General features: G+C 38.1%; 1 protein-coding gene and 1 non-coding gene across 2 annotated transcripts; one reads left to right on the top strand and one right to left on the bottom strand.

The window, feature by feature from the left end:
- Positions 1-75,870: 75,870 nt before the first annotated feature.
- LOC149244935 (TMV resistance protein N-like) lies at positions 75,871-179,886 on the top strand. The gene is made up of 5 exons (XM_089457625.1): positions 75,871-76,905; positions 175,388-176,561; positions 177,058-177,336; positions 177,487-178,836; positions 179,176-179,886. The coding sequence occupies exons 1-5, from the start codon at positions 76,418-76,420 to the stop codon at positions 179,671-179,673; spliced, it is 3,789 nt and encodes a 1,262-aa protein (XP_089313751.1). The 5' UTR covers positions 75,871-76,417; the 3' UTR covers positions 179,674-179,886.
- LOC149244936 (U2 spliceosomal RNA) lies at positions 88,153-88,348 on the bottom strand. Its single transcript, XR_016267613.1, has one exon. It is a non-coding gene; the product is annotated as a U2 spliceosomal RNA (small nuclear RNA).
- Positions 179,887-288,358: the final 108,472 nt, after the last annotated feature.

The following is a 288,358-nucleotide window of genomic DNA, read 5'->3' on the forward strand; positions in this document are numbered from 1 at the left end:
AACACCCTTGCTAAAACAATTGCCCTCATCTCCGAGACCATTGGAGCGAATGGAATAGTCCAACCAAACGAAAATTCTGGGGATCCTAGAGAAATTGAATGGATGGGTAAATTCAGCCATGAAGCAAGGAGTCACAAAACAGCAAGCCCAGGCAAGAAAAAAGTCGATTGGAAGCTGAGAGGTTCTAATGAGGAAGTTAGAGAATGGATTCAAATCCAAAAGAGGCCCTCCCTCCAGTTCGACAGGGCATCAAAAAATAACCCGGGTCAGGCAGGCGCAGGAGGAGTCATCAAAGATCATCAAGGGAAAACTATCGTGACTTACGAGTGGGGATTGGGTACAATGTCCAACAACAGGGCTGAGGCATATAGCCTTCTCTTGGGAACCTCCATAGTGAAAAATCTCGGCCTCCAAAATCTGCTTATAATGGGTGACTCAGCTATCATTATAGCGGCTATGGTCTCGGGCAGGGATTTCAAACAAACTGCTCTGAACAACATCAAAGCCAGGATAATGGACAACATCATAGAAATAAACGGGGTCACCTTCAAACACGTCCTAAGGAACAGCAACAAAGAGGCTGACGAACAGGCCAACAAGGCAACCAGCAGACAGGTAGGCCAAGTCAGAGAAAATGACTCTCTCTATGACAAATCAATCCCCTAAAGAATCCCATCCCACCTCCTCTTCTCAGAATCCGAGTCACCCCAGTCATCATTCTCCTCGAAATCCATTCGCCCCCGAATCCCATCGCTCTCTGCCAAATCTCCTCGAATGCGCAACTTTGTCCCGCTCATATCAGATCCTCATATCAGTTCCTCCCCTTGTGAATGAATATATCACCTCTCCCAGCCTCAACATGGTGTTTCACTCATCCTCAGCCATCATTTCTAGGCTCTGCGCAGATGGTCATCATTCCCTTATCCTCATAGCAGGCAGCAAGATCTCTCCCTGGGCTCAAATTCATCTCAGGAATCGATCCATCCAGCTCTGGTTCACGCACCCGAGATGCCCCCCTCCCTCTATTTATAGTAGCATGGACCTCTTTGTTTTCTCATCCTAAAGTGCTGCAAAGGTTCTGGACTGCGCCCTCTCTCAACGCAGGCATTCTCATGAAGCTGGGCACAGTCATCGGGAGCCCGGATCTCACCCATCGACAGTGGTAAACACAGGCTCTTTAAGTTCATATTTTCTTTTCTTTCTAACTGGTGGTTTTATTGGCCGTGGCAACGCTTCCCCTCTCTTCCATTTGCTCCCTCATCATACAGTTCCTTCCCCACCCTTCTGGTCATCTCCCTGTGCAGCTCTGCACCCCTCCTCACTGTCAGTTTTATTCCCTAATATCGCCCTCATCCCTCGTCGCATCTTCAGCTCGTCGACCTTCCCCCCCAGCTTGGAGAAATGGCGGACCAGCAAGGAGCTCAGGTGCCTGTCAACAATCCTCTTGAAAATGTCATTACCAACAGTGAATGCACACTCTGCAAAGCGCATACTTTCATGATTGGCAAATTCATCAAACATTTCAACGACCTCAAAGATGACTACCAGGCAGACAGCAGATCAAAATGGAAGAAGCTTGAGAAACAAAAAGCAGAGATCGAGGCCTTGCAGGAAAGGTGCACTCATCTTGACGAAGCCATAGCGCATATCAGGACCCTCACCCAAAGTATGCAAGCGGAGGCTTCAACTAGAGCCAGCGAAAGGAAGGAAGCCCCCCCTGATGACTCTGTTAACCAGAAACTCCCCTAGGAATTATGAACTGTAAATTTTGTTGGCTTGCAGGCTCTTTCATCCGGCAATATAGCTGTTACCTCTTTAATTTTAGTTACCGTTTATGTAGCAATTAGGATCAAGGGTCTGCGAACCTGTTTTGGATCCTCAATGCCTTGGTCTATCATATCTATGTACTAGGACTCAGTCCCTGAAGTTTTATAATATACAAGTAACCGATTTTGTAAAAAAAAAAAACATACCCACTTCATTTAATTTTGTTCAATTAAGGCCAATTCCACCTTGACTCTTTCTTTTTCCTATTGAAAAGATATATTTCACTATATGGATTTTAAATTAATTTTCTTAAATGATTGGAGAACAATAATAAATTAGATTTAACAATACACCCCATCACCATCTATTATATGCCACGTAGACTACATATTTATATGTACGAATGAATTTAATCATTTTAAACTTATTAAATTTCTTTGTTTTGTTGAAAACATGGAGAGTATTATTCAAAAGTATATTTCATGACTTACATGAGGAATATGTTAAATAAAAATCAAGAAACAATATTGAATGTGTTCAAATCAACATCAATGTGTTGATTTCAATGTACATGTCAATTTTTGGATGCATTGATAATGTACATGTCAATTTCTAATGGTTAGATTTCAAGGTAGATGCCAATTTCTATTTCTATTTCAATGTGGATTTCTTTTTTTATTCAATTTCTAACTCATTGATTTCGATGTACATGTCAATTTGTAGATCCATTGGTTAAGAAATGATGAAAAAAATACATTGAATGTACATTGAAATAAATGCATTGATTTCAATGTATGTGTCATTTTCATTTTCATTTTCTATTTATATTTTTCAATATCAATTTCTATTAAATTTCTAATATATTGATTTTATTGTAAATGCTAATTTCAATTTCAATGTCAAATATTTTTATTTCTATATCGATTTCTATTTCAAATTTTATCTATTTATATGTCAAATATTTCAATTTCAATTTTATATTATTAATGATGTTATTTTTTATAAAAACAAGTTGTGTATACGTTTTTCAAACGTTAGATGTTTTGAGTAGACACTCCATCCATCTTCAAGAATAGTAGTAAAATGATGAAAAATGAAAGATAGAGATTGATTTTAAAGAAGCTGTTATATACCTAGGAGGGATAATATGGGGTACCAAGGGAGGTACCCAAGGTAATAATGTAATAATGGGATGGGCCATAGTAATAAATAAGGTGGTTAACCCATGTCATGTAAGGGACCACAAGTAGTTAATAATAATGTAATGGGCCCATGGTATTAGTTGATGGTATGAGGGAACCATGGTAATGATGCATGGTATTGTATGTATGAGGCCTATATAGAGGCTAGAGACTTCACATGGAGAGATATGAAGAGAAGTATTATTGTATGAACAGGCATATGGCTTGTGGAGTGTTCTCCTTCCTTAAGGAGTGAATGTATGGTGTTGCCCTACCATAAGGGTTTCGATCAATAAAGTATCATTTCATATTATTTCCGGGTTTATTTGCATTATCTTGTATTTTCATATCAAATCTACAACAATTTTTTTTTTTTGAATTTGGGTATTTTTTCACAAAGAATACAGATATGCAATTAGATTCTGCAGATGTGGCACCAAAACGTACAGATCTGATCTGCAATTTCGCCACCCAAAAAATCCATGCAAAAATAAATAAAAAAATTCCACGGTTTGCCCAAGAAAGAGCTCTGATACCAATTGTTGTAGATCTGATCCAAAAGATATATGATAACAGAAATAAACCCAAGAATAATAAGATTGAAATAGATAGAAATGATTCTCTTTATTGATCAAACCCTTAAGGTAGGGCAACACCATACATTCACTCCTTAAGGAAGGAGAGCACTCCACAAGCCATATGCATGTTCATACAATAATACTTCTCTTCATACTCTCCATGTGGAGTCTCTAGCCTCTATATAGTCCTCATACATACAATACCATGGGTCATTACCATGGTTCCCTCATACCATCAACTAATACCATGGGCCCATTACATTATTATTAGCTACTTGTGGTCCCTTACATGACATGGGTTAACCACCTTATTTATTACTATGGCCCATCCCATTATTACATTATTACCTTGGGTACCTCCCTTGGTACCCCATATTATCCCCCCTAGGTATATAACAGAAGCAAGGGATACTTGTTAGGTAATTAATTTATTTTATTAGATGATTTAAACAAAGGGATCAAGATCAATGTTAGGAAATAATAAAATATTCATTTGAGAAGAATTAAGATCAATAATTAAAATTAAATTAACGGATATTAGGTTAAATAGAATAAAAAATCTTAAAGAAAGGAATTATACTTCTTAAGTTTAGAAGAATCAAGATCGAAAACTAAGATTAAATTATAGGAAATGAGGCTAAACAAAATAAAAATTTAAAGAGAGGAATTAAACTGTTTAACTTTACAATGAAACTAAGATTAAATGATAGAAAATTAAGTTAAATATAATACAAATACTTAAAGAAAGGAATTAAAATACATATACCTTTTTTTTTCAAGTTGTCTGTGTCCTCCATAGATGACTACAGGCTTAAAATTTGGCTTGCGAAACCGTGACCCAAGGGCATCTAAACTGTCAAAATCACCTAGGGATCACACCCGACCTAGGCCACACATACCCTTAACATGACTCATTTTTTTCCCATGGAGTTTCGAACTAATGACCTTCACATCAAAGAGTGACTTAACAATACACCCCATCACCATCTATTATACGTAGACTACATATTTATATGTATGAATGAATTTAATCATTTTAAACTTATTAAATTTCTCTGTTTTGTTGAAAACATGGAGAGTATTATTCAAAAGTATATTTCAAGACTTACATGAGGAATATGTAAAATAAAAATCAAGAAAGAATATTGAATGTGTTCAAATCAACATCAATATGTTGATTTCAATGTACATGTCAATTTTTGGATGCATTGGTAATGTATGTGTCAATTTCTAATGGTTAGATTTCAAGGTAGATGCCAATTTCTATTTCTATTTCAATGTTGATTTCTTTTTTTATTCAATTTCTAACTCATTGATTTCAATGTACATGTCAATTTGTAGATCCATTGGTTAAGAAATGATGAAAAAAATACATTGAAATCAATGCATTGATTTCAATGTATGTGTCATTTTCGTTTTCATTTTCTATTTATACTTTTCAATGTCAATTTCTATTAAATTTCTAATATATTGATTTTATTGTAAATGCCAATTTCAATTTCAATGTCAAATATTTTATTTCTATTTCAATTTTATATTATTAATGATGTTATTTTTTATAAAAACAAGTTGTGTATACGTTTTTGAAACTGTAGATGTTTTGAGTGGACACTTCATCCATCTTCAAGAATAGTAGTAAAATGATGAAAAATGAAAGATAGAGATTGATTTTAAAGAAGCAAGGGATACTTGTTAGGTAATTAGTTTATTTTATTAGATGATTTGAACAAAGGGATAAAGATTAATTTTAAGAAATAATAAAATATTCCTTTGAGAAGAATTAAGATTGATAATTAAAATTAAATTATAGGATATTAGGTTAAATAGAATAAAAAATCTTAAAGAAAGGAATTATACTTCTTAAATTTAGAAGAATCAAGATCGAAAACTAAGATTAAATTATAGGAAGTGAGGTTAAACAAAATAAAAATTTAAAGAGAGGAATTAAACTTTTTTAACTTTACAATGAAACTAAGATTAAATGATAGAAAATTAAGTTAAATATAATAAAAATACTTAAAGAAAGGAATTAAAATTAGTAACATTAGAAGGATCAAGATTGAAACTAAGACTAAATTATAGGAAATTTGGTTAAATAGAATAAAGGATTAAAGAAACAAATTAGAATACTTAATTGAATGTGTTGAAGGCTGGAAAATCTTTGCCTCAACATTGGAGAATACCACCCAGTCGGAAACTTAAGGCAACTCTTTTTCCGTTGAAAATGGTGGGTCTGACTAGGGATAAAGGGACCAGTTCTTGTTTAAAGAGATATAATAGAATAATAGAAACACAATGAGACTAATGGAATGATTTAAAAGCTATAGATGATATTACTAAGTAAAAACTATCCTACTTACTTCCCGAGAATAATATCTCTTTATATGTGATTCATAGGAAGACTTCACAAAGCATGCAACAATATAAATCATTGAACACTTTATGAAAGGAAAACAAGTAAGATAAACTAAATTAATTAAATAGTTGATTAAAACTTAATCACATATAAGAATTTGTTATTTCATATACAATGACAAATGATACAATCCTACACATCAATACTGACAATGTATGACTGGTTTCAAAGCATTTATATAATGAAACAATTTATAAGAAATTCACTATCTATTTCAATGAAACATAATAGTAATATAAAGATAGTAGTACCTGATACATCATAACTCCGTTCATAAAAAAATAGCTTCAGGTTCCACTTTTTAATAAGATAACTTTGGATTTAAACAATAGTGCAAGTTCAAAGTTGTCTTTCAAAAATTCAGAACCCCTTTCTAAATGCATGAAAGGGGTTTAAATAGCCTATTAATATTACAAAAATAGTAAACTAAATAAAAATCTTCAAAAAAACTTTAACAAATTAAGCTAAAAATAAAGCAAAGTGAAAGATATCCATCTGTTGTAACGAGAAATTCATGACTGTGCTCCAGGTTGATTCTTCATTCGTTCTCTGAGTCCACATATGTCCGTCATTGGCTTCAGTTGGGGGGGATGAATTGGCTACATGCGCATCTATCCCATGAATACTACATCACTAAGTGCTGGAAGGAATTGAGTCATTGCATTAGAGAGACACCTCAACACTAGCCACTAACTATGTGGTTTCACTAAGAAATGCCAATAACCTTCAAGGTTCACTTTTGATAAACTTTGGATATCGTTGACCTTTTTGTTGGATGCTTCTTGCCATGACTGCTTCAGAGTTTTGACATCTGGAAAAGTGTCCTTTGGGCATTCCTGTATTAGATTGGCTTGCCATAAGGTATCGATGATATATTCGGTGAAGTTTGAAGCAAGATTTCTGGCTCTAATAATAGCCATTTCTGCTTGTTTCATTTTGATGTCCCAGTCACTGAAAACGATATCCTTTTGAGATTCTTTGATTCGAGGAAGATCAGTTGATATTCCTTCAACACTTTCTTACTGATCCAGGTGGAATTTGGTGGCCACCTGCCTATCCCACTTGGACCCCAACAACTGTCTCTTTCAGTTTTTTAGTTTCCCTAATTGTAGCACAATTTACTATTTTTTGGCAGTTTTTCGGGTCCTGAACTTCTGGAGCCGTTTTGAGGCCCTAAACGACGTTTTTGGGGAAAACCAGAGAAACATGGGTCATTATCCAATGTTGCTCACTCAAAAGTTGTAGTCCTTAGACAGATTTTTCTAACGAGGTATTGTGCGCATCAAACAGAGATTTTATGCCAAAGTTACGACCCCAGGAAGTTGATGTACCAATTTACCCAAACGGGGCCCACAGTTTGGGGTTTCATCTCCTAAGGTTAGGTTTTTGGATGTTTAGGGCTTTCCATTGTTTCTCAACAATAAATAGGCCATCGAGCCTCATTGTAACACAGTTCAGAGGCATGTAGCTGCCACATCTCTCCTCAGAGATAAGCTACCATCGCCCAAGCTAGTTTATTTCCATTTCCGTTTGTAAGCATATTTCAATATTTTACATTAATGATATGTAGTGTTATTTCCACTACATCTCTGTATTTATGGTTATCTCTGTAACTTGTTGCATTCCTGTCTAAATCTAGATCAGTGCTATCAGAGGGGTCTTCTCTTTCTCCATTTTTCTTTGCATGTCCCCAATGAGGTCGGGATATAAGGAGTTAGGGCTTGAACTGGTCGAAGCTTTGCAAGACTAGCCTCGCAAATCCCAACGGCCTCCCATGGAAAATGAAAAGAAATACGAGGGGGCAAGAGATCCTATCAAAATCTTTCTCGAAGAAGCCCTCGAGTGACAAAGGAACACGATGATTGACAACTTTGCCCAGATCCTTCAATAGCTACCCAGGGGCGACGCATCTACTTCCAGAAGCTACTCTGGAAGCGCCACACCCTTTAAGGTACAAGTTAACTTTGAAATCCCCATATTCGAGGGTTAGATAGATGCAGATACTATAGATGAATGGTTAAATCTGCTAGAAGGATATTTTTTTGTTCATGATTTTTCCAGCCGGGAAAATATTACTTTTGCTCTTCTCAAAGTTGCACCCCACGTCAAGGACTGGTGGGAAACCTACTGTGAGCAGAAGGATGAAAGTATGGGCTCACTATTTTCAGCCGCACCCACTTGGAATTCATTCCGGGATGCCATCAAGGAACAGTACTACCCTATCAAAAGCTATGAGGGTAAATACATAAAGTGGACCACGCTGCGGCAGTGAAGGGACCAAGACGTGACAGATTTTACCAATATGTTTCATACCCTTCGCACAAAGTTGGGTATCAAGGATTTTGGGTGACATTTGGTACTCAAATATCGTGGCTGCCTACACAGGTACATCCAGGACAATATGGAGATCCAGGACATCTCCTCTCTCGGCACGACATACCGATATGCTGTCAAGATAGAGCATAATTTTAAACAGAAGAAGCGAGACTTTGGATCTGCGAATTCGAAGCAAGGGAAAGGCTTCCCCAAACCGCAGAACCAAGGACAAAGCCAAGACGGTGTGACCCAAGACAACTCGTCGAAGTTGCAAGAAAATAACAACACCACGAAGTGAAAGAAGGACACAGGAAAGTGTTGTGAGTTCCATAAGAGCCCCACTCATAGCACAAGTGAGTGTCGGGCCAAGCAGTCGTTGGTGGCCGAGATGAAGGCTTCAGAATCAGATGCATTTTTCAACCCTGAGTTAGAACCCGACAAAAGGAAAGACAAGGGGAAGCAGATCATTGATGCGGAGCCGAGCGCCACTGTTACCATCACCAAGATCTAGAAGAATGAGCCCGAATATCCAGAGGAGGGGGAGTGTATTTTCCACTCACATATGTGGGTGAAGGGTTCGTCACTGCAATTCATTGTTGACAATGGGAGCCAAAAGAACCTCATTTCAGCAAAGGTCATGAAACGGCTGGGACTATCGACCATACCACACCCACAACCGTACAACATCGTGTGGCTTCACCAAGGATGAGATCTCCGAGTCCACCAGTAGTGTCGCCTTCCCTACAACATCAAGCCCTTCACAGATGAGGTATTGTGTGATGTTGCATCTCTTGGTGTTTGTGATGTATTATTAGGCCAACCATACTTGTGGAAGTGACATGATGTGTATGAGTCAAGGCCTCACACTATTATTATTTCTTTGGGTAATACATTATACAGGATACTGGAGGTAGCCCCACCTACCGCCACTTCTTTGATCTCTGCTAATAAATGCAGTAATATCATCTCCTAAACTAGGAAATTCATTTTCCTTCTGGTTCGCTCTCAAAGTAAGGGGAAGATCATAGCCACATCCATGGCCCCCTGGAAGGGATCCTCCACGCAGCAGAAGTAGGGGGATACGGTCATGAAAGAAGACAGGGACAACTTATCCTCACCCACTAGGGTACCATTACACTGTCAGGTCAAACATTCATACGATCCGACTCCCGGAGCACCTCTACCCAACGGGCCAATATATCACCACTCTAGTATGGAAAATGTCAAGTACATGCAGCAAAATGATCAGCATCGGGTACCACACAAGTTTCAGGTGGACGACAAATTTTGATTGCATTTGCAGAAAGAATGCCTTACCAGAGACCATCGGAAACTCAGACCACTCCGATATGGTCCATGCACCATTACCAAGGTTGTGGTAGATAATGCTTCGGCACACAACATTCCCCCATTCCTTGTCTTGCACCGAGTGTTCAATGTGGACCACCCTTGACCATGCTTCCCACCATTACTGGACACATCAAAGATTGCAGAACAGCTCACCAACGACCAAGTTCAGCAGAAGTTTCCCCATCTCATGGAGGCACTCAACACAATGGGGACCATTGCTTCCTAAGGGGGGAGGAATAATCCAGGTGGATGTTGGTGGCTGTTATGCTCTTAACCTGCAAATCAATACCCAAGCGAAGAAAAGATACCGAGAACACAAAATATGCGAAGAAAATATACCCAGAACACAGAATAGCAATGATTTTATTATTCAGAGAGAAATGTTCACAGGCCTCTTCGAGGGGGCAACCTCCAATAGAGCAGAGCTCGATTACAAAACAAGACACAATGCCCCTCGCAGGGAGTCTCTATCCTTTATATATGACTCATACATGCAATACCACGAGCCAATATCGTGGGTTTTATTAATACCATCTATCTAATACTACCGCCTATTTACCATCTATCTAATACCTCCGCCCATTTGCAACTAACTGTGGTCCCGTTATTAATTGCGGGTTAACCACTTACAAATATTAATATGGGCTTTATTGACTCTTGACTCTGACGTGATCCCAAGACATAAATAAGGGGTAAATAGGGTGGGACCCTAACATGCCCTCCCCCTTAAGACTAGCCTTGTCCTCAAGGCTGAAGCTGCGGAAACTGCTGAAGAATAGTGGCTGGTTCCCAAGTTGCATCTTCCGGAGAGGTGTCTTTCCATTTGACGAGGACCTCCTTAATCATGCGGCCGCGCAGGTGCTTGTCTCTTGTGTCTAGAACCTGTTCAGGTTGAAGCCAGATTGACCCTTCTTCGTCCAATTCAGGTAGACTGGTTTGAACTCGGCAATTGTTCCCAATCACTTTCTTGAGGCACGATACATGGAAAACTGGGTGGATTTTTGCTATAGGTGGCAAAGCCAACTTGTAAGCCACTTCTCCAATGCGCTGAAGTACTTGGTATGGTCCATAGAATTTTGGGGAGAGCTTTTGACAACCCTTGTCTTTGAGTGATGTTTTCTTATATGGTTGCAGCCTCAAAAAGACCTGATCCCCTTCTTGAAATTGGCGCTCTGAGCGATGTTGGTCATCCTGTTGCTTCATACGGTTCTGAGCTTGATGAAGATTCTCGCGCAGATGGGCAAGCATGGTTGCGCGGTGTTGTAAGAGTTGATCCACGGCTTGTACTTTGGAGCACCCCGTGAGATAAGAAGTAGGGGAAGGCGGAAGTTGTCCATAGACTGCTTCATAGGGAGTCATTTTGGTGGTGGCATGATAGTTGGTGTTATACCACCACTCCGCTAGAGGTAACCATTGTACCCATAGGTGTTGCTTTTCTGAAGTGAAACACCTAAGGTAGGTTTCTAGACATTTGTTGACGGCTTCGGTTTGACCATCTGTTTGCGGATGATATGAAGTACTGAGTTTGAGTTGAGTGCCTTGTATTCTGAAGAGCTCCTGCCAAAAATTACTGGTGAAGATTGGGTCACGGTCGGATACAATAGAAGTGGGCATGCCATGCAATTTGAAGATCTGATCCATGAAAGTTTGAGCAACCAAGGTTGGTGTAAATGGGTGGGGTAGGGCACAGAAATGAGCATACTTCGTTAGTCGGTCCACAACCACCATGATGACTGACTTGTTCCCAGACTTTGGAAGACCTGTAATGAAATCCATGGAAACCTCTGTCCAAATTGACGCCGGAATGGGCAATGGTTGTAATGTGCCTGGTGTGTTGACGGTTTCCCCTTTGTGGCGTTGACAGACGTCACATTCTGCTACGAAAGTAAGGATGTCCTGTTTCATGCCGGTCCAAAAAAATGATCTTTTGGTGCGAGCATACGTCTTCTGAAAACCCGAATGTCCTGCAATGGGAGATGAGTGCAATTCGGCCAAAATGCGAATTTTGAGGGTGGATGTTGGTGATATTACGACTCTGTCCTTGTAGCGAAGAATATCATTCTGCCACGAGTAGCCCTTGCTGGAATTAGGATTTGCCTGCAATTGAGAAATGAGTTGGGAGAGCCCTGGATGTGAAAACCATTCCCTGCGAGCCTCTTCAATCCAGTCTGGAATGGGGAGGGAAATTGCGAGCAGAGTACTTTCCTCCTCAAATTGGCGCGACAATGCATCTGCTACCCTGTTGTCTTTCCCTTTCTTGTAAATGATCTCATAATCATATCCCAGCATTTTGGCTAACCATTTATTTTGTTGAGGGGAAGAGAGGCGTTGCTCCAAAAAATATTTAAGACTGTGATGATCTGTGCGGATTTGGAAACGTCGCCTCAACAAGTAAGGTCTCCAGGTCTCAACTGCATGTAATATGGCCATCATTTCCTTCTCGTAGGTAGATTGGCCCAGATTCTTCCCACTTAGTTGTTGGCTGGTGAAGGCCACTAGTCGCCCTTCCTACATTAAGACCGCTCCAATACCTTTTCCCGAAGCATCACATTCAATGACAAATGATTTGGTGAAGTTTGGTAGTGCTAAGACAGGAGTGGAACACATGGCGGTTTTTAGAGCGGTAAATGCCTGTTGTGCTTCCTCATTCCATAAGAAGGAATTTTTCTTTAGGAGTTGCGTTAGGGGCTTCGCTATGCGGCCATAGTTGTGGAAAAATTTACGATAATAGCCTGTGAGACCCAAAAATCCTCTCAAGCTTTTCAAGGACTTAGGTTGAGGCCATTCTTGCATGGCCTGGATCTTTTTGGGGTCCACCTTGACACCTTCGCGCCCCACAATGTGGCCCAAATACTCAACTTTTCCATGCCAAACGAACACTTAGACATCTTGACAAATAATTTATGTGTTCGGAGTAGTTGCAAGAGTAGATCTACATGCTGAAGATGTGCCGCCCAAGTGCCACTATAGATGAGGATGTCATCGAAGAATACTAGGACAAATTTTCTAAGAAATGGTTTGAGGAGGTGATTCATAAGGCTCTGAAAAGTAGAGGGGGCATTACAGAGACCAAATGGCATGACGAGGAACTCGTAATGGCCTTCATGAGTTCGGAAAGCTGTCTTGGGAATGTCGACTTCCTTCATGCGAATTTGGTGATAGCCTGAGCGAAGATCCAACTTAGTGAAGAATTGAGCCCCGTTGAGTTCGTCCAGCAAATCGTCAACCACTGGGATGGGAAATTTATCTTTGATTGTTAACTTATTGAGGGCCCTAAAGTCGGGACACATCCGCCACTCCCCATCTTTCTTGAGGACCATGACCACTGGGGATGAATAAGGACTAATGCTGGGACGAATGTCACCTGCTTCCAACAATTCCTTGACGATTTTTTCTATTTCATTCTTTTAGGTGAACAGATATCTGTATGGCCGCACATTTGGGGGTTGGGCCCCTGGAACCAATGTGATGCTATGATCATGTTCCCCTCACGAGGGTGGAAGCTCATGAGGCTTGTCAAAGACCGTCCGATGTTTATTTAAAATCTGTTGCATCTCAGGATGAACTGGCGGAGATATGGTGTCTACTACCTGGATGGCATTAAATTGAGCTACCACTCCATGATGGCCCTTTTTTAACAATTTTTCCATTCTATGCGAGCTGATGATAGAGGGGGCTCCTGCCTGAAGTCCACGGAGGGTATGTGTGGAGTTGTCCTACTTAAAACTCATATATAACTCCTGGAAATCCATTGTGATTGGCCCAAATGTGCGGAGCCATTCAGCACCTAGGACAATGTCGCATCCCCCCATGTGTATGGCAAACATGTGGGTTTTCAACTGATAATCCCCCATTTGAAGTTTGACATTTTCACAGCGGCCTTCACATTTCATTGTGCCCCCATCTGCAATTTGGACCTGGAAGTTAGAGACTGCCCGTACATAACAATGCGCTGCTTCGGCGATTTTTTGATGGATGAAATTATGGGTACTTCCACTATCAATCAAGACTATTACTGGGCGATGTTTAAGAAAACCCCTGATTTTGAGGGTTTGAGGGGAAGAGATTCCTGCCAACGCATTGAGCGAAATAACTCGGTCATCAGATACAATCTCCTTTTGGTTGTCTTCTTCGATCGCCTCTGGTTCCTCAAGAGGTGGATCTTCCTCGGTGGAGCTGTAGTAAGTGGCATCTATTTGAAAAAACTTGGGGTCCTTGCATTTATGCCCAGGGGAATACTTTTCATCACAGTAGAAACATAGTCCTTGCTTTCTTCTCTCGGCCATTTCCTGAGGGGACACCTTTTGGACCTTAAGTGTCTGAGTCGTGGTATGAGCTTGTGGGGGACAACCTTTAGTGGGGAAATTGGGGCGGCTGTATTGGGCTGTTATGGCACGCTCCACCTTACGGGCTACCTGGCAAGCCTCCGTCAATGTGGGAGGGTGGTGGAGTAGAACTTGAGCTTTGATGGCTTCTTTAAGACCACTGATAAAACATTCCGTGTAGAACTCATCTGAGAGATGGTCAGTGCGGAAGGCCAAGGCTTCAAAAGCGGTGATATATTCATCCACTGTACCTGTCTGTCGGAGCTTAGTGAGACGGCCCAAAAAGGAGTCTCCCTGTTCAAAGCGATCTCGAAGAGCTTTGGAAAATTGGGCCCAACTCGAAAAAGGTGCATTGCGACGTTGATGCCATTCTGCCCATTGCCATCGTTCATTGTCCAAGTACATGGTCCCCACTCCAATCTTTGTCCAATCATCTTGGAGATGATTCAATTTGAAATACTGTTCCATGTGTGCTAGCCATGCGGACGGGTTAGAACCATCAAATTTCTGTATATCCAACTTGGGAGGTCGCTGACTATCCAACTTAGGAGGTGGTGGATGGGTGTGCCAGACGTGAGGAGAGTGGCTAGACTCACCCTCAAGGTGTATATGGTCATTATATGGTACCTCAAGAGCTGGCTCCTTGCCCTTAGCGAGTGCTTGCCTTACCATGCTCGATAGGTCTTTAAGCGAATCTTTGAGCTCGTTCATATCTGTTTCAAGTTTCTCTAGTCTTTCATTGGCCATTGCTTGAGCTCTAGTTTCTACCATACACCAACTTGATGAAAATTTGGGACCGCCAAAATTTTTTTTCTAAGAAATTGAATGGTACCACCATGCTCAGCTCGTTGTCCTGATGCTGATGGGCTAGGTCACAAATAAGCACTTCGGAAGATCTCCCGATAAATGATGTGTGATCCCCCGATAGAAAGGGAACTATGGTCTTGGGGAGTGTCAGGTGCTACAGATCGCAATATACATAAGGGTCTGACAGTAGTACTCAGCCCAATGTTTCAGGGCTCTAACTAAGGAGGATCGACCGTACCCTTAGCCGTACAACCCGACTACCCTATCGTACAGGCGAGTAATCTCTCCGAGTGTTGTTCTCGGTGTACTGTAGCAACAAGACGGCCGAAGGTTTATCTAAGGCGAGGTTTCAAGGGAGCTAGGGGGCTTCCTATATACCCAGAGGGTACGTGGAAGACAGTCCGTGCGCGGTTCTGTCTAATGCGCTACTACTCGAAGGGGTACCCACAGGGGTTACAAGGGAGTCCAACAGACGTGACCACCTCTTGTATTTCCTGTGTGCATGCCTCCCCAAATCCGCAGGTTTATGCGCTTAACGACAGATCCCGTGGTTTAAAGACGCCGGAACACGTCTTTAGCCTAAAAAATTTTGCTAAAATTTGGAGATCCCACCGAGCCCTAGAAAGTGCTCTGATACCACTTGTTATGCTCTTAACCTGCAAATCAATACCCAAGCGAAGAAAAGATACCGAGAACACAAAATATGCGAAGAAAATATACCCAGAACACAGAATAGCAATGATTTTATTATTCAGAGAGAAATGTTCACAGGCCTCTTCGAGGGGGCAACCTCCAATAGAGCAGAGCTCGATTACAAAACAAGACACAATGCCCCTCGCAGGGAGTCTCTATCCTTTATATATGACCCATACATGCAATACCACGAGCCAATATCGTGGGTTTTATTAATACCATCTATCTAATACTACCGCCTATTTACCATCTATCTAATACTTCCGCCCATTTGCAACTAACTGTGGTCCCGTTATTAATTGCGGGTTAACCACTTACAAATATTAATATGGGCTTTATTGACTCTTGACTCTGACGTGATCCCAAGACATAAATAAGGGGGTTAGGGTGGGACCCTAACAGTGGCCACCCGCCTATCCCACTTGGACACCCACAATTGTCTCTTTCAATATTTCAGTTTCCTTAATTGTAGAGCAATTTACTATTTTTGGCAGTTTTTCAAGTCGTGAACTTCCAGACCCGTTTTGAGGCCCTAAACGAAGTTTTTTGGGAAAACCGAGAGCAACGTGGGTCTGGACTAATTTTTCTCACACAAAAGTTCTATTCCTTGGATAGATCTTTCTAACGAGGTATTGTGTGCATCAAACAGAAATTGTATGCCAAAGTTATGACCCCGGGAAGTCAATGCACCAATTTACCCAAACGGGGCCCACAGTTTGGCGTTTCATCTCCTAGGGTTAGGTTTTTGGATGTTTAGGGTTTTCCATTGTTTCTCAACAATAAATAGGCCATTGAGCCTCATTGCAACACAGTTTAGAGGCATGTAGTTGCCACATCTCTCCTCAAAGATAAGCTACCATCGCCCAAGCTAGTTTATTTCCATTTCTAATTGTAAGCATATTTTAGTATTTTACATTAATGAAATGAAGTGTTATTTCCACTGCATCTCTGTATTTATGGCTATCTCTGTAGTTTGTTGTGTTCCTATTTAAATCCGGATCACTTTCCAATCTATATGCTAAGAGATTTTCTCTTCAATTTCTTCATAAAATGTTCGCAGATTGGACAACTGGTTAACTAGAGAATCACTAGTTTTACACAAATCATGAATTAAAGCTAATTTGTGACAAAAGACAACATGTTTCTTAGTGAGGAGTGTATCCAGTTCTCCTTCTTCCTTTCAGACTTCATTTATTTCTGGACTATCCTTCAACTAGTTAATCTTTTGTTGTAGTTGTTGTACCTGTGCATCTTTGTCTTTGATTTCAAATTCAAATTGTATCTTTAAGTTATCAAAACTTTTCTGTAACTCGGAAAGTTTTGCTTGCCCTTGTTGCTCAATCACTTGTCTTTCATTTTGGAAATCTTGCTCTAATTGAATAATCCTTTGGTCTTTTTCCTTCATAAGCAGTTGTATTTCCGTTGCTTTGTCAATAGTAGCACTAGCATAAGCTCTTGCAAACTGTGAAAGCCTATTTAATTCTTCATTAGGAGATGTTTGGGATTCTTTCAACAGAACTTGAAAAGCATTCTTGTCTAAAAGTAATTCTTGTTCTTGTTTTGGATTTCTCTTCTTTCTTGACTTTCTCATTATTGCTTTATGCTTTGGACTGTAGAATACATCCAGTGGAGGCATTTTTTCAATCTTTAGGACTATTTCTGATGTGGGAAATGCTAGGATAATTTCCATATCGCTAGCAACAATAGTTTTATTGGTAGCCTCATCAACATTAGTTTTTTTAGGAGTCTCAGGAACAGTAGTATTTTCGGGAATCTCAATAGTGAACGAGGTTGTCCCTTCAGTTTCTGTGACTCTCTGTTTCTTTGTTGACTGTTGTATTTACATCATGAGTTTCTTCAGTAGATAAAACACGATTAAATTCCTTCCATACTTCATCCAACTTATTTTTTTCTTTGATTTTAATCGTTTTTTCAACAGCTACAATGGCTATCTCTGAAACCTCGGAAGTAATTGGATTATTTGAAGGGGAGGTTGATGTATTTGAAACTTCAGGTTTCTGTCAAGACTATCTTAACAAAATTTCTGGCAGATGGGTTATTCTCCGCTCTCCATATTGATTAAAATTAATCAATTCTTTAGGATTTAGGTGTTCTGCTACTAACTTTTGAACCATAGAATATTCTGGAACCATCTCAAATAAATCATCGAATTGATCAGGCTCACTTGAAAATTGTGTGATCTGGGCTTGTGTTGTGACATCTTTTACAACACCATTGGGATCATATCGCCTATTTGGAATGGTTGGAAAACTAAAATCTTTAATTTGGTCAATTTCAATCTAAGCATGTTTGAAATTTTCCAATGCATAGGTACCACAAGGGATAGGAAAGGAAGGCCAAAGAGTTTTCTTGGCATCCTTGAGCACTTTAGTCAAGCCATTACCAACAGTTTGGTATGCAATTTCTTTGGCCAATAATTTGTCCAGAACAAAAAGAAGCAAAACATGAGGATGGGCAAGGTTGTCGAAAACTCGAATATAAGTAATTGTTTCTTTGCCAAACCACTTTTCTAATGGCTTTAAGTCCTTATTAGCTTCAGTGGAGATTCTAGGTGATTTGCTGTGAAATACCTCTTGGTGGATAGGCAAGATAATTTCATGAAAAATTTTATAAAAATGAGGATGATACTTTGTTTCCCACAAGATATCAAGGTTAACAAAAATAGGGTAGGGTATTGAATTGTCCACTTCCAACCTATAGATGGAAAATCATAAGAAAAACAAATAGCGTCCATGATATAGGTGCTCATAAAGAAAGGGGGAGAAGTTATTTCAATAACATTGCGCTTATGGTTGTAATTACAGATTTGAGTAGTTAAATTATTGGAAAAAATATTTGCCCAATCCATGATATAGCCATCAGAAGCAACATCTATAAGTGGTACCCATTCCTCTGAGAATTTCTATGTATTTGGGTAACCATAGAGACGACACATCATAGAAGCAATATGAGAGAAAGGACCGACAATAGAGGTTAATGAATACTTACCCCTATCTTATCGTTTTTGTTTGCTTGGGTCCCTCCTCCATTCTTTGATAATATCTGTTGGGTTCATATTCTCCTACATGAACTTTTGGACTTGAGTATCATACCTCTTCTGAGGTGGAGGTATATGATACATTTTCCTTAAATCCTCCACCTTGAACGATCCAATGATCGTCTTCTTGGGATTTAGAAACATTCTATCTATAATATCCAGGTAATCAATGACCCATCTTACCATGTCTGTGTAGGGTAGAATTTTAGGATGGGCAACAATTTTGTGTAAAAACGAATTAGCTACATCATTCCATGCATCACTAGCATTCAAAGTGGGAGCATCAGCAGCATCACTCTGTTTCTCAATTACCCTTGGGCTTTCATCCTCGAACAATTTGTATATGACCTCCCAGGGGGAGGACCCTGCATCTGGAGGGCATGTAGTATCTGTAAACAATGGTGCCATCTCGTGAACTTCTTCACGGGGCAATATTGTATGCAACTGAATTACATACTTTCTCCTCGCTTTGATTATCCTTGACATTTCCTTTAACTGTTGTTTATCAGAATTCACCTATTTAAGAAGAAAACCAGGATGAGCAGCAAGAACTTGTAAAACGCAAAGAGTCTTATCAATTGAATGCAAGTTTTAATGTACACATGCTGCTACATTATATCAAAATCATTGCAAATCATTTAAAACCTCAAAACTATAAATGCACATAGTGTCCATTTAATTTTCAAACGTTTGTTCATGTGATGCTGATACTTGTCATTATATCGGAGATTTGTTTTATCGATGTTTCGATATTAGATGGTATGAACATGACTTTGTGATGTGCTATTTCCCGATATTACGCTGATATGGTTGCAAATAAGGATGGAGAATGTGCGATATTTGAACATTGGGTGTTAACAAAATGCGATATCGGTGTTCGTCAGTTGACAACATGCGATACGGTAAGTGACGGACTCCGATATCGCAATCGTTATTTTGCAATCGACATCTTGCAATCAGCACTTCGCAAACGATACTTTGTGATAAGTGATATCTTTGTCAACATTTCGCTATCGACGATGTCATTATTAAATGTACTATGAAATCGCCGACTTCGATAAGCTGATAAGTACTTAATTTTCAAGTGTTTGTTCACTGTTATCGAGAAATCTAATGTCCACTCGGAGCTACTAGTCCCACTAAGACTGGTAGCTATCTTAGAAACAAACAAACTAAAACTACTTTCGCTTTCCTTTATGGGAAGTAGATAAGAGGGGAACAAAGGACATCAACCTCAGTCTTGTGCTTGGTTCCTCTCCCTTCTGACAGATCCTTGCCACTTTTCTTTCGTCTACCCAGATTCAAAGAGCACCTGAGGAATCAAAGCAGCATAATACTATCGAAGAACAGAGATCTACAATCATAAACAATGTAGGACCAGATATATATTGACCACACAAATGCATATATCATCAAACATACAAGAATGTGGAGGAAAACTTGAATAGCTTTATTAATATCAAGAATAGCAAAGAGGATTACAACCAATTGTTCTGACCCAACGTCATCCTCCCAGCATGAAAGCCCTTCTTCACCTCATGAAAAGCTTAGATCACCAAACACTATGATATTCCACCAAGAAACCAACAACACTTCCTTACAAGATACAAAATTCCAGCCTCTGGATCTCTAGGATGAGGGATCCATATATAGATGATTGCAGGGGGGTGAGTCAGCTTTTGGGATTTTGATTAGTGTCCTCTCTCTGATAGTTCTTGATTCCACTTGGAGATTGATGATCTCTTACTCATCCATGGGTAAATTTAGAGAGGCAAGTGTCACAGGAGAAGTTTTTGGAAGATTCCATGACGATCCACCTTGCAAAATGTCTCTGCCATTTGTCTACTCTCACCCATCGCACCCTACAAAAGGGATTTCTAGTATGCATCACACCTTTTGCACTGAGAAGGTGAGATGCATCGCACCTTCTGCACTGGGCAGTCTATATGGTCCAGCTTTGACCAATTCTGAGCAGTTCTCTGTGGAGAACTTCTGGGAGATGATGTAATCAGCTGACCTTGTTCCTTTAGGGTGTGAAGCAACACTTTTAGGGACTTAGGAGCCCTTGGTTTATGGACATGTATGATTTGGGTTGCAGTGCCCAAAAATGTTTATAACAGTTGCCCCCTAAAGCATGAGGTCGTTAATCTTTTGATGTCAGGTGAACTGCTTTATCATGAGGATCCAAAGTTTTTTCGAGCTGGAAGGCGACCTGTAATAAGATACAATACAATACATTATCTTCATAATATTTTTCATGATCTAGCTGAGGCGGGCATTCCCATGCTCAGCTTTATAAATTCATTTTCATGTACAAAAGACAGACAATTGTCTGTGTGGCAGACTGATGATTCTGATAGAGTCATCATCCTTTGATTCGGATGATCATATGTGTAGTAACAATGTACATTTGATGTCTTTATTTTCCTGAATATATCGCATCCCGGATGGATGAAACTAGATCCAGGGTCTTCAAACTCGTCCAATCTTCACTCGGAGTACAAGTCGATCCATGTGAAAGATGTTTCGGAGTTGAACATGGAAAGACATCGCCTGATTACCAGCCAATGATGTAAGCTGTTAACAGGCGCGAGAGGAATCACCGATAGTGATGATGACCCTCAAGGTACTACAGTAAAATTTGCGTGGTGTGAAAAATGGACTTGGCGTCAAACACCACGCAAAACCTTTCGGTCGAAGGCCATTGGCGTAAACCTGTCACCGGAAGTGAGAAACTTTCCATTGAGGCATGCAAGCTTCAATGTACTGAAAGGGTTGTTCCTAAGTCGACTTCTTGGATAATGAGCTGATGTCGACAAGAAGTGACCCGTCATAGGAGGGCCTTAATTAATCCCACATCTATGACACGGAACAGAGTAAATGACTTTGGAGGCGAAAACAATCTGATGATACAGGGTTCAGGGTGGTGGTCATGAACTAATGGAGAGTGAATGTATTGCAGCGGATGAGACACAAGTGAATTCTCTGAGCAACTTCTCTTGAACATACCGGCGACACTAACATGGATTGGTAGTGTTAACCCCAAATATGGATGGTGTGATGGACCAATGGTGATATGACCGGTGAACGGAATAACCCAACCCGACTCGAACGTGGAGTGAAAGTGTCATGTTCAAGAGCGACTTGCTACCAATAAAGTTTCTTCAAGTTTTCTTCCTAATTTTTCCCCAGTCATTGCTGACCAGTACCTCTTTATTTTTTGAATCAGTGATCGGAGAATCCATAGTTTTAACATCTTTATACCAACGTTTCAAATCCCAAGTGGGATCCATCATCAGGGTTGAAGAATGATGATACAAGAAGAGCAAAAGACTTTAATAAATACTAATGAGGAGGAAGAATAAGAGAGAACAAAGAGTCGGCTTGAATTTTTATTTTTATTTTATATATTTTTATTTTTATTTTTATATTTTAATTTTAATTTTATTTTTATTTTATTCATATTATAAATAATTAATTTTTATAATAAATAATTAATTAGTATTAATAATATTATTTGTTATACATATTAATTATTATAAATAATTAATATTTTCCAAAAAAAAAAAAATTATTAATTATAATACATAATTAATAATAATCATATTTCTTGTTATTCATATTAATTACTAATTATTAAACATAAATGATATTTATAATTAAGAAATTAATTAATCAAATTAAATTAATATGAAACTACAACACAGAAAACAATTATTATATAAATAATTAATTAATATTGTATAATAAATAATTAATTATTATTATTGAATATTAATAATTAAATATAATAATAATTAATTAATTAATTAATATACTAATTAATATATTAATATAATTATTATATAAAGTAAATAATTCAAATCATATTGGTAAATTTAGGTGATTAGGATTAAGGTTGACTAATATAATAATTAACTAATTAATATGATTAAGTCAAATTAACTAATTAATATAATAAATAGATTAATAATTATTATTAATAATTAATTTTATAGCTAACTAATATAATAATTCAAATATTAAAAGATGTAATAGATAATAAATAAATTAGATAATATATTGGATTTCAGAGATCTGTGGTTTGTGTTATTTGAATTTCTGATCGGAGAACCCACAGTAATGGAGTTTTTACACCAACGTTTCAAATCCCAAATGGGATCCATCATCAGGGAAAAGAGAAAGATGAAGAGAAAGATGATAAAAAGAAGAGCCAGAGGGAGGAAATAAATACTCATGAGGGCAGAATAATAGAGGCAAAGCACAGGACGGCTGGAAATAAATCGCACCCTTCCTGTGCTTTGCCTCTATTATTCTGCCCTCATGAGTATTTATTTCCTCCCTCTGGCTCTTCTTTTTATCATCTTTCTCTTCATCTTTCTCTTTTCCCTGATGATGGATCCCATTTGGGATTCGAAACGTTGGTGTAAAAACTCCATTATTGTGGGTTCTCCGATCAGAAATTCAAATTAGATAATATAAACATAATAATGATCAATTGTTATTAATTAAATATTCCAATATAATGATGATTAAAATATTATAATAATTAATTAATTATTATCAAGCTTGAGGAGGATAACATATACTTGTTCTATAATTTTCCCTTCGGGCAAACCCGTCGCTATGTTTTAACGAGCCTAGCGACAGTGAAACTCGTTCTTGTCTATATGGACAAGTTTGTCGTTATTGGTTTTAACGAGTTTAACGACAAAGATAACTCGGTACTTTTCAATTTTAGAGAGTCTGAAAGGGACGTAAAGGAAACTCCAATAATCCTTTTTTGTCATATAATCCCTTAAGTCCGAAAAAGTATAAAATAATACGAAAGGGGTGAATTTTCGATAGTTTTAACCAGCCGAACAAGACAAGCGCTCGATCTTTTTGTGTAATAATCCCTCAAGTCCAAAAAGATTAAAATCTAGAGGAGGGATAGCACTTCCGGTAGCTTTAATGAGCTGGAGAGGCCAATTGCTCGGTAATATTTTCATATTTTATGAGTAAGATGAAAAGAGCTTAAAGGAGACTCGTCTTTTGAGGAACGAGTCATAATTTCAGGTAGCAGCTGATTCCAGGTAAGGTTTGGAATTTTCCAATCATGACAATGTCACAACGATGGCTAACAGGATCACTCTTCGCAGTTGTTCCTCAAAAGGGGTAAACAATCAAATGGAGGTGAATGATCGGCTAAAACAGAGTGGAGGTGATGGTAAGAACACGACCAGGGCTCAAAAGCTGATGATAATGCATTCACAATGGTTATTTACCGGGGATTGGTTCATTTTTTAATGAGCTTAAACTCTGGGGGAAAGTTTTCTCATTGTTTAGGTTTAATTTTTAACGAGCTTGAACTTCACATGAAAATTGCTCGTGATAATCGTCATTGATTATTTGATTTCACCGCTAACCACTTTGTTCCTTCAATGGTTGTACTGCCTGTTCAATTGCTTCATCAAACCGATTAGAAATGAACAATACATGCTTGAAAAATGAGTTAAAACACTAATATTTTACTCGAATTACGTGAAAAGTAATTTAAAAGTGGTTTTTACCCCTCATTTTACCATTTCATTTGAACTTTGGTTTGTTGGAGCTCTGGAGGTGCCTTTCCCCCTTGATTTTCACTAGCTAATTCCGGGAGATTCTGTGGACGATTCTTGGCGCCGTCTAGACCAGGTAAGAGCTAAACCTGAGCTCTTCAGTTGCATTCCTTCCTTTTTGAATTCTGAGCATGTTTCCATGTTTTTCTGAGCCCCTGGGGTTTGAAAATTTTGCCCTGGCTCCATCGCACCCTTCCTATATCGAAAGGTGCGATGCATACTGGCCTAGCCATTGGCCAGTCAGTATGCATCTCACCCAGTACACTACTGGGGTGTGATGGGTGCGAGAAGGGAAACTTTTGCACTGTTTTCTCATGGAATTTTTGCCTGTTTTTTGCCAAATCAGGACCCTGACTCTTCTCTTTCTTGTTTTGCAGAGATTCATCGGAGCAAAATGGTTGTTACATGGTGAGAACATGAGCATGAAGAAGAGGACATGATTGCTTTACATGATCCGGGTACGGTAACTACACTGCGGAACTATGGCCTGCTCAAGTTTTTCCGCATCTCTAGCATGAGGAAACAAATCAACTTGTTGCAATATTTTCTCGATGCATGGGATCCTACCAACCATGTGTTTCAGATCAGAGGAAAATATATCCCCTTGACTGTCGTGGACATCTATTTTTTGACCGGTTTATCGAGGCGTGGTGCCCCTCTTTCATTATCAGGTTCCACCCATGGGGGCGAATCCGTGAGAGATTATATTCCCCGGTATTGCAGAGAGGGATCTCAGCTGAGTAGGGATGGAAAGATAAACATCCAGGATGTCACTGCCCAGTCCTTGAGGACCATTCTGTTCACTTTTGCTAGACTGCTTGGTAGTGCAGCTCTTCACGTAGCTAACAGGTCCTATATGCAGTACGCCCTGGAATGCCTTGAACCAAAGGTGTTCAACTGGTGTGACGTAGTACTCCTTGTGATGAAAGAACAACTGACCAAGGTAAAAAGCGGAAAATCCAAGAACTTCGGCTATGGTTCTATTTTGACCGCTTTCGCCTTGGAAAAGATCCCACTGATGCAGCCGCAATACATTTCACTTAGTTTACCTCCACCAACTAAGCCACGGATGCAGAGATGGGTCGACCTCATGGCCCGACATGCTGGTCAGTCCCAGGTTTCCTTCTCTGATAACTTCTTCAAGTGGTTCAACTGTTAGGAGATGGTTTTTTCCGAGTGTCCATATGCTGGTATGGATCTCCGGGGTGACCCGGATTTGGTGTTGCTGGCTGGTGGGCACTGGGGTGCTATCGGTAAATTCTCTAACCATATCTCTGTTTATCATTTCTTTTTATAATGTTCTTGTGCTTTATTCTATCAAGACTAATCAAAACTCATGTGCTCATGCAGATATTAGACCAGTTCGGCCAGTAATACGTCTAAGAGCACCAGCTGTCGTTCCAGTAGGAGAGGCTGTGGGGAGGGCTATCCTTAGCGACCTTGATGTGGCCAAGACTCTTTCAGCATTGCAGGATCAGGTCGAGGGTCTCACTCTCGGTATTCCGGACGTGAGGACCGACGAGCTGCCTCTGAGGTTGCAGCGACATACTACTAGCGTGCCGAGTCGATGGACTAGGCTTTTACGCATGATTGCACAGGCGGTGACTTGTTATCACCAGCATCATTAGACTAGGGTGCCCCCCTAGCATTTTTAGTTTTGGGTCATTTGACCGATTTTTTCTTGGTTACAGAACATTATGTATAAACCATAAACAGTGATATATATATTTTTGATTTTCGGAGCTTTATTTTGGTTGTGTTACGTGATCTTGATGCAAATATTGATGAAATGCTTCTTTTATGAATGTTGCAAATGTTCATCTAACACATAATTTGCCAACGAGTCCGTTAATGTGTTTAAGTTTCTGGAAATATGCTGATATTGAATAGAATCAAACTGTCTTTCTAAAATCTTGACCCTTAGGAACATGCGATAGATAGCTAGATTCCGTACGGAGTAGATACCAGTGAGCTATAGGATGACGAGTTGTGAGTCTAGCCTGACGACGAGTTGGCGTATGCCACGTGTGATGGCATTAGAAAGGAGCTCTATCAACGCGATGTATTCAGAAATATTGTTCGTTGACCAACCAATACATACCCCTCTGAAACTCACTAACTCATCGCTTGGATCGAAGATGGCCCAGGCCGCAGAAGATAGGTTCCGCGAACTACAACTCGCTCCGTCGGCATATCCAACAAATGATTCCAATAGGTCCGACATCTGCAACAAATGTGAAAGTGGATCACTTAACCAAAACTATTACCCTTAGCGAAAACAAAAATGTAACAAAGGCATAGGGGTTACTATCTTGAGTCAAGCATAGTAACGTTTAAGGTACAACCCATTGCGGGGTTGCGCCAGTGGAATCCCATCATAATCCACTAACTCGTAGGCTCCTTTTGCTAATACATGTTTAACAATATAGGGGCCCATCCACAAAGACTTGAACTTACTGCTCCCAATTTATTGGACTCCTGTTCATAAAGTAAGACCAGGTCACCTTCTGAGAAGACACGGGGTTTGACATTCTTGTCGAACTACACCTTGACTCGTTTCTTATGGGCTTCATTAGCCAAAGCGGCATCACGATGGGTTTCATCCAATTGGATTAGTTCCAAGAAACGAGCCTCCTCTTCTGAAGTTCCGGGGAGAAGGTCGACCGCGAGTTTGAGGGACGAGATTTCACACTGAACTGGTAAGATTGCTTCCAGGCCATACACCAATTGAAAAGGCGTAAACCCGGTTGCATTCCTCACTAATGTCTGGTATGCCCACAAGCCTGAGTACAGGATCAGGTGCCAACTCCTTTTATGGACTCCAATCATCCTTTGCAGCATCCACTTCAGGACCTTGTTGATTACCTCAACTTGTCCGTTAGCCTGCGGATAATACGGAGTAGAGCTGTCGTTGGACAACCCTAATTTGGCAACCAACTCAACCATCATGTGATTGCGAAAATGCGATCCATGATCTGTGACTATGGCCTGTGGAATGTCGAATTTGGAGACTACATGATTGAAAAAAAAAGAGGGCAGTCGTTTCGTCGTTGTTGTTTAATGTAGGCATCGCCTCGGCCCATTTGGTAAAATAGTCTACTGCGACTATGATATACCCATGCCCCCGGCTGAGGTGGGGTTACATGTCATGAAATCTATGCCCCATTTGGTGAATGGCCCAACAGCAACTACTGGTTGCAGAGGTGCGGGTGGTATTCTGGTTTTGCGATCGAAGATTTGACACGCATGGCAACTTCTGACTACGGTTATGCAATCTTTGAACATTGTTGGCCAAAAGTATCCTGCTCGTAAAATTTTCTGCGTTGTAGCATAACCATATTGATGCCCCCCACACGCGCCTGAATGACAATCATTCAGGACTTTTTCGGCCTCCTCGTGGGTGAGGCGCCTCCTCATAACTGTCTCGATACCACGACGGTAAAGTGTATCACCGACGATCATGTAGTCTTTTGCTTGGTATCGAATGCGTCGTTGTTCCGAGCGGGAGGTATTAGACCTGTATGTTTGGGTTTGGAGATAGATGATTATGCCTCCATACCATGGATTGCTTGAAGATATTAGAAACAAAGATTCGTCCACAATCGCTTCTTTTGATGTGGCATCGTTGGACGACGATGGGAGATCGCATAGTAACTCTGCGAAAACTAGGGATTTCTTTGATTTTGATTTTATAAATTCCAGATCAAACTCTTGTAGAATTGCTATCCATTTTGAATATTTTCCCCCCAACAACTGTCGTGACAATATATAAGTCATGGGGTTGCAATCTGACAAAATGGTAGTTTTTCGAAAGAGGACATAGTGTCGAAATCTCTGTATCGCTTGAACAACTACGAGAGCTAGCTTTTCAACGTATGAGTACTTTCTTTCTGTATCATTTAAGTTTCTACACAAATAATATATAGGATGTTCAATTCCATTGTCTTCTTGAACTAAAACCATTGTGATGGTCGTATTCACTGTAGCCAGATACAGGTTAAATTATTTTTGATAATCAAGAGCGTACATTAATGATGCTTTTATTAAGGATTCCTTTAAAGCATCAAAGGAACTTTGCGCGACCTGATCCCAAACGAAGGGTACTTCTTTTTTCAATAGACGAGTATAACCTTTAGCAAGTTCGGCGTAATTTGGAATGAACCTCATCAGAAAGTTTGCTTTCCCTTGGAGTTTCTGAATCTGAAGCAAATTTGAAGGTGGAGGCAAATTAATGATTGCCTGAACCTTACATGGGTCGAGACGAATCCCGTCCTTGGAGACCACAGAGCCGAGTAAACAACTAGAACTGACATAGAACACACATTTGGGTGGATTGAGTCATATCTTGTAGTGTCAGCAGCGTAGAAATATCACTCTCAAGTGTTGCGGATGATCGATCCGCTTTCGCGAATGAGCCGAAAGATCGTCGAGATATGGTTGAACGATTTTTTTGATGTCATGGAAGGCATAATTCATTGCCCTTTGAAATGTTTCCCCTGCGTTCTTTAAACCAAAGGGTAGCTTGTGATATGCAAACTGTTCCTGTGGGCGGATATTTATTTGATTATACCCGAAAAATCCATCCATAAATGAAAAGATTTCACATCCGGCGCATTCATCAATTATCTGGTCAATGAAGGGTGTAGGGTAGTTGTCTTTCGAACAAGATTGATTTACATCCCTATAATCGACGCACACTCTAATCATTCCTTGTTTTTTCATTACAGGAACAATATTCGATACCCAATTAGTTAGAGGAACAGGGTAAAGAAAACCAACATGGAGAAGTTTTTCAACTTCTGCCTTGATGGCAACGGCTTTCTTGGGGTGCACCTGCCGTAGCCGTTGTCGTACCAGTTTGAAATTTGGATACATCTTAATTTCGTGTTCAACTATGCTTGAGTCAATGCCTCGCATTTCATCATACGACCAAGCAAAGACATCTCTGAACTCGTGAAAAAAAGCGTGATATATTTCCAGTTCTAAAGGATAACAAGATTTGCGGACATGAATATTCTCTACAACATTTGTTTTGGTCAAGATATTTATGGCGATAGTCTCTTCAATATTAGACAAGTTTTGTTCGGAATCCACCGTGTTTACAGTATTTGATAGAAAATAAAAAACTGAGGGATGGTGAAGGTCACTTGGAGTATCTTCCTTGTAATCCGGAAGATGGGAACGATGGTGGTAATTTTCCCATGGTGCCCCGTCAATCATCATTGATTGAACAATTCCTTCATCTGTAGAATGTACTTGCGACCAAGGATCTGAAGGGGTACCATATTCCTTAGACCTGTCTATCCAAACGCTTGATGAGCGTTGATTTGGGTTTGCCTCCCATGCCGAAAACATTGATTGCTACAATATTTCTATTGGGCTTGGAGGCAATACCTGCATATGATCCATGTTAATATCATTTTCAGAGATCTTTTGAATAGAAGATATCATATTGCAGGTTCCCACCATTGCCACTTCCACCATATTGATTGGAGGCAGTAGGGAAAAAGTCCCCATTAATATAGGGTTTTTTACTAGACCTACTCCAATATTTTGAAGCGAATGAGGGCTTACGTGGATCATCGGAATGCTTCCTGTAACTTGTGAATTATTGGGGAGAAATGTTTGTTGGTCGACGATTGTAATTCCTCCTTGAAAGGGAAATGCAATCTTCCTGAAGTAGGTCGACACACCGGCAACCATAGCATATATCCAGGGCCTTCCCAGTAGGATGTTGTAATCGAGGTTTCCATCGATTACTTCAACATCTATTTCTACTATTTTTCCCCCCAGTTCGACTTGCAAGTTACTTAAAATCCCATATGGGGTGCATGTTCGTCCATCAAATGCTTTTATTGTCATCGAAGATCGCGACAAGGGTGGAGATCTTAAAGTTTTCCAGCAACTCATCGACATAATACATGTAGATGCCCCCTCATCAATAATTGTTCGATGAACAGTTTTGTTGAGGGCTTTCACTTGAATCAAGAAAGCTAGTTGAGCTGGTAACTGTGGGTCATATCCTTTGTGATTAAAGGACACAAGATTGGAATCCGTTGGGTCAATCCCACCTATCGCCGACAATAAAGCCTGCTTTTGGGAGGGGCAATTTTGCAGTACCTCAAGTGTCGACATAGCGGATGGCGATTGGGCCAGATCCTCCACTATATTATAATGTTGTGCTACTCTGGCACAAGGATTAAATGTCGATTTGTGTACTACTCCCTTTGGCGGCTTTATCGTTAGTTCAAGAATGATGGGTGGCACAACTTCGGTCTAAGTTGTTGTCGAACTACTAGGTTGATCATTAGCCTTGTTGTCCAACAACTGTGGATTCCCGTAATCTTTATTCCTTGTTGATATCAAAGCATCATTTTCTGCTTCGAAACAGAAAACATTAGCACTTGGGACGAGGAAGCATTGTCACTAGCAACAAGATTTGTTCCTAGATTTGGAAATGGATCAGTCAATACTGCTGAGGTTTTTGAATTCTTGAAGAATTTTATAAGCTCAACTTTATATGGAAACTCTCTTGTCCAATGATCCTCATCACATATAAGGCATGGACGATTTGGTTTCCTATCTCCAGAAGGGTTTGCAGAAGATTTTTCAGGCGACGACTCCTCCTATTTCTTCTACTTCCCTTTCTTTTTCTTCTTGCCTCCTGGTTGCTTGGTTTCTTTGCCTTTGTCATTCGATACGGCATTTACTTCCGAGGCGAGAAGTTCTTCATTTTCATTTTGACCTGAAACCGTACGGGCCTTCTTCGACTTAGCCTTTACAGTTTTCGTGCTGGTCATTCCTATCACACCGTCCCTGGCATGAGAGTCTTTGTTTGATTTAGGAGAGGGAGGAACGGAAAATTCCGGTCTAGGAGCATCAGGGATTTTATCATAGAGCGTGCCAGACTGAGTATAGATCAAATCTAAATATTACGCACGAGCAATGACTTGCTCTTCAGTGACGACTCCTCCCTTTGCCACATATGTCGTAACAGAAGGCAACAATGACTTAATAAACCATTCAGCCAACAGTTTATCAGGAACATATGTTTTTACGATTCTACAACGACGTCGCCACTCATGAATATGATCGGATATGTGAGTGGCCGTCGTTTGCTTGAAATTGGTAAGAAGCTCTGTTCCCGTTTCGTACCTTATGGGTAACTGAAAATGGGTTAAAAAGGTTGTGGCTAGGGTGCTGAAGTTATCAAACGAAGCTCTAGGAAATTCGATATACCATTTTTCTGCCAGACTAGTTAACATTCGCTGAAAAAGACGAAGCCTAATCAAATCATCATTTAGAGTGTTAGATGAACACCACAGATGAAAGGTCATCACATGATTCGACGGGTCTTCACCTGGATTTCCATTAAATTTAGGAATATCTGACGGAAGTTTATGAGGAATCGTTGGCCACCAAGGGGCGTAAGCAATTGGATCATTTGTCATCCGATTTAGATCTGGTAACTCTAAAGTTGCCACGAAGGGCAACTGTTGATTCAGGTTCGGTGAAGCATACCCAGGATAAGATGGGATTGCCTAAGCAGTGGGTCTTTGCATACCAGCATAGTGAATTTGATGCTGATAACTTTGGTAAGGTTGATGGGCATAACCATTATGAAATGGTTGATGTTGACCGTTTTGAATATACGGCTGCCCATTACTTGCAAAGATTTGGTGCTCAAATCCTTGGTAAACTTGTTGGAATTGCGGTTGTTGATATTGCACCAGCCATGGTTGTGAGACCATTTGCTGTTGTCCAATACTGGCTATTTGACCAAGATGAGGGGTAATGGTACCTGTTTGAGCCTGGGTCACTCCAGTTAAGGAGCCACTAATCGATGATTGTGGTGGCGTCGTAGAGACAAGAGGCTATTGATTTGCGACTTGAGGTTGGCATACAACAGGCAACGCTTGTACTTGCGACACCGTCACAATAGCCGGTGTAGTGGGGATATTTGACATAGGCAGACTTTGTTGCATTGAGTATACAACTCTTGGTTGTTGAGGCAGTATTGGCACCCAACCGCTAGATGTAATTCCAGCATAACCTGAATTATGTTGTGAACTCTCGTATGTTTTTTCTCCCGTAGGAGACAATGAAAGGGTATATTTCCCCCCATACGGCGGTAATCCAGTACTTAAAGGAATGATCTGCCTTTGAGGACCGGACTGCCCAAATTAACATTGTGAAGGATCAATTTGCTAAGACTCAACATAAGAGATTCCAAATATTATTCCGGACGAACAAACGAGAACAGACCATACTATCGAAATAGCCCCTAAATAGATTCCACCCAGTGATCGAGAGCTAGTTGCAACAAACGGTACGCTGGCGAACATTGTTGGAGTGACAGCAGGAAGTTCTGTCGCCGCTGTGTTAGATGACACAGTCCTAGATGTCGACGGTTGTTCAGACATATCTAGTCTATCCAAAATATTTCTTAGTGATTCTACAGGAACTTCCGATAACGATAGACTAATTTCCGACGAGGAAGGATATAGGGTGATCCCAACTCCAAAATGCGATGGAGTACTAGATGGAGGATCCTCCACAATCTCTTCTATAGCAATCAATCCAGGTGGAAGAGGTAGACTGTCAGGTCTGTAAAATATTTCCGGTGCCAAAGAAGGTATATATTCTGCAGCGACAGATGTTTGGGGAATAACACCTTCCAAATTAGCTGCAGATGGAGCCGGTTCAGGAATATAAGTGTTTACCTTCACACTAGGATCAGTTCTACTGTCCTCTAGTGGCTGCAGAACTTCTTCTATAGAGGCAGGGATACCATAAATGTTTGGAGTAACCGGAGTCTCCGAGGGTGTTAGAACACTTGTTCCAACCAGACCAAGGGACTTTTAACCGATTAAACGAGTTCACTTTGTCCGGAATAGTTTTGATTCTGGAGATAAAGACAGTTGACTCGTAAGTCTCCACGAACGATGGGGTTTCAATTGAATTTCCTCCATGATTGCGGATTACTCGATCAACTAAGAATAAAGGGGAAAAGGATTCCGAATTAAATGAATTTTAAATTCTTTGACACAACTTGTTTTTTCAATTTTTAAGAGTCGAGGAAAAACAAAAGATGACTGTAGTCGCCTTCAATTTTTAATGAGCCTAAAGTGACAAGTGCTCAGATGGACCTTTTCCTTTAAGGAGTCTGAAAAGGAACGAAAGAGACTACTCTGGAAATCTAGACAGAGGGATTACCAAACCAATCGCAAAACTGCAGAGTAATTTTTACGGTACGGCAGTCAATCTTCCCGAATGATGTGTTCAGTGCATTGCGATCGATAGGGCGGTAGACACGGCTTCCTATGGATAAATGATATAGCCTATTGTGGTCTCCAAATATATACTCGACGGTACATGGGAGCACAAGTCCATACTGGCACTTGTTGTCTCAAAGAGGAGGAATCACCCAACCAACAATGAAAGTGACAGTTACGAGGCTTTACGACGCCAGAAGACGTCTCTAGCCTAGACTTCTAGATGTTGTGCGTTAGGTTCCAAACCATTTTTAGGTTCATTGAATTTATTTTACAGTTGATCTTTCTTAAGAAATTTTCCTTTCAGGTTCACTGCGTGATGTAGATATACAATTCCTAAAATGCAATCTAAGATGATAAACAATCGTTTAATCTTCTTTTTGCAATGAAAATCCTAGCTACTAAAGAAAGAAAGATGATATTCTTTCAACATAGAGCAGAGAGCACACACTAGATGCACTGTCCTAAATCAAACCAACAAGTAGTCTAAATGCAAATGCACATGCATGTATTTGTTTTGAGCTTTCTTAATGTGTGAATGACAAGAAGAATGCTAAGTACAAATCTGAATTATCCTTTTAAAGCGACAGTACTAACAAATTTATCTTCAAAAACGAAAGGAAGATAATGACGACACTTTGTGATTTTGAATTGAAAACTGCTTTCGACACTTAAAAAACTACTAATTCAAATCAAATATAAGAGTAACTGTATAATCGACCATCAAGAAAAATAAAATTCTTTTCTTTGACTGAAAACGACACTTGCGACACTTCCAAATCAAAAGACGACAGTTTGATTATGTTACTTTTTGTAAAAGAGAACTGTAAATGGCGCACAATACATAAAAACATTCACAATTATTTGTACTATGGAGGCAGAATCATGCAAAAGAAGGGAGTTTCTACAGTGGTATACTGATCACAGATAGCAAAACTCCTGAATAAAGCTGAAGAGAGTGAACACAGAAACCAAAATCTAAGAGTAGAAGAGGTCTTGTATGATCAGCGCACCTGCAACACAGGGAAAGTGTGATGCAGCGCACCTACTGCACACGGGAGGTGCGATGCATCCAGATTCCCAAGAGGAGAAAGTGTGATGGTCCAGGGACGAGACTTCAACTTGGTTTCGGGTCACAGTTTGCAGCTTAGTTCAGGGATTTAGTCCGAGCTAATGATAGTCAGTAAATAGAAATCACGGGGGCTGATCTAATGAGGTTACTAGAGCCACCACTAGGGCAATTAGAATGTTTGCAAATCGGTTGTTCAGTTTATAAACAAAAACCTGGAGATAGACTGAAGCAGCGTTGATCTACTTTGCACTTGCATAGCAAATGCAGTTCGAAGGCTAGCTGGCTTAACTTCAGGCTCCGTCTGTAAGTTTATAAAGCAAACAAATATTGACAAGCAAAAAACCTATTCACTCCCCAGCGGAGTCGCCATTTTGTTATCGAGAAATCTAGTGTCCACTCGGAGCTGCTAGTCCCACTAAGACTGGTAGCTATCTTAGAAACAAACAAACTAAAACTACTTTCGCTTTCCTTTATGAGAAGTAGATAAGAGGGGAACAAAGGACACCAACCTCAGTCTTGCGCTTAGTTCCTTGCTTGGTTCCTCTCCCTTCTGATAGATCCTTGCCACTTTTCTTTCGTCTACCCAGCTTCAAAGAGCCTGAGGAATCAAAGCAGCATAATACTATCGAAGAACAGAGATCTAAAATCATAAACAATGTAGGACCAGATATATATTGACCACACAAATGCATATATCATCAAACATACAAGAATATGGAGGAAAAATTGAATAGCTTTATTAATATCAAGAATAGCAAAGAGGATTACAACCAATTGTTCTGACCCAACTTCATCCTCCCAGCATGAAACCAACAGCACTTCCTTACAAGATACAAAATTCCAGCCTCTGGATCTCTGGGATGAGGGAACCATATATAGATGATTACAGGGGGGTGAGTCAGCTTCTGGGATTTTGATTAGTGTCCTCTCTCTGATAGTTCTTGATTCCACTTGGAGATTGATGATCTCTTATTCATCCTTGGGCGAATTCAGAGAGGCAAGTGTCACAGGAGAAGTTTCTGGAAGATTCCATGATGATCCACCTTGCAAACTGTCTCTGCCATTTGTCTACTCTTGCCCATCGCACCCTACAGAAGGGCTTTCCAGTATAAATCGCACCTTTTACACTGAGCAGGTGAGATGCATCGCACCATCTGCACTGGGCAGTCTGTATGGTCCAGCTTTGACCAGTTCTGAGCAATTTTCTCTGGAGAACTTCTGGGAGATGATGTAATTAGCTGACCTTGTTCCTTTAGGGTGTGAAGCAACACTTTTAGGGACTTAGGAGCCCTTGGTTTATGGACATGTATGATTGGGGTTGTAGTGCCCAAAAATGTCTATAACATTCACGTGATGCTGACACTTGTCATTATATCAGAGATTTTCTTTATCGACATTTTGGTATCAGATGGTATGAACATGACTTTGGGATATGCTATTTCCTAATATTACGTTGATATGGTCACAAATAGGGTTACAGAACGTGCAATAGTGGAACGTAGGGAGTTAATATAATGTGATATCGACATTGTCAGTTTACAAAATGCGATACTGGTAAGTGACGGACTACGATATCACAATTGGTATTTCACAATTGACACTTCGCAAGTGGTAATTTGTAATCAGCGATATCACTGTTGGTGTTTCACTCTCGATGATGTCGTTATTGGTACTTACTATGAAATTGTCGATGCCGATAAGTTGATAAGTACTTACGTGTAGTTCTTAGTGGGACCAACATTTATGATATTTCCGCTTATTTATTCAAACAACCTTTTGAAACTTTCGGTGATGTTTTTAAAGGTTTTTTAATGGAAATATAGTTTAATGAGATTACTTATATTTTCACATTATTTGCTTAAAAACTAAGGAAAGGTTCCTAAGCCTCAAAAGGGTTTTATTTTAGAAATATACCTATTTAAAATATTTTCTTTAAAAGCTAAAAATCTAAAACTAGTCTTATTTTATTAAAACAAGAAAGGACTCTTTCCTAAAAATTTAAAGGGTCCCCATTATTTCTTATTCTAAGTCTAAGGATAATGGGGGTTGTTGAGTACTACAAAAATTGGTGACACGCTGGATGAAACAATTAATCTCTGTAATAAAAATTAGATTTTAATCTTTATCAAGAATTATTTTTTTCTTCAGAAAGTTAAGAATGATTGAAATTTACGTCGATATATATAATTTGAAGTAAAACAACTTATTTTATAGTAAATCTTCTTAGAGCTTTTTATAGATAAAAATATTAATTATGTAAATCAGTCACTAATAGATTGAAAAGGTAAAGTAAAAAGCATTATAAGCTTAGCGTATAGAATAAACTTATTTGACATTAGTAGAGCCACTATTGCCAACAGGCATTCATAGCCTCGACAGGGTTACCATTAAACCAAAATGAACCAGTATCCCATCCATGTCATAATAGCCTTTTTAGAGGTAATGAAACTCTTTTCTTTTTTATTATTCTTATTTTTTATTTTTATTTTTATTTTTTACTTAAAAGTCACTATCCTAGTTTGGTGGCCAGATGAAGATAATGTCATTCACAAGTTATAATAAGATTGAACAAGTCGGCTCGTAATGAGACCTCTTGTCTTATAGTTTTGTGACTCAAAGTCATCATCTTGGTGTGGTTTCCAATAGTGATAATGTCAATGTCATTAGTTTCCTACGATCATGACAAGTCGGCTCGTGATAAGACCTCTTAACTTTTAAGTTTTTAATATTTTTGAATTGCACTCTAAAAAATTTAAAATTAATGGATGGGGAGGTAGCATTTACTCCTTAAGGATTTTGGATGACCATTTAAGTTCAAGATACTAAAGCTTCATAATAATCTTTGCTTTTATAAAAATAACTTTTCAAAGTCGATTTACAAACAAATAGATTTTCTAAGAGTTTCAAGCTAAAAGATTTCACAATTAAATGGTTATCATCGTTCAAAGTTTTAAAATAAATACAATAATAGATTTCAATTTATAGTTTTTCTTTCTAAATCGTTTATTGATTAAGTTAATACCTGAAAAATGAAGAGAAACTCTCAATGTATACTTCAAAAGTGTACTACTTTACAGTGTAAAACTAAAAAAATGTTATTTTGCATATAAGTTTATTTACATATTTTATAAGAGAACAAATGTTCTTTTTTAAGAAGAATATTTTTTGAGAATAAGTCCATTAATTGGAAGAGTTTCTTTCTTCCCTTGCAAATCTTGTAATATTTAAGTTGATGGACCTATCTTCTCAAAAATCTGAAAGGGACCAACCAAGAGTTTTTGAAATTAAGTATGTTTTTCTTTATCCTCATGCACTTTATCCCATTTCAAAACCAAGTCTCCAATTTCAAATTTTTTTATCTTTGACTGAATTTATATCAGATGAAGCTTTGACCAGCTATTGATGGTGGGCATGGACCTATTTGGCTTTATTTCTTTCTTCTTCCAATTTAAGGATTTGAGACATTCTTAATTGTAGAGCGGAAGAAGGCTTTTCTTCAATGAATTGTACTATGACCAATGAGGGAAGAGCTAGGTTAGTCGGTAAAATAACTTCTTTCCGATATACTAGATGAACAGGAGAAGTACCTATAGAGGTCTTCTGAGTTATTCTATCAGCCCATAAAGCAAATATCAAAGCCTTATGCCAGTTTCTTTGGTTTTGGTCAATGGTTCATTTGATAATTCTGATAAGATTTTTATTAGTGGATTCTGCTAGACCATTTCCCTAAGGGTAGTAATTTGCAGAATACTTAAGCTTAAATCCTCTTTTTAGAGCAAATTCAATCATTACATTTCCAAAAAAATAAGAAGCATTGTAAAAAATAAGAGCATGAGGGATACCAAACCTGGTAATGATAAATTGATCAATGAATTCAGTAATGCTCTCAAAATTGGCTAGCTTCAGAGGTATTGCCTCTACCCATTTCGTAAAGTAATATGTTGCAGTCAAAATGTATTTATGTTGTTTGGAAGAATGAGGAACAATCTCACCTATTATATCCAACCCCCATTGTTCGAAAGGTTGTTTGATGTTGATAGGCTGCAAAGGCATAGATGGTTTCTTCTATCTTCCTGAAGCAGTTTGACAATTTTTTCATCTTCTTACATACATATGAGTATCTTTGAATAAAGTTTGCCAGTAATATCTAGCATGTAGGATCTTATGAGCAGTTGTATCTCCACTATAATTTCCACCGGCTGGCCCATCATGAAGTTCCTGTAAGACGTTTTATGCTTCAACTTTTTCCAAACATCTTAAAAAAACATAATCATAATTCTTTCTAAACAAAACATCATTAATGAGTTTGTTAGCCTCACTCTCATAATAAAGCAATTATAAATCCAAAATTAGAATTAAATAAATCAAATCTTGAGAATTAGGAGTTAGTTCCTCAAACTAGGGAGTTTAGTTAGGATGAGAGATTCTCTCCAACTAGTTCTCCTAGATTAGTGTTTTGTTGAGAAAATATCTCAACCAAGTTTGTTCAAAATAGACGCACTATCTTGAGACAAACTTCCTCATGTATTTATTTGTACTATTATCATTCTTTGTACATGGGATTGCATCATGAGAGGAATACAGTGAAGCTGAGGCCTTTTCCGCCATGACTAGTTTGGGTATATTTCTGCTATTTATTTTATGAATGGTTTATTAGTTTATTAGATTTCTTCAATTGGTATAAGAGTTATGCATCCTACCAACCTCAGGGTTCACTCTAGGTTGTTTGAGACGAGATTGAGGAGAAACTAGTTTTGAAGATTTTCTAGTGTCAAAATGAAGGCTATTTGCCGAATGCACTATTGCGTGTTGATCAATTTCTTGTTCCAACAGTGATTCGAAGTGCTATTGTTTGGGGGAATATCTTTGATTGGCACTTGCAAGAGATCCATTTGTTATTGAAGGCTAATTTCCTTGGCCTTTGTGGGCAAGTCACAGGCTAAACGGTTGAACGTGTGTGTTGGACTTATTTCTGAGTATGGTGCGATGGTTGTTTGAGTATTCGCAGCACAAAAAACCCTCAGTGTAGTCTGAGATCTGTGGGAGCCTGCATTGGGGCAAACTCTATCTTTGGATCAAATTATTGGTGATGATGTGGGGTTAAACATATGCCTGTAGCGTATAGATTCTAAGCAAAAAAATCGAGTCAGAGCCAATTTTTTCATAGTTGGATCCTTTTGTTCCATTAGAGACATAGATTGTCTCCAGCCAATCGACTTTGCAAACATGTGGATCCTTGTGCGCTGCAAAAACTCGCGAGCATAACGTCGTGGTAGCCTTCTCTTTTGCATGGCAACTTGAAGGTCCTCAAGTGTTACTTGACCATCATCATCTCTGTCTAACTCATCAAAGAATCGCCTACCTTCAGTTTGAGTGTATTTGAAGAAGTCAAAAAAAAAAAAAAAAAAAATCTTATCTAGGTAATCATGAGAAGATCTTCCAATTTGAGGCAAGAGCTCCATAAGTTCTGTCAATGAGACTGCAAACAATATGGATCTCACTCGTTACTGATAGATTAAATATCTCAGTCGTAAGTTTCTGTGCACGATTGCTTTTAGCTTCATTAGCTTTAATCACCTGGCCTCTGGTGTCTTCTTTGGCAAAGGAATCCAGTAATAAATCCGGGGTTCCTCCCATCCTTGCAAACTTTAAATTAGCTAAAAAGGAATTGTCATCTCATGTATATCCTTTCAAAATGGTTTGTAAATAACCCATGTCCTTAAAAACCGGTAGCAAAAAAAAAAAAAAAACAAAAAACAAAAAAACAAAAACAAAAAAAAAAAAACAAAAAACAAGAAAAAACAAAAAACAAAAAACAAAAAAAAAACAAAAAAACAAAAAAAAACAACAAAAACAAAAAACAAAAAACAAAAAACAAAAACAAAAACAAAAAACAAAAAACAAAAAACAAAAAAATGAAAACAAAAAAACAAAAAAATGAAAACAAAAAAACAAAACAAAACAAAAACAAACAAACAAAAAACAAAAAACAAAACAAAAACAAAACAAAAAACAAAAAACAAAAACTTGTGACTTTTATTCACGGCAGAAGACTGTTCTGGTTCTGTTCTAACATCAGTACCATTGTTATCTCTCTGGTCGTTTATCTTCACATGCTTTTGCTCCATCTTTAGTTGACTCTGAAGACAATATTCCAACAAGAGGTTTGTGAGATCTACATGAAATTGAATTAAAAACCTGCGTATAGTGGTTAGATAGCTCAAGCAGCATTGATACCGATGGATATAGCAGCGTGGAACCAACATAAGGAAATTGAAAGAAGGTCAAGGCCTATTGTGTTTGCTTCATTTTCTCAAGCGCCAAAGTCATGTATGTATAAAATTTTCCGAACACTTCAAGATTGTGAAGAACTAAACCTTGATTCAAGGAGGTACGTTTTTTGAAATTTGTAATTTTTGGAAAGCTAAAAGTGTTGGTAAGTTGATATTTGAAATGGAAAGATAAGAAATGTTGTTATTTTTTTAAGTAATAAGGTATGAAATTTTGTAAATGTGGGGTGGTAAGGTGAACTTCATTTAGTCATATTTGAAGTCATAGGTGAATTTTTTGTAATTGGAGTGATAAGTGAAAGTGATTGTTGTAATTCAAAGTAATGTTTTACTTTGAGAGTGATTGAGGCAGTGCAGGTAGTTTTTGAAGACAATTTTTCTTCCAAAGTTTGCAAGTGTGACATTCTCATTGAGAAGTTTCCACGACAAAGTTGTGACATTGAAGAATGATGTACTCCAGTAATTAATAAAATCATAATTTTTGTGGTGCTTGTGTCCTAGATCTGCCCGAAATTGAATAAGGGGATCTTAGGTACACCATGTGTAATGAATGCATGTGCATGACTTGTGTTTTGATTATCAAAACGTTGTTTTTGTATTATGCTCGAACAACTACATGCACATAAGCAAGCTTAAGTATAAGAACACTTAATCAAGCTCCTATAATCAAGCTTAAGTACACAAGCACAAAGCGTCACATCATCAACTTGATAATATGATCTTCCAAGCATGCACATTTCACATCATGTAATCAAATCAATCAAGTTAAGGATACTACAAAATCAAGCATTTCAAGCCAAGACAACATCAACATCATCAACACTTTTTGTATCACTTGCAGATAAACATTTTTCAACTGAATTGTACAGGTGCATTCTTGGTTGTAACCGACACCCTAATTTTAATTGTTAAGGTGAATACATTAAGTCAAGTAAGTCTTCAACTGATTCATCAAGATTGAAATTGTCATTTGTCTCTTGGGTGCATTTTAGATAGTGTTCGACACCCTTCTTTTTTTAAAATGAGAACATTCAAGAAAGCACAAAGTGTCAGTAATCAAACAAACAAGTTCAAGAAGCCATCTAGCAAGCAATCATCATCAAACAAGTGTGAATTCTAGTATTCTATTCTTCACGTGAGCATAAAATCAAGTGAGTGTTTAACGCAAGTGCAATAAGCAATAAATCAAGGGAGCATGTCATTCAAACAACAGAGCAAGCGAGCGTGTCAAAATCAAGTGCGAAAGTTCAAAGCATGACATCTACAACAAACGAGCCAGTGTGAAGTTGATTGAAGCATTCACAAAGTGTCAGTGAAGCATTCAAGCAAAGCGATCATCATCAAGCGAGCATGAAATCAAGAGTTCAAGCAACCAAGTTATAAAACTCTAGCAAGTGTTTAAAGCATCAGCAATAAGCAAAAGTACAAGTGAGCATGAATTCAAAGTGAGCAAGCTAACATGGCGTCACACATTCAACTATCCCAAATTCTTAACAATTTGATTTTATCATCAACTGGCGACATGGTGAACATCAACAAAACAACTCTTGCTGATATTCAAGTGCATCTTCAACTTGCACATGAAATGATTGAGTTCCTTCAAATTGATTCGCAACTACAAAGAACTGAGTTGCTAGAGAAGAGTGATGCTTCCAAGTCTTTGAACAATACCAATACAACTGATGATTCCAAGTCACTGATCCAACCAACTTCAAGTGTTGAAGTGGTCCCTGATCCAGTTCAACTTTCTTCCAAACCAATCATCAAGCCATGGGAATAAATCCAAAGTAACAAAAATCGATGAGGCTTAGGATATGTCAAAGATGATGCCAACTTGCATATCCCAGATTATTCAAGGCCCATTAAGTTTGTCAATGCAGGGTTTCTTGCACAAATCACATCGGCTAGTTCTGAGAAAGTTGAAGACAAATAGAAATACACACAAACTAAAGTTGCAGACAAACAGACATGCACGCAAACTGAAGTTGCAGTCAAACCAAAATGCCTTCATTGTCAAAAAACCAGTCATCTGGAAGATCAGTGTTTTGATCTCCATCCTTGTCACCATTGTGGCAAGTCAAATCATTCATTAGCACAATGCAACAAACAACAACAATCAACCAGATTGAAGATAAATTATTCATGGATTGATCCTTGGGAATGGTCATCCACGGTCAGAAGATTGTATAAGTTTTACAATCGAATTCACTCACACATATTGCAGCCAACAGTAAAAATGAAGATGGTACTCTCGTGCAGTTGAACGAGGGAGTACACTAGTGAAACACTCCTACACCTGAAGGGGGGGGGGGGGGGGGGGGGGTTCAAAAATAATTTGAAGAAGATTGTCTCTCCTTTCAGCTGACAAAGGGGGGAAAATGTCAATGAAATTGACAGTGGTTGTTAGACTGAAAGTCTCGACAACATCAGCAAAGCAGCCAGTGGGCATTTTCATCAGCGAGTGAGCATCAACAAATTCGACAGTGGGAGATCGATGGCAAAGTCAGTAGTGAGAAGTTTTCAAACACATGAAAAGCAACAGTGAGTTGTTTTTCAATGTTATCAGCCAATGGACGATCATCATTAGTAGATTCACCCATGGGCGTTCATCAACTTTTGTCAGTGGACAAACAAATATGCCAGTGGGCAAACAAATATGCCAGTGGGCATCCATCAAATTTTTTCGGTGGACACGGGATGCTTATTTTAAGCAAAGGACAGTTGGATCCTTTTGCAACTTGAAACATGATGGAGTTGTCAAGTGACATTCAGAGATGAATCAGACATGCAACTGACTCATGGTCTTAGGGAAATGTTTTTTGAGGATCAACTTGAGAGATTCTCTCCAACTCGTTCTCCTAGATTAGTGTTTTGTTGAGAAAATATCTCAACCAAGTTTGTTCAAGATAGACGCACTATCTTGAGACAAACTTCCTCATGTATTTATTTGTACTATTATCATTCTTTGTGCATGGGATTGCATCATGAGAGGAATATAGTGAGGCTTAGGCCTTTTCCGCCATAACTGGTTTGGGTATATTTCTGCTATTTATTTTATGAATGGTTTATTAGTTTATTAGATTTCTTCAGAGTTGATATTGATTAGATTTTAATCTCAAGGCTCTCTTTCTTTTAAAATCAATCTTCGATGGTGCATAACCATTTTTTAAATAAAAGATTAAGTTAGCATATTGAGATTCGGTATCAACAAGGAGTACCTATGTGATTTGATCAATATTACATGTGGCTTCATCAATTGACGTATCATTTATTCCTGTAATCAATATGCAAAACCTTTGACCTCTTATAATTTTAGCAGGTTTTATTTCTAGGTAATATTCTTGTAAGGCAGTGACCTAGTTAGCTCTTTTCTCTCCTAATTCTTTTTGAATGAGTAATTTCCTAACTGCTGAGAAGGGCACAATGAATTTAGTATGAGTTTTCAAGAGAAAAGGCCTGAAATACTTAATGGCTTTGTAAACTGCAAAGGCTCGCTTTTCTACTTCATAATAGTTTAATTCAACTCCTTGGAAATTTTAACTGAAGAAAGGAATAGGAGCTTCAATTTTATGTTCATTAGGTAGTGTTAATATTGCTGCATATGATAGTTTTTAGGAAAATGTATATAAAATGAATTGATAAAAAAAAATAGGAGTTCATAGAGAGGGAGTGTCCATTACAACTTGTTTGATTAATTTAAATGACTCTCTTTCATTATCTCCCCATTTGAAAAGCAAATTTTCTTGATCATGGTTTGTAATGGTAGAACGATTTGAGAATATTCTAGGACAAATCTCTTGACAAAATTGATTTGGCCAAGAAAATATTGCATTGATTTTTTGGTGTGTGGTAATGGAATTTCTGAGATTGTTTTGATTCTTTTTGGATCGATACAAATTCGATTTTTAGATACGATAAAGCCAAGGATTTTTCCTTCACTAAGATAAAAAAAGTTATTTCTTGGGGTTTAAAGAGATTCCATACCTTTTACATCTTTCAAAGGTCTTTTTTAAATCATGCAAATGATTATGTCTCTTTTTGGAATATATTGTAATATAATCTAGATATACCACAACAGTTTTATTAATTAAACCCTTGAAAGTGATGTCTATTGCTCTCTGGAACATAGCTCCTGCCTTCATCAATCCAAAGGTCATTTTTTTATATGCATATGTTCCCCATTTTTTTTTAAACGTAGTCTTTAATATGTCCTCTGGATGAACAAGTATTTGATTGTAACCTGAGAATCCATCGAGAAAAGACATTAGTTTGGAACCAACAACTGATTGTAAAACTTGTTCCATTGGTGGGAGGGGAAATTATCTTTTTGACATGCCTTATTTAAATTCCTAAAATCAATATAGATGCGGATATCACCATTCTTTTTCCTGGCTAGTACAAGATTAGAAACCCATCTGGAATGTCTAACTAGAAAGATAATTTTGGCTTTTAAAAGCTTATTCAATTCATTTTTAATTTGACTTTCCAAATTTGGATGAATCTTCCTAAGTTTTTGTTGAATGGGTTTGACATCAGGTATCATTGGGATAACATGTTGAATGATAGAAGTATCATACATTTTGAGATCTTGATAATTCCAATCAAAGATGGTTTTATATTTTTTTAACAGATGAATAAATGAATTTATTTCTTCTGGTGCCAACCCAAGACCTAAGTTAATATTTTGAGGTTTGATATCAAATCGAAGGTTAACTAGTTCAAATCTCAAAGTTGAACTCTTAAGTTTGCACTTGCTCACCTTTTTAAATCTGTCTTTTAAATCATAAAGATCCTCCAATCTAACTATAGGTTTTGGCAAAGCATTTTGTTCATTCAATTTATTCAATTGTCTATCATGTTCATCTTCATCAATCACTTGATCAAGATAAGATTCTTCAGATGTCAAAAAATCAAGGATATCTTCATCATCATTGAATACTCACCAATTGGTGACATTATCAGGAATGGAAGGGCGAAAAATCAATTCTATAGAAAATCTATCTGGACTAAAATCTTCAGGTGGGATTGGTTTAGATGCAACATTGGCCAAAAGATCTAGGTATTAGAGAAATATTAAATGCGATGAAATGTGAAGTAAGATTTTGAATCAAGGACTGATAATGTCTAAGATGATTAGAAACACAATGAATATTGTTTCTAACTTGTTTTATAACAATTTCATAATCACCGAAGACTTGCAGATATTCAACATCAAGACTTATAGCTTTATGCAATCCTTGTACTAATGCTTCATATTCAGCTATGTTATTAGTACATTCAAACTCTAATCTACATGCCAACATAATTTTTTCACCATTAGGGCTTATCAATATGCATCCAGCCCCTACACCATCATTAGATTTAGAACCATCAAAATAAAGTGTCCAAAATAAATAATCATGCTTAATTACAGGCGTATCTACAACATTAATACATTTAGTAAAATTTGTTTGTGAATAATTTTCAACTTGAGACAAAACAAAATTTGCTAAGAAAGGGGATGTCTGAGCTGTGAAACTTCCAAAGAAAGATTTTGAAGAATAATTCCCAAGAATGTTGTTGGTAAAAACTACAGGTTCATTTTCTTCATCCAAATCTGTAACTGAGTATTTCATATGCTTTTCTCTATCCACCTGAATCTGATTTGGTTTCCCATTGTAAGGTAGCCATATGTGTGACCAATCTGTGGTGAAATAACCATGTATTTTCTCAGAACAATCTCTCCTTAAAATCATACCATAAAATTCACGAATATCAACAATCAAGGTATCAATAATTTGACATACCTTTGAATTTGAGGATAATCTTATTAAAACATAATTTAATTCTCCCAATACCTTAACCTTTGTTCTATCCAATTGCACAATTTGAACAACATATTTATCATGGGTTATTTTTAGCTTAAGACAAATTGAATATGGCGTAATATTTGATGAAGCACCTTAGTCTATCAAACAATTGTGAAAATTTTTATTAAAAATCTCAAAGGTTAAAAGAAAAGGTGGGGTATGGGAGTTGGACCTATCTCCAATTAAAATTGCATCGGAAGCATCAATTTTATCTAGGGAGTCACTTGGAGGCTTTCCTTTTCCAAGTGAGGCTTTAGTAGTTGGCAAAGGAGATGTAGGAACATCATTTAATTCCTTTAGCAATAATTCGTGTTGCTGGTTAAGCTTGCTCACCTCAAACATGGAAATATTAGCTTTAACTTTCTTCATATCTTCCACAATGTCATATTCTCTATATTTATCATAAATAACAAAAGTTTTAGATGCGGAAGGGGAATTTGAAGAAGATGGAATGGATTCAGAAGATTTAGGAGCATATTTCTTGGTTACTCTTTTATCTTTACTAATAGAAGTGGTTGACCTTTGTTTCTGAATTGATGATGATGAATCAACATGTTTTTTACTCCTAGTTTCAATTGGTAAAGCTTCTCCTTCTTCCTCATTTTCTGTTGTAGTAAGAATAAAATCCCATAATCCATGTGCTTCCACTAGTCCTCTTCTAATTCTTCCACAGATAGGGCCGACTCCTCATCTTCCTCTTGATCTGATTCAACATTAGATATAATATTAGGTGGTTAAGATGATGAAGACTGAGCTTTCTTAAACGGTCTAAAAGGTCTTTTTGAAGTATCTGAGACTTGTTTCTTAATCTTGACCATTTCGTTTGACATCGTTTTGAGGAATTTTTGTAATCCCTCTAAATCGAAAGGGTCTTTAGATGGTTTCTTTTTGGTTTCTTCCTTGAAAGCTACTTTCTTTGATTTTCTCTCTTCTAGAATGGTTTTCTTCTCTAAAGCTAAAATTATTTTTCAACAGATAAAGCTTCTTTCATGTTGTCACTTAAAGTGATTTTACCAGCTCTATCTACGAATATCGCAATATTAGAGGGAAGTGTAGAGATATACCATTCTATTTGTACATCTTCACCAGGCTATGAAGTTTTTGGAATCTTGTTAAGCAATTTATTGAACCTAGAATTAAAATCCTTGATTCTTTCACCTTGATTTATTTTAAGATTGGAAAGATTGTTAAATAAAGTAGCTATTGTACGATCATCACCAAAATTAGTCAAAAATTGCTCTTGAAATGTATTCCAATTATTAATTACCAGGATCCTGCTGATCCTACAAAAGTATAAGGAAAAAGTCTACATACACAATCTTCTTCTGAAACTCCATTAATATTAATGACCAAAATGTAATTATGTAAATGCTCTTCAGTTGTCATCCCTTCATCTGGATTGAACTTAGGCAGCCATATTTCATGGTGTTTAGGTAAAGGATGGATAGGTGCTACCATTTGAACAGCTCCAGGATTGGTCCAAGGTTTGTTTGGTTGTTGTTGGCCTGCCATTATGGGAACTTGGGTAGAAGGAGTTGTGATAGTAGAAGAGGTTGACTGTGTGGAAGAAGAAGTATCCCTTGTGCTAATGTTGATTGAACTAGCACCAGTTGATTGAGAATGAGGGGTATGAATGGGAGGATTGATCAGATGAGAGGAAGCTGATGATGAGGGATGAAATGAAGGTGTTTGTGGTGGAGTGGATGATAAAATCTCACTAGTAGATGATTGTGATTCATATTTTTTTGTCTTTATTCGGTGGGAAGGTAAGGGAAACTCAAATGGAGTAACCCCAAGCTTCTCACTTTGGGATCAAGTCAAAATACGAGAAGTCTGGAAAGATGATGATACACTACCTTCAGATAATTCAGATTGTTGTGACCTTTCTTCTGAAATAGAAATTCCTTCTAATTTCTGAATTAGGGTCTGAACTTCAGGTAACTCCTGAGAAGGAGGTTGATCAAATGTCTTAGGGTGTGTGCTAGGAGATCTTGTAGTTGTTTTCACAACTTCCAGTCTTGAAGTAGGAGATTTAGAATGAGATCTGGAAGTTGGGGGAGACTTTGAGGGAGAATGACTCTTTGGATGACCTTTTGATTTAGGATTAAACCTTGTTTCCATTCATAGTTGGGGCCCTCCTTCTAGCACCAAAAATGTTGAAGGCTGGAAAATATTTGCCTCAACATCGGGGAATACCACCCAGTCGGGAACTTAAGGAAACTCCTTTTTGTTGAAAATGGTGGGTCCGACTGGGGATAAAGGGACCAGTTTCCTGTTTAAAGAGATATAATAGAATAATAGAAACACAATGAGACTAATGGAATGATTTAAAATCTAGAGATGATATTACTAAGTAAAACTTATCCTACTTACTTCCCAGGAATAATATCTCTTTATATGTGATTCATAGAAAGATTTCACAAAGCATGCAATAATATAGATCATTAAACACTTTATGAAAGGAAAACAAATAAGATAAACTAAATTAATTAAATAGTTAATTAATTTAGTTGACTAAAACTTAATCACATATAAGAATTCGTTATCTCATATACAATCACAAATGATACAATCCTACACATCAATAGTGACAATGTATGATTGGTTTCAAAGCATTTATATAATGAAACAACTTATAAGAAATTCACTATCTATTTCAATGAAACATAGCAGTAATATAAAGATAGTAGTACTCGATACATCATTACTCTGCTCATAAAAAGATAGCTTCAAGTTCCGCTTCTCAATAAGATAACTTTGGATTTAAACAATAGTGCAAGTTCAAAGTTGTCTTTCAAAAATTCAGAACCCCTTTCTAAATGCATGAAAGGGGTTTAAATGACCTATTAACATTACCAAAGTAGTAAACTAAATAAAAGTATTAAGAAAAACTTTAACAAATTAAGCTAAAAATAAAGCAAAGCTAAAGATAGCCATCTGTTGCAACAAGAAATTCATGATTGTGCTCCAGGTTGATTCTTTATTCATTCTCTGAGTCCACATATGTTCATCATTGGCTTCAGTTGGGGGGGTGAATTGGTTGCATGCACATCTGTCCCGGGAATACTAAATCACTGAGTGTTGGAAGGAATTGAGTCATTGCATTAGAGAGACACCTCGGCACTAGCCACTGACTTTGTGGTTTCACTAAGAAATGCCAATAATCTTCAAGGTTCACTTTTGATGAACTTTTGATATCGTTGACTTTTCTGTTGGACACTTCATGCCATGACTGCTTCGGAGTTTTGACATCTGGAAGAGTGTCTTTCGGGCATTCCTGTATTAGATTGGCCTACCATAAGGTATCAGTGATATATTCAGTGAATTTTGAAGCAAGATTTATGGCTCTGATAATAGCCATTTATGCTTGTTTCATTTTGATGTCCCAGTCACTGAAAACGATATCCTTTTGAGATTCTTCGATTCGAGGAAGATCAACTGATCTTCCTTCAACATTGTCTTGCCAATCTATATGCTTAGAGATTTTCTCTTCAATTTCTTCATAAAATGTTCACAGGTTAGATGACTGGTTAAATAGAGAATCACTAGTTTTACACAAATTATGAATTAAATCTAACTTGTGACAAAAGAAAACCTATTTCTTAGTGAGGAGTGTATCCAGTTCTCCTTCTTTCTTTCAGACTTCATTTATTTCTAGACTATCCTTCAACTGGTTAATATTTTGTTGTAATTTTTGAACATGTGCATGTTTGTATTTAATTTCAAATTCAGACTTTATCTTTAAGTTATAAAAACTTTTCTGTAAATCAATAAGTTTTGCTTGCCCTTGTTACTCAATCACTTGTCTTTCATTTTGGAAATCTTGCTCCAATTGAATAATCCTCTGGTCTTTTCCCTTCATAAGCAGTTGTATTTCTGCTGCTTTGTCAATAGTATAACTAGCATAAGCTCTTGAAAACTGTGAAACCCTGTTTAATTCTTCATTGGGAGCTATTTGGGCCCCTTTCCAGAGAACTTGAAAAGGAGTCTCGTCTAAAACTGATGCTTGTGTTTGTTCTAGCTTTCTCTTGTTTCTTGACCTACTCATTGCTGCTTTATGCTTTGGACTGTAGAATACATCTAGAGGAGGAATTTCTTCAATCTTTAGGACTAGTTCCGATGTGGGAAATGCTGGGATAATTTCCATATCCTCAGCAATAGTAGTTTTATTGGTAGCCTCATCAACATTAGTTTTTTTAGGAGTCCGTTGTGTTGTACAACAACCCCCCCATTTCAAAAAATTTAAATAGAAATGGGTCCTTTTTTAAGACTTAGTTAAATTAAATAATTCAACAATAATCGCATGCTTGGATTTAGTCGCATAACACATGGAAATCCTTATCAAAAGGTCTGATCCAATAGAAATAATATCCAAAACCTTTTTTTAAACAAATGAAATATAATATGTCATATCCTTTTTTAGAAGCTCACATAAGCAAATCTCTGATGCGATAATGCTATCGGAGATCACAAATCGCAAAGTTGAACAAAGACGCATCCCAAAGGTCTATACCAAACCCTCGATGCGATAACACAATCGCAATCGGCCATCGCACATACCATGTGACACATAACAAAAGCCCTTTCAAATTTGCCGATGCGATATCATAAAGGAAAGTGCGCTTTTTGAGAAAAGGCCATTAAAGTGTATATTAGCAGGTGTAACCCTTAAGTCAATAATAAACGAAAAAAGCAAGTGATTCGTTGATTATCCCGCCGCCTTATTATACTTCTTACCTTTATCGCAATCGGGGCTACCAATGGAAAATGTTAAGCTTGACTGGTGAACCTCCCAATCTACGATATGCAATTTATCGCTGATCGCTGATCAGGAAAACCAAAAGATCCATTTTAAAGGACCATTACGCATATGTGCGATGCGACGTATAATTATTACATTTAATTATCACGATCGACAGTTATGGAGGTCATTAATTTAGCAGTTAAGGTTGAGTCCTTTGAGGATTTCATCTGTGGTAATACTTGATTACATTTCGATTATCATGCTTGAATTACCATAACTCTTTTCATTTCACATTGGCTTTGAGTGGGTTTATTTCTCTGTTACGTTCTTTCATTGTTTGTGCAGAGCAACTCTGAGTTGATGAATCCAGAGAAAATGACGAAGAAGGTGAAGAAACCAAAGGCTCTTGTCGTAGCCAAAGAAGAACCAGCAAAGAAGGTTTTGATATCTGATACTACCTGCCTCGGTCTAGGCCAAGCTTCATGGGAGAGTATCTACAATTTGCTGGAAGCAGAGGATCCTGAAGAACTCGAAGAAGAGGCAATAGTAGATTCCACGAGTAAATCAGAGAATACTCTTAAGGAATTGGCCTGCTCATATCTTCATAGAATAGCAGCTCGCGCCAAAGTTTTACCCTATAACGACGTGGTCAGATGGGTAATAGAAAGCATCAATATTACAGACAGAACGTTATTTACTACCGATGGAAGAATGTTTGGGTCGTTCAGAGCAGAAGATATTAGACAAATGTACCATTTGCCTGAACTGGAGAAGTATATAACAAAGCGTTTTTGGAGGCTTTCGCCAAGGAGAACGCCATCGAATCCGACCCTATCAGACAATGGAGGCATTTTCTGACCAAGCACAAGCATGAAACATCGGGTATGTACTCCGTAGATTCATTGGCATCTCCTTATTGTTATGCTGGTGCAATGATGTGTAGACTCTTCGAAGTCCATGATTCTACTAAATTTTCTATTGAAATGGTACCATTAATGGAGGCTGCAATTAATGCCTATATCATGGATTGGCAACCATTTTGTCTGACAAAATGGCCAAACAAATACTGGACTATAGAAAGAACAAATTCTTGACCACTCAGGTGATACCCCCATTTTTTATGAGTGCTTATATCATGGACACCATTTTTTTTTAATTCTGAATACCCCATTCTTAGATGGAAATGGACTCTGCAGGATCCCAATCCCATTCACATATATCATAAGGAACTATGGAAAGCCCATTACAAAAACCACCTGTATAGAATTTGTCATGGTTTTATCCTTCCCATGTATTATGCCATATTCAATAAGCCTACTCCTAGGTTATCTGAGGAAGCATCAGTCGACCTAACTGCAAGTGGTAGTTGGTTTGGTGAAGAGAGATTCACCTACATAAGACTTTTCGGTAGCCTTGCCAACCCACATGTCCTTCCCCTATATATCCCCGATAAACTGTTGACCAGAGAATTAGCACATCAAATAACAGTTGAAGGGATGTCAAAGAATCTTAGGGATTCTAAAAAGCACATGTGGTCGACATTTCCTCTTCGATGCGGTACTTTTACCCTGCATGATTTCAAACATGCAGAGAAGGAAGCAAGAAAATAAAGTTGTTAAAGCTCGCAATTATCCCAAAAAGGAAATACGATCCTAGATCGGTTGCCTACAATGTTACTTCTCAGGCCAAAATTGCCAAATTTGAACATAAGAAGGATAGCGATGATGATTTGTTTGTTTTAGCAGAAGTATTTTCTCAAGTCAAACATTTGGCCAAAATAAAATTGGGAGCAGAAGTGCTAGAGGAATTATATAAGCTCAGGGCACAAAGATTGGAAACACTACCTCTAGACTTATTAAATACAACCTCTATGGTACAACCACAAGGCCACAATGAGGATAAAATTACTGAAAAGACTCCCGAAATTGAAAAAATTCCTAAGAAGGAGAAGACACCAAAAAGGGAGCAAAAGCAGGGAGGAACTAGTGAACCCCTTGATACGAATATTAATATTGATCCCAAGTTAATCAAGGAATGGGAACAATTTGATTCGATCATTAGCAACCCCAATAAATCCCAAAATTTCACTACACCAGAAGTGGCTACAGTGCAAAAGCCAGAAATCAACACAGTTCCGATTGTAGGAACAAGCGGTCCACCCAGGTTTCAGCAAGACATGGAGATTATTCTCGAGAATCCTACTGAGGAGATTGTACTACAAATTGAAGAAATACCACCACTTGATTTCTTCTACAGTACAAAGCATAGGGCTGTAGTCAAAAGACAGAGGAAGAAGAGGAAAATTGATCAAAGTCCTCTTTTGACTCCTCAGACAGAGATGATGAACGTGGTATGGAAAGTAGAGGTCAATCCCTCCGAAGATTTAACAAAACTGTCACGGTATGCTAGAGCTTATACAACAGTGACAATGGATAAGGCCTCAGAGGTTAGCCACCCAATGAGGGAAAAAGACCCAGGCAATCATCCAACTAGAGGCACAATCGGCAGGACAACAACAAAATATAGATCAGTGTGAGTGGCAGTTGATAGAACAGAGGAAGCTAAACGAACAATTAGAAGAGCAGTTAAAACTGGAATTTATGAATAGAATCTCCATAAACAACAAGAGTTGTCTCAGGAGTTGAGCAGACTACAACTATTGAGTGAGCAGGAGAAGAAATCAAAAGAAGAACAAATCTCACAAATGAAAGACCAGATAGAACGGTTCAAAGGATATCCACAGGTAAATGAATTCAGAACAGAAGGCCTGCTAATAACCAAGCTTTGTCCCGACAATTGGATATTCTATGTCATAATATATCATTGGCCGCCCCCTTATGTGATATCTCTGCATCTATGATTGAAAAAGCAGTGGATTCTAGGCTTGAATTAGATGAAAAATTAAACAAGTTTCTATCATGGCAAGATTCAAAAGAAGGAAAAGTTGCCAATCTTCCAAGGATAAAAGAATCACATAAGGAAATCTTATTTTCCGAATGGGAGTCTCAATTAATGAAAGTTGAAAGAGCCACGTCCAGATGCAGAGCCGCAACAAATAATCTGGTCGAATTGATAAACAACAATTTGCATATGTCTAATCTAATTACAGATTGCTCTCTAGGTAAACTCGCAAGGTAAAATGGTTGGAATAGCATTGGAAACAAGAGCTGACACAAAGGGAAAAATTAATCGGAGGAATCCAAAGCCTAACATGGGAAACATTCTGGTTTTTCCTTGTCAAACCGCACAGTTAGCAGATGGCAATGAAGTGTCTCTTGGATGCAATCAACTACATGGTCTCCGAACTCTCTGATGCCACCTATACAGCTCAGCTACACTCCAACATGAGTCAGCCATCGGAATTCCAACCTATGCTCACAATCTGTCAACTGCAATCATAGGAAAAGAAGCTGATACAGTGAATCCATTCGACCGCCGCAACACTGCTATTTTCAGGATAAATCCCAGATTTATGTGTCTTTAGTTATACTAGCACATAACAATTTTCATTCACAGTTTGTTGTCATTATTAGTATAAAGACCCTTTCATGTTTTTAGAATGGGTCCGCAATTTGTATTAAAACTTAGCTTGGGAGTTGCACTACTGTACTCCTAATATTTTCTTATCAAAGACTAGACCGAAGTTCTGCATTTTGACAAAGAGGCTCTTATGAGATTTGCACTATTGCGTCTTTTGAAGGCATTACCAAATTCGAAATCAGAATTTGAATGTTGTTTACATCGGGAGAATCCAAATGCATATGGTACTATTATCTCTACTTTTGTCTTATTTCTCTATGTGAATGAGAATTTATCAACTTTGCTATTATTGATATGTATATATGTTTTTAAAAGCAATTCTTTAACTTGTCACTTTTGAATGTTTCAGAATTGTTATCTTTTGAATATATATGTCAGTGATATATTATGATCAATGCGATAATTTTTTTATTATTACTTTGTTTAATTAATTAAACAAAGTAATCATCATATGAATGCATATTTCTATTTTATGAATAAGTCATATTTATGGTTATTTGTTAATAGAAACAATCAAGAATCGCGTTGTCAGAAGAACACCCGGGATAGATTAGTTATCTTTGTATATTTTTGCATTGTAGAGTAATACACTTATCACCCTCGTTATACATTACAAACCAATCACCCATCAACTCATATATCACTGGGAAACTGGTCCCATTACATCCAGTCGAAGCCACCACACCAAACGGAAAAGGAGCTGCACTAAGGTCCGGACCGGGTGGTTTTCCCCGATGTTGATGCAACGATTTTAGAGGCATCAACAGAGTCTCAGGAACAATAGTATTTTCGGGAACCTCAATAGTGAACGAGGTTGTCCCTTCAGTTTCTCTGAATTGCTCTGTTTCTTTGTTGATTTTTGTATTTACATCACGAGTTTCTTCAGTAGATAAAACACGATTAAATTCCTCCCATACTTCATCCAACTTATTTTCTTCTTTGATTTTCATCGTTTGCTCAACCACTGCAGTGGTTATCTCTGAAACTTGGGAAGTAAGTGGATTCTTTGAAGGGGAGGCTGAGTAACTTTAGGCTTCTGTCGAGACTGTCTTAACAAAATTTATGGCAGATGGGCTATTCTCCACTCTCGATATTGATTAAACTTAATCAATTCTTCAAGATTTAGGCGTTCTGCTACTAACTTTTGAACCATAGAATATTCTAGAACCATCTCAAATAAATCATCGAATTCATCAGGCTCGCTTGAAAATTGCCTGATTCGGGCCTGTGTCGTGACATCTTTTGCAACACCATTGGGATCATATTGTCTATTTGGAATGGTTGGAAAACTAAAATCTTTAATTTGGTCAATTTCAATCTGAGCATGCCTGAAATTTTCCAACACATAGGTACCACAAGGGATAGGAAAGGAAGGCCAAAGAGTTTTCTTGGCATCCTTGAGCACTTTAGTCAAGCCATTACCAACTGTTTGGTATGCAATTTCTCTAACAAGTAATTTGTCCGAAACAAAAAGAGTCAAAACATGAGGATGGGCAAGGCTGCCGAAAAATCGAATATAAGTAATTGTTTCTTCGCCAAACCACTTTCCTAATGGCTTTAAGTCCTTATTAGCCTCAGTGGAGATTCTAGGTGCTTTGCTGCCAAAGACCTCTTGGTGGATAGGCAGGATAATTTCATGACAAATTTTATAAAAATGAGGATGATACTTGGTTTCCCATAGGATATCAAGGTAAACAAAAATAGGAGGAGGGTAATGAATTATACACTTCCAACCTATAGATGGAAAATCATAAGAAAAACAAATAGCGTTGATGATATAGGTGCTCATAAAGAAAGGGGGAGAAGTTCTTTCAATAACATTGTGCTTCTATCTGTAATTGCGGATTTGAGTAGTTAAATTATTGGACAAAATATTTGCCCAATCCATGATATAGCCATCAAAAGCGACCTCTATAAGTGGTACCCATTCCTCTGAGAATTTCTGTGTATTTGGGTAACCATAGAGATGACACATCATAGCAGCAATATGAGAGAAAGGACCAACAATAGAGGCTAATGAATACATACCCCTGTCTTCTTGTTTGTGTTTGCTTGGGTCCCTCCATTCTTTGATAATATTTGTTGGGTTCAGATTCTCCTGCATGAACTTCTGGACAAATTGAGTATCATACCTCTTCTGTGGTGGAGGTATATGATACATTTTCCTTAAATCCTCCACCTTGAACGATCCAATGATTGTCTTCTTGGGAGTTAGAAACATTCTGTCTATAATATCCAGGTTATCAATGACCCATCTTACCATGTCTGTATAGGGTAGAATTTTAGGATGGGCAACAATTTTGTGTAAAAACGAATTAGCTACATCATTCCATGCATCACTAGCATTCAGAGTGGGAGCATCAGCAGTATCACTCTGTTTCTCAATTACCCTTGGGCTTTCATCCTCGAACAATTTGTATATGACCTCCCAGGAGGAGGACCCTGCATCTGGAGTGCATGTAGTATCTGTAAACAATGGTGCCATCTCGTGAACTTCTTCAGGGGGAAATATTGTATGCAACTGAATTACATACTTTCTCCTCGCTTTGATTATCCTTGACATTTTCTTTAACTGTTGTTTATCAGGATTCACCTATTTAAGAAGAAAACCAGGATGAGTAGAAAGAACTCGTAAAACGCAAAGAGTCTTATCAATTGAATGCAAGTTTTAATGTACACATGCTGCTACATTATATCAAAATCATTGCAAATCATTTAAAACCTCGAAACTATAAATGCACATAGTGTCCATTTAATTTTTCAAACGTTTTTTCATGTGATGCTGACACTTGTCATTATATCGGAGATTTGCTTTATCGATGTTTCGATATTAGATGGTATGAACATGACTTTGCGATATGCTATTTCCTGATATTACGCTGATATGGTTGCAAATAAGGATGGAGAATGTGCGATATTTGAACATTGGGTGTTAACAAAATGCGATATCGGTGTTCATCAATTGACAGCATGCGATACGGTAAGTGACGGACTGCGATATCGCAATTGTTATTTTGCAATCGACATCTCGCAATCGACACTTCACAAAAGATACTTTGTGATAAGTGATATCTTTGTTGACATTTCGCTATCGACGATGTCGTTATTAGACGTACTAAGAAATTGCCAACTTCGATAAGCTGATAAGTACTTACGTGTAGTTCTTAGTGGGACTAACATTTATTATTTCCTCTTATTTATTCAAACAACCTTTTGAAACTTTCGGTGATGTTTTTAAAGGTTTTTTAATGGGACTATAGTTTAATGGGATTACTTAGATTTGCATATTATTTGCTTAAAAACTAAAGAAAGGTTCCTAAGCCTCAAAAGGGTTTTATTTTAGCAATATAGCTATTTAAAAGATTTTCTTTAAAACATAAAAATCAAAACTAGTCTTATTTTATTAAAACAAGAAAGAACTCTTTCCTAAAAATTTAAAGGATCCCCATTATTTCTTATTCTAAGTCTAAGGATAATGGGGGTTGTTGAGTACTACAATAGAATGTTAAAGGAATGTCATAATCAAGGAAGGGTCACTTTAAGATAGAAAAAGGAAGAAAGAGAAGAGAAGAAAGTTGCTAGTAAAGAGGGTGCGCGTAAGACTTGATAAGAAAAATAGGAAAGTATATAGGAAAGGAAATGACTTAAAAAAGAAAAGGGGTTAATGTATTGTCAAGATAGAGAAAAAAGAAAAGGGGAAGCTTACTTTTCCTTTTTTGTGCCAAGAAGAGCTCTCTAGCCCGGTATGAAATAAATGTTATAATGTCCTGTTGTGTTATATTATCTATTCTAAAAAATTTGACTCAGTCAAATTGCATAAAAAATAAAATAAAATAAAATTATTTAAAATATATATATATATATATATATATATGAATTGGTCAAATTACTAAAAAAAATTAAAATATTTCTTTTCTTTTTTGTGCTGAGGCTCTCTAGCTCAATAATAGAAGAAATATTCTTTTTCCCAAGGAAAAATCATAATTTTCATTATCCAAAAGATAGAAAATTACATGTTGTATACGCTGATGTATCATGTTGTAAAAGAGATTGTTGGAAGGTACAGGCAGTCATAAAAAATGACTGATATGCATATTGTGTATATAAAAAATAATAAAACATGATGTCCATATGTCCATCTATATATGACCATACATACAAAAACTATATAGACATCACTGTCCAAAAAGTCAAAAAGAGTTGCTGATATATAAAGTCGGATGTGAAGTGTCACTGCAATGCATCAGTATCCGGAACAAGTTTTGTAAATGGTCTGTGGTAATACTGATAATGGTCCCATCCATTCTGCTCTGTCACATGCCAAGTACCAAAATCCTGTTGCGCGGCTTCTTTGGATAACCTATTGGAAAGCGAATTCATCTCCATGCAAATGTGATGACAAGAAATGTAATCAAAATGGGATTTTATAATGAGAACTTCTTCCAATAAACTGTTGAGAGTGTGTGTGTGTGTGACATGTTGTGTGCTGATTCAACCAGTCCATAACCACCTTTGAATCACCATAGAACTGTAATTGTCGACAACCCTTTTCAATAGAGAATAGTAGTAGTAGTTTTAAGCTGAACAGTTTTGCATAGTTGTTTGTACTCGACCCCAATCCTGCCTTTAGTTCAAATTGATGTGTATTATTTTTATGAAGTACAACATCCCCGCCACACCGGTTTTGCTATGAAGCACCATTGAAATATATCCAAGGCATGGATTGGTCGATAACCTCCTCAGTAATGGGACAATTTTTTTGGGGTTGTTCCTCATTTGACAAAAGATTATAAATTGTAGTAATTTGTGCACTGATTGCAATAGGAATAGAGGATGCCTCCCGAAATATTTTGCGATTCTGAGCGAGCCAGATCCCCCAGCAAGAGAGGAGTAGAATGTTTTTAAGCTTTGTAAGTGAAGCCTCATTCCACCACTACCCCCATGCCTATAAAACATTGTTACCCCACCATCTGATGTTGATAAATAAGTCTTGACAAATCGTGTTCCAGACTTGTATCACAAATGGACAAGAAATGAATAAGTATTCCGTTATTTCTTCAGAATTTTTGCAAAGTGTGCACCAGGGTGGGCCATAGAAGGATCTATTTTTTAAATTTTCACCAGAGGGAAATTAGTTCTCCAGTATACTCTAGAAAAATAATCTAGCTTTTGTTGGACTCTTCAACTTCTAGAGATGTTTCCACCACCAAGGAATGTGTTCAGGCTCCTTTGAGGAAAGAATCTATAAATAACCATATTTAGGCATGTAAATTTCATGTTTAGAGTGGATCCAAAGTAGTTTTTCCTCTCGATCATGTATGCAAATGTGGGAGGTAGAAAATGCATGAGTATAGTTAGCCCAAACTCGATGCCATTGTTCAGGTAAATTCAAAGCTTCTACAGATTTCTAGTTTTGTCCCTAAATGGATGGATGATCGTGGTCAACAATTTGATTGAGATGGTAGATCCTTTGCGATGCTAAATAAGCAACCAAATCCGGGGGACTATGTGTTGATTTCTACTCCCAGACCAAGGGTCAAGTCCGATACAGACTCTATAGCCAGTCCCAATACGCTAATATGGAATAAATGTTGTAATGTCATGTTATGTAAACATTTTGACTTGACCAAATTACATAAAATTAAATTAAATAATATATATATATATATATATATATATATAACTTGGTCAAAATACATTTTTTTTTTTGTTTTTGTTTTTTTAGTTTTTAGTTTTTTTGTTTTTGTTTTTGTTTTTTTGTTTTTAATGTAAAATAAAAATAAAATATTTAAAATTAGTGGGTCTAATGGTTAAGAGCATGTGTTTCCTCCTAAGAGGTCACAGGTTCAAAACCAGAAGGGGGTAGAGTATGTATGCCTTCGTAGACTTAACAGTCAAATCGTTGCGTGGAGGTGGGTCCCTTGTCCCGCAAAAAGGGGGTCTCATACACCAATTTGGTGTTTGGCTTGGCCGTGACCTTAAAATTTGATAATAATAATAATATATAACACTTTGAATTTATCAAGCGTTGAGAAGGTTCAAATATCTGGAGGTGCAAACTTTTCCTCAAGTTTTACTCTCAAAAAAGAAGTTTGCAGCTTGAGGGATTTGATCCCTCCCTTGATAGATCTACACTAGTCTTTATCTTAGCAATGCAGTAATCCCTATTTTCTTCAAATCATTTGTTTATTTTAAAATTTTCCTTTTATTTTATTTTGGTTCTCTTTAGGTCTTTATTCTATTTAGACTTAAATTGTCTTTTTAAGCTTTTAATCTACTTAACCTAATTTCTTATAATTTAATTTTAATTTCGGATCCTTATAAAGTTAAGAAGTTTAATTCATTTCTTTAAGGCATTTATTCTATTTTACCTACATTTCTATAGTTTAATCTTAGTTATCGATCTTGATCCTTCTCCAACACCTATTTTATTATTTTATTGTTTCTTAACATTAATCTTTATCCCCTCACAATATGCATCTTAAAAATAACCCTGGTTTAATTAATAACATTCTATTAATATTCAATTAAGTAGTTTATTTCATCTCTTTTAAGTCTTTATTCTATTTAACCTAATTTTCTATAATTTAATCCTAATTATCCAATTTTATCCTTCTCCAATTACTATTTTATTATTCCTAACATTATTTTTTATGTTTTTTAAATAATTTTTGACATTCAAATCATCTAATTATTATTATTTTTTTTAAATTTAAACTTGCTCTTTTAAAACTAATTTTCAACTCTATTTTTTATCATTTTATTTTTTCTTCTATTATTAAAGATGGGTCAGGTGTCCACTTAAGACCTTTAAAGTTTCAAAATTAGATATAGAGTTTGTTTCCATAAAGAATAGTATCATAATAATAATAATATCCATTTTTAAGGTCACAGCCAAGCCAGACACCAAATTGGTGTATGATACCCCCTTGTTTGTGGGACAAGGGACCCACCTCCGCGCAACGATTTGACTGCTAAGTCTACGAAGGCATACATACTCTACCTCCCTCTGGTTTTGAACCTGTGACCTCTTAGGAGGAAACACATGCTCTTAACCATTAGGCCCACTCATGTTGATCAACTATAAAAACATACACTCACAAATTAGTATTAATATGTTATTTTTTATCATTTTCAATATTAAATAGCAATTTTTTTTTATTATTATTTCAAGTTTTCTTATAATTAAGATTTACTGACTCAATTATAAAAAAATATTAACTTAATATTTGTACCTATCATTTTTAATTGTAAAAAAACATAATTTAAAGTTGATTTAAATTTAAGTAAATTTTAATCTAACAAAAAGAATCACACCATGCAGATTTATTAGCAGAGCCTACCCATAATTTTTCATAAAGAATCACACCATGCAGATTTATTAGCAGAGCCTACCCATAATTTTTCATTAACAAAATATTTTATCGTATAGACCAATTAAACTAACCTTTAAAACTAAATTTTTATTATCTATTATTTTAATTTGTAATAAATTTATTTTTAATAATTAAAATTAAAAATTATATATATATATATATAAATATAAATATTTTGAAATATATAAATACTATAAAAATATAAATATGAAAAAAAAAATATTATTCTTTTATTAATATATTAATAATAGTAATTCATAATTTTTATTTTGTCCATCTTCCCTCAATATATTAAGAATAAAAACATTATTTAGATAATTTTGAATGATTTTAAATGAATGGTTGAAATGGCTGCTTGCGTGTGGAATACCCTATCCATTAATCATCCGGGTTGCGTGTGGAATACCCTATTGTTATTTTTTCACTTTACGTTCATATAATGGCCATGATAATGATGAGGAATGTCAGTGATAAATTTATGTGAATATAATATAATGGCCATGATAATGATGAGGAGCTATAAATTTTGTGTTATTTATGTGAATATAATGTTTGGAATAATAATAATAATAATTTTTTTATTTTTTATTTTTTATTTTTCATTTTATATTATTGTAAAATTAGATTTTGGAAAAAAAAATTAAATTTATTTTAATATAAATTGAATTTATTTTAAATGATTACTATTATTTTTAATAGGTTTATAAATTTGATAATATTTCGAGTAAATTAAGAGTTTTTTTTTAATATAATGATAGAAAAATAAATTTTTTAATTTGATAATTAAAATTATTATTATTTCAAGTTAGACAATTTTTATATTATTTTTCATTAAAATTTTTTGTAGAATTGTTGATATGACTATTGATCTACTAATGAGAAATACAAGTAGCTTAGTAGCATAATTTTTGTTCACATAAACGATCTAAAGTTAATAATAAAATTAAAGAGATAATAAGGTCTAAAATAGTATGAAAATCTACTACAAAACTTAGGATATGTATCTCCTATGGTTGCAATATTGCTATCACTATTATGCATAACAAAAATGAAAAGAAGTTTCATCTATTTAGAAGGTGAGCCTACTTGGATTGTATCACGAACTTCATCATCCTCTTTTAAAGTAGAAAACTCTAATTTTGTGAGAGTTTTGGCCATTACCGATACAATGTCGATGAGCTTTCTTGTATGCTTATGCATTTCATCTATGCACAATAAAATTCCTTGTTGGGTCTTTGAATGCTTAACCTACACTTTACCCATTATAGTTTTTAGCTTCTACTATATATCAACAGTCTGCATGTATTTGGTTTGCTAGGTTCTAGTGTTCCTATATCTGAAACCTAACCTCCAACCTCCTCCCCAACCTCTACATTTGTTATAAAATGTCTTTCCATTTTGGCTTCTTGTTTTGCATTATGTATTTCTCTTTGAATTTTTTGAAGGGTGTATTGCACATATATTACTGGCAAACATTTTGGTAAGAATTGGGCTCTAGAATGAGTTGGTTGATGAAGACCCTTTCTCCCCCTTTCACCCCCTGAGTGCGTTGGGGGCACCATATAAGAGAAAAAACAAACTCAAAAGACTGTTGAGATTTTATGTTTTAATAAAATCGGCAAAAATCTCAGTAGGTGACAATAATAGGAATTAGTTCCTAGATTAGCTCCAGTTTGTTGGGAGGGAGTTAATGCATCCTAAATTTGATGTGAGAGGATTTATGAGGCAGTTAGATTCTCTTTGCTATAAATCAGATGTCCATACGGAGTGTTTTAGTAGTGTGAGAGTTTGTGAGGATTTGATTTATGTAATCTCCTGTTTGATTAATAAAGAATTGCCGATGCCTATGTTTGGTGGACGTAACCCAGATTGGTTGGGTGAACCACGTTAAATTCCCGTGTTGCCTGTGCATGATTTTATGGTTTTGTATATGTTTTATTATTTGTTGTGCATCTGATCTCCAACAAGTGGTATCAGAGCAGTTGGAGGTGGAGCGCGTACTGGAGGTGGAGCGCGTGCTGGTGCGTGGAGACCTGCGTGGAGGCGTTGCTATTGAGCTGGAGCGGGGAGGTGTTCCTTGGTGCTGCGTGGTTTGGTTGCTGGCTGCGTGGAGTTGGTTTGGTTGCTGGTGTTGCGTGGAGTTCTGAAAGTGCAGCAATCAACAAACTGATTTGGAAGAACAACGCTCAGAGTTCCCAGCTTTCTTCCATGCGCAAAAGATTTCTACATTCCGATTATTCGTTTCAATGATTGGTGTTGCCTAGTCTGCTGGTGGAGGTATTACCTGCGTGTTAATGCGTGACGGTTTTTTTTATTATATGCAACTGCTGCGTGCGCATTGTTATATTAACAAGCTCCAATTAACAAGTGTTAATGCGTGAAGGCTTTTTAATTATATGCAACAACTTACAAAAGCGTTAAGTATAGCACAACAAACCTTTTTTTTTGAATGCGCATTGTTAAATTAAGTAACAAAAGGAGCAGAAGCGTTAAGTATAGACCAGAGATGGTTGCTGCGTATATGATTGCTAGAGCTTTTAATTGGTTTTGCTGGTGCGTATTGGATTGGTTTTTTGTGGTGTGCGCATTGCTCCATTGCACTTTGCTCTACTCGGTTGTGTGCTGTAATATGCACAACACAAATAAAACAAGAGTTTTGTTTTGAGATTTTTATTTTGTTTTTGCCCAATTTGCACAGTAAACAAACAAAAAAAAAAAGTTTTTTTTTTAAAGCAAAGGCATATAAGGCATAGGCAGTTTTTTTTTTAATTGTTGGTATTAAAAGTTGGGTTTTGGAGATTATTGTGGTTTTTGCTGATACAAGATGGCGAAAACTCAAAGTGCCCGGTTTGAAATTGAGAAGTTTAATGGCAAAAATAATTTTGAGATATGGAAGGTGAAGATGTATGATTTGCTTGTCCAACATGGTGTGGCAAAGGCGTTGTTGGGCAAATCCAAATAGCCTTACAACATCACAGATAATGAGTGGGCCGAGATGGATGAAAGAGCGATAAGTGTTATTCGACTGTGTCTAGTGGATGATGTCCTGTTTAGTATCGTGTCGGAGACAAGAGCTGCTGGTTTGTGGACGAAACTAGAGAAACTGTACATGACCAAATCCTTAACCAATAGAATTCTCCTGAAGCGACAGTTGTACAGTTTGCGAATGAGGGAAGGTACATCGATTGCTGATCATTTAAATGCTTTTAATACTCTTCTTATGCAATTAAAAAGTATAGAAATAAATATTCAATCCGAGGATAAAGCTATTACTTTATTGTGCTCGTTGCTCGAATCATGGGATCATTTTGTTACTTCTATAAGTCTTAGTTCATCAGAAACTATTGAGTTTGATGATGTAGTTGCATCCTTATTATAGGAAGAAACAAGGAGAAGGTCGCATTCTGAAACCTCTACATCAGAAGCTATGATGGTTAGAGGTCGTTCGAAAGAAATACACTCTAGGAGGCCGAGCGACTCACATTCAAAGTCGAAAGGGAAAAAGAGTAAGCTAAAGTGTTAGTTTTGTGGCAAATCAGGGCATTTAAAGAAGGACTGTTGGAAGCGTCATCAACAAACTTCTAAAGCAGATTCTTCGACAGAGAAGAAGGAGGCAAATACGACAGATACAGGTTCGACATCTGGTTCAGGTATGAGTGATGAAGTATTATCAGTTAATGTGTCCAATCATGGTAAACATTGGTTGTTAGATTCCGGTGCATCAAACCACATGTTTATTCATAAAGAATGGTTTAAGACATATAAATCAATTGATGATGGTGTTGTGTACATGGGTAATGATGTAACATGTAATATTATGGGAATTGGGAGTATACAACTGCAAATGTTTGATGGGACAACAAAAATATTAACTGATGTGAGGCATGTACCAGATTTAAGAAAAAATTTGATTTCATTAGGAGCACTTGATTCAAATGGATATAAAACTGTAATTCAAGGTGGAGTAATGAAAATTTACAAAGGTATTTTACTAGTTATGAAAGCTAAGAAGGTAGGAAATCTATTTCAATTAGAAGGAAGTACAGGGTCAGATTATGTGTCTATGATGTCTGAACATGACAATAGTTCCATTCACTTATGGCATCAAATATTGGGGCATATGAGTGAAAGAGGGTTAAAAAATTTGGTTGATCGCAAGTTACTTCCAAATCTAAAATATGAAAAGTTAGATTTCTGTAAGCATTGTCTGTTTGGAAAACAAATAAACAAAAGTTTAAAACAGGTAAACGTACTAGTAAAGGCATACTTGATTATATCCATTCCGATGTTTGGGGACCAGCCCCTACAACTTCATATGGTGGTTCGTCTTATTTTGTATCATTCATTGATGACTTTTCTAGGAAAGTGTGGGTCTACATGTTGAAAAGGAAGTCTAATGTTTTTTTAGTTTTCAAGCAGTTTAGAGCATTGGTAGAAAACAGCACTGGTAGAACAATAAAATATTTAAGAACTGACAATGGTGGTGAGTTTACTTCCAAGGAGTTTGACAGCTATTGCAAGGATGCAGGGATCGAGAGACATAAGACCACGGTTTATACTCCTCAGCAAAATGGAGTTGTTGAACGCATGAACAGGACTCTTCTAGAGAGAGCAAGGAGTATGCTGAGTAACGCCGGGTTGCAAAAGGAGTTGTGGACGGAAGCGGTGGCAACAACTTCTTATGTGATAAACCGATCTCCATCAACGGCGATAGGCTGCAAGATTCCGCAAGAGGTATGGAAAGGACACCCTTGTGACTATTCTAAACTCGAAGTGTTTGGTTGTGATGCATATGCTTTAGTGCCTAAACATCAACGAACTAAATTAGATCCAAAGTCTAAAAGGTATATCTTTGTTGGGTATGGTGTTGGAACAAAGGGATATAGATTGTGGGATCCTACTACCCGCAAAATCATCATCAACAGAGATGTAAAGTTTAATGAATCCTCTCTTGTACAGTTAGATGTAGATAGTAGATTGAAACAGGATGATGTATCTGACTTTCAGCACATTCAGTTTGATAGCATTTCTAATGATAGTCGTGATGACCATAGTTCAGATACTAGTCATGAACAGGTTTCAGAATCAGAACATGAACAGGGTTCAGGTTTAGATCATGAATAGGTCTCAGATACTGGTCATCAAGAAGTTCCTACAGATGGTAGTCAGCCAATCGAGGGAGCGCCAGAAACATCCTTAAGGAGGTCGACAAGAATCAAACGGCCACCGAGAAGGTATGATGATTATGTCACTTTTGTTGCATTTACTGCTAATGACGATGAACCTCTGTGCTATCATTAAGAAATAGAAGGTTCAAAAATTGACAAGTGGAAAGCAGCCATGAAGGACGAAATGATGGCCTTAAGTAAGAACGACACATGGGATCTGGTTGAGCTTCCGAAAGACAGGAAAACTGTGGGGTGTAAATGGGCTTTCAAGCTGAAACGGGGTGTGAATGATACGGAAGACAGGTACAAAGCGAGACTGGTTGCAAAAGGGTTTTCTCAGAAAGCCGGTATTGACTTTCATGAGATTTTTTCACCAGTGGTTAAAATTGTTTCAATTAGAATTGTGTTAGCGTTAGTGGCTTTGCTTCATTTAGAGTTGCAGCAATTAGATGTTAAGACTGCATATCTACATGGAGACTTAGATGAGGAAATTTATATGGAACAACCGGAAGGGTTTGTTCAGCATCGCAATGAGAAATTTGTCTGCAGGCTCAAGAAGTCATTATATGGCCTGAAGCAGTCGCCTCGGCAGTGGTATAAGAAGTTTGATTCTTTCATGTTGAGTCAGAAATATGTTAGAAGTGAATATGATCATTGTGTTTATTTTAAACAGTTAAATAATGGCATATTCATTATCTTGGTATTGTATGTTGACGATATGCTTTTAGCAAGCAAAATCATAGAAGAAATCAACAGGTTGAAGGCTCAGATGGCAAGGACGTTTGATATGAAAGATCTAGGAGCAGCAAGACAGATTTTGGGCATGGAGATTTTCAGAGACAGGAGCAATGGTAAGCTATGGCTATCACAACAAAAGTATATTGAGAAAATACTTTTGAGGTTTGGTATGAATAATGTGAAGCCTGTGTCAGTCCCTCTCGCTTCCCATTTCAAGCTTTCTTCGAGTTTATGTCCTAATTCAAATGAAGAAAAGGAATTTATGTCTCGAATTCCATATGCTAATGTAGTAGGGTGTTTAATGTATGCGATGGTGTGTACGCGACCAGATATTTCACATGCAGTTGCGGTTGTCAGCAGGTACATGGCAAATCCAGGTAAAGAACATTGGTCAGCAGTGAAATGGGTGCTTCGGTATCTGAGAGGCACAAGTAGTTATTATATTACTTACAATAAGAGTAGTGAATTTGTTTGCGGATATGTTGATTCTGATTTTGCAGGTGATTTGGATAAGAGAAGGTCAACTTCAGGGTACGTCTTTACTCTTGCAGGTGGAGCTATCAGCTGGATGTCAAAGCTACAGAACATTGTTGCTTTATCCACTACTGAAGCAGAATACATTGCTGCTTCTCATGCTTGCAAAGAAGCGATTTGGTTGAAAGGGTTGTTTGGTGAATTTGGTAGGTTGCAGGACAACATCAAGTTATTTTGTGACAGTCAAAGTGCAATACATTTGGCTAAGAATCCGGCCTATCATAGTAAATCAAAGCATATACCAATCAAGTACCATTTTGTAAGACAGGTTATCACTGAAAGGGGAGTCTCTCTTGAAAAGGTGCATACAAAGGAGAATTGTGCAGACATGTTCACGAAACCAGTTTTGTTAGAGAAGCTACGCTGGTGTTTGGCTTCTCTTGGCTTGCAGAAAAGATAAAATAATAAAGAACCGGGCATCAGGCTAATTGTTGTCAAGGTGGAGATTGTTGAGATTTTCTGTTTTAATAAAATCGGCAAAAATCTCAGTAGGTGACAACAATAGGAATTAGTTCCTAGATTAGCTCCAGTTTGTTGGGAGGGAGTTAATGCATCCTAAATTTGATGTGAGAGGATTTATGAGGCAGTTAGATTATCTTTGCTATAAATCAGATGTCCATACAGAGTGTTTTAGTAGTGTGAGAGTTTGTGAGGATTTGATTTATGTAATCTTTTGTTTGATTAATAAAGAATTGCCGATGCCTATGTTTGGTGGACGTAGCCCAGATTGGTTGGGTGAACCACGTTAAATTCCTGTGTTGCCTGTGCATGATTTTATGGTTGTGTATATGTTTTATTGTTTGTTGTGCATCTGATCTCCAACAAAGACTAGGGAAGGAAAGAGTATAGGAAGAGAGAGTAACAAAATTACAACTTGGCCAGACTCGGGGATTAAAAAATGGATCAAATAGGAGACCTGAAGGGGATACGAAAAGTTTGATCAACTGAGAGGATGTGACCAGAGGTTAGAGGGGAACTTGTCAACATGAGACCCAAGTAGAACCCACTTTGTTCTAGATCATTACATTGACAAGACTCTCTAGTGAATCCTTTTCTTTGGAACATAATAAAGAAGAGTACTTAGTAACAAGCATGAGCCACTAACAATGAACTCAACTTTAATAAAACTGATAAAATACACCAACTTAAATTACAGATAACAAAACTAAGATGACACACTAGAGAAAGGTAGGTTATCCAAAAAGCGAAAGGCCACCAAATACAAACCTATAGACAATAATTAAACAAAACGACTAAAAAACCTTTTGACAATATTCAACTAAGAAATTGCTTCCCCCCTCTTAAACTCGTAACCAAAGCTCTCATTGATAGGGGAACTTGTATCTTCCAACCAAAGTTTAAAAACACCTGCATTATGCTAAGTTAAACCTTGTATCCATGCCTACTGAAGACTAAAAATTTACAACCAACTAGAAATAAGATGTTATTCTAGATAGTCGAAAAGCTTCTTAAACAAAAACACTAGCCAAAATGTATACATTGAATGTAATCAAGCCCAAAAACATATGATTTCCTTACCAGGTGCACAAGAGAGTATCAATTCCCTAGACTCATTCGCTTTCCTTTGCCATGAAAATGTTATGTTTTGAATTACCTCCTGCGCAATGATGATTTAGTAATAGGGAGACCGTCGACCAATTCCTTTAGACAAAATCAATTTGGCATTGTAATTTCCCTCATGTGCGAGACTTATTTAAATGTAATCATCCTAAGGAAGGAGATCCAAACCTCCAACTCCCACAACCATTACTTTCCTTATCTACTTTTTGTCTTGTCATGAATTATCACCGGTTGTGAAAATATTTTTATTATTCCTATTCTTATAATTGATGTTATTATTCCTGCTGCGGTAGGATATAATGCATTCAGAAATGCGTTGTCCGTTAATTTTTTTTAATTTGACCAAAAAGTTAAAATGACATGTGTAATGTTAACTTTATAAATAAAAAATAATTTATTTTTTGAATCATTTGAAATCTATTTTATTAAACTGTGATTGGTGGTCTCAACGCTCTTCTTATTAAACCATGATTACATGCTTGTACTCCACCGATGCACTGTTAAGCATTCATGATGATGATGATGATGATGGTGGTGGTGATTAACGTCCACTAAGACCAAATTGGTCTATCGAACCTATAATTTTCTTAGTTTTTAATTATCTGGCTCCTCGTCTTTCTTGGCGAGATTGGTGTTGTAGCTTTCTTTTTTTTTCTCTACGGTCTTCCAACTTCCTTTATCTTGCATCTCCTTCATCTCTTCTAGTTCTTGGGACATTGGTGTCTTAGCTTCGCGATCTATTGTGTTCGTCCTTTTGAAGATAGTCAAAGAAGAAGTTTGGTCTAGGAGATCTACTTTGCTGTTAAATGAAGATTTATTTTGTGCGGTATTCGAATCCTCGTAACTGTTGATTTGTTGGGCGGGGCTTTCTCCCTGCTTGTCTTGAGGGTTGTTTCTTTCTTGCCCGATTTCTTGTGATTCAAAGTTTTCTCTAGAGTATTCCTCTTTTATGACAATGTAGTGTTCTTTTTGTGCTCCTTCCCACCATGTAGATCTGTGGTGGTTTTTTCTAGCAGAATTTTTCTGGGAGGTTTTTGGGCAATTTTTGGCTAGATGGCCTGTCTCAAAGTAGGATTGACATATGAAGAGGACACTTTCATAATTGAGTTTCTGGTTCCACACATAGTATTTACTTGTTAGTTTTATTTTAGCTGGGAATATGGTGCTGAAGTCCATTTCCACACAGATGTGTACATAGGTGGTTCTGGCATATTCCTCTGTTTCTGGCCACCTGCAGTAAAATTTCCCAATTGCATTTCCAATAGCTTTTAGCGAGGAGAGATTCCAGAGATGCAAGGGTAGGCTTGACAATCTCACCCAAACTGGTGCTGAGGTTATGATTGCTGTAGAGGGATTGAATGATGGGTTCCATGGCTTCATGAATAGGCTTGACTTTTCCCAAAACCAAGGGTCGGGATCTAGAATACATTGTCTGCTTTCAAGATTTTCAAAAGCTACTATAAAGAAACCCCTAGCACAGGGGTAGATATTAATTTCATCAGAAATGACAGGCTTCCGTACCTCCGAGATCCAATTGTGGAGAGCTGTCAGCCGCGGCCAAACACCATTGAATCGAAAAATTAGGGCATTTTCGGAAAACTTCAAAGCCTCATCGAGTAAGGCCTGGACCACCTGGACAGTGGGAGCTGGGGCTTCACTGACGATATGGGCAGGAGCTTGCCCTCCAGAAGCAGATGAGCCAGCAGCTATTTTCACAAAGCTAGGAGCCATATTTTACTTGCCTGTAGAACCCAGCCGCAGAGAAATAAGACATAAGATAAGATTAGATCTAGAACCTAGCCTCCTAGATCTAGATCTAGAACTATTTAGGTTTAAAAAGAAGAAATGGATGCCGGTCACCAGTTCTCCACTGTAACCCTAACAATACTATTTTGTTCTTTATAACATTATTATAAAAATATCCTCCTACCAAGGCCTTTACACGCACGACTGAACAACATATGCTACATGTTTCAATTTAGAATACAATTCCCCCTGATCAGATGTCGGTTATAAAAGAAATCCTCAAAAGAGAGCTGGACTCTAAGCGTTGGTGAATTTTGTAACCGGACTCAGACACGGAGTGCTTGGCGAGCTCCCCTGGAAGAACGAGTCTTACTGCTGTCTGGATCTCCCGGTAAATAATAGTTGGCTTCTTGTTGTGGCGAGAGAGTCTCGATGCCTAAAACTGTAGATTCGAACCTAAGTTAAGTCAAGATCGGATCAGAAGATTTTTCTCAAACAACAGCTCTCAAATAGGCTCTACCTCTGTGGCTCTCTTGTAATTTTTCAATGGCGGCTATTTTCTTCACAAAAAAAAGTGGGCTGAATTTTGGCTAGGTGGTTGTAACGATTGGTTCAGTGGGCTTTACCGAAGCCACTGTGTGTTCAAACTAGTGCACTGTTTGTTTCTTTTTCCAGCGGCAGAAACGACGGGCTTCCTTGTTCACTGGCAGGGTCTCTGGCAGAAGATCCAATGATTGACCACAGAAGATCATAAGATCTGATCCAAATCAAAAGATACAAGACCACAAAAGATTAGAAGATCCGAAGATCTGAAGACCACAAAATATACTATACTGTATTTAAAAAAAAATATAGATTGCATGCTTGTACTCCCTCGTCTTCTGTCATATTAGTCCCTGATCCATTCAAATGATGCATAATTGCATTGTTGGGACTCGGGAGGTGTAGTCCTTCTCTTTATCATATTACTTTTATCATTATCATAATTGTTTGGGTGAAATGACTGACAACAACTATTTTCTATTCAAAAGAATATTAAATGACCCTTCACCTCAATTGAATTAATGTCAGAAAGCACGATAAAAAGTTTTAGTAGGAAGAAAATTAAAAGCATTTTCAGAAACTTTGGTTATATTTAATATTATGACGAAATTGATCAAATGCAACATACAAACAAGAAGTTGCAGTTCCAATAAATTGCAGTGATGGATTGCATTGGGCTTCATCTCACAACAATAAGATGTTTTAATGTGAAAGCTAAATACTATACAACGACCATTCACTTAATATATTCATAAATATTACTAATTATGATGATGATAATTTTTACAGATATAGGCATTCGGAAATGCGTTGACTGCACAATATTTTTAATTTGACTAAAAAAGTTAAAGCGCCATATGTAATGTTAATTTTATAATTAAAAAAAATGTATTTATTAGATTATTTTAAATTTATTTTTTTAACTTGTGATTGGTTGTCTCTGCTCTCCTCTTATTAAATTATGATTGTAGGCATTATACTACGATTATTTAATACCATGTTTATCTAAGAGGTTTTTTAATTGAAAATAGGGAAGTAAAATTTACTTGCAGTGCTTACTATGCCACTATGATCCAACGTTTTAATAAATGCCACTAATCTGAGTAGTGCTTACTATGCCACTATGATCCAACGTTTTAATAAATACCACTAACCTGAGTAGACCGAGAAATAAGTTAAAATGTTTTGTAACACATACTAGTAGTAGTTATATCTTAGCTAATTAGTTGTACTTTCTGGACAATGCTTCATATTTCGGCCAATTAAATCTAAACCCAAAACACATTAAAATCAATTAAATCTAAACCCAAAACACATTAAAATCAGTAAAAGTGTGCACTCGCGATGCCACAAATAGTTTCAAAAGTTTTTCAAGCAAGCAATACATGTCTCTTTAAATGGTGAATTATTTCCATGGTTAACCACATGTTTTCAACTACAAGTAAAAATAAGAAGGTACAAGTGCAAAGTGCTTAAGTGTAGGCAAGCAATACAGGTCTCTTTAAGTGGTGAATTATTTCCATGGTTAACCACATGTTTTCAACTACAAGTAAAAATAAGAAGGTAGAGGTGCAAAGTGGTTAAGTGTGGGCCAAATTTATGATGAATGTTTTGGAAATTTTATATTTTGAGACCCCCTTGTTTGTGAGATAAGGGACCCACCTTCACCAAATTGGTGTATGAGATCCCCTTGTTTGTGGGACAAGGGACCCACCTTTGCCCAACTATTTGATTGCTATGTCTACGAATGCATACATTCTCTACCCCCCTTTGGTTTTGAACTTGGTACCTCTTATGAGGAAAAACATGCTCTTAACCATTAAGCCCACTCAAGTTGTATAAAAAATAATATCATATAAAATAATAAATAACATCATCTAAAAAATAATATCAATTAATATATATTAACTACATTTACTAACCACATTTCCTAATATATTTATACTAATTTATTATTAATCACATTTTAATTTTGATTGCAAAATGTCACTTTCAATTATACTCATTTATCTTTTTCATGAGAGAATTTTTATTATTAAATGCTTGAGATCATAGACCAACCTCAACGCTATCTCTAATTAAAACAATGACAATTTTAGTCAACATACTTGTGGAAAACAAAAGTTATATATGGAAAACAAATCTTTTAAATATACCTAATTGTCATGCAATACTGTGATGTAATGGTGCACAAAATTACTATTATACATTATTTAAATTACATTTTTTAAAAAATTCCCAAATTTTCCTATTAAATGCAATGTTCCATTTTGAAATATATGGAAGTATGATTTAAATTATATTTTAAATAATTTCACTAAATTGTCTTAGTGAATGAAATGTTCCACTTTGAAAAATATGGAAATAATTAAATAATGTAATAGTTAGCGAAATTATTATTTTACATTGCTTAGATTACATAATTTTTAATCTAGATTTTAACAATATTTTTTTCAAAGTTAGTGAGATAATGGTTAGTTAAATTATTATTTTATATTGTTTAAATGATATTTTTAATATCATTGTTATCAAATACTCTATTCATTTTGAAAGGTCATAAGGTAATTAATGGAAATGTAATTTTTTATATCTCTTTTTACAATACATTGGAATCTAGTTATTGTGCTTGATAAAAATATATTCTTCAACGTTCATTTCAGTTGCCTACAACATATATTTTTTTGTCCAAAGAAGATACTATATAAGTACGAGGTCATTAGCACAATTATATGGCTACTGAAAAACACTTTGTTCATCCATTCATGTATGTCTTCATTGGTTTTTACTCTAATTTAACTATACTTACACTAAGCAATAGTATTTACAATGTAGCCCTTGTTCAAATGTGGTCAAAGTTCTACTATAAGTATGAGGTCATTAATCGTACTATATGACCATTGAAAAACACTTTTCATCCCTTCATGTATATCTTCATTTTTTACTCTAATTTAACTATACTTATATTAAGCAATAATATCTACAATATAACCCTTGTTCGAATGTGGTCAAAATTCAATAATTAAATTAAAACGTAAGGAATGGTAATAATTTTGTTTTTTAACCCAACATCGCTTTAATAGGATTTTTGTTTTTTAACCTCAACATCGCTGTGATGGGATAGGCAGAGCAGAGTGACCATAGAATTTGCAAGGTTCTCAATAACGGGGTCCGACGGTTACCGCATCTTCTCACAGCTGGTATCCTTGCTTGACCCGTTCCTTATTCCAGAGATTGAAGCTCCAATCAAACAAGGCTGCTTTTTCGTTGGAATCGTGCGTTCGAAATTTGTTCGAGTCAAACGGAATTATCCACGTCTTAAGGTTGCGTTTCATGAAGAACAACCAGGGTGAGAACATTCCATTCCATGAACAACGGCGCGGTATGATCCTTTTAATGGTTTCATTCAGGCAGCGGGAAACTTCCTTTCACAAACCCAGCAATTTTCGAACAAGGAATTTAATACATAGAGTGAGGACTTCTCCTTTCCCGAACAACAATAAGCCCAGGGAAGGTGGTATGATCCTTTCAGGCATCCCGAGAATTCCTTGCACAAACCGAGCAATTTCGAGCAAGGAATTTATATATAGAGCTCTATCACTGTACAGCGGAAATTTTCTGTATATTCAAACATTTATTGAGCTCCAGTTATTTGCACCTCCATCCTACGGAACGATACAGAGAAATATAACAACCCACAGTCACATTACCGGGAATCGAGCTCATGTTTGTTTCAATTTTAATCTGAATCTGATTGCCTGACCAGCAAACAGGGGACCCCTGTCTGTGAAAATATCTGACACCATTGTCGATTATAAAGCTTCAAGCCGACCAGAATTCAGACAATTGAAACGCTACGATCAGATTGTCATCATGTCTTTCACGAGATACAATCCTTTGGAAAGGACCGTGTCCTCCGAGATGAGGAAGTATGATTTGTTTCTCAGTTTTCGAGGGGAGGTCAGGAAAACATTCGTAGATCACCTCTACACTTCGCTCGAGAACGCCGGTGTTAACGCGTTTCTGGACAGCAAGAAACTGGAGAAAGGGGACGAGATCAGTCAGACCTTAAAGAATGCAATTGAGAACAGTGCAATACGCATACCCATATTCTCCAAAAACTTTGCAGAATCCCACTGGTGTCTGGAGGAGGTGTCCCACATGTGCAAGTCTGGTGGGCTCATAATTCCTCTGTTTTATGACGTTTCCCCCGCAGAAGTTCGGAATCCAGACAGAGGCGCCTTCGCTGAGGCATTCCAGAAGAAGAAAGGGAGGTACTCCAAGGCAAAAATTAATGAGTGGAAGAAGGCTCTTGCTAAAGTAGCTTCCTTCTCTGGCTGGTCCAGGGATGACACCTTAGGGTATGTATATTCTTTCTTCTCTCCTCTGCTCACTGTTCAGGGAATTGCTTTTTTAGGATTTTTACGTACTCTAATTAAACTTTTGCTTTTTTATTCTCAGCTTTTTAAATTGAATGAGAGTTGTTTATTTCTTCGAAGGAGTATACTAGCATAAACCCACCTAAGCTTTGTCCTGCATCTGAAAATTGCAAGCATCAATGTTGCCTATGCCTTTTTATATATCGAGTTTAAATAGATTTATGTTAATGTCCATATGCAAAACACCCAATACTTACATGGTCACACACGTACTGCTAGAGCACTTGTAAACTCTCGAGATCGACAAGTGATGTAGGATGGGATGTGAACACTACCACGAATCAACACCACAACACTTGTAAACTCTCGAGATCGACAAGTGATGTAGGATGGGATGTGAACACTACCACGAATCAACACCACAACACACCATCAGCTTTCTCAACAACAAACAAACACACAACTCTGATTCAAGGAATGAAAACACATGCATGTGCACACACCTAGAAGGCAAATAAACACCGTTTCTTTCTATTAATCTGGAAATGAAATTGACATGCATGCAACCCCAAGGGGCTTTTAATGTAATAGTAAATACAATTGGGCCAAACCCCACCCTTAGTATGCCCACTGGGCTTGTCTCGGTTGGGCTTATGACACGCAGAAATGAATTCCACTGACCAATCTAAATACTTCCTTTTTTGGCTTTGTTGTTCTCGGCGTCATTTTTTTCCATGGTCTTCTACAACTTCATTCACAAGAGCTTCATCTCTTCTCTCTGCCTTGAGTTATAGGTTTCTTCGATTTCCTTTTTGGTGAGCACCTTGCAACTAACATGTGCATTCATGGTATATTAAAGAACATTCTTATTTTACTAGATACTTATAAATACTCAAAATCTTTTTGTTGAACTCCCCTCCACATACATATTTTTAATAAAAAGAAACCCTTATTTTTAGTAGATACCCCTTTTTATAGCCCCAATATCTATAAACTCCCTGGTACCCTGCAGCTTCCGCCAATGCCTACAATTTATTTGTTATAATTTTAAAACCCCTTAATGAATGAATGCTAAGATATTAGTCAACAAAATGAAGCTCCCTAGCACCTTGTTGGCCTTCTCCTCTTGACACCATGATTCTATCCCACAAGTAAAGAATTGGAATCATGCATCTTGTTTTTCAAGACCTATGAGCTATTCTTCTTCACCTAACTCTCTTGCAGTTCTACCCAACATTGGGTTCTATCCAGTAACTAAAACTAGGACCACCTTCCTTTCTGCCTTCTCTTTCCCCCATGAGTTGCAAGTCCATTATCTCTGTTATTGCTCGGACACTTCCTAAAGGAAAAGCTCAACTTTACTCAAGTGGAAGTCTATTGTGTAACAACCCATCTCAGATCACGAACAGCATAGTAATATTAACATGCATGTGAGGCATGCATATGATAGCTACATATGCATGTGAGGCATGCATATGATAGCTACATATGCATGCATCATATACATTGCACTAGTATATATATATCGACTATTCATGGAGAATATCTAAATATAAGATAAATGAATTAATTATCAAAAGTGTTAATTAAATACCTAATTCTCGTAAATAGAAGGAATATACATTTAGTAAGAAATATCGTTGAGTTTATTCATAGGTTTACCAGCTCATATATAACCCAAATTGGATATTAAACCCATAAACCTTATTATTAAATCTGATATGTTATAAACATAAAATAACATTTAAAATTATTATGGCCATATACTATTTAATAAAATAAATATAAAACCAACCGTCATAATTAAAAGTGATACCACTCGATGTTGTAAGGGGATCTGATTCAATTAAAGGCAAGAAGCATGACAAAGCAACCACCGCTTAACAAAAATAATATCCTTTCATAAAGGTGGTGAACAGATACGTAGAGATGAAGGGACCTCTACTATTTAAAGAGAGGAAGGAGGATTTCAAGGGGAGGGAAAATAGAGAGAAGGGTGATAGAAAATCAAACTATTTGAGGGATGAGCCAGGGGCTCGATTTTGAACTGAGAACTGGGAAATTTTGAGTTATTCTTGGAGTTTTGGGCACGGGGGCCAATGGATTTCCATTTCGAAGTTCTCTGGATCTGGGAACCGCAAAGGTTGATCCCAGATAGGCAGGGAGGAATCGGTTGGTTTGGTAAGGGAATCAGAAACTAGGAGCAATGTGGTCCGACACTAGATGGGAGAATCAGGTATGCAAATGCATTTATTTTGATAGAATTAACTTGATTAGAATTTTACAAAAGGAATCTGTCAATCTTGTTGAAATTTAATATCAGTCTGTCAATCTTGTTGAAATTTAATATCACATTTGGTATCACAGCCAGTTCAAACTCTCGGATCTGTTAAGTCTGTTAAGAAGGTTACTTACCTTATTGCTGAAAACTTCACGATAATACATACAGGGTTTCAGGGTCTCATTAGAGGTTCTTATGTTGTTTAATTCAAATATCAGCTAGTGTGAGAATCTGTCATTGTATTGATTTATTATCTGAGATAGTGTGAGAATCTGTCACTATATTGATTTATTATCTGAGATATTAGTCACTGTAATGATATAACTCATAGGTTATGTAATATATGTACACCAAAGAGTAAAAAAGAAAAATATAACAAATCACTGTTATATATATGGTAAGTCAGAACTAGTAATACAAGTTTATTTAAGCTTCAGAAACAATTATGTAAGCCTCCTCAGTATTATTAATGGCACATTGATGGAGATTTTAGAAGATGATTTCCTCAGAGAAGAAGCCAAGGTCGGTGATTTGCATCTGATTTAAGTCCTTGCTGATTTGAAGTCCTGAAAAATCAGAAGTCCTAAATGAATGGAATGCCTCATTGACAGTCAGGACTAGACCCACAACGGATTTGAGTTCATCTTTTGTACCAAACTGATATTGACACTTCTAGCAACCTTTGGACCAACAACGTTGCATCTTATTTACAAATACCATTTTAGCTGTGTAAGGATAAGCTTCATGGATGGAAGGCCACCAAGATTTTGTCGTTTCTCCATAAGTAACTTAATTCTTGTAAAACTAATTAACATGAAGTTGAGCATCTATCTGAATTTCCAGCAAGATCCACACTTGAATTGACCATTGAAGAGACTCGTATGCTTTCTTCTCTCCATTCTCCAAGTAGAAACAAGAACACCTATTGTTTAGGTACAACACAGATAAAGGCATTCAAACAGCGTTGTTCCTCTGCTTCATTTGTGATAGCTTTGTTTGGGGCCTTCCGTGCCATCTCAAAGAGCTCCATGAGCTCCTTTTCCATGATCGTAGATGAGCCCATTGCTCTGTTGCTGCTATTGTCTAAACCTAACCGACAGCCTCAGTATCAAAACCCTACCAATACTGTTGTTGGCAGCCTTAAAGAAGACTCACCATTGTTATAACGGTAATAAGGAGTAGTAATGCACCAAACCTCAGGAATTGCTCAACCCATATATGACAATCAAAGAATCGGTCACGTTGAATTCACGAAATATAAGGTATGTGGTCAAATTCCTTTGAGGAAACATTAAGGCGGTGTTCAAAGATATTAGTTCCTTTACACCGTGAAATCAACAACCAACAAAGTGTTAAAATAAACTGCAGCCCAACAATACGCATTGGGTGAACCTGTTGACACCTAATCCTCAACGGATGGGTGAACTGGACAGTCATCAAGAAGATGAACTGATCCGTCATATTTATGTATATAACTAATAGTTAGCTAATGAATAAAGCAATCAATTTTTTCTTGCGCTCATTCATTCTGGAGTTACCCTGGCCTGACATGGTATCAGAGCACAGGTCCCAGTTCCTAAAATAGCTGTAACTCCTGCCTCTGCCAGCGCTCTGTCCTCTGCGTGATTCCCTGCACCTCATTGAATCTCTGCGCATCCGTTTTCTGCTGCCTCATGAAATCTCTGTCATTTACTGTCGGCCTCATTATATCCTGCGCATCTGCATTCTCCTTGTAACTCCTCTGCTCTCCCTTCGACCATCAATTGAGAGCTACGTGTTGCAATCTGAGATTTGGAATCGATTCTCAAGTGGTTCGACGGTTTGTGTTCCACGAGATCTCTACAGTTCAAGCCGAGCTTGGGACGAATCTCATATAAATGATAGTTAGCTGTTGTATGCGGACTCTTTTCTGGACACAAGGAGAGAGCTCGCAGTTTTTTAAAGTTCGTTGAGTATGCAAAAACCTGTGCAGAGTGGAGGAGCGGCCGTGTGTGTCAACACCAATTCTGTCACCATTTCTGTCGAAGTCCGCACGGAGGAATTATCTCGAGCCACCCTTTGCAGAATTCTGTGCAGAGGGGTTGTTTGCTGAGCGTTCGAAGGTTTGTAAGTTAAGATACCTGTTCGGGCGCTTCGAAGTCCTGGTTCGTGGGTAGTATTTAAGTTTTTGGCGCAGTCAGTTTTCTGTCTATTTTGAACAGCCACATTGATATGTATATACAACATTGATTGCTGTCCTTGGAAAGGCGAGGAGGCCGGTAGAAGCATTGAACGTCTTTCATGCAATGCGTGAACACATCTCCTCTTACATAATTGTTGGGCTTAGGCAATAAGTGCCCTCACTTTTTTCCATTACAAAACGACTTTATATCATTTTCTGGTTGTCTGTCATCTTCACTCCATTGCAAAAAGATATTTCCTTCGTCGACTCCCACTCGTATAAGAAGCCCCCAATTCTGAAGTCTTCCTACGCCGTCCTCCCACGTTCATTTCCATTTCTCTTTCAATTCTATTAAATTCCACTGTATTACTCTTGGGCAAGCTGGTTATCTCAAAGAGCTTTTGAATATTATTGATTGTTTGCGGACGGGTACCCGTAACTGCCACCATACATACTCCTTTCGGTTTCTCTTCCTATCGAAGCAATCGTAGGCGCATTTAAATAGGCAGCAGCACCTCCAGATATGGAATACGAGATGTTAAACCTCCCTGGCACGAGATGTTAAACCTCCGTAGCTTCAATGTGGGAGCTTCTGTTCAAATGGTATCCTGTGCAGCCGTATGCAGTTTATGTGATTACGCAGTTTATGTGATGGTATGATAGCAGTTTTGGTATAGTGTTGAGATCGAATAGTGTTGTGCAGTTTTTACATCATTCAAAACATTTTATATATCAAAGCATTTGTGGAGGTGATATAGTGATATTGCACAGTTTTTTATAATGCTGTATTGAAGCATAAAGTGATATAATATTTCAATGAAATTCTGATGCCTTCTGTCACACATTAGAGGGATTTGTAGAAAATATAGTGCATAAGGCTGTAAGGAAGTTTTCTTTTTTCAAGCAGAAGTATTTTTTTACAGAATGCATTCAATCATTTCTATGGTAGGAATAGTTCTCACTGGCAAGGAGAACTATTCTGAATGGTCCCGGATGGTAAAACACACCCTCATCTACAATGAGTTGTGGAAGGGAGTGTGTGTCGGAGAAGAAGACAAAGACCTTGTGCAGCCTACATCAGATAAAGAACTTGTCATTTGCGAAAACAAGAACAGCAAAGCCTATGCATTGATCGCAGCATCTGTAAATGAAGAAGTAAGTCGTCATATTTCATCCTATTCCACTGCCTTTGAAGCTTTACAAAAGCTGAAAGAACTCTATGATTCACATTCTGCACTTGAAGTTGTTCAGCTCATGATTAAACTCTTCACTCTTGAACTAAAAAATAATGATCCCCTTGCTCTTGCATCTGAAATAAAGTCTATAATGCATGATATTAAATCCACTAAGGTTGAGCTGGATATCTCTCTTATTGCCTTTCTCAAAGCACTCTATCCTACCTACTCTAATTATCTTGAGTCTTTACAAGCAAATGGAAATCTTAAAGACATAACCTTTGAGTCTCTTGTGAAAACGTTTGCTGAAAGAGAGAAAGCCTTTGGAAAGAAAACAGTCCCTGAATCTTCTGAAGAGACTGTTTGCCTTGCTCATAAAGAAAAGCATCCTGCTCAAGATTCTACAAGAGGAAGAGGTGGACGAAGAGGAAGAGGAAGATACTTCAGAGGCAGGGGGGGCAGACATTCTCAAGCAGAAAAGGCAGATCTGCATTGCATTCGCTGCAAACGAAATGGATCACATGATGCTTCTACATGCAAGCTACCATGGGACAAAATTGAGCAGAGAAGAAATCAGCAGAAAGGTAAAACTGATGACACAGACAAAGGTAAAGCACTTGAATCCGCTCACTATATTGAGGCACAATGTAACATTGGAGTAAATGAAGATTTGTTTAATGCTTCACTTGCTTCTTCGAAAAATGACTGGTTGCTTGATTCAGGAGCAACCTGTCATATGACTCATAGGAAATATTTTTTTGAAGATTTCACTGACAATGTTGATGGAGCAGTATACTTTGCAGATCAGTCAAAAATCAAGCCATCAGGGCTTGGCACAATCAGGCTTAAACTGCCTGGTCTTCCAGACTTTCTTCTGGACCATGTTCTATATCTCCCACAGCTCAAGAGAAACTTGCTGTCTCTGGTCCACATCCGCCAGCAAGGTCACTCCATTCATATGTTTGATGGCAAGCTTGAGGTAAGAAAGGCATCTGACCACTCACTTGTCATGAGGGGTATAGAAGAAGAAAGACTTCTTAAACTGCAAGGAACTTTTGCTCATGCACAACATTTCTCATATATTTCTCATCATGAAGAAGGTACACTTCCGTCAAGTTTATTATGGCATGCTAGATTTGGACATTTAAACTATGATAGTCTCCGCTTGTTGAAGAAAAATGGTGTTGCTGGTTTGCCTACAATTCCTAGAAAACATAAGCAATGTGATGCTTGCATTCTAGGAAAGCATAGCAAACAGTCTTTTCATGATTCACATTCAAGAGCACATAGGAAGCTTGAACTCACTCATTCAGATTTATGTGGTCCAATGCCTGTTTCTTCTGCAAATGGAAATAAATATATCATGACATTTATTGATGATTACACCAGAATGTGTTGGGTTTATTTATTGAAGAACAAATCTGATGCTTTTCAAGCATTCAAGAATTTTCATAAATGGATTGAAAATGATGCACAATCTCATATTGGGTCTATTCGCACTGATAATGGAAAAGAATATACATCAAATGAATTTGAACACTATCTTCGCCAACATGGGATTAAACATCAAACAACTGTGCCTTATAATCCTCAACAGAATGGTGTAGCTAAAAGAATGAACAGAACAATTTTGAATATGGTACGATCCATGCTTTTCTTCAAAAATGTAAAGACAATGTTTTGGGCTGATGTTGTTCTATGTGCTGCATATATAAAGAATAGATGTCCATCTAATGCTATAAGAAACAAGACTCCTTATGAATTGTGGTATGGACATGTTCCTTCGGTAAAACATCTCAGGATCTTTGGTTCCACCTGTTATGCTTTAATACCAAAGGTACATAGAAACAAACTTGGTGCTAGAAGTCGTAAGTGTATCTTCCTGGGGTATTCAAACACATCTAAAGCATACCGCCTCTATGATGAAGTAAATAAAAAGTTTGTTTTATCTAGAGATGTCATTTTTCTTGGATCATCCAAATCTGACAGTGTTGTTGAGCGGCAACTTGATCGCTTGGATAGATTCACAAAACCGAAATCATTCCAAGAGTTTGATAATCAAATTCCACATCTTGAAGGGGGGATTCCTATACTAGATCAACATGTGGAATCTTCTTCTGAAGAACAATCTCCCCTGCATGACACTCCAACACCGGATGATGCTTTAAGTGATGTAATTGATAGAATTGGGAGACTCAATCTTGATTCAGACCCAACTCAATCAACAGAGCAGCTTGGACCATCTCAGAAAGGTCCCCCAAAGTGGCTGACAAAGACACTTGAAAGTGTTCATCCTGATGAAATTGGAAAACCATGAACCAGAAATACAAACCGACAAGATGGAGGTGATGTAGATAACTTTAATTCACCTGTTGATATGGATGTTACTTATGATTGTGAATTGAACTTGTCTACAGATTTTGAACCAACTTCCTTCAAAGAAGCTGCTTCTCATGATGAATGGAAAGAAGCGATGCCAGATAAAGAATGGCACTTGGAAGCTGGTTGATCCTCCATTTGGAACCAAACCAATTGGCTGCAAGTGGGTCTACAAGAACAAATACAAAGCTGATGGCTCACTTGACAAGCACAAAGCTAGGCTTGTGGCAAAAGGTTTTGCACAGAAGGAAGGGGTCGATTATGAGGAAACTTTTGCCCCCACAGCAAAATGGGCCACCATCCGGACACTCTTTGCACTAGCTGCTCAGAACGGTTGGAAAGTCCATCAAATGGATGTAAAAACTGCATTCTTGAATGGAGATCTAAAAGAGAATGTTTTTATGTCCCAGCCTGAAGGATTTGCTGTGAAAGGACATGAACATAAAGTATGCAAACTTGTGAAGTCCTTGTATGGCCTCAAACAAGCACCACGAGCCTGGTATGAAAAACTAACTGAGCATCTTCTGAAACTCAACTTCAATCATTTTGATCTTGATGATGCAACTTTATTTGTCAAGAAAGTTGGCAAAACAGTTGTATATCTTGTGGTATATGTAGATGATCTTTTAATGACAGGGAACAATGAAAGCTATATTGCATCCATAAAGAAAGAATTAGGAAATTTTTTTGAAATGACTGATTTGGGCTATGTTCATTACTATCTTGGCATTGAAGTAACCCAACATCCAAAGTCCATATTTCTTTCTCAAAAGAAATACATTGGAGATTTGTTAAACAGATTTGGCATGACAGAGTGTAATCCTCTTTCTACTCCAATGGAACAAAACTTGAAGCTCACATCTATTGAAGGAAAGGAATTTGAGGATGCAACAAAGTATAGACAGCTTGTAGGAAGTCTCATCTACCTCACTACTATCAGACCAGACATTTCATTCGCTGTTGGAATCCTCTCCAGGTTTATGCAAAAGCCTTGTGAGGGACATTGGTCTGCTGCAAAAAGAGTTCTAAGGTACTTGAAGGGAACTCAAGACCTTGGAATCAAGTATACACAGGTGGACGACTTCAACTTGATTGGATACTCTAATTCAGACTTCGATGGAGACAAAGAAACTGGGGTATCTACTTCAGGATATGCTATGAGTCTTGGATCAGGCGCTGTCTCTTGGAGATCACGCAAACAATCAGTACCAACAGATTCCACAACAGGATCAGAATATGTGGCAGCAGCTGAAGCAACGAAAGAAATTGTGTGGCTCAGGAAAATTCTTGAAGATTTGTAGGTAAAACAAATACAATCAACTCCACTCATGATTGATAACACCTCTGCAATAAAGTTGGCCAAGAACCCAAAGTTCCATGATCGTACTAAGAACATCAATACTAAATATCATCTGATCCGACATCATGTTGAGGCCAAAACAATCCATCTCCGTCATTGTTCCACAAACGAGCAAATTGCAGACATCTTCACCAAAGCGCTTGGAAGAGAAAAGCTTGAAAGATTCAGAACGATGCTTGGACTCACCAACATCCCTTCAAATTAAGGGGGGGAATGTTGACACCTAATCCTCAACGGATGGGTGAACTGGACAGTCATCAAGAAGATGAACTGATCCGTCATATTTATGTATATAACTAATAGTTAGCTAATGAATAAAGCAATCAGTTTTTTCTTGCGCTCATTCATTCTGGAGTTACCCTAGCCTGACAGAACCAACCAAACACTCTTGTCGCTGAACGTTACTATTACGTTCCAACGATCCTTATCATTTCATTTCCCATGGTAATTATCAATCGCTGTCTCATGTTAATATGGCGGTCCCCTAACGAATAAAATATGAAGGTTCCAGACTTCGATGCCTTGCGACCTTTAAAAAGGAAGCACACATCCTTTGTGTTGTCAAGATATAAAGACTATTAAAAAAATAATATGGGCCCTTCTGAAATCACCCTAATGACTTTATAAACACGCAAAAACTTTACTTAATATTGAACAGAATTAGTTTTGAATTTTAAATCCCATTACGCCATCCTTGCTTTGTTCCATCCATAATCTTTTCACAGGCCTGTGCAAATCTCCAGCTTATATATATGTGTGTAAAGACAGTGAATTGAATTATCCCCTGTGAAGCTTTTTGGCTGTCCTACTAGAGCCCAAGTAGCCGAATTGAGAGCGCAGAGATCGGACCTGGTTTTAGCGAATGTGTCAGCTGTACGTTGAATTGGATCACGCTCTGCTAAAGGTTGGAGATAGATATTTAAATGGTGATGTTTATAGTTGCGGTACTATGTCGGTGTTGATATTGCGGATGGCTCAGTGGCGTTTGGTGTCGAACGATGATAATAATAGTCTAAACTTATGACGTATGTCAACCACCACCTGTTAAAGATGCCACGCAACGATGTATCCTTTTAAGTCAGTGACACATCAATACACCTGCGAGTCGACACAGGGATTAAATCCATCGATGAGTGTTATCCAGTACTCGGCTCCTTTTCAATTCAAGATGACGGGCGAAATTGTGAATCACCGCTAAAGGGTCTCAAAAACTATTTATCGCCGTAGTAGCTGTTTCTTTGAGAAAATATGTTTCTCGAGTATCCAATAAATCTCCAAACGCGTCGTGAAAAGGAGTAAATATAGGAGAAAGTTAAATGAGCCTGAAGGCTAACTCACCAATGTCTAAGTTCATAAGTCAATATAGCACTGGGTCCACGAGTCAGATCAAACACCAAGACCAGCGATAGGTCACCAAGGAAGGAGCCCATGAGAGCACAATGCACTATGCGTCATTGTCTAACGAAAGTGGGAATAACTTGAAACTCGCAGTCGGGGTCAAGGGGAGGCCAATTTGCAGATAAAGGTCGACTCGGAGACTGGAAAGATTGTGAATTCATACTTTAAGACCTTCAGGTGTGGCTCTGCCATTGCTTCGTTTTCTGTCATAACTGAATGGTATTCAATAAATTAATCCACAGGTCGTGGAACGATCATACTCTAGGTACCAGTCCTTCTCCCTATTTACTGGAAGGAAATTTCACATGAAAATAGAACTGATTGTTTGACTTCAAGCTTTTCTCATAGTTGCAATACTTCTTTCACAACCTGTGGCATTGTGGATTTTTCCTCCCCAATAGCATGGATTTGACAACAGTAACATGGATTCACAGGCCTCTTTGTTGGTGTACATGCACTTAGACTAGCTGAAAAGTTGGGGTGCGCCAGGCTGGTGCTGTAGTGCAACGCACAAGCGACGCCCGAGAGCCCCAATAGCAAGCTATTGTGAGTGGGCCCTCCCCCTAGAAAAATACATTTAATATCATGTGGTTCTATGAACCACGTATCATATATTAAACTGATAAGAACAGATACTACACTTGATCTTAGCCAAAAGGCCGAGAAGATTTTTGAGATACACAGATCTAGATCTGCAAAACAATAAACAAGCTTGCAAGAGAAGGAAGGAAGCGAGCAAGAATTGAGAAAAGAATGAAATTGATTCTACAATATTAGTTTTAGAATAAATACATAAAAGCAACTAAGTTAAGCTTAGTTGTACATGCAATAACTAAAGCTAACTAAAGCTAAGTGTGCTTTATCTTATGTTAATGTGTACATGTGCCACATGCAAGCAATTAGTTAACTGGAGCTAATCTAGGTGCATGTACACCAACACTCTTGCTATGAATCTCTGGAGAGATTCCAGTTGTGGATTCAGCATGCAGTAACCATAGATTGAACTTGCGGTATTGCCAACACGTGATTTTTCACTAATGGAACCTAAACTGCAAGCTTTGCTAGCAATACTGAAAAATTTTGTTTTAGTTTTGCAATGTCTCTGTTTTAATTTTTGCATATTGGCTCGTTGTGGCCTATGAGACTTAGTGTTCCTAGGACGTTAGTATCATTCAATTGCTGGGAGAGCAGATACAGGAACAATGCCAATAGAGCTAGGTTATAATGGAAAAACTTCTTGTCAAAAGACAACAACAAAATGCATTCCAAGCTAAATTGATGTAAGACATGATATCCATGTTCCAGTCACCAATTACCACACAACAAGAAGCTCTATAACAACACTTACCTCCATCTTGTCGTCAATGCAATACACGATGTAGTTTTCCTGTTGCTAATGAATGCTTCAAGGTGTACACAAAGATCTTAGTCCTAAAATTTGACAGATCCCATATTGGGAAACGCTAGAGTGATGGCCCCATAGTCCTGAAGCCTCTTTCCAAAACCCGATCCAATTTGGCTAAAGCTCAAAGGATATTGGTGGTTGAAGTACATATGAAGTACTGCCTCACTTGGTGGCAGACACACACTCAATGACCAATAACGAATGACCAAAACCCCTCACAGATTTCAGTCTCGGCTTCCTGATTTATAGAGAGGGAGAACATATTTAATCAATATTGTATTAAATTTAAAAGCTGTTTAAATTATTTTCAGTCTTTGATACCTTGTGCTAGTGTAATTGTAGTGCATAGAACCTGTAAATCACCCTTTAGAAAAAGGCCTTCCACAAGGTTTCTATCATTTAAACAAAGACTACCATTGTGATACCCCACACTGCGTTGAATACAAGCTTGCATTTGTTTATCACTGCTTGAAAGAGTAGTTGATTGTAGTCTTTCAAGTTGGTCCATTGAATTTATAAAAGGATTTGAAAATCCAAAATTCTTTACTGTTTGAGAGAGAGATGGAATGTTGCTTCCTGAGCTCCTTTTCTTGTAGAGCAAAATACAAGAGCTGCTTTTCCTCCAGAGTATTGTATGAGCATATCATAGAGAAAATTTTGAAGGCGCTAAGTAGATATAGAATCATCATCAACCATACAAGACACTATAGAAAAAGAACAAAAGTATGAGAGCAAATTCAAAAGTTCAACCAGAATAGAATAAATTAAAATATATATATATATATATATATATATACTATATGAGGTATCAGAATGTGTTGTGAACACAGTAAAAGGTAAGATGCAGAACACGGTCAATTGTAATATTCAAATGCTGGATATGTTTTGATAAGAATTCATTTCAGAGCATGAAAATGAAAGCGTGTTTTAAGGTTGTTGGAGCTGACTGGTTGGATGAATATGATGCACGAAGTTTACAAAAGCTATCAATTTTCATTCTAAGTTATTGTCTAAGCAGTCAACTGTGTTAGGATTGAACAAACTTATCTGCTATAGATTTGAGCAAAATTATTATATATAGGTTTGTTCAAATCTTTTAATCCATGAACAAAATAGTGGCAGTTTTGAAATATCTGCTAGGGGAAATATTACTGCAAAATCTGGCAGTCTAGTGAAAAGTAAGGTCATTAAATTTTGTGGATAAGTGACTTCTGGTGTAAACTACGCTGATCTCTCAATCTTTTCAGATTCATCTATCAATGGATAAATCTTATCAATACCTCCATCCTCTGTTTCCATACTCATTTTGACTATCTGCATAATATGTCTACAAGTGTCAGTTGCACTTATCCACACATTCCATACTAACTCATTAAACTACTGTTTAAGATGAGGCTTTTAATCCATGTCAATCTTTGAAAAGCCCAATAAAAGGAGAATGAGAAATGCTTTCCCTCAGTTTATATTTAGACTTGTAATAACTCACCTTTTGGAAAGGGAAAGGTTCTACCGAATTAGAATTTTTTTTAATTTTTGAGTTTTCACTACAGCACTTTCACTCAAATTAGCAATGACAGAATTGTTAAATTTCTTTGATTCTGTCAATTACGAAACCTTTAGATCCTCAACGTTTTGGAGCATAATAATATTAGTACCAAGTATTTTATTCCAAACAAACTCATTATATTTCATCCAGTGACAAATATAAACTATTGTCTCTCCCCTATATTATGCTTCACTGCATTATCGATGTTAATTTCACTGACTACTGACGTTAATGTCCACTGGGTTTTGCACATTCAAAAAAAACATAAAATTGAACTCTGGACAAACTACCTCAGTTACTGCATTCTTACTATGATCAAAGTACTAAAGGAATGGCACACTCCTTCACAGATTCTTCACTATCATCTGAGAACACACCACCTAGTGAGAGCCCACATTCTCCAGTTGTAATGAAATAAATTCAACAACAATCTTTAAAGTCTTGACCTTGAATTTTTCTTTCTCAATCTCTTCTTCATCTTTGTCAGCAACTTTTTCCGTCACGCATGGGACATCTGACCCTACTACTGTTGCCTCCTTGATGTCCTTTCCAAGGTTTTCAATGATGAAGTTTTCCTCCACATTGTGTACTCGGAGTCATTTCAATGTTATTATTCGTTCACTACTTCAACATCATTGGACTTTCACAACTAACAACTATACCTATGTTTAGTGTTAAACATGTAGGAATGAAAGCCATAAGTTTCATGCACGATCAATACACGAAAGAATGATTTCCAATTATTATGCTTAACGTTTTTTTTTTTTGCTAAGTAAGTCTAAACTATTATTCACAGTAAAAGAGTAAAATTACAACAAGTTGAGCATGGTGAACCAACTAGCCTGAGAGTAAGGCCGTTTGAGCCAGACAATGTCCAAAACTGAGAAATTGGACGAGATTTCCCATGCAGGGGATCCAGAAGAACACAAACAACAGATGAACACAACAGAAACTGGAAATTGATCTCGACACAGTAACGGAGATAGAATTTGACACATTGAGCCAAAAAAACATTTCGACTGGGCCGCAAAAACCTGTTAAGCAACTGCAAAGCTTGATTACACATCTGGTAACTCCTCCACGATCCTGCACCAACCCCCTTCATTCAGGTCTTGAGCTTGGGCCGCTGCATTATCTCTCATATCTGGAGGTGCAGGAGCCATTGGATTAACATTGACAGCGCTGGCCGGCGGAACCATCCCGTGCTGCAAATCTGCAATTGGCCTCGGAGTATTGGGATCACCCACATCCTGTTCATCCTCTGTGAATGGCATTGGAGCACTGGGATCGCCCTCATCTTGGGCTTCCTCTAGAAAGAGGACAGAGACATGAGCCGTGATCCGAGGGCGATTAAGGGAGCAATTGAAAGTAAAGATAGCAGAGCCAAAGGAGGGCGAAGTCGAAGAGCCTGGAGAGCTGGGGTCGAGGAATTGACTGGGCCTCAGAATGCCCTCATTTCCACTACGAGGTCGAGGATCCTGACTCATGGCGACAGACCCAGAGGACGGGCGTGAAGGGGTGCCCCGTCCTGAGCCTCTACGGCTGAGCATTCTCTGGCGGGGCCTCGGCATTGCAGCAACGTAAAAGTAATCACCACGAACAGCAGGGGGAATACCACGCGAAGAGAGCGCGCTGGTTTGCGTTTGTGAGCCCACCACCTCAGGAGAGGGCCGCTGATAAAAACCAGAGCTCGACCCCCACGAAGCCCTTGCACCTGCAGAACCCGCAACCATCCAAAACAACATGAAACACAACAGCGTATAGCCATGGCTGAAGCTGGCTAATAAACAGTTCCCACCACCTCGATACTCTCCTGCCATAACTATGGCGTTCATGGGAGCCGAAGACTGATAACCATCGCCGCATGCGAATAGGGACGGCATATTAATGCTGGTCTCTGACATTCCTTTACCCTTAATGACACCCACCTGCAGGCGATCCTCCTCCCACATGGCCTTTTGTCCTATGATCATGGCTGGCAGGTGGCGTCGCGGCTTCGCCCACCCCAGTCCCATCACAGTGATTGCAATTCTAATCACCCGCATCCGGGGAATTATTATGCTTAACATTGCTGGTGCATGGATACTCATATAAATCATGACTTATGTTAGGGATGTGATATTTATAATTTTAATTTTATTTTCATTTTTACATATCATCATGAATGATGAGATGGAAATAAAATAATGAATACACTTGACTACTAGATATGAAAATGAACTTACAAATATATTGGCTAGACATAGCCAAGTATGTTATATGAACTCAAAGATCAATATCATAGATGACAGTTTATTAAAATGCATAGAAAATCTTTATCTGAATACAATTGATTTTGAATATATCGATGCATATGTTATAATTTGTGGGCAAGTGTTTACATTGCAGATAGTATCATTACAAAACCGACTACGTGATGACAAAACTCCAAGAACAATTGAAGCTCAATGAGATTCCATGATAGGATATTGACCCTAATTCTTCTAGGAGGGGTGGAGGTGTTGCCCACCGTTTATCCTCCAAAACCTGGAGTCATGGGAGGGTTGTGCGAGTCACGCTCCCCTAGATGTGTGATGATGACTGCCGGATGCCTACTGAGAAATCAGGTCGATATAGTCGACGCTGCCATCCTTAGAGTTTATGAATGGTTAGGTCAGTATAACTGACGTCATGGCATACTCCAGTAGAGGACGGATAGGATGGGAGTGGAAGAGATTAGGAAGGATAGGATGATTTTAGAATAGCTTGGGAACCTGGTTTGGGCAAGGCATGACCATTAAAATTATAAATCTATCAACGTTCAAATCACAAATTTTAAAGTGTCCTCACGATTATAAATGAAAATTCAATCACATAACACAATCCTTACATACCCTAAAGGAATTATTGATATACTTTATAAACCCTTAACTTCGGGACGAAGTTCTTTTTAAAGGAGGGGTGTATGTAACAACCCATCTCAAATCACGAACAACATAGTAATATTAGCATGCATGTGAGGCATGCATATGATAGCTACATATGCATATACATTGCACTAGTATATATATATATCGACTATTCATGGAGAATTTTAAATATAAAATAAATGAATTAATTATCAAAAGTGTTAATTAAATACCTAATTCTTGTAAATAGAAGGAATATACATTTAGTAAGAAATATCGTTGAGTTTATTCATAGGTTTATCAGCTCATTTATAACCCAAAATGTATATTAAACCCATAAATCTTATTATTAAACCTGATATGTTATAAACATAAAATAATATTTAAAATCATTATGGCCATACACTATTTAATAAAATAAAAATAAAATCAACCGTCATAATTAAAAGTGATACCACTTGATGTTGTAAGGGGATTTGATTCAATTAAAGGCAAGAAGCATGACAAAGCAACCACCGCTTAACCAAAATAATATCCTTTCATAAAGGCGGTGAACAGATACGTAGAGATGAAGGGACCTCTACTATTTAAAGAGAGGAAGGAGGATTTCAAGGGGGGGGAAATAGAGAGAAGGGTGATAGAAAATCAAACTATTTGAGGGATGAGCTAGGGGTTCGATTTTGAACTGAGAACTAGGAAATTTTGAGCTGTTCTTGGAGTTTTGGGCACCGGGGCCAGTGGACTTCCATTTCGAAGTTCTTTGGATCTGGGAACCGCAGAGGTTGATCCCAGATAGGCAGGGAGGAATCGGTTAGTTTGGTAAGCGAATAAGAAACTAGGAGCAACGTAGACCGACACCAGATGGGAGAATCAGGTACGCAAATGCATTTATTTTGATAGAATTAACTTGATAAGCATTTTACAAAAGGAATCTATCAATCTTGTTGAAATTTAATATCAGTTTTTCAATCTTGTTGAAATTTGATATCAGTCTATCAATCTTGTTGAAATTTAATATCACAGTCCTTACATATTGATACTATCAAGTGAATCAGTAGTTGTCACTTATGTGATTCACTCCACTCGTTAGGCCAGGAAAACCAAGCCAAGGGGAGAATCCCTAAACTAATCATAGTTTGATTGTTGATGTTGGGGAGAAATTTATCCTAGGATTACTGCACTCAACTAACTAACTCGTCCCAAGGACGCAATTCCTAAAGTCTTGAGAACAAGGAAACTTTGCAAAAAGGGGCGAGGTCCTAAACCCAATTAGTGATTATGAATGAAGGAATACTGAATGTCCAAAGGTTTGTTGTGCAACATAAGTGCTCATGCGATCAATAATTTAATTACGCGAGCATACATTCCGAGTCAATAAGGATTAAACCATTTTCAGAACTCACGTAACATTCCTTAATGTGATTGCCCATTAATGAGGGCTGTTGTATTGTAGATTAGTTATGACACATCATTAAAACATGGCATGAAACATTGAGAGCCTTTTGATGTCAATAAATGTGGCTTATAGTAGAAAGGATTGTGAGAATATAACCGAGCAGTGAATGATAACATAGTCCACATATGTCAATTTGCCCATAGCTTATTGTATTTACCTTAAAGATATTGACTTAGAGAAATCAGACCATGAACCATTTAAATAAAATGCCTTCCATATATGGCCCACATGTGGATAATCATATTGAGTTTGATTAGACCTGAGAATTTCAACCACTCATCATCCATTCACGTTTTACCAGCAATGTAAGATTCCATTTATTAATTCATATGACAAATGTATGCTCCAGATGTAACAGACGACAAACTTCCGAAAAATTATTCTACTAAGATACTATGTGTTAGAGATTAAACACTTAACTGATTAAGTTAAACCCATAAAACTAAGTTGCACGAAGCGCCGAAACATTTCAGAGTTTCCGAAAAGGTACGTTTAGAAACGTCACCTCCCAAAAATGAAAATATAAGATATATATATTCCTAAGTTGCCAGGAAACATAGGTTTGGGTACGGGGACGGGGATGACTACGCCACTTTTTGAAATAGGGTGTGTGGGTTCGTCGAGGGTATATACTATATTATAGTTTATATATATGTATATATATATATATTATATTATATAGTTATAATATATATGAAATTCAAATTATGAATTTTCAATTTTGAAATCTTTCAATTTACAACAAAAAAATAAAACATTGAACATTCACATTGAAATTTCAAATTTAATATCAAGTAGAGAGATATGAATCATGATAATAGATATATATTATATGTCTAGGACTCCATTGTCATACTACATTCAAAATTTGCCTTAAGGCATTTCCACACATGAAATAGAAAATTCCAAAAAAAAGTGAAACTGAACAATGAACAAGTCTCAAGATAATTGATTTGGCTTCCTCAAGCCATGTCATCACTCATCAACATCCATGTCATCATGATCAACATCACTAAGCTCATCAGTCAACAAGCTCTCTAGGGAGGGATCACTCTCATCTGGAGGCTCTTGCTCATCCATAGCAACTGGAGGTAGCTCAATAAGACTATCTGGTTGTATCTCCTCGTCCACACATGCAACATCATCTGTGTATTGGTCCCATCTCTTGAAAGGACCCTCCTTGTACCCTGGGTCTTTCCAAGATATGAGACGAAGTGTGCTATGAATGTAGGCTAAGTAACTCTGTGATTGACTAAGTAGACTAACTAACTAAATAACTCTGTGATTGATTAAGTAGGTGTATTTGTTTTCGGGGAACCACACACCCTTTTATGGGGTACCAAGTACCCGTCACAAAGAAAGAACCCATTTTTAATTTTCAAAGTATTGGGTTCTCCATATCCGAGCCGGGTTCGAAAGGGTGCATTTGAGAAGAACCCGAACAGGTTTTTGGTGCTTAGGTGCACAAATCGATTACGTGTACGAGAACCCCACCCCTGGGTTCGGGTACCCTTGCTTCATAGAAAATTTATAAATAAGTGAATAACACATTATCTTCCAAGAAAAGAGGGAATAAGATCCATAGATGACAATTTAGAAGGAAAACATAGTCTATATCAACTCATAGATGATTACATGATGGTTGAGTTTCGACCGAGTTTTGGAGTTTCAGGTATGGGTATGGCCCGAAACGTAGGGTTCCTAGAACTTAGAAGTTTCGTGCAACATAGCCATAAACATTTGTAGAAGTGTAAAAAATGATCGTAATATTGTTTACTACAGCATGGGCACAAGATATCCTCATGAGCCACAAATGACTGCTGAGTGATGCAGTTCAATATTAAAAATAAATCCATAGTGCAAATTTATGAACTTGGAAACATAGAAAATTCGACATTTGAAATAGATTTATGCCTTAATAATTCTGTGTGCCATGTCACCATCAATTTTCAGATTTAAATAAAGCAATTCTTTAAACACATGTGGATTAGCACCATCGACATTATAATCACAAAACATTAGATTTAGTGTTGTCAAAAGTTTAGTTAAATGAACAGTCAAGATTGCCACACTTCAATGTGAGAATCAATGTTGCAAGAACCGTCCCCCCTTGGTTTAGGGGGTGGATTCGCGTCTCGAATAGATTCACCCCCGATCCTTAGGTGGAACCACTGTTTTGAAAAAATTTCACGGTTCCTGGAAAAATGGAACCACGACGGTTCTGTCGGCCTTGTTGCCGCAAAATCTAGCAGTCCTTGGAGAGGGGAACCCTACAAGGCATAAATTAGACCAAGAGACAACAATGGGGTAGTGGCCCACTGTCACCACGACAAATACCCCCTTCTCTTTATAGACTTTCCCGGATGGGAGGAGTTCTCGTAGGAAGGAGATCACTTATGATCAACATTACTAAGTTCATCAGTCATCAAGCTCTCTAGGGATGGATCACTCTCATCTGGAGGCTTCTGCTCATCCATAGCAATTGAAGATAGCTCAATAAGACTATCTGGTTGTATATCTTCGTCCACACATGCAACATCATCTGTGAATTGGTCCCATCTCTTGAAAGGACCCTTTTTGTAACCTGGGTCTTTCCAAGATATGAGACAACGTGTGCTATGAATGTAGGCTAAGTAACTCCGTGATTGACTAAATAGACTAACTAACTAACTAACTCCGCGATTGACTAAGTAGGTGTACTTGTTTTCGGGGAACCACACACCCTTTTATGGGGTACCAAGTACCCGTCACAAAGAAAGAACCCATTTTTAATTTTCGAAGTATTGGGTTTTCCATATCCGAGCCGGGTTTGGAAAGGTGCATTTAGAGAAGAACTCGAACCGGTTTTTGGTGCTTAGGTGCACAAATCAATTACGTGTACGAGAACCCCACCCCTGGGTTCGGGTAACCTTGCTTCATAGAAAATTTATAAATAAGTGAATAACACATTATCTTCCAAGAAAAGAGGGAATAAGATCCATAGATGACAATTTAGAAGGAAAACATAGTCTATATCAACTCATAGATGGTTACATGATGGTCGAGTTTCGACCGAGTTTCGGAGTTTCAGGTATGGTGTAACAACCCATCTAATTGACCCATTAATAAAAATGTTAAACTTTATAATATATGAATATATCTATATATATACATTAAATTTTATGATATATAGTTAGACTTTACAAATATCATTTAATAAAAATATATATATCATTAAATGATTATAACATATTTTGAAATGTTATAAGTATATATACATCATTAAATATTTATAGCATATACTTGATAAAATGTTATAAGTAAAAACATTTAATGTTTGTAAAATATATTAAATAAAATGTTATAAGAAATATCATTAAAGTTATACTATGTATTAAAGAAAAGTCATGCATATATATATAAACTAAAGTTATGAACTTATGCCATAACGTGCCAACAGGGATATCAATCAAAATATATATATATCACATATAATGGGTCGTATAACAAAATATCTGAACTAATAAAGACTACCCTACCTACTGAAAATTGATTGCAAGAAATATCGCAGAGAGACTTCAATGCTGAGGGGCGGTGGCTGCAAGTGGGAGGGCGGTCACCGCCAGGCGAAGGGTTATATAGCAGAAGCCTGACCCGGGAGCAGGGCGCGGAAAAACGAGAGAAGAAAAGACTCATTAGCCGGAAACCCAGAGAAGAGATTTCACAGTGGAAGAGCTTGAGTGATCTGAGTTCTGGGCACGGAGGGACAGAGAGCCTCTGTGGAGAGCTTCTCTGGATCGGGCAACCAGGTTGCTCTGTCAGGTCGGGTGGTATTGGCCATCTCGAAATTGAATCAAAGGATTTCCAGTTCAGCAGCGGAATCGGAAGTCGGCAAGCAGCTCAGGTAGGTACAGATTTCAGTTCCATACATTACTGTTTTCAAAATTTTATGAGTATTTCTTTTTATGGTTGCTGTAATGCGAGATAGGGTGCTACACATGGTATCGGAGCCCTGTTCAAACCTTCGGACCTCCCAACCCTACGCTCCTACGCTGTCATTAATTGAAACGATTAAAGAATTCTAAGCGTGATTGGATTTGAGCGTTGTTCCCTTATCAAGATTATTGAGAATCCAGTAGACGGAATTTCATGTTTCTACAGTCTTTCCTCCGTCAGAGCATTTCAGCGTTGTTCCCTTATCAAAGTATTTAGAATCCTTTAGACGTATGCCTTTTCTTATATCTATACTCTGCTGTAGCAGATTTCATTACTCCTGTAGAGCGTTTAGCAGCGTTCTATTATAAAGATATTTAACATCCAGTGGATCCCGACAATGTTTAAAATCCACGAAAAGAAAACTCCGGGACTTGAACCCGGGTCTCTCGGGTGAGAGCCGAGAATCTTCTGGGAGGCATGGCTCACGCTGTTGTATTTCCTTCTGGTAAATTTTAAATTTAAAAGTATAAGTTAATTAAATAAACAGTTTGAAACTCGTCAAACCAGCTTTTCGATTTTCTTTTCGGGAGGCATGGCTCACGTCAATTTTCGATTTGAGCCTTTACAGGTGTTCAGGGCATAACCGTAGAAAAATCCCTAATAATGGCTTACGTTTAAACCATAATAATGCATTATTCTAGAAAAATTCTTTTGTGGGCTAGACCGGAAGGAGTTGCCCTATCCAGGGCAGTGTTCCAGTGCTCCATATCAAATCGAATCCTCGCCAGTAGCCGTGGCTCAGCACCTTGTCTGTCCGAACCTCTCTTCGGACTTCGGGTTTGGCATGACTCACATAGAGAGCTGTGCTATGAAGTTACGGCTTTGCTGCGAAACTTGAGGCTGTGGGTTCCATTGACGGCGACGAGATTCGAACCCTGTTCACCGTGATCGGTACGTCAAAATCTGTAAAGTTCGACGCCCAATTATAATGAAATCAGTCGGACCATAATATTTCCATGCGGCTAAGTCGACATTTATGTCGAGAAAATAGTAAAAGAAGAAGCGGAAATTTAATATTGAATCCCTTTTACGCAATGAGGGAAAACCTCTGTTTTAATTCGGCAATTGTTCATAATTCCGAACCATATGGTTTTCTATGTTCTTTTTTATTCTGAATTATACATGGTCTATGGCGCCACTTTCTTTTTCGAAATTGTTATGAGCTCATGACGTGAACGTATGGATTATCGATGTGTCACCTTTTGGCTTTCAACGTGCCCGTAGAAGTTCATTGTCACTCAAATGATAGTCTTGGTTATTGGTCAAGACTCCAGTGCAGTGAGTTCCGTTCTATTTGTATTTTGTTTCTTTGCATGTTTGTTCAGTTGTTATTACAAATTTATAATACTGTACATTAAGAAATTACAAAGCACACATCAGAAACTGTGAAGGAAACATTTCAAAAGATGAGCTGCATTGACCAACCAAATTAGTGTAAAAGGGAACCACCATATAAGCTCAAGCTCCTGACAGTGAGAATGTGTCCATATTATTCTTTTACCGGGCTGATACTGTATCATATAGTCTTGTTAGGGCCCACGTTGTGTGTCTGCATAGTCTGACTACAGGAACTGAAATACTCAATGCTAGTGTACAGGTGCCCTCCTTGACCACCAAATCAATTTGATGAAGTCCAAAACATAGCAAAAGTATATATAGGAAGAGAAATAAACCAAAGTAAAGTGATTAGTGTTTGTCTTGTCCAAACTAATGATTAGGTCAGAGAATAATAAATATAAATTATATTTAAGAAATATGTATTACATCTGTATCTATGAATGAAGAAATAAGGTAGAAAGAGCCATCAATCATCCCTCTACCTTTTGAGTTTCGGGGACCATCAGCTAAGAAACTTGTGTCATCTGGATTCTGAATTATAGAAACCTGAAGAGAAATAAATATTTGCATGCAAAATTAATCCATTGTAGGTTTTGAAATGGCTCGAGTAAAAATCCAAGAGACTCAGGAATCTAATAACCATAACAAAATTTTAACATATTGATGCATAGACAAACTTAGAGAAAATGAGTGCAAGATTGCAACTAATGATATGTTACAGTCAAATCTGATTCTCAAGTAATTAATCCTTTTAAACAGTTCAGTTATGGATCACATGCTAAGTCACCATGTTTGCTGAATTTAATCCTTGTGAATTCGGCAAATTTCATGGACAGCTGAATAAGTGCATTAAAGTTGAGCATTTCTTTTGAAAATTTGATTAAATTCATTTATGTTTAAAATACAGCAATTAAATTAATTTAAATTCAAACTTAGGATTATTTATTTCCTCGAACTTAAGGCTGAATTTGATCACATCGCTTTTGCACTGACTATTTTTCGAGATGGACATGAACCAGGTGACTTAGATCACATTCGGGTAGTAGATAGTTTACATAATCTAGATGTTATTGCTTTTAATCACAGGAGATCTTTCACTACTGGATAAAGATGAAATTCCATTTTATAGTGTAGGAAATACCTACAAATCATGTGACAATAGAAGCTGCAGAAGACCAACGGTAAGGAACAACCACAGCAATATTCTGGCAGAGTTAAGTTTTATTGAATCTGCAAATGTGAGAACATTTACAAAATGGTAGTTTGTAATTACAACTATAAACCAATAACAAAGCACTACAATTTACTTGAAAGTGCTAGGAAAACAAAACAACAGTTTGATTACAAAAGAGATATGCTATCGAAGCCCAGAGTTTGCTGGCCATGTGTGCCTCCCTGTCATGGTCCATGTCAGAAGCTTTAAACTCACACGATTGAAAAATGTGATGCTGATGAAACCCTTACGACACAGCTAAATGAAAATCCTTAGTATTCCAGCAGATCCGCGACATCTTCTATCAAGAACTGAATTTTCTTATTAAAGGTATAATAACCATTCTGCCCTTAGGTTTTTTTTTGTCATGGCAGGAATCGATAATTGGCACACTTCCATCACCCGAAGGAAGAACTACTTCTGGGTTGATTACTTCTGACTTTTGGAAATTCAATTAGCTAATTCATGCGCCAATCAGTGGAGGCACCAGCATGTTAGAACCTATAGCAAACTGCTTGCAATTTATTGCCAAGTTGTCAATGCCGGTAATCATACAAACTAAAGATTTAATACTTACCCTTGTATTTTATTCAGGGTATAGATACAGATGACCCCCTTAAATGTTATAGTCAGGTTGAGGTATGACAGTTATGTTACCGATGTACATTATAAACGAAAAGCTAACATTTTCGTTTTGGGGATGTCATTAGGTAAATAAACTTTGGATGTCTTACCTTAGGGGCTAATAACCATACACTTCTGCATTATTCATTTTCTTTTTTTTTTTTAGAAAACCCTACATTAGGACAAGGAGGTCGCGTGGCCACCCTCCTTGACCTCGGTACCAGTAAGATCCGCCTAGCGGGTAAAAATAGCAAAACTATACCCGTTTTAAATGTGAAGTTGCAAGGAAACTAGTGTGTTAAAATTCGGTTATCCGCCTCATTTATTTATTTATATATACATTTTATTTGTGTTCAGGGACCATTACTATGGTAAAGACGTATGAGCGACGACGACGTGACCAGGCAGCATCATCACCATTAATGCCGCCACCGTCGCCATCGCCATCCCCCTCACCCGCGTCACCGCCAAGGCAACCGTCAACTTCAAACGCTCCAACGCCAGAGTTGACTGTGATAATGAACTCTTTGGAGGCCTTGTTGGAGACTTTAAAGGAATCAACTAAGGCTAAAAACAAAGAGGAGTTTCAGCATGTAGCCACCAGTTCAGCGGAACCACTTAATTTGGAGCCCAGAGGATCGAGAGAAGACATCTCTAGAGAGCTTCAGAAAATTAAACTCCCAGAATTTTCGGGAGGTCGAGCTGGTGAACGCGCTGAGGCTTGGTTGGAGGGGATGAACCGGTGCTTTAGGTTAAGAGAATATTCGCCTTCAGCAAAAACAAAAATTGCCGTGTTTCAACTAAAGGAAAGTGCCCTGATTTGGTGGGGAAACCTGGAAAAGCAGCTACACCTTACTCCAGACAACGTTCCTTGGGATCTGTTTGAGGAAAGGTTCCGCGCGAAGTATTTACCTCCATATTTTCAACAGCAGCAAGCCAGAGCCTTTCATACACTAATTCAGGGAAGTAAAACGGTGGAAGAGTATGAAATAAGGTTTATGGAGCTGGTAAAATACATTCCCTACTTAGACTCTGATGAACGGCAAGCTGAACGCTTCATATTTGGGTTAAACCCTCGCATCAGAGCCTTGGTAAGTATGTGGAAACCATCATCGGTAGCCGAGGCAGTCGAATGTAGCCGTTATGCAGAAGAACACCTTGGAATCAAAAAGGATATAGGGCCAACAGGGCCTTTACAATTAGGACTTCCAGGGAAGGCTCCCCGGAACTTTTTCAGAGGAGGTAGCTCGAGGCCACCTTACGGTAACAGGTATACCCCAGGTATGGGGACAAGAGTTCCCATGGCGGTAAACACTATAGCTGCAGAATCGTCCAGCACCAGACCATGGGCATCGCGAGGGACTACCGGTAGAGGAAGGGGTGTGAGAGGAACCAGCATGGGAGGACGCGGCTCGTTCTCTAGAAACTCACACCTTAATTCAAGAGGATCAGCGCAGCTAAATTGTTGGGGATGTGGGGGGCCGCATTTCCAGCGTAACTGCCCAGAAGCGTCATCGGACATATTGCAAAGCACTGGGAGGGAGCCGATATCAGCCAAGCGAAGTAATCATAGAATTCATGCAGTAGTCAACCACGACCAAGCAGCCCATCAATCCACTGTAGTGGAATCTTCAGGTATTATCAATGGTGTAAAACTCAAAATCTTATTTGATACTGGTGCCACAGATAGTTTCATTTCGTCATATGCATTAAACAAATGTGGGCTGGCAGCTCGTAGACAAAATGATTTCCACCAAGTGGAAATGGCCTCAGGAGAACTCCAAACCGTGGGCTTGAGTGTGGATCAATGCACAATTGACCTAGGGGTCTGTTCGACTAAACTAAAAGTCTACGTCACCGCCCTAGGGACGTATGATCTTATCATAGGTATGGATTGGCTGGAAGCTCACCAAGCGTGGGTAGATTGTTATGGAAAAAGGATTTTGGGCTTAAATGATGAGGGAGAAGTAATCCAAATTCAAGGAATTAAGAGAGAAATTTCTTTGCGCTACATTTCGGCAATGCAGGTAAAGCGTTGTTTGAGGAAGGGTTGTCAGGCTTATGCAATTCACGAAGTAAGCCAGGAAAAGGGACCATCCTTAGAACAATATCCGGTGTTAGCCGAGTTCCCGGATGTATTTCCAAAAGAACTACCTGGACTACCCCCGGTCAGAGAATTGGATCTCACTATTGAATTAAAGCCAGGTACCCAACCGATCTCTAAAACACCTTATAGAATGACAGCTCCAGAACTTCAGGAATTGCAAATCCAGTTGAAGGAACTACTCGATATAGGGCTTATTCGGCCCAGTACCTCACCTTGGGGCGCTCCTGTAATTTTTGTGAAGAAGAAAGATGGATCCTTAAGATTATGCATAGACTATCGGGACTTGAATCGAGCTACAATAAAGAATCAATACCCTATGCCGCGAATCGATGACCTTTTCGACCAAATGAAAGGAGCTTCTGTCTTTTCAAAAATTGATCTTCGATCAGGGTATCATCAGCTAAGGATTTCTGAAAATGATATCTCTAAGACGGCATTCCGGACTCGTTTTGGGCACTATGAATTTACTGTGGTACCATTTGGGTTAACAAATGCGCCAACCGTATTCATGAATCTTATGAACAGTGTTTTCCGTCAGTATCTTGATAAATTTGTACAAGTCTTTTTAGATGATATTCTCATCTATTCCAAGAATGAAGAAGAGCATAAGGAGCATTTGCGGTTAGTATTGTCCTGCCTTAGAGAACGTCAGTTATATGGAAAACTGTCCAAGTGTTCCTTCTTTCAAGAAAAGATTCATTATTTGGGTCACATCATATCAGGTGAAGGAATTTCGGTAGATCCTGAGAAGGTAAAAGCGATCATGGATTGGCCAATACCGAAAAATGCACACGAGATACGAAGCTTTATGGGCTTAGCAGGTTATTACCGGAGGTTTGTGGAGGGATTCTCCAAAATCGCGAAGCCAATCACAACCCTCCAGCGTAAAGGTGTTAAGTATGAGTGGACCGAGGAATGTAATAATGCATTCTCCGAACTCAAAAGACTACTCACCAGTGCACCAATCCTAAGAGTCCCTGATATGGGCAAAGACTTTACAGTATGTACTGATGCATCCAAGCAAGGGCTGGGTGCAGTTTTGATGCAGGATAGGGGAGTGATAGCTTATGCTTCCAGAAAGCTAAAGCCTCATGAAGAACTCTATGCCACTCACGACTTAGAGTTGGCCGCTGTAATGCTAGCCTTAAAGATCTGGAGACACTATTTGGTGGGACGAAAGTTCACACTTAAAAGCGACCATCAAAGTCTACAATATTTGTTCACCCAAAGAGACTTAAATGCTAGGCAAAGGCGATGGAGTGAATTCCTAAGTGAGTATGACTTCGGAATATCATATATTAAGGGAAAGGAAAATGTGGTAGCCGATGCCTTAAGCAGGAGACCCCGGGTATTTTCTCTCATACCCATTAAGGTGGACTTAAGACAACGAGTGCTGGATCGTCTTACAAAAGACAGCTGGTATTTAAAAGTGAGGGCAAGTCTTGGGGGGATTAAGGCAAAGGAATCTAAGTTCGAGGGTTATGAATTAGAAAGCGATGGGATCTTGCGATTCCATGGAAGGATGTACATTCCTGATGATAAAGATCTCCGAGATACCATCCTCAGGGAAGCTCACAAAGCCGTATATTGTGCTCATCCTGGAGTAGGGAAAATGTATGCGGATACCAAGAAACTCTTCTTTTGGGCAGGCATGAAGCGGGATATCACTCAATTTGTTGCAAAATGTATGGAATGTCAGCAGGTAAAGGCAGATCATTGTCACCCAGCGGGTCTCTTACAGCCCCACGACATTCCTATGTCTAAATGGGAGACCATTTCTATGGATTTTATCACTGGACTACCTCTTACTTCTCAAAGACACAATGCCATTCTGGTAGTGGTGGATAAATTAACAAAAAGCGCCCATTTTATTCCGGTAAGAGATACTTATGATGTTGCTGACGTGGCTCGAGTATTCATAAACGAAATTATCAGATATCATGGAGTACCTAAGAAGATTATATCCGATAGAGATTCGCGATTCACTTCCAGATTCTGGACGTGCATGCAGACAGCCTTAGGTACTCAGCTAAATTTAAGCACGGCTTACCATCCTGAGACTGATGGGCAAACTGAAAGAGTAAATCAAGTACTTGAAGACATGTTGCGGATGTATGTAATGGATCAGCAATCCCACTGGGAAAAGTATTTACCCTTGGTTGAATTCGCATACAACAACAGTTACCACAGTTCGATTGGGATGCCTCCATTTGAAGCTCTATATGGCAGACCGTGCAGAACACCGTTAAGTTGGGACAGATTAGAAGATCGAGTGATAATAGGACCAGAATTAATCCATGAAATGGAAGCTCAGGTCAGACAGATTAGACAGCGATTAAAGGAAGCACAGGATAGACAAAAGAGTTATGCTGATGCTCACCGATCTGATAGGAGGTATGAAGTAGGGGACCAGGTCTTCGTCCGCATCAAACCAAACAAAAGTACTATTCGATTCGGGAAAGGGACGAAGTTATCACCCCGATTTATAGGACCGTTTAAAATCGTGGAAAGAGTTGGACCTGTTGCCTATCGTCTTGCCCTGCCACCCCACCTGCATAGAATTCATAATGTATTTCATGTTTCTGTATTAAGACATTATGTAGCTGATCTATCTCATAACATCCAGTGGAAAGAATTGCAGGTATCGGACGAGGGAGTCATAACGGTCGAACCGTTACGTATACTGGAACGTAGAGTTCGACAGCTGAGGAACCGCCTGGTGGACCAAGTTAAGGTCCAGTGGGACAAGTATAGTCCTGGATCAGCGACTTGGGAGGATACAGAGGACATATGTCAGAGATACCCTAGTTTATGTCCATTTTGAAGAACTTTACACTATGTTTAGTATATATATTTACTTCACCTCTGTCAGAAAACCAAAAACATTTGAATGATTAGTGATAAACATGAAACCTTGCGGCATAATATATGTTTAAATTCTTGCTGGTACATGGATACCAAAATAATACATGTTTAAAATTCCTGCTGGTACGTGGATACCAAAATAATATGTGTTTAATTCCTGCTGGTACATGGATACCAAAACAATATATGTGATTATATTACTAAATTGCAAATGTTGAAGTAAAGATTAAGACCGTCAAATGAATTTACTTTTGGTAGAAATTGAACAATATAAATCTGTTTTATTTTATGCATGTCAAAACGAGCAACTGAAATAAAAGACGGGAAGTGAATACACCATATAGAAAAGTCAGAATACATGCATAGAAAATAAACAAAATTCTGTTGTATATAGATAATACATAAGTTGTTTTGAATATGCTGATGCACATTTTACAAATGCTGGGTAAGTGTAAGATTGCAGGTAAACTTGCAGATAAACTATGATTGCAGATAATTGATTCAATGGTATTCAGTGGTATCAGATAATTGATCCAATTTTCGAGATGACCACGTGATGACAGAACTCAGATCAGTTAAAGCTCAAGGTGATTCTATGATAGGGTAGTAGCCCTGATACTACTGGAGGGGTGGAGGTGTTACCCACCGTTTATCCTCCGGAACCTGGAGTCATGGGAGGACTGTGCGAGTCACGCTCCCCTAGACGTGTGATGATGACTGCCGGATGCCTACTGGGAATCAGGTCGGTATAGCCGACGCTGTTACCTTTGTGTTATGAATGGTTAGGTCAATAAATTGACGCCATGGCATACTCTAGTAGAGGACGGATAGGATGGGAGCAGAAGAGATTAGGGAGGATAGGATGAGTTTTGAATAGCTTGGGGTCCGGGATAGAAAAGGGTATGACCGTTAAAACCTTGAACCTAAAGCTCTAACTTCGGGACGAAGTTTTCAGAAGGGGGAATGTATGTAACAACCCATCTAATTGACCCATTAATAAAAATGTTAAACTTTATAATATATGAATATATCTATATATATACATTAAATTTTATGATATATAGTTAGACTTTACAAATATCATTTAATAAAAATATATATATCATTAAATGATTATAACATATTTTTAAATGTTATAAGTATATATACATCATTAAATATTTATAGCAGATACTTGATAAAATGTTATAAGTAAAAAAAACATTTAATGTTTATAAAATATATTAAATAAAATGTTATGAGAAATATCATTAAAGTTATACCATGTATTAAAGAAAAGTCATGCATATATATATAAACTAAAGTTATGAACTTATGCCATAACGTGCCAACAGGGATATCAATCAAAATATATATATATCACATATAATGGGTCGTATAACAAAATATCTGAACTAATAAAGACTACCCTACCTACTGAAAATTGATTGCAAGAAATATCGCAGAGAGACTTCAATGCTGAGGGGCGGTGGCTGCAAGTGGGAGGGCGGTCACCGCCAGGCGAAGGGTTATATAGCAGAAGCCTGACCCGGGAGCAGGGCGCGGAAAAACGAGAGAAGAAAAGACTCATTAGCCGGAAACCCAGAGAAGAGATTTCACAGTGGAAGAGCTTGAGTGATCTGAGTTCTGGGCACGGAGGGACAGAGAGCCTCTGTGGAGAGCTTCTCTGGATCGGGCAACCAGGTTGCTCTGTCAGGTCGGGTGGTATTGGCCATCTCGAAATTGAATCAAAGGATTTCCAGTTCAGCAGCGGAATCGGAAGTCGGCAAGCAGCTCAGGTAGGTACAGATTTCAGTTCCATACATTACTATTTTCAAAATTTTATGAGTATTTCTTTTTATGGTTGCTGTAATGCGAGATAGGGTGCTACATATGGGTATGGCCTGAAACGTAGGGTTCCTAGAAGTTTTGTGCAACATAGCCATAAACATTTGTAGGAGTGTAAAAAATGATCGTAATATTGTTTAGTACAACATGGGCACAAGATATCCTCATGAGCCACAAATGACTGCTGAGTGATGCAGTTCAATATTAAAAATAAATCCATAGTGCAAATTTATGAACTTGGAAACATAGAAAATTTGACATTTGAAACAGATTTATGCCTTAATAATTCTGTGTGCCATGTCACCATCAATTTTCAGATTTAAATAAAGCAATTCTTTAAACACATGTGGATTAGCACCATCGACATTATAATCACAAAACATTAGATTTAGTGTTGTCAAAAGTTTAGTTAAATGAACAATCAAGATTGCCACACTTCAATGTGAGAATCAATGTTGCAAGAACCGCCCCCCTTGGTTCAGGGGGTGGATTCGTGTCTCGAATAGATTCACCCCCGATCCTTCGGTGGAACCACTGTTTTGACAAAATTTCACGGTTCCTGGAAAAATGGAACCACGACGGTTCCGTCAGCCCTGTTGCCGCAAAATCTAGCAGTCCTTGGAGAGGGGAACCCTACAAGGCATAAACTAGACCAAGAGACAACAATGGGGTAGTGGCCCACTGTCACCACAACAAATACCCCCTTCTCTTTATAGACTTTCCCCGATGGGAGGAGTTCTAGTAGGAAGGAGATCACTTATGATCAACATTACTAAGTTCATCAGTCATCAAGCTCTCTAGGGAGGGATCACTCTCATCTGGAAGCTCCTACTCATCCATAGCAATTGAAGGTAGCTCAATAAGACTATCTGGTTGTATCTCTTCGTCCACACATGCAACATCATCTGTGAATTGGTCCCATCTCTTGAAAGGACCCTCCTTGTAACCTGGGTATTTCCAAGATATGAGACGAAGTGTGCTATGAATGTAGGTTAAGTAACTCCGTGATTGACTAAGTAGACTAACTAACTAACTAACTCCGCGATTGATTAAGTAGGTGTACTTGTTTTCTGGGAACCACACACCCTTTTATGGGGTACCAAGTACCCGTCACAAAGAAAGAACCCATTTTTACTTTTCAAAGTATCGGTTTCTCCATATCCGAGCCGGGTTCGGAAGGGTGCATTTGAGAAGAACCCAAACCTGTTTTTGGTGCTTAGGTGCACAAATCGATTACGTGTACGAGAACCCCACCCCTGGGTTCGGGTGCCCTTGCTTCATAGAAAATTTATAAATAAGTGAATAACACCTTATCTTCCAGGAAAAGAGGGAATAAGATCCATAGATGACAATTTAGAAGGAAAACATAGTCTATATCAACTCATAGATGATTACATGATGGTCGAGTTTCGACCGAGTTTCGGAGTTTCAGGTATGGGTATGGCCCGAAACGTAGGGTTCCTAGAACTTAGAAGTTTCGTGCAACATAGCCATAAACATTTGTAGAAGTGTAAAAAATGATCATAATATTGTTTACTACAGCATGGGCACAAGATATCCTCATGAGCCACAAATGACTGTTGAGTGATGCAGTTCAATATTAAAAATAAATCCACAGTGCAAATTTATGAACTTGGAAACATAGAAAATTCAACATTTGAAACAGATTTATGCCTTAATAATTCTGTGTGCCATGTCACCATCAATTTTCAGATTTAAATAAAGCAATTCTTTAAACACATGTGGATTAGCACCATCGACATTATAATCACAAAACATTAGATTTAGTGTTGTCAAAAGTTTAGTTAAATGAACAGTCAAGATTGCCACACTTCAATGTGAGAATCAATGTTGCAAGAACCGTCCCCTCTTGGTTCAGGGGGTGGATTCGCGTCTCGAATAGATTCACCCCCGATCCTTAGGTGGAACCACTGTTTTGAAAAAATTTCACGGTTCCTGGAAAAATGGAACCACGACGGTTCCGTTAGCCCTGTTGCCGCAAAATCTAGCAGTCCTTGGAGAGGGGAACCCTACAAGGCATAAACTAGACCAAGAGACAACAATGGGGTAGTGGCCCACTGTCACCACAACAAATACCCCCTTCTCTTTATAGACTTTCCCTGATGGGAGGAGTTCTAGTAGGAAGGAGATCACTTATGATAGATGTTGTAAGGTTAACATGTAAAATGATCTCACTAGGATCTTTTCAAGAAAGATACAATTTAGGCTCAAGGTTCCACAAGGAAGCAATTCACTTTCTATGATGAAACCTAGAAATGTAGGCACAAGATCTAGGGTTTGATAAATTTGATGAGTGTTGGAGTATCCATTGGTCAAGGCAAAGAGAAAAGATTTCTTACAATGTATGCCAACCATAGTTTTAAAAACCGGAACCGGTGATTGGACCGGTCCACCTAATAAACTGGGTTTCAAACCGGAACTGGTCAAACTGGGACTGGTCAAATCTTAATGAACCGGCTTTTAAAAAAATACATGAAATAATTAACTTTTAATGAAAAAACTATTATTAAGATTTAAAACCATGATTCCAAATTAATAGAGACAAAATATGCAAAGTTTGCTCATCTATATACCATGTAAAGGTGAATATCTCAAAATGGCACCGAGCGCAATACATATCATCAACAAAATACATAAGCAATGAGGCTCTAAATGGCTTATAAAGTCAAAAGCAATGCTACAAGCTATGGGGCCATTGGCCTACTACAAGACTACAAGTCTACTAGTACATATCAGTGATCAACATGATCATTCCTCATCATGATCAAATTCATCACCACTACTAGACATAGGATCATCAACAAGAGCTACATAAACATCATCTGGATCAGAGTCTGAGGATGCCTCAGCCTCATCTGCAACCTCAGTTGTAGCACTGCCACCAATAACAATAGAAGTGGACCTAATGGAAGCACAAGTTGGTCGAGCTGCATGACTAGTGCCTTCCATTGGTTGTTTTCCTTTGCTTGATGCGGCTACTAATTCTGGTTTTGATGGCGCTACCAAATCTGCTTCATCCCCCCCTAATGCCATGTCAATATCAAAATCAACATCAAACTCAGGATCTTTAGTCTCCTCCACCCATTCTGATGTTGGATCAATATCGTCCAACACAATGGGATCTAGATCAGGTCTTTTGTTCATCATTTGGTTGCGCCTTAGTCGAAGGTTGTATTGCACGAAGACAAGATCATTTAACCGTTTTTGTTCCAAATGGTTTCTCTTCTTCATGTGTATGCGCTAAAAAACAGACCAATTATGCTCACATCTTGAAGCACTGCAAGTTTGGATGAGGACTCTAACTGCAAACTTTTGCAATTGAGGACATTTTGCCGCCAAATGACTCCCACCAATGTGCTGCAAAGAAAAAGACATTAATTAGTAACTTAGTTCGTTTCATTACTTATTTATAAGTATTCGCAGATAATATGAATTGTAAATTTGTAAACAATTGAACTTTAAAAGAAAAACAAATTGGAGTTGCTTATCTGGTTGATCCACATCTCTTGCCATCTTTTCCAATTTTTGGCCAAAGGTACCAACTGCCATACTAAAAAGAGTAAGTTGTCTAATGTATTTCCAACTGGTCTACATGGTTAGGGACCATGCACTCCAAGCACTCATACACTCCATCTCTGACCTCCCTAACTTGTAGATCTCCTAGCCGAACTTTATAATGATACTTTGGGTTCAAAAAATACCTAGCTACATGTATAGGACGATGGAGTTGATTGTTCCATCTGTTATCAATGATCTCCCATATACGCCCATATTTAGCTAACTATCCTTGTAAGTTGCACATATCTGCTCCTTTGCCTGATCCATAGGCTGATAGTGTAGTTCTTTCCATCGGTTCATCCATCAGACATGATGGAACAACCTGTTTTGAGCCATGACTCCTTATACTCAGCCAAATACTCAATGGAAGAAATCTCTTTTTGCAAAAGAGCTCCCCTCAAGTCATGCATAGTAGGGCCTTTGAAGCCCTTTCCTGTAGCTATAATAGAGTCCCACATAGCTTGGTAATAAGGTGAGTGAGCAACATTAAATGGAATATTGGCATCATACCACCATCTAGCAATGCATTGAAAAGAAGATTCTTTGCATTGTTTTTTCCAATATTCATCTAAAGTGGGTTGGCGACTTGGCTAGGACGAAGTGGGATTAGCAGAGGCAGTGGTGGCAGAGGATGTGAAATAACTCTGAATGTTCGACCTCTTTCTTCCTTTAGATTGTTGGCCTTGATGATAAGACTCAAGAGCAGGAGGAACATAGTGAAAGGGGTCATTGGTGGAAGGGACAGAAGAGGAGTCTTGAATCTCAAAATCATCATACCCACTCTCTTTCATGGCTTGTAATATTTCCCTCTTCCTTGCGATTTCTTCTTGGATAGCCTTTTACCTAGCCTTATTTGTTGAAAAGTGTAACTAGGTTCGGTCTTCATAATGACATGTAATTGTGACTTTTGTAAATGATGAAAATAAGAGAATAAAATTATTGTTGTAATGCCTTGCTCCATGGGTTTCATGAGCAAGAGTTTTTATATAGATGGCTCCCATTGAGAGCATTATGATTTGTCATTAAAGTCAAAGAATTAATGTCATGTATGAAGAGCTCCGCTTAAGCATGTGTCAAATGTATATGAGTCTATGAAAGTGTCTAGAAGCTCTCCAAAGACAAGCGCAATCCTCTTCAAGTCGACCTCCAAATGAAGTAAATAGCACACGTTGGCTTACCCATTTAGAGACATAACCCTTCATATACTTAGGTTGGCTTATTTATGGAGGGCAACCACCATAAATAGGTGTGAAGGGTCCTCACATTAGGACAAGTCAGAAGTTTGATATACCTCTGAGATTTTCGGTGGATAAGGTAGAAAGACAGTTTAGATCTTCATAGAGAAGACAGTTTGGATGTCTATCTATATTTTGGATGGGCACTAACATACAAGAAGACAGTTTGGGATGACAAAGTATTGAAGGGAAATCAGATCCCTCTAAAGCTCGGATCATAGTGGCAAAAAGACAAGTTCGGATATAATCACAGTTAAGAAGTTCAGATGAATTTATGAAGGAAGATTAGGGACAACGAGGTGCTATCTTACAGTGAAGAGTCTTTTTGTCTCGGTGTCACATCAAGTGCAGTAAGGCAGTATTGGTGACATAACAGTTCGTTGTAACCACAGTTTGTTGGTGATAAGGGCTCGGTGAAGGAAACAATGTTGTCAAGGCAATGATAATGATCTCGGTATCAAAGCAATGATGAAGATCTCGGTGGAAGAGGAGTCAAGAAGAGGATTGACTAGAGAACGTGTGTCTTGGACTTGGAGTGGCTAATAGGTCAAGGGTCGTGGCCTTGGTATTCGCCACTTAGAATCTCTATAAGAAGAATTTGTGTGGGTTTTCCTCTCAAAAAGTGAGAGGTTTTGGCCTTGGCTGATTGCCTACATTCTATGTCTCTTGTCTATTTATGTTCATGCATTGGTTACTGTTTGATGAAGAAGAACACTAATAATCTAAGAAGAAGAAGATCCTAATCTAAAGAAGTAAAAAGCATTCACAAACAGTCACTAATTGAAGAGAAATCACCTAATGCCAATGCCCTAGATTTCTCAACATTATTCTCCTCAAACTTTTCACACTTGTCAAGGTATTTTGCGTTAATAGGACCTAACACTTCCTTTGGTGCTTCACATGGCTTTTCATGGCCTCTTATCCCATCCAAGTGTTGTTTCAACCTGAGAATATCCCCACCTCCAATAGATTTATTGCAAAATTTGCATATCATTTTTCCATCAATCATATCACAATGAGCCCATGCATTGTCCTTGGCTTTTGGAGCCATGGTGACTAGAAACAATTGAAATTTGCAAAGAAATCTGCCTATAAAAGAAAATTGCAGCTAAGAAAACTGGGAAACCTAAGATAACTTTAGGAAAAAAAATGCATATTTAGCATACAGAATTTGATAGCATAGAACACAAAAAAAATTAAATACATGGACAACAGTGAAATATGGAAATTTTCAAGTGAAAATCCTTACCTGGAAATGCAAACTAGCTTCCTTAGCCTCCTCTTGAAGATGGCAACTCTACTAACAGCTCCAAACTATTTCCTAAATAGCTCCAAGTCCAACTCCAAGCCTCCAAGATGACCACTCTATCAAAAACTCAACACTCTCCAAGCTCCCAATGAAGCTCACAAAAACTCCAAATGAGGTGTGTGAGGCAAATATCGGGTGTGACCTCCTTTTATTGGCTTGGAGAGGGTGTTTTTGGAGGGAAACAACCCTTAGTTTCCTTCCAAACCACCTAAGAAGCCTTTAAAAACCGCCTTGGTGGGTCCGCGACGACCATGGCAGTGAACCGATCGGTTAGGTCCGGTTTATGTGGAAAAAAGGCGAAATCAGGCCATGAACCTGTTTTTTTGTCTGGTTTGGCTCGATTTGCTAGTGAATTGACTGGTTTGACCGGTTCCCTGTTCAAACCAGCTGGTTTTAAAAATGATGATACCGACTATGTCAAGGCTCATGAAACCTTCAAGGAAGCCCTCAAGTTGAAGCAAAGAAAATTAGGGTTTCCCTCTTAGGCAAACAACTAGGGCAAGAAAGTTTATGCCTACCAAAAGAATAGATTTTGTGGCAAATACTATCCCCTTGATGTTTAGGCTCTCCAATCACCAAAACTCCACTTGCCTAGGGATTCACACCAAGCCCTAGTTTCCTAGCTTGGCCTTGAAAGGGCTAAATTAGGAGAGAGAAAATATGGATAAGAATAGAGTATGATCACCAACCAACTAGACCAATCCCTTGTCCCTTGGGAATATGGAGTCTAGGATGAGATAGATTAGCCAAAAATGTTCCTAAGGAGGCCAAAATTTGATGCCCTAGCAACAAAATTTCAAGCATTTACCTATGCAATGGAAAAATGGTTTTTCATGGGAGAGATTCAAGGAGTTCACCATTAGGACAATTCATTATATGTTATGTATGAATAATTCATGCAACATGAATCTAGATAGAAATTCAATTGATCTTCAACAGATTAGGGCACAATTTAGCATAACCTAGAATCAATCATTCCATACATTAGACACTATGTTGCACGGTTTCCCGCACCCGGGGGTGGGTTTCTCGAACCCGTCCCGGGTTCCCGCACCTAAGTACCGGATTCGGGTACGGGTTCTTCCTAGAAGAACCCAAAAGAACCGGGTTCTTACATGAAGAACCGAGTTCTTCAAAAAAAAATTTGGGTTCTTTTCCTTTAATGGGTTCTTGGGTTCTTCGGGTTGGGTTCTTTGGGTTCTTCAGGTTGGGTTCTTTCGGTTCTTCATAAAAAAAACTATATTTTGAAAATACATACTAGGATACGACATGCATGAATGACATGTTTATGCTACTCATAACTTTATAAGTTATTTAAAAAATTCAAACATAAAATAAGAATTTACATGTAACATTGTAAGATACTAAGATGTCTAAAGCCAAAGCAGCGAGTCCAACATTTACTTAACTTAAGTAAATGCTAGACTCAGCTATTTTGGTGAAACTTGGGACAGATTTTGTCACACACAGCTGACTGAGATACACTAGCCAAGTTTCCTACAAACTCAGGAGTACGCTCAAAAGTCCTAAAGTATTTTGAGTTCTCAAAGACTCAACATTTTAAACTTTATTTTATTGGGCTTCCTTGTGTGTTTGGTGGGACATCAGTGAAATATACGCTGCAGCAGCCATAATTTATACTTTAATGTAGCCACAAGCCTAAAAAAGAACCACATAATTTATATGTAATGATTCAAAATATATATAGTATAAAAAACGCTCTCGATCTGGAAGCTTCTAAAAATTGTGTCCCCCACTCTGGCTCCCACTTCCGAGCAGCCTTGGTTCTTATACCTATTAGTTCTTTTTTAATAAAAAGGGATGCAATAATATTGGAGGTCAAATAACTTGTATTTTCTAGTTTTTTGGTCTTTGAGGAAGCCATTGTTCCTTAGGCTTTAGCTATTTAGTATTTTAAAATTTCCTAGTTCATGTTTGAAGATGCCTTAAGGCAAATTTTGAATGTAGTATGACAATGGACATATATCATGATTCATGATTCTTATTAATATGTAAACAATGAACAGTTTTTTGGTGATAAATTTTGAAATTTCAATGTCAATGTTGAATGTTCAATGATGTGCATGTTCAAATGATTAAAGTTTTCTTGTTTAAAGTTGAAAAAATATACAAATTCAAATTTCATATATATTATTAATTATAATTCATAAATTTATAATTTATAAAATATAATTATTAAAATTTAATAGTATTATATTACCCGACGAACCCACACATCCTGTTTCGAAAAATGCAGTCCCCGTCCCCATCCCCATCCCCGTCCCCAAACCCACGTTTCCTGGCAACATAGATTAAACATTAAGAAATAAATTTTCAACAATTAAGTGCACTTACAAGATAACATGCAAGATTTCCATCCATTAGACCAAAGAATAGCTCCAAAGAATATCCAAAATCAACTCCAAATATCAAAATGCATCCAAGATCTCCAATACATCCACAAGAGAACAAGCCCGAATTCCTCTAATGAGGTAAAAAATCCAAGTATGTGATGATGAGAAGTTATATTGACATGTTTCTCTACTTATATGCCTAATTAGCGTATTAGCCCCTCAAACCATAAAATAATGGGCAAAAACTAGTCTAGGTCACAAGTCGACCTAATAACCTTTGTGAAATAAGATAAATCTCCACATGTGCAAGCTGAAATGTTGACATCATGCTAGCAGATGCCTCCTTAGGGCTTGTGTTGAGGACCTTGAGTGCCTTGACTTGTGTAGAGGCCCTCTAAATTCATCTTCTAGGGGTTTGCCCCTAGTTCTTTGTCAAATCATCCTGTGGACCCCAGTTTTGGGTTTGGGGCACAAATGGGTGTAAATGCTTGATTATGCTCCAACATTGAGGGAACTAATGATGGTGCTAGCCCTCCCATGTCTCAAGGTATGAGACAAACTTCATTTGGGCCCTAGATCAACTGCCTGGCTCTGTAGTACTGCTAAGTCGGCTAGGGGCATGCTGGTCCAAGTGTATCGTCCTATAAATGATATAGGGAAAAGTGCAAGAACTCTATGGGTACTGAAGGTGCCCATGGATACAAAAGATGCTCTACAACTTTCCGGAGTCCCATGGCTCTCAACACATCACCTATGGGTGTCAATATATCCCTCTGGAGGACCTGGACCCTAGTCAAGTTGCCCAGACAGATAGGTGGAACCACTTGCCAATTACACACAATATCTAGTGTTGCAACTTTCACCATTAGGTACATTAATCATTATTGCATCTAAGTGAACCAAACTTGAAAGAAATGGGAAAATTAACACTTCATATAAGGATTCTCTTCCAAAATTGGGGCCTTAGTCACGTAATGGTGTTACCTCCCTAGGTAGGAGTGGTTAATAGACAATCCTATTAGGTGTTCTCAACCCCCAAGGGGAAGTGGCATGTCCTTGGTCCACACTTCAATCGATATGTGTCATGCGAATAATGGTGGAATAGAGGGGAAAAGACTTCATGGCCAAGTGCCATGGTCAAAAGGACCGACTATGATGGAGCTCCTCATCCTGGGTATGTAGATGTGAGGAGGGAGCAATCATGGATGCATGAGTTACCTCGGCCTTTGTTTTTCCACCCCTCTAAATGCCTTTTACTTTTTCTTGATTCTTCTTTGTATTATTGCTTGTAGCTCAAGGAATGAGAGCTTGCTTTGTATGAAGTATAACAATTACTACCCCCTTGAGGATGGGGTAGTTCATCACTCATCAGGGGTTGATACATGTAAGGGTTCCTTGGCTTCTATGATATAGAGCAACATTGGCCCAGGAATTAGGTGATGGCCATATGGGTGAAGTAGAGCTCATGCTTTGCTTTTCCCCTCGTGCAAATTTGTACATCCAGATCATCTTTTGCATTTTGATTTTCTCTTTGTTTTTCTTGTGGCCATCATATGTTCTTTCTGTTTCTGTTAGGTGCATCAACCTCCCAAGGTACATTTCCAATCTCTACCTAGGTATGAGGATGTGTGGGTGCTAGATCCCAATGAACCAGTGGTCAGTTGAACTTGAAGAATGGAGGTGGAATAGGGGCTTGTATTGTAGGATGGAAAGTGGTAAGTATGGAATAGGGAGAGATAGGGCTATGCTATCTCAATCATGGTTTCCCAAGTAGTGCCCCTCCTATACCCGTTGGGCCATTATGGGATGTCCCACTAGACTAGGATTGAAAATTAACCCCCCAATTTAAGGTGAGGGAACACGATCACAGCTAAGACCTTTCTTTCTTCCAAGTCACCCCATAATCCATGTCAAAATACCCAATTACAAACAAGCATAAGCACCTGATTGCAAAATGAGTAAAGTACCTTTTGATTAGAAGCCCACATTCCAACATGTGCTCTTGGCGAATGGGCGTGGAAACATGACTGATGCAGGTGGCAGGGATATGAATGTCACGTTGTCATCAACTACTAGTCGCTCTCAAGGGCTGCTGGTTGTTGGTTGGAAGAGATGACTAGGAGAAAAGTTTTCCCTAGGGGTCACCCACTTTTGGTGGGTAACTGACTCGAACTGTGATTCCGCAACAAATCGCAACCAGATTTGGGAGTGATGCGGACGGTTCCGTAGGCATATTTTTTTTTTAAACTTAACTAAGGTTTCGTTGGGGTTCAAGTGAGTTAAGGGTGAGCTATGGAAAAGAGAGGACGAGGTTAAAGGGCAGTTCCCCCCTCTCTTTTCCTTATTCTTGCATCTTTGGAGAGCTTGGAGAAGAGAGGAGATACACAACTTTTGAGATCAGATTTGTGAGATGTTTGAGGAGAGCTTGGAGGAGTGAAGGAGAAGGAGCTTGGAGGAGTAAAGAAGGGCCGCCATCTACAAGAGCTAAACAAGTAAGTGGAAACCCCAAACTCCCTCATTTTGCTGTTATTCTTCTTTGTATTTTTATCCTCCCTCTCCTACTATTTCCCATTTTTTCTTCTTGTTCATTTGATTGTAGGTTGTCCATCTATATTCCAAAATGGTGTTCTTTTGGATTCTCTATATCATTCCACTTTTGGTTTTCGTGGTGTTGTTGGGGAGTAGGCATACAAGGGAAGAAGAAGAAGAGGACAGTGGTCAAACTATCAATGACCTAATGTATGAGGAGGAAAGGTTTGAAGAGGAAGGGGATGAAGAGGGCATTGGAATGCAAGGGAGAAAAGCTTCAATGACAACCTTGTGGAATTATGTGACAAAAATCGAGGGGTAAGAGGTGGTGGAAGCTACAAGTTTTTGTGCCCTCATGATTGTCATGGAGGAAAACCTTATAGTGGTTTATATATCCATGTGAGGAGGCATCTTTGTGGGGTGCTGGACAATGATGACAAAAGGGGTCCCATGGGGATATCAAGTTGCTTTAATGTTTTAGTGAAACAAAGAAGAAAATACATCCAAATAGAGGAGGCCGCACAAAAGAAAAGCAAGAAACAACAAATTCATTCTGAATCAAGTACAACTGCAACCTCTAGATTTGGTGGCTCATCTCCTCAAGGTACTTCTACAACCTCTGAATCTAGAAGAACAATAGTAGACTTTTTGAATGTTGGTGGAAGGGATGATGTGAATGGAAAAGTGGTCCAATTTCTTTGTGCTTGCAGTATATCATTCAATGTGCTTCACTCTCCCAATTGGCATGATTTGGTTTAGGTCATCAAAGAAGCCCCAAAAGGATACAAGAGCCCCAACTATGAGAAAGCTAGAACCATGTAATTAGAAAGAGAAAAACCAATGGCTCAAAGAGCTTTGACACGTTTTAGAAATGAGTGGGTGGATTGTGGGGTATCCATTATATCAGATGGTTGGACAAATGTTAGAAACCAACATTTGATAAATGTTCTTGGTGTTTTTGCTAGTGGTGCAGTGTTTCTTGCAAGTCATGACTCCTCCTCCATCACTGCATCTTCTCAAAACATTGCAGATCTCCTATTGAAAACAATCAAAGATGTTGGTCCTAATAATGTGGTTCAAGTGATCACTGATAATGCAACAAATTGTAAGGGAGCAAGAAAAATCATTGAGCGTACTCATCCACACATCTTTTGGTCTAGGTGCTTGGTGCACACATTGAACCTTTTGATGCATGATATTGTGAAGCATAAAGAATGTGGATGGATTAATCAACTTTACAAGAAAGGGAAGCAACTCATTAAATATGTCACAGGGCATACAAGGGTAAACTACTTTTATGGCACTTACTCCAAGTTGCAGTTGCTTAAACTTTCAAAACTAGATTTGCAAGCTATTACCTCACCTTTAGGCGACTATTGAAGGTGAGACAAGCTTTAACTGCTATGGTGACATGTGATTCATGGGATGAGATGAGCATTGATAGAGATGGTGCTAATATAGTCAAGGACACTGTTCTTGACAATTACTTTTGGTCATAGATTAAATATGTTTTGCAATTCACCAAACCAATTTATTACATGATCAAGTTTGCAGATTCAGATCGACCAATAATTGGGGAGGTGTATCAGATGGATAGCATGTTGGGGTAGATTAAAGGCATTGTTGAGCCTAGAGATATCACCTTGTACAATTATATTTATGCAGAGGTAGAAAAACGATGGGAAATTCTAAACATTCCATTGCATGCCTTAGCATATGTTCTAACACCTAAATATTTTCATCCATCATGGCTTATAGCACCTGGGGGGGACCAAGAAAAAACCACACCAAGATCCAGAAGTTCAATCTGGTTATACGAAAGCATTGGATAAATTAATCTTTGATGAGGAGGAGTGTGACATGCTACGAAAACAATTGAGCAACTATATCCTTGGCACTGGTGCATTTGGGATCAATAATGCAATTAGAGATTGATGGATTTTGTCTTCTCTTGAGTGGTGGAACATACATGGAGGTGCTACTCCACTTCTACAATCTTTGGTAGTACGAGTGCTATCACAAGTGGTAAACACTTATACAGAGAGGTGTTGGAGCAGATATAGTCTCATCCACAATGTTAAAAGGAACAGGTTAAATGTAGATTGGGAAGAGAGCTTGGTTTATGACCATTGCAACCTATGATTGTTGTCCCGTTACTATGAGGAGGCAAAGAATAATAAAGTCCTTAAGCTTTGGGACAAAAATCTAGAGGAGGCCAATTTAGAGGATGGAGTGTTGCAATTAGAGCAATTGGAGGATGCTCTTATCCAGGATGATGATGATTGAGGTGAGACGACACCCCCATCCGGTCCCATGGTACCTAGGTTCCATTCTTCAACACTAGTAGCAGGGGCTTCATCTTCAGGCTCAGTGGTTCCACAACTTCCACGACCACCATCTTCTTCATTGCCACCACATGGAGGCTCACTTAGTAGATATATTCGCAGTTCAATACTTTTATCATAGCTTAGACTCTAGAGTGTTAGTGTTGTGAATTTGAACTTTTCTATCTTACTCTTCCTAGTTCAGTGTGTAGTTGGTGGTGGCCAGGTGACCTATTTTGTAAACATTATTATTTGAATTTTGGTCATGACATATGTTGAAAATTGCTCACTTTCTAGATAAGTTATTTGAATGTTTTATGATTTTGTCTTCTAAATGTCTACTTTCTATTATATGCTTAAAATTTTGGTACTTTCTACCTTCTATTATCTATGATATGCTTAAAAATTTGACGTATGTTTGTAATTGCTAGAATCTAGATGGTTGATGCTCGAATAATTGATCATTGATGTACATTGGATGCCATATCTATCCTGATTTATGTACAAATATGCATGTTTTCATATCTTCTTCTACTTATTTGGTATTTTGGATTTTTTTTTGAATATAAATGCAAATATATATATTGTTGGGTATATTGTTAGCATTGATGTCAACTGGGTAAGGATGGTAGATGTATGGAGTGTCAAGTTCAGGCGGAGTCTCCTAGTAGTTGCAATCTTTTGTAGAGGACCATCATAGTAGCAGGTTAAATGAAGAAAGCTATACATTCTCATAACTATGGTGGTTGGGAGGCCCAGGATTTTAAGATATTTCTGCCTTAAGAGATATTTTTAGATGTTCCTGAAAGTGGCACAATTTGATAGTGCTCGGAAAGAGCTTTCCAACGGTATGCTGAAGTTTGAATTTGGCCCTCTGGAACGAAAGAGATGGCTAGTCCAAGATGGCTGACCTTAAGGGTCAAATTTGGTGTTTTGGCCACGTGGGCTCAATAGTCGAGTTAACATATAGGTGGCGCTTGATGGATAGATGGTAGCACGAGATAAGCTCAGAAGGGATCGCGTGGTTCCCACCTAGGACACATAATCTTGATAGATATCCTCCTCAACAGTTTCTAAGTGCGCCCAAGGTAGAAGCCTCGGGGACAGGCTCGCCGAGATGATGTAGCACATGGCGTGGAAGTGTTGGACCAATCAAGCTTTGGAGGGACGATAGCGCGAGAGGTCCCACCAGGTGAAATGTCATCTTGGAAGTATTTCTTCGGGAGTTTCGAAATAGCGCAAGACGTAACTCCCGTGGATAGGACCGCTGTCATGAGCTGGCACATGGGCCTAGATGTTGGCTAGGTGGCGTGAAGTCTGTCCAATAAAAAGCTTAGGAGGGATCGCGCGGGCGACCCCATGGGACACATCACCTCAGAGGTCTTTCCCTGGAAGTTCAAAAAGAGGCTACATTGTAAAAGTCTGGGGAGACGACTCTGGGGAAACGAGAAATATCCTCGTCTACTGCCGCAGAGAATTCGCGTCTTGACCCCAATTTTTTATATTATATATAACATGATCTTGCCAAAAATCCAAAGGCCCAGACCCTCTCTCGCCTCGCACTCTTGATAGCGTGGACCAATGGCACAATTTGATTGGTTGATGGAGCACAGGTGGCAACGACTTTGGCATATGACATCGACATGACATAATACATGGTGACATGGAACACCAGGATAGTGACACATGGCATGTAGATTTGGCATTTTCAGGTAGCCAAGTGGGCCGAAAATGAGTGACATGTGGTCCAGTGAGGAAGTGACATGTGGTAGTAGTAGACAAGTGGGTGCACAGTTGGCACATATATGATCATCCCGGTGTTTTTGAATGAAGGCACCCCGAAGGTTTTTAAATGAGCTTCATAAGAAATTGTTGGGGAGACAAAGTGCCGGGATGAGTTGGAGCTTGGCATGCAGTGTAAGCAGGACGTATGGGGCACAACAGCAATGTGGAAAGGCCATGCATTCCCGAGAGCTATTCCATTGGTGTAGCACAGCTGATAAGAGGTCCAACCAGGACATGTTGCCCCAAAGGATTTTCCTTGACGATTCTCAAAGGAGGCGCATTGTGAAAAGGTTGGGGCAATGGGCGCAGGGGACGAAAAGATTCACAACACTTAACGTTCCTGTCAAGTGACCAAGAGCGCGTGCAGGGATCGATTCTGCGGTGGTTTTTGCGTGTTATATGACCAAGGGCCTTCGGGCTAATTACAATAAAAAATGATGTGAAAAGTCTATAAGGCGCTGAGGGGCTTAATTGTTGTGGGCATTAACAAACTGCGCGAATGTTTAAAATTGGTAAATGGGGCTTGAATGGGTTGGAAACTTGTTTGGCTTAGAATGCCATATTTGGTGGAGTTCACTATATTCAGCAACCAACCAAAGATAGTGCAACAGTTAAACCTCTGCTAAGCCTCTAAACACTGGAATTGAACACAAATCCTCAAGGAGCTCACTCATGCAAAGGAGTAAAGGCCAATGACACTACATTGTACTAATTCATAGAGCTTGGTCAAAGGAGTTGGTGGAGCGCATTTGTTCCCATGATGGGATTCTTTTGTGATCTATTCAAGGGATAATCAAATTTCTCTTGGTGCCATTCTGTATTGAATAAACAATCATATCAAACAACTTGAGTAGACCAGAGACCCTATCAAATGTTATGATCTGTACAAAATTATTGTAGCCTTCGAGTCTCAAGAAACCAAAATACCTAGTCCCTATGCCTTACAAAAATTGAATAGACCAAGCCCTTCAGGGGTACTAAGTAAATGAAAGGCACAATCAATGTTCAAGTTAGTTCTGGAGAACAAATTGAACAAGCAAGGGAAGCCACACTGGGTAATTGATGTTTGCGGATGATCTCGCTGTGTTTAGTTGAAATACTCATATTCAAATTAATGCACTCTCTTGATGTTAGTGAGAGAAAATGAGGCTACTCTGTATTGTGTAGGGGTGTAAGTTGCTTAGTGGGATTTTTTGTGTGTGCGCTGAATGTGAGGGCTGAGTGCTGAGAGTGTTGTGTGTAGGAGGAGTGTGCACTGAGAAGAAGTGCTTGAGCAACTGTGTGCATGTGCTGAGACTGAAAAGAGAAGAGAAAAGGGTGCAACAAATTTGCAGAAGCAGTGACGAGGGAAACAAAGTGTATGTATGTAGAGCAGGGTGGAAGGAGTTGTAGAGGACGATAGACCAAGTCTTTTTTTTGTTTTGTTTTCATGTAATAGAAGTAGGCCATTGTTCTTAGTTTGAAAATAGTATGAAAAACTTTTACCTGAAGCATGTAGGGGCCTGCAATTATAGGAGGTTGGAGTCTCTAGGCAAGTTGTGGCTTGCTGATTTGAAGGGGGTAGTGGCCTCCTATGAGTGGGTGCTCACAAACAAATGATGCTCATGCAATCAATGTTGGTGTCTTGATTATCATCATAATACGAAACAAGCTTTGGTGGTTTTTCTCTCGGAAGGGTTTCCACATAAATCATTGTGTTCCAATATGTATGAATGATGGTATCTCATCTAAGTCACATGACATGAGGACACGGGACACGGAGGACATGAAAATACGAGTATTTGACACGAGACACAACAACCTCGGAAACAGGGCACGGGGTACATGTTATATATATATATTAAAAAAATACTAAAATATAGTGCTTGATCCATATTTTTTAGAAATTAAAACATTTGTAGATATGAATCGTGATGATATTTATTTAGTAACTTACTAATTTGGTGTTTACAATTTTAGAACTAGTTATTTTATTAATTTACTACATCAATGATGTTCATTGTTCATGCTATTAACAATTGTTCAAGCATATAAGAAACTAGAATTTAGAAATATCATGATTGATAAAATAAAACTAGAACTTTAGAAGTAGAACTTAGATATTAAAACCATAAATTTTAGATTCTTCATTAAGTCATCAAAATCAAAATGTATTACATAGATACCGAGGGAATGCCATTGGAAAATACAAAATAGAGTAGATACAAAATAGGTAGGAATATCATAGCTCATTAGTGGTATTGGTCATGACTCACTAGTCACGACTCTATCAATAGTCCAAGTCCTCCTCCATGTCATAATCACCATCACTACCACTGCCATCTGACTTTGCTCCATCCTCCTCCTTTATGCCCAATCCAAGATCTCCTGCTGCATTTGTTGGTGTGGAGGATGACCCCTCAAGAGACTCATCATCAAAAGTGACTAGCTCTAGCACTGGGTCATTAAGATCCATGTTGGTTAATGCCTCACGAACAGACACAAAATTGTCAAAAAAAATGAAAAAAAAATCAAGACGTGACACTTTTTACTTTAGTGGGACATGTGTCTTAAAATCAGGACACATTAGGTCACATGTCCAACGCGGCCCAAACACGTGTCTTGATTTTAGGACACATTGAAAAACATCAGACACGTTTTATGAATTGTGTCTGTTCAACACGTGAAATACGGGACACAAGACCCCTAAGGACGTGTCTTGTGACTTAGTATCTCATGTGTCGTTTGAGTGTATGCAAATTAAATTTTAAATGCTCATCATAAACAATTGCTAAAAGTGTTAATTATTGATTCACCCCCCCTCTCAATAATTCCTTATTTCAGTAATTGGTATTAGAGCCTGGTTCCTTTAGGAATAGCTTAACCACTGGAAGGTAGATCTATAAGGAATCATGTCTAGACAAGAGAATTAGGATGCTTACTCAAGTAAGATACTAGTTTTAGGATCTCATGTCCCGAGGTGCAGATGTTTGGAGCTCTATATTAGTTTATTATACTGTCCCAACAACCCTTCCTACAGATGCAGATGGTAAAAAGATTTATGGGAACAATGCAAAGGCCAAGAATGCCATTCTCTTTGGTCTTAGTCAATCTGAACTAGTAAAGGTAATGCACTGTAAGTCAGCCAAGGAAGTATGGGACAAACTTAATAAGAGTCATGAAGGAGATGAGAAAGTTAAGCAAGCCAAGCTTCAAACCTTCAGAATGAGGTTTGAGAGCTTAAGGATGAATGAAGAAGAAAGTATAGCAGAATATTTCCTTAGAGTTGATGAAGTAACAAACATGATTAGAGGACTTGGTGAAGATCTCAAAGAGGAAGTAGTCATTCAGAAGGTTTTGAGATCTCTTCCTATGAGATTCAATGCCAAAATCTCAGCCATTGAGGAGATGACAGACTTGAAGTCTCTCACAATGGACCAGCTACATGGAACTCTCACAGCCTATGAGATGAGATTAGGAAAGGAGAAGACTGAGCCAAAGGAGGCAACATTTAAAGTGTCCAAGAAGACTAAGGAGCACAAAGATCACCAAGAATGTTTCCTCTGTAAATATGATCAAGAGCTGGCTCGTTTTGCTAGAAAATTTGGCTACACTTTCCTTCACAAAATAGGCTTGTGACCCTCCTTCCACAGATTAGCGAATACCATAGGGAAACCCGGCTGATTAGGACAGAAGGAGACCTCCACAAACTCTAGCAAACTCGGACCAAAACCTTCCCTTCTTGAGATGTTGTTGCACTTGGATGGATGATCAAATGAGCTCACATTCACTTCTACTTATAATGATCTATGGGGTGCATTGTGCACATTAATCCCCAAGGGTCATGTCTTGTAGGTTAACTTGACATGAGCCTACACATAAAAACCCCTCTTTCTTAAGAATTAAAATTCCTTTCATTTGTCTTTCGCCACATCATGGAAGCCCCAGGTGCCCCTTAGCCCTTCAAGGGTGCCCCACATGATTTCAATGATTAAAAATGATTTTTCACCTTGGTCTCGTGCCCACAACTTTGGGTACAAAACCCACCACTTGGGTACATTGCCCACGAAGCTTCATTTTCGTGGGTCAACTCCACACAAACTCAATACCCCAGGGATTGTGGGAGTACCTCCCAAGTACACATTTGAACAAGCACTCCCTAGGAACAAGAGGAATTGGAAACAAAAGACTTAGAAAAACAAGGAATGTGGACTTTCTCTGTTTGCACATGATCAAGAAAACAAATGGTATGTGGATAATGGCTACTCTAAACACATGACTTGGGACAAGAGTAAATTCTTGTTTCTGAAATAAAAGGAGAAAGGGAATGTTATCTTTGGAAATAACGCTCCAACACAAATTAAAGGGAAGGTCATAGTCAATCTCGATGAGAACACTGAGGCCCAAAATGTGTTGTATGTGGAAGGTCTCAAACACAACCTACTTAGTGTAAGTCAAATGTGTGACAATGACTATGATGTGACTTTTTACTCTAAAGAATGTGAGATACTAAAAGCAGAGAATAACAAGTTGGTAGGGAAAGGCAGTCAGGACTCACAACAATGTCTATGTGTTTGATGACTCTAGAGTAAATTGCTACTTGAGCAAGGTAAATCAAACATGGTTGTGGCATAGAAGACTTGGTCATATAAATTTTGATAACTTAATAAAGATCAACAAGATAGAGGCAATCAAAGGATTGCCAAGTACTCATTTTAAGACAAAGGAATTCTCATCCTCTAAACCCTTGGAGCTAGTTCACAGCGACATTTATGGTCCTACAAGAACAAAAAGCACAAGAGGAGAAAGGTACTTTATCTTACTTATTGATGATTTTACGAGCGCTGCTTGGATAATGATGTTGAAAGAAAAATCAGAAGCACTAAAAAAATTTAAAATTTTCAAAGCTCAAGTTGAAAATGAGAAAGATCTAAAGATTTAATGCTTAAAGATCATACAAGGGAGGATAATTCACCTCAAGAGAGTTTGAAGAATTTTGTGAAGAACATGGCATAAGGAGGCAATACTCAATAGCCAAAAAACCACAACAAAATGGAGTAGTAGAGAGAAATAACCAGACAATTTAGGAGATGACCAGAGCAATGATGGATGAAGGGGAGGTTCCACACACCTTCTAGGGAGAAGCAACACAAGCAACTGTCTATCTAGCAAATAGAACACAACTTAGGCCTAACAATGATAAGACTCCTTATGAATTATGGAAAGGGAGACCAACATCAGTGAAACACTTCAAAGTATTTGGGAGCAAATGTTATATCAAGAGAAATGATAAAGATCTTGGAAAATTTGACTCTCGAGCTGATGAGGGTATATTTCTTGGATACTCAACCAAGAGTAAAGGCTACAAGTGCTTCAACAAGAGGAAAAAAAGGGTTGAATATTGCATTGATATTGTAGTGGATGAAATACTGCCACATTTAGAGCCATCTAGAGAAAACAAGAACTCAGGTGAAGAAGAAGATTCAACCTCTAGATTCTCAGATCAAGAAGAAGCAAAAGCAGAAGAAAAAGATGAAAAAGAAGATGCAATGCAAAGGCACAAAACTCCTTCCAGGTATGTGCAAAAACAACACTCAGAAAGTCAAATTCTTGGTGATCATAGTGTTATGCAACCAACTCACAAAATAGAAGAAAAGATAGAGCAACGACTTCAAAATCAGCTTCTTCGAGGGGGCAACGTCCTTTACATGACACAAATGAACAATTCTTGGATGATACAAATGACAAAACCTCCTTTCTATATATAATAGGAGTCTAAGGGGTCACAATATAATCAAAGCCGACATAACAATAATAATATAAGGGCACAACAATAACAATAGTGGGCTTCTATGGGGCACAATAATAACAATATGGCGACAATAGGGGCACAACAATAACAATAAGGTCTACAATGACAATAGTAATGGGGGAATCACTAGTATTATAGGGACCTAACATGCCCCTCTCCTTCAAAAAAGTGTTGTCCTCAACGTTTGAGTAGTTCTGGATGCTTATGTATAAAATTATCATCCTCCCATGTGGAACCATCAGCGGGTAAGTTCTTCCACTTGATGAGATACTCCGAAATTGATCGATTTCGTAGTTGTTGAGTTCTTGTTTCTGTGACTGCTTCAGGTTCCAATATGATTTTTCCTTCCTCGTCAAGCTCTGGCAATATTGTTTAAACTGGGAGCTTGTCACCTATAACCTTCTTTAAGCATGAAACATGGAAAACTGGGTGCACTCGGGAAGCTGCAGGAAGCTCCAATTTATATGCCATAGTACCAATCTTTTGCAACACCTTGTACAGACCATAATACTTTGGTGATAATTTATTATCCTTCTTAGCTTGCTCGTCATTCATCCTATCTTCCATGCCTTTCTTTAAACCATCCATCTTAGATTCCACGCCATCTATCTTAGCTTCCATGCCATCCATCTTAGCTTCCACGCCTTTCTTTAAACCATCCATCTTAGCTTCCACGACATCTATCTTAGATTCCACGCCATCCATCTTAGCTTCCATGCCTTTCTTGAAACCATCCATCTTAGCTTCTGTTACTTTTTGTGAGAGTGAATTTTGTTGCACTTGGTCTCGTAATTTTGATATCTCATGTTGCATTTCTTCCTCTTCTTCGCTGTTTCGATACCAATTGTTATGCAACCAACTCACAAAATAGAAGAAAAGATAGAGCAACAACTTCAAAATCAGCCTCTTCGAAGGGGAAACCTCCTTTACATTACACAAATGAAATTTTTTTGGATGATACAAATGACAAAACCTCCTTTCTATATATAGGAGTCTAAGGGGTCACAATATAGTCAAAGCCGACATAACAATAATAATATAAGGGCACAACAATAACAATGGTGGGCTTCTATGGGGCACAATAATAACAATATGGGGACAATAGGGGCACAACAATAACAATAAAGGATACAATGACAATAGTAATGGGGGAATCAATAATATTATAGAGACCTAACACGTAGACTCGATGTTCATACTAGAAGGAAATTTGTAGGCAGTCCAAGCTGCGCAAATCTTGCTCTGCTGTCATAAATCGAGCCCAAAAATCTCATTCAAGCAAGTGAAGACAAGTTTTGGGTGAAGTCAATGAATGAAGAATTGGACCAAATCGAGAAAAATGACACTTGGGAGCTTGTCCTTAGGCCCAAAGACAAAAGCGTTATAGGCACCAAATGGGTCTTTAAGAATAAGTTAAACGAGGAAGGATAAGTAATAAGGAACAAAGCAAGACTCATCTGCAAAGGATATGCACAGATAGAAGGAATAGACTTTGAAGAGATCTTTGCACCTATAGCAAGATTGGAGGCCATCAAAATATTTCTTGCTTTTGTTAGCCATAAGAATATCAAGGTATATCAAATGGATGTGAAATCAACCTTTCTGAATGGAGATATGAAAGCAGTATATATAGAACATCCAGATGGGTTCATGCTCTCATAAAATGAAGATTGTGTTTGCAGATTGAAAAAGGCCTTGTATGGACTAAAACAAGCCCCTAGAGCTTGGTATGCCAAATTAGACAAATATCTTTAGCAGCAAGGTTTTAAAAGAGGAACTGCTGATAGTAATCTGTATATAAAATTTTAAGATGACCATTTGCTGGTTTTTGTAGTTTATATAGATATTATCTTTGGCAGTGATTTGGAATAGATGGGACACCAATTTGTTGAGTCAATGCAGAAATAATTTGAGATGTCTATGATAGGTGAACTGTCCTTCCTCGGATTGCAAATTACCTGATCTAAAAGGGGTATCTTCATCTCTCAATCCAAGTACTTAAGAGAAACACTGAAGAAATTTGGGATGGAAAAGTGCAAGACAGCTAGTACCCCCATGGTTATTGGCTGTAAGATATGTAAAGAGGATGAAACCCCTCTTGTAAATCGGACAAACTACAAACCAATGATTAGAAGCTTGATGTACCTAACTGCTTCAAGGCCAGATATAATGCAAGCAGTGGGTTTGGTGGCCAGATTTCAAGCCAGTCCTAGAGAAAGCCATGTCAATGTTGTAAAAAGAATTTTCAAATACTTGCAAGGCACAACAAACTTTGGTTTATGGTATGCTAGAGGTAAAGACTTTAAATTGAAAACCTACACTGATGTTAATTGGGCCAGTAGCCTTTGATGACAGGAAAAACACCTTTGGAGCAACACCCTTTTTGGGAAATTGTCTCGTGTCTTGGGTCAACAAAAAACAAGACTCAATCTCGTTATCTACAACGGAAGCTGAGTACATTGCTGCAACCACCTGCCTCACTCAGATCCTTTGGATGAAGTAGACCTTAAAGTACTTCAAGGTAGAGTTGATTGATTCAATTCCAATTATGTGTAATGATACTAGTGCTAGCAATGTGTCTAAAAATCCCTTTATGCATCCAAAGACCAAACACATTCCAATTAAGTTTCATTTTTTAAGAGAACAGGTTGATGCTAATGTTGTTCGACTTGAATATGTGGCCACCAATGAGCAGCTTGCAGACATATTCACAAAGGCACTGGCACAAGAACCATTTGAGTATCTCAGGAAGGAAATAGGGCTTCTTTCTCCTACACCCAAATGACTCAATTTGAATGAATATTGACAACTACTTAGCTTGTTGCTTCAATTGAAGGGTAGACTCCAAAGTGATCCTAATATTTATGCTTCTCTTAATAGTATCGGGGGGAGTTTCTTTCACTTTTTGCATCCCTTGACATTGATGTCAAAGGGGGATAAGAAATTGTTGAGTGGAATGATGTTTATAAATGCCAGGGGAATTGCAATGATGGAGAGAACCCTGCTTTGTTTCAGGGGGAGCTGCTACAACAAGGTCTGGAAATTTTGACATCAATGCCAAAGGGGATATTGTTGGGTATAATGTTGGCATTGATGTCAACTAGGTAAGGATGGTAGATGTATGGAGTGTCAAGTTCAGGGGGGGTCTTCTGGTAGCTGCACTCTTTTATAGAGAGCCATCAAGTAGTAGGTTAAATGAAGAAAGCTATAAAATCTCATAACTATGGTGGTTGGGAGGCCCGGTCGTTGAAGGTATTTCTACCTCAGGAGATCTGTTTAGATGTTCCTAGAAGTGGCATAGTTAAATAGTGCTGGGAAAGAGCTTTCCAACAATATGTTAAAGTTTGAATTCGGTCCTCGGAAGCGAAAGATATGGCTTGTCAAAGATGGCTGACCTTAAGGGTCAAATTTGGTGTTTTGGCCACGTGGGCCCAACAATCCAGTCAACATACAAGTTGCGCTTGATGGATAGATGGTAGCATGGGATAAGCTCATGAGGGATTGTGTGGGTCCTGCCCGGGACACGTAATCTCAACAGATATTCTCCTCGACAGTTTTCTAAGTGCGCCCAAGGTAGAAGTCCAGGGGATAGGCTCGTCGGGACGACGTAGCATAATGGCGTGGAAGTGTTGGACCAATCAAGCTTAGGAGGGATGACAATGTGGGAGGTCTCTCTAGGGGACACATCATCTTGGAAGTATTTCCCCAGGAGTTTCCAAACAAGTGCAAGACGTAAGGGGACAGGACTTTCGGGATGAGCGAGCGCATGGGCCCAGATGCTGTCTAGGTGGTGTGAAGACTGCCCAAGAAAAAGCTTAGGAGGGATCACGCGGGGTACCCCATGGGACACATCACCCCAGAGGTCTTTCCCTTGAAGTTCAAAAGGAGGCTACATTGTAAAAGGCCAGGGAGACGACTTTGAGGAAACAAGAAATATCCTCATCTGCTACTGTAGAGAATTCACGTCTCGGCCCCAATTTTTTATATACATAACATGATCTCATTGGAAATCTAAAGGTCGAGACCCTCTCTCTCGTCACACTCCTGACAACGTGGACTAATGACAGAAGAACAAATGGCACGATTTGATTGCTTGATGGAGCACAGGTGGCAACCATGGTGGTGCATGACGTATGACATGGTGACATGGCAAAACAAGACAGTGACACGTAGCATGTAGATTTGGCACTTTTAGGTAGCCAAGTGGGCCGAAAATGAGTGACATGTGGTCCATTCAAGAAGCGACACGTGACAATAGCAAATAGGCAGGCACAAATATGATGTGGGTATGATGCCACCCCGTCCCGACATTTTTGAATGAAGGCAACTCAGAGGTTTTCGAATGAGCTTCATAAGGAATTGTTGGAAGACAAAGTGTCAGGATGAGTTGGCATGCGGTGTAAGCAGGAGGCATGGGGCCTAGTGATGATGTGGAAAGGCCATGCATTCCCGAGAGCTATTCCATTCGTGCAATGTGGTTGACAGGAGGTCCCACCAAGACACGTTGCCCGAGAAGTTTGTCCCGACGATTCTCAAAGGAGGCACATTGTGAAAAGGCCAGGGTAATGAACCCAGGGGACAGAGAGATTCACAAGTGACCAAGAGCGTGCCCAAGGATTGGTTTTGCGATGTTTTTTGCGTGTTATATGACCAAGGGCCTTCAGGCTAATTACAATAAAAATCAATTTGACAAGTATATAAGGCTCTGAGGTGCTTGACCATTATGGACATTAACAAATAGTGCAAATGTTTAAAATTGGTAAATAGGGCTTGAACAACAACCAACCAAAGATAGTGTAATTGTTAAACCTTTGCCAAGTCCTGTAAACTCTGGAATTGACCACAAATCCTCAAGGAGCTCACTCACACAAAGGAGTAAAAGCCGATGACACTACATTGTACTAATTCATAGAGCTTGGTCAATGGAGTTGGTGGAGCACATTTGTTCCAGTGATGGGCTTCCTTTACAGTCTATTAGAGTACTCAAAGTACTCCTGGTAACATTCTATATTGAATAAATAATCCTTTTAGATAACTTGAGTAGGCCAGAGACCCTGTCAAATGTTATGATCTGTAAAGAATTGTTGTAGTCTCTGAGTCTCAAGAAAGGGTGGAAAGACACAGTACGCCTTGCACCATACAAAAATTGAATAATCCAAGTCCTTCAGGGGTACTGAGTAAATGGAAGTCACACTCAATGTTCATGTTAGTTGTGGAGGACAAACTGAACAAGCAAGGGGAGCCATACTAGGTAATTGATGTATGCTGATGATCGTGCTATGTGTTATCACAATCTTAGTTAATAGTTTTAAGGCATTGATAGTTTTAGTGTCAGCGCCAATTTGTAAAAAATAGTATAAAAGTGCTAACATATAAAATATCAGCGCTATTGTGGATTTTTAAAATAAAAATGCGCTGAAAACCAAAGTAGAAACGTAAATCTATAAAATTGGCAAATTAAAAGGAAAATTTAAGTTTGGATGTGTGAAAGTTCCTACACTCAAGGAACCCCTACTGCAACAAAACTGAATTTACTTCTCCTACTTGATTTTAATATATGTTATCAAGTTATTTTCTGAATACTGAAGTAAATTACTTCTGCAGCCTACACTACTTTTAATTTGATTACATGAAACAGAAAACTGAGCATAGAACAAGATACATAGGACATAGTTATTTTTGGACAAAATAGTCCTCGGAAAAACCCAATGCGGAAAAACCGGTGCAACAACTTTGAGGGTTTTATATTATTAAGCAGTAGTTTTGAATACAATGCTGGTTGCCCCCCGAAAAACCAGTGACAGATAAAAAATATAATGGCAGAAAACTGACTGAGTTTACCTCACTTCACCCGGCAGATTCCGGCTGATCCAACAGTAGAACTGGCTAACACCGACTATTTCTGCGCTGGCCCTGGTAGGCCTTGTGTCAGCCTTATAGGCTATGTGTCAGCTTCTATGTTGTCTCTTCTGCCTTTGGAACTTCTACGTAAACCTCTCTCGGCAGTTCTGGCAGCTCCCCGACAGTTTCAGATTTCTGTGTGAGGGCAGCTTCTGCTCTGCGCTAGCCCTTTTGGCTCTGCGTTAGACCTGCGTGGGCCCAGACTGGCCCATCGTCAGTCTCTCTAGATGCTGCACTGCCTCCACTAGTGTCTCTCTGCCTCTTTGCCTAGTATTCTCGAACTATCCCTGCCCCTTTGCTACAAAATGATCACTCAGTTCGAATTCTCAGCTTCCTAGCCCTAGAAATCGAACTCCAGATCAATTCGTTCTCTCCGTATGTCTTCTAAATGAACCCCAAGCCTCCTTATATTTTTCTCGTTGAGACTTCAATGACCGAGATTAAGTCTCTAATCAACGACTAAGATTAGAACTTGACTTGATTCACTTTCTAGAACATTTTCACCCGTATTTTGATTAATACCCATTAATATTTTAATTTTCCTAAGTTTAAACTTAGGAACCCCATTAAAAATATTAATTATTTTAATAAAATACAATCCGAGTGGAATTTCACCAAACGATTTCTAGGTTCTTCAGAACTCATGTGCCTTAGCCTCTCCACCAATTTTCATGGCTAGAGCACATTTGATGCTACCAAAAACTAACACTTCCTCTTAGTGAGGAATGTGCTCTAACAACAATGTCCAACTGCATGTTGCTCTGTCTCTGAAGTATCTCCTTTCCGCACTGTTGCTGCCACCAACACTGTGTTGCTGCTGCTACTGTACTACTGCCCATGACATTGCCACTGCCACTGCTGCATCTGTACTACAACTCCCTCTACATTTGCTACTAACACTGCCACTGCTAGCTCTGCACTGCGTTATTTTCCAATTACTGCTGCTCAACAAACGAAAAGCATCCAAAATTTCTGAACTAACTGTGTTCAACGTAATACCATGTGAATGTTAGAATCTGACTACTACTAGTCTCTGACCCTCTGAATCTTCTGCGCTGCTGCTGACTTCTAGACTATGCCATCTGCACTGCTGCCGACTTCTAGACTATGCCATCTGCACTGCTGCCAACCGTGTTCTGCGCTGATCAGTCTCTGGTCTCAGGGCACTGCATCTGTCTCTCCAAACAACTCACTACATCATCTGACACTAAGTCCATCTCGCTACTGCTGAATCTTGGGCCCTCGTAACAAGGAATTGATCCTAGAGGTGGACTCCTCAAGGATCCTGCCCACATGTAGTCCTCTCAACTACAGCTCAATATTGCCCCATTTCCCTCCTAGAGATGCGTGGGCACTCATGGCAAACTCATTTTTTTCAATTTTTGTTGGAGCAGCCTTAGGATCATGTTTTTCATCCTTATCCTTTTGCTTCAAAGGACACTAGGATGCAAAGTGGCCCATCTCACCACATCTGAAACATTTCACTTCAAAATGTCCTTCTTCGACTTTTGCTTTTGCTTTCTCTTTGATGCTAGAGCTGTGTTCCCCTCCTCCTCCTTGTCCTTCATCCCACTCCCACTGCTGCCATTGAGGTTGACCTTAACCAGATCCATCCTTAATTCTACATGTTGAAGGGTTGCCCACATCTCCTCCCATGAAGGTAGTCTTTCCCTACCCAATATACCTTGGATGAAGACTTGCCAGTCATTCAAGACTCCATTCAGGGCTGTCCTTACCATCGCGGTAGACTGAGGAGTAGACCCCATGGCAACAAGCTTGTCTCTAGTGTCCTGAAGACATTGAAGATAGGAGTTAACCCCTTCTCCCTTCTGCATCAATGTCTGCTGCAAATTTTGTTCTAAGTACATATTTCGCTGTTCGGAAGAACCTTCATATAGTGAAGACAAAGCTTCTCACATTTCTTGGGCTGTATCTTTGCCCTGCAAGTGTGGGACCACATGATCTTGAACTCCATCGAGTATCAACCTCTTCGCCTTTCCCTGTTCAGCCTTGTACTTCTTCTTCTGATCATTGTCAGCAGGAACAACCACAACACTATTGTCGTAGGCTTCGAGATTGTACTCCTCCAGAACAACTAAGATTCTGGTCTTCCATATGACAGTTGGAAGCTCCTTCCAACTTGTCCTGATCTCTGAGCCCATGTGATGCCATCTCACCCAAACTGTCGAATTGACTCCTCTAGTCACTGTGCAGCACTGGTCTGCTGCCCGGCAAGTGAAAAATTCGAAATTTTGGCGAGAAAAGTCCTCTGAGGAGAAAATTCCCCTTCTATGTGTCTTCGCTCTTTTCTGACAGATTTCTAGCCCGGTGGAAATTACGTCCTTCAAGCACGGCACTGAGGCTCTGCGTCACTCCCTCTGCTTCTGCAAACTCACGAATTAGAAATTGTACCTCTCTGTCGACTCTCTCAGAGAGAGATTTCCTCGGAATCTCTGCTTCCTGGCAAGGACTGCGCAATCCTTTCGAGGGGATTCAAATTGCTGCCAAATGCAGTTGCTAGCCTCTCTGCTCAGCACTGGATTTGCTCTTCCTGTTTCAAAATCATTGCTCTGATACCATGTGAAATTTCCTACACTCAAGGAACCCCTACTACAACAAAACTGAATTTACTTCTCCTACTTGATTTTAATATACATTATCAAGTTATTTTCTGAATATTGACGTAAATTACTTCTGCAGCCTACACTACTTTAAATTTGATTACATGAAATAGAAAATTGAGCAAAGAACAAGATAAATAGGACATAGTTATTTTTGGACAAAATAGTCCCCAGAAAACCCAATGTGGGAAAACCGGTGCAACAACTTTGAGGGTTTTATATTATTAAGCAGTAGTTCTGAATACAATGTTGGTTTCCCTCTTGGCAAACCAGTGACAGAGAAAAAATATAATGGCGGAAAACTGAGTGAGTTTACCTCACTACGCTGGGCAAATTCTGGCTTATCCGGTAGCAAAACTGGCTAACCCCAGCTATTTCTGCGCCGGCCCTGCGTTAGCCTTATAGGCTCTGTGTCAGCTTCCGCCCTGTCTCTTCTGCCTCTGGAACTTTTGCGTCAACCTCTCCCTGCTGTTCCGGCAGCTCCTCGACAGTTTCGGATTTCTGCGTGAAGGGAAGCTTCTGCTCTGCACTGGCCCTTCTAGCTTTGTGTCAGGCCTGCATGGGCCTAGACTGGCCCAACGTCAGTCCCTCTAGATGCTGCGCTGCCTCCACTCGTGTCTCCCCGCCTCTCTGTCCTGTATTCCTGAACTATCCTTGCCCCTTTGCTGCAAAATGATCACTTAGTTCGAATTCTTAGCTTCCTAGCCCTAGAAATCGAACTCAGATCAATTCGTTCTCTCCGTGTGTCTTCTAAATGAACCTCAAGCCTCCTTATACTTTTCTCGTTGAGAGTTCAACGACCAAGATTAAGTCTCTAATCAACGACTACGATTAGAACTTGACTTGATTCGTTTTCTGGAACATTCTCACCCATATTTTGACTAATACCCATTAATATTTTAATTTTCCTAAGTTTAGACTTAGGAACCCCATTAAAAATATTAACTATTTTAATAAAATACGATCCGGGTGGAATTTCACCAAATGATTTCTTGGTTCTTTGGAACTCATGTGCCTTAGCCTCTCCACCACTTTTCATGGCTAGAGCACATCCGATGCTACCAAAATCTAACAGGATGGTCAAGATTAAAAGGTGTTGATGGGGCACACATCAGCGAAGGAGCGGGCACTTGATCAAGCGAGTGATGAGAATTAATCTGTCAGCTACAAAACTCTGTTTTACTCTATTTTTACCTGTAAAACACAAGAACTTTAGGTGCAGATTCCGAACAGTTGGAAGCGAAATTTTAAAAACCAAAAGAGGTTTTTGCTGGTAACACTCATTTAAAAAAGCCTCTTTCAGTTTTTACACAGGTGTAATGGTTTGAGAGATTCAAAGGAATTTTTGAGGCCTATTTTTCCAAATTTTGCAATTTAGTTTTTTACCTGTTTTAAAAGTCCGTTTCCGAATAAATGGGGATGGATTTTTGAAAACCCAAAGAGGCGTTTGGAGGTAAGAGACCAATTAACATAAACCTCTTTCAGTTTTTACACATCTATCATGGTTTGAGAGTTTCAAATGGATCTTTGAAGCCTATTTTTCAAGAATTCGCAAGAATTATTTTTTTCTATCTTTAGAAAAAACGCCCAATCATTTAGAGAGCCACCTCATCAATTCGACTTGGGGTCAAATCATATCTTCTTGATTATTTGATTTAGTAAGCTATAGATAGATGAAGAGGTTTGAGATCCATTCTTTTTGGTTCTTGAATAATTTGTAAGTGGTTTATAAAGACTATCATTTATGGAATGTATAGGGTTGGTTTTTGAAGAAGAAGATTGTGTGTTCAACTTTGATATCAATATATTGCTATATACAGCGTTATGTATACAGTTTTGCATAGATTCATGTGTATATAACTTCCTGTCTGTCTTTCCTCATGTTTTTTAATTTCTCTTCATTTTACATCTTTGAATCATTAAGTCTTCAGTGTATGGATAACGTGTTATGAACTAGAATTCTTCATGTATGCTCTAATTCAAGTTATTCAAATACTTAAAATGTTTTCTTCTTAAATATTTATAACAAAATTCTAATTGCTCTGTTGGGATAGTTATTTTCTGTATTCTGTCTCCACATCTTGATGGTTATCTGTCTAAGAAGTTGTGTCCTACCTTGCCTCTGTTAAGAATTGTTTATGCATCCTGTGGTTAGCAGTTTGTTCCACCAGAATCCATGCCCAACGGTCCTTGTTCACTTCTTTCCCAACCAATTTCATCCTACAAACTAAATCTAGCCAATAAGCTTACAAGCCTACTGCTAAGGTATAGTCAGTGGTAGAGTTTTAAAGAGAGTTCCCTCTCTGACTTGAAAGGGTTAGCTTCCAAGTCCCAAGTGGTTAGAGGTTACCTTAGTCTTTTCCCTTCACAGCTGGGTTTTTTTTCTAAGTGATAACATTTTGGCACCATTGCTGGGGAGTGAAGGTGAAGTTTTCCCTGGGAGAACGACAAGATCCATATTTGATTGCTGATGGTGAACAATATTAAGACGTAAGTAAGCTGTGTTTTATTCACCTGACGACTCCATTGTCAAATAATCCAGAAGTTAGAACATTCATGGTGACTCCACTGTCCAAAGAATTCAGAGCTTGAACTGTGGATCCAATTGCCTAGTCAATCGAAATGACAGAGTATGTTGAAGATCCTTTATCTATTGAAGGTTTTAGGGAGTATTTTGATATGTTTGATGATGATCAAGTGGAATATGCTTTCTCAACTTTTTTACCTAGGTATTTAAGATTATGCAAATGTTCTGAGGAGAAGAGCTATTTTTTAGAATCATTTGTTGAAAAATTTGAGAAGGATATTGAGGTCTTAGATGCTCAAATTCAATCCCACCATTTCCATTGTCAAAATCACTCTTTTGAAAACATTTTTCCGCCAAAACAAGAAAAGGAAGTGTTGCCCTCAGTTGTCATGATTGAAGAATGTTTTGTTTTTGAACATGAGTTTGACAATTCATAGCTGAAATCATATGTTGAAGAAGAGAGCACATATGAACTATCCAACCATAATAATCAAGTCACAAAATATCTTGAGGATCAGCAAACAAAATATGTTTTCTATGATCCTATAATTGTCTATATGGAAGGATTTTCAGCTTAAATTTTTAGCTATGTCTTCACTGTGAGAACCAGAAGTATCATCAGTTTCCATTGCCCTTACATGTTCCAGTTTTGATTTTGCTAAAGCACAGTAAAAAGGCCACGGTATTTGAGCAACTACTGGATTGGTTGCATTGGCATTTTTGTATTATTTGATTGAGCAGTTATTTTAGCAGTTTAGTGTAGGATGAGTGTGCAATAAGCTTGTTGGCCAAGCATGAATTTTCAGTTTCAGTTTTCAGCTTGCAGTAAGAAGTGTGTAGTTTTCAGTTATAGAGTTAATTAGTTGCAAGTACGGTTGCTAGTTTCAGGTAAGAAGCTGGAAATAGCCCAATGGATCATGCCTTTGGTCTATAGGGGTTTTTGCTGCCATCTACGATCGACAACATCCCTGTGGAGCCAACTGTTATCACAATCCTAGTTAATAGTTTTAAGGCGTTGATGTTGATTTTTGGTAGCATTGGATGTGCTCTAGCCTTGAAATTTGGAGGAGAGACTAAGGCGCATGAGATCTCCAAGACCTGGAAATTGTTTTGAGAAATTCCACCCAGATGAGGAGTTATTAAAAGAATTAATATTTTTAATGGGTTCCTAAGTCTAAACTTAGGAAAATAAGAATATTAATGGGTATTAATAAAGATAAGAGTGAGAAGCTTCTAAGAGACGAGGATCAAGTCTGTTTTAATCTTAGCCGTTGATTAGGGACTTAATCTCGGCCATTGATTGGTCAACAGGAAACGTATAAGAGAAGACTTGAGGATCATTTGGAGACACACTTGCAGATGTTCAGTATCTCAAGGAAAATCGATTCTCAAGGAGAGGAGATCAATTTCAGAGGGAGATTTGTAGGGTGGAGGAAGAGGAGGGCATCAGTAGCCGGTTGTGACAGAGGAGGAGGTGATGCAGGGACAGTGGGAGACATCGCAGAGAGAGACGCAATCCAAAGGAGAGATGCAGAGCCTACGCAGAGGGACGTAGAGCCACGCTGGGCCACACAGAGTGACACATGGGTGACGCAGAAGTGGGAGCAGGGTCTCCAAAGTGTCAGAAGGTCTTAAAGGGAAAGTCTCAAGTATTTTCTTTTGGTTTCTCTATAAAATCATTCCTTGTAAAAGCAATTGCTGCTGAAGATTAATAAAGCCCTCATCTGGTGCACCAGTTTTCCCACATTGGGTTTTTCTGGGGACAACTGTCAAAAAATAAATGTGTTGATGTGATTGGTTCTTGTGCATGTATTTTTTCTCTAGGTAATTGTGTGATAACTGCAGTAGAATTTATTTTAATATTTACTGAAGGGATTTCGTAAATAACTTATTGTGAATAATGAGTAGGTGAAATAAATTAGTTGCTGCAGTAGTAGAATTTTAGTTTAGAAATTTTCACATGGTATTAGAGGAGAGAAATAGCAACAGGAGAGGAAAATTGGTTATGGGTCAACAACATGATTTAGAGGCATCCACTCAAGGGGACTTGTGCAAATTTCTAGAAGAATACACAAGGGACATAAATTCGATTATTCTATGTTAGCTTCTAGACTGGAAGAAGGAGTCGCTTGCTTAGCAAGCTCTGCTTGCTCAGAGGTTTGGTATATAAGCAGTGGAGCTTCCTGGCATATAACAAGAATCCGAGAATTGTTTTTAGATTATCAGGAAGAAAGAATGAATTTTCAGATCACCATGGGAAATAAAGCAAAGTGTACTCTAGTGGGAAGTGGTACTATAGTATTTCAAACCGAAGCAGGACAGCGGCTTCGAGCAACCAATGTGTTGCATGTGCTAGGATTGGGGATGAACTTACTTTCCATATCTCAACTTCAAAACAAGGGTTATGATATTTTCTTCATTAAGGAGAAAGTATATGTCAAACACTCGAGTTGGAAAAAGAAGGCCCAGATTGGAATCAAAAGTAACAGGTTGTACATGTTGCAGCTAGAATCACCAATGACACTGATAGGCAATAATGGAGACAAAGATTTGAATGAACTATGGCATAGGAGGATGGGACACTTACAACGTGGGGTTCTGAGAATTCTCAGGAAAACAGTATCAGGAGTTCTAGAACTAAGTACTGAACGAGATGATGTATGCAGAGCGTGTGCTTTGGGCAAGAATGCCAAAGCAACGTTTTCCAGAAGTAACAATAGGGCTAAGAGTGTGCTAGGATTGATACACTCAGACCTTTGCGGACCGATGTCCACAAAAGCTCTTAATGGTGCCGAATATTTCGTCACCTTCATCGATGACTATTCCAGGAAGACTTGGATCTACTTTCTGAAAACCAAGGATGAGGTTTTCAGTCGATTCAAAGAGTTCAAGGCTGTAGTGGAGAATCTTACGGGAAAGAAGATAAAAGTGTTGCGCTTATACAATGGTGCTGAGAATGTTGACAAGGACTTCACCTATTTTTGCGCTAAGGAAGGCATCAGAAGAGAGTGGACAACTCCCTATAATCCGGAGTAGAATGGAGTAGCAGAAAGGAAAAACAGGACTATTGTGGAAGCAACTACGACAATGTTCTATGATCAGGATATGCCTAAATTCCTGGGCAGAAGCATGTAGCACGACAGTTTATGTCTAGAACAGGACTCCTCACAGGGCATTGGGCAAAATCACTCCGGAGAAGGTCTTCACCGGGAAGACACCTGAAGTTAGTAATTTCAGGATATTTGGGAGTTTAGCATATTGCCGTATACCTGAAGAGAAGAGAAAGAAATTAGATCAAGTTGCTGAGAAAAGATATCTTGTGGGATATAGCGAGAATGCTAAGGCATATAGAGTCTATCTTCTAGGGAGTAGGAAGGTAGTAGTTCGGCAGGATGTAAAGTTCATGTAGGATAGAGCTTTCAGGAAATCTCGAGCCTTACGAGGAGCAGTCGAAAGACGAGCCGTTGGTCAAACCACTTCAACCAGTGGAAACTAGTAGCAAAAATTCTCCTGAAGACAAATCTTCAGAACAGGAAGAGTCTCAGGAAGAGGAAGAGCTGATAGATGTGCCTACTACTAGTGGGAGAACGAGCCAGGAACTCCGACAGATTCTACGGGATGCAGAAGACTTCATTGGTGCACCCAGGAATAGTAAAAGGGAGCGAAGACATCTAGACATATACCAGGCCTTAGTAGCTCAAGTTGGGGAACCTTCTAGTTTTCAGGAGGTCGTCGTTCAGCATCAAGTATAGGTGGATTCTATGGTGGAGGAATACAACTCTATAATGGTCAATGATGTCTGGAAAGTGGTACCTAGGCCTCAGGACAGATCTATGGTAGGTTCGAGATGGATCTACAATGTCAAATATGTTGCAGACGATAGTGTGGAGAAATACAAAGCCAAGTTTGTGGCTAAGGGGTATGCTCAGAAGAAAGGGATAGACTATGAAGAAACCTTCGACCCAGTAGCTAGGTATACTTCTATTAGAACTGTGATACCTCTTGCAGCACAGATGGGGTGGGAGATTCATCAGATGGATGTCAAGACGACATTCTTGAACGGGGTAATAGAAGAGAAAGTATACATTGAACAACCAGAAGGTTTTGAGACATATGAGAAGAAATATCATGTATGTAGATTAAAGAAAGCCTTGTATGGGCTTAAACAAGCACCTAGGGCATGGTACGGTTGAATTGATGGCTACTTGTAGAAGACAAGGTTCGTCAAGAGTGGCGCAAACCCTAATCTCTACTATCTGGTTGTAGAGAATGAGCCTCTAATCCTAGTGTTATATGTGGATGATCTCTGCCTGACAGGATCATCCAGGCTCATCAAAGACTGCAATAAGAACCTAGCCACAAAATTCGACATGAAGGATTTGGGACAGATGCATTATTTCCTAGGGTTTGAGGTTTGGCAGAAGAAGGGTGAGATCTTCCTTGGACAAGGGAGATATGCTACAAAAATCTTGAAGAGATTCAGGATGCAGGATTGTAGACCTATGGCTACTCCAATGATCACCAACTGGAAGAAGATTGATGCATCAGAAGATAAAGACGTTGATCCCACCTTGTACAGACAACTTATAGGGTCTCTGACGTATCTACTAAATATCAGGCCAAACATTTGTTACGCTGTCAACACCCTCAGTCAATTCATAGTGGAACCTAAGAGGGCGCATTGGGTAGTAGCCAAACATGTTTTTAGGTATATAAAAGGAACAATCGAGCATGGACTATTGTACACCAGAGGCAATGACATTAGATTGAGTGGGTTCACTAACGCAGATTGGGCTGGAAGTTCAGTAGATCGGAAAAGTACAACTGGGTACTGTTTCAACATTGGATTTGGAGTGACCTCCTAGTGCAGTAGGAAACAAAAATCCGTGTCTCTGAGCTCAGCTGAAGCAGAATATATGGCAGCTAGCACAACTTTGTGCGAAGCCATACGGCTTAGGAAATTGCTTGTGAATCTCTTCAGGAGAAGGATGGAAGCGACCAGGATCATGTGTGATAATTAGAGTTGCATCAAGCTATCTGAGAATCATGTGTGATAATTAGAGTTGCATCAAGCTATCTGAGAATCATGTGTGATAATTAGAGTTGCATCAAGCTATCTGAGAATCTAGTATTTCATGATCGATCGCAGCATATTGATATCAGGTGTCACTTTGTCAAAGAATGTGTCCAACGAGGGGCAATACAATTGAGATACGCTCCTACATGAGAACAGGTGGCAGACATCCTCACCAAGGCTCTAGGAAGAACAAAGTTTGTTTATTTCAGGGAGAAGATGGGGATGGTAAAGAATCCATTTCAGTAGAAGAAATGGATAAGTGTCAGGAGTTGCAGTGCAGCAGTTAGCAGTGGCAGTGCTATGGGCAGCATGATGCAGCATGTTGAGAGGGAGCTGCAATACAGGTGTGGCAGTGGCAGTGGCAGTGTCATGGGCAGCAGTACAGGAAGCAACAGTGCAGGGGATGTGAGGCAGTAGGCCAAGCATCAACACAAATACCAATGCGGAAGATCAGTGTGATGTTTCTATAGTGAAATATTGCTAGAGCACATTCCTCGCTAAGAGGGAGTGTTGATTTTTGGTAGCATCGGATGTGCTCTAGCCTTGAAATTTGGAGGAGAGGCTAAGGCGCATGAGATCTCCAAGACCCAGAAATCGTTTTGAGAAATTCCACCCGGATGAGGAGTTATTAAAATAATTAATATTTTTAATGGGTTCCTAAGTCTAAACCTAAGAAAATAAAAATATTAATGGGTATTAATAAAGATAAGGATGAGAAGCTTCTAAGAGATGAGGATCAAGTCTGTTTTAATCTTAGTTGTTGATTAGGGACTTAATCTCGGCTGTTGATTCATATCCATGAAAAGTATAAGAGAAGACTTGAGGATCATTTGGATACACACCTGCAGATACTCAGTATCTCAAGGAAAATCGTTTCTCAAGGAGAGGAGATCGATTTCAGAGGGAGAGTTGCAGGGTGGAGGAAGAGGAGGGCATCAGTAGCAGGCAGTGACAGAGGAGGAGGTGACGTAGGGACAATGGGAGACAACGCAGAGAGAGATGCAGAGCCTACGCAGGCTGATGCAGAGGGACACAAAGTCACTCAGAGCCACGTTGGGCCACGTAGAGTGACGCAGAAGTGGGAGAAGGGTCTCCAAAGTGTCAGAAGGTCTCAGGTGTTTTCTTTCAGTTTCTCTATAAAATCATTCCTTGTAAAAGCAATTGCTGCTGAAGATTAATAAAGCCCTCATCTGCTGCATCGATTTTCCCGCATTGGGTTTTTTCGGGGACAATTGTCCAAAAATAACTGTGTTGATGTGATTGGTTCTTGTGCATGTATTTTTTTTGGGTAATTGTGTGATAACTGCAGTATAATTTATTTTAATATTTACTGAAGGGATTTCGTAAATAGCTTATTGTGAATAATAAGTAGGTGAAATAAATCAGTTGCTGCAGTAGTAGAATTTCAGTTTAGAAATTTTCACAGTTGACAGTTTCAGTGTTAACACCAATTTGTAAAAAATAGCAGTGTTGAAAATATCGGTATCGACAAAATACCGATGAGGGTCCAGAAAATATCTTATCAACGATATTGGCGAAAATATCGACAAAAATAAAAAATGCATAATATATTCATTTTTTTTCCAGATTTTTAAACATATAAAGCAATAACAACATGAAATAAACACATTGACACATAAATATGAAGAAAACACTGATATATATGATGTAGTGGATGTAAAATAAAAATGATACATCAAAGGCGATACCAAATCTTGTTGATCCCTGATAATTGTCCAATCAAGGACTCAAATGTGGACAACCAATACAAAATAACATCACATATATAAAAGTATCTCACCATCATGAGTTATATGTAGCAAAACAAATAAAACTAGCAACTATCTATCTGAGATCAAGGTCCTCTCCCTAACAGCAATCTTTCTGTCTTTTTCATCAATTGCTTCAAGAGATTTTTGTATAAGCTCCACACTAGAAGCCATACAAAGCCCAACACCATGTCTAGGGAGTCTAGCCAGATGGTACTTCAATCGCGTAACCCCTCCTGCCATCTTGGTCCCACACAGTTTGCGTGATAGATATGCCCGATTTGTCCCACCATTAGGCTCCCCATACTCCCAAAATGGGTCCAAGGCTTTTGGCATATCTGTAGTGAACTAATTCAAACCTAGGGCACCAAATAAACAAAAAAGTGGTATTAAACACCCATACACAAAAAAAATAAGTAATAGCCACCTCATTTTTTTTTTATACTACATTATTTACAATGTGAATGAAAAATGGCAATAAGAGGGTGCATAAGAAAGTTAAAAAAAATGAAGCTTGCTGTCCAAATATGGAGAAAACCCTTACATTGGCTCATGGGCATGAAAATCAAAGCAAAAAGAAAAAGAACAAAGAAGCAAAATGTTGGTAGGCAAAGAGGCAAGCAAGCATAACCCTAAATCTATGAAAAAAATCATTAACGTAGGGGTTTTTAAGAACATACTTGTTAATGGAAGAAATGAAGTTTCTCTCACTGATCTTCAATCTTTGATCCACAAATTTTTTTAGTTGGTGGTGATAATGGTTGTTTGATTCTCAATCCCTCCTTAAAAACCACCACAAAGCTCTTCCCCTTCCTTCTTCAAGACTAAGAAATCAAAATGAGCATATAAAACTACCAAAATCACTTTTCTAGCTGTGGCCTAGCCTACCCGACGATATTTGAGGTCGTAGCGTGATATTTTGCCGAAATATTGACAATATTTGGAAATATTGGCGATATTTCAGAAATATCACTGATATTTTAGAAATATCGCGATAGATTCAGGCAAGAAAAAATCGCGATATTTTCTCAGCGATATTATCAACACTGAACATAGTATAAAAGTGCTGACAGATAAAATATCAGTGCTATCGTGGATTTGAAAAATAAAAATGCACTAACAACCAAAGTAGCAACTTAAATCTGTAAAATTGGCAAATTAAAAGGAAATGTTAAGTTTGGATGGTCAATATTAAAAGGTGCTGAGGGGGCACACATCAGCGAAAGAGTGGGCACTTGATCAAGCGAGCGTTGATATAAAGACTATCTCAAAGTAAATTGTTAATAGAATTGACAGTTACAGCAGCCAACAATGTAAAGACCAACACAAAGTAAATTATTAAATTCTACAGAATTGACAATTACAACAACCATTAATTTTTTACATAATTTACACAATTACAGTCAAGAATTTACACAATTACAGTCTATGCATAATTCATCAATTTAATTCACATTTACATACCTGGTTCCCTGGTTTGATGTCAATTCCTTGCTGATGTAGCTCCAATTACTTCCGATACCAAATGACTAAATCCTCCCAGCCAAGCTGAGCACAGCCTTGGTACTCAGCTCCAAAATACTTCTTAATTAGAGTATTTTAGTCCCCCGTGCCCAAAAGCCTCAAGAATAATTGCTCAGTGACTTCTTGCTCAGTCCTGAAATTTCGACTCGGATACTCCGTTCAGAATTCAATCTCCCACTCTAAATATCCTTTTCCTTTCCTCAACCGATCCCCCTTCTACCTCAGGGTGTTTGGAATAAATACTCTTCGCAGGCGGTCACCGCCTTCTTCCAACGCCTTCATTTAGATTTTATTCGACCTTATTTGACAGGTAAGGCTTTCATATGTAATGTGAGATGGGATGTGTTTTTAGTTTGATATGATTGACGTAGTTACATTTAAATGATTTTTTTGACTTTTATAAAGTTTAATTTATAATAATAAAATCAATAATTATATATATATATATATATATATATATCAAATTTTGTTATATTATTTTAAAACTTTAACTTATATATATATATATATTAACAATAATATGACTTATAACTCAACTCTATAATGATTAACATTTACATTAGAAGGATTGAAATTGTAAATTTTATTTAAAACCCTGGTAAGTACAAAGTATTTAATATGTATATTTGAGTGTAGAATCTCTTTTCTCAATAATTTAGCATTTAGTCCATTTTCATTTAATTAAAATATTTTTCCTACTAAGTATACTAGTGCGAGGCATGCGATGTGTGCATATGTAGCTCAAATGCATACATCGTATGAATGCTAATACTCTCTTGCTTATAGATCGAAATGGGTCATTACAGTTGACAATTAATTTGTCAGTGACAAAACTCTGTTTTTTCCTGTAAAACACAATAACTTTGGGTGCAGATTCCGAACAGTTGGAAACAAAATTTTAAAAACCAAAAGAGGTTTTTGTTGGTAACAAGCTCATTTAAAAAGCCTCTTTCAATTTTTACACAAGTGTAATGGTTTGAGAGATTCGAAGGAATCTTTGAGGCCTATTTTTCCAGATTTTGCAATTCAATTTTTTCCTGTTTTAGTCACTGTTTTAAAAATCAGTTTCCGAACAACTAGGGATGAATTTTTGAAAACCCAAAGAGGCTTTTGGAGGGAACATACTAATTAACAAAAACCTCTTTCAATTTTTACACAACTATCATGGTTTGAGAGTTTCAAATGGATCTTTGAAGCCTATTTTTCAAGAATTTGCAAGAATTATTTTTTTCTATTTTTAGAAAAAACGCCCAATCAGTTGGAGAGCCACCTCATCAATTTGACTTGGGGTCAGATCTTATCTCCTTGATTATTTGATTTAGTAAGCTATAGATAGATGAAGAGGTTTGAGATCCATTATTTTTGGATCTTGAACAGTTTGTAAGTAGTCTATAAAGACTATCATTTCTGTAATGTACAGGCTTGGAAATTTTTGAAGAAGAAGATTGTGTGTTCAACTTTGATATCAATATATTGCTATATACAGTGTTATGTATATAGTTTTGCAGAGATTCATGTGTATATAACTTCTTGTCTGTCTTTCCTCATGTTTTTTAATTTCTCCTCATACTACATCTCTGAATCATTGTTTTCCGTGTTTGTTTAAAGTGTTATGAACTAGAATTCTTCATGTATGCTCTAATTCAAGTTATCCAAATACTTTCTATGTTTTCTGCTTAAATATTTATAGCATAATTCTTATTGCTTTGTTGTGATATTTATGTTATGTATTCTGTCTCCACATCTTGACGGTTATCTGTCTAAGAAGTTGTGTCCTACCTTCCTTCTATTAAGAATTGTTTATGTATCCCGCAGTTAGCAGTTTTTTCCACCAGACTCCATGCCCAACGGTCCTTGTTCTCTTCTTTCCCAACCAATTTCATCCAAAAAACTAAATCTAGCCAATAAGCTTACAAGCCTACTGCTAAGGTGACAATGAGTGGTGAGTTTTAAAGAGAGATCCCTCTCTGGCTTGGAAGGGATAGCTTCCTAGTCCAAAGTGGTTAGAGGTTACCTTAGTCTTTTCCCTTCATAGACGGGTTTTTTTCTAAGTGATAACACTGTGTTTAGTTGAAGTAATCAAATTCAAATTAATGTACTCTCTCGATGTTAGTGAGAGAAAATGAGGCTAGTATGTGTTGTGTAGGGTGTGATTTACTTAGTGTGATCTTTTGTGTGTGTGCTGAATATGAGGGCTGAGTGCTAAAAGTGTTGTGGTAGGAGTGTGCATTGAGAAAAAGTGATTGAGTGACTGTGTGCCTGTGTTGAGACTGAAAAGAGAAGAAAATATGGTTCAACAAATTTTGCAGAGGCAGTGACGAGGGCAGCAAAGTGTGTGTATGTAGAGCAGGGTGGAAGGTGCTGTAGAGGATGACAAACCAGGGTTTTTTGTTTTTGTTTTCATGTAATAGAAGTGTTTCCCACCACTAATGGGTGACCCCTATAGGAAATTTTTTTTCCTAGATTTGTCTTCAACCGGCAGCCAACAACCCCTTGCAACCACCAGATAGCTCGATGTGCCACCATTCTCCACCACCTGAGCCAACCATTGTGTGCCCTCCCCGATCTGTTATGATCGTATGTTTGGAGGTGGGCCTTCCAACCCCGAAGGTATGACATTTCATTATGTAATTGGTGTTTATGATTGCTTTTCTTGGGGACATTTGGACATGGGTTAGTGGGGGGATTCAGCAGAAGCAATGAGCTTGGACTGTACTCTTGTTCCCTTATCCCAACCTGGGGGTTATCCTGTATCCTACTTCCGTGGGATATCCTCTATTGGCTACTACCTTTAGGAGTGGCATTACATGGGAAACCCTAATTTTGGTTGCGTGGTCCCACTTCTCGACACCATATATCTCACTCCCCTTCGTTCATTATAACTCGTTTTCACATTTTTCCCATCCGGGTCCACATTTGTCCATTGGGTCCACAAGGTAATGCCTACCCCTTCGCTTGTCCGCACATTGGGTCGGGCCTGGAACGATGCCCCGGAGGTTGTTGCAGCTAAAAAGAAAATAAAAGCATAATTTGGCCACTTACAACTAGAAATGTACCACAAAATGCAAAAGATGGCCGAGACATAAAAATTTAGCGTGTGGGCAAAAGCCAAGCATGAGCTCTACCCTCTACCAGTATGGCCATCACCCTGTTTCCTAGAGCCCCTATGAGTTTCCCCTGCATCATTGAGGAATGCATGATTGTTCAAACCCTTGGTGGGCGATGAGTTGCCCAATTAAGGGGGTAATCACTGCTTATCATACACATCATGCTCTCATCCCTTGGAGCCCTGAGCAGTAAAATGAAGAAAAATCAACAAAAGGCAAAAGGCATACGAAGAAGGGTGAAAAACAAAGGCCAGTGTAACTCATGTACCACAATTTCTCCCTCCTACATTCATATACCCATTGTGTGAGATTCTCTCATTATAACTTCCCTTGTATTATGGCATGTGGCTTGGATCCCTCCCTATTGCCCCACTCTGTTCCATCATCATTTTACATGACACCTGCCATTTGATGGATGTACCATGGACTTGTCACTCCCTTAGAGGTTGAAACCACCTAATAGGGTCCTTTATTAACCTCTCTTGTCGAGCAAGGTAACACTTGTACATTTTAAAGCCCATTTGGAAGGGCATGCCACTATGAAGTGTCCACTTTTGCCCTTGATTAACAAGCTTATTTACTCAATTGCACTGATGATTGGTTTTACTAGAAGGTGAGGAGACACATTAAATCTTATACAGGATCATAGGTGGGTCTCCATCTTGGACTCGGCCTCCCTATATAAGATCTAAGCCCTTTAGAGGGTCATAATGGCACTTGTAGGGTGAGCGTTGAGAGCCATGGGCCTCCACCACAACAGAGCATTGATTGCCACATCATGGGCTTCTTCAGTACCCCACATTGCTTGTTTGTGCCCTAGCCATACAAAGATGATGATGCACTTGGACCATGTTGCCTAGCCGACCACGTATTTGCACCTAGCACTTGGCAGCTGATCTATGGCCCAGATGGGGTTTTGTCTCATCCGGAGAGACACAAGAGGGCATTTATCATCTTCTAGCCCTCACTTATGGAGCATCGACTTGTTATTGAGCCATTGGAGACCCATGAGACCATTGATTGTGCCCCACAACCACTTGGGAGCACCACAGGTTGTTTTGCTTGGAAATTAAGGGGCCATCCCTTTGATCATCATTTTTGGAGCCCTCCTCTTCACCATGGCACTTTGAGGACTCATTCAGACATTCCAACAACCCTCTTGACCATTATTCTATCATTTTGGCTAGCTTTATTGGAAATACTGAGAGGGGGGTGAATCAGTATTCCTTAACAATTAGCACTTTTATATCTTTTCAGAGCATTAGTTAATATTCAATTATCATTAATGTTTATGCATTAATAACAATAAATAAAAGAACACAGTAGGCACAAGAATTTTAAGTGGAAAACCCCCTTTGGTTCAAAAACCACCAAACGCTTTTCTAATAGATTCTTTAATATTTAGCCCCAATTGAAATGAAAGCAACAACTTCCTAGAATTCTAAAAAAGCATTCTTCTCCAGCTCCCACTGGAAGGACAACCCAACGCCCTGGTTTCTTCAGTAATCAACTGAATGGATGCCCCAACACCCTATCAAGCCAAAACTCGCCCTAGCACCACCCTACCACCCTGAAGTGTTCACAGGCCCCAACCTGTAGGCGACTTCATATACCTTCCTAACACCTCCCTGCCACCCTATAATGACTGAAATAAGACAAAACTGTGGATTCCCAAACCAGGCACAACAATCCATGATATAATAAGATGTACAATGATTTTCATGTACTTGACCAAATACCCAATCACTCTATAACCTGCAACCCAACCATGACATCATCCCAACAGTGACTCTTATACCTCCCAACACTGCCTCTTCGACTCTAGGCAGAATGACTCTTTTACAATCTTTACAGTGATGACTCTTTTACAAATGACCCTTTTACAACTTTACAATGGTGACTCTTTTATAAATGACTCTTTTACAACTTTACAATGATGTCTCTTGGCATTACAATACTTCACGATATCTGGATGGCTGTCATGTCTTAAAGGATGTCCCGCTGCAATGCTTCCTTTGATTTGATACTTCTGCTCTTGAATTCTTGCTTGATGTTGTACTTGAATCTTCTTCTACTTGCACACAAAATTTGCCCAGCAAAACCAATCCCAAACAAAGAAAAATACCCTTCAACTTACCTCTACCTGCAAAACACATGTAAGTGCATAATAATGAATAACTACAAATTAAAATTACAATGCGTACCTGAAGTGTGCAGTGTGCTTGTCACTTTTGTTGTTGACTTGTTGTAGCAATAGACAAAGACTCCCACTTTATACAGACCCTAGACTTGTGATGGACGAAGTTCTAAGTACAACAACAGAGACCATTCTATCAACTATGACAAGACAAGTAACATGAACATACAACATCATATAGATTTAGCAGACTTGGTGTAGCATCAAATGTGTAGTATCAAGAATAGGACATTTGAAATGTGGTATCAAAACTAACTGTGACATATAGAGACATAGAGATATAATCGAGACCTTGTATATACTTACGTTGTCCTGCAAAAACATATGTCAGAGATGATACTCAAAATTCAAATGTAAACACTAATCATACATACCTTGCTGTAGGAGACTTACCCTTGATAGTTGATGTGTGGTCCTCACTGTAATGATTCTTGAATACATGCTTTTTCTTGCCTTCTAGGAGCTCGATATTGAATCTGTTGTATCTATGTAATTTCGGATCTCCAGGGTATGAAATTTCGTCTTGTGGTAGCTCTCTGAGTCCTCTTGCCAACCCCACAGGTCTGATCAAGATTGGATTCTTCAAGAAAGAGTTATGCCCAATATCTCACGATGACTTGATTATATTTTGGTTTAGTAGAGCGAACTTGTACGAAGTGCCACGTCACTGTTGCGATCTTCGACCCATGTTTGACATGAAATTCGGGAGCCTGCAAAAACCCTAACTTCCTTAGATCATATCTCCAAAAATATAGCGAACCAAGATCTGAAATTCGGTCATGAGGTTCATCAAAATTTCGGTTCACAAGGTTTTTAATTTCAGTTTCTAGTTCACTATATTTTCGGAGATATGATCTGAGGAAGTTAGGGTTTTTGTAGGCTTCCGAATTGCATGTCAAATAGGTGATGTTGGGAAAATCGTCATAACTTTTTCTCTGAGCATTGGATTCAAATTTCGTAAATAGTGACAGAAAGAGGAGGATTGTAGTTTGTTGGGTATCGTTTTCAGGGCCACAAGTCGCATGATCAGAACCAAGCTCTGATACCTTGACTCAGAATAGAGTAAGTTGTCAAGTCAAAATGCCCATGCAAGATCGGGGTAGCCCTTGGTGCTGCTTGGGTTGACATCAATTTGGATGCCTTATTTTTCACTTATTGAGCCATTTGTAGGGCTTGTCACCAAAGGAGATGTTATTTGCACATTAAAATATTTTTAGGTGCTTAATTAAACTAATTAGGCTAATTCAAACTTGTAAAGGATCATATAAATAAAGGAGAGCCTCATTTGTATCAGATCATCACTTGGATTTCAATCTCTCTTGTGAAAAGAATTCAGACTTGCAATTGTTGGACGAAATTAGATGTTTGGATGCATTTTAATGTATGGAAAATTTGATTATCTTGTCTTGGAGCTTCTCTTTGCTATGTTGATGGATGGATATACTCTCATTGTCTTGTAAGTACCTTTTGATGCTTTATTTTACAATTTTACATGTCTAATGCATGGAATATCTTGTCATGGTTTTGAATGTGACCTAATTTAATGCGAATTTGTGAGAACACTGGGATTATTGAATGTATTGCATGCATTACTCATAGACAATGGTGAATGAATGTTCCTAGAGGCTTGTCTTGCATATTGCAACCTTGAAACTCCATCAATCTTGGCCAACAAAGTTTAAATATCTATTGTAGCTGTGTAGCTGCCTCCTTAGGGCTAGTGAAGCTACAATGGTCTCCTTGATAGAGCGAATTTCTTAATTCAAAGTAACTCTTGATTCCATTTCTCCCAATTGATAGGCACTAGGTCTGGGATCCCTAGTGATCATATCTTCATTGAAAAATCACTTCTCACCTCATCTCTCTTCCTATTTCTTCGCCCTTTCAAGGAAAGGAAGCCTCTCTAGGGCTTGGTATGAAAATCTTTGGAAGTAAGCTCTTGCAAATCAATTGGACAGACTTCTGCGTTGGTGTTTCCTCTAACTCTCCTCTAGATTTCACACAATTCTCACGGTTGAATCTTGAGATAATTGATGCCCTAGCCATTGTACCAAGTGGGAACCCTTGAAGCTGCTTTGACTTGGGGATTTCTTGAAAGTTTGCAACCTAGAGGCATATCGTTCGAAACCTTTTCTCTTGACTATATTGACCTTGGATGGACTCATATCCCGTCACACACTCCAACCCTAGGTCTAAAATAGTCTTTCTTCCAAGGGGTTTTTCTCGTGGAAAGCCATTCTAGCTTCTCCCAAAGCTCACAATACAATTGAGCCTTCCACTAATGAGCTATCCTTGCCTCACCACAAAACCTAGTATAGACACATCAATCAAAGGTGAGGGTTACTGGGACTCCTCCAGTCGGTGAAAATCCGAGAAGAGAAGGGGACATAGGCTATGATGACAGTGGACCTTTGTCCCAAATTGTTGTTGTGCATGTTACTGTTCAAACTAGCAGGGGTCCTAGGAGGGGATCCTAAAGCGGAAACTGCTAGGTCAAGGGCAACAATGGAGCAATAACCCAATGTCACCTCAGCTAAAACGCCCTGCTTTTTACAGACTTTCATCAATGGGAGGATACTTGATATAAAGGGAATCACTAGAAGAATGAATCAATGAAGAGATAAGGAGTGATTCTTAAGGCCTATTCACGAGAGAGACTCAATTGTATGGTTTGCTTGCTTGGGAAGCAAGGTGTAAGCTCTCTAAGATGGGCCAAGGGAGTTTCAAGGGCTAGGTTTTGCAATTTGTAAAGGAGGGACTTAGTCCAAGAAATATTTGCGCAAACTTGGATTCCAAGTGGTCTTTGTGAAATTATCTTCAAGAGGTTGCAGGACCACACTGGACCAAGTGGACCCAAAGTTAAGTCAAGGGGGTGGAGTTGATCAATCAAAGGTATGCTTGACCTAATTGAGGGGAAGAAGGAGATCAAAGGAAGAATTTTCAACAATCTTAATGCAATGATCCCAATGAGGTCACTAGCCAAGGGAATCAAAGGGCAAGAATCAATCTTGGAGCTAGGGCTTGAGATATCTAGAGATTCCATTGTCGGAATGGCTTCAAAATTGGAGGGCTCCTGAAGACTCAACAATGCAGTAGAGGCTAGGAGATCGAAATTTTTTGATGGGTAACTTGTGAGAAATGTGATGCCCTAGGTCCCCTATGGAGGCTAGGCCTAGAAGAAAGAGGGAGAGGTGATAAAGAGTATGCTTTTTGGTGATCACCTATGGAGGACCAGTGCCTAATCCTTTGGGAGAAATGGATTCAAGGAGATTCCAATGCTTGGGATGATTTCACTTGGTCAAGGAGGCCTCTAGAACAATTTCGCATGGCAATTAGGGCATGGGACAATTGCTTCAAGGTCTTTATACTTTGATATGCAATATATGATGACTTATCAAGATAAAATTTCAACAAAATATCTCTAGGAACATTCACTTATTCAAACATGGCCCATGACATGATGCAATGCTATAAAAAGACAAATTTCCACTATTTCACACAAGAAAAGAAACAAATTTCAGCCTAGTATAGCGAAATTATCCAACAACAAGCATGTGACATAAGAAAATGATTAAATAACATTAAAAAACACTTACATGTGAGAACAAGTATATCCCATCATCATCATATGCCAACATAGAAGCTCCAGGACAAAAATGAAGAGATCCAAATATCAAAATTCATCCATCCATCCAATTTCATCTTCCAAAAAGAATAGCGAAAATCTCACAAGAGAGAATGGTCCAATCCAAGTGATGATAAGAGAAATGAATCACCTCTCATCTATTTATACACTTCCTAATGAATTCGATTTAGCTAATTAGGCCTAATTTTGCCGCTAAAATAAAATAATGTGCATAATAACAAAACTGTTGATGACAAGCCCACCAAATAGCTCAATAATGTAAAGATAAGCCTCTCAAGAGGGTTGAATGATCAACAAAGTGAATCGTTGGGCCTTTGAGGAGGCCTGATGAAGTCTAGGGGTTGCCATGATGAAGAAAAGGACACCAAACATAGTGGACAAGAGGTTGGCCCCTTGTTATCCAATCAAGAACCTGTGGTGCTCCCAAGTGGGTGTGGGGGCACAAAGACAACCTCATGGGTCAGAGTGATGACATAAACCCTCCATTTGCAGCGGGAGGCATCCTGGAACATCTGCCAAGTGTATGGTGCAATTGTGGAGTCGACTGGGCATAGTGAACCAGGTGCATCATCCTCATCCAAAAGGTGGAACACGAGCAATCAATGAACACTGTTGGGGATCCATGAAGTAATATATGCTATGGTGGAGACCCATGGCTCTCAACACTCACCCTACAAGTGCCAATGTGGCCCTCTAGAGAGCTAGGACCCTGTATAAGGAGACCAAGCCCTAAATGAAGATCCACCTGCAATCCTGCATAAGATCCAATGCATCCCCTTGCCCTCCAATATAACAAATCATTAGAATAATCAAGTAATAATGCTTACAAGTCATGGGATCAATGGGGCACTTCATGGTGGCATGCCCTTCCATAGTGGGCTTTGGCAAGTACAAGTGTCTCCAAGCCCACAAAGGGGGTTGACCAAGGACCCTATTAGGTGGTTTCAACTTCTAAATGGTGTGGCATGTCCATAATACATCCTTTAAGAGGTAGGTGACAAATGATATAATGATGGAATGGAGTGGGGATCAGGGGAATCATCTAGATCACATGTCAAGGTACATTGGGTAGCTATAACAAGCGAAGCCCACACCTAGGTATATGAGTGTAGGGGGAAGAAAATCGTGGTGCATGAGTTACCCTGGACTTTGTTTTTCCATCCTTCTTCATGTGCGTTTTGCCTTTGATTGATTTTTCTTCATAACTGCTCGGGACTCCAGGGGATGGAGAGCATGATGTGCAATATGTAGCAATGGATACCCCCTTTGAGGTGGGGCATGTTGTCGCTTAGATTGTATAGGCACTGCAACAACAACTCAGGCTGGGGGGTGTTACTTTGATCCCCGACCTCTCCGTTATACCTGTCTCCCAACGACAGGCTATGGGGGGTAGTCCCTATGGAAATGTGAAGACGAAGGACAAGTTGGTATCCAACAAGTCTGGGAGACACAATTGAGTGGCCTAGCTACTTGGTTAAAGTTAGCAAGATCTTTAAGGGTTAGATTGAATTCAAATATGATACTAGTGCCTTATGGAGTCAAAACTCTTGCTTATTATTAAATTAATACGAAGTAACTGGATGGACAATTGTTGCTTGAATGCTTCACTAAACTATATGCGATGCAAATCCTAAGACCTAGGTGTGATTCAAGGATCTTGGTTACATTTAGTTATAAAACTAATTTAAGTATGACCTTCCCTTAACTATTTTGAAGCTAGGCTCTAAGGTAGGTTGTGGGAAGGAGGCCAACAGGAAGCAAGCAATGGCTTGATTAACGATACCTTCTGTTAGGCTCCTATCACTCGATGCCTCCGGTGCTACATAGACTGTGGCTTTGACGACTGCAAGGTCACCGTGTTAACTACTGAAGAGTTGCTAAGCCCCTTAAGCTATAAGAGGACGACGGCCCTAAAAATTTATCAACCAAGCTTATGCTTGGAAGTAAATTATTAATGCAACTAGGCCTAGAATGCTTATGCAAAGAATGTGAGTGACTTCCCAGGTTCACATTGTTTTAGGTTTAGCTTCTTATGACAATAGTACTTAATGATGAGTTATGAAACAATCTTATAACCAAGAACGTGCCAAATTATTAAGTGCCAATATGAAAGATAAAGTTATATTTCACAAGATGCTTAACCAATGAACAATTAGCCAATGATTAGCAATCACAATTGCTCAAGATATGTCAGAAATTATGCTCTTTAGACAATGCCACTTATTTAAGAGATACTTGTTTAGCTTTCAGTGGCAAGACAACCAAGTAGATTCTTCAATGCTTTAGATGACAATTAGAACAAGATGCCAATTTATCGCTTGCCAACAATTAGATATTAAGAAACAATATGCCTTGGATCACAAGATATCAATATGCCCAAAGAGACTTAAGATGTTCAACAAGATTAGAGCTTAGATGAGTGATTTTAATGCTAAGCTAACAATTCTTAGATCTAACACAAGACAAGACAAGTAAACGTTAGATTTCAATAGCACAAATCACAATGAGTTAATTAGAGCAAGAAAACCACTTATGCGACTTATAGGACAGCACCAAGTAAATCACTCTAGATCAAGAAATTATCAAGCATATGAAAACTAAATATGACCAATGAGATGCCCAATGACTTGCCAAGCAATTATTTGAGCTACTTAACCCTCTTATGTTGAAGAATTCAAAGATATATCAGATCTGGAAACACTTATAACAACAGTGAGAAAAATATGCAAATAGTGAGCAACCAATGTCAAAGTGTGTGCCAAATTGTGCTCAACAAATGCCAAATGCCTTATGTGATGAAATATTCAGATTTGATCTACTGATTATGCAGAGATATTTCAGTCACAAAACAAGTAGATCTATGCTCAAGAAACAATGCCCAAGTCACCAAACAATTAACAAAATTTTACCATGAAACTTTTAACGTGCTTGGACTACTTAGATATGATTTTTATGGCACTTAATCATGAATTTTGTCACTATTATGAAAGATTTATTACAGCTGTCGCAAAACCGTGAGAGGACAAGGATTTAGAGATCAAACCCTAGGCCTAGGGCCTTATAGATCACTTGCCCAAGTTGCCAAAAAATTCTTTTAAGTATTTGGCACCTGAAAACACCAACTTTGAGCCAATTTCACCTGCAAAACTCACCAATATTCAGTCCAGAAAATTTAGAGGCCAACCTAGGATGAATGAGGGCAAGCTAGGCTAGGAAGAGGCCAAGAGGGAGAAGGAGAAAATAGGAGGAGGCAGTGACTAGGGTCAAGAAGCCTTAAGAGGGTCAGGGTAGGCCCAAAAGGGCTGCCGCTAGGCTAGGAGGAGGGCAGAAAGGCCCTTTTGGGTTGCGGCTTGGGGTTTCTTGCTGCAATGTATCAGATGTATTGAGATCTTGCTACAACTTTTGAATGCGTTTCCATACCTCTTCGTCATTCTTCCATTCCTCCCTTGCTTCAGTTATCTAGTCAGGTTGGATAAAATAAATGGCATAGAGCAATGCTTCCACATCCCCGTCCCTTCTTGAGAGTGCATCAACAACAACATTTTGCTTCCCTTTTTTGTAGATGATTTCAAAGTCATAAACCAACATCTTAGTGACCCATTTTGGCTGCTCTTCTGAAGATAATCTTTGTTCCAAAATGTATTTAAGACTATCATGATTTGTTTTTACCTTGAAGTGTCTTCCCATTAGGTAAAGGCGCCACTGCTTCAGGGCATGTAGTATTGCTAACATTTCCTCTCATAAATAGGTTTGTGTAAATACTTTCCCTTGATTGGATGAATTTCAAAAGCAATGGGTCTTCCTTCTAGCATTAAAACAACACCAATTCCATATCCTGATGCATCACATTCCACCATAAAGGTTTTTGTGAAGTCTAGAGTAGTTGAAACCGAAGCTTGACACATTGCCTCTTTAAGATGTTTAAAGAACTTAGTTGCTTTTGGAGTCCAAAAAAATGCATCTTTCTTCAGTAATGTTGTTTAGAGGCACTGCTATTTTCCCATAATTCTTAGCAAACTTGCGATAATACCCTATCAACCCGAGAAATCCTTGAAGATGCTTTAGGGTTGTGGGGATTTTCCATTCTTTGATGGATTTAATTTTGTTAGGATCTACCTTAATGCTTTCATGAGATACATTATGACCCAAATATTCCACCTCCTGTACCCCAAATAAACATTTGGAGGTTTTTGCATACAATTGTTTCTCCTCCAATAGTTTGAGCGCCCTGTCAACATGTTGAACATGATCCTTCCAAGTCTTGTTGTATATCAATATATCATAAAAAAATACTAACACAAATCTTCTAAGGAAGGGTTTGAAAATGGAGTTCATAAAACCTTGAAATGTGGAAGGTGCATTAGTAAGGCCAAAAGGCATGACCAAAAATTCATAATGACCTTTATGAGTTCTTAATGCTATTTTCGGAATGTCTTCATTCTTCATTCTAATGATGATATCCCGAACGAAGATACAACTTGGTGAAGTAAATTACTCCATATAATTCATCCAACAAATCATCAATGACAGGATTGGGAAATTTATCTTTAATAGTGAGCTTGTTGAGCTCCCTATAATTTGGACACATACGCCTGATCCATCCTTTTTGTGTACCAATACTACTAGAGCAGAGAAAGAACTTTGGCTAGGTTGAATTATACTCACCTCTAGAATTTTTGCAACCATATGTTCAATTTCACTCTTTTGGGCATAGGGATATCTTTAAGGTCTGATGTTTGGAGGAACGCTTCCTGGAATTAAGTGAATAACATGATCATCATCACGAATAGGTGGGAGGCCTTTGGGAGTCTCAAATACTTTGGAATGATTATCCAAGATTCTTTAGAGATATGGAGAAACAAATGATTTCATGTTTGAACATCTATTGAGCATAATTGTGCAATTATGCCTCGTTGTTCTTTCTTCAAAAGCTTTGTCATGCCATTAAAGTTGATTATCTTCCCCGGTTTCCTTGCGATGCCTGTTAATTCAATTTCCTTTCCTTCCAAGGAAAATTTTAAGAAAAATTCTTGAAAATTAAAAGCTATCGCCCCCAAGGATTATAACCATTGGATTCCTAATACAACATCAACACCACCATTGGAATGGAAAGAATTGGACTATTCAATACATATTTCTCCATGGTTAGATTGATATTATGGCACTTCCCTGAGCAATTTATAGCTCTTCCATTTGCAACCATCACTTGACACTCTGGTGCTGGATATAAAAGCAATTCAATTCCTTAGCTATTTTACAATGAATAAAATTATGGGTACTACCAAAATCAATCAACACTATTACCCTTTTTTCTTGATATATCCTTCTATCTTGAGAGTTTGAGGAGTGGTAATTCCTACCAATGCATTACAAGATATGGTCGGATTCATTTATTTTTTCTCTGGGGTTGGTTCTTGGCGTATATCCTCTTCTTTTGATGTTTATTGTTCCTTTTCTTCCTCCTCTTCACAATCTATGTAAAATAATTTCTTCTCCGCACACTTATGACTCTTAGTGTATTTGCTATCACAACTGTAACAAAACCATTTTGTTTTCTTTTCCTTTAGTTTTTGTGGTGTCAACCTTGTAGGCTGTGGGACGCTAGGAGCAACAACACTTACATATTTGTATTTGTGAGTGGTAGACTTCCTTGTTGCCATAATTTTTCTTTCATCTTTTCTTGCCACCTTGAATGCCTTGTCCAATGAATTAGGTTCCTAAAGGTGAACCTCATGTTTTATCTTTTAAAGTCCCTATGAAGACATCAATCTTATGCTCATCTAGAATATCATTTACCTTGATATTCAATCTTTGGAAGTCCTCAATGTGCTCCACCACTGAACCTTTTTGTTTGAGATTTATCAATTGGCTAAAGAAGGTATTGCTCTTTGTATTCTCATAATGTGCTACCAATTCTTCCGTAAAAATGATCCCATCACTTGACACTCTGGTGCTGGATATAAAAGCAATTCAATTCCTTAGCTATTTTACAATGAATAAAATTATGGGTACTACCAAAATCAATCAACACTATTACCTTTTTTTTCTTGATATATCCTTCTATCTTGAGAGTTTGAGGAGTGGTAATTCCTACCAATGCATTACAAGATTGGTCGGATTCATTTCTTTTTTCTCTGGGGTTGGTTCCTGGCGTATATCCTCTTCTTTTGATGTTTATTGTTCCTTTTCTTCCTCCTCTTCACAATCTATGTAAAATAATTTCTTCTCCGCACACTTATGACTCTTAGTGTATTTTCTATCACAACTGTAACAAAACCCTTTTGTTTTCTTTTCCTTTAGTTTTTGTGGTGTCAACCTTGTAGGCTGTGGGACGCTAGGAGCAACAACACTTACATATTTGTATTTGTGAGTGGTAGACTTCCTTGTTGCCATAATTTTTCTTTCATCTTTTCTTGCCACCTTGAATGCCTTGTCCAATGAATTATGTTCCTAAAGGTGAACCTCATGTTTTATCCTTTAAAGTCCCTATGAAGACATCAATCTTATGCTCATCTGGAATATCATTTACCTTGATATTCAATCTTTGGAAGTCCTCAATGTGCTCCACCATTGAACCTTTTTGTTTGAGATTTATCAATTCGCTAAAGAAGGTATTGCTCTTTGTATTCTCATAATGTGCTACCAATTCTTCCGTAAAAATGATCCAAGTGACAATTGATTTACAAGAACAAAGCCATCGATACCACACAAACTGATTTTGTTCTAAATATAAAGATGCAATTCACACCTTTTGTGTGTGCAGCACATCATGTAGATCAATTAATTGCTCTATCTGTAGTATCCATGTTACCGGATCCTTGCCATCAAACTTCCTCATATTAATCTTTGGAATATGGTTAATATCTCTGTGTTAGAGTCTCTGAAATCATGATTCACATTCCTTTTGTTCTCATCAAGAGTTTCATGGACTACCTTCTCACCATTAGGAAGCCTTTCATGCAATAACTTTGTCAAACCTTCCATGTCCCTTTTTTTTCTTCTTCTAAAGCATCCATCTTAACATTCATCACTCCCAATTCATTTTTGGTTGCTCTTTGTAAGAGTGAAATTTGTTGCACTTGGTCCTGTATCTTTGATATATCATGTTGCATTTCTTTTTTTCTTCATACATCATATTAGAGCTTTTTGGTTGCTTACTGAGTGTATCCATTTTTTTCTTGCGAGGCATATTGGAACTAAATAATGATATCTATGCTTCACTATGCCCTTTGAATCTCTTAAAATTGATTTTTCAAACAAACAATTATGCAATTTTTAAAAAATACACACTTTTTTCTTGTTTTTTGGAGTTTGATTTTGAAACTGTTGTATCTCTGTAATTTCGGCTCTCCAATGTTTGAAATTTTGTCTTGTGGTAGCCCTCTGAGTCTTCTTTCCAAGGCCACAAGTCAGATCGAGATTGGATTCTTCAAGATAAAGTTATGCCCGATCTCCCATGATGACTTGATTATGGACTGGTTCAGAAGAGCGAACTTGTACAAAATGCCTTGTGTCACTGTTTCAACCTTTGGCCCTAAAAATGATACACGACAAACTACAGTTTGTGATCTTTCAGTCACTTTTATGAAATTCAAATCCGATGCTTGTAGAGAAAGTTATGACAATTTTCCTTGGTCGTTTGTTTGAAACTCAATTCCGGAGCATGCAAAAACCCTAACTTCTTCGAACCATATCTCAGAAACTATAGTGAACCAAGATCCGAAAGTTTGACACAAAGTTCACCAAGATTTTTTCTCAATGTGGTCGAAATTTCGGCTTCTGAAGCCTTGTATAAAAAATTTTATAGCGAAAATGCCAAGATGGCCTGTTTGAAGCAGAAACACCTTAGAATCTAAGCTCTGATACCAAATGTTATGCAACTAGATGAAAAAACAAAAGAAAAGATAGATCAACGACTTGAAAATTTGCCTCTTCGAGGGGAAACCTCCTTTACATCACATAAACGCACAATTCTTGCATGATACAAATGACAAAGCCTCCTTAGTATATATAGAAGTCTAAGGGGTCACAATATAATCAGAGCCTACATAACAATAATGATGTAAGGGCACAACAATAACAATAGTGGGCTTCTATAGGGCACAACAATAACAATATGGGGGCTACATGGGCACAACAATAACAATATGGGGGCTACACAAACAATAACAGTAAGGGGAATACACTAGTATTATATGGACCTAACACCCTTCCAGGGTTTCATATCTCCATAGCAAATTTCCCTTAGAATACACCACCCAAGTAGTTAGCAGTTAGTGACATCCACAAAGGTGGTCAAAATTATAAAAAATTTATTCTTTTCTCTCCTTACCTAATTTGTTCTTTCAAGGCAAGCTGCTAGGGCTTGGGCATCAGGTTGAATTCAACTACGGTTGAAGCGTTTGGCTATTTTGTGGTTACTTTTGCTTGTTGAACCTTATTCCACCTAAATCTTGCATTTTGCATAGTTGTAATAACCTCCTTAGGGCTGACTTCACAAACCCTAGGTAATTCTAGGCCAAGTAACCCTAATCTTGCATTAATGCTTCAACTTAGGGTTAATTGAAGGTTTGTTGATCCCTTTTGTTTATCATATCTTTTTATTAAACCTTTTCCTTGTCTTATATGCCTATTTGTGCCATTTTACATCATATAATTCAAACCATAGGCTATAAGTTTTTCATCATAGGTTGTTTTGAAGGTATGCATTACTTTATTGTATAGAATTGAGCCTTGTTCTTAGTTCGAGTACCCTATTTGAGCCTATAGCAAACTTGCAACTATCACCTTTGAGCTATTGACTTAGAATATCCTTTAGGTGACTTATACTGGGAAGCCTCCCTTGTGGTGAAATTGCATTAAAGAGCAAGAGGTGGAGTGCTGAGGTGATAGTGGCCTCCAACCCATTGTTGTATCTTGGACTAGATCATCTTTTGAGGTCTCTCACAAGACCTGCTAGATTTTGAGGCAACACTGCTCTTTAGTGGAATTTCACCACATGGGAGGCTTCGCAATAGAGATCACCTAAAGATATTATAGGTTGATAGGATCAAAGTGATACTTTAGGAGGCTTAATCAAGGTACTTCTCACTTGGAACAAAGCACAATTCTTTGTATAAGGAACAATGTACCTATGAAGAAGCCTAGGAAATGGGGCTTGTAGCTTAGGGTTCTGTCAGAGTCGGTCTGGTCAGTCCTCCGTCAGAGATCAAAACTCTTTATGCATTTCATGTTTAGGTGTCCCGCTACATTCACTCAACTGCATTCCGCTAGGGGCATGCCATAATCTGACAGAGAAGGTCATACTAGTCATTTCCCCTCATGTCTGGCTCCTGCTGGCTTATGTCTTTGTGTCAAATAATCAAAAAAGTCCATAACAGTCAAGGTCTGGTCCTTCAACGGACAAAAGTCATTTTTGGTCATTAGGTCTGGGAATTGATCAGTTTGGTCTTGAAATATGCCCAGTAAAGCCATGCAGGCCAGAGTGATGCTCTTGCAAAGTAATGATCCGCAACTCTCCATCATCTTATTGACAAAAATCGACGGTTCTTCAAAACTCTGTTTTGAAGAAAAGTCCAACAGTGCTATTGGTGACAAAATTTTCAAAAAAGGGTTAACAATTGATTTCTTCAGGTGCAGTCATGGTTTCTGTGGCCAAAGTGCTCTGTCATGCAATCCCTGCGAAAAGTGTCGAAAATTTCATCATTTGAGCCCAAAATTCAGAGAAAAGGTGAAAATCAGGGTTATATTAAAGTCAGTGAAAGGTGTTGAACAAGACATTAGAAAAGTGGGTTTTTTTTTTTTTTTTAAAGTTAATTTAAAAATATGACCTCCAAGCCTATATACACAAATATCATCATAAAACAAACTCATTGTGCAAGCAAGGCGTTGGAGGAAGGTTGCAAGGTCGTGAGTTGAAGGTTGGAGCGATTTGGAGCAGCTTGGGGCGATTTCTGGGCACGCGGCGCACACAGACAGGAGCGCGGCGCACTCACCGGGCGCGGCGCACACAGAGCCTGCCCACCGTTTAAAATCACCACTGGCGCGGCGCACTCAGAGCGCGCGACGCACTAGGTTTTGTGCACGACGCACAGGGCAAAACGCCCAAAAATTTGCCAAATCGCCTCAAATTTTTTGTGGAGCTCTTCTATTTGCAAGGTAGGCTACCTAAATTCAATTGTGCACCAATTTTTTGGGTAATATGATGATGTTATGCCTGTAATAAAATGCAAAAAAATTTCATAAAGCAAGCACAAAGAAGACACCAAAGAAAACCATTATGCTAGGGTTTGTGCTACAGTGATATTGCTGCCAAGGTTATTCTTCCTACCCTACCCCTGTTCCTTATTCCCCTATGCCATTTTCCCCATAATCACTACCCTAACCCTACCAAAATCATAATCCCTTCCCCTCTTCCTATTGCTAAACAAATCCCAAACCCTACCTTACAAACCCTAAAACCTTACCTTGCCCAAAACACAAAACCTACCCTATCAAAATACCCCAAAACCCCCTGTATATCCCTAAACAAAATTCTCCTATACACCCCTATTCCCATTATATTATCCCCCTCCTAATACTCCCTTTTTAATTGTCCCCTTGGTGGCAGATTCTCAAAGCAAACTCCAGCTTCACTATAATCAAAGGGCAGCCTAAATTCAGTTTACAAACATCAGCCATGGCATCCGAGGTTTCATCAGAATATGAGGAGGAGACCCACAGTGATACAGCTTCAGGAGAACAGGCCCCCAGGAGACATCACCGGAGTGGAAAACATGTTAGAGATGAGCCAAACACCCTCACTGAGTTGCAGGCATGCACTCTTGCTATGTCATGTTTCCAGCACTTAGCATGTTTTGAATTTTGTCAGAGGGTGGCAAATGTCAGAGTTCATCATGAGTTGGCCCGCCTTTTTGCACTTCACCTACATGGAGGTCAATCTATCTTGGCTGGGGTCACTTTCACATTGACACCTGAAACCATATCAGTGGCAACAGGCATACCAAACATTGGAGAACAGTGGCATAAGAAGAAGAAGGTGGAGAGGCATCATTATGAGCCTTACATTAAGGCCAGTTGTTTGATTCAGCTCACGAGAGTTTTCTCGTTCAGATTTTTGAGAGATGAGTATGCTCCGCTCATGAAATTGATCATGAAATATTTCAGTTGTGAGGGGAGGTTTTCTCGCCTTTATGCCTATCACATCAGGTTGCTCATGCACTTTACCAGGGTGCGAATGATGAACCTCCCGGTTTTCATTTGCGGTAACATAGAGAGGATGAAAAATTTCATGCAGCGCAAGACCCCTCGACAGCAGCTCAACAATGTTTATCACTTCGCTCTTATCCGGATTTTGGTGGACCATCAGTTGGGATTGCAGGGTATCGCTTGGGAGGACTTCATCTCTCGTGACTTCTTCAGCACTCCACATGTAGTATCAGAGGCAGAGCAAGAGGTAGGTGGTCCGTCACATCAGTATGAGCGCCATGAGACTGCTACCATGCCAGTATACATCACCTACCAGAAAGGCAGTAGACCTTTGTTTGCAGCAGTAAAGCGAGTGGTATCTCCACCCGGGGTGGAAGGGGCCTCGCTTCTGACATCAGCATCACAGGAGCAGGGCAGAGGTAAGGAGCCAGTGCAGGAGGAAGGGCCATCAGGTGAATGAGAGACCGAATTCGTTCTCCTCCATGATGATGAGACAGATGCAAAACCAACAAATGCAGAGCTTACAAAGATCATCCAGGAGCAACAATTAGTGATTGAGTCCTTATCCCTTGACTTGGATAGGGCCAAGTGGAACATGAAGTACCTGGAGCAGAGAAACAAGCAGCTTGAGGACCAACAGGCGATCATGGAGCTACGAAACATTCGTGAGCATCGCCAAGCTGCTCAAAGAAGAAGGGTTGAGCTCACATCTTTGGAGCAAGAAATCAATGAGGATCGGGAGGCCAACCTTGAGAGGGTCAACATGCATTTGGAGAGGCTGCTGGACAAGGCCGACCAGGACCTTGCTCTATTGAGACACATGGCTTTCCGTTACAGGGTGCGAAACATGAGTGCACAGGCCCGAATAAGGAGTTTGAAGGCGAAAACGTTGCCCTAACATTTTTCCTCCGGTTGAATACGTACCCCACGAAATGTATATTTTAAAGCCCATCTGGAACAACTTCCTCGAGTATAAGCCCAACATCTGAATTAGCTGCTACTCCTTCAGTTTTTGTTCAATTACCGGCTGCAACATCTTCAGTTTCTGTTCAACCACAGGCTAAAATGCCTTTAGTCTCTGTTCAACAAATGCCTACAATATCTGAATCAACAACTATGCAATCAATTCCTGTTCAACAACCATCACCAATGCAATCAGTTTCTGTTCGCAATCAGTGTCTGTCCAATCACTGGATGCAATGCATTCAGTTTCTGTCCACCCACCTGCTGCAAATGTGATACCCTCCTCGGACCAAACAAGTAGACATTTCTCTTTTATTTATTATACAGGTAGAAGGTTAATAATTGATAGGCATAATATAGTCGACAATGAATTTCATCCATATCGTGATATACTTGTGTAAATACCATAGTTTATTTGAATTTGGTAGCCTCAAGGGCTATATTCTAGAAATTGAGCATGGAGAGAGGATCATAGTTTGCATATGGCATAGAATGATCCATGAAGGTTAAGAAAAAGTTTTGATATATAGCTAGGTCAATCACTATTATATTTATAAACAAGTGCATGGAGCCACTAATATGACTATTAATCTTTAATTCTTTCTTATATTTGTGATTTATTTTAATTTTACATTTGGCATAGGTATTTCTATAACCAACCAACTAGTATTTATGTGAATGCACGTGATCATATTTCTTACTCTCTCAAACTATTGTTCTCATCACTAATTAGACACTACATTTAATTTGCCACATCACTCTTGCATTTCTTTGATCCTTTACACAGTTCCTCCACATCACAAAGTGTAATAATATGGAAATATGTTGTGGTTGTGCCCTCTTTCAAACTGAAATTCCATGATACTATTAAATGTCATGCTAGTTAAACTCCAAATCCCTTCCTATACTAGTATTAATTCATTGACTAACCAATCCATTTAACTTGCAAGAGGAATCATTTCCAATGTATAATTATTTACTACCCCAAAGTGTGAGAGATACTTAGGATTTAAGGCAGATTTATACCAATTTCTTATCATTATTCTCCACATACTCATGCAAAGACACTTCTAAAAAGAGGATAGCTCTTGTATAAGCCCAACATCATCTGGAGCAGCTTCCTCGACTTAAGCCCACGAAATGTGAACTTTGAAGTAAGTATATTTTAATTTGATTAGATAAGTTGCAGCCTGCAATTTAATATGGATAAAAAACTATATTTCGGTATATATATATATATATATATATATATATATATATTTTATTTATTAAATATATATAAAACGTGTCCCTCGTGTCTTGTTTCCAGGTTGCTGCGTTTCATATTGAATACTCGTATTTACGTGTCCTTCGTGTCTCGTGTCCTCGTGTCATGTGACTTAGCTAAGAAGCAAGAAGAAATGTTGACTAGTCCAGGAAGCAAGCAATGCTCTCACAAGAAGCATAAGATGGTTGACCCGTCTATGTAAGAAGAAGCAAATGAAGAAAGAGATCAAGCATGTGAAGAACACCATGATCACCGAGAATCACTATCTGACAAAATACTTCGAAGATATCTCCCGAAAGAAGGCAAGACAACTCTGACAAAGAAAGGAAGGACACCTATGAAGGCCTTGGAGATATAAAAGATGCAGATAACTGATTCTACTCTACAAAGATGTCGTGATGAAGAAGCCATCTAGCAAAAGAAAAAGCGATGTTGAAAGCAATACCAGGGTAAAGTCATGATGGGCTACTAGGTCAAAGCATGTAAACAAGCAAGTACAATGAAGCATCCATGAGAAGAGTATTCCGAAGCATGGACATATGATAAAGGAGTAGCCAGATGACAATAAAACCTGATGTATGGCAAGAAAGACATTTTCCACGAAGGAAGCAATGACATGACAATCCAGGAAGGAAAGTGATTGATGGATGGTGCCCTACCTAGAAGAAGTTTGAACAAAGAGTTCATGACATCAAAGAAAGGAAAGATATCAAGCAGCTGAAGGACCCACAAAGAAGAAGTTTCTGATGAAAGAAAGAGTCCCTAGTTAAGAGGGAGCTCTGACAAGTCCCTAATCAAGAGGGAGTTTTGGATCACCCTTGATTACAAAGGAGTGACAATTGTGTTTTCCATTTCATGGGTCATGCACTAGACCAGGACTAACAACCATAAGTCTAGATGAAGGCCATGAATGGAAATGTAGACACAAGATAGACACTACAATTTTGTCTTCACTTGGGAAGAAATAATGGGAAGATTAGGTAATCATCTGGCATCTGATACTCTTTGAGGATGTGTAGGGCATCCAAGACAAGAGTAGGCAAGAGGACCGATATTCTTTGAGGGTTGGGAACCCAAGATAAGAATAGTCCTAGAAGGTCATACTCAGAGAACACCCAGGTGGGTATGTACCTTGAGAGACAATGATGAAGGTGTCTATAAATCATTGGTCTCACCAACATTGTAGCTCATGATCTCATGAAGAGATGGAGTTGTTAGTCAAGGCCTTGCACTATGACAATGCTGATGGATATGATGCTATAATAGATGGATTGCTAATCCGGTTTCTCTTATGTGAATTCTTCAAGATTGATAATATCCAAATACCTTGTAATGTTGTATGAATACCTCCCTAGTTAAGAGGGAGTGTTGAAGGAAATGTAACTAGGTTCAGTCTTCATAAATGTACTTTTGATATTTGTATTTATTCAAGAAAAGAAATATTATTTTTATAATATATGTCAATGAGTTTCTTGCTCATTGAAATAGGTCTACCACTATTTAAAGTGCTATAGGTGAGTCAAATAGTCAAATGAATAAGTTGAAGACCTTAAGGGCATGGTATCCCTTGTATGTATATGTATTATGGTCAAGAGAATACCTCCAAGCAAAGTCACAAGCATCCTCCAAGCTATGACATCCTAAAAAGACCTTAAAGGCATGGTATCCCTTGTATGTATATGTATTATGGTCAAGAGAATACCTCCAAGCAAAGTCACAAGCATCCTCCAAGCTACGACATCCTAAAAAGAAAAATTCTGAAGCATAAGAGCAGTCCTCAAAGTCGACCTACAAACAAGATGACTAGTCGGCCTAAATGGAGGGACAATCCTCTATTTATAGAGGCTGTCCACTCCAATACAACGCATTCATTCAGCTCTGAAATCTGCAAAGGAAAGGAGGAAAAAGAGGAACAAAGGAAGCCGAAGAAAAGGGTCTACTAGGGCAGCGAAGTAAGGAGGAAGAACAACGAAGTTTGAAGGACTGTTTCTAGGGAAAACTGCAGTCACACGTGCGAGAAAAGGAGGGCTTTCTGTGGACATATCAGCAGCAATATAACAGCACCATACTTCTCATTGTTTGGGCTTGAAACTTAGGTCTATAAGGCCTCTCATTAAAGCGAAGAAGAGACTCTCACATACGAAGGAGAAAGGAACAAAGAACACCACGAAACCTCCCACATGTGCGAGAATTTAGGGCTGCAGTACTGCCACATCAAGTCTGCCATCTTACATGAAGAAGAAGCTCGATTGTTGAAGAGAAGAAAGGCATTATCCTATGTGAGAGGGTTCACTTAGGATCAAAGAGAAACATCTCTTCTAGAGCTAGCATAAGAGAACTTATCATCAAGGAGTAGGAGAATGAAGTGCTGAAAGAAGGAGGACGAAGTGCCGGGAAACAAAGTGCCGGAAGAAGGAAGTGTCGGGGAACAAAGTGCAGAAAGGAGAAAGGGCTTGACTTGTGCTTGGAGGATCTCTTTGTCAGGGGTCTACGGTTTGGCATTGATCAACAAAAGCTTCAATAAGAGAAATTCACTAAAGGGTTTTTCTCTCAAGAGAAGAGAGGTTTTGGCTCTGGCAGAGAGCCAACATCTTGTGTTCTTGTTTTTATGTTTTGGTAGTTGTTTGATGAAGTACACACATATGCACTCGTAATAAGAAGAAGAAGAATAAGCTAATATTGAAAAGTAAAAATACTCCACAAATTGTTATCAAGTAACGAAGAATCACACCACACTACTTTGCCCTAGATTCTTCAACAGAATTGACACGTTATTTCAATCCAAGTTTTCCATATAGTGCCGGTCCTATAACCGTAAGGCCTTAAGGGAGGTCCCATTGGACTAGGGCTAAAGATTAACCCCCCTAGTAAGGTGAGAGAACAAGTTTACAATCATGATCGATCAATCATCCAGATCACCCCTTTATCCATACCAAATGCCCAAAACATTAAGTAAAAGCACTCAATTGCAAAATGATCAATGTATCCATTGGGTGGTAGCCCACCTTCATCCAAGAGGAATGCTGTATGGTGCGAGGTGTATGGCTGGTGCAAATGGCGGAGGAACTGGCATATCATCATCAATGAGCAAATGTGTAGCGCTGCTGGCTGGCTGGCTGGCTATCCAAGATAAGAGAAAACTTTTTCTCCTATTGGGTTACCAATTTTGGTGGGTAGCACCCATGAGATTTTCCTTGGAAAAATACTATACTCTTCTAAGCTCTATCTCAGAGGGTTCTAAGCCTGCAGTGTAGTATATTGTTGTAGACTATGTGCATCATTACATTAGGAATCCACTAAGGACCCTGTACTGGGTGGGAATCTCACAGTTGGCAGAGTTCCCACCTTGTGGGTGTGAGTGCCCATTTTTTAAGATGAGGAAAGATGTTGCAGGTCGTAATTAAGTTTGCTGTTCTCATTTTGTTGATTATGTTGTTATAGATCAAGCTGGGTTGCAGAATTCCCCGAATTCTGATTTTGCAATCGTTAGAAATTGTTGAATAAATCTGTTGTCAATTATCTTATACTTTTGCTCATATTATTATAGACCAGATATGGTAGAAATTGGATCTAACAAGTTTCAGTTACTAAAGAGTAGTTTTTGGTAATCAGACACTGTAGAATTTCCAAAGACATTGAACTTTTCAGTTGTTAATAGTCATTGCTACCATGTTATTGTCTTTTATCGTAAGCTATTTCTCTACATATATAGCTCCGAATAAACTCTCATTTTGCAAGCTAGAAATCTTGCAGATTTGAAGCAGGACTCATTAAGCTGGTGGTGCAGCATGTGTTCAAGACATTACAAAATGTGATCCCAGAGGAGAATGATCCAGATGAGCCCCCAGCTGAGGCAGAAGAAATTCCTCCAGAAGGAATTCCCTTAGAAATTCGAAATGAACCTCTGGGAATCTCAAAATCTGTCTTTGGGATGGAAGAGTCCATGAACAAGGTGATCAACTTGCTAGATATAGATTCAGAGGAGAGCCTAATAACCGTTGCCATTTGTGGAATGGCAGGTGTGGGAAAGACCTCCCTAGCCAAGGCTGTTCATAACCATATCTATCACAAATTTGATGCCACCTGTTTCGTGTATGATGTTCGCCACCAAGCCCAACACACAAATGGAATAGCTAAGATGCAGCGCTATATATTGAAAGACCTTGTCAAGTTCAAGGACAAAGTGAATGACGAAGCTCATGGACAAAGCCTAATGAGGGACCGCTTGAGGTCCATCAGAGCACTGGTGATTCTGGAATATGTGGATGATAGCAAGCAGTTGGAGTCTCTCCGAGGTGACTGGTATGGACCGGGAAGCAGAATTCTTGTGATAACACTAGATCACCAACTATTAAATGATGGTCAGGTTAAAGTTCATAAAATGCAGGGACTGGATAGGGAGCAGGCACTTGAGCCCTTTAGCTGGCATGCTTTCATGAGGGAGAGGCCTGGTGAAGGCTATGAGGAACTCTCACAAAGAGCTGTCGATATCTGTAACGGGCGTCCACTTTTATTGGAAGTGCTTGGTGCACTTTTGTACAATAAAGACACAAGTTATTGGGTTAAAACTTGTGAAATACTAAAAACTTCAGTCAATCAAGATAAGTATTCAGTTCTCAGGCTTTGTTATGATGGCTTGAACTCTGAGCAGAAGGAGATGTTTCTGGACATGGCTTGTTTATTCATTGGAAGGAAGCGGGAGAGTGTCATTAGCTTCTGGGAAGCTAGTCATTGTGATCCCATAAAGGGTCTTACAGATATGACTCTGAGATCACTTATTAGTCTTGATGAAGATAATAGATTTGCAATGCATAGTGAGCTAAGGGACATGGGAAGAGCCATAGTGGCAGAGGAGTCTACAATGCCAGGGGATCATAGCAGATTGTGGAAGCCCGAGGAGGCTGAACTAGTTGTGATGGAAGGAAAGGTGAGGATTTGGACTTCATTCAGTCTGCAATTTCATCACAAACATATATTAGTATGCATTCATGGCTAATACAAACACAGTTTTGGAGACAGTTTGTCTCACTCTCTCCTTTCTTCTGCTGTATGCTTGTATCATATACTATACTGTGATTTGTTATCGTTTTTCTGTCTTGTCTTTGAAGTTAGTTTTGCATCTGTAATCAGTGGTTCTCAAGCAGGTCTTAAGCTTAGGATCTTGGTTACTGGTTTTCCTGATTCTTTAATGTCATTAGTTGTTGAAGATAACTGTTTTCTGTTATCTGGTACATGGAGTTTATGTTGTTCTAGATGGGGTGTCTAAAAAAAATTCTTCATCATCCACCTAGTTGCTATTGCATAGTTTACATATTCAGTCCTAGGGTGATTTTTGGCATGCCATATGGGCTTGCTTTTAAATTGCTGTAGCATGTAGGTTGGGATTCATGCTAATGAAATTGTATGAATTCTGCTCTGTTCAGGGAACAGAAAAGGTACGATGTCTAACATACCTTCAGCAAGAAGTTACATTGCAAACCAACAATTTGAAAACAATGTGTAATTTGCAACTGCGTTGGTTGGATGGAGCTCTCATTGAGGGAGACTTTGCACAAATGCCTCAAGCAATAAAATGGCTGAGATGGGAAAACTGCCCACTGAAATGCTTACCATGTGAATGGAATATGCAACAACTAGCTGTACTAGATTTGAGTTTCAGCAAAGACATCGAGGCAGTCTGGACAACTTTGTCTGATGAAAAGGTAATTAGGAAAGCAAAATATAAACAAAAAATAAAGCTTGTATTGCTTGCATGTAATTTCCACTTCCACTATGAATAAAAGCTCTCATATTACCAAAAAGAAATACTGGGAAATACCTGCTAAATTGGTTAATGGACAATGCTTTTGCAGGGTCCCCACAATCTAAAAGTACTGAAGCTGAATTACTGTACAAATCTTCAGGTTCTTCCGGATTTAAGCAATCATACATCCCTCATAAGGCTGGAGCTTTGTGGTTGTACTGAGCTGAAGGAATTACCAGAATCTGTTGGACTTTTAATACAGCTTAAGCACTTAGATTTGTCAAATTGCTACAACTTAGCCCATCTCCCAGAAACCATAACTAACCTCAGTTCTCTGGAGGTACTCTTTCTATCTAACTGTCATAACATCAGGAAGTTGCCGGATTCATTTGGAGACCTTACAGTTCTGAAAAAGATCAGATTGGATGGAACGTCATTGAAGGAGCTGCCTCAATCCTTTAGATGGCTATTCCACTTGGAGAAGCTGACTCTTCATGGCTGCTGTAAATTAAGAAGTTTACCTCAGTCAATTGGTGAACTGATTTGCTTGCGTTCTTTGGACATACATGGTTGTTCAAGATTAAGGGCATTGCCAGATTCAATTTATGATCTTAAAAGCTTGCGTTATTTGGATATGACTGACTGCCAAGGGATCAACATAGGAGAAAAACTAGGTAACCATGTTTGGATGGAAAGATTGATTCTAAGTAATTGCCCTGCATTGAGGAGCTTGCCTACATCAATTGGTCAACTCAATTGTTTGCGACATCTGAATATGAGCAACTGCATTTCCTTATTTCGATTGCCAGAAGAAATTGGAAATCTGGTTTGTTTGCAAGAGTTATTTCTGAATAGATGCTACAATCTGTGTGAACTTCCTCAGAGCATTGGAAATCTTTCAAAGCTAAGAATTCTAGAAATGGAAGAAAACTATAGTTTATCAGTGCTTCCACCTAGTTTTTCTAGACTTACTTCATTGGAGCATCTAAAATCAGGTGGGTGTCACCTTCCACAGGATATTGGAGATTTTTCATCATTAGAAGTTCTATGCCTGAAATCATACAAATTTTCCTCCCTGCCTGCAAGTTTTAGCAGTCTTCCTCGATTAAATAAACTTTACCTGCAGCACTGCACAGAACTCATAGAATTATCAACTTTTCCAAAAGAACTGCTTGAACTATTTATTGAAGATAACTTGGGATTAAGGAAAATATCGAGTTGGTCACATATGAAGAGATTGAAGCTACTAAGAATACACAACTGCAGAGAACTTGTTGAATTGCCTGATTTTGCATCCCAGCAATCCTTGCAAAACCTTTCAATTTCAAAATGTGAAAATGTTAAACGTATTGCAGGTTTGGAAGGGCTGAGATCATTGAGAAAATTGCACGTGGCTGGTTGCGGATTGCATGTGGCACGTAACAGCAACTCTATATTGAGACCTTTCCAGTTAATCAAGGTATCATTCATCATCATCTTCTGAGGACTACTATTAAGTCTATTATTTGGCATATCATTCAGTGATGTAATGACAAAAAATAGATAAAAATGAAAGGCTTCGTGACAGCAGATTTTAATTACAGCGAGCCTAGTTTTGGATACCATTCTCAAAATATTACAATGAGTTAAATCAAACCTGTTGTATTTACTTTGTTTTTCAAAATTTTCACTGAAATCTAAATTTTAAGCAAGATCTCTGTACATTTACATAGCAGTAAGTACAATTACGTCATGGACATTTTTCAAATTTCTAAGAAATGATAACACTGACCATTATTCACACTGATTTAAACTACAGGAAACACATTGTCTAGAGTTATTCAGCTTTTCTGCAAATGAGGTTCCAGAGAGCTTACAACACAAAATGCAGACCAGTGGAGATGATTTGCTGAATGTTATATTGGAGATCAATGAGCCATGTACAGGAGTTATATTATGCTTTATGGTGAATTTTGACGGTAGCATAACTTCGTTGAGTATAAAGATAAGTATTGGGAGAGATGCCAAGGAGATTTTCAACACCAAGCTTCTCAACCACTCAAAAAATATTGTGGGAGATCAGATTTTTGTGCATATTTTAAGAAAAAATCATCCTTTAGTAATGATGATGCAGAGTGGAGATGTGATCAATGTCAAGGTAGAAGAAGATGTGGAAAGAAATCTTATCAGAAGTGGTGGGATGCAACTCTTCTCTGAAGGAGAAGATGGCACAAAAGAAGATTTAATACTAGGGAGACTGGGGAAGGATTTGACTTTTATAATGGAAAAGTATAATGAAGATGAAGATCATATTTGAGGAATATATTGATTCTTTGTAACCGTTTGGTTCAGTAAAATAATTCTGTACTATTCACATTGATTTATTCTTTCCATAGGAATTCATATCTGTATAAAGTTTAGCTAAGACTTTATACTTCATATTTGTTTATTTGAGAAAGTTATACTCCATATTTGTTTACTTGAGGATTTTATGTAACTGTTGTGTATAGTCAAATAATTCTGCACTTTCTTGATATTTGTCATTAATGGCTTATGTATACTGTCTGAAGTTATCAATGACCTACATGTTGAGAGTATTTGTTTTGAAAAAAATGAGTAGTAGTTTTTATGCCAAAGATTTAAGTTGAACATTTTACTCATATTAAAGATCAACAACTCCACTGAAAATTATATGGTGAACCTCGTTGAAAAATGAGAAAATGACTATATTTTTTACACGGTTTATATAGACATTATGACCTATTTTTCCTTTATCTTTTTTTTTTCACATGTGGTTCACGGATACCCATGGTCAATGGGCAGCCGCTACGTCCACGGAAATAACTGGGCGCTCGACCCCGAAGGGGAGCACACCCTCGGCCTATACTGACCTGACCCCAAGAGCTTTCGGGATTTGACCCTGTGACCTCCCGATTGGCGAGGCACTGTTTTGACCGATTGAGCTAACTCTTGGGGCTTTTTTTTTTCCTTTATCTTATTATAAAAGTCCAAAAAAAAAACATCCAAATGGATACAATTTATATACTTTTTTACTAAAACATCAAGAGCAAGCATGCCACTCTAGGTCCCGACTATTATTCCGAGTGAGATACCTAGTTTTGAACCTGGGTATTGTAATAAATACTGCAATCCTTATCGCCCATTGCCCATCTGGTCAACATGGGACAAATATTAACCAAACGTGCTGCAGAGGTCCCAAATTGGATCTTGTACAGGACCACCCATCTGTAAACTTAGCAAATATGACAAGAAGAGGAGACACTAAAGTACTTCCTCCATGATAGTCTGAATTTTAAGAGCTAGCCAATTAACAGTTGATGATAATCGCCCCCTAGTCTGGAGTAATGTTCCATGTCATTCCGTATTGGAGTATCTTATGTACCAGGAGATGTCAGAGTCCAACCTACTCAACCATGCCTTTTCTAACAAAGATTCATATATTCTAATATAAAGGCTGGCCATGTTAGAAAATTGTTCAACTAAACATGAGATGCAGAAATTGCTAGTCTCAAATAATATTTGTCTACTTTTACTTTAGAGCGAACAATTCACACTTGAGAAGCATATGCATAAAGTACAACTTTTAAAAATTAAATTCTTAATTTCATTCAAATCTTACTTTATGTAAACAATTTAAAAAGTAATTTATTCGTTACATCTCTTTTTACTTTTCTATCATGTCGAATTTATGTGGAGAATATGCATTAAATAATGTATTACACTAGTAGATAATTATTTCCCTTAGTTATTATCCTATCAAACATTTAACTTGGTTTATGTCCGAGCACAGAGTAGGATTCATGTTACTGTCATTCCTCACCACTAGCAAAACTATTGTTTTAAGAAATAAAGGATTCAACTTGATACCCATTACTCATTGGGCCTCGAGAGTAAAAGAGGGGTCGCAAATATATAATATAATTTCCCTGTGAGGTTAATGGGAGCTTGAGCATAAAAACAGGTTACTGGAATTTAATATACTTTAAATATAAAGACGCAGTCTTGAAGTCTAGAATTTGAATATACATATTTGAATATACTTTAAATGAAGTGATTTATGACAAAATAAAAAAAATAAAAAAAAATTGAATGTTAAATAGATATGATGTTAGTATTTACAATTGATTAACCATTTTTTTTGGGTAAAATTTTCTTATTGGCAAAAGTATTATTTTGAAACATACATATGAGTAGGCATAACATGTATTGATGTTAAGAAATATAAATTAAAAATATTGAGAAGAAGAGGTGAATGATGAATTAGGCTTTCTGTATTGTGTTAGAGCTATGATTATTGTAGTTTTAGGCCCATGACATCCCAATAAAAAGGGAGCCCCCTTACAGTTTTTGTAGTTATCACTAGAACCAAGGATTTAACTTAGTAAAAGGTCTAATAAAAAGGGAACAAGGCTCGGCCTTAAAATGACTGAAGGGATGTTTGAATAAGGTGAAGGGAATTAGAGATAACCTATCCTAACATGGGAGGGGAAATAGGATATATGAAAGAGCATGTAAGCATTTGTTGTTTTGGGGGATGGTGGCCCATTGAACACATCTTGAGGGAATGAATAGATACAACTTGCAAAGTGTATGTCTGAATGGACTGGTATTTTAATTTTAATTTTTTTGTTTTAAAGAAATATATGATATATTAAATTACAAGTAATTTTCCTTAAAAAGTTGGATTACTAACATTTCAGCATGTGACTCAATAAGAATGGTTTCAAAATATTTACGGAAAAAATTGTATTTTTTTAAACCAAAAACCATTTCTAGATTATAAACCCTCATTTCCCCTAGCTAAAACGGAATGCTTCCTCATGAAAAGTGATCTTATATATGGATTTCCACAACAATCCAATAGCAAATAACCTAATTATTTCCTATAAAAATTTGTAGTTGTTCCTCATAATTTAAATGTCTCCATGGAAAGGGCCATTATAAGAAAGTGGGATAGTGATGAAATAGTACGATTCAACCCAAAACCAAACCCAAAAAGTCTCGGTAGAGAGGCATCTCTAAAAGACATGCTCAATTGGTTCATCTCTAAGACAATATACATGCAACATTTATAACACCATTTCTTTGAGTCTTGGTTTTGATAGCCAAATTATAGTGAAGCATAAGTCATCCTAATAATTTGTGTTTGAAGGGAAATTGAGATTTCTAGATACAATAACACCAACTTAACTAGTCGGCTTTATGATTCCTCACCTCTGACCTTTTGTTCAAGTGTAGAACAAGTTCAAAGGTGTGCCTTACTAGGTTATAATGGTCTTTTGCTACTTATTTGTATAAGGGATTTATTGTATATTATATTCAATATCTCCAAACATGGCATAATGCACGGTGTTGCATTTGAAGACCATAGTTGTCAAGAACCAGTCAACAAATTCCCTCTAATGCAATTTTATATGCTCTCTTTATCTTTTCATCTCGATTGGGATCATGCCAAACGTGCCATTGTTAGTGTTCATGGTTCCATAAATCTCTCCAATTAAAATACCATTTATGTCCAATCATAATAATGCCAAGATGACCTCTTGGAGATTGAATTATCCAAATAGGTATTGGCACTAGATCTTAGTCATACCTTGGCTCCTCTATTTTCCATTTGAGAAAGCCAAACATTATACTCCATGAAATCCACAATTTTTTAAGTGTGGTTGGAGTTGAAAGTGTGAAGGCTTTAGTATTTGTGTTGCAAATATCTTTGATTTCTCGTGAGCTTTTCAAGTTGTCAATTTCTCTGATATTTTTAGAATTTCTTAGTTCTAATTTTGTTCTTACCAATGTTTCCTAATAAATTGTGATATTTTTCCCAATGTTTCTAATAAGTTTCATTCTAGACCCTCGATTATGTATTCTACAAAACAATATTTGCAACATTGCATATTGATTATGTCACAAAGATGGAAGGGACCTTTGACACCCTAAACGTGTTGAGCATTGACAACCTATGTGGGAAAAATACTTGGATCGTAATTTTTTTAAATTTGTCTTGAAAATCAAATTCTGATAAATTAGTCATTAATTAGGGGAAATTTAAGAAAAAAAGTGATATCATAAGAAAAGTGTATTTTATTGGCTAAAAGATGAATTAGCATGTTCCAGAGGGGAAAAAATAGAAACACATTTTCATGTATTTTGTCTTCTTTCATCATAGGTTCACTAACTGTAGAAGTGTAGGTACTAGTTGGATGCAGAGTTAAAATCCACACCCAAAGAGTATCCATAGTTAATACATTTATTAAACCTATAGAGAGATAAATTGAAAATATTTGAAAAATGTTCTTTTTTATTTACAAAATACTTAACATGCACCTTATTTGAAATTTAGAGCATTTCATTTGGTTCTTCTAGAGTAACATGGAAAATGGCTAAAGGCTTTCATGTTAACATTTGTCTCTAATTTCTTCTAGATTGGATGCTTGGATTTGTTTGGTGACATTAACTTGTTTTTGTCAACCAACTTACCTCTTTTTAAAGTGTCATAGTAGCTAACCTACTCTGACCACTCACTGTGTACTTGAAAATTAAGAATCAACGATCATAAAGAGTAGCTTGAAGATTACATTCCTTTTTGGGTGTTATGAGTTGATAACATAGCTTTCTGGTAATTTTGTTTTGTCTCAATCATGCACAATTTGGGATTGTCATAGTTAATCTTAGCACTCCAAATGCGATGGTGATATGCATATTCATTTGCATTACCATTTCATACTTGTTGTCCTAGTGATAGATACACTACTCATATCATGGTTTCCTAATTCCCATAATTCTATGACCATGATATTATTGCAATAACACGAATATAAATAATGGAAAGGTCTTATGTGAGTTGGCAGTTATCTTTCAAACAATACCTTCTTCTAGCATGAATTTCATTTTGACATGTGTTTATTTTGGAGCAAACATTATTGTTTATAATTGCAGAGTCAGTATGCTATTAAGGCTATCATGTTTCCATGGTGTTGTGGTTTTACCATAATTTTACTTCTTGCAATGTTGGAAACACAGGGGGGGGGTGAATCAATATTTCTTTTAAATTGTTATTTTTACTAGTTAGGTCACTTATATTTAGAACACAAAATGAATAATAAGAATACATGCTTTTATTAATTTCTTCTCTATAATAAATCAAGTACAATATATGTAGGGCTCCAACCCTAGATGAAGACACTGATCTTCAATCTCCCAGGCTCCAACATGTAATATGCCAAGTACCCAATTGGACTTCCAAGGCTCCAACCTTGTCAATTTTGAGGCACCAAGCTCAAGGGCTCCAACCCTTTATTCGATTTAGGCTCCGACCTGGTTTCTTGAGGACTTTGATCCTCTAGGGCTCCAACTCTATCTCCAAGGCACCAACCTTGTCTTTTCGAGGCTCCAACCTCTTGGGCTCCAACCCTTAGCTTTACTTCATCAAGATATATTTGGTTATACTTCACGACTCCCATTGTCTTCTTCAACGAGCCCTGTCAATCTTCAACTATCCCTTTACTTTAGTCTCCATGTCTCGTCATTAATGAAAACCTTGTTCTTCACATGAACGTGTCACCACTGCTCTTCACGTTACCCAAACAAAACTTCTTCAAGGTCACCTCATGATGGCTTCAATGTATCACGGTCTTCAACGATCTCCACAAATATTCAATATGCTATTTCACAAAGTTCTCCAACTCTGTGCTATTCTGTTCTCAAGAGAAGACTTCAACAAGCTCTATTTTTCTAATGCCAATAAATCAACACTTCGACCGCAACAACTATGACAACTTCGACCACGACAGCTTCAACCATGACAAGTACGACAACTCCGACCACGACAACTACAACAACTTTGACCACGGAAACTACGGAAATTTTGACCACGGTAGGTTCAACCACATCAACTAAGACAACTTCAACTATGACAACTTCAACCATGGCAACTATGGTAACTTCGACCACGGTAGCTTCAACCATGACAACTACGACAGCTGCGGCCACGACAACTATGGTAGCTTCGACCACGAGAACTACGGCAACTTCGACCACGGTAACTAAGACAACTTCGACTGCGACTTCCTTAAAATTTTTCCCAAATAGTAAACTTCAATGTCCTCCTCGGCCTCTTATTTTATCTTGTAATTCTTGTCCAAATTATGTGCTCAATCTCAGAAAAGATCACCAAAATCTGATGGCTAGAATGAGGAGACAAACTTATATTTATACTGGTTTTGCGTTAAGGTGAGGAGACACGTCACTTGAATGAGAGGCCAAGTTGCATGAGTCAGCTCATGTCGACTTGCATTAAAATATATATTTCTCAACTAAAAATTCATTTTCTCAGCAAACAATGGGAATTTCCAGGCAAGTAAGGGCTCATTAGAAAGAGAAAAAAATATTCTTTAAGACGGTCTAGATCCCCTTGAGAAAAGATGCCTCTTAAGGTAAAAAACATATTTTTTCTTTGTGATTGTCCTTAAATTTTATGCATAAAAAGTTTGGGACAACATGAGGAATGTTTGGGACAATATGGCTTCTCCATTGTTTGGAATTTTCATCATCATAAGCTCAATCTCAGAAAAGATCACCAAAATCTGATGGCTAGAATGAGGAGACAAACTTATATTTATACTGGTTTTGCGTTAAGGTGAGGAGACACGTCACTTGAATGAGAGGCCAAGTTGCATGAGTCAGCTCATGTCGACTTGCATTAAAATATATATTTCTCAACTAAAAATTCATTTTCTCAGCAAACAATGGGAATTTCCAGGCAAGTAAGGGCTCATTAGAAAGAGAAAAAAATATTCTTTAAGACGGTCTAGATCCCCTTGAGAAAAGATGCCTCTTAAGGTAAAAAACATATTTTTTCTTTGTGATTGTCCTTAAATTTTATGCATAAAAAGTTTGGGACAACATGAGGAATGTTTGGGACAATATGGCTTCTCCATTGTTTGGAATTTTCATCATCATAAGATCATGTAGGACATCCATGTCATCATGATAGTATCCAGCGATTGTGAAAATTCTATCACTACAACATTTGATTTACTTTTCCTACTTATTCTCCAATAAGTTATTTATGAAATTCCTTCAATAAACATTAAAATAAATTCTGTTGCAGATATCACACTGTAATACAGAAACAAACACATGTACAAGAATCAACACATTGACATAGATATTTTGGACAATAGTCCCTGGAAAAACCCAATGTGGGAAAACTGGTGCAGCAAGGGAGGATTTTATTATTCAACAATTCTTCAGTACAATAGGGTGCCAAATTGGCTTACCCACATAGAGAAAAATTCTACAGGACTTCTCCTAGTCCCAGCGTCAGCTTGGATGACCTCTGTGTGACTCCTAGACACTCTGCGTCAGCCCTTGCTTGACTGCATCAGGCCTGGGCCTCTCTGCGTCACCCACGCAGGCCCTCTAGTGACTGCGTAGTCTCTTGTTGCCACTGCGTCTGCCTCTCCTACCTCAACGCTAGTCTCTAGTGGTTGATCCCTTCTCTCTGTTTTGTACTTACTGTCTCCTGACTGCTCACCAGACCACTAGTTCGAATTTCTCAGCTAAACCTTCTCCAGAAATTGAACTGACTAGTCTCACTCAGTGTATCCTCCAATAGAAACACATTTTTCATGTATTTTGTCTTCTTTCATCATAGATTCACTAACTGTAGAAGTGTAGGTACTAGTTGGATGCAGAGTTAAAATCCACACCCAAAGAGTATCCATAGTTAATACATTTATTAAACCTATAGAGAGATAAATTGAAAATATTTGAAAAATGTTCCTTTTTATTTACAAAATACGTAACATGCACCTTATTTGAAATTTAGAGCATTTCATTTGGTTCTTCTAGAGTAACATGGAAAATGGCTAAAGGATTTCATGTTAACGTTTGTCTCTAATTTCTTCTAGATTGGATGCTTGGATTTGTTTGGTGACATTAACTTGTTTTTGTCAACCAACCTACCTCTTTTTAAAGTGTCATAGTAGCTAACCTACTTTGACCACTTATTGTGTACTTGAAAATTAAGAATCAATGATCATAAAGAGTAGCTTGAAGATGACATTCCTTTTTGGGTGTTATGAGTTGATAACATAGCTTTCTGGTAATTTTGTTTTGTCTCAATCATGCACAATTTGGGATTGTCATAGTTAATCTTAGCACTCCAAATGCGATGGTGATATGCATATTCATTTGCATTACCATTCATACTTTTTGTCCTAGTGATAGATACAATACTCATATCATGGTTTCCTAACTCATCATAATTCCATGACCATGATATTATTGCAATAACACGAATATAAATAATGGAAAGGTCTTATGTGAGTTGGCAGTTATCTTTCAAACAATACCTTCTTCTAGCATGAATTTCATTTTGACATGTGTTTATTTTGGAGCAAACATTATTGTTTATAATTGCAGAGTCAGTATGCTATTAAGGCTATCATGTTTCCATGGTGTTGTGGTTTTACCATAACTTTACTTCTTGCAATGTTGGAAACACTGAGAGGAAGGGTGAATCAATATTTCTTTTCAATTGTTATCTTCAATCTCCCAGGCTCCAACCTGTAATATGCCAAGTACCAACTTGGACTTCCAAGGCTCCGACCTTGTCAATTTTGAGGCACCAAGCTCAAGGGCTCCGAACCTTTATTCGATTTAGGCTCTGACCTAGTTTCTTTGGGAATTTGATCCTCTAGGGCTCCAACCCTATCTTCCAAGGCACCAACCTTGTCTTTTCGAGGCTTCAACCTCTTGGGCTCCAACCCTTAGCTTTACTTTGTCAAGATATATTTGGTTATACTTCACGACTCCCATTGTCTTCTTCAACAAGCCCTGTCAATCTTCAACTATCCCTTTACTTTAGTCTCCATGTCTCGTCATTAATGACAACCTTGTTATTCACATGAAGGTGTCACCACTGCTCTTCATGTTACCCAAACAAAACTTCTTCAAGGTCACCTCATGATGGCTTCAATGTATGCTGCTTCACAAAGTTCTCCAACTGTGCCCTATTGTGTTCTCAAGAGAAGACTTCAACAAGCTCTATTTGTCTAATGCTAATAAATCAACACTTCGACCACGACAACTATGACAACTTCGACCACGACAACTTTGACCATGACAACTTCAACCACAAAAACTATGACAACTACGACATCTTTGACCACGGAAACTACCGAAATTTTGACCATGGTAGGTTCAATCACAACAACTATGACAACTTCAACTACGATAGCTTCAACCATGGCAACTACAGTAACTTCAACCACTCTATCTTCAACCATGACAACTACAACAACTGCAACCACGAGAACTATGGTAGCTTCGACCATGAGAAATACAGCAACTTCGACCACAATAACTAAGACAACTTCGACCACGACTTCCTTAAAAATTTGCCCAAACAGTAAACTTCAATGTCCTCCTCGGCCTCTTATTTTCTCTTATAATTCTTGTCCAAATTCTGTGCTCAATCTTAGAAAAGATCACCAAAATCTGATGGCTAGAATGAGGAGACAAACTTATATTTATACTAGTTTTGCATTAAGGTGAGGAGACACGTCACTTGAATGAGAGGCCAAGTTGCATGAGTTGGCTCATGTGAACTTGCATTAAAATATATATTTCTCAACTTAAAAATTCATTTTCTCAGCAAACATTGGGAGTTTCCGGGCAAGTAATGGCTCATTAGAAAGAGGAAAAAATATTCTTTAAGATGGTCTAGATCCCATTAAGAAAAGATGTCTCTAAGGTAAAAAAACATATTTTTTCTTTGTGATTTTCCTTAAATTTTATGCATAAAAAGTTTGGGACAACATGAGGAATGTTTGGGACAGTATGGCTTCTCCATTGTTTGGAATTCTCATCATCATAAGATCATGTATGACATCCATGTAATCATGATAGTTATCCAGCAATTGTGAAAAATCTATCACTCCAACATCTGATTTACTTTTCCTACTTATTCTCCAATAAGTTATTTATGAAATTCCTTCAATAAACATTAAAATAAATTCTACTGCAGATGTCACACTGTAATACAGAAACAAACACATGTACAAGAATCAACACATTGACATAGATATTTTGGACAATAGTCCCTGGAAAAACCCAATGTGGGAAAACTGGTGCAGCAAGGGAGGATTTTATTATTCAGCAATTCTTCAATACAACAGGGTGCGAAACTGGCTTACCCACAGAGAGAAAAATTCTATAGGACTTCTCCTAGTCCTAGCGTCAGCTTGGCTGACCTCTACGTGACTCCCAGATGCTCTGCGTCAGCCCCTGCTTGACTACATCATCCCTGGGCCTCTCTGCGTCATCCACGCAGGCCCTCTAGTGACTGCGTAGTCTCTTGCTACCTCTCCATCTGCCTCTTCTACCTCAACGCTAGTCTCCATTGGCTGATCTCTTCTCTCTGTTCTATACTTACTGCCTCCTAACTGCTCACTAGACCACTAGTTTGAATTTCTCAGCTAACCCCGCTCCAGAAATTGAACTGACTGGTCTCCTTCAGTGTGTCCTCCAGTAGAAACATATTTTTCATGTATTTTGTCTTCTTTCATCATAGATTCACTAACTATAGAAGTGTAGGTACTAGTTGGATGCAGAGTTAAAATCCACACCCAAAGAGTATCCATAGTTAATACATTTATTAAACCTATAGAGAGATAAATTGAAAATATTTGAAAAATGTTCTTTTTTATTTACAAAATACTTAACATGCACCTTATTTGAAATTTAGAGCATTTTGTTTGGTTCTTCTAGAGTAACATGGAAAATGGCTAAATGCTTTCATGTTAACATTTGTCTCTAATTTCTTCTAGATTGGATGCTTGGATTTGTTTGGTGACATTAACTTGTTTTTGTCAACCAACTTACCTCTTTTTAAAGTGTCATATTAGGTAACCTACTCTGACCACTTATTGTGTACTTGAAAATTAAGAATCAACGATCATAAAGAGTAGCTTGAAGATGACATTCCTTTTTGGGTGTTATGAGTTGATAACATAGCTTTCTCGTACATTTTTTTGTCTCAATCATGCACAATTTGGGATTGTCATAGTTAATCTTAGCACTCCAAATGCGATGGTGATATGCATATTCATTTGCATACCATTTCATACCTTTTGTCCCAGTGATAGATACACTACTCATATCATGGTTTCCTAATTCATCATAATTCTATGACCATGATATTATTGCAATAACACGAATATAAATAATGGAAAGGTCTTATGTGAGTTGGCAGTTATCTTTCAAACAATACCTTCTTCTAGCATGAATTTCATTTTGACATGTGTTTATTTTGGAGCAAACATTATTGTTTATAATTGCAGAGTCAGTATGCTATTAAGGCTATCATGTTTCCATGGTGTTGTGGTTTTACCATTATTTTACTTCTTGCAATGTTGGAAACATTGAGAGGGGGGGAGAGGGGGGGGGGGGGGGTGGGGTGAATCAATATTTCTTTTAAATTGTTATTTTTACTATTTAGATCACTTATATTTAGAACACAAAATGAACAATAAGAATACATGATTTTATTAATTTCTTCTTTACAATAAATCAACTACAATATATGTAGGGCTCCAACCCTAGATGAAGACACCGATCTTCAATTTCCCAGGCTCCAACCTGTAATATGCCAAGTAACAACTTGGACTTCCAAGGCTCCAACCTTGTCAATTTTGAGGCACCAAGCTCAAGGGCTCCAACCCTTTATTCGATTTAGGCTTCGACCTGGTTTCTTTAGGACTCTGATCCTCTAGCGCTCCAACCCTATCTTCCAAGGCACCAACCTTGTCTTTTCGAGGCTCCAACCTCTTGGGCTCCAACCCTTAGCTTTACTTCATCAAGATATATTTGGTTTTACTTCACGACTCCCATTGTCTTCTTCAACGAGCCTTGTCAATCTTCAACTATCCCTTTACTTTAGTCTCCATGTCTCATCATTAATGACAACCTTGTTCTTCACATGAAGGTGTCACCACTGCTCTTCATGTTACCCAAACAAAACTTCTTCAAGGTCACCTCATGATGGCTTCAATGTATCATGGTATTCAACGATCTCCACAAATATTCAATATGCTGCTTCACAAAGTTCTCCAACTCTACCCTATTCTATTCTCAAGAGAAGACTTCAACAAGCTCTATTTGTCTAATGCCAATAAATCAACGCTTCGACCATGACAACTATGAAAACTTTGACCATGATAGCTTCAACCACAACAACTGCGACAAATTTGACCATGACAAATACGACAACTTTGACCACGGAAAATACGGCAATTTTGACCATGGTAGGTTCAACCACGACAACTATGACAACTTCAACTACGGTAACTTCGACCACGGTAGCTTCAACCATGACAACTATGATAGTTGCGACCACGACAACTACAGTAGCTTCGACCACGAGAACTACGACAACTTCAACCACGGTAACTTAGACAACTTCGACCACGAATTCCTTAAAAATTTGCCCAAACAGTGAACTTAAATGTCCTCCTCGGCCTCTTATTTTCTCTTGTAATTCTTGTCCAAATTCCGTGCTCAATATCATAAAAGATCACCAAAATCTGATGCTAGAATGAGGAGACAAACTTATATTTATACTGGTTTTGCGTTAAGGTGAGGAGACACGTCACTTGAATGAGAGGCCAAGTTGCATGAGTCGGCTCATGTCGACTTGCATTAAAATATATATTTCTCAACTTAAAAATTCATTTTCTGACACACTACGAGTTTCCGGGCAAGTAAGGGCTCATTAGAAAGAGGAAAAAATCTTCTTTAAGATGGTCTAGATCCCATTGAGAAAAGATGCCTCTAAGGTAAAAAACATATTTTTTCTTTGTGATTGTCCTTAAATTTTATGCATAAAAAGTTTGGGACAACATGAGGAATGTTTGGGACAATATGGCTTCTCCATTGTTTGGAATTTTCATCATCATAAGATCATGTAGGACATCCATGTCATCATGATAGTATCCAACAATTGTGAAAATTCTATCACTGCAACATCTGATTTAATTTTCCTACTTATTCTCCAATAAGTTATTTATGAAATTCCTTCAATAAACATTAAAATAAATTATGCTGCAGATATCACATTGTAATATAGAAACAAACACATGTACAAGAATCAACACATTGACATAGATATTTTGGACAATAGTCCCTGGAAAAACCCAATGTGGGAAAACCAGTGCAGCAAGGGAGGATTTTATTATTCAAAAATTCTTCAGTACAACAGGGTGCCAAACTGGGTTACCCAGAGAGAGAAAAATTCTCCAGGACTTCTCCTAGTCCCAAGGTCATCTTGGCTGACCTCTGCGTGACTCCCAGACACTCTGCATCAGCCCCTGCTTGATTGCGTCAACCCTGGGTCTCTTTGCGTCACCCACACAGGCCCTCTAGTGACTGTGTAGTCTCTTGCTGCCTCTGCGTCTGCCTCTCCTACCTCAACGCTAGTCTCTAGTGGTTGATCCCTTCTCTATGTTCCGTACTTGCTACCTCTTGACTACTCACCATACCACTAGTTCGAATTTCTTAGCTAACCCCACTCCAGAAATTGAACTGACTGGTCTCCGTCAGTGTGTCCTCCATGTGACCCTCAAGCCTCCTCTTATACTTTTTTCGTTGAAAAATCAATGGGCGAAATTAAGTCCCTAATCAACGGCTAAGATTAACTTTTGGACCCTTCTAACAAAATTTTATATTAATTCACATTAATATTTTATTTTCCTTAAGTTTTGACTTGGAGACTTCATTAAAAATATTAATTATTTTAATATCTCCCAAACTGTTTAGAGTCTTCCCAAACCATTTCTGGGTATTGGAGATCTCATGTGCTTTAGCCTCTCCGCCAATTTTCGTGGCTAGAGAACATCCGATGCTACCCCAAATCAACACTCCCTCTTAGCGAGGACTGTGCTCTAGTAATACTCCTCATTGAATATCACCCTGATCATCCGACATCGGTCCTTGTGCTGATGCTAAGCCTCCCTGCCCAACATCCTCTGCATTGCTGTATCTGTACGACAACTCCCTTTGCATCCATGCTGCTGCTGGTCCTTTCTCCCAACACTACATCCGCACTGCAACTCCCTCTACATTCGTGCTGTTATCACTCCCATTTTTGCTACTGAAATGGGTTCTTTACCATCCCCATATTTTTCCTGAAATAGTCAAAACTTTTACTTCCAAGGGCCTTGGTGAGGATGTCTGCCACTTGTTCTCCTGTAGGAGTGTAGCTCAACTGTACAACTCCTCATTGGACACAGTCCTTGATAAAGTGACACTGGATATCAATATGCTTCGATCTATCATGAAACACTGGATTCTAAGAGAGCTTGATGCAACTCTGATTATCGCACGTGATCCTTGTCGCCTCACACGAAATTGTGCTTGCCGCCATATATTTTGCCTTAGATGAGCTCAGAGCCACATACTTCTGTTTCCTACTGCACTAGGAGGCCATTCTTGATTGAATGTTGAAACAATACCCAGAGGTACTTTTCTGATCCATTGAACTTCCTACCCAATTTGCATAAGTAAATCCACTCAATCTGATATCCTTACTCCTAGTGTACAAGATTCCATAATCGACTATTCCCTGTAAATACCTAAGAACATGTTTGGTTGCTACCCAGTGCGCCCTCTTCGGTTCCACCATGAACTGACGGAGGGTGTTGTCAGTGTAGCAAATGTCTGGCCTGGTATTGACTAGATACATCAGGGACCCTATGAGTTGCCTGTATAAGGTGGGATCAACATCCTTGTCTTCTGATGCATCAATCTTCTTCCAATTGGTGATCATTGGAGTAGCCATGGGTCTACAGTCCTCCATCCTGAATCTCTTGAGGATTTCTGTAGCATATCTCCCTTGTCCAAGGAATATCTCTCCCTTTTGCTGCCAAACTTCCAACCCTAGGAAATAATGCATTCATCACAAATCCTTCACATTGAATTCTGTGGCTAGATTCTTCTTGTAGTCCCTGATGAGCTTGGATGATCCTGTCAAAAAGAGATCATCTACATACAATATTAAGATTAGCGGCTCATTCTATACAACCAGATAGTATAGATTTGGATCTGCGTCACTCTTGAAAAATCCCATATTTTGCAAGTAGCCATCGATTCGACCATATCATGCTCTAGGTTCCTGTTTTAGCCCATACAAGGCTTTCTTCAACCTGCATACATGAGACTTCTTCTCATGTGTCTCAAGGCCCTCTGGTTGTTCAATGTATACTTCTTCTTCGATTACCCCGTTCAGAAAAGCCATTTTGACATCCATCTGATGAATTTCCCATCCCATTTGAGCTGCAAGAGATATCATGGTCCTAATAGACGTATACCTGGCTACCAGGGCAAAGGTCTACTCGTAGTCAATTCCGTCCTTTTGAGCATATCCCTTTGCCACAAACCTGGCCTTGTATTTCTCAATAATGCCGTCTGCAGTGTATTTGATCTTGTAGATCCATCTCGAACCTACCACTAATCTGTCTTGAGGCCTTGGCACTACCTCCCAGACATCATTCACCATTATGGAGTTGTACTCCTCTACCATCCTGAGCTACTAATGCCTGATATCTATCAAGTTGTTTTCGCTCCCTCTTATTGTTTCTTGGTGCACCAATGAAGTCCTATGCATCTTGCAAAATCTTATGAAAATCCCTGCTAGTTCTTCCTCTGCTAGCAGGTGCTACTATTAGCTCCTCCTCCTCATCCTGAGAATCTTCTTGACCCGAGGAAGAATTTTTTATTTCCGTTGGTTGAAGAGGCTTAATCAACGGCTCCTCTTTTGACTGCTCCTTGGAAGGAATCTCACGAGATTTTCTGAAAGCCCTATCCTCCATGAACTTTACATCTCGTCGAAATACTACCTTCCTACTCCCTCGAAGGTAGATTTCGTATGCATTGGTGTTCTCTCTATATCCCACCATATATCCATTTTCCACACTTTGATCCAACTTCTTACTCTTTTCCTTTGGTATGCGACAATATGTTAAACTCCCAAATATCCTGAAATGCCTGACTTCAGGTGTCTTCCCTGTGAAAACTTTCTCTGGAGTAATCTTGCCCAACACTTGATGATGAGTCTTGTTCTGAACATAGACTATTGTGTTGCATGCTTCCTCCCACAGGAATTTCGGCATATCCTTATCATACATCATGGCCCTAGCTGCTTCTATAATAGTCCTGTTCTTTCTTTCTGCTACTCCATTCTGTTACGGATTGTAGGGAGCTGTCCACTGTCTTATGATTCCCTCCTTAGCGAAAAAATTTGTGACGTCCTTATTGACATACTCTCCACCATTATCTGAGCGCAAAACTTTTATTTTCTTCCCAGTCAGATTCTCCACTAGAGCCTTGAACTCTTTGAATTGACAGAAAACCTCATCCTTGGTTTTCAGAAAATAAATCCAAATTTTCCTTGAGTGGTCATCAATGAAGGAAAGGAAATAATCGACACCACTGAGAGCTTTGACAATTATAGGTCCGTAGATATCTTAGTATATCAATCCTAGTACACTCTTGGCCCTGTGTTTTCTCCTAGGAAACGCTGCCTTGGCATACTTTCCTAGAGCGCATCCTCTGCATACATCATCTTGTTCCGTACTCAGATCTGGAACTCCTCTTACAATTCTCCTGAGAATTCTCAGAGCTCCATGGTGCAAATGACCCATTCTCATGTGCCATAGTTCATTCAAGTCCTTGTCTCCATGACTGCCTATTAGTCCCATTGGTGATTATAGTTGTAATCTATACAACCTGTTACTTTTAATCCTGATTTGCACTTTCTTTTTCCAGCTTGAGTGTTTGACGTATACCTTCTCCTTGATGAAGTAGACGTTACAGCCCTTGGCTTGAAGTTGTGACACGGAAAGTAAGTTCATCCCCAATCTTGGTCCATGCAACACGTTTGTAGCACAGAACCGTTCTCTTGATTCTGTTTGAAAAACTATGGTACCCTTCCCTACTGGAGTACACTTTGCCTTGTTCCCCATGGTGATATGAAAGTTCATATTATCTTCTCAATATTTTGAGAAACATTCCTTGATTCCCGTCATATGCCATGAGGCTCCACTGTCTATATACCACACTTCTGATGATGCAAAACTAGTCATACAAGCCACTTCTTTTTCTGGTCTGGAAGCCAACATAGAGAAATCGAAGTCTCTTTCTCTTGTGAAATATTCTGAAAATATGTGCAAGTCCCCTGACGTGGATGCCTCTGCATCGTGGTATTGACCCATAAATAATTTTCCCTTCCCGTCTTTGATTACTCCCTCTTGTTAGGGCCTAAATCTACCTCAGGATGAGAAAGATAGGTCTAGGGTAACATCAAACCACACTTAACCTGGTAGCTAGCCCTACCAGGTCAGGAGAGGGATATCTCCTTATCAATCTCAAAGAAAACATGGCAAATAAGGCTTGCGATGATTGATATGAATTCTAATTTTAGGCTAGGTATGTTTTCTCAAAGGATTTTGTTTCATTTTAATGGTTGGTTGCTGGATCAGATGGGGAAGGCAGCTTTGGGTCCAGGAAATCAACTCAGATTTGCAGAGGTTTCTGTGGGGCGAGGTAGGCAAGTGTTTTAGCACTTTGAAATGAATCTGATGGTGAGTCTAAAGACTTCTGAGGAGTTGGAGAGGGCTCATGAGTCCTCTTCAAACAACATAAAACATGTAGAACTAAATAAACCCCAAGTTAGAGCACTGAAACACCAATGAATTCCACCTTTAAAATTGATTCATTTAGTTATGCAGAAAGAGACAGATGATGGAACACATAAACGTAAGATCAACTGAATTACAAATAAGAACACAATGATAAATCACATTACCACAAGAATCCCACAAAATGCTGCAAAACCCTGGTCTATTCCTTTGCCAAACTGCAGAGATGAATGTACAATAATGCTCAAAGCATTCAAAAGAGTCCAACCTTCTACCAAAGTCCAACCCATACACTATGAAATTCATAAAATATATACATTTTCTCATCCTTGTACTAAGGGAATTGATCTCAACCATTTTCTTCAAAATAGAATTAGTTACATTAAACTTGGACCGAATTTCTGAAAATAGGTGTTGAAGATGAACTCGTATATCCTAAACCATAGCACATGTACAAAAATGAAAGAGGTTTTTGTAGATAAGGTCATGTTGGAGAAAAACCTCTCTCAAATTTTGGAAACTCGTTTCCAGTTTCTCGTAATTTGTGCAACAAAATCATCTCTAAAACAAAAAATCATTAAAAATTTAAATCTGTGAAAATGAGCTATAAAGATCTAGTCACATATCCCAAGTCATGAAAGCTGTGAATAAAATGAAATAGGTTTTTTTTTTATATGGCTCGTGATTAACTAAAACCTCCTTAGGTTTTGAAAAATTACTTTCCATCTGTTGTAAAATGGCACCGCACTAAAATGACTAAAACAGTAAAAAATATGAAAAATTTGCTTTGTTTTAATGTAGGCTCCAAATATCACTGTATATCTACCACATAGTAGAACCTGTGCATAAACGGAAGGAGGTTTTGGTTATTTGGTGTGTGATGAACAAAAACCTCTTTCACTTTTGAAAAATTCCTTACCATTATTTCAGAAACTGATTTTGTACTAAACTTGTCATTGTGTGCAACAACTGACCTCAAAACATGCATAACCAAGAATCACTCATTCATTTCGATCATATCTTCTAATCCGGGAGCCAGTTACGGGAGTGTGATATACCGTTGGAAATATTTTTCTAAGCTTCTTTTGATGGGCACACTTGTGACATGTTTTGTGCTGAACATCATGTGCAAAACATCTAACAAAACCAGACATAGTAAGAGCTCATGTTGATCCATGGTGACAGGTTGCGAAGACTGGAACTAACACCTCTGATACCATGTGAAAATTCTATCACTACAACATCTGATTTACTTTTCCTACTTATTCTCCAATAATTTATTTATGAAATTCCTTCAATAAACATTAAAATAAGTTCTGCTGTAGATATCACATCGTAATACAGAAACAGACACATGTACAAGAATCAACACATTGACACAGATATTTTGGACAATAGTCCCCAGAAAAACCCAATGTGGGAAAACCGGTGCAGCAAGGGAGGATTTTATTATTCAGCAATTCTTCAATACAACAGAGTGCCAAACTGGCTTACCCACAGAGAGAAAAATTCTCTAGCACTTCTCCTAGTCCCAGCGTCAGCTTGGTTGACCTTTGTGTGACTCCAAGACACTCTGCGTCAGGCCCTGCTTGATTGCATCAGCCCTGGGCCTCTTTACGTCACCCACACTATTATAACACCATTTTCCACTCTTGGTAGGTGTGATGATCTGATTATGGCCTAGGGAAACCCTTCCTTCCAAACTTGGTCCAAAATCTAAAAAACAATGTTTTGTTCCCTATATGCTACTTTGCCCTGTGATAAAAGCGTGTACACGCGGGTCAACATATACCCAACCCACGTACATATGTTAAAACACTTAAAAAAGTTAAATTTCCTTAATTTCGGGCGAAGTTCACGAGTTTTACCTGTTACCCACTTCCTATTGCCCGTGGCCCAACTGTTTCCCAGCTGAAAAAACTAACTTGGAGAAGTATAAATAAACCTCCATGGGAAGGCCTTAAGGGAGAATATATGAGATATTGATACTATAGTGAGATTATCCTTGATCAAGTCTGACAAAATCCCTGTGCCTCCTGCACTCCCCAAAGCTTCAGGAAACCCTAATTTCCTTGTTAGAGATATCCTTCATCTTTCTCGAGGATATCCTTGTATTGGTGATGGAGGAAGATTGATGAGGACAGGAAAGGACGAATCCAGAGGACGGTTCTGCTTGGATTCGGAGAAGGAATCAAGTGATATTTCTCCACTTTACTTATAGCTAACTTCAATAAAGGAATGCTGTTCTATTTCCGATATTAAATGTGTTTATGCATCTATTTATATTGTAATTTGCTTATGAATCTTACATTGATACATAATTGTTCATTCATTAATATGATTTAAAGTTAATATCATGAACATTATTTATGTTTCTACTGTTGTATATGTTTCATTTGAATAATTTTTCAGGTTTCGAAGATATCAAGAGAAGTTGAGGGTTTGCACCCTCTGGGATCTACTCAAACGTAGGACTCCCGGGTAAGGACACTCTTACATAGTTAAATAGAATAAGCATTTAGGTTGATTGCTTGAGCATTTCTTGTTGTGGTTTTCCCTTCCTCTGTTGGGGTTCTCAACCTAAGACCCTAGGGTGGTCTCACCCGCAACACACGTAGGCCCTCTAGTGACTGCGCGGTTTCCTGTTGTCTCTGCGTCTGCCTCTCTTGCCTCAGCACTGGTCTCCAGTGGCTGATCCCTTATCTCTATTCCATACTTGCTGCTTCCTGACTGCTCACTAGACCACTAGTTCGAATTTCTCAGCTAACGCCACTCCAGAAACTGAACTGACTGGTCTCCCTTAGTGTGTCCTGCAAGTGGCCCTCAAGCCTCCTCTTATACTTTTCTCGTTGACAAATCAACGACCGAGATTAAGTCCCTAATCAATGGCTAAGATTAACTATGGCTTGATCCATGACTTTTGGACCCTTCTAAAAAAGTTTTATATTAATTCACATTATTATTTTATTTTCCCAAAGTTTAGACTTAGGGACTTCATTAAAAATATTAATTATTTTAATATCTCCCAAACTGTTTAGATCTACCCAAGCCATTTCTAGGTATTGGAGATCTCATGTGCTTTAGCCTCTCCACCAATTTTCGTGGCTAGAGCACATCCGATGCTACCCCAAATCAACAAAAATGGGTGTATCATTCCATGTCATCATATAATGGTGCAGTGATATGTCATAGGCAACATCATTAAGAAAGTTCCAAGGTAGTCTTCCAACCATGTTATCAATACCTTATCAAGTGCCATCATCAAGTGTGGTCATTTATCAAGTGTGGTCCTCCATATGTCATCAAGGGTTAAGGTCTAGATCATCGAATAAGGCACATGATTGGCATTTTTCACTTGGCACTTGGTACTTCTTAAGACTCCTTCATTAGTGGCTTGACATATTAATTGATGGCATCCTTGTCAAATAAGAGTCATGACATCATCATCTAGAACCAGGCATCTCAAGAATATTTTCCATCTAGGCCAATGCCATATTGACATCAATACAACCTTGATTAACAATCTCCTTCTTTGTCATTTATGGAAATATTCTTGCCCTTCCAAGATTCTCTCCCCCTTTGACATCAATGGAAAATGGGGTGCCCAAGTACTCCCCCTGTCAAGCTGCTTATTTTTGTCATATTTTGTTCATCAATAGTAGTTATTCATAGGTATGTTACTCCCCCTGTCATGGTGCATGTTACTCCCCCTGTCATGGTGCTCTTTCATCTGGAAATATGGTCCAATTTGCATTTCATTATGGATGAATCAACTCCCCCTATCTGGATAAACTCCTCTACCTCAAGAAATATTACTTGCTTAGTGATAAACAAGAAGAGATGCTCAACAATAGTCCACCAGATGAGAAAGGCATCATATTCTTCAATGGATTTTCTCTCGAGAGAAGATCTATCAAAGGATGACTGTCCATGTATGACTCATCAAGGATTTCATAGGGCCCATTTACTGTATGCATGGTCTCCTTTTTGGCAGAGTCTCACCATCAAATATTTGGAATTTCAAGGATGACTTCATCAAATCAACAACATGTGTTGTTGGCTGGAGTGATCAAGAGACTTCTAGATCCAATTTGATTCCTTCTCCATACTTGTGTAACTTTCTTCTCTGGCTTGGTTGACATAGTTACTTATTGAGGGACCCAAGTCAAGTTACAGTCACGTGCCATATGTCCAATGTTATGGCAATTGAAGCACTCCATCTTGTTCATGAATAAGAAATCATTACTTCTTCTTGCAAAATTTCTTCTTGGAGATTGACAAGGACCATTATATTTGACTTTGTGATATGCCCTACAATATTTTTCCATGTGCCCAAAGTTTGTACAAGAATAGCAATAACAAAGAAATATACTTTGATACCTGGGAGATGAAGATTTCCTTGATGTACTTCTGAAGTATTTTTTCCTTGGGATTCTTTGATGATATTCATTACCTTTTGTATTCTTGACACCATCTGCAAGCATCCTTGGGATAGGATCTCTTCCATTGTTGTCTTGACCCTTCTCCTTGCCTTTGCTGGAATTGAGAGCATCAACATTTCTTCCTGGCTTCCTCACATCCTTGTTGTTTGAAGAATTATCATTCTTGCTTGAGGATTCACCTGCATATCCAAGACCTAATTTATTGAGGGGAGACCTTTGATGACTTAAAATGTCATCTAGGGTTTGAGAAATTTTCAAGTTCTTATTCAGCAAGTCATCTTCCTTTTTAAGAAAGAAAAATTCTTCCTTCATTTTCTTTCATTCTTCATCCTTATTTGATAGAATGATCTCCATTTCTTCCTTCATCTTTGTTGCTTCACATGATTGGGCCTTAAGAGAAGTGATTTTTGATCTTAACTTGGTGATGTCATCATCCTTTTCTTTTAGTTGGAATATCATGATGTTTCTCTCCTTTTCTGCTTCATCAACTTGTCCTTCTATGAATGCCAAATCTTCCATCACCCTCTGAGTTCCTTGTGTTCATTTCCTTGCTTCTTCTAGTTGATATCTAAGGGAGGAGACCTCTTCCTTGTATTGACCAATCTCTGCTTCAAGTTTTTTCAAGTTCTCGAGTCTTTGTTCAAGGTGGCTTGATAAGGTTTCTCCCTTTTCTTTGCCTTATCCAATTGATTTGTCATGGATATGACTTCTTCATGATGCTTTCTTTTGTTTTGATCAAATTAGTCCTTAATTTTGGTGAGATCCTCATCTCTTTCTTTTATTTGAAGCTTGAAAAGATCAAATTCCTTCCTCATCTTGTCCTGGTCACCATCTTGCACTTTCTTCTTAAGTTCCTCATTTTCCTTTTTCAAATTGTTAATCTCTTCCATGGCAGCTATAAGTTTAGTCAGGAGATCTTCTTCAAAGTCTTCTTTACTTTCTTCTTCTAGGTCTTCTATGGCCTTGATGTCATCACTCTTATTTTCAACTTCCTTGATGGGTTATGGATTTCCTTCTTTCTTTCCATCATCTTCTTGACTAGAGGTCATGGTCAATGCTCCTTTTGAGTGAAGGTCATGAAGTTTGTCCCATATATCTTTTGTTGACGAACATTATTCCAAATTGGCCTTTATATAATTTGGTAGCCTATTCAAAATTGTCTTCATTGCTCTTGCATTGTACTCCTTGAATTCATCACCCATCGTGCTATCAGTGATCACTGGTTCCCATACTCCAACACCCTGAGCCATTAAGAAATTTTTCATTCTTACCTTCCATACATCAAAGTTTCCATTAAAAAATGGAACCTTCACAATTTGATTGTCTTTAGTTTTCACGATTGAGGAACAAACATCTTTAGGTGGATTGGAGGCTTTCTTCCTTGGCTTTTCCATTTGTGTTCTAAGGATCAACCTTCAAGCTATTAGGCTTGTGAGAAGGTACTAGATTTGAAACCAATTGTTGGAAGTAATGAGAGGGGGCGTGAATCAACATTTATTTTCAATTGTTATTTTTACCAGTTAGATCACTTATATTAAGAACACAAAATGAACAATAAAAATATATTATTTTATTGATTTCTTCTTTACAATAAATCAAGTACAATGTATGTAGGGCTCCAGCCCTAGATGAAGACACCGATCTTCAATCTCCTAGGCTCCAACCTATAATATGCCAAGCACCGACTTGGAATTCCAAGGCTCCAACCTTGCTAATTTTGAGGCACCAACCTCAAGGGCTCCAACCCTATATCCGGTTCAGGCTCCGACCTGGTTTCTTGAGGACTCCGATCCTCTAGAGCTCCAACCCTATCTTCCAAGGCACCAACCTTGTATTTCGAGGTTACAACCTCTTGGGTTCCAACCCTTAGTTTTACTTCGTCAAGATATATTTGGTTATACTTCATGGCTCCCATTGTCTTCTTCAACTAGCCCTGTCAATCTTCAGTTATCCCTTCACTTTAGTCTCCACGTCTTGTCATCAATGAAAATATTGTTCTTCACATGAAGGTGTCACCACTGCTCTTCATGTTACCCAAACAAAAATTCTTCAAGGTCACCTCATGATGGCTTCAATGTATCATGGTCTTCAACGATCTCCACAAATATTCAATATGTTTCTTCACAAAGTTTTGCAACTCTGCCCTATTCGTTTCTTAAGAGAAGGCTTCAACAAGCTCTATTTTTCCAATCCCAATAAATCAACACTTCAACCACAAAAAGTATGACAACTTCGACCACGAAAACTTCAACCTCGAAAATTATGACAACTTCGACCACAAAAACTATGACAACTTCGACCATGAAAAATACAATTTCGACCATGGTAGGTTCAACCACGATGACTACGAAAACTTCAACTATGACAATTGCGACAACTTCGACCATGGAAACTACAATAACTTAGATATGGTAGCCTCAACCACGACAACTACGACAACTATAACCACAACAACTATGACAACTTCGACCATGAAAACTATGACAACTTCGACCACGACAACTATGGAAACTTCGACCACAACTTCCTTAGAAAGTTTGCCAAACAGTGAACTTCAATGTCTTCCTCGGCCTCTTATTTTCTCCTATAATTCTTGTCCAAATTTTGTGCTCAATCTCAGAAAATATTACCGAAATATGATGGATAGAATGAGGATACAGACCTATATTTATACTGGTTTTGTGTTAAGGTGAGGAGACACATCACTTGAATGAGAGGTCAAGTTGCATGAGTCGGCTCATGTCAGCTTGCTTTAAAATATATATTTCTCAACTTAAAAATTCATTTTCTCAGCAACCACTGGGAGTTTCAGGGCAAGTAAGGGCTCATTAGAAAGAGGAAAAAAACCTCTTTAATATGTTCTAGGTCCCATTGAGAAAATATGCCTATAAGGTGGAAAAAATATCTTTTCTTTGTGACTGTCCTTAAATTTTATGCATAAAAGGTTTGGAACAACATGAGGAATGTTTGGGCTAGTATGGCTTCTCCATTGTTTGGCTTTTTCATCATCATAAGATCATGTAGGACATCCATGTCATCATGTTAGTATCCAAAAATGAGTGTACCATCCTGTGTCATCATATAATTGTGCAGTGATATGCCATAGGCAAGATCATTAGCAAAGTGCCAAGGTAGTCTTCCAACCATGTTATCAAGACCTCATCAAGTGCCATCATCAAGTGTGGTCATTCATCAAGTGTAGTCCTCCATATGTCATCAAGGGTTAAGGTCTAGATCATCAAATAAGGCACGTGACTGGAATTTGGCACTTCTTAAGACTTCTTCATTAGTGGCTTGACATATTAATTTATGGCATCCTTGTCAAACAAGAGTCATGAAATCATCATTTGGAACCAGGCATCTCAAGAATATTTTCCATCTCAGCCAATGCCATATTGACATCAACGATAACCTTGATTAACATGCAACACATTTTTATATATAACAAAAACCATCTCTTGATCTTCTTAAATGATATAATATACATTGATATGTTTGGTGGCTTGGTCCTACTGATGGAAATAGAGTTGGAAAAACACTTCATGCTATGTATTTGACTTATATGTTGTTCATTCCTTATGTTTGTGTTCAATTGAATTTGAGTATGTGGTTTTGGTTCTATTGTTTTATACCAATAACACTTGAAATTAAAAAATTTCCATTCCTTTGTTAATCAAAACCTTGGACATGATAATGGTTACAATTCATTCTTTTGTGTATGATCATCAATATTATGGTTATTGGTTCTCTAGCATTAGAGTCTAAAGCACTGTGTTTAATAAATTATCTTAACAGTAAGGATTTTGTTTGGGTTATGAACTGTTGGACACCTAATCCTCAATGGGTTAGTGTGGAAGCTAAATAGACAAAGTAGTCCAAGAGACCTTAGGATGTGAAATCCAACGGTCACATATTGTACTATAAATGTAAATCATTTGTTAATAAAAATTGCACTCTCATGATTTATCTTTCATATTGTTCTTGCTACCCATGTGTGTTTAACATGGTATTAGAGCGGGTGATTGCTGGTCCTGCTCCAATTTGAGCCACTTTTTTTGTGGTCTCTATATATATGTCAGTTCTGCGTTACCTGACCTCTGACTCTGCCTTATTTCCCTCAGACCAGAAATAACCTACCTCTGCTAGCGCTGCACATCTGTCCATACTGTCAAATTTTTATAGCACTGTCATTTCCTATTTTAGCACTGAGGCCTGACGATGCCACTGCAGAGATACGCCACCATCGATGAAGGTCCAGCTCCTGGTATGCGTTATCGAATCATATTAATGCTGAATGGTATATGCTTGAAACTGACTTTGGTATATGCGTTGTTCAAATGTGGTGTTAAATACGTTTGAATGCGTATGGTTCGAAGTTGAATGGTATGCGTATGGTTTTTTGAATATTAACAGAGTTGAGTGGTAACGCTGTCCATAACAGTTGAATGCCTGTTGAATATTAACGTTGTGCCGACAAAAGGAGTTCATTCCAAATCTGTATATGCGTTCATTCCAAATGCTGTGCGTTTGAATGGTATGCGCTGAACTATACAGCGCATGCGTTGAACTATACAACGCTCTGTTGGTGTTGAATAATATTAACGCTGTGCGTTATGTCAGAGTTTGTCTTTGCGTTGAACTACAGTGGTATATGCGTTTGGTAACGCTATCTAGTGGTATCGACGTTTGGTTTATTGAATGGTATCATGAATGCGTATTATTGAATGGTATCAATAGTTTTATTGAATGGTATCATGAGTGCGTATTATTGAATGGTATGCGTGGGAGACAGATGCGAAAAAGGGGCTCTGTTGAATGCGTTGAAGGGGGTACTGCACTTCGATATACCTGTATTGCTTTAACGCTGAATGTTATATGCCCGTCCAAATTTGAATGCGTTGAATGATGGTATTTAACGCTGTTGAATGTTGGTATTAACGTTGTCCCATAACATTTTATTGATTGGTATATATGGAATATGAACTGCTGTGAGCTATATATGAACTTGTTGAAATGTTGTGCGCTGTGGAATATTAACGCTATTTTATTGAATGCGGTGTATGGTTCTGCTTGCGGTATATCAGTTGAAAGCGGAAGGGTCTCTGCATTTCCATTTTAACGCTGTCCCTTATTTTAAACACTGTCCAACATTTTAACGCTCCCCATTTGGTATCAGAGGCGTGAATGAATGATTCAGAGCTCATGTGATTGAGCCGGTCTAAGTCTGTGATCGTTTCACGAGGTGGTGGTGGCTCTATCTTGCAAAGAACATTCAGTTTTGCAGCATCCGACAGGGAGTCATTTCCAGGCCTTTTGGTATCAACGAGAATGCCAAAACTGAGAGAATTTGTGGAAGTGACACAGTATTAATCAGTAAGTGGAGTTCTGGCTTTATCAGTGGCCAAGATGGCTGTTCTCATGAAAATCCTTGTGCGTTTACGGTCTTTGTTTTGATTGTTACACCCAAATTGACTGCACCTATTCTTATCATTCAAAGTAAAAGTTGTAAAATCATTTGGTCCATCGCCAGATCCCTCAGAAAAGCTTTAATACATTTCAACTGTCTTCATGCTGTAATGGACACCAAGACTATTATATGTCATGTAGGTTGGCAAATGGGCATGCTTACCTGTAGCTGATGGAGCATGCCATCTTTCTACTTCGAGTCTTGCTTTCTGTTTATGAGCCTGGAGTATGTATTTCATTTTTTTAGCGTAACCATGGCTTAGCCCATCAATAGTCGACGCCTTCGCATTAACCAGTGCCAATTATTATTGCTTAGATTACTAGATCCTTTAATGCTTCATGCTATTCTGCCCCCAATCAATAAGCACCGCATGGTTTTCTCAGCACACGAGCAGTTGTGGAAGTAGGCATATTCTTTTAGGACAACTTGATAATAATAGCTAATATTCTTTTAGAACTGCCCAACAATATTGTACTTAAAGTTGTGGCATTGAGTCAGTTCATCCTATCATCTGGGATCTCCTTCAGCCACATGGTAAAGATAAAAAAATTGGGTGTCTTCAGCGGGCAGGCATGCTTGAACGATGGAAAAGTGTATGCTCTGCGGTTGTTAGAATAATTCTTGGTATTATATGAAAAATAATATACGTTGCAGGCCGATATATTATTAAAATCAAATGTTTTAAAAGCATCTTCAAATCAAGTTCTATCAGTTTGTGTTCGAGTTGTCCTTTGTGGGCAGATTTTATCACTATCAAAGAGTAAAATCTCCTTAATAATTGGCTGCATATACATCTAAAGCAGGGGTGAGTATTCTCTAATCTCCTAGAGGTTTTCGTGAAACTGTGCATAGTTGGAAGGATCTTGAAAGGTCATGGTAAAATGCTATGGTATATATGACCAGCACTATACAGTTTGCTAAGTATTTTGACATGTAAGGAGGTCTATCACTGCTGTTTATGCATGCTATAGATTCATTCCAATGCCCATGACATGGTGTTATAATTATTGAAGTTTTGATAGCCATCATTTCTGAAGGAGTACTTGAAGGATCCAAGCAAGTTTACAGTTGCTGCTGCCCCAATTGTGGCATTGTATTTAAAACCCATTATAGTTTCTGTCTACATATATATGCATTGATTCCCTGATTCATTTGCTGCACATTTATACAAGATATTGCTGTGTACTGTAAGTGGATATTACTTTTCTGCATTAAGTAATAATTGTGATCAATTTTTAAGGTGTAAATCTGACATTGAAGAAAAATGGCCAGAATCAGTGAAGTATTAGAGTTCATGAAAACTCTTATACAGTTTACTGTTGATGACACATTACAAATCAACAAAGGACCTCTCTCAGAAATTCAGACATGCCTATATAATGCACAGGAAAAGATTGATTTTTTGCAGCTTGAATCTCAGCTACAACAAGAAGAATTACAACAGTGGAGTCATCATTCTGAATCTGTTTCTGTTCAGAAGATTGAAACAGACTCCCATAAACAGTGAGACAATATTGTTGAAGTTCATTCAAATCCAGTGCCCAATAAAGTAGCAGTTGTACATGCAGATGCAGAAACTCAGTCTGCACTTCCCAAGCCCATCACCAGACCTTGGGAACAGCTTGTCCACGACAAGCACAGAACTGGTCTTGGATATGACAAGGACTTGTCCTTTCATATTCTAGACTACTCAAAGCCCATTCAGTTTCAGAGTGCTGGATTCATTCATGACAGTTCACCTGCTCCTCATGACAGTTCAGCTTCAGCTGTTCCAGACTCTGCCTCTCTTCCACAGCAACAACAACAACAACAACAACAACAACAACAATAGATTGTGAAATGCAAACACTCTGACCGAGTTGGCCATTTGAAAGATCACTGTTTTGATCTTCATCCATGTAAGCACTGTCATAAAACCAGTCATTCTTCACACAGATGCTTCAAAAACAAATGTCCTGCAAGAACAAAGATTCATATTGGATGGATCGCTTCTTGGCAATGGGCATCAACAACCAAGAAGATATTCCAAACACATGTCAGAACTTGTTCCAAAGTATTGAACAATCTTGTAGTTGAGTTTTCTCCATCATCTCACCTTGTATCTGACAGGGGGGGAAATGATAGTCATCTACAAGCTTCAAAGCCACATCAAGCAAGCCTGAGCCACAACCTGCCACACCAGTTTCAGAGTTGTAGCCAGAGACAAAGATGCCCATAAACATGCCTTCCATGCAAGTTATACTTGTGATTGTGTTTATCAACTGTGTAGAAAGTTGAAAGAGAAATATGTTTGCAGTGGCATGGACTTGTTACTAGTTATGATTTTTCTCATTAACCTTGCTAATAGTACAATCTATTATGCATACCAAATTTGGTTTGATTAGTGAGTGTAATATCTATAATGGTATTGAATTCCTCATGATTTGTGGTGTTGGAGCCTTGGTAGAGGGTTGGTCCATGTTTATTTTCAATGTTGTGGTTTCTTGGTGAGTAGTTTTTGGACTAGATGGTCATAGGCTCGTATTGTCTTTTTCCTGTAAGTCTAGTTTGCGTGGTTTTTTTTTAATTAATTAATTATTTTTTTTTCCCTTTCATTTTCAATATTTTCCCCTTGGATTGCAAACCTTTGTTATTCCTTGGCCTTATTTTACCCTAGATATTTTCAACCTTTGTGTCAAAATCCCTATGTCATATTTCAATTACTGTTACTCTATCTACCATTGCATACCTAGAAGAGGGTTAACACCATGTGCATGTCCTTTGTTATGAGATAAATATACAAATACGAGTTTTATTGACTTCATGCCTTGATTGTTTAATGGCCAAAATCTTTCCTTTAAAGTTACAATTTGCATCCAAAATTTACGATTGACATTGTTGAAGTTGTTGAATATAGTTCATGCAAGAGATAAAGGTTGAATCGCCTATCAAATCTCTATTGACGCATCTAAATTCCTAAATAATTCATAGTTTGGGATTGGTGTTTCCTCTTATGAGAAGTTTGCAAACTCCAACTAGCTAGTCTTGGGTTTTCAAGGCTCTTTATTGGACAGTGTCTATGTATATGCCCAAAGAAATATTTCAATTCTAATTAAGTGAGCACATTCATATGCTTTAACGTTGGGAAATGGTTTTGGGAATATTTACAGAAATTCGAAACCATTATCCTGAATTATTATTTCTACTCAATTTATATGATCCAGATTTAAATGGGAACGCAATAGATTACAAAGATAACCATAAATACAGAGATGTAATAACCATAAACACAGAGATGCAGCGGAGATAATGCTTCATTTCATTAATGGAAAATACTGAAATATGCTTACAACCAGAAATGGAAATAAACCAGCTAGGGCGATGGTAGCTTATCTCTGAGAAGAGATGTACGGCTACATGCCTCTGAACTGTTCCGAACTGTATTAAAATGAGGCTCGAAGGCCTATTTATTGTTGAGAAACAATGGAAAACCCTTCACATCCCGAAACCTAACCCTAGAAGATGAAACGCCAAATTGTGGGCCCCGTTTGGGTAAATTGGTACATCAATTTCCCGGGGTCGTAACTTTGGCATACGATCTCCGTTTGACGCATTCGATAGCTCGTTAGAAAGATCTATCCGAGTACTACCACTTTGGGAGGCAACATCGGTCCATGGACCCATGTTGCCCTAGATTCCCAAAAAAACGTCATTTAGGGCCTCAAAACGGCTCCGGAAGTTCAGGACCCAAAACGCTGCTAAAAATAGTAAACTGTGCTACAATTTAGGAAACTAAAAAAGCTGAAAGAGACAGTTGTGGGGGTCCAAATGGGATAGGTGGGTGGCCACCAGCATCCACCTGGATCATTCCTCCCCCCTTAGGAAGAAATGGTCCCCATTGCGTTGAGTTCCTCTCTGAGATGAGGAAGCTTTTGCTGAGCTGGGTCTTTGGTGAGCTGTTCTGCAATCTCTGATGTGTTTAGAAATGGTGGGAAGCATGGTCGACGACGGTCCACATTGATAACTTGGTGCAAGAGAAGGAATGGAGGAATGCTGTGCTTCCAAGCATTGTTTCCCGTAACCTTGGTACTAGTGTAAGAACCATGTCGAAGTGGTCTGAGTTTCTGTTGGGTTCTGGTACGACGTTCTCTCTGCATATGCAACCAGACTTTGTCGCCCACCTGAAACTTGTGTGGTATCTCTGTGGGTGAGGAGAAGTTGTTCCTGTGTTCTATCATGACCGTATCCCTTTGCTGTTGCTGCTGCATGGAGGAACCCTTCGCGAGGGTCATGGATGTGATGGCGATCTTCCCCTTACTTTGGGAGTGAACCAGACAGATGAATTTCCTGGTCTGGGAGATGAGATTGCTACCTTTCTTAGCAGTGATCAAAGATGTGGCCGTAGGTGGGGCTACCTCAGGTATCCTGTATAATGAATTATTTAAAGAAATAATGACAGCACGAGGCCTTGACTCATACACAGCATGTCGCCTCCACAAGTATGGCTGGCCTAATAGTACATCACAAACATCCAAAGGTGTAACATCACACAATACCTCGTCTGTGAAGGGTTTGATGCTGTAGGGAAGGCGGCACTGCTCGCGAACTTTCAGATCTCGTCCTTCGTGAAGCCACCCGATACTGTACGGCTGTGGGTGTGGTGTAGTCGGTAGGCCCAACCGCTTCACGACCTCTGCTGAAACGAGGTTCTTTTGGCTGCCACTGTCGACAATGAATTGCAGCGGCGAACCCTTCACCCACATCTGTGAGTGGAAAAGACGCTCCCCTTCCTCTGGATTTTCGGGCTCATCTTTCTGGATCTTGGCGGTGGCAACAGTGGCATTGGGATCCGCATCAATGATTTGCTTCCCTTTGCCATTCCCCTTGTCGGGTTCTGGCTCAGGGCCAGAACATGCATCTGATTCGGAAGCCTTCAACTCAGCCACAAGCGACTGCTTGGTCCGACACTCACTTGTGTTATGAGTGGGACTCTTTTGGAACTCACACCACTTTCCTGTGTCCTTCTTCAGCTTCGTGGTGTTGTTCTTTTCTTGCGGCTTCGACGGGTTGTCTTGGGTCACCCCGCCTTGGCTTTCTCCTTTGGGCTTCGGATTTGCAGATCCAAAGTCTCGCTTCTTCTGTTTGAACTTTTGCTCGATTTTGACAGCATATCGGTACGCCGTGTCGAGCGAGGAGATGTTCAAGAACACCATCTCTTCCTGGATGTATCTATGCAGGCAGCCACGATATTTGAGTACCAGATGCAGCTCAGAATCTTTGATACCCAACTGTGTGCAAAGGGTATGAAAAATGTTTGTGAACTCCGGCACACCTTGGTCTCGTCCCTGCCGCAGTGTGGTCCATTTGATGTATTTGTTCTCATAGCTTCCGACAGGGTAGTATTTCTCCTTGATGGCATCCCGAAAGTCATTCCAAGTGGGTGCGGCTGAAAATAGTGAGCCTGTACTTTCATCCTTCTGCTCGCAGTAGGTTTCCCACTAGTCCTTGACGTGGGGTGCTGCTTTGAGAAGAGCGAAAACAATCTTTTCCCGACTTGAAAATTCATGAACAGAAAATACCCATCTAGCAGATTTAACCATTTATCAACGACATCTGCGTCTATTTGACCCTCGAAGATGGGGATTTCAAAATTAACTTGTACCTTGAAGGGTGTGGCATTTCCAGAGTCACTGTTGGAAGCCAATGCGTCGCCTCTGGGTAGCCGCTGAAGGATCTGCGCAAAGCTATCCATCATCGCGTTCCTTTGCCGCTCGAGCGCTTCTTCGAGCAAGATTTTGATAGGATCTCCTGCCCCCTCATCTTTCTTCTCATCCGCCATGGGAGGCTGTCGGTCTTTGCGAGGCTGGTCTTGCAAAGGTTCGACCAGTTCAAGCCCTAACTCCTTATATCCCGACCTCGTTGGGGACATGCAAAGAAAAACAGAGAAAAAGCAGACCGCTCTGATACCACTGATCCGGATTTAAATGGGAACGCAATAGATTACAAAGATAACCATAAATACAGAGATGTAATAACCATAAACACAGAGATGCAGCGGAGATAATGCTTCATTTCATTAATGGAAAATACTGAAATATGCTTACAACCAGAAATGGAAATAAACCAGCTAGGGCAATGGTAGCTTATCTCTGAGAAGAGATGTACGGCTACATGCCTCTGAACTGTTCCGAACTGTATTACAATGAGGCTCGAAGGACTATTTATTGTTGAGAAACAATGGAAAACCCTTCACATCCCGAAACCTAACCCTAGAAGATGAAACGCCAAATTGTGGGCCCCGTTTGGGTAAATTGGTACATCAATTTCCCGGGGTCGTAACTTTAGCATACGATCTCTGTTTGACGCGTTCGGTAGCTCGTTAGAAAGATCTATCCGAGTACTACCACTTTGGGAGGCAACATCGTTCCATGGACCCATGTTGCCCCAGATTCCCAAAAAACCGTTGTTCAGGGCCTCAAAACGGCTCCGGAAGTTCAGGACCCCGAAAAGCTGCTAAAAATAGTAAACTGTGCTACAATTTAGGAAACTAAAAAAGCTGAAAGAGACAGTTGTGGGGGTCCAAATGGGATAGGTGGGTGGCCACCAACATCCACCTGGATCATTATATGCATACATGGTATTTCTTTCATATTAAGTGTTTTTCTATAAATATTGCAAGTTCACCAAGTTTATCCTATTGTTACATGATAAAGGCTTGGATTTAATGTATTTTTTTCCCACACACCCAACCATCCAACCTGTAGGGAAGTGTTGTTGGGAAAAGTATCCAATACGGAATGACCCTATCCCACTCTAAGGGTGATAGTACCTCAGCAACAATCAAAGCAAAGCTATTTGAGATTACTTCTTTATGAGATGTAAGAGAGAGGAGGAAGAGATCCACTAACCGATGTCTTCCGCTAATGATTGATCCAATCTTATCTCTTTGCTACTTGCTCCCAGCTCCTTGCTCTTTCACTGGCCCAGCTACGCCAAGATCCTGCAAAATGGCAAGAGAGGGAAACTACAAGAAGCATACATTCATAATTGATTCAAGGATTAGAATAAATCAAATACACAAGTATAACAATACACCATTGAGACACATGTATATAGAAGAACCTCAAATGCTTTATTAATGGAAGAAGTAAAGTTCAGGAAGTGATACAACCATAAAAGGCCCAATCCAGCATCACCTCCCAACAGTAAGAAATCTCCTCTTCACCTCCTTCAAAGCAAATCACCCAATAGTTCTAAACTCAAACCAACAACACTTCCTTACATTCACAAGATTCCAGCCTCCTCAGACCTCATGAGAGAGCTCTATATATAGGAGTTTTGGAGAAAGGATGAGTCAGCTTGAGGCTGGCATGAAGCTGACTAGTGTCCTCTCCCACTTCATTTATTCTTCAGTTCTTGAGTCCACTTGGAGGTTCTTGCTTCCACTTGGAGATCTAGACCCTCTTACTCATCACCAGTCGAATTCCCTGATCCAAATGTCATTTTGGAAGCTTCCTGGGCATTGACACCTTGAGGAATGACTGTGCCACTTGGCCAAACTCGCCCAGCGCAGGTAGCCTTCTTTGCAGTTGACATTCAGCGCAGGTACACAGTGGAATAGTTGACATTCAGCGCAGATGCTCAGTGGAGCAGTTGACATGATCCAGAATTGCCTTGTTTTTGAGTGTTTTCAGGTGGAGAACTGATATTCAGTGCTATGGTTTGCTGACCTTGTTCCTCTAGGGGTAGGAACAACATGTTTAGGGACTTTGGATCCCTTAGATTATGGACATTTCATGCTTCATGCTGTAAGGCACAAAAATGTCTATAATAGGAAGGGTAAGATATTCCATAGGGCTCAAGGTTGTACAACAAACAAGGTTGAAAGTCATGAGATCAACATGTCACTTGTGGAAATTGAACGTATGCGGGGTGAATGAATATCATTAGGTTCAAAATCATGAGCTCAACATGTCACTTTTGTGGGAATCGAACCTGGTAGGGAGGATAACAATCATTCCTCCCAACCACTTGAGATAAACCCAATTGATTGCTTGCATCCAATATCTACTTATCAAGTCTTCAATTTTACCTGAGTTTATTATAATCTCAAGTGAATGCTATTTATTGTATTAGAAGTGTAGAATATATGTTACAATGTTCTTAAATTGTGGGCATATTGAAAATATAACAATTTTGAAGCTTTGATTATCAAACACATTTGTAGTATGGGTTATTTTTGCAAAGCATGTTTAAATATGTTGAAGTTTGATCCAAGTATGTTTTGTAACGTTTACACTATCTACTCCCATGCCATGGTTTCAAAATTTTATTATAATATCCTATCATCAATCTACTTGGAACATTTTGTTATTTAAAACTGTAAATGGTGTAAATTGAGTCTCAAATCTTGTTTGTCTCACCTTGTATTTTGTCACTAGCTACAATCCCTTTAAACCCTAATTGGAATCTATCAAGTCTATTTCAAACTTTCATTTCACTTATTTTTTATTGGAAGATGATATTGTTTCCTTATGGCATTCTCAATAAGTTTTTGGTATATGTCATTATTCGATCAAAATGCAAATGAAGAAATTGTTATGGAATATTGATGTTTAGATTTTAGTTGATTGAGTAGAAATATATGATGTTCATAAGTTTGATTTTCATCACGATGATGTGTTTTGTCATGAATATGGATTGTTTGACAAAAGGGATGTTGTAAGCTTTTTATTTTCTTATATTATTTCTTTCATTAGCAAGATTTTGGTGAGGGAATGAGTGTGCTCCACCTTGTGGCTCATAGAGTTTTTGGTTAGGAAATAGGTAATGTTTGGATATGTTGGGGAAAGTAAAGAATTGGATTTTCAATCCATTTTGATGTTGATATTGAGGAATTTGGAAAGTTGACATAAACATGTCATTGATGTTAAAAATAACGATTTTGATCTTCATTATCCTCACCTAGGTTTTGATCCAATTTTCCCTCTTCATCCTAAAATTTTTGAGTTGTATAAATTTGTCCAAATTTGTCCATTTTAAAAGGAAATAGTTAAAATTTAAACCTCCTCACATGTAAAATGATGGATTTGATTTTGTATTACCTCCTTGATCTCCTGGATGACATGGTTGGAGTGACAACACTAGTGTTTCACATTCTAATTCTAATGTTTCTCTTTCTTTCACCATGGATGCAATCATTCTTCCTCTTATTCATGGTGTTAATCCTTCTTCTCAAGGTGTGAATGATGTTGTTAGTGAATTTTATTTTAATGCCAATTTCCATTTTCTTTCTATTGATTTAGAAGTTGTTCTCGATGATGATGTTGTTGTTGACACTATTTCTCCTAATGTTGACTCTACTCTTATAGATGAACTTGGTATAGTGTCACAAGGGCTACACTTATAAATGAACTTGGTATAGTTTCACAAGGGTTATCTTGATTGGTAGATGTTATTTTACGAAAGTCAAGTGGTGTAGGTTTGTGATACAATTTTGTTCTTGGCAGACAACCTTAACAGTTCTGTGCTTTTACCTCTTTGTACGTTCTCTGCGTAATTTTAATTTATAGGGTCAACTCCTTCTCATGGTCATAGTAACCTTAACGACCATGTACTAGTGCTATGTATGAGAACTTTCTCTGTAAGCAATGAAAAACAAGCTATTCCTGTAACTAAGCATATCACATAAGATTAAACATACCTCAACTTCCCTTATGTGTATTAATCCTCCACATTCATTCTGCTATGATCTAGGAATTATTCTTGATCCTTCAAATAACACACCACTCCCAATCTACCGTACTATTAATCGATGCCAGAACTCAAGGATCCAATTTTTTTTATTGTTAACCGATGACAGAACTCAAGGGATCGACAGTTCCAATTTCCTGAAGGGTTTACAATAGATGACCCGGATCTCTCAGCTACTAGAATAACCAAGATCTTTTAATTCTATGATGTTAGCAGAATTGCATGTGAAAGAGTATGAAGAAACCACATGTGCATACTGTAAAGAAGAGGACAAAAGAAAGACAACCATCAAATCAAAGGACACACACAAGTTGATAACAAAGTTCACCTAGTGTGGGTTACATCTCCGGGCATGGTGTTAAGAGTGCATAGGTCGCTTCATTAATTGCTGCAAGATGATGATGAATACATGATGTGTTCTTTGTAAATACGAGGAAGAACTCCCTTAACTAGAGTGGCATGTCTCTCCATGAGACACTCTTCTATAGGAACTCTCACTCATAAAATATCTCTTTGAACATGACAATATATAAAAATCCCACATGAAGTGGCATACAAGGATCCTCCAAACAAAATGAAAGCAAGGATCTCAACATCAAATAATCATCTTAGCAAAAATCAAAAGAAGACATGGCATTAGTGCATATTATACCTCCACTTCCGGGGATGTCATGAAAATGCACACCTCTGCTAAAGAAATAGATTGCACGGTTGAATTCTTGGTGAAAAACCGTGAAACGTGAGTATAAACACGAACCCTTTCTGTCATAGTCAAATCTGGGCTCCCCATGAATCTTTTAGATTCTTCACAAGATTCTCTTTTGGACACGGGTGAAAAATATGTTTCTCAAATGAAGAAATGGACTGCACCATCAAACTCCTAGCGAAAAACTAATTCAAATGAGTATAAACTCGACATAATTATGACACTTTCAAAATTTTGCCCCTAGGGAATCTCTGAGATTCCTCATAGGGAATATTCTTTAAAATATTCCCTAACATATGCTCTAACAATATTTCTAGAATCTTCTTGAGATTTGTGTCTTCATTGGCCTACCCGTGTCTTCATCTCTCATGTATTCTCCATGGTTCCCTTTGAACCATTTGAATGACATTTTATAACAAAGTGTGTGGTTGGCATAGTCATATTAAGTTACTTGTTGTTGGAGAGGTTTTGGGTTCAAAACCCATGGACTCCCAATTTTGCTTTAATATGGTTTTAAAGCCCAATTTTGGTTTTAATATAGTTTTCAAACCATATAATATATGGTAAACGTATGTCCATATTGTAACGACTCCCCAAACCATGAGAATAAGACAAAAATGGAGGTTGCACCATGCCAAGGCCACTTGGGCCTAATTTGAGGTGCCATGTGGCACCATGTGATTGGGCCATGTGGCAAGATCTCATTGGTCCACATCATATGCCACTTTTGTCACTTACTTGCCATGTGTCAACTTGTGGTGCTGCCACATCATCTGCTTGTGGGTCCACCTGGTTTGCTGATTGGGCTACCACATTAGCTCTATGGGTCCCACTAGGCTTGCTGACTTTGATGCCATGTGTCATCTGTATGGCCTACCATGTGGTAGAATTTTGATTTTGACTTTGACTTTTTCCCAGTTTCACTGAAACTTTGATTGAGCATAACTTTCGCATACTAACTCGGATTGAGGGGATGTTTTCACCGTTGGAATTAGGAAGATGATCTCTATGATCTGGTTCTAGTTTCGAAAAAATCTAAAGACTTTGATTTTTGAGCCTTTATGGAGCCACCTGGATCAATAGAGTTCTGGTTATGTATAAGGAAACAAAACACTAGAGGGTTCAAATCTCCTCCATTCAATCACGTGGAGGTTTCAAATAACTTCTAACTCGTTTACAATAAAGATACATGGAATATAAACATAGACCGACACAACTAATTTCCACACGTTGTTGACATAGATTAATGGAATAAATTAGGTCGGGATTTATGAGTTTTACTCACAGACATTGATCGATTTTTGCAGCTAGAAACACACAAATACAACTTTCAATTAACTCCACTTCTGACATAAATACATTTTGGGCTTCATTCAGATCCACCAAGATAGGATCAAATAAGCCAATTTTGGCTTAAGATAAGATTCCAATCCTTATTACGCTAAATGTAATCATTCACTAAAAATAGTATGATTCCACGGAAATAAGAGGATAACCTCTTATTCAAATTTTATTCAACTTGATCTACTTACATAATTTGAAATTTAAGGAACCAATGCCTTATTAAAAGATTTCTTTTACCTTCTAGAAGTCAACTCAGATTTGAATCAATGACCCTGTATCGCAAGGAGGTCTCAAGATCACTTCTCTCTGAATTTATTAGGTTTACCCATAAAAGGCCAAAGGTTGTAGAAAATTACACAAAATCACTAATTGTTTACTTAGTAGTTTTGTCAAACACTTAACATACATTAATTTATAACTCCAATAATACTTTAAAGTAAATGAAAACAACTTTACATTTACAACTTTGATTTTATGAGCAAAAATACCATGCTAAGTAATTTGTAGTAGAAAATAATAATAATTGACAAACATTAATGAACACAGTGATGTTAAGGAAAAGCTTAGGGAAAAACCTCCTACGGGAAAACCGAGAGAAAAATATTTATTTTATTTCTTAAGCAAATAGGAATAAATTGTAGAAGTACAACTCAACCATAATACAACAACTTATCTCATTAATTTTGTTGCCCTTTCCTTGGTAAATGTGCGAAATACGCCCCTTAATTTTTGCACCCAACTTGATCATAAATCCATATTATTGTACAATAATGTACAACCCAAAGTATGATCCATAAACTGCCATGGATATTCCACTGGACAGTTCGTCACAACAATTTTGTTAATATTATATTTAAAATATGAGATTCTACACCATTACAATTTTATCTAATTTCTAGATCTATAGATTTTACTGTAATTAGTGCATGCATGCGAATGGAAATTATGAAGAAAAGTAGAGAACGAAAAAATAATCTCACACACACATAAGACACAAAATATGCTTTATGGGAAACTCTTTTGGGAGAAAACCCAACTGGAAGGTGAGGCTGCTTCACTCTCTTTCTCTTTTTGGAAATATGGTTGCAGGTACAAAGAAGTAATGCTTATGGCCCGTGGGCTGCTACAGTGCATAGATCCTCTCTGTGTCCTCTACCTCCTATCTTTCCTAGCTATCTTTGCTCAACTATGGAACAAAATTCTCTAGAAAGAATGGGGTGCCTCTTCCTCCTACCGGTTATAACATAGCCCGATAGCCTGCTAGTGGTTAATTTTGACTAGATCAACTCTTAGCTAGAGTTACAACATATACTCTTCTAGAGTCTTTTACATAATAACCACATGGCTAGCCCCTTTTCCATGAATAATGAGGGATGTCGCGACATCCTCCCGAACTATAGGTGTGAATACAGGGAGGTCAACTTCTGAGTGGCATAACTTTTGCATACACGGTCTGATTGACGCACTTCCTACGTTGTTGGAAAGATATCTATGTGTAGAACAACATGAAATGGTGCACAATAGAGCGACAAAGTTTTACACCCCAAAAAACGTCATTTGATGCCTCAAAATGCTCCTAGAAGGTTTAAGACCCCTTTTTGCCAAACTGGGTCCCGCCAGCAAAAACGGTCCCGTGAGCTGATTCCTCCACTTTTTCCACTCCAAATGCATCGAGATGGATGAAAAACAATATAATGATCCAATATGGATCACTGTGTGTAAAAATTGTCCTTGTTTCTTTCCAAACAATCATCAATTTCCATCTTTGCCTTGGAAATTGTGCCTCAAACTTCCCTTCTCGCTGTTGTATGATCATTGTACAAACAATTAATGTTGTGTATTTTTCTTTATTTTTCATGGCATTCTCTCTCCTTTGGTTTGCACTCAATCTTTGCTGCAATAAACCCTTCCTCTCAATTATGTTCCCTCACATTCAATTCTCATGAAAGCCCTCTCTCTTCCTCACATGTGAATCTCTCACACTCATTAATGCCCTCTCTCTAATTTTCTTTATGTACTTTTTCTCATTAATGGTTTAACCTAACTTAACTTTTTGATATTATGGCTAAGATTCACTCTCAAGATCAAAGGTCATGATTTAATCTCTTATTAAATACACTTTAAGTTATTAGTTTCACTTTAAGTCATTAAATACAAAAACATAAAGTCACTTGTACTTTATAGTATAAAATCACTTTACAATGTAACGTTCAATTTTTCCTAGAGAGAATTTTTAATGTCCCTTTATATTAGACATCATCACATGAAGAATACCTCCTGAGCTACAAAATCTCAACACTCCCTCTTAGCGAGGGAGGTACTTCTGGCACCTCTACCACCTTCAAGATCTGTCTTCAAGTTCACAACATTGTTCATTGTAGTAGCTCTCTCTGTCTCAAAATCTCCCTCTGTCTCAACAAGTCCCTCTGACTCAAAAAAATGTCTTGCTACCTACCTTTGACTTGAAGACTTGTTCCTGGAAATTATGCTTTGAGGAGACTCCTCTCTCCCACTCTTTGCATCCTCCTTCATTATCTCCACAAAGGTCTCTTGAGTGAGTTACAAGAATCATCTCCTCCAGCTGCCTCTGGTATTACCACTGAGCATTAAATCCGATTGGATTCACCATCCACAGGATGTCCTGTCATCTTATACATCTTTCCCACATGAATACTAATCACTCATGATACATCCTTACTCTCTCCCATTGGATAAATTACAAAATAGGACAACATATCCGTCATCCTCTATAGCTGACATGCAAAGGATATTTTCTCTCAGCCATGATACCATAACACATGGTCCGCCTCCAAATATCCTCCCAACTCCAACTGGAACTCAGGCATCCAGTCCCCCTCACTGCATGTGTGGTGTGGACCCCACTATTAACACACATGTCTAAGTTGATACTTGTCATACTTAAGAACAAAGCTCTAGTCCCTGTCACATGGCATAATGCCCTGCTATCCACAAAACATACACTGGTGTTCTCGCACTCAACAACACTGCTCCTTGGAAGATAAGATACTAAGGAGAAATCCTCCTCAAAAATTTCTATAAAATCAAAAAATATAGCTGATATAATTACCTATTTCTTGTCCTCCTTCTTTCCTTTCCTCTTATTTGAATGTTGGCTTGCATAGTGGCCAAACATATGACATGCAAAACACTTAATTTTTCTCATATCCTTCCTGGAAGTAGATCCCCCACTTCCCTTTACCTTTCCTTTGTCTTTTCCTGTTACTGTAAGGGCCATATTCTCTTGTTCATCTTTATCCTATTGAGCTACCTCACTGTTGTTCCTCCTCATTTTATCACCCCACAATATTTACCATGAGGGAATATTCTCTTGTGTAATGATCCCCTCAACAAAAACTTCTCAACTCTTAGGAAGACCACTTAAGGTAGTCTTGACCAACTCTGTAGGTGGTATAGTCTCATCTATGATAGGCAACTCATCCCTCACCTGAGTGATTTTGATAATTTATGAAGTAACACTGTCATTCTTGGTCATTTTCATTGCTTTCAACTTCTCTCTAAAAACCATTTTCCTGTTTTCATTTGAGCTCTGGTACATGTTAGTTAATGCTTTCCACATCTCAAAAACATACTTCTTTCCCCTCACATGAGGAATTCCATGAAGTATCAATATTCTTTATTTGGAATTCTTTTTCTTGACATCTACCAATCATGTAGCATCCATAGGTATGGTCATTGCCTTCTCGACTATTTCCAACACCTCATTCTCATCAAACACATAGAATATTCTCTCCCTCTAGGCACTAAAGTTCTCAATCCCTTCTAACCTGTCTTCTATCCTCAAACTTGAAGCCATGTCTTTACTCAATTGGAAACTAACTCAATAAAAAATTATTCCCCTTTTGCTCAAGTAACACCCCACTACGTTGTGTCTTTATGTTTTCTTGTTACTTCTCCATTTTTCCCTCTTTCAGATTAGCTCTAATACCATGTAGAAAAATCACACAGAATCACTAATAGTTCACTTGGTGATTTTGTCAAACACGTAGCACACACTAATTTTTAAATCCAATAAAACTTCAAAGTAAATGTAGGCAACTTTACATTTACAACTTTGATTTTATGAGCAAAATACCATGCTAAATAATTTTTAGCAGAAAATAAAAAGAGTAGACAAGCATTCATGAACATAGTGATGTTGGGGCAAAGCCCAAGGAAACACCTCCTAAGGGGAAAACCCATAGAACGATATTTATTTTATTTCTTGAGCATATAGGAATAAATTGCAACAATACAACTCAACCATAAATACAACAACTTATCTCATTAATTTATGTTGTCCTTTCCTCGAGAAACGTGCCAAATCCACCCGTTGATTTATGTTCCCAACCTTCTTAGCAATCCGTACTACTATATGATACCATACAACCAAGATTACAACCTGTCTCTTCCTCGATTTGTGTGAAAAAATGATCCCTGTTGCTATCTAAATAGTCAACGATTTCCATTTTTTTTCTTTTCCTTGGAAACCATGCCTCAAATTACCATTCTTGTTGATATATTGTCATTGTGCCAACAGGTAATGTTAAGTCTTTTGCTTGGTTTTTCATGCCCTTCTCCCTCCTTTGGTTCGCACTCAATCTTTGTTGCAATAAATCCTTCCTCTCAACTCCGTTCTCTCACATTCAATTCACATGTGAATCTCTCGCACTCAATAAATTCCTCTCTTTAATTCTCTTTATGTACTTTTTCTCATTAATGACTTAACCTAACTAAATTAACTTCTTTTGATCTTATGGTTGAGATTCACTCTCAAAATCAAAGGTCATGATTTACTCTCTCATTAAATACACTTTAAGTTATTAATTTCACTTTAAGTCATGAAATACAAAAAAAGACATGTACTTTATAGTATAAAATCACTTTATAATATAAAGTACATTTGTTCTTAGAGAGACTTTTTAATGTCCCTTCATGTTAGGCATCATCGCGTGAAGAAGACCTCCCTAGCTACAAAAACTTAACTGTTGTGTTAGGCACAATGACTTTTATGGATAGTTAGAAATGCTCCAATATGCATTGTCCTTTACTGATGCATGTTTGGAATAATCTTAGGAGTTATACCTACTTTCCTCACATGTGAAAATAGGGTATCAATTGATATAGCTTCCAAGTGTATAACATGATGTCTTTTCAACCCGTTGTCCAATATTGAAATTGACTCTAACATTTAAGCCCACCATGTTTGAGTGCTTCGCGTTTCATGTTTCAATCTAACTAACCTCCAATGCTTTGAAATGAGAAAAAGATGGAGAGACAAAGACATGGGAGTACATGTATACCAAAACTCTTTGAATTTCTGGTTGAAATTTTATCTTCATTCCATCCTACTTACATTTTTCATGAGTCTAACCATATTTATATTGACAAGGATACTATTCAAGAATTCAAATATTTGGGAGAAACAAATGTTTTTTTTTGGTATACTATTTATTTGTTATTTAAAATATTATTTCAATACTAATTAGTTAATATTTGTACACAATTAATATAAGTTGATGTAAAATGATGACCTTCATTAAAATCAATTTTAAATTACCTATTAAATTATTCAATCTTATAAAAAACTGTAATGCAACTTGTTATGTTTTGCTCATTATAATTTTGTTGAAATTCAATCTATTAGTATAAAAAAAGTGAAAGAATTGATCTATATCTTTTACTTATTTTATAAATATAGATAAGTATTTTGGTCTATTTATTCCAAAGTACATAAAAAATAGTTCATGGAGTCTTGGATAGATGGTGATCGGGTGCTTTGTTAAGACACTCCTTGATGTAAAGTTACTGGTTCAATTCCTCGCCCCAATTGAAATGATAAGTTAGACATGATAAAAATATAGCTCTACCAAACTTAAAAAAAACATACATAAAAGCAAAAATTTATATTTCTGTAATTTAATTTAACAAAGCAAAAGTAAAATCAAATAAAAACCAATAATATAAAACAAAACAAGCTGAAAACATGCCTTTTCGAATCTCTTAACAAATCAAATAAAAACCAAATAATATAAGACAAAATAAACTGAAAACATTCCTTTTCTCGTTGCTTACAATTAATTCAAACATCCAAACATAAAATTTTGTAAAGCATATAAAATAATAACGAGAAGACAATATATTGCGTAGCTGTCCTCATAACTTAGAATCGTAGATAGTACTATTCATGAGGAATTTTATAAGGTTGTAACTAACATAGTGGTTTAAAATACTAGGGTTATATTATACCAATTTTGTTGGGTAGCCTCTCAACTATATTTAATCGTTATTGTTTGAAACATAGTTTTTGACATCGACATAGTTTATTGTTTGAAACATAGTTTTTGACATCGACATAGTAATAATTATTTTTTGGTTTTATGTTTGGGTTTTTTTTTTTTTTTTTTTTCATTTACTTTGTGTAAATGTTTTTTTTGATTGGGTTCTATATTTAACCATATCAATATTAGTAATATTTTGAATTAGTTAATTATATTAATATATTGTATTAACTTTTTGATATCATTGTTTAGATTAGTTGATATCATTGTTTAGATTAGTTATTTAATATTATTGTTTAAGTTATGGTAAGCGAAATTAATTTATATAATTTAAGTGAAATATTGGGTAGTTAAGTATTATAAATATAAATATATAGATAATAATTTATTATTAATGAAGAGACACATGAAAGAATATGTTTCGATAAGAAGATGTGATTTTTTTTTATGAAAATACATTTTTTCTTAGTATTGTATCACATCATATTATCTTTATTGATATACTCATATATTATTTATTTATCATAAATGTATATATTTATATTTCAAGTATTTAAGATATTTTAGTTGGTGAGCTAGAATTTGTTGTCACGTATGGTTACCAAATGAGAAGGAAAATAACAAAATAATTGTAGATAAAAACAAAGAAATTTCTCCTCTAGAATCATAGTCAGAACTTGATCACATATATTAGGAAGCTTAAGAGTGATAAGAATTTGTTGCAAGACAAGTTAAAACAACTTATGTAGGAGGAAGCATCAAAGTATTTAAGTGAAAGAATCCAAGTTGAGGAAAAATGAACAAATACAAATCTAGTTAATATCATGACTCGAGAAGATAACAACCTAGTTGTAGTAAAGACATACTTAGATGTTGGAGTACAAACGATGAAAAAATGATGTGTAATTACTAGTAAAAATTCAACGATAAGAAATACAACATCACTGCATGAAGAAAGATCACATGCTAAAGATTAGTTAAAAAACCACTACAAATATAATAAGAGGAAGTCATTATTAAATTATAGAACATAATATAAGATAAACATGAATTCTTTTTCATTAATATGATACACATTCAAATAAATCATTTTGACTATAGGATTCATCTTCCAAGATCTCTTGGACTCTCAATGATGGTTCATATTCCTCACCACAACTCAAATGGATTAGTGGTATAATTTTATGTGACTCTAAGTAGAGGGATAAGGATAACTGCCAATGACTAAATGTGCTCTCTAAAATTGGTGGTTTTGAGATGGCCACAAACCCAACGGTTAGTAGAAGACAAAGTCTTCTACTAAACGCTAGTTTAAAGATTACCACCAACTCTGGAACTTAGCTCTAAGGCCCAATAGTTCTTGGACCATTTTTTTGATTTAGCTAGAAGTTGATATCTTATGCTAAATGGAAGTGCTTGCAAATGGTGATTGAAGATAACCAAAAACTATAGAACTCAACTCTAAGGATTTTTTTCCTTGTTATTTTATATGGTTAGCTCCTTATCTAATGTAGGCTTGGTAGGTGCGTTGTCCTCTTATTTTCCAGTGGCAGTTTTTCCTTCATAAATTCCATTCCACAAATCATTAAAGACGAGAGTACACTTTATTTTTCTAGACCATTCTTTGTAGTTCCAATTTCCAGTTAGCATTACATCAAAAATGGAGATGAGGGAATGCATATTCTACACTAGTTATCTATGAAAATCTCATGCCTAAATAAGAAATTATAGATATAAACTAGAACTTGCAAAAGGAATTATAATGGAATCCTATAATTTAAAATTCTAAATCATATGTACAAATAGTGACAATGCTTGTGTGATCAAACAATGTTTGGACCCCCTCTCTGTTTGTGACATTGGTTTATAGCGCTCACATGTAGTGCTAGTATGCCAATTAAAGCTCATAACCCATTTCTATTATTTAGTATAGTGTGTTGTCCATGGGAATGATTAATACTCGAGCCTTAACCTCATGCATGCTCATAAAACCAACTAGAGAGGTGAGGATCCATGCAAATTGGTAGAACCTCTTTGAGATTTCAAGGAAGATAAAGAAATCTAGAGGCATGGGTATTGATTATGGGAAAAAATATACGAATGCAAGCCAATATTTCTTAGATTCTAGGATAAGTGAAGAGAACCCATATAATATCATTGATTGGTTGATATTTTATCCAAATTCAAAAATTAAAAAGCTAGGGCATGGCCTGTAAGAAACCAAGCATTTTTATAATGAAATATGAAACTTCAGATTCCTTCTTTTCACCAAGTCGAAGGCAGAGTAGGGTGAATGAGGCAATTCATGGTAATTGTGACCTTGAAACCCTAGGATTCTGAGGAACATGAGCATAAATTGATACTATTTCATGGGAGTAGTTAGCGTGTTAGGGTCTGAACCTAACCCCTTTATTAATGTAATAAGCCCAATAGGCCCTGTAAGAGTCATGATTAGTTAGTTTAATAAATAAATCCTGTAAGCATTGTAAGTGGTTGACTCACATTATAAAAAAGGGACCATAATTAGTTATAACAAGCCATAACTAATAAATAACGTGGTTAACCGACATTATGCAATGGACCACTAGTAGTTAGGGTTTTGGGTCTCAAGAAACTATATATTGTTGGAGATAATAAGGGAAGTCCTTGTTGGCATTATGATGCATGTGTTGTACTTGATGGCAACCCTCTCATAGAAGAATATCTCACTTATGTATAACTGGATGAATCTTCAGAAGAGATATCAGATGTGACTGATGGAGGATAGCTCAAAGGAATCAGATGATAATTCTAAGAGTGACAAGTTAGCTTTGCCATCAAGTCCAAAGGGGGAGATTGTTGGCATTATGAGATAAGTGTTGTCCTTGATGGCAAACCTCACTGATGACAAATCATAGTACAGAAGGTCAGCAGCAAGGAATTGATGATCAGACTATAAGAAGAAGAGAAAGTTCATACACGCAGGTTCGTTAAGCCCAAGTCGCGTGTACACGCAGGTTGGCTTCAACAAAAGCGCGTGTATGTGGAAAAGTACCTTTGGTCCATGGCGGTTATTCCTTGGAAGTTGTGCCTATGGTTTTGGACCTTGGCGTCTCGGCGGACGTGTTGATCCCTAGTTTTGAAGTTGATGGTATTGGATTTCTATGGTTTTGGCTCTTGGTATTGAACAAGGCCTAAGGCTATATAAGGGGAAGGAAATCATTAGGCAAATGCATCTGAAATGTCTTGAATATCTAATGAAGCATTAGATCCAGCATGCAGGTTATGGGTTGATGATGCATTGCTTGATCTGAGCTAAAAAGAGATCTCATCGGTTGATGGAGAACACGATCTAAGGAGAGATCGAGATCAAATGGTTTGAAATGAACTATCTTTATGATGCTTATTCTAGATCTACATACTGACGCATGTATTGTTCTATAAGTATTATGAGTATGATTGATGTCTGGTACAACTGCAAGTTATGAGAAATTATTTTTAGATCTGTACGCGGGTTGTCTTTGGCAAAAGCGCGTATACACGCGGGTTTGATTCATCGAAGTAGCGTATACATTGTAAAGCTTGATACTTGAAGTTGCAGATGGGTCTGATGGTTATTACAGAGTTCTATGTCTGCTCTGTGTTCTGGTAACAAGGTTTCAGTGATTCAGAGTTTGATGATTGTTTTGAGCTTCAATAATAGTTATGGGTCCAGTATGAAAATTGGATGAAATGTGGCCTTTCAGATTATGTGTTGTGCTTCAGTGTATCCAGTCTGAAAATTGATGAAACGTGGTACCTGGAGGAGAGAAGATTGTAGGCAAGCACCTACGTACTAGTATCTAAGCTAGTACAAAAGCTAAGGGAGATCTTTGGAGCATTGTAGCAGGTAGCAGCCTGCGTACTAGTAAATGGATCGGCTAGTACAAGAGCAAAGGGGGTTGTGGCTCCCGTACTGGTATAAGACTGCACCAGTACAAATATTGTAAAAGGATTTTATAATTAAGAAGAAGATTGAGATGACTTGCAGCAGGTGGTTTTCACCCACATTGGGTTTCCACCTTATATCTTTGTGTTCATGTGTGTGGCTTTTGTGTTGATGATCTGTTCTGCTATACTGCACCTGTTTACTGTTAATATGGTTAATAATGTTCTGATGCATTTACTGAAGATAAGCTAACTGAATCATAAGATTTCTGGATATACGCGAGTTTCTTTAGACACAGTCGCGTGTACACGCGGGTTCACTTAACTGAAGTAGCGTATATGTTTTTGAGCATTGAAAAAGTTTTAATGATCTGATAATATTGATTCACCCCCCCCCCTCTCAGTATTATTTCCAACAGTCTTGTCTTGTATTGTGCAATTGAGCTTTGCTCTACTAGAGGTTGCCCCCTTGAAGATGCAAGTGAACAATATTGCTGTAGATCTTAATAAAATATTTCTATTGTTATCATCTCATTATGTTATTTTCTATGGTATCTCTAGCATATTTCACACTTATGATATTTTCTGTAGGTCAAGCATACTGCAAGTGGTATCAAATCACTTTCCCAGGCCAACCACACCACTAATTTTAGAAAATATTTTTTAGGCTAGAGATGTGTTTCAGTGTATTGAAGCTGCAAATATCTATCGTTACACAAATCAAGATGCAGTTGGGGAAAGATACACACACAAAATACAAGAGGTGGTCATGTTTGTTGGACTCCCTTGTAAGCCTTGTTGGTACCCCTTCGAATAGTAGAGCATCAAACATCACTTGTACACATATTTCACTTCCACGTTCCTCTGGTATATCGATAGCCCCACAAGGTTACCCTAAAACCAACTTTAGATAAGCCAATGATTGTCTTGCTACTGCAGTATACCAAGAACAACACTCAGGGAGATTACTTGCATGTGCCTAGGGTAGTCGGGTAGTACGACTAAGGGCACGTTTGATCCTCCTTAGTTAGCACTATGAAAGATTGAGCCTAGTATTATTGTTGGAACCCTAGCGTATATCACGATCTATAGCACCTGACACTCCTTATGGCCATAGTTCCTCACTTCTTATTGATTGGCTGTCACATTTTGTAGTATCTAGAATTTGGGGTTTCTGCCATCGTAGCCCTGATTAGCTGGGAGAGCCAAGTTCCTACGCATTTTGCAATATCCAACGGTTGTGGTTTCTACCGCCACAATATTGACTAGTTGGGACTGCTAAATTCCTACACAATTTGCAGTATCGAGATTTTGGAATTTTGGTTGCCGCAATATTTATTAACTGGGAGTAATACTCCTATCGGAGTAAAAAAAGTGTAGTGGTCCCAAAATTCCACTTGCAAGAGACCTATTACAGAATATTCAGGACAATGAGTTGATCATATTGATAACCACCAGTAAGCGTCCATTTTTCTTGTGGTCCCAATTTTTTCTGAGGTGATTTCAAGTGACCTACATAAAAAAAATCCTTGTCTCACACCCATTGTAGCCATACAAATTTTAAGTATACAAAATTTTTGACTCGGGGAATTGTATGGTAACTCTGAGGGCACAAGATATGGAAAACCTCATGAAAAAGGTGGAAGACATCAAAGCAAGCCTCACCAACAAAATTGAAGCCGTATTTACAAAGGCCCTAGAAACCATACTACCACACATCAAGGCTAATTACCCAATGGGGGAGTGGAACCATGTCGATGGAAACCTGGAAGAAGAATCTAGCCCCCATCGATATGAGGGGTATTATCATTTCCACGAGGGTCACCAATATTCTAGCAATGAGACACCCAGGATCGACATGCAAAAATTTGACGGTTCTAACTTGACTATGTGGGTGGAACAAATGGAACAATATTTTCAACTCAACAATATCTGGGATAATAAAACCAAACTACATGTGGGAGCTCTTTATTTGGACCAAGAATGCTGGTAGTGGTGGCAATGGCATCAAAAATTCTATGCAAGAAATCCAACATGGAATAAGTTCTCTAAAGCCATTTGTGCCTATTTTGATAGGGACTCTCACTTTCTGGGTCACCTCATGAAGCTTAAACGAATTGGTATAGTCTGCAACTGCATCAATGCATGTAAACAACTAGTCATCAGGATCGAGGGCCTAGGGCACGCATTCTATATGGAATGTTTCATAAGTGGCCCCAAGGAATCCATTCAGGCACATGTTAGAATGCATCAACCAACTACTTGGTTGGAAGCTTTCCATTAAGTGTTAGATACAGAAACTACTATTAATGTCCAATCTAATCGTCCTTCATTCACATCAAAGGCACGTCCCACCTCTGCTAGTGGCCCCACCCAAACCCTTAAGGTGAAAAAGGTGTCACTAGTGGAAATGGATGAAAGGAGAAGACAAGGACTATGTTACTATTGTGATGAAAAATATTCCCCAGGCCACAAATGCAAGGAACCAAAGTTCTTTCAGATTGACATGACTGAAAATAGCCCAAACGATGAGGCCCAACCCACTAAAGTGTCTAGGGAGGATGTAGTGGAACCCCAAGATACTACAACAATGCCTGATGAACCAATTATATCACTCCATGCATTGACAGGTATTTCTTCTCCACAAACGCTTAAAATTAGAGGATTTATTAAGCATCAACCAGCGGTGGTATTGATTAATAGTGGAAGCACACATAATTTTTCCCATAAATGGATTGATTAGGTCGTGCATTGTTTATTGAGGTTAATATCCAATTTTTAGGTCCTTATATCTGATTGGGGAACCATGAAATGCGAAAGACATTGTGAGAATATAAATCTCTAGATGGGGGGCTATCGCCTTAAAACACACATGTTTTCCATTGAAATGGGAGGCTATGACATCATCCTCAGAGCTGAATGGCTTCAAACACTAGGCCCCATTACCATGGATTTCCAAGATCTATATATGAGATTCAAACAAAATGGACACACTCATATGCTTCATAGGCTCCAGGCTGGTGCTCCTACTATCATCAGCTCACATAGAATGGAGAAAATTTAAAAACAGGGACTCCATGGGGTAGTTTCTCAATTCAATGCAATCCTTGCCATTGAATCAAGGCCTGCCAACATTCATCTAGATCTGAAAAAGGTGTTGAGTCACCATCAACAGGTTTTTGAAAAACCCAAGGAACTAACCCCTTCTCAAAGTGAGCATGATCATAACATCCCTTTGATTCTGGGTAGGTAGTCACCTAATGTATGCCCTTATAGGTATCCATTTGCACAAAGGAATGAGATTAAAAATATTATTAAGGAGCTACTAGAAGCATGCATGATTCATCCCAACACTAGCCCTTATTCGTCCTCAGTGGTCATGGTATTAAAGAAAGATGGGGAGTGGCGCATGTGTCATGACTTGAAGGCCCTAAAAAATCTCACCATAAAGGATAAGTTTCATATTCCCATAGTCCATGATATCCTTGATGGACTCCATGGCGCCAATTATTTACCAAGTTGGATCTTCGTTCGAGCTATCACCAAATCAAAATGAAAGTACCAGACATCCCCAAGACAACTTTCAAAACCCATGAAGGTCACTATGAATTTTTGGTTATGCCCTTTGGTCTTTGTAATGCCCCATTCACCTTTCAAAGTCTCATGAATCACCTTCTCAAGCCATATCTCAAAATTTTTGTCCTGGTCTTTTTTGATGATATACTCATCTACAACAAAACATGGGAAATACATCTTCAACATTTTGATTGGGTATTGCAACTTTTGAAGGATAATAAATTATTTGTTAAATTGTCCAAGTGTTCTTTTGGAATGGAAGAGGTGGAGTACTTGGGACACATTACGGGTTGTGAAGGAGTACAAGTGGATCCAAAAAAGATTTAGGAAATGCACGATTGGCCACAACCTTAGACCTTGAAAAGTATGCAGATGTTTTTGGGCCTCACTTTATACTATCACAAACTTGTAAGAAATTATGGATGCATTGCCAGAACCTTGACAAATATTCTCAATAAAAATGCATTCCTCTAGACAAAAGAAGCTCAACAGGCCTTCTTGGATCTCAAACAAGCCATGTGTTCCACCTCGGTTTTGGTCCTCCCAGATTTTGCAAAACCCTTTGTGATCAAATGTGATGCCTTAGGGACCAACATTGGAGCAATCTTAATGCAAGAAGGTCAACCAATAGCCTTCACAAGACAACAATTACGTGGCAAGAATTTGGTTCAATCTACTTATGAGAAAGAAATAATGGCCATCCTAAATGTAGTAGACACTTGGTGACCATACTTACTTGGATGATGTTTCCAGATCCGAATTGACCATCATATTTTGAAGTAGTTTTGGAGCAGTGCTTATCCTCTCTGCAACAAAACAAATGGCTTACCAAAATGTTGGGCTATGACTATGAGATATTCTATAACAAAGGTTGATACAATGTTGTGGCTGATGCCTTGTCACGACAATTTATGGAGGAAATCACCCTCTTTATCCTTATCCTTGGCCATACCATCTTAGATTGAGGAGGAACGCAGCAAATGGTTTTCCCATCCATCTCTTTCCTAGTTAATTCAAATGTTACAAGTATATCCTAACCCCCTAGCAGGTTACACTTGGCAGGAATATATTCTTTGATATAAGGATCGTGTGCTTCTCTCCCTTAACTCCACTCTCAAACCCCACGTCCTAGAAGAACTGCACTCCTAACCCATCACAGGACATTCAGGCTTTGAAAAGGCTTATGCTTGGGCATGCCACTCCTTCTTTTGGGAAGGGATGAAACAAGATATTATTATATTTGTAGCTAAATGTGATGTCTTCCAACACAACATAGGGGAAACTATGAAGACACTAGGAACTTTACAACCCTTGCCACTATCTGCTTCTATATGGACAAATGTCTCCATGTATTTCATTACAGGTCTCTTTAAATTGGGAAACAAGTCAGTCATCATGGTGATAGTGGATTGACTTTCCAAATATGCCCATTTTTGTGCCTTACTGTACCTGTTCACTCCAGGTTTGGCAGCTCAAGTCTTCATGGATCAAATTTTCAAACTGCATGGCATGCCTACTTCTATTGTGTCCTATTGTGATCCTACCTTCACTAGCATTTTTTTTACAGGAGCTATTCAAGCTACATGGCACACAACTCCAAATGAGTACAACATATCACCCCCATATGGATGGTCAAACTGAAGCGGTAAAAAACTGTCTGGATACATACATATGGTGCTTTGTTTCAGATAGAAAACATCAATGGGTGCAATGATTACCTTTAGATTAATGGTGGTATACTACTAATTATCACAAAGCAACCAAGATGACACCGTATGAGGTGGTGTATGGCCAACTCCCACCTTCGCGAAATTCTTATCTTCCAAGATCTTCCAAAGTGTAGGATGTTGATAAGTTGCTTTAGAACCTAGCTACCACTCTCGCTATTTTTAAGGATAATATCCATTAAGCACAAAACCGAATGAAGCAACAAGATGACTAAAATTTCTCATAAAGGTCTTTTCAAGTGGGTGACCAAGTGTTTCTTTGAATCTAGCCTTATAAGTAGACACCTCTCTAAAGGGATTCCAAAAATTAGCCCCAAACTTTATGGGTCTTATTAGGTGATTTAGCGTATTGGTTCCGTCACCTACAAATTGGCCTTGTCGGCCACTTCAAAAATTCACTCTGTCTTCCATGTCTCTTTCCTTAAGAAAGTCACGGGGCACAATTGCAAGGTACAACCATACTTCCTGAATTGGACGAGGATGGTTCTATTTGGATCCAATCAGAATAGGTCTTGGATTCACATGAACATCATCTTCGTGGCCACACTATCTAGGAGGTCCTCATCTAGTGGAAAACCGCCTTACCAGAAGATGCGATATGGGAACCAACAACTATTCTCTAGAAATTTCCATAGCTCCAACCTCGAGGAAAATGATGCTTTTGAAGGGGAAGAGCATGTTAGGGTCTAACCCTAAACCCTTTTATTAATGTAATAAACCCAAGAGCCCCCCACATAAGATTCATGATTAGTTAGTTTAATAAATAAAGCCCGTAAGCATTGTAAGTGGTTGACCCACATTATAAAAATGGGACTACAATTATCTCTAATGGGCCATAGATAATAAATAAAGTGTTTAACCCACATTATGTGAAGGTACCATGAGTAGTTAGGGTTTTGGGTCTCAAGAAACTACATATTTTCGGAGATAGTAAGGGAAGTCTTGTGTTGTGTTGTGTAACTGTGAAAAACTCTACTGGAGGTTACCCCCTTGAAGAAGAAAGTGAATTCCATTGCAATAGATCTTAATAAAATATTTCCATTGTTATCATCTCATTGTGTTATTTTTTGGTATCTCTAGCATATTTCACACTTCTCATATTTTCTGCAGGTCAAGCATACTACATAGGGTATGAGGAGAACACTTGGTTTTTTTTTTTTTTCCATCCATTTGATGATTGTGGGTAGATAACCTAGCTCGAATATAGTTGAGAGAGGGTTCATAATTACATACTTAAGTGATAAATGAGTAGAATTGATGACAAAGAGATCAATTGGAATTTCTAAGTGGGAATTATATCACTCACACTCTAAACTAGATCTAGGATAACTAATGGTCAAACTTTGCAACCTAGAGTTGAAAGATGATGATGACATGGCCCTATCTTTTGATATCAGAGCCACCATGCATGACATAGATGCACTGGAGTGAAGATATACCTTCCTCTCATAACCTTCATTAAGGACTTTTACCCTACATACTCTCGCTATCTCGAACCCTTGCAAGTTAGTGACCAATTGAAGTCCCTTACGTTTGACTCCTTGGTGGAGAAAACTGTACATCAAGAGAAATATTTTGGGAAGAGGGACACAATAGCTCATCTCCTTGAAGAAACAATGTGCCTTGCTCAAAAAGGGAAAAATCAACTACATGATTATTTTAGAGGAAGTGGTAGTAAACGAGGACATGGAATAATGATTTCTTGAGGTAGGGGGTAAATGCCATCAAGGAGAGAGACCTAATCTTCATTTCATTTATTACAAAAGAAATGGACATGATTCATTAATATACCAAATCCTCTGGGAGGAGATTAAATATAAACAAGATAAAAAAGAAGATAGAGGTAAAATACTAGATCACAAGAACATGTACAAGTAAAACACCAAATAACAAGAGTAGATACCTTAATTAGTTTGTGTATCAATATTCCTCAAAAGGGAAACAATTAACCTATCTTCCAAAGAATATTGTTACTAGTATCAATAAGTTTCATAATAAATCTTGGAAATCCTATAATCGTAACCTTTCACAAAGGATCAAATTAGTACGATCATATCATGTCATATGTCATAGTACTTTTGTTAGAGCTTAGAAATTTGTACCATCTCGTATCATCAACCATGATAACATAAAAAAAAATATGTGAAGATATTACAAGCAAAAGTATAAGATGTAAATCCTTTTCATCAATATGCTTTAAGGACAAAGCATTTCGAAGGATGAGACAATGTTATAAATATAAATAACATAATCAATAATTAATAAAGAGACACATGAAAGGAAATATCTCAGTGAGAATACATAACTTCTTATGAAATGGAACTCTCGCTTACTATTTATGATCAAGCCCTCAATTTTTATCATATCACATCATATCATTTTTACTCATATATTATTTATTTATCCTAAATATAGTTATATTCCAAGTAATTTGGATATTTTAATTGGTGAGGCAAAATTGGTTGTCACATAAACTAGATTAGAGGTCATTCTTGTTGTTAAAGTTTACAATTCTGCAGTCTTTTATAACGTTATCATCTAATTTCATCATAAGGTAAATGCATATTTATCCAACCAATATGACTTGTATAACCAATTGTCTAATATTTCTATAAATATTGTTAATTCATGTGAATAATTAGAAGAAACTTGGGAAGGTTTATTGAAGTATATTAAATGATGTGAAAGATTAAGAGAAATACAGAGAGCTCATCATAGGAGGGCTAATTAAGCAATACTTTTCTTTTATGATTTTTTTAGGAGACATTATAGAAGGCGAACAAGGAGGCTCCTTTAATTTGAAACTTTAATAGAACTTGGAAGAAGAAACAAAATTCTAAATTACTATCAAGAACTTGTTCTGTATAACATCCTTTTCATTTGATTTTGAATCTGATTTCACAACTTATGTTAATCCTAATTATGTTATCATGACTATTGTAAGTACTAATTAAAATTTACTTCAACTTCTTGTAATTTACAAGCTTATGTTGGAAGGCCATAAAAACATGTTCAATAATTTTGTTCTAGTAGTTTCATCAAACAATTTGAACAATGTTATTGAGAAATATGACATTCTTGAATTTTAGGTAAACCATAATGCTAGTATTTTGGATGTCCTCTCTCCTTTTGATCTTAACGTTTCTACCACATATTGTGGAAATTAATCCTATGAATAGGGTTGAAGTCAAAATAGAGCAAAAGAGAGAGAATACTTAGAATGAACCTTGAATAGCAAATAATTGGTCATCATTATAATAGATCAAGAGGAAAACACGAACATACATGGAATTCCATCATTTGGAGAATATGACCGATGAAGAGACTTATCATACTTCAATTCCTTGTAAATATAAAAACTAGAAAGAACAAGCCACAAGCGATAAAAGCCAAATGATGAACCCTAAATATCCTAAATATTTGGAATTAGAAAAATATGTGCAATTAATTCAATGTAATCATATTAATCAAGAATGTTGCATTAAAATCAAATTGGGACATAATAGAAGTAAGTTCTCTATTATATGAAAACAACAAATACATGAATATATATTAACTAATTCATTGTTGTCGACACTACATAGAATCACATTCTAGATTCCTCTATCTTGAGCCATTGAATCTCTAATCCACTAGTCTCCACTAATCCACACCAAGAAAACAAAACATAAATAATCTTTCCCAAGTAAGAGGATCATAAAACTCAATTTTGAAACAAGGGTTCCAGATTATGATGGGAAACTTAAAAACACAGAAATATAGATTAGACTCGTAGACAAAATTTCACTATCATAAGGATATGTTGATGGGAAAAATGACCATATCAACATTTGAGAAATCACCCATTTAGGGACCAAATTAGACCTTTTTCCATTTAGGATGGTGGTTTCGACTGGAATGTGGTTTTTCCATAGCATTGCAAAACCATGCATTATACACTTATCCATAACAAAGATGTAATCAAAGCTGGATCGAGATAGATTATATTTTTTCTTGTTGTCTGCATATTAACTTAGATTACATTTGCATTTAGGAAATCATATTAGAAAACACCCTTTTAAGAAGAAATTCACTCTGTGGCAACAAAGTCCACATACTGGTCGAAATCATCATTCCAAAAAAAAAGGGGTCGAATTGGGGCCCTGACTGGGTGATTCCTAAATGTTGAACACACTAATTTTTTGCCCTTCACAGGATACTGTGACTTTTAGTCTCTCCTCCTCCACCATAAGGTTGTTTATATACTCCTCAAAGGTGGTTGGGTTGGTTGAGAATGTGATATAGGAGGTGGATTTTGGGTAAAACTTGTAAACCTTTACTGAAAATGCACTATTATGTGCACATTTATTTTTTTAATGCATTTTGTAGATATGCGCAAGTTGCTTGAAGAGAAACTATGTATATGAATTGTATTTAGAGGAACAACATATGTACATGCATTCATTTTTAAGAAGCACCTATATGAAATCAAAGACAATTTTTTGAAGAGTTATAGGGAGGATGGATGTCTGCAAAGGTTAAGAATATGTAGATATGGCTATAACATGCATACGAGTGGGAATTTTCACTATCACACCATCCCTTTGCTCATATTTAAAGATAGTCTTCCTAAAATTTCAATAGATAGAACCATCACAATAAATAAATGTATGAGTGTCATTTCTAATGCATGTTTTAATATAGGTGACATGATGATGACACTTGAAAATGTGTGTTCATTAATTCTAGAAAACAAAGAGCAATTGTCTATTTTTTTCTTACCTTCTAACGAGTTCCTAAATTGGATTTCTTTAACCAAATATTCACCACTTTTTGATATGTTTTTCCCATCCCCATACCATATTATGACCCGTTTTTCTCACAACTATGCATATTTAACAAAGATACAATATTTTTATGATTATTTCACTTTTAGTGTTCATTCTCAAGTATTGAGGAAAGAATCTACCTTTTATGCTAAATAATGAGAATTTATGAGGAATACTTCAGATAGAATCATATAAGGACTCTTGGAGGTGATAGTAAGGGATTTGGGAAAGTTCAAATGGTACAAAACCTTCACTTGACTGCAACACCCTTACATTTCTACAACACCCCAAATGATATTGGAGCAACACCTATAGCACATCATTGCTACACCTCTAGCATGTTGTTACTACAACACCTTCGTGTTGTTGCAACACCCCACTGATGATGCAACACATCTAGAAGTACAAACATTGCAACATTTTGGAGTATCAATGTTGCAACAAGGTTGAGTACTAGTTCTACAACTCACTGGGAGTATTGATACTACAACATGTCTGGGTACCAATGTTGCAAGACTTAAGAACACAAAATTTATAAAATCTACAACTCCTTGCTACAACCATGTGGATAACTATAATATCACAAGCACAATTAACTATTAGGTGCACAACTGTCACTATGAGTTTCCTATTAAAGGAATCAACAATTATTCACGTAATAGAGGAAACAACAAAGGATATTTGCTCGTCAAACGTGGATAGATTAACCAAAATAGACTTGAACCAACGTCTTTCTTATTGCAGTGGTTGAGTGAGTCAATAGTGTTGAAAATGCAACAAGAAAATCTTAGTTTGACTTTGCCTTGGTTAAACTAGAGAAAGTTTGAATTTTTATTTTAGCAGAAATCTTGGAGGTAGTTAACCGAGGTGACATGTAACTTGTCACTCAGTTAACTCAGTTAATTCGAGTTGGGGAAGCTTGAGTTCAGTTCAATATGTCTGATTTCTAATTTATAGCAATTTGTTTCAGTTAATTTGAGTTATTATCAGTTTAACTAGTTCTAAGTGTCAGAAGAACTAGTGGAGGTCGAGTTGTGGAAGTGGAACTTCAACCACACTTAGTGATCAACCAGTTAGTTGATCAATTAACCAACAATAATTTTTGCATTCAGAGAATTTGAGTTACCCAGTTGAGATGGAGATTCCAAGGCAGTATACTATCAGTTGTAGCATATTGCAATTCCAAAATGGGAAATTTCTAAATAATAGGGGCCAATTTCTCAAGGGAACAATGCAAGGAAATATGAGCTTGGAGGGCTTGAAAATTGTCTACTTGTTGGCCAGATTCAGTCAGTCAGTCAGACAGATGGATAGACTATACACTTGCAGCGTTTGCTAAGGCTTGAGTAAACATATGTATTTCTTCTCTAATATCTAATTAATGCAATATAGATAGTAAGGGGTTTTGAGTAGTTGCTTTCCCCTAGATAAATCTCTATGCATGTGTGTTGTTTCATTTTGCATGTCTATGATTCTTGTTATAGATGGCGAATTAAATTCCACAGATCAGTAGAGTAGCTTCAAGTCTCGTGATTTAGTAAGTTTCATGAGCAATTTTGAATCTACACATTAATTTCTACAAATATATTTCTAAGGTTTTGGCCATATTTTGATTATGTTGCTATAACGAAGGAGAATAATTTGAGAATAAAAGATTCTCATGGTTGTGTTGTGTTGAAATCACAAACCCCCTGTTTTTAATTTATTATATTTATAATAATAATGGGGAACCTTTTCGTAAATTTTGGCTAAATCACTCTTTAATATTTTCTTTTTTTCAAGTGTCCGACAATTTTGTGAGATTTTCATTTTCTTCGGATTTCCTTTCTGATTGCTTCATTGCGTTCAAATTTTCACTAGCGTTCCATCGATTCTCATTTCATCTCATTTGGATGCACAATTTTCAAATGGTGCTTATCTGAAGTTCAGTGATTTTTACCGCCTCGACTAAAATGTACAAAATGTACATTATTTTAATTTTTGTAAATTAATTATAAATATTGATTTTGTATTAGTTTTTAATTATTTTTATTTTTGCTTTTGTTAATGGCCCTACAAAACCACCACAAACGGGTTTGTGGAACGATTAAAATATATTCAGATTTTGGAAGCGAATTAAAATTCCCGATTATTATAGCTCCCGAGATACCGAAATTATTCGTTTACAAAAGTGGCTGTAGTTTTTTATAAAGTCAGGACTTATTTTACAAAGTGGTTGTAGGTCTTTTTAATTCACATCAACATTCTAAAAGGGTTGTAGTTATTTTATGAAAAGAGGGACCCAATCCTTATACCATCCTCTCCTACCTCACTCCTAACCTAGGGCCTTCTACTCATTTCAAGACATATCGTAACTCTTAATTTAATAAGCCTCCCAAAATCAAACTTCCGATATCCTTATACCTCCGACTTCCGAAAATCTTGATTCACATCACCTCCCACCGCACCTCAGTTCCCTCTCCTCCATCTCAACATTTCTGTATTTCATAACACCTTATGTGTCAAGCCCACGATTCGCGGATGCGATCTGCGACGAGTTGGGTGGGCGATCCTGATTAAATGCAACGAGCTATGTAAGCAACGAGCACGATGATTTAGCGAGCGAGCGCGTTGGTTGCGGTATTTTGTTGTGATGATGGGATGAGTAGGGGCAGTTGGTTAAAGGCGCTCAGGGCATGAGAGCGATGAGCCAACAAAGGAGTTGAAAAACCGAAAACATAGAAATTTGGCTAAGTATGGAAACTTTGTGGAGGTAGACTTATATCGTGCGAAGTTGGGCATGTGGACCTAGCGGGGCAGCGGTGTGGGTGATCCGACATGAAGAGTGGGCGAGCCCACGTGAAGGATAGGAGAATTAGCCCATGAATAATCCATGAGGAAGCGTATAAAGAGGCGGACACATGGAGAGGAGAAGGCAACAAGTTAGATCAACACAAGTTCACAAAGAGAGTGAGCTCAAGTGAGGAGGGCGCACAAGCGTGGATACATAAGACAAGAGGTGAGGTGTAGGCGGTGCTCTGACTGAAGCACCGGGCTAGGAGACAAAAATGCAGAGTTCAGTTTCGGCGAGCTGCAAGTTGAGCAGGCGACCTGTGAAGGGTGTGCTACATGATGGGGAACCAGCTGGACAGATGAGTCAGGTAAAGGTGGGCAACCCGCAAAGGGCGTGCTACACATCGGCTAGTTGGATTGAATAGAGGCACGTCTACGAAACGAGTTGCAAGTGAAGTTGCGGTGTGACTGCGGTGGAGGTCTATGGTATGGGCAGGAATGCAGTTGGTGTTGTGGACGGGTGAGCTGCAGCTGAGTAAGGCACACGAAGTGTGGGCGAGCGCTGAACGGAAGGCTGAACTGTGGGTGGGCGCCGAGTGGGAAGGTTTGAACAGAGGCACGAGTTTGCTGAATGATGCGACAGACGGTTGAATTGGTTGGCATGATGAGTTGGTGTGGAGGGCGGCCAGGGGGTGGTCGCCTATGTTTGGCGAGTTGGGCGACTTGACCCGGAAAGAGTGGGTTCTCTTGAAAGGTGGTTCGGGTAGGCTGCACAGTGCAGGCCGAAGTTGTGTATTATGACTGATATTGTGAGAGGGAAGTTGGGGTTCCCCTCCTAAGATTGTAATTGTATATTTTGAAGAATTATTGTTATCATTGTGGGCGGACTCATATTCAGGGAGTTGCCCCTCCAGTTAAATATTGTATCCTTCGTGCATATGTGTAAATGATAACGATGATGAAAGAAGTTTAAATTGAATGTTTCCAATGTGTTATGAATGTTAATACTTAGAAAGTGAAAAATAAACTAATTATGGAATGTTAGGTGTAGTCCACTCTTGAAAGTATTGTTGAAAAGAAATTGGGTGGTGGTGCCGCACCTGCCTATGAATGGTTGAAAGATACCGCCAAGATAGGGGCATGACAGTTGGTATCAGAGCTCCGTATTCTGTGGGATTTGGTGATTCATAATTGCAGGTGTTATCAAGGGTTGATTGGGTCGAATAGGTTGCAGAAGTAAAGAGGTGTGTCTCTACACTTTAGGCAAATAAACGACGGAGGCTTTTGATCGGTTTATGGTCTATAATAGACTACAAAGGAAGCAGATGGATGAGATGGCAGAAGAACCTCAAGAGATAACAAGTGAATCTGGCAGGGATGCCAGGGATGATTTCTTGGATAGAGTGTTGGATCGAATGGAGGAGCTATCTTTGGACATGGCTTTGATGAAGGCTGAGAACATTGAGATTCGAGATGGCTGTTCAAAGGTGAAAGGGGAGCTTGAAGACCTCAAGGTCTGATATGATTATACTAAATGGAAATATATAAAAACAAAAAAGGAAGTCAAAGAGATCGGAGAAGCAAGAGATTAAGGTTTGGCTGAAATCTTGAAATTGCAGAAAGATCTTGAAGATGCTCGTAATGAGATTGTGGCTTTGAAGAAGGTTGTTGGGCACAACTCAGGTGGAGGAGTGGCTCATATGAAAGTCAAGGAACCAGATTCTTATGATGGGAGAAGGAATGCGAAAGCTCTTGGTAACTTTCTATGGGACATGGAACAATACTTGGAGCATTTGGGTCCGATGAGGAAACCAAAGTCAAAGTAGTTGCTCAGTTCTTGACAAAGGATGCTAAGATGTGGTGGCGAGGGAAGATGGACTAGATTGCCAATGGCAATGCTGTAGAAATCACTTCATGGGATGAAATGAAGAAGGCTTTGCAAACCCATTTTAGTCCTCAAGACGAAACATGGGATGCAAGGATGAAGATAAAGTATATAAAGCAAACAAGGAGTCTACAAGCTTATCAACGAGAGTTCTCAAGTGCAGTTTTGGAACTTCTAGACATGGCAGAGAGGGACAAGGTGTTCAATTTTATCATAGGATTGAAGCCTTGGGCACGCAATGAAGTGAAGAGGCAAAAGATAAAAACACTTGAAGAAGCATTTGCTACTGTGGATCGCTTGGTAGAACACTATGATGAAGGAATGAAAGAGACAAATAAAAATACTGACAAGTCGAAAGAAAAGTCTACAAAGGAGGAGCCTTCAAGATCGCATGATAAGGTGAAGACGAAGACACTGTTGCAGTGTTGGATATGCGAGGAACCACATATGGTGAAGAATTTTCCTTCAAGACCAAAAGTGGCTGCGATAGCACAATCCAATGCGAAAAAGAAAGAGGAAACTTATGTTGGGGTCATGCAGATTCTAGGAGTTGCGGTGGCTACGGAAGCAGTCTCACGAAGAGATCCAAAAAGAAACAAGTTAGAGTATGTCGAGATGAAAGTTGGGAGTGGTGCTGTACTCACTATGGTGGATAGTGGGGCAACTCACAACTTCATGAGTGAGGATACTGCGAGAAGGATTGGACTAAAGTTTGTACCGGTGCAGGCACAAATGAAGGCAGTGAATTCTCCTTCGGATTTTGTGATCGGTGTAGCTGAGAGAGTGGATGTGACACTTGGTGAATGGACAGGGAAGGTCAATTTCACTGTGATGCGAATAGATGACTACGAAGCTGTACTAAGCATGGAATTTATGAAACAATTTGAAGCTATGGTGGTTCCCCATATGAAGAAACTGTACATTTACGATGGACGAGAGGATGTACCTATTGGTGTTCTGGCCGTAGGAGTTATAAAGACCGAGTGTAAACTAACAACAATGAATATGGAGGATGATAAGCAAGATGAAGAGATATATAAGCAGTGGTCTACTACAGAGGCAAAGCCTATGGGACAATCATAAGTTATCCGAACATTGTCTGGTAGTATCTTGGATCTATCAAGGAGGTTAGAGGCAATGGAGGATGATGATGAAGATGAGGATGTTAGACCGAAAGTTCAAACGGAGGATCAAGAAGCATACTTGCAGAGATTAGAAGTGGAGGATCCTGATAGGTGGATTGAGTTGATTAGTGAGGGAGAGCCTTCAGGCTCTGCTCCCTCCTTATCTTCTTAGACTATCATGGAGATCAGGCTCATTGTTAGCTTCTTGATCCAAAAATGGATCTTGGATAAACCTCTAAGTCTAAAAGACTTCATATAAGGGGTAAAAGGTGCCAAATGGCACAAATCCTTTGTAAATCAGAGGAAATTGAAAATCACAGTCTGCTCTTAGAAATAGTCTCATTGCAGATATCTCCTCATTCTGAATCCAACACAACTTGAATGGGCAAAAATGAGCTTCAGATGAGGAAGTTATCATAAAAAGAAGTTCCCCTTTTGTTCTTTGGAAGGCAAAAACATGAGAAAACAACAAAATTAGAGCCTATAGGGGGTCCAAGGGATAGTGAACAGGAGCCGTCGGATCTAGCTGATCAACGATCTAGATCCGATCAGCAATCACAATTGGCCGTGGCTATTGGAGGATATCAGAGCGTAATATATGATGGTTGCGATCGTGACATCACAATTGGCGATTGCAACGAAGCGATATCGCATTCGGCGTTGGTATAAACCATGCCACATGGCAAGACCTCGGGCTGATGCGATATGCGATTGCGACAAGTTGCATCGTAATATCACATCGGTGCATTACAGTGGAGCAGGGATATGTTATATGTTATATGCGATGGCCGGACCCAACGACAATATGAACAGGGTTTAATATATATTGAAATCCGCTGAAAGGCATTTTTTAATGTATTTTCGTATATTTCGCTGTTAAACAAAATACAAAGGGGAAGCACGATGCGATGAAGTCCGGGCCCGAAGGGGTTTTGGAATGAAAACGAATAACATTTCAAATCCATCATAAGCCATTTTTGCAATATTTGCATTGTTTTAATGTAATTTTGAAATACAAAGGGAAACCTTGGAACAGGGCTGAAGCGACTTGCGATAAAGATTGCAGGCGGACCCGATAATGTTATAAAGCGTAGTTATGAAAATTTGAAGTCTAGAACAGTGGTTTCTACGGATTTTCCCGTGTTTTACAACGTTCTCTGTGTAAACAGGTAACGATTGTTTCTAAGGATTTCAAGTGCCAATAGTCCCCTTCCGTTACAGTATAGGTGGCATCCATCCCTGAGGGCATTTGGCAATGATTGCTAACGCTCAGGGAAGGGATTTGAGTGGACTGTGGCAGGAAGACAGAGAGCCGAGAAGAGGGGAAATGAATCAATAGCGGCGATTTGGCTTAAAAGCCACAAAACGACAAAGAACAAGGGGATTGTTTTTTGATTGTTGGTTACTGTTGTTAAGTATTGAGGGTTTACTGCTGAAGGTGAAGCCAAAGCAGGAAGCTAAGGCAAAAGAGGCAGTGTAGAAGAAAAATAGCAGCCAAGGGAGTCACTTGGAAGCCAAATGAAAAGCCAAGAAGGCTGTAAACTAATAGAGGGCAGAAGGAAGCTAGAGCCGAAGAGCCAGAGCCAGAGCCAAAACTGAAGAGCTAGAGTCAGAGCCAAAGAGCCAGAACCAAGAGCCAAGAGCCAGAGCTTCAAGAGTTAAGGGATAAAATGGTGTCTAAACCCACTGTTTCTGTGTAGAACAACATGAGTTGAGCCAAGAGTTTGTAAAAAGGACTTATACCATAATCCCAGAGAGCCTAGTTTAATTGACTAGAGCTCACGGAGATGCAGTCCAAGAGTTGTGGGTGAACTCCTAATTAATATTGCTGTTCATGTCTCTGCTTTATTGCTGCATTGCCTCTGCTTCTTTATTTACTGTTGTGCATATTTGTATATCAGTTTGAGCACAACAACAGAATTTAAGGCATAATCAGTTAAAAACAAATACAAGCATACACCCATATTTTCAAGCACATATTTAATTCTGCATTGGTTAATCATTCAGACTTGGGAAAATTTAAAGATTTGGAAGTGGGAGAGGTTCTTGTAAGTTAGACAAGAAGCCTAAGTGCCCCATTTTTAGATTAGGTGGTATCAGAGCTTAAGTTTGGTTAACCCCACCTTCAAAGAAGGTTATATCAAAATGCTTGATTGACAGAGAAAAGATTGCTTGTCTAAAAGGTGTTTGGGCAGTCAAGGATTGATTGTCTAATAGATGTTTGCTTGCTGCAGACTGACTATTTTTTGAGTTTGCAGAGGTAAAGGGAAAGCTGTTGATAGCTCAATCTAGGAAGGACAAGAAGGAAAGAGAGCTGAAGGCACTCTTCTTATCCCAAAGTACCTCAAGGAAATCTTTGGAGCACAAGAAGTTTGTTGCAAAAGGTTGCTGAATAAGCTCTTTATTTATCTTGTTGAAGTTTTTTTGTTCATTGACATAATGACAATTTCTACAAGTGGGTCCTCAAATTCTGCATTATTCACAAGATTATTTGATGAAGACATGGAGCAAGAATTTTCCACCATGATGGATATGGTAAGAGAAATGTACGAGGATGGAAGGAAGAGTAGCATGCTTAGAAAGCAGCTGAATTCCATGAAGGAAGAGAAGTAGTTGCTTGCTGACAAATTGCAAGAAATGGAGAGGCAACTTCATATCACAAATATGAACCTGAAAAGGATGCATGAGCTGGAGAAACAACTCTTTGCTGCCCAAGAAGCCTTAGTCAAGTATCAGCTTGAAGAAGAGGTAAACCATTCCAGTTTGTCTTCAAATTCCTCTAAGGATGCTTATATTAGTTCTTTTGAAAAACATACTAGAGGCATATGTTCCAAGCTAATGCCCAAGATGGGCTATGAAGGAAAAGGCTTGGGTAGACATGCACAAGGTATTGTTGAGCCAATAATGATTGAGGAAAGGCCTAAGTATTTGGGTCTTGGCTATGGCCAAGCTCATGGACAATGTTCCAAAGCTGCCATAGAGGCCATTGAAACAACTCCAAGAAGGAGTTGCATTACAGAGTGTTACACTAAAATTTGTCACCATGACTATTTGCAGTTAGTATGGCTCCATCAACTGTCATACTATCCTCCTTGGCAAGTCTCATACCTCTTCTCTTCATGTCAAACTCCAAGAAAGAGAGAAAGTCTTTAAAAATCTATATATCTCTGGGTACGCGGTTTCTCTTAGCCTTACCTGCGTGTACGCACCCCAAGTTCACAATACCTGCGTACTTGTACGCTCTGTCTGTAAAGGGGAGGGTGCGTACTCCTGTAAAGGTCAAAAGGCGCAAGTTTCACTTCAAAAAAGTTACTTGTGGTCATTTCTAGAGCATTCTAGAAGCTTGTTTGACGTGTATTGAGCACCTCCAGATGGTTCATGTATCCCTATGAAAGAGTAACTTATCCCATCAAGAGGGGAGCTATCCCATTCAAAGAGGGGCTTATCCCATTGATGGTGGACCTGATTAACTTCCTCTAAAGCACTATAAATACAGGCATTGGGCCAGAGGGAGGGGAGGTTGAAAGCTGAACAATCCTAAGGGTAGATGCTGCTGGAATTAGGACTCCCTTGTAAAGCTTGAGAGGAGAGATTCCCATCTTTTCCTAGCCTTATTTGGAAGTGGGTGAGCTGATCAAAGTAAAGGAAAACTCTTGCTGGACCCTAGGAGGGACCTGCACAACACCAAGGCTCAGGTTGTAATGGTTTCTTTTGTTTCCACTTAATACAAATGAACTCATTTTTCTCAACAGATTGTTATTCATGATTTGTTTCATATACTCCTTGGTCTGTATGATGGATATGTGTTATTTTTTAAGTTTATCAGGTGCTATTTAATCTTTTGGCTTGTTAGTGAATGCAGGTTTCGAAGAGGAGGAGGAGCTCATCCGGATCGGCGAGGCTGGACTACTACAAAGCGTTGGACTAAAGGTATGTTATAATCACCTGATTACTTGTATTCTAAATGCATGTTTAGAGAAAGGTAGTGTTTATTTGTCTTGTTTGTCACTAGAAAGCCTTAGCTTCTAGGGAGGTCGGTTTTGTCCACAATATCGACTCTTTCCGCATGACAAAATGTTGCACTCTAGCAGCTATGCTTAGGGGGCATCAAGCACAGTTTTATCTCTGTTTCAAGCTTGTGTAAAAATGAAACTACTTTGAAGCATAGTTTTTCTTTGTTTCAAGATTTTGTAAAAATGAAACCTATCTCGAGTCAATTTCAGTTATTTTCAAGACTCGTTAAACTCATGAAAATCCCGAGATTATTTTGCTATCTTTCATTCTCGTAAAGCAAATGAAAATGCCGAGTTCTTTCCGTCTTTTCCTGCTCATAAATTAAATTGAAAGCCGGCCATATGAGTACATTTTTATCATTTTTTCGAACTCATTAAAACTTACGAAAAAATGCAAACCATGAGTACATTTTTATCATTTTTTCGAACTCGTTAAAACTTATGAAAAAGTGAAACCTTGGAGTTATCGTTTAAGCCCTTTTCAGACTCTCAAAATATGAAAATATCGTCGAGTTTTTCTTTTTAAACTCGTTAAAATGGAACTAAAAAGCCGGTCCTCTTACAGCCCTTTTCTGACCGTAAAAACATGAAAAGATTGCCGGATTTTTATCATTTCAAATTCGATATTGGAAATAAAACGACGTGTCCTTGATCGCTTTTTACTTTTCAGATCAAAGACACTAATCATGAAAGTACTCCTTGGTCGTAAAGATCAAGCGGTTCTCTCAAGTATTATTTATACTTTTTCGGGCTTGGGAGACACAAATTTACGAAAAAGGTCAACCCTAGAGTCTTCTTAAGTTTTTCAGACTCTCTAAAATTGAAAAACGCCGAGTTTCTCCTATACTGGACTCGTTAAAATTTCACAGTAAAGGACCTGTTCGATTACAAACAGGAACAGACCACTCCTTCTTAGGGTTCGAATCTAAACTAAGTTGGACTCATCCGAAGGATGAGCTTATAATCAAGCATATGTTATCCTCCTCAAGCTTGTAAAAAATAAAGAGGTACTTGCCAGAAATTGTGGGGGAAAAGAGAGAAAAATGAGCCTATTTGTTATCCTTTGTCTCATAAAAACCTTATCACCACTCTTGAACACGACACTTTTCATTTGCCTGGGTTGGGAAATCCTTTGCCTAATAGTTGATCAAACCACATTGAAAATCTTCAGCTGGTTTCTGGGTATTAACTTTGGGTCAATTTTCACCAAGCCATTTGTCGTGTCGTTATGTGTTCAAGAGGTCACTGCAAATAAACCATTCATCTGCAAAATACCTGTCATCCATCTTGACCATCCCTGAGTTAGTCCTTACAGCTACATTTCTTCAACTTGATCTATGATTTCGTGTTGTGGGCTTGCCTACGATGGGTCGCTTTCTATCGACATCAGCACATTATCTAGAAAGATGACCTAGAAATCGTGAGTACCTTGAAATCTGCATGCATCAATGGCAGGTTTCTCGCCTTTGACGACGGTTTACATCATTGACTTTCGATCGAAGGACTTCGTGAAATGTTCGACATCAACTCATTCATTCACATCTCATGGTTTGTACTGGGTGCTTTGAGAACCATTGACATCATTGGTGGTCTCTCTCACACTTGTTAACAGTTTACATCATCGACTGGTAATCAAGTGGTTTCTACCATGCTCGACATCAACTCATTTATTCGCATGGATAGAATCGTACTATTTCGGGAAGTAGAAATGAAGACCCTGGATCTAGTTTCCACCATCCAGGCTGCGATGAGTTTTGTATTCATTATATAGTAGACTAATTATAAACAGATGGCTGCGTCCATACTGTGTCTACAAAAGTCTATGATTATGATGTACTGCGAAATCATTCTTGTATTAGAGCAGTAGTTAGTTTGTTAGTTAAAGTTTTTGATCTGAGTATGGGAATGCCTACCTCAGCGATGATATGATCTTATATATGTATTTTGTGTTGAATACTTGCAGGTTCCGACTGGAATCTCCACAAGATAATCCTTGAAATGATAAAGTACTTCACCCTTCCTAGATGATATGAAACCCTAATCTACTACAGGCTTCGCACTTTGGGGGCAATATGTTACACTAAAATTTGTCACCATGACTATTTGCAGTTAGTATGGATCCATCAACTGTCATACTATCCTCCTTGGCAAGTCTCATACCTCTGCTCTTCATGTTAAACTCCAAGAAAGAGAGAAAGTCTTTAAAAATCTATATATCTCTGGGTACGCGGTTTCTCTTAGCCTTACCTGCGTGTATGCACCCCAAGTTCACAATACATGCGTACTTGTACGCTCTGTCTGTAAAGGGGAGGGTGCGTACTCCTGTAAAGGTCAAAATGCGCAAGTTTCACTTCAAAAAAGTTACTTGTGGTCATTTCTAGAGCATTCTAGAAGCTTTTTTGACGTGTATTGAGCGCCTCCAGATGGTTCATGTATCCCTATGAAAGAGGAACTTATCCCATCAAGAGGGGAGCTATCCCATTCAAAGAGGGGCTTATCCCATTGATGGTGGACCTGATTAAATTCCTCTAAAGCACTATAAATACAGGCATTGGGCCAGAGGGAGGGGAGGTTGAAAGCTGAAAATTCCTAAGGGTAGATGCTGCTGGAATTAGGACTCCGTTGTAAAGCTTGAGAGGAGAGATTCCCATCTTTTCCTAGCCTTATTTGGAAGTGGGTGAGCTGATCAAAGTAAAGGAAAACTCTTGCTGGACCCTAGGAGGTACCTGCACAACACCAAGGCTCAGGCTGTAATGGTTTCTTTTGTTTCCACTTAATACAAATGAACTCATTTTTCTCAACAGATTGTTATTCATGATTTGTTTCATATACTCCTTGGTCTGTATGATGGATATGTGTTATTTTATAAGTTTATCAGGTGCTATTTAATCTTTTGGCTTGTTAGTGAATGCAGGTTTCGAAGAGAAGGAGGAGCTCATCCGGATCGGCGAGGCTGGACTACTACAAAGAGTTGGACTAAAGGTATGTTATAATCACCTGATTACTTGTATTCTAAATGCATGTTTAGAGAAAGGTAGTGTTTATTTGTCTTGTTTGTCACTAGAAAGCCTTAGCTTCTAGGGAGGTCGGTTTTGTCCGCAATATTGACTCTTTCCTCATGACAAAATGTTGCACTCTAGAAGTTATGCTTAGGGGGCATCAAGCACAGTTTTATCTCTATTTCAAGCTTGTGTAAAAATGAAACTACTTTGAAGCATAGTTTTTCTCTGTTTCAAGCTTTTGTAAAAATGAATCCTATCTCGAGTCAATTTCAGTTATTTTCAAGACTCGTTAAACTCATGAAAATCCCGAGATTATTTTGCTATCTTTCATTCTCGTAAAGCAAATGAAAATGCCGAGTTCTTTCTGTCTTTTCCTGCTCGTAAATTAAATTGAAAGTCGGCCATATGAGTACATTTTTATCATTTTTTTGAACTCATTAAAACTTACGAAAAAATGCAAACCATGAGTACATTTTTATCATTTTTTCGAACTCGTTAAAACTTACGAAAAAGTGAAACCTTGGAGTTAACTTTTAAGCCCTTTTCAGACTCTCAAAATATGAAAAGTTTGCCGAGTTTTTATTTTTAAACTCGTTAAAACGGAACTAAAAAGACGGTCCTCTTACAACCCTTTTCTGACCGTAAAAACATGAAAAGATTGCTGGATTTTTGTCGTTTCAAATTCGATATTGGAAATAAAACGACGTGTCCTTGATCGTTTTTTACTTTTCAGATCAGAGACACTAATCATGAAAGTACTCCTTGGTCGTAAAGATCAAGCGGTTCTCTCAAGTATTATTTTATACTTTTCGGGCTTGGGAGACACAAATTTACGAAAAAGGTCAACCCTAGAGTCTTCTTAAGTTTTTCAGACTCTCTAAAATTGAAAAACGCCGAGTTTTTCCTATACTGGACTCGTTAAAATTTCACAGTAAAGGACCTGTTCGATTACAAACAGGAACAGACCACTCCTTCTTAGGGTTCGAATCTAAACTAAGTTGGACTCATCCGAAGGATGAGCTTATAATCAAGCATATGTTGTCCTCCTCAAGCTTGTAAAAAATAAAGAGGTACTTGCCAGAAATGGTGGGGGAAAAGAGAGAAAAATGAGCCTATTTGTTATCCTTTGTCTAAGAAAAACCTTCTCACCACTCTTGAACACGACACTTTTCATTCACCTGGGTTGGGAAATCCTTTGCCTAATAGTTGATCAAACCACATTGAAAATCTTCAGCCGGTTTCTGGGTATTAACTTTGGGTCAATTGTCACCAAGCCATCTGTCGTGTCGTTATGTGTTCAAGAGGTCACTGCAAATAAACCTTTCATCTGCAAAATACCTGTCATCCATCTCGACCATCCCTGACTCAGTCCTTACAGCTACATTTCTTCAACTTGATCTATGATTTCGTGTTGTGGGCTTGCCTACAACGGGTCGCTTTCTATCGACATCAGCACATTATCTAGAAAGATGACCTAGAAATCGTCAGTACCTTGAAATCTGCAGGCATCAATGGCAGGTTTCTCGCCTTTGACGACGGTTTACATCATTGACTTTCGATCGAAGGACTTCGTGAAATGTTCGACATCAACTCATTCATTCACATCTCATGGTTTGTACTGGGTGCTTTGAGAACCATTGACATCACTGGTGGTCTCTCTCACACTTGTTAACAGTTTACATCATCGACTGGTAATCAAGTGGTTTCTACCATGCTCGACATCAACTCATTTATTCGCATGGATAGAATCGTACTATTTCGGGAAGTAGGAATGAAGACCCTGGATCTAGTTTCCACCATCCAAGCTGCGAGGAGTTTTGTATTCATTATATAGTAGACTAATCATAAACAGATGGCTGCATCCATACTGTGTCTACAAAAGTCTATGATTATGATGTACTGCGAAATCATTCCTGTACCAGAGCAGTAGTTAGTTTGTTAGTTAAAATTTTTTATCTGAGTATGGGAATGCCTACCTCAGCGATGATATGATCTTATATATGTATTTTGTGTTGAATACTTGCAGGTTCCGACTGGGCTCTCCACAAGATAATCCTTGAAATGATAAAGTACTTCACCCTTCCTAGATGATATGAAACCCTAATCTACTACAGGCTTCGCACTTTAGGGGGAAATCTATTACACTAAAATTTGTCACCATGACTATTTGCAGTTAGTATGGCTCCATCAACTGTCATACTATCCTCCTTGGCAAGTCTCATACCTCTACTCTTCATGTCAAACTCCAAGAAAGAGAGAAAGTCTTTAAAAATATATATATCTCTGGGTACGCGGTTTCTCTTAGCCTTACCTGCGTGTACGCACCCCAAGTTCACAATACCTGCGTACTTGTACGCTCTGTCTGTAAAGGGGAGGGTACGTAATCCTGTAAAGGTCAAAAGGCGCAAGTTTCACTTCAAAAAAATTACTTGTGGTCATTTCTAGATCATTCTAGAAGCTTGTTTGACGTGTATTGAGCGCCTCCAGATGGTTCATGTATCCCTATGAAAGAGGAACTTATCCCATCAAGAGGGGAGCTATCCCATTCAAAGAGGGGCTTATCCCATTGATGGTGGACCTGATTAACTTCCTCTAAAGCACTATAAATACATGCATTGGGCCAGAGGGAGGGGAGGTTGAAAGCTGAAAATTCCTAAGGGTAGATGCTGCTGGAATTAAGACTCCCTTGTAAAGCTTGAGAGGAAAGATTACCATCCTTTCCTAGCCTTATTTGGAAGTGGGTGAGCTGATCAAAGTAAAGGAAAACTCTTGCTGGACCCTAGGAGGGACCTGCACAACACCAAGGCTCAGGTTGTAATGGTTTCTTTTGTTTCCACTTAATACAAATGAACTCATTTTTCTCAACAGATTGTTATTCATGATTTGTTTCATATACTCCTTGGTCTGTATGATGGATATGTGTTATTTTATAAGTTTATCAGGTGCTATTTAATCTTTTGGCTTGTTAGTGAATGCAGGTTTCGAAGAGAAGGAGGAGCTCATCCGGATCGGCGAGGCTGGACTACTACAAAGCGTTGGACTAAAGGTATGTTATAATCACCCGATTACTTGTATTCTAAATGCATGTTTAGAGAAAGGTAGTGTTTATTTGTCTTGTTTGTCACTAGAAAGCCTTAGCTTCTAGGAAGGTCGGTTTTGTCCACAATATCGACTCTTTCCGCATGACAAAATGTTGCACTCTAGCAGTTATGCTTAGGGGGCATCAAGCACAGTTTTATCTCTGTTTCAAGCTTGTGTAAAAATGAAACTACTTTGAAGCATATTTTTTCTCTGTTTCAAGCTTTTGTAAAAATGAAACCTATCTCGAGTCAATTTCAGTTATTTTCAAGACTCGTTATTTTCAAGATTATTTTGCTATCTTTCATTCTCGTAAAGCAAATGAAAATGCCGAGTTCTTTCCGTCTTTTCCTGCTCGTAAATTAAATTGAAATTCGACCATATGAGTACATTTTTATCATTTTTTCGAACTCATTAAAACTTACGAAAAAATGCAAACCATGAGTACATTTTTATAATTTTTTCGAACTCGTTAAAACTTACGAAAAAGTGAAACCTTGGAGTTATCTTTTAAGCCCTTTTCAGACTCTCAAAATATGAAAATATTGCAGAGTTTTTCTTTTTAAACTCGTTAAAACGGAACTAAAAAGACGGTCCTCTTACAACCCTTTTCTGACCGTAAAAACATGAAAATATTGCTGGATTTTTGTCGTTTCAAATTCGATATTGGAAATAAAACGACGTGTCCTTGATCGCTTTTTACTTTTCAGATCAGAGACACTAATCATGAAAGTACTCCTTGGTCGTAAAGATCAAGCGGTTCTCTCAAGTATTATTTTATACTTTTTCGCACTTGGGAGACACAAATTTACGAAAAAGGTCAACCCTAGAGTCTTCTTAAGTTTTTCAGACTCTCTAAAATTGAAAAACGCCGAGTTTCTCCTATACTGGACTCGTTAAAATTTCACAGTAAAGGACCTATTCGATTACAAACAGGAACAGACCACTCCTTCTTAGGGTTCGAATATAAACTAAGTTGGACTCATCCGAAGGATGATGTTATAATCAAGCATATGTTATCCTCCTCAAGCTTGTAAAAAATAAAGAGGTACTTGCCAGAAATGGTGGGGGAAAATAGATAAAAATGAGCCTATTTGTTATCCTTTGTCTCAGAAAAACCTTATCACCACTCTTGAACACGACACTTTTCATTCACTTGGGTTGGGAAATCCTTTGCCTAATAGTTGATCAACCACATTGAAAATCTTCAGCGGGTTTCTGGGTATTAACTTTGGGTCAATTGTCACCAAGCCATCTGTCGTGTCGTTATGTGTTCAAGAGGTCACTGCAAATAAACCATTCATCTACAAAATACCTGTCATCCATCTCGACCATCCCTGAGTCAGTCTTTACAGCTACATTTCTTCAACTTGATCTATGATTTCGTGTTGTGGGCTTGCCTACGATGGGTCGCTTTCTATCGACATCAACACATTATCTAGAAAGATGACCTAGAAATCGTAAGTACCTTGAAATCTGCATGCATCAATGGCAGGTTTCTCGCCTTTGACCACGGTTTACATCATTGACTTTCGATCGAAGGACTTCGTGAAATGTTCGACATCAACTCATTCATTCACATCTCATGGTTTTTACTGGGTGCTTTGAGAACCATTGACATCACTGGTGGTCTCTCTCACACTTGTTAACAGTTTACATCATCGACTGGTAATCAAGTGGTTTCTACCATGCTCGACATCAACTCATTTATTCGCATGGATAGAATCGTACTATTTCGGGAAGTAGAAATGAAGACCCTGGATCTAGTTTCCACCATCCAAGCTGCGAGGAGTTTTGTATTCATTATATAGTAGACTAATCATAAACAGATGGCTGTGTCCATACTGTTTCTACAAAAGTCTATGATTATGATGTACTGCGAAATCATTCCTGTATCAGAGCAGTAGTTAGTTTGTTAGTTAAAGTTTTTGATCTGAGTATGGGAATGCCTACCTCAGCGATGATATGATCTTATATATGTATTTTGTGTTGAATACTTGCAGGTTTCGACTGGGCTCTCCACAAGATAATCCTTGAAATGATAAAGTACTTCACCCTTCCTAGATGATATGAAACCCTAATCTACTACAGGCTTCGCACTTTAGGGGGCAATCTTTTACACTAAAATTTGTCACCATGACTATTTGCAGTTAGTATGGCTCCATCAACTGTCATACTATCCTCCTTGGCAAGTCTCATACCTCTGCTCTTCATGTCAAACTCCAAGAAAGAGAGAAAGTCTTTAAAAATCTATATATCTCTGGGTACGCGGTTTCTCTTAGCCTTACCTGCGTGTACGCACCCCAAGTTCACAATACCTGCGTACTTGTACGCTCTGTCTGTAAAGGGGAGGGTGCGTACTCCTGTAAAGGTCAAAAGGCACAAGTTTCACTTCAAAAAAGTTACTTGTGGTCATTTCTAGAGCATTCTAGAAGCTTTTTTGACGTGTATTGAGCGCCTCCAGATGGTTCATGTATCCCTATGAAAGAGGAACTTATCCCATCAAGAGGGGAGCTATCCCATTCAAAGAGGGGCTTATCCCATTGATGGTGGACCTGATTAAATTCCTCTAAAGCACTATAAATACAGGCATTGGGCCAGAGGGAGGGGAGGTTGAAAGCTGAAAATTCCTAAGGGTAGATGCTGCTGGAATTAGGACTCCCTTGTAAAGCTTGAGAGGAGAGATTCCCATCTTTTCCTAGCCTTATTTGGAAGTGGGTGAGCTGATCAAAGTAAAGGAAAACTCTTGCTGGACCCTAGGAGGGACCTGCACAACACCAAGGCTCAGGTTGTAATGGTTTCTTTTGTTTCCACTTAATACAAATGAACTCATTTTTCTCAACAGATTGTTATTCATGATTTGTTTCATATACTCCTTGGTCTGTATGATGGATATGTATTATTTTATAAGTTTATCAGGTGCTATTTAATCTTTTGGCTTGTTAGTGAATGCAGGTTTCGAAGAGAAGGAGGAGCTCATCCGGATCGGCGAGGCTGGACTACTACAAATCGTTGGACTAAAGGTATGTTATAATCACCTGATTACTTGTATTCTAAATGCATATTTAGAGAAAGATAGTGTTTATTTGTCTTGTTTGTCACTAGAAAGCCTTAGCTTCTAGGGAGGTCGGTTTTGTCCGCAATATCGACTCTTTCCGCATGACACAGAGTGTGAAGATTGTATTCAGAAGAATGCAATAGCTTGAAACATCATTTTTAGGATGCAGGTGTTCAGAAGCACACACTTGAACCAGAGAGTTGGGGAGACTCCAACAGCCTTGAAGAGATTGATGGTGTTCCAAAGGGAGCCACTTATTCATTTGCTTCACCTCCACATGAAGGGAATAAAGGTGAAAGAGAAAGGTATAAATCTGGTTCCAAACATTTTCCATTTGATTGTGCAAAGCATGATAAATTTCCACATATGTATGGGAAAAGAATTGCATGTTCCTTTGTGGTTTGGATAACCATAATGTTTCTAGATGTTGGAAGAGAATGGCCACTTATAGGAAACTTTTGAAGGAAAAGAAGTAAGAAGCCAAAGGTCCGGTTGACAAGGCAAATCATGCTATCAAGAGGATGCACATGCAGTGCATTTACTGCCATAAGCAAGGACATCTTGCTGCAAAATGTTGGACTCTGAATCCAGCAATGCTTCCACAAAAGTTGAAGAAAGTGGAAAGAGAAGCTGGAAGAAATGGAAGTGAAGATTCCATGAATGATGTGTCTTAGAATGATTCACATGATGATGCTGATGTGAAGACAAAGGTAGTACCTTTGAAAGGGATTGGTAAGGAATGATTATAGTTCTTATTCGATTGAGATTGCATGTCTATTGATGAATCTACATTATATTTCATTTCAGCTTCGAAAGTACAATGTGCTTAAGTGAAAGTTGAAGGATGAAAGGCATGCATGAACATGAGATGCATGAACACAGGGATGTTGATGATTTCTTTGTTTTCGAACATGTATGTGTAATTAACTTGTAGGGTTGATTTCTTTGACATGCATGTGATGCCATGTTAACTTGGGAGAAGTTAACTTGGTCTCCAAATGGATATAATGATGAAGTGTTTCATCTTTTGAAAAAGAGTCCTAATGGTCTTTTTCTACATGCTTGATTGAAGGGTCATTTGTTTTAAAGGCATGTTTTGTGGGCTTATTGTCTAGTCCATCATTTGTATGTAGATGTAAGACATGGAGGTGTTCACAAGATGTGAAATCTGTTTCTTTTGTTGAAGCAGGAGTTTAGACCATCCAGTTGTTGTCGATATTTCTATTGTTGTTAACAGTTGTTGTTGATAGCTTGTCAAATAGGTACAAATGAAAGTTTTGTGGAGCAGATGCACTTCACATTTGTTTGAGCCACCTTGGATCAATGATCAAGGAAAAGAAGTTCAAACTACCTTCTATGACCATTTCAGTAGAAGTTCTGCAGAAAGGCAAGGAGGAACACAGTTCTTCCCAAGAAAACCAGCCCATCCAAGAAGGGAAGTGGTCAGAAACTTTGGTTTAGAGGCACTATGCAAAGGCAAGTGTAGGGAGGCTGAAAGAAGAGGGTGAGTCACTCTCATTTAATGTTTAGATTAGTATATCAGTCTTTTGGAGAACAAAAGTTCTTTTAGTGGGAAGGCGTGATTCAAAAATGGATCCTAGATAAACCTTTAAGTCTAAAAGACTTCATATAAGGGGTAAAAGGTGCCAAATGGCACAAATCCTTTGTAAAACAGAGGAAATTGAAAATCATAGGATTCTCTTAGAAATAGTGTCATTGCAGAGATCTCCTCATTCTGAAACCAACACAACTTGAATGGGCGAAAATATACTTCAGATGAGGAAGTTATCATAAAAAGAAGTTCCCCTTTTGTTCTTTGGAAAAGAGGCAAAAACATGAGAAAACAACAAAATTAGAGCCTATCGAGGGTCCAAGGGACAGTGAACAGGAGCCGTCAGATCTGGCCGATCAACGGTCCAGATTCGATTGGCAATCGCAATCGGAGGATATTGGAGCGTAATATATGATGGTTGCAATTGCGACATCGCAATCGGCGATTGCAACGAAGCGATATCGCAATCGGTGTTGGCATAGACCATGCCACATGGCAAGACCTTAGGCTGATGCGATATGCGATTGTGACAAGTCACATCGCGATATCGCATCAGTGCATTACAGCGAAGCAGGGATGTGTTATATGTTATATGCGATGGTCGGACCCGACGCCAATATGAACCAGGTTTAATATATAAACAAAATACAAAGGGGAAGCACAATGCGATGAAGTCTGGACCCGAAGGGGTTTTGGAATGAAAACGAATAACATTTCAAATCCGTCATAAGCCATTTTTGCGATATTTGCACTATTTTAAGGTAATTTTGAAATACAAAGGGAAACCTTGGAACAGGGCCGAAGCGACTTGCGATAGCGATTGCAGGCATACCCGATAATGTTATAAAGCGCAGTTATGAAAATTTGAAGTTCGAAATAGTGGTTTCTGCAGATTCTCCCATGTTTTACAACATTCTCTGTGTAAACAGGGAACGACTGTTTCTAAGGATTTCAAGTGCCGATAGTCCCCTTCTGTTACAGTATAGGTGGCATCCATCCCTGAGGGCGTTTAGCAATGATTGCTAATGCTCAGGGAAGGGATTTGAGTGGATTGTGGCAGGGAGACAGAAAGTTGAGAAGAGGGGAAATGAATCAACAACGCCGATTTGGCTTAAAAGCCACAGAACAACAAAGAACAAGGGGATTTTTTTTATTACTAGTTGCTGTTGTTGATTATTGAGGGTTTTCTACTGAAGGTGAAGCCAAAGCAGGAAGCTAAGGCAAAAGAGTTAGCGCAGAAGCAAAAGAGTAGCCAAGGGAGTCACTTGGAAGCCAAGTGAAAAGCCAAGAAGGCTGTAAACTGATAGAGGGCAGAAAGAAGCTAGAGCTGAAGAGCCAGAGCTAGAGCTAGAGCCGAAGAGCCAGAGTCAGAGTCAAAGAGCCAGAACCAAGAGCCAAGAGCCAAGAGCCAGAGCCAAGAGCCAGAGCTTCAAGAGCCAAGGGATAAAATGGTATTTGAACCCACTGTTTCTGTGTAGAACAGTAGGAGTTGAGCCAAGAGCTTGTAAAAGGGACTTATACCATAATCCCAGAGAGCCTAGTTGAATTGACTAGAGCTCACAGAGATGTAGCCCAAGAGTTGTGGGTGAAATCCTAATTAATATTGCTATTCATGTGTCTGCTTTATTGCTGCATTGCCTCTGCTGCTTTATTTACTGTTATGTATATTTGTATATCAATTTGAGCACAACAACAAAATTTAAGGCATAATCAGTTAAAAACAAATACAAGCATACACCCATATTTTCAAGCACATATTTAATTCTGCATTGGTTAATCATTAAGACTTGGGAAAATTTAAAGCTTTGGAAGTGGGAGAGATTCTTGTAAGTTAGACAAGAAGCCTAAGTGCCCCATTTTCAGATCACTGCTCATGGCAGTGAGTCTCCAAAATTTTGAGTAGGCATCTAGGGGTGAGATGACACAGATTTACAGGTAGCATGCAGTGGAGAGTCATGTTGATGTAGGGGCATGAGTTCTTATGGAGGCGATGCACGATTGGATTAGCTACCCAACTAGTCATCGACAAGAGGGGTAACAACATATGATTCCTTGCAGAATTTGACATATCTATGGTGTGAGGCAGGTCGAGAGGTGGACATATCTGGATTACCCATACACAGATTTGTGTGGTTTGACAGTCTTTGTGATGGTGATTGCCGGGATGTGGAGAGAGTGGACGAGGTTGACAACCATTTAGAGTGGGGGAGTATGTCAATCCCACAAGTCACGGATGTGACATGTGGTGAGTTGGGTGGGCGCTCCTGGTTAAACGCGATGAGTTGGGTGAGCAACGAGTTGGCAGGCACGACAAGTCAATGATCAAGCTCGTTGGTTGCAACGATGGGACGAGTTGGAGAGAGCGACGAGCTGGGGTGGTCGGTTAAGGGTGCCCGGGGCATGAGCGCGTCAAGCCAACGGAGGATTCGAAAAACCAAAAACATAGAAATTTGGCTAAGTATGCCAACTTTGCAGAGCTAGACTTATATCGTGCGAAGTTTGGCATGTGGACCCGACAGGGTGACGGTGTGGGCGAGCCGACATGAAGGATGGGCAAATTAGTCGAATTGACAGGTTGGCTTGGGCAGGCCAACCCATGAATAATCCATGAGGAAGCGTACACATAGGTGGACGCATGAAGAGGAGAAGGCATCAAGTTCAATCAACACAAGTTCACAAAGAGAGTGATCTCAAGTGAGGAGGGAAAACAAGGGTGGACGCATAAGATAAGAGGTGAGGTGCATGCGACGCTCTGACTGAAGCACTGAGCCGGGATACAAAAATGCAAAGTTCGGTTTCGATGAGCTGCAAGTTGGGCAAGCGACCCGCGAAGGGTGCGCTATGCGATGGGCGAACTGGGTGGACATACGAGTCGAGTAAGGGTGGGTGACCCGTGAAGGGCACGCTACACGCTGGCGAGTTGGAATGAACAAAGGCAGGTCTGCAGAACACTGTAGGTAGAGTTGCGGTGCGACTGTAGTGCAGGTCTGCAGTGTGGGCAGGACTGAGGTTAGCACTGCGGTTGGGCAAGCTGCAGTTGGGTAAGGCACACGAAGTCCGGGCGAGCGTTGAATGGAAGGCCGAGCTGCGGGTGGGTGCCGGGTGGGCGACACGCCGTGGGAAGGTCTGAATGGAGGTGCGCATTTTTCTGAATGACGCGACAGACGGTTGAACCGGTTGGCACAAAAAGTTCGTGCGGAGGGCAACCCGAGGGTGGGTGCCTCTGTCTGGCGAGTTGGGCGACCCGACCTGGCAATGGTGGGCGCTTTTGAACAGTGGTTTGGATAGGCTGCATGGTGCAGGCCGAAGTTATGTATTATGACTGATATTATGAGAGGGAAGTTTGGGTTCCCCTCCTAAGACTGTAATTGTATATTTTGAAGAATTATTGTTATCATTGTGGGCAGACTCATATTCAGGGAGTTTCCCCTCCTGTTAAATATTGTATCTGTTGTGCATATGTGTAAATTATGATGATAATGAAAGAAGTTTAAATTGAATGTTTCCACTGTGTTATGAATGTTAATACTTAGAAATTGAAAAATAAGCTAAGTATGGAATGTTAGGCATAGTCCACACTTGAAAGTATTGTTGAAAAGAAATCAGGTGGTGGTGCCGCACATACCTATGAGCGGTTGAAAGACTACTGCCAAGATAGGGGCATGAAATTATGCCTCCCACTCTATCCCTTATTCCTCCCATATACCGATAAATCCCCCTTATAACTCCCGAGACACCCACATACTCCTCCTCACACCTCCCATGTAATATAAAACCCTCTCCATATATGTTTAACAAAGAGCCACTAATACCATGGCACACTTTACTATGTTTTTTTAATATTTTAATATGTTGAATTAATTTAAATTTTTAATTATTTTAATTTATATAATTTGTAAGTATAATAGAATTTAATTAATGAGCCCCAAGGGTTAGCTCAGTTGGTCAAAATCAATGCCTCGCCCTTCGGGAGGTCACAGGGTCCATTCTGCCTGAAGCTCTTGGGGTTAGGCCTTGCTAGTGGGCCGTGGGGCTAGATTCCCTTCGGGGTCGATCAACCTAGATTTTTCCGTGGACGTAGTGACCACCCGTTGGCCAAGGTGTCCGTGAACCATAGCAAAAAAGAAGAAGAAAGAATTTAATTAATTTGTATATAATTAATTAATTTTATAATTGTAATTAAATTGTATATATTTAATTAATGTAATAACTGTAATTAATTAATTTTAATTATTTAGTTAATTAAAAATTATTAATTTAATTTAGATTATAATTTTTAATTAAAATTTCTTAATTTTAGCCTAGGCATGCATTTTTCTAGAATTCTGGTAATTTTAACACTTTAAATTTGAAGAGACATATATCAAGATTTACTTGGCCAAATGAAGCTCACAATAGCTCATTGGAAAGCTAATACTGAGGAGAATAACATGGGAATGATAATTTTGGCAGATTTAATCATTTAATGATTCAAAATTCAACAGAAGATGAAGTGACGAATTTGCGACAATAATTGGTTTTTACAAATTTGATTTGGGCAAATTTCGTTGGCTTGAGAAAACTGTTGTCACTAAATCATCCTCGAGCAATACTCAAAGGCTAATCAAGTCCATTTTAAGTAATCGTAGCATGAAATTTCATTGGATTTTATTTATTTTAATTTAGCAATTTCATGAGAATTTTTTTTTTTTTTTTTTTTTTTTGTTTTTTGTTTTGTTTGTTTGTTTTTTGGATTTCTAATACGCAATTTTATTTTATTTTTATTGATGGTTTTGATTGGTTTGTAGCAGGAGATCAGTTGGAGAAGTTCATATCTGAGGCGTTTTGGAGCCATGGAAAGAGACCAGCAAAGAGAGAAATTGAGAATTTGCAGCTCTAATTCAGGATATGGAAAACTACTCTCAAGAGTTCTCTATTTTGGAGATTCTTGTAATTATTAAATATCAGTTTAGAAAATGAAGAAGGGGTTCCTCTTCTCCGCAACTAGAGGCTTTGAAAGCGCTATTGTATTAGGGGATTATTGCTGTAGGTGTTATAGATTTGATATGAAAATATAAGAAATGATACCAATATACCCAATAATTGTAGATAACACCAGAAATAACAAGATATGAATATAGATAGAAATGATTCTTTATTGATATCAAACGCTTAAGGTAGGGCAACACCATACATTCACTCCTTAAGGAAGGAGAACACTTCACAAGCCATATGCCTGTTCATACAATAATCCTTGACACCTCTCCATGTGGAGTCTCTAGCCTCTATATAGACCTCATACATACAATACCATGGGTCATTACCATGGTTCCCTCATACCATCAAACTAATACCATGGGCCTATTACATTATTACTAACTACTTGTGGTCCCTTAGATGATATGGGTTAACCACCTTATTTATTACTATGGCCCATCCCATTATTACATTATTACCTTGGGTACCTCCCTTTGTACCCCATATTATCCCCCCTAGGTATATAACATTCCACCCCCCTTAGCATGTTTCGCCCCCGAAACATGGGAAGAACACAAATAATAAGATCTACTCAAAAGAGTAGTCCACTGGTACCATGCACGTGCATCTAGCCATCCAAGAGAAAGGTGAACCCTCGATCTCACTGGTGCCCCGCTCGCTTGAGATGGAAGTTGACTGTGGTAGCTCTTTTGTGTTGATGTGTAGTAGGTGGATCTTCGCTCCTCTCTATCTGTCCTGCGGGGGTTGTTGTCCTTGTGGCTAATTGGTTTCCATCTTGATGGTTGTCTTGTGGGGTGATGTGGGTGATGATATGTTGAAGTTTTAACCTACGATGTATTTTTCTTTAATTCACTCCTTACTGGAGCCTGACTGTTATGTTGTGGTGCCTGCTGTGGTGTCTTATCTTCCAATATTACTTCAATCACTGAGCCCTCATCTGATATATCAGCACCTGTAACCTTTTCTGCTTCAACCTCTGTTTGTGTTTGATTGTCGATCATCACTGGCTCATCATCTGAAATGTCAGTCCTTAGAACATCTTCTACTTCAGCCTCCTTGGACTCTACCTGTTTATTGATGGAAATATCCTGTAATGTAATTTTTTTCTTTTCTATATCAGAGCTTCAAGAATTTCTTTTGCACATTAAGATTGATAGTACCCACAGATTCCATCCAAGAATATCCAAAAATAACATCCATATTATCCATCTCTGAAGTATAAAAATCACCATGCAACACATACTTATCCATAGAAATCTTCAAATCCTTATACACTTGAACATCCTCATCATCCACCTGTGTGTTTTCAATGTGTTTTGCTGGAACTTACAATTTTTTTGCCAAATTAACATTGATAAAATTATGCTTGCAACTAGGATTTATAGAAACAATAATCTTCTCCTTCTGAATCAATCCATGAACCTGTAATAAGGATATACCAGTAGGAAATAGCCCCACATGTTTCTCCTTATCTTGTTTTCTGGCATGAGACCATCTGTCTAAAATTAATTTTTCAAATTCTTCATCGAGCAGGTTGGAACACTTTTTTTGGTTAAGTAATCCCCACCATGTTTCTGCCTCATCTTCAAAATTAAACACTACAAAAACTATCCAATGATGTGCCCATAATGACTTATGTGCTTTTATGTATTCTTCAATAGTAGGACCATTATCTTTTCGTGTAAAACATAGAACCACCATGAAGAGGGTTTTGAAGAAATTCACTTACTTGGAAAAAATTTGAAATGGCTACAATTCCGTCAATATTGCTCAGAATCTCTATTATGACCCGTTTTCGGAAATGGAACAACCATTATGCATCTTTGATCCAAGCATTGGAATTGCTGATCCACGCTGCAACTGTCCCACCATCACAAAAAGTTACTGAAAAATCGCTGGTTTTAAATCAATGATATCTCCCTCATCCGGGCTCCGATTCGACTGAATGTTTTTTTGAAATTGGGTATTTTTTCACAAATATTCAAGATATGCAATTATATTTTTCAGATTTTGCACCATGACGTCTAGATCTGCGCCGAAAACTCGCTGCCCCGAAAAATATCTGCAACACCACTGATTTTTAGATCAACGATATCTCCTTCATCCGGACTCCGATTCGGTCGATTTTTTTTTTTTTTTAAATCGGGTATTTTTTTGCAAAGAATTTAGATATGCAATTATATTTTGTAGATTTCCCCCCAAAATATACAGATATGATCTGAAAACTCATTTCCCCAAAAAGTTCCTGCAAAAAATAAAAAAAAATTCTCCAGTTTTGCCCAAGAAAGTGCTTTGATACCACTTGTTATAGATCTGATATGAAAATATAAGAAATGATACCAATATAACCAATAACTGTAGATAACACCAAAAATAACAAGATATGAATATAGATAGAAATGATTCTTTATTGATATCAAACTCTTAAGGTAGGGCAACACCATACTTTCACTCTTTAAGGAAGGAGAACACTTCACAAGCCATATGTCTGTTCATACAATAATCCTTGACACCTCTCCATGTGGAGTCTCTAGCCTCTATATAGGCCTCATACATACAATACCATGGGTCATTACCATGGTTCCCTCATACCATCAAACTAATACCATGGGTCCATTACATTATTACTAACTACTTGTGGTCCCTTACATGATATGGGTTAACCACCTTATTTATTACTATGGCCCATCCCATTATTACATTATTACCTTGGGTACCTCTCTTTGTACCCCATATTATTCCCCCTAGGTATATAACAGTAGGTGAGGGGGATACTTCATATTTCAGATTAGGGGAAAACTTTGTGATTTTTCTTGCTATGCATTTGCACTTTTGTAATGTACATTGAGTTGAATTATGGAGAGACAAATTTTTTTTAGTTTTGAAAGAAAAGATTTTTTTTCACTACTATAAGCAATTTCTTCAAGGAGCTAAAGCTTCTCATGGATGACAAATCTTGTAATGAAGTTCTGGTATGATTTTAATAATTTTTCAGTCCAATGCACTATTGTTTGGATTGTAAGTTAATCTGTTATTACCAGAATTTCTCTAATTGATTTTAATTCTCGTTCTAAATAGTGTATTACTTTTTGATATTGAGCACTATTATTGTATCAATTGTTTTATACCATTGAACTTCTGTAATAGTTATCTTTGAGGAGCATAACAAATTTATAATTATTATGAATTCCTTGAAATATGAATGCATTCAACAATACCTATTTATTATTTAAATACATTACCATTTTGTTTTCTCTTTCATTAATTGAATGAACTACTTCTTTAATTAATGAAAATTATATAATGAATTCAATCAGATAAACAATCTTCTTTCCCTGGTTAGTTAGTTCATTTTCTCTTGAATTGAGAGAAGCCTATCATTTTCCAATTCATGGGAGGATTATATTTTTGCTTCCATATTATTATATATCAACATTTAGATTTAATTCTTCATTCTAGAAGTCCCCTCCAGCAGGGGCAAACCTTAGTTGTGGCTTGGATGAGCTGTAGAATCAGCTTAAGGAACACTTTTCTGCAAGAGCTCTACAATAGGGAAGATCTAATTTCTCTCTTTCTATTGGTAAATAATAGATATATTATAAGCCATTAGAGAGAGAGAAGGTAACTGCAGTCAAAACTATTATATCAAATAGATATGAGTTTAGTTGGGGCTTTGACTGGGTGGTATCCTTACATGTTGATGAGGTCATTTTTGACCATCAACATTTTTGAGGCTAGGAGGAGGGCCACAATAAATTGTGTCTTTGAATATTTTGTGCTTTAAGATTTTGTCTTATTACTATGGCTCCAGTTAAAAGGCCTCATTGGAGTTGCTTTATTGGATCTCACCCAACTACTACTATGATAAAGGAAGTCCAAACCTTGCCTAAGGAAAAATATAATGGTACGTCATCTCCTTCAATTTATTTTAACTTGCAAAAAAACAATATTTATGAGGATATTGTTTGCAGGATATTCACTCTTAATTTGACAGGTAAAGCCAAAGACTAGTGCTTATCTCTTCCAGTTTCATGCAAACATTGTTGGGATGATTTTTCGAAGATTTTCCTTCAGGAATATGATTACGAAAAGGTGTGTGATCATTTAGAAGAATTGCTTAGGATGAAAGGTTAGACTCTGATAATTTTTACATTAGATCTACATTAAATTTAATGCAATTTAGGTCATGCTTATGTCAGAATTGCTTAAAATTTACATAATGTTGATGAAGTAGAAATTTGAGAAGATGTACAGTTCATTAGCAACAATCAACATCAAATAAATCATCGACAATTAAATCAAATAGAAAATGTCAAAAATGCACAATCTACTGCAATTAATGTATAATCTTATTCTGCTGATAATAAATTGCAAGTTATGGAGCAACTTAGCAACAATTTGGAGATTGATCAAATGCACAAAAATCTGCATTTTATGAAGAAATTGATCATCAATTAGAAGTTTGCAATGATTCAAATGTAGAATAATCTGAATTATACATTTTAGAAAGTGAGCAATCTTCTGTAAAGCAAAAAACTTTCATGCATTTATCTTCAACCTCTTATTTTTGTCTCTATCTTGATGTTTTTAGTAATGATGATTTAATTGTTTATCAATTAACAGTCTCCCCGGACAAAAATTTAATTTTAAAAATAAATGGGCTATTATTAATTTATTTAATGTTGAATCATCCTCTAATTTTGATTTTGATAGAGAAAATTTAATTAATAATACTTGCAATAATCTGGAGATTCTCCTTATCTTGCATGTGATCTTCTGCCCTGGTTCTGTTTTATTTTATTCAAAGGAATAGAACACTAATGAAATTTTTATGATGAAGAATTGAAAACTGAAAATTCTAAGCCTCTTTTCCCTTTTTATTCAAAAATATTTTTTACTCAATCCCATATTCTTCATTTCATAAGTGAATCTATTTTTGAATATGAAAATAATATTAGTTTTATTATTTCAGTTAATTCTCAATCATTTAATCATCATAGTGATTTCAGTAGTCATGAATCCATTCCAATTCATGATTCATACAAAATGATGAAATAGTCTTTTGAAATCATAATCTTGAAATTTTCTCATCCTCATAAGTGAATGCAAACAATGTTTTAACTTCATAATTTTTGTTGAGACTTGTGGGAAGGAAAATTTTTCAAATGAATTCCAGCTGTGTTGTACCATGATTGTAAATTTGAATCTTCTTCCTTGTCAATTTTCTTGGTTTGAATTAATGTTTTTTTCAAATTTCACTTTTAAATTTCTAAGCACATTGCACTTACACTTTGAGCATTCAAACTCTCAACACTCATCAAGTGCATTAATAAACTTGTATGAAAATCAATTCCAGAATTTCAAGCATGAGCATCAACTACTTATTTTGAAATTTTATTTGTTCATGTTTGACCAATTCATGTATTATTTTCAAATAAGTTCATCATAAATTCTGCACTTGAGAGTGCATCATTATGTTCTGGCCAACAATGTAAAACTTCTAGAAATCTTCTAAATGTCCATCCATACTTTATTGATTCACTTGGAAAATATTTTGAAGTTTCAATTTTGGAGAATATTTATGATTTTTCCAGTTTTCAACAAGGTTCATCATTTGAAAATATATCATTCCAGACCTGCCTGATGTTTCGTCTTCCTTTGAACATCTTCCAATCATTCACTAAAATACATCGTGATTTTTATCATCCAGTAGGCGGAGTTTTGGAAGAATTTCAATGTACGAATTTTGTAAATAAATTTATTTTCTTGAACTCCTTAGATGTACATAGTAGGCTGAATTTTTCTTTTGATAATCTCACTGCAATTTTATTTATGTTTCTAATTTTTGAAATTTTTATAAGTGAAAAATTAAAACTGAGAAAATGATTACAATGGAAGTATGACTATACTTAATCATATGCTCTCTCATGCAGTTAGATTATGAATATATTAGTTTAGTTAGATTTCTCTTTCTTTGTATTTATTTAAATATTGCATATTTTTCAATAAGAAGGTAATGAAGCCCATGCATTTACCTTAATATTCACTTGATTTTTGGTAAAGAGTAGCTTAGAGCATATTTATCATCTAATATTTGTAGATCATATTCATGCTTATGGTGCACTTGTTTATCTTGCTTCATTATAGCTAAGAACTTTTGAAATAATAATTTCTCAAGCAGTGCTAAGTGATCTCATTCACCACTCTTTCTCTTCCACCACTCTTGTTCTTCAATATGAAGTGGATATAAATTAATAGCTCATTACTTAGTAGTTAATTCAAATTAAATAAGTAGATGATTTTGAACATATGCAAAATCAAAAATAATACATGGGAGAATGTCAAGATCTATAAGGTAAACTTACAATCAAACTCTTCTAGGTATGCATAGACATGTTCATCTTCATCTGATTGTTAATTTTCTCTTTTTCATAGTTTACTTCTTATTTCTGTTTTTCTTATTTTGCAGGTCTTCATTGGTTTGATTTGGAGACTTGATTTTTATTAGCAAATTTAATTAGCTTTAGAAATAAGCACGAAAATAGCATACTTAAAGTGACAAACATGTTGAGGGAAGTATTTCATTTCTCATTAGAATTTTTGTATTTTGTGTTTGTGCTTCTGTTCATATTTGTTAGCCTCACTCTCACATAAAACAATCAATAAGTCTAAAATATTCAAAATAATTAAAATTATAAAACTTAGAATTATTCCTACATTTTTATTCTGGAATGAGCTGGAATGAGTCTGTTCCTCAAACTTGAGAGTTTGTTTAGGTCTAGTTGGTTGAGAGATTCTCCCCAACTAATTAGGTTCCTAGATTAGTGTGTGGTTGAGATATTTACTCAACCAAAGTGATTGTGTTCAAGATAGATGCACTATATTGAAACATGATCTTTATATATTTGTATATTGTATGATTATCATTATTTGTGTATGAAATAAAATACATTAAGGCTCATAAACCTTTTCCGCCCTGTCTCAGTCTCTCTTATTTTAGTTTTTATTTTCATTAACTCCTTTATTTAGTATCAGAGCCAAATTGTGTAGAATCTGTGGGTATATCTTGCAGACGACCAATTACATACAAAATTCCATAGCACTGCTCATATGCCTGAGCCATAAAGGTTAACATTTATTCGACATGTCATCACACCTGTAGAGATTTAAGGGTTGGGCTAGGTATTTTGTTGGTATTCCTCTCTATCCCAGGCATAGTTCTTTACGCAGTTGAAAAAATGTGTTTTGTTGCGTCAATACTCAATGACTGAGTGAAGTGAACGTTTGGAACGAGGACTTTTGAGCTTGGCTAAAAGTCACAGGGGAAGTATCATGGACTTGGTCCAACCATGCTTTGATTGTCTCATATTTGTATGAGTGCCCATCTTTAGCAATATAAGGGTCTTCCACAATGTTCCAACTGATCGAAAAACGAAAACCCTTCGGGAAATTGAAGGAATCAAGTTATGCTGCATTGAGCTGCTAGTGTGGATTGTGGAGCGACTGTCATGCTGTGTATTGAAGACACGGTCAAATGGATCTGACAACCCTCATAACATGTGTTTATGTAAATTTCAGTATTGGAGGATGCCGAGGCTGTTGAAGTTTGTGTGGTGACACTGCCTGTGGTGCCATGCATGATTATCATTGAAGTATTGGAAGACCCGTGTGGAAGACTCAGACCACCGTTGTTGAGTTCGTGCCGGAGTAGATCTGTGGTAGCCTGTGTGGATTGTGACATCGTGATGACCAAAAATGTACGCAGTTGTGTGTCATTTTCCTTAGCTGAGACATAACAATTGGGTTGAATCGTGTGACCACTATTTTCAGAACTCCCTAAATGTTTTGAATCCCGCGGATACACTAGAGCTTTGAAAAGCGGATCATTGTTCGATTAAGCAATTCCAGCTGTAAGGAGCTTTATCACCGAAGGTCAATGAGCCTGGAGTGGTCTAGAGAGGTGTGGCTGTTGTGGTCGATGTGGAGCATCATCAACGTTGCTATATTGTGAAGCAATCAATCGAAAGAGAGGAGCCACCGTGGAGATCCCTGTGGAGATTAACCAACAGACTTGCGTGGACTGTACGTAAAGCACCCGATTCAGAGAATGTGATCTGGATAATCATCCTTCAGTTTAATACTTGTAATACAACTTCAAAAACTCGTATCGTCACTATGGGAGACTTTCAGAAATTTGAATTGTTTTTTTGAGAATTTGGGTCTTATTACTAGCAAAATTACCACACCAAACAAAGATTTGTCACCATTATGAAAGTTACAAAACGCTTGGGGAAGTGTCGAAGAAAGAAAGTGTTATGAAGCTGACCGGATTGTTGTGTCTGCTTTGTCTGTTGGGGCTATGAGCTATCTATTTTTCATCTGTGGATGTTGTGAAGCCTCGAATGTGAAGGGTGAGACGATTGGAAAAGTAGCGCTGGAGTATATGTGAAATATTGTTTAGAATGGCGAACCAGAGCGTACACAATATGCGAGAGAAATGAAGAAGGGTCTACGCTATCTTATGTGGGAGAAATGAAGAAGGGTCTGCACTATATTACGCGGGATAAATGAAGAAGGGTCTGCACAGGACAGAATGTCAATCATCTCTGTGAATAAATGGGGTTCGTGCTTGTAATCCTCTTGATATCCAACCCTCGTGAAGAATCTGAAGGCAACCTTCTCCTGGAATCTGAACCTGTCAAGCACCTGCTCGACTATTTTGGTTTTCATTTGCATGCCACACACTTGCAATTGTGCTAGATTTTGAACAAATCCTTCGCTAGTGCAGGAGACTTAACGTCGTCCGTGTGAAGTTGCATGAATATTGTGATTCGTTATGCATGTGGAGCTATTTGATTTGTAGAATCTCAAAATAGGGAGCATTTTTGGCACGTGAATAGACTAGCAGCTTGTCGTGTCTTCAGCAAATTTGAAACTACAATTTTGTAGCGGAGAAAATCTGGTTTCCATCAAGCCTAGAGATCAACCGATTAAGAAGAATACATAAGATTTTCTAGCAATGGAATTTGATGAGCCATTTGGCGTGACTACGAAGGAAATGGTGAAGAAGAGGACTTACCTTTTGGAAATGAATTCTTTCTAGATGACACAGAACAAAAGGTCGGTTGGGCTACTCAAACATAATGGATTTTTGACACAAGAAAGTACAACCTTGTGTTATGGGGACAATGCTTTGAGATTCTATTTTCATATAAGGAAAATTTTCTTCTTATATTTGTGGTTTCTAGATGGTCTAGTTAACTTTGCACAATTCAAACTCGACCCGCTGCAATTCGAATTCCTTTAACTCAGAATAGGCCTTTCTATTCCATTCATCTCCAGTGATTGTAAGAAGAGACACCATTTCCACATGGAAATAATCTATGCAATTGCAACCAAGTACAGTACCAGCTTCTTTGCTCAAACTGTGTAGGTATTAATGTTTCTTCTCATCCATGGAATAATTGTGTGAAGAAATACTTCACAGGAAGTCCACATTTTAATTATTTTTGAAAAAAAAAGGACAAAAATCCACAACAGTATGTTTGTGAGATTTTGGAAATTTATTGAAGTTAAAATACTTTGGAGGTTTAAATTCATGTGTAAGTCAAGTTGGGTAAGGAAAGGGTAAAGTGTTTTATTAAATTGTTCTTGGAGAGATAAGGTGGGATGATATTTTATTAAGTTTTTGGAGCAATAAGTGTGAAAAATGTTGCATTTATTTTTTGGAGTGAAGTTTGAGTCCATGTCAAGTATTTTTGAGCTGAAAACAAATTAGTAACAAGGTCATAAAGCATTGCTTACAAGCCTTAAAATGTGAGACTTTTAGTTTGCTATATTGCATCAAAATTTTGGTATTTTGAGTTGTATGGGTGCATTATTAGTTGAACCGGACACCCAAGGTTTAAATGGTGACTCAAAGTAAAAAATGATAGGAGTTTGAGTTCTTTCAAAGTCTAATTTATTTGAACTTGTCATTAAATCATTGTAAAACTCTTTACGGTGCATTTTTGGTGGTATCGGCCACCCTCATCCTACTGAAGAAAAAATATGTTAAAGACCAAAAAGGGTGAAGAAGGAAAACGTCTTCAAAGTGTAGAGATAGAAATTAAAGAATTGAAAGAGTGTAATATTGAATTGCACAAAAAAAATAGAAAACTTGAGTGGAAGTCAAAACATAATCAATTAGATGACCAACACATTAGAAGAAACAAAATATCTTTAAAATGAACTAGATTTGAAAGAACAACTCATTAATGCACTCTTGATAAAATTGATGCAAAAACAAGATCTACTTGACTCAAGATGTACATAAAATATAGATGCAGTGTGTGACACAAAAGACTTCATGCAAACAAAAAATGCAATTTGTGAAACAAATGACCGCATTCAGCATGTTGATGAAATTTGTGACACAAATGATCTAATCCACCAGGTTGATGAAAGTTGTGACACAAATGATCTAATCCACCAGATTGATTAAAGTTGTGACACAGTTGATCTCATCCAACACTTTGTGCTACTAAATGGTGCAACTAGTTGTAATGAAGATCTAATTGAAAAGTTTGATGTAGGATGTGATACAAATGAATTTTTAATAGAGATGATTGATGCTCAGTGTGATATAGATGAATTAATGAATGTCAACAACATCAGGTGTGAAGAACAACAAGAAAATGATCCTTCCAAGAAGGTGACCAGACCTTGTGAAGAAATTTCTTTCAACAGAGAACATGGTTTGTGGTATAACGAAGAAAATACTTTTTATGTTCCTTATTTCTCAAACTAGTTCAGTTTGTAAGTGCAGGTTATCTAGAAAATACCCAGAATCTTGTTAAGTGTAACCATTGTAAGAGAAATGGTCATATGGAGAGTAAATATTTCGAGCTCCATCCTTGTTTTCATTGTGGGAAGACAAATCATCTATTAGAGAAATGTAGAATGCAGAAGAAGACTAAATAACAATTAATTATGGATGGATAAACGCTTGGAAATGGAATCAAGAAATAAAAGAGCTGCATAAGTCCTACATTCTACTTAAGACAGAGGTAAAGATATAGTTTCCCGAAGAATTAAAAAGAGAAACTCTCCTACACCTTAAAGGGGGAAGTTCAAAAATCAAATACAGATGATTGTCTCTCCTTTCAACTGACAAGGGGGGAAATGATGATGGAATTGAAGATGGTTGTCAGACTAAAAGTTTTGACAAACTCAATAAATCTTCTAGTGGGAATCATCAAATAAACCAGTGGCATCATCAAATATTCCAGTGGGCATCATCAAATTTGCTATTGGGCATTGACATTTTCCAGTGGGAAAGTGATTAGGATACTGGTTGAGAGAATTTGTCAACATTCTTTTGTTCACTTGGATGGTCATTGGACCAAGCAAAGGATATATGGATCCTTTTGCATTAAAACTTGGATTTTGATGGAGTTTTCAAGCATTTTCAGAGTTGTATCATACTTGCAGTGGATTCACTTCTTTTGGTGTGCTTTCTTCATATTAGAGTTTTTCGACATCTAGTTTTGGTGGTTTTTCAGGCAGCTCTTCATTGAGGATGAGCTCAACAGTTTCAGCATGAAGACTTGAGATGGTACCAGGTTCTTACTTTAAACTTATGATTTAGGGGTTGATGTTAGCCTCACTCTCACATAAAAAATCAATAAGTCCAAAATATTCAAAATAATTAAAATTATAAAACTTGGATTTATTCTTACCTCTCTATTCTAGAATGAGATTGTTCCTCAAACTTGAGAGTTTGTTTACGTCTATTAGCGTGTGGTTGAGATTAGGCTCCTAAATTAGCGTGTGGTTGAGATATTCACTCAACCAAAGTGATTGTGTTAAAGATAAATGCACTATATTAAGACATACTCTTGATGTATCTATATATTGTATGATTATCATTATTTGTGTGTGAAATACAATACATTAAGGCTCATAAGCCTTTTCCGCCATGTCTAAGTCTCTCTTATTTTAGTTTTTATTTTCATTAACTCCTTTAATATTTCATTTCTTCACAAATTTGAGAGATTAGTCAATAATCATATTTCATTTCGCATTGCCGCAACTGAAATTGAATTCTTGTCTTCTTCTTGATTAGTTTTGTGACAGGCATGTAGCTTCCTACATTTCAAATAATTAAATCTTTTCCAAAGCTCTACAAGCAAATGAAAATTGCAAAATCATGTAGTAGTTATAAAAGTGCTCATATCCACCTTTGCCCATTCCAAATTTTGCACTTTTCAGGTTGAGTTAAACCTTTGCACTACACTCATTTATCTTACATCTTCTCTAGTCACATTTATTTCTTCCGAGACGACTCGAGGTTTAAAATTGTAAATTTTTGAATCTCCGGTTTTTTTTGTTAGTATTCATTCATAAAAACTCCCGATATATTTCCTCAAAATTTCAGACCTTCTGGCTTATTGGACTCTTGGATTTATGTTATATCAGAAGTATTTTAAAACAAATTCTGAAATTTGCCTCCATGAGAACCACATGGCCTATTTTATTTCTCTGCCCGAATTCCTTGGTCTCCAAATATATTAAAGTTATATTAAATTATTATTGTATTAGAGTTTCCGTTTTTATGTTTCTATTCAATAGTAATATTAGACTTACTTTTTATCATAACTCTTATTTAAATAATTTACGAGAAATATTTGCCGAAGCCTCCTCTTATTTTGGGAGGGATCGAGCTGTTATCATAAATCAATTTAAATTTCTTCCCGAATTTCCTTTTTGCCTACTTTCGTCTCGGAACTTTGGCATATCACATCATGTATTCTCATAGGCCTATGCTTAATCCATTCATTACTAGACAATCCACCCTGTCACTATGCTCACATGGAAATCCTCATTGATTAGCTTTATATGTCATGATGCTTTATTCAATCCCAACTTCCATGTTACCCGGTTAATCAAGAAATTGGATGTGTTTTTAATTATAATTTAGTCCAACATCCAAGAATTCATTTCTTGCGATGATTAAGTGACTTTAAGGATATCCATTCTTCATGGTGTATGCACATGGATCTTATCGTTGTGCCTTCATTGGACATATATCCTAATAGGTATAGTTAGGCCTCTTTTTACTCTTCACGAAAATCTTCCTGGCTAATGAGAAATTCATCGCCTGTGGCTCACTTATGTTTTCGTCTTTATCTTACGATTGGATGTTCTGTTGGAAATAATACTGAGAGGGGGGGTGAATCAGTATTATCAGATTAATCAAACTTTTCAAATGCTCAAAACATATACGCTACTTCAGTTAAGTGAACCAGCGTGTACACGCTACTGTGACGAAGTAAAACAGCGTATAAGCAGAAAACTCACAATTTAGTTGGCTTATTCTTCAATTAAGTGCATCAGGACATTATTCATCATATTAACAGTAAACATGTGCAGTATAACAGAACAGATAAAAAGCCACACACATGAACACCAAGATATAAGGTGGAAACCCAATGTGGGTGAAAACCACCTGCTGCAAGTTGTCTCTATCTTTCTTAATATGAAACTTCAGTTTACAATCTTTTGTACTGGTGCAGCCTTATACCAGTACGCAGGCTACAACCTGCAGAAGGCTTCAACCTTCTCTCGTTCTCCAAACTTCCTTGGAAGGGAGCTCCAACCCCCTTTTGCTTTTGTACTAGCCAAGATACTAGTACGTAGGTGCTGACCTACAATCTTCCTTCTTCCAGGTATCACTTTTCATACATTTTCAGACTTGGATATTCCTGAAGCACAACATTACAATCTGAAGACCACAATTCATTCAATTTTCACAACAGATCATTGAAGCATAAAACAACCAACTTTGAATCACTGAACCACTGAACCCTGTCAATCACCAGTTACCAGAACACAGAGCAGACTACAGAACTCTGTAATAACAGTCAGATCCCACTGTAAACCCAAATCAAGCTTCAAAAGATATACGCTACTTTAATGAGCAGAAACCGCGTATACACGCGCTTTTACCGAAGCCAACCTGCGTACAGATCTAAAAATAAACTTTCTCAACTTGCAGCTGTACCAGATATTAGTTAGACTCAGAACGTAACATTGCGACAATATGCAGATCTAGAAATACGCATAATCAACCATAACATGATAGTGCATTTCAAACCATTTGATCCCGATCTCTCCTTAGATCTAGTTCTCCATCAACCGATGAGATCTCTCCTTAGCTCAGATCAACCAACTCAGAACCTGCATATCAGATCTCTTTCTCTCTTAGATATTCATGCCTTGTCGAAAGATGATATTTGTCTAATGATCTTCTTCTCCTTATATAGCCTTAGGCCTTTCTCAATACCAAGAGCCAAAACCATAGTAACACAATACCATCAACTTTAAAACTAGGGATCGACACGACCGTCGAGACATAATGGTCCGAAATCATAGGCACAACTTCCAAGGTCTAACCACCATGAACCAAAGGAACCTTTCCACATACACGCGCTTTTTCTGAATCGAACTTGCGTGTACACGCGACTTGGGCTTAACGAAACAGCGTGTATGAGCTTTCTTGCCATGCTGTACTGAGATCTGTCTTCTGATTAAGTTGCCATCACCTGTACTAACCTTTGAGCACCTGTACCATCCACTGAGTGAGTTGCCATCAAGGACAACACTTGAACCATAATGCCAACAATCTCCCCCTTTGGACTTGATGGCAACCACCACACCAAGTCACTCTCCCCCTTTGACATCAAGGGCAAAGGGAGGACCAAGATATTCTCTTCCTTGGTAATCCTTCTGCTGTCCATACTGCTGTCCATACTCCCCCTGAGTACATGCTGAAATCTCCAAGTGTGCTCCCCCTTTGTGAATGCCAAAGAGTACCAAACTATCCATCCTGCTCACCAAGTGCTGTTCATGCTCCCCTTGACTGTAGGCAAGATCTGCAAAAGATGTTCTTCAAGAAGAACATGACTCTATATAAAAGACCTTCCTATAACCAAAGACTCATACATACATCCATTTCTCAACTAAGTGAGGATATAAAAAAAATGACTCATCCACCCAACCAAGTGGGGATACATCAATATTGACTCATCCACCTAACCATGATAATACATGAACATTTCATCATTCATCCCAGGCATAGTGGGGAAACCAACAAAGGTCGTTACATGATCTTGACACCATAAAAGAGACAAGAGAGATACATGACATAGAGACAACAGATCTAGACCAAGACTTAGGAAAGACACCAGCAGCATCTGATAAACATCTTGTTAGATCAGCAACGAGAATTTCTTTCAGAGCTCCTTCTTAAACCAATCAACCAAAACATCTGAATGCCAACAATGCTTTATGAGACTTTTGAGCTGCTCCCCCTGAGCCTGTGCCTGTTGCACTCCCTGAAACTGTGGCTGAATACTTCTGACATTCCTATTGCTGTTCAGAACTTCAGAGTTTTCCTTTGCTGTTCAGAACTTCATATACGCGTTTTATCCTGTATAAAGCGGCGTATGTACGCGTATATTCTTTCTGCAACAAGCGTCCAGCATACACGCGACTTACTCAACATAAATCCGCGTGTATACGCTTATATCCCTTCCGTAACCTGCGTATACAAACTTTTCTGTAGAACAAACAAATTTCAACAACAGGATGAAGCATCAACTACTCCCAGCTTTTGTCTGAGATATTCAAAAGTTTCCCTGGGCAGTGGTTTTGTGAGAATATCAGCAACTTGCTCCTTAGAAGGAACATACTCCAATTTGACCTTCTGCTCAAGCACTTGTTCCCGAAGAAAATGGTACTTGATTGGTATGTGCTTGGTCTTTGAGTGCATGACTGGATTCTTTGAAATGCTGATTGCACTTGTATTATCACATAAGATAGAGACAGGTGGAGTGCAAGTGATTTGAAAGTCCTGCAAGGTCTGCATCATCCAAAGAAGTTGTGTGCAACAAGATGCTGCAGCCACATATTCTGCTTCAGCTGTAGATAAGGCAATCGAACTTTGCTTCTTGCTGAACCAAGACACTAATCTGGAACCCATGAAGAAAGCACCTCCACTTGTGCTTTTCCTATCATCCACACTTCCAGCCCAATCTGCATCTGTGTAAGCATGAAGAGTGAGATCTGTATTTCTAGGATACCATAAGCCATAGTTTTGGGTCCCTTGAAGATATTTGAAGATTCTTTTGACTGCCTGAAGATGGGTTTCCTTTGGGTTGGCTTGAAATCTTCCAACCATCCCTACTGCATGAGTAATATCTGGTCGAGTACCTGCCAAATAAAGCAAACTCCCAATCATGGATCTATAAGTGGGTTGGTGAACTGCTGCTGATTCATCATTTGCACTGAGGCTGCATCCTGTAACCATGGGTGTACATACTGGTTTTGACTCTTCCATGCCATACTTCTTCAAGATCTGCTTGAGGTATTTGGTTTGAGACAAGAAGATACCTCCTTCATTTTGTTGGATTTGCAATCCAAGAAAATATGTCAATTCTCCAAGAAGTGACATTTCGAACTCTTTCTGCATAACCAAGGCAAAGTTTTGACTCATAGTTTCTTCATTGCTGCCAAAAATAATATCATCTACATAAACAACAAGAATTAGCAATTTGTTATTTTCAACTTTTATATAGAGATTGCTATCTGCTGATCCTTTTGAAAAGCCTTGTTGGTGAAGATATTTGTCCAACCGATAGTACCAAGCCCTTGGGGCTTGTTTGAGCCCATAGAGAGCCTTTTTCAATCTGCATACAAGGTTTGGATCATTCCCAAGAATGAACCCATCTGGCTGCTCAATATATACTTCTTCTTCTAAGTCTCCATTCAGGAAGGCTGATTTCACGTCCATTTGAAATACCTTGAAGTTTTGAAAGCTTGAGAGAGCAAGGAACATTCGGATGGCCTCTAGTCTTGCCACAGGAGCAAAGGTCTCTTCAAAATCTATTCCTTCTTGCTGTGCATACCCTTTACAAACAAGTCTGGCTTTGTTTCTAATTACTTCTCCATTTTCATTTAACTTATTCTTGAAGACCCATTTTGTTCCTATTACATTCTTATCTTTTGGTCTAGGAACCAATTCCCAAGTGTTGTTCCTTTCGATTTGCTCAAGTTCTTCATCCATTGCTTTGACCCAACATTCATCTTTGCATGCTTCTTTCACATTTTGTGGTTCAATGGAGGAGAGTAGAGCCAAGTAGCTTGAAGCTTCTGCAAGTGTCCTTCTTGTTTGTACTCCTGCTTCTTTCTGCCCCACAATCTGAGTTTCTGGATGATTCTTTTGGACATATCTGGATGGAGTCTTCTCTTCTATTCTTGTCTGCTCCTCTGGTTCTTCTTGAGATTCTTTTTCTTCTTGAGGTTCTTCTTCTTCATCATTTCGCCTTTGAGAGTAACCTTCATCTTCTTCATGATGAACTTGCCTAGGAATATATCCCTTCTCATCAACCACTATATCAATACTGTCAACAATTCTGCCAAGTCTTTTATTGTAGCACTTGTATGCTTTGCTATGTGGAGAATAACCAAGAAGAATGCCCTCATCTGCTCTAGGTTCAAGTTTGCCAAGTTGCTCATCAGTGTTCTTAATATAACATTTGCTCCCAAAGATTTTGAAATGCTTCACGGAAGGAGTTTTACCACTCCAAAGCTCATGAGGTGTTTGAGTGCTGTTTACTCGGACATTTGTTTTGTTAAGAATGATAACAGCAGCATGTGCGGCTTCTCCCCAGAAGGTTGCAGGAGTACCTGATTCATCGAGCATAGCACGAGCCATTTGTTGGATAGTTCTGTTCATTCTTTCCACAACCCCATTTTGCTGAGGAGTTCTAGCTGTAGAGAATTCTCTTCTTATCCCATGTTCATCGCAGAAATCAAAAAATTCATTTGATGTGAACTCCCCACCTCTGTCAGATCTGAGGCACTTGATTTTGTGTCCTGATTCATTTTCGGCCAATGCTTTGAAGGATTTGAATTTTTCGAATGCTTCATCTTTGTGCTTCATAAGCCCTAACCAAACAAACCTTGAGAAATCATCAATGAATAATATCAGATATTCTTCTCCTCGAGGTGACCTTTTCCTAAATGGACCACATACATCTGTATGGACTAGCTCAAGAGGCAAGCTAGCTGACCCTTCCTTCTCTGGAAAGTTAGTTCTGGTCTGCTTTCCAAACTGACAAGATTTGCATATGGTGTTGTCTGGAATTTTGATATCTGGAAGATCGCGAACTGCCTGATATTTGCATGCTTTCCTTATTTGTGAGAAGCTTAGATGTCCCAACCTTCGATGCCATAACCAGTGCTCTTCATCCTTGCTAAGATAGCATTGTTGTTGTTCTTCTTCAAATATGTACAGATTATTTGGAGTTCTTTTGCCTTTGAGAACTGTTTTACCTGTATCAAGATCACGAACAAGACATCCATTCGATCTGAAAATAACCTCTGTTTTTTGATCACACATTTGGCTGACACTTAGAAGATTATGTTTCAATCCATCAACATACAAAACATTTCCAGCCTTGACCTTTTCTTTTAAAGGAGCAATACCTTTTCCTTTTATAGTAGCAGGAGTATCATTTCCAAAAGAGACTTTCTTTCCCTTTTCTAAAGTAGAATAAGATTCAAGTTTTTCTTTATCACCTGTCATATGTTTCGAACATCCACTGTCAATGTACCATAGATTTTCCTGTCCTTCTGCATAAAATGCTATCCCACATCTTTCTGTTTGAGGTTCCTTTATTCTCCATGTTTTGGTGCTTGTGGCTTGTTCCTTTTTCTCCTGAAACCTGCTCCTGCATTCAGAGTCTTTATGACCAAAATTATTGCAAATAGAACATTCAACTTCATTTTCAAGCACCGAAAAGTTGTTATAGGTCCTTTTTGTAATCCCTGTCATACTTCTTTGTTTTTGAGCTTCCCTAGTCATGATTGTTTTATATGCAACACATTGAGCTGCTCTGTGACCAAAGTTGTGGCAAGAAAAGCATTGTCCATTGAAGAAGCTTCTGCGGTTATTGAATCTACCAGCCAACTGATTGTAATTTCTATTTTCATCTGTTCTTGAGCCAAACTGAGAAGATTTTACCTGTGGTTGGTTGTAGTTTTTGTTCATCCTTAAGGAGGATTGTCCCTGATAGTTTCTGTTTGTAACTCGTCCCTGCTTTACCTGATTATCTTCATTGTTCTTCCGCTCATTTCCTCTTGCTGCATCAAGATAATTTTTTTGAGGTGGATGCTTGAGAGGTTTCTCCATTATAGCCCAAACCTGTTTTGTTTAGAGGAGACCGCTGCACACTAATAATCTCATCCAAGGTTTCAGATCCTTTGACAAATTTAAGATTAATAGTTTTTGTTTTCTCAATTTCTTTTCTGAGACCAACAATTTCACCTTCTAGTTTTTCAAGATGTTTTTCCTTTTCATCAATTTGAAATTGCAAAGTATCAATAATCACATTCCTTTCTTCTATGCTTCTCTTGAGTCTAGTGATTTCATTATAGAGATTATCCACATCTATAGCATCCTCATAATCATCATCTTCAAATGCCATTAACAGCTTATATTTATTACCTTGTTCATCTTCATCACTGTTTGATAAGCCATCACTATCTTCATGGGTGTAGTAGCTTTTCCTATTTGCACTTTGTTTCTTGTTCCATCTAGCAGGTTCTTTTCCTTTATCCTTATAAGGACATTTTGCAGCATAATGACCTACTTTCCCACAAGCAAAACATTTGAAAGGTAGCTTACCTCTGAATCTTCCAGAACCCCTTTGAAGATTTCTGACAAAATTTGATTCTTCTTCCTCTTCTTCTGGAACATGGCTTGCTTCATAGTAATCTTCTTTTCCTGATGCCTTAAAAGCAGCTTCCCTTCTGTCAGATGGACCTCCCTTTCTCATTTCATAAGCGGTTAGAATTCCATGTAGCTGAGACATAGTGAGAACACGGAGATTTTCCTTTTCTTCTATTGCAGATACTTTAGATTCAAACTTGGGGGATAAAGATCTTAGAACCTTTTGAACTACTATAGTTTCTCTTATTTCTTCACCCAAGTTTTTCATACAATTAACAATCTCATCTACCCGGAGAAAATAATTAGCCACACTTTCATCATTATACATCCTGAGAGTCTCATATTGAATCCTGAGTGTTTGAAGTTTAGCTTCCTTTACCTGTTCATCTCCTTCATAGCTAGTGATCATTTTGTCCCATATTTCTTTTGCTGATTTGAAGTGCATGACCTTCATGAATTCTGTTTGAGATATACTTCCTAATAGGGTAGCGACTGCTTTTGCATTTGTTTCATATGCCTTTTTTTCATCTGGATCTGTAGGAGTAGCTGAAGGAAAAACATAGCCTTTTTCTACAATGTCCCAAACTTCTGTACCAAGAGATTGAAGATATGCAGTAACTCTTACCTTCCAATAATTGAAATTTGTTCCATCAAAAACCGGTGGCCTGATTGATGCTTCTTTCTCGTAGTTGCTCATGATGAATGATCTTCCTTCAAGCGATCAAGCTTCTCTGAAGGACCTGCTCCGATACCAATTGTTGGAAATAATACTGAGAGGGGGGGTGAATTAGTATTATCAGATTAATCAAACTTTTCAAATGCTCAAAACATATACGCTACTTCAGTTAAGTGAACCAGCGTGTACACGCTACTGTGACGAAGTAAAACAGCGTATAAGCAGAAAACTCACAATTTAGTTGGCTTATTCTTCAATTAAGTGCATCAGGACATTATTCATCATATTAACAGTAAACATGTGCAGTATAACAGAACAGATAAAAAGCCACACACATGAACACCAAGATATAAGGTGGAAACCCAATGTGGGTGAAAACCACCTGCTGCAAGTTGTCTCTATCTTTCTTAATATGAAACTTCAGTTTACAATCTTTTGTACTGGTGCAGCCTTATACCAGTACGCAGGCTACAACCTGCAGAAGGCTTCAACCTTCTCTCGTTCTCCAAACTTCCTTGGAAGGGAGCTCCAACCCCCTTTTGCTTTTGTACTAGCCAAGATACTAGTACGTAGGTGCTGACCTACAATCTTCCTTCTTCCAGGTATCACTTTTCATACATTTTCAGACTTGGATATTCCTGAAGCACAACATTACAATCTGAAGACCACAATTCATTCAATTTTCACAACAGATCATTGAAGCATAAAACAACCAACTTTGAATCACTGAACCACTGAACCCTGTCAATCACCAGTTACCAGAACACAGAGCAGACTACAGAACTCTGTAATAACAGTCAGATCCCACTGTAAACCCAAATCAAGCTTCAAAAGATATACGCTACTTTAATGAGCAGAAACCGCGTATACACGCGCTTTTACCGAAGCCAACCTGCGTACAGATCTAAAAATAAACTTTCTCAACTTGTAGCTGTACCAGATATTAGTTAGACTCAGAACGTAACATTGCGACAATATGCAGATCTAGAAATACGCATAATCAACCATAACATGATAGTGCATTTCAAACCATTTGATCCCGATCTCTCCTTAGATCTAGTTCTCCATCAACCGATGAGATCTCTCCTTAGCTCAGATCAACCAACTCAGAACCTGCATATCAGATCTCTTTCTCTCTTAGATATTCATGCCTTGTCGAAAGATGATATTTGTCTAATGATCTTCTTCTCCTTATATAGCCTTAGGCCTTTCTCAATACCAAGAGCCAAAACCATAGTAACACAATACCATCAACTTTAAAACTAGGGATCGACACGACCGTCGAGACATAATGGTCCGAAATCATAGGCACAACTTCCAAGGTCTAACCACCATGAACCAAAGGAACCTTTCCACATACACGCGCTTTTTCTGAATCGAACTTGCGTGTACACGCGACTTGGGCTTAACGAAACAGCGTGTATGAGCTTTCTTGCCATGCTGTACTGAGATCTGTCTTCTGATTAAGTTGCCATCACCTGTACTAACCTTTGAGCACCTGTACCATCCACTGAGTGAGTTGCCATCAAGGACAACACTTGAACCATAATGCCAACATGTTCATCTCATCATCTCGATCATATTTTAGTGTGCATCCTCATTTTCTTTTCAAGACACTCTTGAGAAGCCATTATGGTAATGCAATAGTTGGTAAGGAAACTTAGAACATGCAAAGGTAATGGATCATATTCAATTTTTGTTTAAATTCTCTTGTGGTCTCTTATTTTTGATATATCACTCCATATTTATCATGCAAAGATTCAATACCTCTCCATATACACATAAGTGCTACATAAGTTAGGACTTGGTCTTGATTTCTGAGAATTTATGAAAATTTTGGAGTTGATATGAAATCTACAAGACAAAGAGAACAATTACCGTTGCAATTAATTGATAAGCAAATCTTCATTTTCATTTCTGATGGACTTTATTTACTTCAAATTTCTTGAACATGAATCATTATTTTTCCTAGCTTTACTGCTCACTTTAATTTAGATTTAATAAATGATGATTTTCGGCCAATGAAAATTCATAGAATATAACTTCTTTATGCTTTTAATTCCAATTAAAAGAAGAGGTTATCTTTTGTTGGAGAAAATCAACATCTTTCAGGTAAAATTTTAACGAAATTCTTCAAATGGTAAGCTTCATATGCCCATTTTCATCATTTTCTATTTATTTTCATTTTTGTTTCAACTTTGTTTTAGTTTTTGCTAATATAAAACTCTGTTTTGCAGGACTTCAAGAATTTTTCTTTTCACACCCATACCAACTTAGATTTGGAACTCATTCTCTTTGTCGTTTTCCTCTGAGTTTTGGAAAGATCAGTAATGATGCTCATCAAATTAGTTAAATTGGGGAGTCTCTGAACTTTTAGTTTACTTTTCAAGCCTAGTTTTTAATGGTCAAGATGTTCTCATGTAGACTTTGCTTTGAAACAAGAAAATTTGCAGAGGGAAAAAATTCTCTTTTAGCTTAATTTTACCTTGTAACTGCTATTCACTTTACAGTTTGAAAATCTAATTGCTTATAAATCTACAAGATAAAATTCATTAAAATCTCAACATAAGATGAACACACTCATGGTTGTCTTATTTTACTCTTTTTTTGAGACATTTTATAGTTAGTATTATTGGGGTTTTCTTTTAATTTGGACTTTTCTTTCATTTTTCTTCTCCTTATTTGAAAATTTTGGAGTATCCTGATTTTTTCTTTCGCTTTGGTTTGGATTTGTTTTTTACTTTTGCTGATTGGTTTCGGATCGAATTTTTGGATATTACCAAGGTTTCTGTAAAAGGGTTTTTCTATACCCAACATGGTTGGAACACATGGGAAATTTTTACTCTGTCTACTTCAATGGGTTTCATTTACCTTCAAGAGACATTTTTATGGAATCCTAAAGCCCTCTTGCTTTAAATAATTTTGATTAAGGAACATGTATATTTTCTAAGTGATATAGTTCATGTTTTCAAAGGAAAGAACTAAACTTGAGCTAACTCAATGGATCCTTTCCATCCCTTCACATCATACAAAAGCCTCTGAATGTTAGTTGCGGGGAAATATATGGGACTCAACATTATGGAAGTATTATATCCATTTTCATAAGTATATTTTACTATCCCACCCCTTTCACTTGGGTACATCATAAACTTAGCTAAAAAATGTGTTTATCAAAAGGGTGATCAAAAGGGGAAGCATGGTAAATACAAGTAAACCCGTCGGGGCTATGGACGCTCACTAGAAGTGGGGCCATGCTTGTATGGAATTAAGGACAACTTCGCTGGGGTATTGACCAAACTCGCTGGTAGAAAATAAATGTTAGAGACCATTCGTATCGATGGATATATACTTTATGAAAAACTC

Source organism: Pinus tabuliformis, chromosome 7 (assembly GCF_031772625.1).
Source record: "Pinus tabuliformis cultivar Carrire ecotype Pingquan chromosome 7, CPIR1, whole genome shotgun sequence".
NCBI lineage: Eukaryota > Viridiplantae > Streptophyta > Pinopsida > Pinales > Pinaceae > Pinus > Pinus tabuliformis.

What these genes read in the sequence shown, in the direction of transcription:
- LOC149244935 (XM_089457625.1), top strand. Translation starts at nt 76,418, where the DNA reads ATGTCTTTCACGAGATACAATCCTTTGGAAAGGACCGTGTCCTCCGAG. An exon ending in TCCAGGGATGACACCTTAGG is followed by an intron (nt 76,906 to 175,387) that starts GTATGTATATTC and finishes GAAATCTTGCAG; the next exon opens with ATTTGAAGCAGGACTCATTA. An exon ending in TAGTTGTGATGGAAGGAAAG is followed by an intron (nt 176,562 to 177,057) that starts GTGAGGATTTGG and finishes TGCTCTGTTCAG; the next exon opens with GGAACAGAAAAGGTACGATG.